The sequence below is a fragment of the Thamnophis sirtalis genome, unplaced genomic scaffold (genome assembly GCF_051295495.1).
Source record: "Thamnophis sirtalis isolate CommonGarterSnake01/CBP01778 unplaced genomic scaffold, rThaSir2_p1.2 scaffold_6, whole genome shotgun sequence".
Classification (NCBI taxonomy): Eukaryota; Metazoa; Chordata; class Lepidosauria; order Squamata; family Natricidae; genus Thamnophis; species Thamnophis sirtalis.
In genome coordinates this window covers 39,013,468-39,226,044 of record NW_028261386.1, presented here as the reverse complement: position 1 = coordinate 39,226,044, position 212,577 = coordinate 39,013,468, and the positions used below count along the sequence as shown (strand labels likewise).

Genomic DNA, 212,577 nt, shown 5'->3' with positions numbered 1-212,577 from the left:
ACATCTGTGGCAAGAAAGTTCATAAAAATGGGGTAAAACTCACTTAACTGTCTTGCTTAGTAATGGAAATTTTGGCTCAACTGTGGTTGTTAAGTCAAGAACTTGCCTAATATCCCTGTAAAGTGAACACAGTGGGAATGTGAAACGTGCTCTAGAGGTTCAAAAAGAAACATAAGGACCTCTAGATATACGCAATCAACAGATGGGAAAGTTTGTTAGTGTTTTATCTAGTAGTAGCTCAGTCTGGATAGCACAAAGCCCAGGAAAAAGAGATTCAAAACTTTCAAAGAGACTTTCTTTGGAAGAATTCACTAATAAAAAAGGACTGGGTTACTAAGACTTTATACTTTTATCTTCTTAATTGTTGCTTTAAAACATATTACATTTACCTAATGGTTGCTTCTTCAATTATGTCATACAGTATATAGCTTGATAAGAAACTGGTTAACCATCAAGAAATAGGGTCAATACATATGGAATGATTGCACATAGAATACAAAACTGAAAGTAGTTTTGAAAGTATTCGTATGAAATGAATAAATAAGATTCAAATTGCAAAACAAATATATGAAGAGTAAAGGTGTTGAGAGGAAAGGATGGTTAGAGATGTGTCCTCTAAAAGAGGAGAAAAATTTAAAGTTAAAGTAGAAAGCTAGCTATCAGCATAGGAGACCAAAAATGGAAAAGCAGAAACATAACCAACAGGAATAGAATAAATTAAATTAGATCTGTGTTTATTTTTTCCCCTATATATCACACCTTTCATTACTTTGGCTTTCTATTCCTTTTTGGCTGAGAATGCTATAATTTCTTATTCCCATTTGGGTATAGATAATAGTTGTTATCAGCAATTACTCCTACTAAGTAAGTAAGTGTGTGTGAGCGCTTGTGTGGCTATCTTCAAATACGTTGGACTGTGCCTCTTTCTTGAGACAAAAAAACAGAGCCTTGCTTAGGGGACTGGAACTTTTACCAGCTAATCTTTCATTATTGCCTATGAATTAAGAAGATATCAGAATAAGACCTTCCAAGATGTACCAACAAAAATTATAGGTTTCTGAAAAGACTAGTAGAAAAGTTATATTGCTATGGGAGAAATTTCTAATACTAGAATTTCTAATTCTAGGTAGGATGTCAAATGTGAATATACTGTAAACCTCAGATCTTGATTAACTTTTTATGCCAAGTTATTTTCCCAGTTCAGAGCTATTCTGGAATAAGAAAGTAGGCACATTTCATCTGGAGAGAGAAACTAGCATAATAGCAGTTTCAATCAGCATCTTCACTTTTTAAATATGCAATTGAGTACAGTTTCAATGAATCTAGGTTAATAGTATACACAATTTTAATAAGTCTATCATTAGATTTGAATTATCTTGGGATATTTGTAATGTTTTAAGATTTAAATTTTTTTAACATATGATAATTTATTGATTTTAATGCCTTAACTCTAGTTATGATTTAGCTATCCATCAAATAAATAAATTACTTTCCATATTGAAGTTAATACATTTCTGTCAGCCTGTCGGAGTATAAGATGCCCCTTTTCCCTAAAAAAAAAAAGGCTAAAAATCTGGGTGCATCTTATACACTGAATACAACATTTTTGCCTCCCAAAACCCCGCCCCTTCTCCAAAATGGCCGTGCATAGCTTGTAGGAGGCTTTCAGAGAGCTCCTGGGGGCTGGGAAAGGCAGAAATGGGGAAAAAATGGCCTTTTTTGCTCAATTTTGCCCCCCCCCCCGCAACACTCTAAGCTTCCTAATGCCCTTTTTTGACAAAAAAACAAGCCCGTTTTTGCAAAAAACTGGCTGTTTTTTGCTCATTTTTTGCCCTCCTACCCCCCCCCCCAGGAACACTCCACAAGCCTCCTAAGGGCTATTCATGCCCTTTTTTTGAAAAATGGGCCTGTTTTCGGGAGGTTTGCAGAGTGCAAAAACTTATTTGCCTCTTCAAAACCTTGATGCGTCTTATACTCTGAAAAATATGGTAGGTAAATCAGATACAAAATACAACTAGACCAACTAAATCTACTAAATTAAGGCTACATTACAAGAATCTTGAAATCTGACACTTTTAACCATTTGATCAATTAAGGCAGAGCCTTCCTAATTTTCTTTCTTTAATGCTAATTCCATTTCAGCTACATTAGAGCACCAAAGTAACTGCTTAATTGTATTTCAATAGATTTTTATCTCTTCAACAAACATTCTAACAGAATATATAATATGCTTTGAAATGACACTATTCTGTTTTATTATTTTAGCAATTCCTTTAAAATGTTAAACTAAGGAACAAATATAAGATGAGGTGTAAATATAGAATTACATATAACTGTGATCCATAAATATATTTCTGGATCAACCTTCTGAGATTTGCAAGCAGGAAGTGGATCTTATTTTTGCTATTCCTCTTCTCTCTAGAGTAGCAAACATCCATATTAAAATTTGCTTAGGGGGAGTACTTTTATGGTCACTGTGAGCAAACTGAGTAAGAATATATAGAAATGGCATTTGCAAATACCACTTTTTTCCTCAAGGAATATAACCCAAATATACACATCCAAACACACTTTTACGTATCTATTTAACTGAAAGTTACAAAGAATATATGCTCCTTCAGAAATTCTGTGTAAGGAGTGCAGGCATATACTAATATAAAGAAGTGATATAATTCATGCAGTTCAAACTTTAGGCATGCAGGTAATGCAATATTCTTATTTCAAGTTTAAGAATTTCCTGTAGTTAAATTATAGCTATCTTTAGAATTATAAACATAGTAGTTGAAGTTGCCAGTTATGAGTAAAAAGAATTCAATTAGCAGACAAAATATTCAAATTCTAGCATTATTCCTTTTTTGAAATCTATTGAAATTGCACATTAACACCATAAGTAATATAAATTTGGCATCTCACCTGCGATCTGCTCTTCTGTCAGTTGATCAGCCTAGAATATGTAAACATAATGATGTTAATATATCTTGGCAAACTAGTTTTATATTTACTACTCTTTTTTTTGCAGAATATACAAAAGGCTCTATATTCAGGCTTATAATTCTGAAAACAAAGCAAACACTCTAAGAGGGAATGAAAAGATAAAGGAACTTTGAGAATACAGAGCCAGAATCAAACTATAAATATACATTTAAATGTAGCTATATTTCTGTATAGCTGTACTGTTCCTTGAAAGGAGGGAATAGGCAATGCGCATCTTGCATAGTGCTCTACATCTTTTTCAGCGCAATATTGAAAAACAAATGCAGACCACTGAAGAGTACTGTAGTACTATTTTCTGCTGATTTGGTTGCTAAATAAGACAAGTAAATGTCTTAGGAAGGCTTCACCATGACAAAAAGTCGCAGCTTCAAGCCACAAAGACAGGCCAACACCTTTGACATAGGTCTTCTAATTACTGCAAAAAATAAATAAATAAATCCAAATGGCTCCAGTCAAATAATGGCTATAGCTGAATTCCTTATATAGAGAAAAGAAAACAACTTCTATAGAGCCAGCAGTCCTCAGATCAACAGTAAGGAGAGACTTACCAAGTACCTCTATTACCTCTTCTATTAAATAGTAGCTTTAAATTACAAAAGCAGATTCACTGGGTATTAATCTAACTTCATTCTATTCATGTCAGTGGACTCTAAACCAGTGGCCCCAACCTTTGAGCACCAGGGACCGGTTCCATGGAGAGGTTTTTCCACGGACCGGAGGGGGTGTGGTTTTGCATACTGCCTCCATCCCGCGGATGGGGCTTCACTTGTTTGCGTAGCCTGGTTTCTGGCATGCCACAGATGGTGCCGACCCAGGGTTTGGGGAACCCTGCTCTAAACAGAGCCACTCAGATTTTCAGATTACACAATTTGGCAAAATACATATGAGCTGTAATAAAGTTATAAGAAATCAGAAAAAATGATTTTGCAACTAGTCAATATGTGATATAATGAGAAATTGGTCACTTTCACTATCTATGGACAAGCAAATAAGCAAGCTGGTTAAATAAGGTAACTTTAATTATAAGATAGCACTCTACTGCATACTAGAAAAGTTTAACACTCAATTGTACAATTTTGCATAAACACCTGTAATTGTGTTTGGAAAATGTACTGGACACTTTGCCAAAATATGTTAATTTGCACCTATGCAACAGGATGCTAACAGTACTTATGATACTATAATGTAGAGGAGATTTACCTCATAGAAAATACAGAATATAGCATATATAATACTAAACCTCAGCATATAACAATTCAGGAAATCTGCTCTTATAAAGAACAATGAAATTGCCTATGAAATGTTCTCTCCTCAAGTAAAATGGTTTGGGACAGTTTCCTCAAGCATGAAACATTAGCCCAATATATATTGAATTTTAAACAACCCTAACCCTTCTGAATCAACTATGTAACTTTACCTTAACATCTTTAGAGACTATCAACTTACACATATATTGCCTAAACTTTTCAGTATACTAAAATAAAACCCTGCAGCAAATTTGACAGCTCAAGCTAAAAAAAAATCTAAACAGTCAGTTGGGAGCTTGTTTGTGAAACTAATGGTTGACAAACGTGTCTGGCTGTTAATTTTTCTCTATAAACAGTTCAGTATATTTGAATCCTACTTAAAATGACCTCAACATGCCTAATATACAAGACATGCATTACATCTCATTTCACTGTATCATACAAGGACTGAAATGTTGATTCCCAATGTTCTCTAATGGGCAAATCAATATGGAAAATTTGAAAAATTAAGGCCTGGAAAAGCAAGTAGAAAATGGCTGTTAGGATTCTCAGAATGTTCTCTGCATTGCATAAAGAGGAAAAATAATAAGTGAGGCTGGAACATCAATGAAATGTGATTGTTTTAATCACATATACTTGAACCGAAGATCAATCTGACTTTAGAAAAAGATTTTATGAGTTACAGGATATGCAGAGCAAAAGAAACTACGGAAATCAGAACTAGGAAGGGGAAAAGATGCAGTAACTTTCTTCATGAATTAAAAGCATTGTACCACTATACTGAGTCCAACACTTCTATCATGCTTCTAAATAAAGCTGTTTTTATTAATTTATCTCTTCAATATTATTGTATTATATTGTATCTACAACTTATTTTTATTTTGTTTAATCTCAATTATTATGATTAAGCAGTAAATTAATAGTCACATCCTTTTGGATTTAATGCTTAGGTATTCTAGTGACAAAATAGAAACAGCTTTTTCAAATCTTGAAGCACTATATATAGTTGACTACATTGGTCATTTTGTCCATGCCCTAGTACAGCTCAGGTTCGAGCTGAAATTATGCTAAGTTAGGCAATTGGATATATTTCTGAAGTTTTCAATTACAATGCCCATAAATACACAATTATGCTGCATATTAAAGGCTTTAAAAACTGCAATATAAATAATTGTTTATTAAGTAAAGTTATACAAAGATTGTGAAAAGGGCTCTTCCCCAAAACAAGTAACAGCATTTTCTAGAAGGCTCAAACACTTAAGGATTTTATAAGATACTTTCCACATACATGTGCCCACACTGCAACTCTGTCAGAAGTACCAGTAGAAACTCTGAACAAGGATGAATGCAGACTCACTTAAGTTGGAGAAGCCTCTAAAATAGCTATTCAGAAGCTTCGGAAAGATGCAGCTGCTGCAAACCTTCAAAACGTTTTCTATAGCCATGTCAGACATCAAACTATCCATTTACCCATACTTATTGAATTATGGGGGGCAGACAAGCAAAGGAAGTTATGTTAGTAAGTAAAACAGCTGGAGAAAAAAATCTTAAACGCTGTACAGTATCATCACCACTATCACCTCACTTAACATAGGTTTAGTAGGGCATCTCCTGAAGGCCCATACCATAAAATTGCTACTTGATATCCAGCTGGGGCTGTCAATTGATAGAACCATATTCTGCAGTAGAAGATTTTTACATCCCTAACCACCTGCAAATGTATTCTATGAGTTGGAAGACTCTTCCCTTCCAAGGAGATTTGAGGGTACAACAATTAAAGAAAAATAAAATCCTGTTGTGTAATTTAAAATATACTGTTCTTCATTTCTACAATTGGTGCCTTCAAAGAAACTTAATCTAATTAAAGCAACTACAACTCGTCAATGATCAGGAATTAAAACTTGTTTCCCTTCCCTAAACAAATTCTCATCTACCAGTTCTCAAATTCTAGAAAACAGAAAATTCTAGATCCACAATTAGAATTGAGTCTATTCTTTGACTCTTTTGTCACTCTTTTCATTTTAAAAAAATGATTATAATAGAGCAAATAGGAGGAAGAAGGGATATTAGATATATTTACTACCTTGAGTTCCTCCTAAAAGTAAATGTGGGATAAAAATAAAACTTTATTAATTAAAACTAAGATGTCTAAACGCAGTATGTAAGCATAACACAACTGTATGGTATCAGATATTATAGACAATATAAAATGTTTAACTGAAAAATATGCATTCTGACAGTGGGTTGGTTCTTCAACAGTTGTATAATTGCTATTACAAGGACTGGGCACATGAAAAATAAAACAAATAGTAAAACTGATGTTAGATAAATGACCCATCTATTCAAGAATAGCTCTATCAATATATAACAAGCAAAAACTGCTTTAACAGACATTAGAAGTGAATTATTCAGCTATTGCTATCAATTACTCAAATCTGCCTTTTACACTTTGTACTTCATTCTTCCTTGCTGGAAAGAATCACTTATGACCTTCTACAGAGGCATAACTGCACTATGGCCTACAGATAAATGTTCATGACAAATTCTAGATTCCCAGGTGAAACTGTTGAGATCTTGATTTCTCCCTAGAACACAAAGCAAGAATCTGAAATTTTATCCAAAAAATCCACAAGGCTGAGCAACAGAAATAATTCTATAATAGAAAACATTCAAGAAATTTCAGCAATTCTAAAAAGGTCAAAAAAGGCTAAAGCCTCTTAAATTCAAAGTCCCACGGGGAAAGCACACATCTTACAGCTCTCACGGAAAATGAAATAAAGCCTCCCTGTAATATAATTTTATGCTTTCAAAAAATACTCACATCTATGATAAAATGTATGTATATAATAAAAAATATATATTATATAAAATATATATTATATAAAATATCTCTACTTAGTGAATAATTCTAACTTGAATGCACATAGTTTATTCACTCCATTTTAAGAATTCTTCAATATGGAGTCTTCAATTGGTCATTTAACTCATATTTAAATTAAGATACAAAGTGTCACAAATATGGAATCATTACAGAAAGGCTTTAATAGTTCTAATCTCTAGAAATAAACCCTGCTACAGATAAGGAAGTTAAATTCCTACATGTTAGCATAACATTTTTTTAGCCTATGTGATCTGGTAGCTAGGATTTTTCCAAATTCCAGCCAAATATTTATATTCCAAGCTTTGCTTTAAAGCAATCTACCAAAGATTATGGAGGCCATTCTGAAGAGCTGTTATCATTGAGGTCATGTAGCAAAAGTAGAAATCTGTATATAGGTTACTTGCACAGTAACTTTGCAAGTTGCTTAGAAAATCATCTGCATTCCTGAGATTCTTTTGTTCTTCATACTCCATTATTTCAGTGAAAAAATTATACAGTACAAAGATTTACATTCAGAAAACAAAAGATAGTTTAAATTCATAAATATTTATAACAGTCAACTTGAAATGTTCTGCAGGGTAACAGAAAATGAAGTGATTGGCTCTGTCTAGCTGCTGAGGATGTAGAAATTAGAATCCTCTGATACTGATGTTAAGAACATCTAAATTTATCCTGTGCTCTGAGGTTCTATACTTTTTATGGCCACTGAGAAGTTTGTTGTCCTGGATAAACTTTCATTCAGCTTTAGTATTAAAATAAATCATTTATTCATTAAGCAAAAAGAAAAAAATCAGTCATCTCAACTATTTCCACTCAAGAAGAGAAAATTCACTTAGAAAGGTGGAGTGAGCACAGAATCCACATTTATTTCAACATCCAGAACTCAAGATTTAGCAGTAGGGCTTTCTTGCTCAATTCCCAGTCTTCTCAAATTTCAAGCATTTCTTTACAGGTATGAAACTATATTACCGGTTAAACATATTACTTGTTAAAATATAGAAAGTACAATCAAATCTTTTTGGAATGGAAGGTACAGTAAAATAGCAGCTTAGCATTGTGATTTTAAGGGTATTCCTTAGATTACCATATTTTCTTTCCTGATGAAGTGTCTATATCCAAATCATACAACTTTCTAATGATTATTTCTCCTCATACTTAACATTCCTCAAAATTCCCTAATATGGCTTCACTTATGTTAACCTAGGAACCTCAGAGCATTAATGCACCCTTAACTCAACATCCTATCCCAAAAAGTCTGCACAGAAATGTTACAAGATTTTTCCCCCAGTTTTTACTGAGATTCCTATTTTAGCTTCTTGCAATTCCTGCAGTAGGAAGAAAACACTCTCTCTACACAAACACAAATATTCCAATGTAGCTCCACGCTTTAACCCATTAGATTTTTTTTCCCATGGCGCGCGACAGCACCTTTTACGTTAAATGAACCTTACTTTTCCGGGAAAGCAGAAACTTTGCAACTCTTTAAAAAAAAGCAAAGCGGTTTAAACTTCAGGTGTGATTTTTGCAAAGCCGATCCCCGCTTACTTTCTCCCAAACATTCTCTGCGAACAGAAACTGCTCCCGATTTCCACCCTGCGCCACCAAAAAAAAAAAACCCCAAGCCGGGGCGCCGTCACATTTCTGATAACTCCCGCCTCCCACCCGCGACGCCTCAAACGTTGCACGAGCAGCAGCGACAACTCGGTTGTTACAGCAACTGAATTTTACCCGCCCTCCCCGCTTCCTACCGCAAACGGTGTTCTCAGGACACCCCCTTCCTTAAACGAATCTAACAAGGAAAGAGTTACCACAGACCTTCTGTTCCTTCCCCCACACACACACTCTCCGCTCCCAGCATGGCGCCGAGAAAAGCAGCCGGCGTCCGTTTGAATTCTTTAGTCGACGTTGACACGAGCGCGCGAGAAAGTCGGACTTCAGCGCGCTCTTTCTCAACTGGTCTCAATGTATCGGCTGTCCTTCCATAAGATCGACATCCCCCTCCCAACACACATGATGCCTACCCGGGTCCCCGCATCGCCCCACTAGTTTTAAAAAGTGACATTTTAAAGCAATCCATTCCTGGTTCTGCTGGTAACTACCGCGATCACGCCAAATCGCCCCACTTCCCCCCCCCCAAACCGATCCTCGCCCTCCCTAGGCACTTGCTAACCATTGTGGCCTGGCGGCGATTACTGCAGGCTAAGGATCACGATTGGTGCCGCCTTGTTCGGCACAGAAGATAGGAGTGCGCGCCGTCTGCTGCCTCTTCAGCTCCTAAAACCCAAACGCCTCGGCGATTCACCTCACACTGAACGAAGCACGCCTGCCGGCAGCGCCTCATAAACCACTTCACTGCTTTCTGAAATCCATCCGCGCCTTCTCCTCCCCCCTCCCTTACACCATAGCGAAAATGAAAAGCGCGCAATAAAGGAGATCCGGTTCCGCAACTAGCGTATCAACCGTCGCTCCCGCTATGTATTCCGTTCCTTCTCCTCGAATTTTATTTTTTTTGCCTCAGACACACGAATAGGTTCCTTTCCCTAAAGATAAAAAAGGGAATTGTAAAAAGTAGCTCTCTTAAAGTAAAATTTTCGAGTAGGGTTTGTTTGTTTGTTTATTTATTTATTTATTAACGAGGGATTTTTTAGCGCGGCGAAAGAAGATGGACGAAGGAAAACGTGTGAGTGAGTGAACAACGAACAGGCTCCTCTGATTGGTGGCTTCGTACCTGCAATGCGTCACTCGGGCATGCACAGTCTGGCTCGGGAGCCGTGCGCCCTCTATTGAGGAGTCCGTGAGGGCGCGGGCGCGGGGGCGGGTGGGAGTGTTAACTGGTAGGCGGTTGGGGCCGCCTTTGAGTCTTGGGGGAAACCGGCGCTGGCGCAGTACGCGCACCGCGACTGGAGGGCTTCTCGCGGTGAATGGAAAGTTCTCGGGCCGAAGCCTTGGCTAAGGGAAGAGAGGAGTGAGCTTTCCTGGGGAAGGAGGAAAGGGGATTTGCTGGATGGAAGATTGTGGAGTGGCAATAAAGTCCTGGAGGGCAACATGCGAAGCAGACCAGTTTCCGAGCCTCAATTGTTTTGAGGATCGGGCTGGAGGTGGAGCCGAAATGCGTAGTGCGCCGTATCGTCCTGCGCTCGCCAATGTTGCAAAAGCTGTGCAACCTGAAACACGCTTTCAGGGGAGAATCCAGCCCTATAAGCTTAATGGGATTTACTCAACATGCAGAGCCAGCCGCTCCTGCACCACTCTAGGCGGCTAACAATGCAACCAATATCCAACGGGGCTTCCTTTTTAATAACCCAACAACTGTGTCAACCCAACCGCCCAAATGTAGGTTACAGGCAAGCCTTGGGTGGAAAATAAAGTTCGGAAGAGGCGAATAGATTTGCCGAGGACTTAGGTCGTCGGAACGAATGCCGGTCGTCTCCGTTCTTGGGAAGGATCATAGGGGGTGGAGGACCCCATTAGAAATGACCGAATGGAGGTACAACAGAAGACCTTGACGAGGAGCCACAAGATTTTAATTAATAGAAAACAAGGGCGTTCTGTCACAGCAACTCGGCTCTCCCTTAAAAGGGGGGGGAGGGTTGGTCAGAAGGGTTTCGGTGGAGACCACATACTCTTCTCCCCTGTCCATTTCATGTCAAAAGTTTGGATACACGTACCTGCTGTTACTGCAGTATGTAGCAGACGTGTGCGATGTGGGAAATGTGGTGGCTCACGTGCTTTTGTGCAATGCGAAGAGACAGAGGGAGCAAGTTGGATGCAGTAGTGATAGTAAAATATCGCCTAAACTGCCAATTGTTTTCTAGTGGAAAACAAGGCTGAAAAGAGAGGGCAAAGGCTGAGGAGAATCAAGAAGATTATCTGGGATTTCCTATAGGAAGGGAAAACAATGAATAATCTGTTCAAAAGACTTAAAAGAATTTTACACATTCTTTCCCTGGCATACAAACTTGAATATTAGCTTCAGAGGCAGTTTGTAAAGTAGGTGTTGGCCAGTCTTTCTTTAAATATGATTAATTCAATGTAGAGATTGTAAGGGTAATAGGGAGGTGAAGGGACTGAATGTTGTATGGTGTATGCATCTTTAGTAGTATGTGAACAAGAGTTGAGTATATATTGATTGTCAGCTGAATCAATATTGTCTCTACTTGGGAATCATGGCTGGTGAAAGTTGTCTTTTGAAATCATCAGATGTTGCAGCCAATAAAGAGTGGGGTATATCTGTTTTTAGATTTTATATACATATATAAAGAGCATTGTAATTTGTTGGGTTAAAACAGTGAAGGTAAATAGAAATGTTGAAATCAGGATTAATTTGCAGACAACTGAATAGATTTGATTCCCTGGCTCCATCAATACTGTTTTTTGTCAATGTCCTATTAACATGTTAGATCATTGCCTCTTTGGAGCCAGTGAAATTTTGGCTATGTGTTATAGATAGCACAAAATGGCTGCAGTGGAAGAGCTGCTCCATTCATAAATACTGGGACTGAAATCAAAGGACATTTTCTGGAGTGTAAACACATGAAGTAATATAATCAAATTTTAAGTATAAAGCTGAGATGGAAATCTGAGGCCCAATTTATTAAGATACTCCTGGTCTTACTTTTTAACTCTGTACCACAGAAAACAAATGAGCCTTGTGGTCCTAGACCTCAGTATAGTGCTGGCATGATAATTCTAAGGAATGTACAATCTCAAGAAGGAAGAGAATATATCAATAGAAAAAATGTCAAGTATGCCAAAATAAACCAGTTAATATAGAATAACATTTATCATGCAGAAGCATTTGATTTAAACAATTATTTTTAATTTTTAGAAAGATTTTGGAGCCCTTAGGGAACCCAGAGTTATTCTTGGAAATAAAAATGGTTCTGAAATTGTGCACTTCATTTTCAACATGACAACATCCCAATTAAAAATAATGTCTTTAAAAATCCAAATAAAAGAAGGAAATAAGCATACTGTGTACTAAAGATAGTGTAGCCACTGCAATGCCCATTGATGTCATGCTGAAGACTTAAAGGTTTCATTGCAAATTCATTAGAAATTATATTAAAATACATATATTGTTATGATCCAGAGGAACAAATGTGCTTTTTAAAGGATGAGGGAGATCGAAACAATCAGCAAGTATGGCTGAATCGTTAATTCTTCATTATGGAAAAAATTCTATATACTATACCATTTACATTTCAAATAGATGCACATCTAGAATGCTATTAATATTAGCTACAGAGTTTAGTTATTAGCTACACAAATATTTGTGTGGCACATGTTTAAAAATCATAAAATAATGATAGATAAAGATTTTCTATTTTGAATTTCTGAAAAATTTCTAAACGTTAGGCATTTTAAATAATCTGTTTTCTAATGAAGCATTCATAAGTGATTAAAAGACAGGGTATTCTACCATGAATTGTATGCCTCATAATTTATGTTATGTATTAAATCAGCCTCATTTCATAATTTAATGAATATTGCATATTTTAAATGTGATTTGAAGTGTATCGTGACAAAAAAGGCAGAACAATTGTAAACAAAAATTGTAGATAAATATCTTACATATTTGTACATCTTTATGTTTTTAACTATTTAAATCTTACAAATTTAAGAGTCCCAAGTACTCAAAACATACAGTAAACCTCCATAATTGAGGTAGGCTTGAATCAGAGTTTCCACATCTGACACTTTAACCATTATACCATACTTGCTCTCAGAATGCAAAATAAATGTACAAATAACAGTAGTGGTATCGTGAAGGTCCATCTGGCCTGGAAAGAATTGGTCTATTCTAAAAAATAATAAATCTCCCTGAGATAGCATTCAGTTTAGTTTACTTTCAACACACACTGCTCCTTTTTATCAAAATTGTTCCCCAACTTTTTTGTTTTGAAATATGTTCTTTTTACATATAAATGATTGCAGAGCAATAAAAGTACCTTGTGGGTCTACCTTCATGTTACTGCATTCTTGCAGAAATGGCATTTCTATTCGCAACATATCCACAAATTATATTGCTGCAGAGTTGTATTCAAGGTAAGTACATTATTAAATATCAGTCGCTCAGTTGGATTTCTGCTATGTGTAAATGCATAGCTTGACAACTTTGTATCTCTAGAAAGTAATGCCGATATCTAAACAAGAAGCTTTTCAGATAAACATAGCATAATCACAGTTAACTTTAAGCAGATGCAAAGAAAAAGGTTTCTGTTCTTTAATACTTCCACCAGATTTGGGATGCAAAACTCTTGATAGCCTGTAGTTGGCAGCAAAATCAAGGAAATTTAACTCCTTGAGGCCATCTAATAGATATGGAGAAGGATAGCTTGCCTGACCCCTTTGTCTCCTTGAAAAGCCACCAGCATCAGTCCCTGTATGTATGGCAGTATTGTTAAACCTCAGCAAGTTTTAAGATGTGTGGACTTCAGCTCCCAGAATTTCCCAGAGAGCATGCTGGCTGGGGAATTCTGGATGTTGACACACATCTTAAAATTGCTGCAGCTGAGAAACATTGCACTATGGTATTTCCTCAGCCCCAGGAATTGTCAATGAACGATCCCTTCTCCTGGAAGCATAACTTATGCAATCAGAAAAGCAACCTATCAAAGAAATTATAAAAAGGATCAAACTGAGAATCCCAAATTAAATACCAACTCGGATCCAACCTAGAAAGAGAAAAATAAATGAACATCCCTGGATTTCCCTCTTACCAAATCAATAAACAAAGCAAGAATACAACTGAAAGCTATTGCCAAAATTGAAGACTTACACTGCAAATGGAAGAGCAATATGGTAGCTTCTGTCACCTTTCTCAAAATACTATAAAGGCTTATGGGTTATGCGAACACACAGCCAGTGCCAACAATATTTCATATGCCAGCATGGGGATTTGTGTGTACCAATTGGATTTGCAACCCATCAAGGAACTAGGAAAATAAAAAAATATATTTATCAGACTGTTATAAGTATCCATAAGGTGTGGTCTAGGATTTTTTAAATTCCAGAAGCACCGTAGTCAGTGGTTCTCCAACTTCCCATACAAATCCAGGTTTATTTTTGAACTTGAGGCAAAAACAAAACCACCACTTTCCTGCTTTTCTGACAAATAAAATCAATAAATTAATTCCAGACAATTTACAAGTTGTGACACCACAAATTTGCTGCAGGAACCAGACAACCTGCCTTTTATTATATGCACAGAGTGCTAAGTTGTTCTCTCTCTCTAAATAATATATTGCCTCATATGTATCATGTAACTCAATAAAATCTAAAAGAAAAGGAAAAAGGTGCAAAGAACTGGCTTCTGGTATTCTTTACAGCAGTTACCAATACAATTATAAATTTATCTCTTACTCTAAGGACTAGGCTGTCCTTTAGTAAATGATTGCCTGGTTCACACTGTGACTAATGCAGAGCAAATCAGTGCTACATTCCCTTAAATATATTCTCCACACTGAAAAGTTGAGAACTAAAAAAAAACCCTAGAAATGCATTTCTGGAAAATTGAACATGAATGTACTGCTGAATCAAGTAGTAAGAAGATTGCCCATAATTCTTATTTAGAACCCAAGAAATACCATAGAATTTGCTAATGGAATCCTGCCTCTGTAGCTTGCCTGTTACGGTAGCTGAATTATCTCTGAGTGGTGGGGGTTAGGAGTGGATAGGCAAAGGTTCATTAAGCAAATCTTTGACTCCAGTAAACAGACAAATTTAATATTCTTTTTAAAGTGCTGGGTCTTGTATTCGTTGGCAGACATGGATTTTCAAGCCCTACTCATGTACACTGTCAATATATTATTATTTTTTTCTTTTACATTGTTCTCTTTTTTCCCCTTTTTATAAAAACAAAACACCGCTGTTAAGATAATATTTTTTTAAAAGCTGCAGTTAAAAGATTTGGCCTCTTAATTCTTGTTTGTCATTTTTCTATCCTGTTCAACATGAATTTAAAATGAATTTGTCCTCATTAAATTGAATTTTTCAAATGAAGTTACAGCTGACATCTGCCATTTGGGTCGTAGGTTATCATAGCGGAGTGTCAGATAACATGAGGATTATGATGGATGGAAAGGCAGCACATAAATGTTTTAAATAAATGAGTGCTAGAAAATTACTCACAAAATTCATTCCCAGACTTCCGCAGAAAACCATTGCAGTTAATTTACACTAGCTACTGTATATGCATCTCTTTTCAACTTGTAAACCCTTTTCTCTTCGCATGAAAGCAAAATAATGATAGATGGAATTTTAAAGTACACTTCAGGAGGTTCACAGCCCAAATCTTTTTCATGCAAGCTATTATCAGTGGAGGGCAAATCCTACAGGTGCCTAATTTCAAGTTCTCCTCTAGGAAGGACATCCCTATAGAGTAACAGAATTATAAAGCTAGAGCATGGAAGCTCTTCAAAGTATGTAATTGTAGAGAAAGACTATGACCAATTTCCATGTATCTGGGGCCACTTGATACTCTGGTATGAATCATGCAAATTAGCTTATAAATTACATACTTAAATTATATATAATCATGTAAATTAGCCTGTAAGTTACATATTGAAATGATATAAATGGATGAAACAAACCAATTTAGCTTCAAACTGTGTGATATTTAAATTTAACAAAATGAAGTGTCAAATTGAAAAGCAGGAAAATGAACAGTCATAGAAGGCACCTCATAACTGCTGCTTCCTCATTGATTTGATTTCTGCCTCCAAATCAGAGGTGGAGTACTCCCAGATCAGCCGAACCAATAGTAGAGGTGGCGGGAAGCTCCACCCACCTGCCCGGATGCTTCTGCGCAGAACATCATGCAAGAGTGAACTGGTAGTAAAAAGTTTGGAAACCTACCACCATTGCTCCAGGTGTTCTCCCAATACTTGAACTTTTCAGTGATAGGAAATGGACAGATTCTCGTACAGTATATTTCCCCCAATGAACCATAGGGAAGCATTTATATTGTTGGAGAAGTGGGATTTTGAGGTTTAAAAACAAAGCAGAAGAATTGATATTCCTCACCCAATGCTAATTCCATGTTGGAAATTGTGGCCTAAGAAGCTGATCTCATTAAGAAAGCCATGGGAGGAGCAAACTATATTGACTGATATAAGTAGTTTCAGTCATGGAGGTCAACAGTACTCTTTTCCTCATAAATTATTTTTAACAACAATGGATGGAAACTAATCAAGGAAAAAAGCAACCTGGAATTAAGGAGAAACTTCTTAACATGAGAACCATTAATCAATGGAACAGCTTGCCTTCAGAGGTTGTAGGTGCTTCTCACTGGAGGTTTTCAAGAAAAGACTGGACAGTCACCTGTCTAAAATGGTATAGGTTCTCCTGCTTGAGCTGGAGGTTGAACTAGAAGATTTCCAAAGTCCCTCCCAGCTCTATTCTGATTGATAATAGAACCAAGGTTTTTTTTACATTTTTTTAAATTTTTATTAAACAAACAACACACACAAAAATAATCATCTTATATTACATCTTGTAGAAAGTGTGTCAATTAGTTATAATTAGCTTTCATGCATCTCTTCCACAGTCATTACTTACATTCATATCAAATGTCAAAGTTCTTAATGAGTCTTACTTTCAACATATCATAGTTTTCATTTGACTGAAATTGTTTTAGTGTCCTTTTGCCTAGAATAATCCATAGTTAAAAAACACAACCACCTAATGTCATTTCATTAGTTATTACAGAGTCATCCAATAGCCTTAAACCTTTATAACATATTCTAAACAAAAATTAGTTAACAAAATTTCTAAGCCCTTCCCCCCCACCTCACATCACTGTTTACAATTTGTGTCCAGATAATAGAACCAAGTTTTTGCTTGTGTACGTAGACCATCTCGCCCAGGGGATGCACTATCCTGGCTATCTTTTCTCTTCTCTAATGTTCTGTTGGCTGCTATTTTGTGATACAGTTTAGGAGAAATTTCTCCTATATGATTTAGTTTAATAGAAGAACACTTGTCAACAGAAGTTGGTGGGGAGAGGAGCTGACAGTTGCAACTGGAGTGGCCATTTTCAGCCTCCAACTTCGCCAAAGGTATCAGAATGGAAGGAAAAATCACAAAATGATTCAAGGTACTAATTATGACCTTTAAAGTGCTCCATGGTGTAGGCCCAGGGTACCTGTGAGACCACCTACTGCCACCAGTAGCCTCCCACTGCCCAGTGCGATCCCACAGAGTTGGCCTCCTCAGGGTGTCATCGGCCAGACAGTGTCGAATAGCGACCCCCAGGGGGAAAGCCTTCTCTGTGGGAGCGCCTTCCCTCTGGAATGAGCTGCCTCCTGAGCTTCGTATAGTCCCCGACCTCCGGTCCTTCCGACACACCCTAAAAAGTTGGCTTTTCCAAAAGTTGGCCTAAACAGAATAAAATAAACGATTAATTTAATTGTTAATTTTAATCTAATTTTTAAATTTTTATTGTTAATATTAATTGGGTGTGGTTATGGACACTTTATTTAATTTCCTTTTTAACTTTTGTAATATGTGTTTTTTTATTTTGTATGCCGCCCTGAGTCCTTTGGGAGAAGGGCGGAATATAAATCCAATAAACAAACAAACAAACCTTAAAACCCCCTTGATGAAACCCTGAGTTGCAGGCTGTCTTCCCTGAAGCCATTTTGGGAACACCGTCAGGGCGGCCACCCTGCTGGAAACATTCATCTAAAAACAAGTGGATCTGGGTACAATTTTGGAGCTCTGATGAGTCTAGGACACAAAAAGTCCTGTTGGAGATGAAGCCAAATTCATGTATTGAGGCAGAACCTGGTCATTCATATAAAAGGGGGGAAGTAGAGCTGCAAGCTGCTGCTGCTACGGCATCAATTTTGCCAAGGGCTACCAAAAGTTTTCTCAACTGCTTAGGATGAGCATTTTCAAACCTTTTCAGGCCATACGATCTGTTAGTTTAAAAAGAAAAAAAAAATCCTGAACCTCGGATAAGAACAAAGCTCTAGTCAGAGAAAATGGGCTTTATTTAACTTTTTTTTTAAAAGTTCAATCAAAAGTATCCTAGAATTCTGCAAAATGCCGTTTTGAAAAACTCTGCTCTCATCCAAAGTATAGATGTTGCAAATCAATGTTTCCTACAAACAGAAACTGGAATTCATGAGTGAATCAAGTGCAGGTATACCATTTGTGAAATATGAATGGCTAGGGAGTCATACAAATACTGCATCACCATGGATCACAGTTTCTCAATCTCAGCTACTTTAGGATGGACTTCAACTTCCAGAATTCTCCAGCACCCATGCTTGTCTTTTAATTTCATACCAAATTATAGAAGGAATTTCTCCTTCATGACTTTGCTTAATAACAGAGACCAGAATGCCTATCAATAGAAGCACCACCTGCATTTATTGGGTACAGAGGTGCATAGCAATATTATATAAACCTAAAATGTGGCAACCCTGTTGCATAAGTTTATCAAAGTATACCTACAAATCAACTTATATGTGGAATCCATGAGGGCCGAAGTTGTGACATAACCAAGCTGGGACTACAAAAATAATGGCCTTACTAAGACTACAGAAAATGTGTGTTAAAATAATGATTACTCTCTGATGTTTCTGCTCTTGTTATCTCCATTGTCCTTGCTTCCCACAGCTTTCCTTGCCCCCAAGGATCCCTTCTCCTTGTTATCAACCTTCCTTTGCTTTCTAAGCATTTTTATGACTCTGCTGACATTTTTATTGCTTCTCTAAGAGGCTCAGGAAAAGTGAGGTGGGGGGAAGAGAGCGGAAATGAGCTGTTTACCCTAGCTAGCTCCTTTTTTCTCTTTCAAGAAAAATACGGTAGGTCTACTTAAATCATGGCTTGACAGTAAGACAAGGGAAGGGGGGGCTAGTAAAATTGGAAGTTCCTGGCTACTCCAATCACCCTGTAAGTAACTATTGGAAAACAGATCATCATGTTCTTAGACAAGAAATCAGTATAAATATTCTCATTTCATGAACTTTGATTGATGCATTTCCTCTACTGAGGCTGTCAGAATACCAAGTCTTTCCTCTTTCATTCTTACCTAACCCTGACTGTAGCTGATCTTCATAGCTTACTAACAAAACAATCAATTTCAAACTGTGGTCTATGAAGACAGCTTGATTTAATAACTATATATTAGCTTAACCATAGTTTATGACTTGGACTCTGAATTCTAACTAGTTGGAAATGGAACCAGAAAGTAAGAATGTAATGATTATATCAGAGGGGAAATCAGGAGGGCATAAATCTAAGGGCCATGAATATTATGCAAAATCTTAATTCATAACTATATCCAAATTAATGATATTTATTGGTTTTCTTTAAAGTTATTTGGGCTTTATGGCTTGCTTTTTTTCCCCTTTCAATAAGAGCTTCTGAAAAAAAAACCAATAAGTTCAGTAAACATCCAGAAAAAATAAAGTTTAATGCTTTCAAAGAGTATAATAATTCTCATCATCTCCAGACAGAATTTTGGGAATACTAGGAATTTCAGTCTATCATATTTGTAGGGAACCAGACTAGGGAAAATTGAGCTAGAAACTTTGGAAACTTTTGACTGCTGGGATTTATACCTATAAGAATTTTGATTATAATAATAAAATCTAATGCAAACTAAGCCTATAGAAAAAAAGAATAGAAGAAAGGTAAAAAATGTGCAAAGATAAGAAAAAAGAGAGAAAAGAAAGAACAAAGAAAATTAAAAAGAGAAAATATATAAAGAAATTGCTTCCAACATTCATCAAAAGTATAAACAAACTTAGTTTCAACATATCTTGTTTTAGCCTTGATCAAGTAAATCAACATTACATTCCTTCCTTTTACTTCTAACAGTCTTTCATCTTTAGTTCATTTGAATATTCTAGTAGGATTTGGTTTTTCTTCCTTTTTTTCTTTGTCCCATCACCAAATTCTTCAATAGCAATAGCACTTACACTTATATATCGCTTCATGGTGCTTGTACAGCAGTCTCTATATGATTTACAATGTCAGCATATTGCCTCCAACAATCCAGGTTTTACCAACCTCAGAAGGATGGAGGACTGAGTCAACCTTTCGCCAGTCAGAATCAAACTCCTCATAGTGAGCAATGAGTTAGCTTGCAATACTGCATTCTAACCACTGCACCATTACGACTCTTACATCCAAAGGAAATAATTGTCTTCTTGGTTTGTCATTTGCATTTCCCTTTTAAATTTTAAAACCTCACTTAGTTTCTTTTATAGGTCCAGTGAAACGTCTTTTTTGAAGTCATTCCCTTCGCCTGTCAGCTATAAGTCTACTTTTGATACCATCTCTAATTTGTTAGATAAAATTTGTTCTATGTCTGTCATTTCTTCAATAACATCTTTTGACCATTGTCTAACCACAGAAGCAGATTATATTACTGATATTGTTGGTACTGTGGCTATTATGGATTTGAAACACTGGCTAAAGTATACAGATGGGGTGTTTGGGAGGGGCTCTGTGACCTTGATAGACTAACTTGGAGGAATCATAAACTGACATCTTTTCCCAATAGCTTGCCCTAGATTCTCTATCCTACCAAATCCCTTTGAAATCAGATCATTATCAACTGTTAGTATCACACACAGTATGAATAAATGACAGGAAAAAAATCAGTTTGGCAGCCACATATTTCAGTTGCACAGAAAAAAAAAACGTAATGGTAGATAAAGGGGGTCCATCCTCCCCTTTTCTCATCCTTAGGACAATAATTTTCTTATTGTTTTTAATCTTACCAACAATTTGTTTCTTGAAGCCTCAGTGGCTACAGAAACGAAGACAGCACTGCAGAATATATCTCGATAGCATCTTCTAGTAACCAATCTGGCACACAGTTAATGTTAGGAAATGCTTTGGATTGATACTTATATTGGTATCCAGGCCTGAGAAATTTTGGCTTACAAGCCACATGCATGCCCCATATTCTCATTGTTCTCAGTAAAATTTCAGCCACGTGTTGCACAGAGAACAATTGAGAAAATGAAGGTAGTAATACAAGTGTCAAACTTCTAAGAGATGAAATATTCCCATTCTCACTTTTACCCTCACCATCCCTCAAAGCCCTGAAAAATTGACTAAGATGCTGCTGGAATTTAGTGGCAATATGAAATAATTTGGGTAGTCTGCTTTTTTAGCTTTAAAATGGGAGAATAAGCACTGGAAGAGATGTGAAAGGCCTCTGTGAGGTGTAATAATTTTATTTTCCCCCTCATCCCCCCCTCCCAGAAATCATCCAAAACTAGGGCAAATCACACACACGCACACACACACACACCTCATTTTGCTCCTCTGGTAAGGAAACTGTGTCACTGAACAGCCCTTTTCAGCTTGTTAGCCTGTTAGGAAGAGGCCCTTAGGCTAAAATAGTTGCCTATTTCCTGGCAAGCCAACGCCTGATCCAGCTCTTCCTACAGCAAAGCATCTATTCTCCTTAGCATAACACTATTTTAGTCCAGTACTTTTGGCAAGATGTTCTGTTCCAACATAATAGACAGGGACTGCTCTATTTGCATTTGCCTTTTTTCTTTTCTCTTTTCAATCAGGGGCAAAGTGTGCTGCAATATCAGTTAGAAGAAAACACTGCAGTCAAAGAGCTAACTTGAAAAGCTTAACAAAATGCTGGCTCAGCACTGCAACACAATGGGTCTTCCTGTTGAATTATGCAGATAGTGTGTATTTGTTTGTAAGAAGGATGCATAATCAGGTGTTGGATATTAACGTAGTTCAAAGTCACTCTTAGAATTTTGAATGAAGCATTTGGACAAGACTTTCTGCACTGTCCAATTAGAGATCTGCCATAAAAGCATGTTGAAAACAAATACCCTAGAGAACAATATCGGGACTCGGGAGGACCTTAATAAGCTGGAAGAGTGAATAATTTCAGAAGCAAAATCATTCATTTGAATAAGAAAAATCGAAGGCATTAATATCGTATATGCCAAAAGGATTTTTGATGTCCCATAAACTGAATATGAGCCAACTATACAATGCAGTTGCAGAAAAAAACAAACATGCCTGAAACTGCTTCAAAGATCTCATCTTTAGCTAGAAAAGAAAAATACTTGAAATGTGTTTTTATTTTTTTTTATTTTATTAATTTATTTATATGGCCCCCTATCTCAAACTGGTGATTTGGGCAGTATATATGGATTAAAAGCATAAAAAACACAATATACATCTCCTGGTATCCAGAATCTTTGGCAGTGGTGGCTACAATAAAGGCCTTAAGTTGGCCCATGAGTAAAAACATACAAACCATAGACAACTTTGGTCTCTCTTGTCTGAGATTTGGGAATACAAAATTACTACAGTAGTGGCCAAAATTGTGGAAACCTTTTGGGAAAGGTGTACAGTATTTTTGAGGTTTGATGGCTAATAACACCACTTTTTTTGTTGTAGTAGTAGTGCCATAAAATTATATATCAATGGAAAGATAATTTAATTAAGAGTGAATGAAATAACTTTATGAAGGATTTGCTATTAGAATAGCAGTTATGAAGAAGAAAAGTGACACACATAGAAAAAAACATAATATACAAAAATGATCACCATAGAAAAAATGAGATATACAAAAATTATCACCATGTCAGTTAATACTTAGTGGTGTAACCTTTAGCATGAATTATGGCCTTACAACATCTTCCCATGGAGTGAACCAAGTCTTTTAGTTCTGCAGTTGTTATAATGTGAAACCAAGATTGAATGATTGCTTCTATTACCTGGGTTTTATTGCTAGCTATATTTGGCTATAACTTTTCATAGAATACAGATAATTGAACAAACTTTGTTGCATTGCTTTCTTGATTAAATTATATAAGCTCAGCAAGAAAGATAGACATTTTTACTTGTTTGTGCCATATGATTAAGATTATGTTGTGTTAATAGATGATGTTTGAAAATTATCCAGATACAGTATAATACAGCTAGAAGACTTATTACTGCAAACAACTTTTAAATGTCCAATAGATTCTTATTAGAATGCTTATTAGAACACTATAATATTGAGCAAAAAACTCTGCAAAAGACACAATTCTCTCCCAGTGACAGCTCCATATCTCTTTAACTACTCTTACCAGATAAAAGTGTCAGAATCAAAGATCAGTGCAAAATAGTAATATTTATCCAGCCAAAGTGATATTGAAAAGCTGAAAAGTTGAAAATAAAAGCACAGAACAACACATATCAGTTAGATGTAAGGTATCCAAATGCTACTTAGTTACATGGAATGGCATCTAATCAAGAGCTGGACGGGGTAATAGATCATGTTATGTTGCATGTATCTGTTATTTTATTTAGAAGAAGGGAATGTGACAAAATTGGTATTCATTTAAAAAAATTGAATCTACTTGGGTTTCAGGGATGTTTTCAATATTCTTTGTAACATGTTAACATTCATTTTTGTTCAAACTCAAAGTTGAGTCCAAGCTGATCTTAATAAAACTCAGGTCAACTCTTTTGTCAATTCTCTTTCATAAATGAAGAACCCATCACTTGATTTCTGAACTTTCATTCTCCTTTGCTGTCTATTTTGGGAGTGGGTAGACTGGAGATGACAGGTGCACTGTCAGATTAGGAACACAAGTTGAAATAGGAAAGAAAATGGTAAATGAGCACTTGTCTACCCTAGATGAGTTCAAATTACCAGGACCGGATGGATTACACCCCCGGGTTCTGAAGGAACTGGCAGATGAGATCTCAGAACCACTGAACTATATCTTTCAGAGATCCTGGAGCACCAGGGAACTGCCAGAGGACTGGAAAAGAGCTGATGTGGTTCCCATCTTCAAAAAAGGAAAAAAGATAGATCCAAGAAACTACAGATCTATCAGCCTGACCTCAATACCAAGAAAGATTCTGGAAAAGATAATCAAGCAACAAATTAGCGAACACATGGAAGTAAACAAAGTAATAGCCAAAAGCCAACATGGGTTTGTCAAAAACAAATCATGCCAGACTAATCTTATTGCATTCTTTGACAAAGTGACAAAATTAGTGGACCAAAGGAATGCCATGGATATAGTTTACTTGGATTTCAGTAACGCATTTGACAAGATAGACCAAAACCTACTACTAGATAAAGTAGAAGAATGTGGGTTAGACAGCATCATCATCAGATGGATTCGTAACTGGCTGATCAACCACACTCAACGTGTAGTCCTCAATGGAACTGCATCTACATGGAGGGAAGTATGCAGCGAAGTACTCCAAAGCTCTGTTTTAGGCCCAGTACTCTTTAACATCTTCATCAATGATTTGGATGAGGGAATAAATGGGGAACTCATCAAATTTGCAGATGACACCAAGCTGGCAGGATAGCCAACACTCCAGAAGATACGGTTAAGATACAGAAGGATCTTGACAAACTTGAACATTGGGCACTATCTAATAGAATGAAATTCAATGGTGAAAAGAGTAGGGTTCTACATTTAGGCAAGAAAAACAAAATGAACAGGTACAGTATAGGTGGTACCTTGCTCAATAGTAGTAACTGTGAGAAGGATCTTGGAATCCTAGTGGACAACCATTTAAATATGAGCCAGCAGTGTGCAGCAGCTGCCAAAAAAGCCAACACAGTTCTAGGCTACATAAACAGAGGGATAAAATCAAAATCACATGAAGTGTTAATACCACTTTATACAAAAATACCTTGGTAAGGCCAGACTTGAAATACTACATTCAGTTTTGGTCACCACGATGTAGAAAAGATGTGGAGACTCTAGAAAGAGTGCAGAGAAGAGCAACAAAGATGATTAGGAGACTGGAGACTAAAACATATGAAGAACGGTTGCAGGAACTGGGTATGTCTAGTTCAATGAAAAGAAGGACTAGGAGAGACATAATAGCAGTATTCCAATATCTCAGGGGTTGCCACAAAGAAGAGGGTTTATTGAGTTTATTGGTTAGACTACAGCATTTATAAAAATGCTAGACTAGAAGACGCACAAGTTAGAATTAATACTCCTGGGGAAAATATTAAGAATGTGCTGAAAATATCTTTTTAGTGGCTGGAAGTGAACCAATGTTTTGTTAATGGTAAAAGAGGATGTTCAAAAGCAATTCTGATGCTTTAAAAATGTCAGTGGCTGGAAGTGAGGAAACCTTAACTTTTGTTGAAGGTAAAAGAGGAGTGTTCAAAAGCTCTTCTAATGCTTAATATTTTTTTAAAAATAAACTACTAATCCAGTGCAAATTATTGGAAGTACTACAGACTTTATCCTCCCGGGGTCAAACATCTACAAGAATGGTTACTGTAACCTTGAAATAAAGTGATGTCTCTTTCTTGGGAGGACAACTATGACAAATCTGGATAAACAGTTAAATCATAGAGACGTCATTTTGACAACAGAGATATGTATTTCAAGGTCACAGTCGTACTATCTCAGAATACGGCTGGAGAAAATTGCTGAGAGTATCCTGGATTATAAGAATAAGAAAATATTGCACAATACAGGTAGTCCTCCCTTAACAAAGTAATTGGGGGAGTAGAATTTTCCTTGCTAATTGATGAGGTCATAAAGTGCAATGTCACATGACTATGCTGCTTAGTAACAGAGCTGTGGTGGCCCTGTGGTTAAAATGCAGTATTGCAGGCTAACTCTGCCCAGTGCCATGCCAGGAGTTTGATCCTGACCGGCTCAAAGTTGACTCAGCTTTCCATCTTTCCAAGGTCAGTAAAATGAGGACCCAGACTGATGGGGTTAATATGCTGACTCTGTCTAAAGTACTATGAAGCAGTATACAAATCCAAATGCTATTGCTATTGTTACAGCAGTTCCAGCAGTCCCTGGTTATTGTCATTAAGTGAATCCAGTGGTAGGATCCATTTTTTTTTACTACCAGTTCTGTGGGCATGGCTTGGTGGGCATGGCTTGGCTTGGTGGGCGTGGTAGGGGAAGGATATTGTAAAATCTCCATTTCCTCCCGATCAGCTGGGACTCAGGGGGCAGAGAATAGATGGTGGTGGAGTCAGTCAGAGGTGGTATTTACTGGTTCTCCGAACTACTCAAAATTTCTGCTACCGCTTCTCCAGAACTGGTCAGAACCTGCTGAATACCACCTCTGAGTGAATTGCTATAGATCATTAAACAAAACCTCACATGATGATTGTGACTTACAACTTTCTGCCAGTTTCACCATTGATTTTGCTTGTGAGCAGGAAAGATCGTAAATCATAATCACATGACTCTGGGGCACTGCAGTGGTTGGAAATATCCAGATGACAATCATGTGGCCAGAAGGGCATTGTGAAGGTAGAATCCTGAGGACTAGTTGGGTGTATCACTCATGCAACATCATTATAAATTTGAACAATCACTGGACAAGTAGTCATTAACTGAAGACACTTGCACTACAGTAAATAAAAACAGAAGGTTCACTGAAAGCACTAATAAGGAAGATAAGCCTTAATATTTGGGATACAATGTGGAAGCGAGTGTCTTTAGAGAAGACCCTTTTGATACTTCGCAAAGCATGAGCTTTTAAAAACTCAAGTCAAAGAAATGGTTACTGATCACTGCTATGGGAAACTCCTGTTCATCAAATCACAAAGACAGAACTGATTAAACATGAACAAATGTAGAAATCCCAATTTGTTGGGGGAATAAACCCCAAACATCTTCTTTTTCCGCTCTTTTCACACATAAGCATTTTCTGCAAAGCCTAGCTGCTAATGTAATATTCACAGCCAGATGTCATTCACTTTGACGCTTTTGGCATAACCTGGATGCGGCTCAATTCCACATTTTTACTTCTTTGTATCATTCTTCACAGTTCAGGGTGAGTTCCTTTTCCCTCCTCTATCCTAGGCAATATTCCTTTAAAAGTTTTATTTCATATTTTAGCTCTGGGGCTCTTGTCCAATTAATGAGAGTGTTCCTCTCAGCCCTTTGAGCTTCTTTAGTTCTTTACAAGCATTGTCAGCGGTCTTTTTTTTTCTTGACATGATTTGTATAGAATCTCAGAGGAGGGTTTTTTTTTAATGGTGTCAGATCTCAAGCTTCTCAAATATTAAAGGATTGGAAGTCCATTGGGATTTCATTTAGATAAGAATGAACACAATTTTGATTCCCTTCTAAAGCAAGTTGTCCATTCTGAAAGAGGCTCTGCAGATATTCAGGTGCCTTTCTCTTTGCTGGAAATCAATCCTACATCTGCTTTTGCTCTTTTCAGTTTTTCTGATGCAAGAATGGGAATTTGCGCCCCAAGAACATCCGTGCCCATTTGCTAATTTTGGCATGGTCCTCTGCCAATGTTACATTCTGGCCAGGTGAGGAGGGAGGACATGGAGGAAGAAGATAGGCAGAGTAAGGATATGAGCAGGGAGTTGATGCAGACAGGGCAATGGAGAGAAGAGAGAAGCTTTCTCTGTGGGTTATCAGTATAGATCTCTGGTAGCAGAGGAAGAAGCTGGAGAGTAAAGCAAAATGGATAAAGAACTCGGGGAGGGTAGAAGCCTCTTGAAGAGGCCTCTTCCTAAAACCCACTCTTCTTCCTACTTTCTAGGAAGCCCCCATTCTCACTTGGCTCTTGCTCAACCCATAAGCAGCCATCAATTATATGGGGATATATTGCCCTTAACCGAATAGGGCAGTCCTACTGGTTGGCAAGAATTGACCACAACAAGCAGATTATGGTAAACCAGAGCAATGCAGAGTAAACCCATCAAATGCAAGAGGCATTCATTGGTGACTAAAGATTCTCCATTTTTGGTCCTAAAGATTCTTAAACAATATTATTTCGCATCCAAATTGAATGCCACATTCTGAAACTGTTCACAGTGAAATAAAACAAGCAGAGGGAAGATCCAAGCCCCATATATGAGGCCAAAAGAGTTTTTGCTAACTACTAGAAAGATGGCCTAATGAATTTTCGACTGAAAATTCCAGTGTGATATTATTATAGGGATGTGTTGTCTCAGTGGCTAAGACACTGAGCTTGTCTATCAGAAAGTTCAGCGGTTCGAAGCCCTAGTGCCGCGTAATGGAATGAGCTCCCGTTATTTGTCCCAGCTTCTGCCAACCTAGCAGTTCAAAAGCAGGTAAAAATGCAAGTAGAAAAATAGGAACCACCTTTGGTGGGAAAGTAACAGCGTTCTATGCACCTTCACTGTTTAGTCATGCCAGTCACATGACCACGGAGACATCTTCGGACAGCACTGGCTCTTCGGCTTTGAAACGGAGCTGAGTACTGTCCCCTAGAGTCAGGAACAACTAGCACATATGTGCAAGGGGAACCTTTACCTATAGAAGTGAAGGTATTGTACTGGCACCAGGGAGACTTAAGATCTACTTCATCCTCAACCACAGAAGTGGTTTTGGCCATTCTCTCTCTCTCACTCCCTCACTCCCTCACTCCCCCATCAGCCTAATGGTTATTTTAGAGAAAATGTGAGGGGGTGATATTGATATAAGTTGGTTAAATGTTTTAATTAATTAATTAATTAATTATTAAACAAATTTATATAGATGTGCAACTCACCCATAAAAGGTGACTTATAAATTTGAAAATCCACTGCATAATAAAAACATATAAATCCTAAATTCCTTTATCTCTTTCCTGCCATCTAGTGATCAACTGGAATTTTGCAGCCAAAGTATGACAGCTTAGCGACCTGAGAATCTAAACAGGGTTCAGAAAAAGTGGCTGTGTGTGTGGAAATACAATACTTAATTATGCATGATTGTACATCTGCATGATTATTAACATCATTTGAATATTTAATGCCCTGCATAATGTAACTACAGATGGACTGATTAAAATGAAATTGATTAAAAATGAGCCCATATTTAAAAACATGCAGCCACATTTCTGCTGCACCGCCTATTGCAAAATTCATTTAGGTCCAGCTTTGTATGCAGAAACATATTGAGATGGAGCAATTTGTTGTCTTAGGTTACAAACCAAGACATTTCAATTTAATTCAATAATGTTTGTTTCTACACAGATATCTCTTAAGATTTCCTAAAAGAATCCTTGGAACAAACAGTTTGCCCCCAAAAGCTGCTCTTCCTGTAAGCCTTTCAACTACTTGCAATTATTTGCAAGTAATTACAGTATATCTTACATGAATACAAAAAGAGTTTTCTTCGTGACATTTGAACTTTGAATTATGCCTACATGCGAAGTAATGGCATCAGAAGAAGGAAAGGCAGATATGAAAGTATTTAGTAAAACCAGATCACTCAAGAAAACTTTGGCAGACTACATCTGGATGCCCAGGGCTACAATTGCATTAAAAGTTAAAAAACAACAATAAATATTGTCCAAAATGAAGAGTGGACAAAGGGAAGAAAGCCTAAACACAAGTCTTTTGCTAATGATTTCATCTGAATTAAGAACATGAACGATATTTGGCATGATAGTAATTCCAAATAAATTGGCATTGGAAACCTCCACTATTCCTGCTCCAAGGTTTATAAAGGCAGAGATGAGAAAACTATGGAAATATAAGACACTACTGAGTAAGATTATCAGTTATGCTTCCACCTATCCATTACTTGAGTGACTCCACTCATAAAGAAACACATTTTTAGGCACAGATGCATAGGTGGTACTCAGCCGGTTTTGACCAGTTCCAAGCAGGTAGTGGACAACATCAGTGCCCCCCCCCCAGGCTCTATGCCATCCTATTTAGGGACATTTCCAAGCCACGTGCATGATCAAAGCACATGCACAGAAGACTGAGCTCACCTTGGTGAACCAGTAGGGAATGTAAGTGAATACCATTCCTGCACAGATGTTTGTGAAGAACGGCCTAAACACATTGATCCCAGTGCAAATAGACTTCCAGAGCAGCTTGGAGTTTCATCTCCAAGAGAAGCATATGTCCAGAGATATTTTACAACATGTGCCATTTCCCGAAATGGATGCTGTTTATATGAAGAATAATACATGTTTCTTCATCCCGATCAGCATGCCCATTGACCTTGTTGACTAGGAATGATAAGATTTGTAATCCAGTAATTATGAACTGACAATTGCATGCAGGGCCTCAGAAAGTGGAAGGTGAATTTCCAGTGAGTCCAAGTCTTTCACCATCACTGCACTCACCAGCTGTCATCTAACTGGGATTCATTGTAAAAAGAAAAGAAGAAAAAAGCACAGCTTCCCTACAAGTAGGAGGAGCCTTGGTGGTGGAGTGGTTAGAATGCAGTATTGCAGGCTAATTCAGCTCACTGCCAGGAGTTCGATCCTCACCGGCTGAAGGTTGACTCCACCTTCTATCCTTCTGAGGTCGGTAAAATGAGGAGCCAGATTGTTGAGGGCAATATGCTGATTCTGTAAACTGCTTAGAGAGGGCTGTGAAGCACCATAGAGCAGTATATAACTCTAAGTGCTATTGCTATTGTTATTACGAAGCAGAATTTTGTGTGCAACTGAAAGCACCCTGGAACTAATAGCACATCTACCTTAGTATTAACTGCTCATCAAAAAAAGAACAATCCTTGGGAAGAGTTTTTTAAAACTCTTAAAACATTGACTGACATTGTAAAACTGGAATAATGTAATGGAAACACCGCAGTTGGTAACCTGAAGTATGTTAATGTTTTATGGCTGACTGAAAATCAAGGGGAAAGTCAAGAAATATAACACTTCCCCCTCACATCCCCAGTTGTAGAAATAGGAGGTAGCTTAGTTGGGTATTAACCTCCCTTCTGTACTGATGACTTGGGCAGCCAGAGTCCATAAGCATCTCTTGAAAAAACACTGTGTAGTTTTTTTTTACATTAAGTGACATTTTAGGAATCTTAGCATTGGGGAAACAGGCCTCCCTGCTGCTATCTTGGCTTTTTTTAAAAATTGAATAAGAGGAGGGGAGCTTGACATGAAATACGAGTACCTTATAGAATTTAGGAGGAGGATCAAGCCAGTCCTTGAGAGACAATAGCTGGTGGGTGGGATGGATATATTTCTAGTTCAGAAGCATGTTACAAATCAAGACAAAAATCACTAAAAACTGGGCCTGCCTTTGTGTAAGAGAGTAATTGGTAAATGTGATTTGTCACCTGAAAAGCCATAAGAAGCACCCTGGGAGGTGGGAGTGGGTGCTTCTGGTGCAGTGTATTTAAGCCTAATTGCTGGAAAGCGAAAGACAAGTAGATGGGAGAGGTGGATCAGGAGAGCATTCTGATGAGAGTGATGTCTTCACTAACTCGGTGGTGCAATGCAGTAAGCTGGGTGGGTAAAATGCTCCGTCTGGATATAAACTGCAAAGAACGAGGGCTGTCAGAAATAGCTGCATAGAAATGCTGGGGGAGAGAGAGAGAGACAGAGACAAAGACAGACAGACAGCTGGCAAGAGAAACTTTGCTGGGTGGAAATAGCTGTCTTCCTGTGGGAAATTCTTGATACTGAAGTTCAATTCATTGTTGCTTTTCATTGTCACAACATTTCGGTTTCATTTTTCTTTTGTATGCAAATCAGGCTTTCTCAAAGAGAAAAAAAAAATGGGCATGCACCAAGCTCTTGTCTTGCTCCTCCGTGTAGCATGACTGCAGAATGACTCCCCTTTGATCCAGACAGTTTCCTTTTTCTCTTTCAGCCTCCCCAACTGGCAGCATTGTTCAGAGAATATTTAAATACGCTTTAGGTGGAGGTCTCCCTAGAGGCAGATTCTGAAGAGCCAAGGCGATACTTTTGACTGCAAGGCATCATTCTGGATGCTGATGAGCAAAGTGCCTTTGTCTGGCTGGAAGATAAAATCCCTTTTTCTGCCAGTAGAAAGCTGCTGCAATTGTGTTCTACAATAGTCCAGAGCTAACTATTGAATGTATTGCAAAAGCATCTAGTCTAATCATTGTGGCGATCACAGTATAGATTGGCCATCCCACCCCCATCCCCCAACTGTTCCACAGACCAGTAAAATCAGAAGCACAGAGGGTGCCTGAGGCTCACTAGCAGATTTCCCTTCTTAGTGCTCCTTGGGGCCTTTTTCTCACGATGAACAGCGCTGCAGCAGGAATGAATAGATCACCCAGGACACTTTATACCAGATGCCATTTGGGCAGGATTTAGAGTGGGATGCCAATGGTTTACCACCAGCACCCAGCCCAAGCATTTCAGCAAAGGTTCCTGTTGGTTCCTGTTGCTTCCTCTCAATTTTCTTCATTTTCTGGCCTGTCACTTTAAACAGTTTCAAGCTCCCTCCCCCCCTTCCCCCCATTTAATGAGCAAACATCATTGTAGGTCAGGAGGATGTGATAGGAAAGACTTGGCTTAAGTTAAACCACATTTAGCTGCTCAGCACTGCATAAAGCTGTGCTGCATAGCCCAAGAACAGAGCCCTGCCAGAGTAGGAGGGAGCCCTCTAGAGCAGTATTTCTCAACTTCAGCAACTTTAAGATCTGCAAACTTCAAATCCCAAAATTCCCTAGTAATCATGAAGAGATCAACTCTCCCCTGGCTGGTGGAGGAATTCTGGAATTTGAAGTCCACTCAAACAAAAGTTTCCAAGGCTGAGAAACACTGACTTATGGTCATTTAACATATGATTCATTTAAAAAAATTTTTTTAATTTAGACTATTCATTCTTGTAAGCTATCTAAACAATTTCTTCACTCCATATGTACCAGTGGTGGGTTTCAAAAATTGTTCGAACCTACTCTGTGGGTGTGGCCTCCTTTGTGGGAGTGGCTTGCTGTCCATGTGACTGGATGGGAGTGGCTTGCAGCCCATGTGACTGGATATGAAGATGCCGACAACACTTGTCAGAACCACCTTAAATTACCTCACACACAGCACTGGCATGCATAAGAATATGATGTAAACTTGTTTTTTAAAAGGCACCTTTGGTTTGCATTAAAACAACTTCAACACACGCAATGTTCTGATTGCACCACAAATGCAGTAGTCGTCCTTACCTTTCACAGAGGCACTGAGTTTTATAAATATGAGCATGATAGTGTAGAATAATCATATCCAAGGACCAGTGGTGGGTTTCAAAATTTTTTGGAACCTCTTCTGTAGGTGTGGCTTGCTTTCCAGGTCCACTGGTGGAACCTCTTCTAACCAGTTCGGTAGATTTGATGAACCGGTTCTACCAAATAGGTGCGAACTGGTAGGAACCCACCTCTGATATGTACCCCTTTGCAATCCTTCTTTTAAAAGAGTCATTAGTCCTCTCACTGTCCCCTCTGTGGAGACCTTATGTAGTCCAGTTTAAATCTGTGGAATAGATAAGACAATGGAGGTAGTAATATAGCAATAGCAGTAGACTTATATACCGCTTCATAGGCCTTTCAGGCCTCTCTAAGCGGTTTACAGAGAGTCAGCATATTGCCCCCAACAATCTGGGTCCTCATTTTACCCACCTCGGAAGGATGGAAGGCTGAGTCAACCCTGAGCCGGTGAGATTTGAACCGCTGAACTGCTGATCTAGCAGTAGCCTGCAGTGCTGCATTTAACCACTGCGCCACCTTGGCTCTTCAAATTGTAGTCTACAATCTATGACTACAATTGAGACCAGAATCTTGGTTGTTGAGTGAGGCAGTCATTAAGTGAGGTGTCCCATGAACACTCACTCGATAATCTCAATCCTGGCACTCCCATTGTCACTGTTAAGCAAAAATCATTGGTCACTAAGCAAGCAGAGTCGTAGGTTTGGTGCCTTGGTGGAAGAGGCCCAATATTAGCTATGTGCAAGTTGCTGGGTGCGCATGCAGCCCACTCACCTTTGGCTGTTTTTCTCCCACTACTGATGAACGAGTTCTGTTCCCCAAGCTGCCTCAACTGTTCTCCATTCTGACATTTGGATGTCAGACTCCTTCAGCAAGTTCTGACCAGTTCTGGAGAACTGGTAGCGGAAATTTTGAGTACTTCAGAGAATTGGTAAATACTACCTTTGACTGGCCCCGCCCCCATCTATTCTCAGCCTCCTGAGTCCCAGCTGATCAGGAGGACATGGGGATTTTGCGGTATTCTTCCCCTGCCACACCCACCAAGCCATGCCACACCCACAGAACCGGTAGTAAAAAAAAATGAATCCCACCACTGTTTAGAAGCCTCGTTCTGCCAATCTCATATGCCATTCTTTCTCCAAATCACAAGCAGAGTGAAGCTTTCAAACCATTGCAAGAATTGGATGCTAGCATGGAGAATGAATGCTGTGCTAATGTGTCCGCAGTGGGAGAAAATTGGCTGAAGGTGAGCAGTTTGAGTTGCGACCTCAACTGAGGTCGTAAGTGCAGGCAGACTGCCAAATGCCTAATTTTTATCCCAGGATTGCTAAAACTACTTTTACTATAAAATTACAGGAGCAGAATCTTGAACGTCTTGACACTTCCCCAATCATGTCTAAGATGCTTCCTCAGATTACAACTTGGGCTCAAATTTCTTTTGTCTAGCTGTTGCCTTGGTTGCAGCTCATCCTCCTGTCCTACTCAAGGTTATTGCAATTGCCCATTATATCAGATATTATGCAAATCTATTCCTTTTTATTTTTAATATTTTTATAGTATTACCACTTGTTAATAAAAAGTCTCATCTGTATCCATCCATCAGCTCTTAAAGCTTCAATTGCTCCAATATACTGTCTTCCCTCTAAAATCTCCATTCTTTTTCTTATTATTTCTACATACTGCAGCTCTTTAGCAGAACTAATCTTTCTGCATCTATAAAGTGCGTAGAAATATGCAGATGCTTTTAAAATGCTTTATATACTTTTAAAGATTATTGGCATTTGATAACCCAAATTTATTTATTTATTTATTTATTTATTAGACTTATATACCGCTTCATAGGGCTTTCAGCCCTCTCTAAGCGGTTTACAATTTTTTTAGCAAATTGAGTCAGCAACTTGCCCCCACAGTCCGGGTCCTCATTTCACCCACCTCGGAAGGATGGAAGGCTGAGTCGACCTTGAGCCGGTGAGATTTGAACCGCTGAACTGCAGATCACAGTCAGCTAAAGTGGCCTGCAGTACTGCACCCTAACCACTGCGCCACCTCGGCTCTTTTTTGACAATATGACAATAAGCCAAATAATAATCCTGGAAGCAGCAAACTGAATAGGGTGGGATGGTTGATAGGACCCATAAGCAATAAGTATCTCACAGTGATTAGGCTCAAATTAAATATAATGGATTCTCGGGAGTTATTTCTTGTATCCTGTAGCATCTCCAAAGTATCATAACATACATGTAATAAGAATATTAATATGCATATACCGGTAATAAGTAACACTTTAACCTGAAAGGCTTGGGAGCCTACAAAGTCACATTAGACATGGGATTGGACTTTCAGAAGAAGGACCCCAATAGTGTACCAATTCCCTGTCCCAAATTCTGTTGGCCTTGTAAGTGATGCTGAAAATATAGGCAGCAACAAACTGAAGGTCATCCTGATGAGGAAAAGCACAGCTGCTCAGAGCCCATATCATCATTAGTACTACTCACAGACTATTTGGACTGTTGCCCAACTTAGAGAAATTGGAGAGACCTGCATGAAGACCAAGGATGAAAGCTAGGGGACAAATAAATATTCTGGAAGAAATTCTGCCACTTAAAATTTAGTCATCAAGCTTAAGGATTATTCCATGAACACCACAGTTGTATCGTCAGAGACAAAACTACTTAAACGTACTGCGACCCCGCTTTCATTAGTAATAGTGTCAATAAATATTTTCAATATTATATGGATTATTCAAGTTTAGCTAATCGGTTTACGGTTTATTAGGATTTGTATGCCGCCCACTCTCGAGAGACTCAGGGCGGCTTACAGGTAAAACGGGGAGGGGGGACATATAAAAAATTAAAAAGATCAGACATTAAAATTGCACAACATTCATAAAGCTTAGAGTGGGGCTGGATAAATCAACAGCCCCAGGCCTGCCGGAACAGCTAGATCTTAATCGCTTTGCGGAAGGCCGGAAGAGTAGTAAGGGCCCGGATCTCCACGGGGAGGTCGTTCCATAGGGCCGGAGCAGCTACAGAGAAGGCCCTCCCCTGGGGAGTCGCCAGCCGACATTGACAGGCAGATGGAGTCCGGAGGAGGCCTAGTCTGTGTGATCTTATTGGTTTCTGGGAGGTAAATGGCAGGAGGCGGTCTCTCAGGTAGCCAGGTCCTAAACCATGTAGGGCTTTAAAAGTAACGACTAGCACCTTGAAACGTGTCCGGAGACCAATGGGAAGCCAGTGCAGTTCGCGGAGGATAGGTGTAACGTGGGTGTACCTAGGTACCCCCACTATCGCTCGCGCGGCTGCATTCTGGACCAACTGAAGTCTTCGAACACTCTTCAAGGGCAGCCCCAGGTAGAGCGCGTTACAGTAATCCAGTCTTGAGTCCTTTTTCAATATACAAGTTACTCCATATACAGTAAAACCTGGCCTTTCTGTGATGCCACTTGTGCCATTCTGCCATTGGACATCTCCTTAGAGACCACACCTCTTTTATTTTCTTTCTTTCATTCAATCGGTTTCTTTTATTTAAAGGCAAAATAGCATTTCACAAGGCAAAATAGTAGCTTCTCACTTTACTTTTTATATGCAGTGCATCCTATCAGACTCTAGCATCTTCAGCTATTGAACCAAAGGTAACATGACTGGAAGACTTTCAGCTTTACTTCAGAAGAGCCATAGGGGGTCAGAGCAGGCAGGGTAGGCTAGAAACATTCAGTTTAAGAACTTTTGTTCACTTGCACCAATCTATGACTCAAACTTACTGTGGGTTTGTGTGTGTGTGTGTGTGTGTGTCCGTGTGTGCGTGCGTGCTCTGGCTTCACCATGTTGCTTTTAAACATTTCCTGGACCATAAATGAGACAGCTGTAAAAAGGTAAAGGTTCCCCTTGCATATACATGCTACTCCTTCCCGACTCTAGAGGGCGGCGCTCATCTCCGTTTCAAAGCTAAAGAGCCAGAGCTGTCTGAAGATGTCTCCTTGGTCATTTGGCCAACATGACTAAATATTGAAGGTGCATGGAACGCTGTAACCTTCCCACCAAAGGTGGTCCCTATTTTTCTATTTGCATTTTTACATGCTTTTGAACTGTCCCAGGTTGGCAGAAGCTGGGACAAGTAACGGGAGCTCGCTCCGTTACGCAGCGCTAGGGATTTGAACCGCTGAACTGCCAACCATTCTGATCAACAAGCTCAGCCTCTTAGCCACTGAGCCACCTTGTACATCATCCTTAATTGTCAAGAGGTTAAAGTAATATTTTCCCACTCATTCTGACATCTTCCAAAAGTAGCCTCAAGGCATAAAAACCTATTAAATTTCATCATTCATTAAATTAGAGAAAAGTTAGGTGATTCCTGCTATTTGAAGCAGAGGCCATAGTGGCAGGCCAGAGAAGAGCAATTGAGGCTATACATCTCACACGAATCTAATTTTCAGTTATCTCAAGCATGGGTGGATACCTCTTTAACTCAGCAGCAGGAAATGCCCTAAATTCACCTTGTGTTCAATTGGCTGGCTCTACTATTTAAGTCTTAAATTAATACTGTTGACTCTGCAATTATTTATTCCCGCAGTAAATAAACATTGAGTGGGAAATAATCTCACCTCTTAAGAGATAATCAGGGATAAATTTGGCAACAAAATTCAGAATGGAGAAATGTATGAATCTGTCCACATACAGTTGAAAGCGCCAAAACTGAAAACATATACTAACTATGTAATCTATATGCCCCATTCTAAATTGATAAACTTTTCATTGCATTGTTTTCAGCCCCCAATACCTTCACATTGTTTTAAAGCTGGTTCATGAGACCATCTTACATCACTGCAGACTTCAGAATGCAGAGAACATCCCAATCTGGGCACTGAACCCACCCACTGCATCCAAGCATAAAAGAAAAAAGAAGAAGAAGCAGTTTGATGTTTTGCAGCTGCCTGGTATCTGCCAAAGAGAAGGGCAAAACAGATGGCACCTTTCTAATTTCACCCCAGCTCCTTTTGCCTTGAGTACTGTTTGCGATGGAACAGCCATAGCATCTAGAAAGAGTGAATATAATCCAGATTAATTTCAGTAGAGTTTTAATATGTAATCAACTAGGCAGTGTAAATGTGCAAAAATGTAATTTCTAATCTGAGTGGTTGCTGTGATGGGGGATTTGGGAAGCCATCAAGCTATCTTTCCTCTTTTAAGGATTCATAAAAAGAATATTATATCAGCTGAACCGCAAAAACCAGAAGGTTGAGGGAGACAAAGTTCATGCTAATAGAAAAGCAAATCATTTAAAGGCTTTGTATAATGTCTGTATAGTCCCCGTCACATAGCTTGGTGTATAATGAGTCAAGAAATCTTAGGACATCTTGTCTATCTTCAAGAGATGCCATGTCCTTATAACTCTGTTCCCATTGAGTCTTACTCCTAGTTACTACATGACCAATATATTTAACAAAATCTATCTTAAATTGGATCTTACTTTTATTAAATTTAATATTTTTAGCATGCACTAACTATTGCCATTATCTGATGCAAAATATGAGCATGGTCTTCTGGAGTCCACTGCAATAATCATATCATCATCTGCTGTTATGTGCAATATATTGCATGCTCAATTTTTTCTCCTCTTCTCCTTCTCTTGTTGAAATAATTCAGCAGAAGACTTTAGCCCAAATAGAAGGCAATGGAAATAACAACTTCCCCAAGTACCATAATATATCCATCACCATGATCACTCTTTCACCTAATCTAAATTCACTTGCTAAGAGCTATCCATATCATATACATCTTTATTCATGCCAATTGATTCAAAATTTATTCATTTGTGGGAATAGTGTAATGCTGTCTCTGTATAGCCTTATTTAGATCACAAGAATCCAAATATATATTTAATTCATTTTTCTTTTTTGTAGTAACCAAGTTACTAACCCCGTTTGGGGGTCCTGTGACTAGATGTTACTCCTATTTTCTCCATCCAAAATAGTGTCTTTCAATCTATCCAATATAGCAAACTTTTCTGCACTCAGGCATAACAGGAGTAACTTTTGGATCAATGTGAATGTGGTAAGACCTTCAGAGTCACCTAACCCTTCAAACATATCAGATTAAACAGCTATCAGCTAATGCCAAATCAATGGTTTAGCTGTGTTCATACCAACCTGCTGAACAAGATGTTAAAATTTCCCAAGCTGTATTTCCCAATGTTGGAATTGAAACATTTGTTACATGAAACAGCAATCTTGTTTTCTTTGCATCTTGGCTTTTCAAATAATTCCTATATAACAGTTCCTCCATAAGCTACCAGAGAAACACTACTCATAATTAATCAGCTTAGTAGGGATTATTGGTGTTTTTTCCTCCAATTTTAAAACCAAACTCAACTTCTTCCACTTCAACTCATAGTTATTAGCTTTAGCTTTAAGTTGAGTAACAAAATTTTCAACTGTATGTTGCAAGGCCCAAACAACCAGGTCCATACATGAAGCCTTCGAAATGATTGATGTGTTGCTCAAGCTTATACTCAGGAATCTTCTCAGGCTAATGATTTGCATGTGGGTAAAACTGAATAAGGGCCAATAGCATTCAAGGGAGGCTTGGACTTATTGAATTAAGAAATTAAACACACTGCAACATATTCTAATGCAGTATTGCTCCTATTTGGAAACTCATGTTATCATCCTACAATGTTCCTTATTTTGGATTTCTTCAAGGGGTAAACCTACTTTGCTGTCTATTGGGAGGGAACATTAGGGCCAAGTGGTTGGGTTATTGTGCTCTGTTAAACATCACATTTATAGGAAATAATAAAGTTATAGAAAATTTTTAAAAGATGAAGAAAAACAAAGAACAAGGGGAAAATGTGGTGGGAAAAAGAGAGAGTGGGAAATTCCAATGTTGAAAAGCAGCATACATCAGCAGTCTACTGCTGTAAATCAGATGTAGATTTGTTCTTTTAGTAGCATGTAACAATTATTTTGGCCATTTTCTTGTACAAACAATCTACAATTCTTGGCAAACATTTCAGGTACCAGGGACATAGCCAAAAAGAACATGTGCAGCCCTGAAAAGCAATAATTACCCTGGAGTCACATGAACAGTTCTGTGGATTTCAGCTCCAAATACTATGTCAATCCTAGAATAAAACTAATCCATATAAGCTTATTCCAATTTTCCAAATTCCAAACCATGGTTCCAAAAATCCAGCCCAAGTCTAGGTTCTCATGTGGTTAAAATGCACGGCTCCTTTTGTAGTATACCTGACAGCTCTCTGCTAGGAAAAACAAAGTATGATGGTAATTTCCAGTAGTCTAATCACTCAAGTAGTAAATTTGAGATGAGAACAGTGAATGACACATATGCATTGTTCTTGCACATGTTTAGATGCAAATTGCATAGCCTCTTTCTTGGAAGAGTCATTATCCTGCTTGGGAGAAAACAACATTTTTCCTGCTATTTTTTTACAGGACAAGTCCTGTCCAAAGCAGCAACATGACCAAGGTAGCTAAAGATATGGCTAAGAGATCAATATTTGAACCCAAAGCAAAATTCAGATATGATTTTCTTTCAGGGGTTCAGACTAAAATATATCTGCCTCTCTCTTTAATTTTGGCTGATCTCATCAAGTCTTGGGAAATTCAAAGAAAACAAATCAAACCTCCTAAATGCAAAAGAACATTATTCCAGTTGTCCATATTTCACGATTACCTGATTCATCTTTGAGACTAGGGGATATTTTTGGTCCAAAACTAAATATCCAGTTATTGGGCCAACAGCATCAGAGAGGAGTCACCAAAGAGTTGTGTATACAAAAGGGGGTGAGATTCGCATCTCAATACTGTGCCCGTCACCTTGCCTTTTGTAATCTCCCTCCCACCAGATGCCCCTGAACCAGAACCGAGGGGAAAAAACATTCACTTAGAATTAAGAAAATACCTACTCATATAAATGTAAAGGTAAAGGTTCCCCTTACACATATGTGCTAGTCATTTCCGACTCTAGGGGGCAGTTCTCATCTATGTTTAAAAGCCGAAGAACCATCCCTGTCCATAGACGTCTCCATGGTCATGTGGATGGCATGACTAAATGCCAAAGACACACAGAACGTTGATACCTTCCCACCAAAGTGGTCCCTATTTTTCTACTTGCATTTTACATGCTTTCAAACTGCTACATAGGTTGGCAGAAGCTGGGACAAGTAACGGGAGCTCACTCCGTTACATGACACTAGGGATTCAAACTTCTGAACTGCTGACTTTCTGATCGACAAGCTCAGTGTCTCAGCCATTGAGCCACTGTGTCTCACATACACATACCAAAATGTGGCAGGATAATTTTTTCATTCATTCTCAGTTCCTCTATATATGGTGCATACAGTAAATATCCTAACTTAGGATAAATGTTTTGTTTTGCTTTGCTTTGCTTTGCTTCTGGTAGTCAAAAATCTTGACTCTAGTATCCCTACATGTAAAATAAAACCCAGCCTAATTTCTGTCCAGTTCCAATATATCATAAAAAAGCCAAACAAGTAATAATACTAATAATACTTAGTGAGTATTATTTCATTACAGAAAAAAGCAGAAGATATCAGAAATATATAATATTGTAAGAATGACAGCAAGGGAGAAATTAATCTTGTATTGAAGTTAATGTATAATTACTTAGTTGTCAATATTCAAATCTATACATGATCTGGAAATTTCTATTTATAAAATTATACTCAAGGACTGGGAATCTCCATAGAGACTCAAAGACTAACTACTACTACTGTATATTTGCCTGGAAGGAAAATTATCTGAACTCAAGGAAATTCTCCCCATACAGGAAACATTATATGCGAAAAAGGCCTTGTGTGCCTCCAATATTTATTGATTGGATTTCTATAGTATAGCCACCCATCTCAACAAGATACAAGTTCTCTGTGAATTTCAGAATGCATTCCCACAGTATAATTAAAATTTGGAAAAATAGTCTTTCTTCAAACAATAAAACTCATCAGCCACCCACTGGCTATCCTTTTCCCCAACTAAGTCACTCAAAGACCCGTAAAGGAGTATACTGGAGTAAAAAGTAAATTGCCTCCCTTTCTTGTCCCAATTTCTGCAATCAAGTTGCTTTAACACAGTCTTCTCCAAGACTTGAAGGTCTCCAGATAGTTGTTGGGATTGAAAGTCTCAGGATTCCAAGGCAAGCTGCCATCAAATCCATCCAGTTGTAATTTATTCAGTAAATTGTGGTAAACAATCTATGCGGAGGTGGTGTTCTATATATTGGACCATTCACCCGAACCAGTAGTGGAAATCGCATTTGGCCCCACCCACCCCGGCTCTATGGCATCCCACTTAGGCCCTTTATTTAACCAAAAGTGCATACGTGGAAGGCTGAGTGCATGCGTGGAATTGGCAAATGTGAGTGAAGCGCACACTTGCGTGTATTCACATTTACAAACCAGTAGGGAAGCTAAGTAAATACCACCCCTGAATCTATGGCTAAGCAGCAACGTGCATGGACTCAATTTGACAAGATGCTGTTAAAGACTAAGAGTAACAACGAAAGAACAAAATGCTGAATTTTTTAGAGTATAAGACGAACCTTTTTCCCCCAAAAAAGAGGCTGAAAATCTGTGTGCGTATTATACACTGAATACAGCATTATTTGCCTCCCGAAACCCCACCCCCTTCACCCAAATGGCCGTGCATAGCCTTTAGGAGGTTTTCAGAGTGCTGCTGGGTGCTGGGGAGGGCAGAAATGAACGCAAAATGGGCCTTTTTTGCTCAATTTTGCCCCCCTTCCCCCCAGGATCACTCTATAAGCCTCCTAAAGGCTATGTATGCCCTTTTTGGGGACAAAAAATGGGCCCGTTTTCACACAAAAATGGCCATTTTTTGCTTATTTTTGCCCCCCCACCCCACCCCACCCCCAGGAGCACTCTACAAGCCTCCTAAAGGCTATTCATGCCCCCTTTTTTGGGGGGGAAATGGGGCCATTTTCATGGAAAATGGGCCATTTTTGGGAGGTCTGCAGAGTGCAAAAACTTTTTTTTAAAAAAATTGCCTCTTCAAAATCTTGGTGCGTCTTATACTCCAGTGCGTCTTATACTCTGAAAAATACGGTACATAAAAGCATAGTAAGAGCTCTCTTAAATGAGACAGAGGCTTATCTTATTTTCTCCACTGGCCTCGTTATCCAGTAGAAGGTATGATGACATTACAAGTATGACATCAACTCACAAATGATGCTGTTAATTGAGGGAAGCAACATTAGGCCAAGAAGGAAGGAATAGTAGAACAACATGTTATTGAATGAAGTTAAAACTATGATAAAGAGGACAATATAGAAGCCACAGCAAGGAAAAGAATATAATGTTATGATGGTTATGCATATGTTCCAAATTCGGGGTATATAAAATGTCTTCCTCTCAGATGATCAGGGCCAAGCATTCAGTATTCTACACTGATGCTTTCATAGGCATGAAGCATCCTATATTTGAATTCCTTCACTGAGCAGATTTATTAATTTAGTTGCCTAAATAGTTCATTTCACTTTATAAATCTATGGTTCTGTATTATAGACCAGGAAATTGTTATTATATTTTTATTTCCTAGCTGGGATTAACTTTTATTTAAATTTATCAAGACCAGTAAGAACAAATTGCACCACTATAAGTTCTGTAAGAGCTGTGTTGATTTCATGAAAACATACATCCAAATCCATCCAAATGCAGTATTTGTTCTCGTAATACCCAACAAAAGAGAAAATGGAGCTGGAAGAAAAGGAAGGAAGTAAAAATCACAAGAGTGATAGTAGAAGAAATAATACAGGTCATAAATGAAACATTTTTATAGGGTAGCTAAATCTCTGAAGAGAATGAATAGAAAGAGGGTGTATGAGGAAAGGATGTAAAATCTGTTGGCAACAGATAGAAAAGAATTCTGTCCCCAAGTGCCACAAAAGTGTGTGAGATTAGGAAATTTGCAAAAGGGTTATTGGTGAAATGATAAAATGAGTTGTTGAAGAGGAAGAATATATAAGGTATATAGGCACTTGCAAAGCCTGGTTAAGATTAAAAGCCGTAGAGAAAATGCAGACTGGTCTTCACAAAAGAAAAAAAAATTTTTTGGAAGTGAGTGAAAATGATTTTAAAAGAAACCTTCAGCAGAGTGAATGGAAGTCAGAATAAAAGTGATAAAGATTTGAGTTTAAAGTGAAGTGAGAATTTCTGGCTAGAGAAATCTCTAGGGCTTCCTGTGTGTACATTGCAGAAATTAAAAAATGGCCTTTCTGCTCCTTTCAACTCAGGAGACAGAGGCCATTTCCTCACTAGTGATTTATGGCTCTTTCTAGCGTCATCCAACTATTGTTGCACTGATATAACAGTAATGAAGGCAGACTTTACATTGCTCAACAATAGTTGGATGACGCTTTAGAAGATACAGTAAGGAAATGACCAGAGAATAGAGATGGCATTCCTTGTAGTGTCAGGCCAATGGTGGGAAGGTGTCATCCGCCGACAAAGGAAACTGATTTCCTCTGCTTTAGCTGTGCAAGCCCTTAGGATTACTAGCATTTATAGCTACGCAGGAGATACAGTCAGCCAAATTAATTATTCCAATAGAATCCACTAAACTAAAAACAGAATGACACCAAGGAAAAACTTGTCCTTCCTGGTTCTTTTTTTTTTTCCACTTCCGCTTTTGTCTGAAACTGCAGAAGACCAAATTAGCTGTCACCGAGTTACTAAATTTAAAACGTTTGCCACAGCTTTGAGGGTTATTCTCTCTGCCTGTGTTGTCTCACTTGGCAATTCGTTCTTTTTAATCACATTGTGTGATAAGATGACAATTGCAGGCAGAGATCCAAGACCTGCAGAGCAAGCTGACTCACCCTGAAATTATTACAATTTCAGGACCTTCCTTTCTGCCAGCTTTAAGCCACCTTCCTAATTTTCTGATTCTTGATTATATGGGTAATAATAATAAAACAATCATTATTGTAGTGGTGTGACTGTACCACCATGATTAAGGATGAATCAGTTTTCATTTTAACTAGTCAGAGTAGCTCCATGTATGGCGCTCTGTGTGTGTGTGTGTGTGTATGTAAACTTTAAGTGATATATTTTGATGGGCAGAGGTGGGTTGCTCCCGGTTTAGCCCAGTTCGGCTGAACTGGCAGTGGAATTCAGGCCTGGGTCGCAGAACCTGCAGCGACCCAGGCCTGCCACACCCCCAAACTAGTTCCCTTGCCACTAACAGGGCCACCGTCACTTTGGTTTTTAGTGACTGTACATATGCACGTCACCATAAATTGTTCTGTGCATGTGCAAAGAACAATTTACATTGAACAGCGTATGTTCACAGGTTGCAAACCGGTAGTAAAACCAGCAGCAACCCATCCCTATTGACCGGGGGGGGGGGGGGGGAGGAACTGTCCTGCACAGTACATTGTCTGCATCACAGGAGATAATAAACATGTTTGTTTCCAGAAAGATTGCCCACCGAGGATCACAACAGATGACTATAATGTCACTAGAATAGGCAGGTTTCCATGGCCTCACCACCTCATCACTCTGTTAATAGATACCTTACATCTATTGAAAGTTTAGCATATCTATATTCCTTCTCTGTTGAAAAGCAGGGAAAACCACATCATTTTTATTCAGCTGTTTGTGTCAAATTTTGGCTGCATTATTGAGGATTAGGGAATGTTGGAGCCTGCAGAAAAAGCATGGATAAGTTACATACAGCTTGTGGTCCACAGTTAGTAGATCTACTCAGAAGATTTACCGGTAGTTCACTGGAGTCATTGCTAGATAAATAGTTGTAGAATGTGTAACTTTTATCTGTAAATTAATCCCATTGAACTAGGTAAGACTTAACTCCAAATAGACATGCACAAGATTGAATAGAAAGTTATGTAAAAGTCAAAAGAAATTATATAATAAATCCAATTAACAATTGGAGTTATTGCAAAAACTATATATCCTTGACTGTTTTTCCACAAAAAATGAATCCAATGTTAGGGAAATCTTACTAAAGATGGTATAATGCATCAATTTTGATTATAATCTTGGCAATACAATCTAAAACTTCAGTGCAATTTTAGCAGTCTGTACTACCACCTATGGATTGTTTTCCTGGTCATTTGTTGATAATTTCCTGAAATAAGTTTAAAAGGAATTTAATAAGATTCATAAAGTTCAAATCTAAAATTATTCTCCTAGCATTTTTATAGTAAAAGAATTTGTTGCGTCTAATGTAAAGGTTAAATATATGTTATGGATGAGATTCCTTTATTATTAAAAGAAGTGCTGTATTCTTTAGATGTAAATTGGTGGTGATTGATAGGAATGAAATGGCTGGACTCGATTCATGTGAAAGCAAGTTGAAACTTGTGATCAATCTTTTTACAAAATATATTAAGAAATAAAAGGGTTTCATAAGTCCATAAAATCTTCTAGCTACCCATTCTGAACAAATTTATCCCATGCTTCTAATTATAATAATACAAAAATAGAAGAAAGTTAGAAAGCCAAAAACTTATACCACCTTCTCAAAACTTTTAAATAGAGTTTTAACTATGGATTTAAGGTAGCAGTGGTTAATTTCTTACTGTAAAGAGGAAATGGGATCGTTTTGACTGCTAAAATAAATTAATCCAACTCAATCTGTATCCATCAAACACTCTTTGTTTTTCTAACGTTATGAAGTAATTGAAAATAAGGTTAAGATTTGGTAAGTCTAAAGTGCTCTCTTGCTTGCTGATGAAGTCATGGCAAAATTTCAGGGGGCTTGAGTGGCTTTAAGCTCAAGGTTAAGCCTAAGACTCTGAGACACAAGACAGAATAGTTAGGAATCTTTATTGTTGGGCAGTTTTGGCATAACTAATATGTCAATTTATCTCCATTTATGTCCCACAACTTTTATTGTGCTTTTGATGATCGGTTGCTTTGCTGATTTTGCTGCAACAAACTGAGCTAGTTCTGCTTCTTTGGACTCAGTTAAAGAAGAGAACATTCCATTATGTCTTAGTATATCAAAAAAAACCTTTACACTTTTTTAACAGAACAGCAAGATATTCCACACAGCTAGAACTATCATAGCACATATTCATAGAAAATGTGAACATCTGAGCTGCTGTAATAGGAATGATTCATTGGCTGGTTGATCTGTGGCAACATTTGTTAACTCGTTTGAAATGTGGGGTCCTTGGTGCTCTCTGTGGTTTTCTTGCAGACATTTCATTACCAAACTAGGTAACATCTTCAGTGCAGTGATCTATGTTCTAATACAAAGGTAAAACGACTATAGTAAGGCTGCCTATCAGTGCCATCTCTGCTATCATATTTTGAGGCTTCTGATCAAAGACTTCTATCATGTAGTGTTCAGCAGCAGGAAATACAGCTCTCTTGAATTCCATGCTACAAAGAATATGGATCTTCATATTCAGACAGAAGTCCTTTTAATGATTGCATGAGTCATCTATAAATGTGAGTGGGGTTGAAGCCTTTATCCCCCTTCCTTCTGTCGTACATGGACATGTTGCAGGACCAGAACTTTTTGCAATGGTCTATTCATCTCAGGAGATAACTAGCCAGACCTATAACAAAATGCTCACTGTTGAAATGAATTCTTAGCTATTCAATTTGTCTAGCTTTCAACTCATGAAGTCCATACTGATAATTTCACATACAAAAATGAACAAAATGCTTCCAGAACTGTACTGCTATTGAATACCGTGGATCACTGGATGCATGACATAGATGATAGATGATGATGAGAGATGATGATGATGATGAGAGATGATGATGATAAATGATAGGTAGGTAGGTAGGTAGGTAGGTAGGTAGGTAGGTAGGTAGGTAGGTAGGTAGGTAGATAGATAGATAGATAGATAGATAGATAGATAGATAGATAGATAGATAGATAGATAGATAGATAACTGTTTCCCCTGAAATAAGACCCACCCCCCAAAAAGCCTTCTGTTTTTACATGCATGCACTCAAATTAAGCCCTATCCCCCCCCCAAAAAAATTAGCCCTAATTAAGGGCCCATCCACCCCAGAGCTCTGGATGAATCCAGAGCTCTGTTATCGGCTACAGAGAGCTTCCTGGAAGGCATCTGTAGCTGATAAAAGAGCTCCTTTACGATCTGTATGAAAAAAAGAAGCCAGGGGGCAATGTGCACGTCAATCCAGACCCCATTTCTCAGCTGCAGGGGGCTTTCAGGAAGGCTCTGGTGGCAAAACAGAGGCCAGGGGTGATGCATGAGAGCAGCAGCGACCACAGAAGAAGTGGGCCACTGGGAATATTGGTGCCTCTGCCATGAAGTGGGTCAATAATTACAAACACACACACACACTGAAAAGAAACCCTAGCCATTTGGGGGGAGGTCAAAAGAAAATAAGACTTGGCCTTATTTTCAGGAAAACATGGTAGATAGATGATAGATGGATGCATGGATCCATGGATGCATGGACGCATGGATGATAAATAGATACAGTAGGTAGGTAGGTAGGTAGGTAGGTAGGTAGGTAGGTAGGTAGGTAGGTAGACAGACGGACAGACAGACAGACAGACAGACAGACAGACAGACAGTATAGATGTAGATATAGAAAATAGAAAACTGTCAAAAAGCATATCCAAAAGTGCCAATATTGTTAATCTAAAATTATTTTAAAAAGTAATAATGAAAGGTAACCTAATCACCCAAGGCAACAGATGCTAAAGGACCACAGTTGTTGTTTTTGAACTTTTTGGCACTTTCTCTCTTTTGAAGAGACAAAGTAAAAATGTAAGATATGACCAGGCTGATGCTGAGGGAGGATTTTGAATTCCTTCATACCCACAAGATCTAAGTTCAACCCACCTTGAATTCCATTGAATCTTATCTACCATCAATTTGCCTTAACCATTAGTAGCTCAGATTCTTGTAGACAGTATTAGCATACAATAAACCTATATTCATTTGAATTGCCTGGACTCCTGATTTCCTCAGCTTGACTGAAAATGTCATAACATCATCCCGCCTCCCGGGTGTTATTTGGTGCCGGATACTGCCCCTCCATTACTTCAGTAACTGTGAACAAAGATCTTGTTCCAGGCTTTACATATATTTAGGTTTGCTCTATTTTCATTTAGCCCATATTTTTAACAACACTCACGGCAACTTGGCACAAGCATCAATTAATAGATCTCTATAATCATAAATAGGGATATTTCCCCTCACTGTAGCAATGGAATGATGAAAATATGTTCTTTGATCTCATTTCTTTAGTGTAAGAGAAAAATGGTGAAACAAGCAAGCAAGCAGAAGATTATACTTTCTGACTTAAAGGAAAAAATATGTTTGGGGGAAAAATCTGCCTGATAATATTGCTTTTTGATTTAGAAATCCTTTTCCTTAATCCTGGGAATTACATTGACAGCATGCAGCGGCATTCATATAATACAATTATTGAATTCATTCATTTTCAGTGTGCCATGAACTAACCAAGTCAGCTTGGTCTATCCAATGTATTAAGCCACAAAAAGAAAAAGAAAAAACTGAACGATCACATTCAGTTCAACCCTGCAAAATTTCAGATGCGGCCGCTAGGTCTTTAAGTGGCCCAGATAAAGATTAGCGCTATACATACTTCCAAATCATTCAGAAGAAATGTTTTGGACCTCATATGAGTACAACACTACTTGAGTAACAGAATAATAGAGTAAAACAGTTAGAAGGGCGCTTGGAGGTCTTCTAGTCCAACCCTCTGCTTAAGCAAGAGACCCAATACCATTTCAAATGGTTATTCAATCTCTTCTTAAACACTTCCAATGATGGAGCACTCACAACTTCTGAATGTCTACGGAGATTCTCAATCATTTCACTGTCAGGATATTTCTTCTTGTTCTATTCATTGAAACAGCCTGAATTTCTGGCCAAGCTGTGGAAAAAAAGAGAGAGATGGCTGCTTTCCTAAGTCAACTTCGGGCCTCCAGCAAGATGCTATAGTTATTCTGTCCCTTCTTATTCTGGCAAGCTAGCTTTATTTTAATTTTCTCTTCCACCAGAGACCAAGATTTTGATACAGCTCTTGGTCACAGGTAATTAATCTGCACCAGCAATGCACAAGAAACGTTGCATCTGCCGACAGGGCTCCCTTGCTGGAGCAGATTATTAGGCATGCCATTCACTTACTTTCTCTTAGCTCTGTAGACGAAAATACAGTACATGCTACATAATTTTTGATTAAGATGCCCAACAGCCAGGAGGGCTGTTTTGGGTTCAGCTGAGTAAAGGAGAAGTCAGGACTATGTAAAGTATTCTTTCTTTCTGTGGCCATTTTCAGCCTGCCCTCAGGCTTCCTTTTGAGGCATCACCAGGTTAAAAATATTCTCTTGGAAGGTATCATTGCCACACTGCTGCAGATGTCACTGACTTAGCACTTTCTGGAGGATCTATTAAAAGTAATGCCATTAATTACTTAGCATGTCATCGCAGGACTGCCTTCCAGTGGTTTCAAATGGCATATTCTCTGCTGCCCCAAATTAATCACCTCCTGGGTTAAACTGGAAGGGGAGGGAAAGGGGGAGAGAGACTTTCAGCAGACAAGCAATGAGATTTTGCCTGTCTGGAGCAGTCCAGAATCTGTTACCAGGCTGTGCAGCGCAGGTAGTCACCTGCAGGGAGAGACTCCCATTTGACAAAGAGAAGGAGATGGTGGGGATAGCTTTTTGGATTCCTCATCTGCTCCCCTCTTATTGAAAGGAAAGATGTAGATAGGCGATTCAATGGTCACCTAATTTAGCCTGTTGCCTCAACAATCAGCTTGACCCACATTTTTGGTTGCCAGAGGTAACACACAAAATGGTGCTCTTTCTCTGGAGTCTAGCCTAAGTAGATGAAGTTTGAAGTTTGAAGTTTTATTTTATTTATATGCCGCCCTATTCCCTATAGGGACTCAGTGCGGCGAACAACTCAAAATGGGAAAGGGAACATACAAATACAAAACAGGCATTTAAAATAACCAACAACCACACCTGTCGTGGTGTGGCTCCCATGTCTTGTAGGTGAATGGTAAATGAGGGTGATCAGATGGCACCTTCAAGCATACCAGAAACACAGGTTATTTTAGAGGTCCAAGATAGCTTATTTATCATGCCCAGCTTTGTCTCTTCAATAGAGAGGAACAGCCAAAAAATTGATGAGGATTGCCCTTGTTATCTATCAGTTACTATCTCAGCTGTCCCTTCATTTTTTGGATGTCTTTCTTTCCTTCCCTCCCTCCCTCTTTCTTTCTTTTTCTTTCATTTTCTTCTTTCCTCTTCCTTCCTTCCTTCTTCCTTCCTTCCTTCCTTCCTTCCTTCCTTCCTTTCTCAAATGTATAAGGGTGTCCATCTATCCAGCAAAGTGAATATGGAAAATACAACAACCATAAAACATATTAAAATACCCCCCAGTCAAGATTCCCCTCATTAGAAGCCACAAAAGACAGCCTCTCCATATATCTACATAGCATAGCTCCAGAATACAGCTGGCACCAATGCCAAAAGGCCAGGAGGATCAGGGCTATCCAAAGGCTGTTCCATGAGGCAGGTGCCACCACAGAAAAGTCTACTATGGAAGTAGAAAGTAAATAACATAATCAGCTTTCCGGCATATTTCAGAGGGTTGGAGATAATCCTTGTGGTACCCATCTCTAAAGCCTATGTTGTTATTTCCTGGCTACCTTGAAAACACAAGTACAAAAGTTAAGTCTGTGCACATGTGCATGTTGCTGCAGGAGCAGGCCTGTTTCCTCTTCCTTTCCTCTTTTACTGATACATGAATCAAAACCCTCCATCCTCCTCCTGCTCTTCTCACATGGTTTGATTCAGACAACCCCACTACTACCAGCGTGTACATGTTTAGCTCTGCAAATATTTATCTGGGTTTCAAAATTGCAACCTGGAAAGCAGCACCTGGGATTGGCCACCAAGTCACCGGTCCAAAGTCGATTGCAGAAAATACGACTTCCGCAACAGTGTGGTCAATGCCTGGAATGCACTACCTGACTCTGCGGTTTCTTCCCCAAACCCCTAAAACTTTAATCTTAGACTGTCTACTGTCAACCGCACCCCATTCCTAAAGGCCTGCAAGGGGCGTGCATGCGCACCAATGTCCCTACCGTCCCTGTCCTAATGTTCCTTTTTATTCCTATCCATTTCATGTATTCAAAATCATGTTTATACTTCTATGTGTTATCTAATACATGCTTGACGAAATGAATGAATAAATAAATGTGCAGAAAAGTTTTGAGCACAGAGGTCTCTCATTCGTGAATAAAAGTTGGGATTTTGCTCTCCTTGTCTGGGTGGCTGGTAAATGAGCTTATTTTCATTTTGGATTCACGGGGATTGGCTTAGTCCCTCTCTGAGGAAGTGGTGGGAAGTCTAAAGCTGTAGCTGGAAATGTCCTAACAGTTATACTGAGAAACAAGTGGGAGGCAGATACTCCAAAATAACTTGATTGCCCTAGAGCTAGGAAACAATACATGGGCTGGCAAAGTACAAGGACAAAGAAAAGCAATTAAGTTGCACTTTGCTAAGCTTGTGGGGGGGAAAGGCTCTGGGACAGAAGGAGGCAGGGTGTATTTGTTGAAAAAGGTGAAGGCACAAGAGAGAAATCTTTTATGTCTACTTGAAGGAAGCATTGCTAGCATTTAATGTTCCTGGTAGGACATAAACAAGCTCCACTTCTTTTCTTTTTAAAATGTTACAAAATGATTTGTGCCCGAAATGAACAGTTAATCAGTTAATGGATATTGCATAGGGCAGGGATGTCAAATTCGATTTCATTGAGGGCCGCATCAGGATTGTGTTTGACCTTGGGGGGGGGGCGTGGCCAATGGGGGCATAGCCAGTTTGACGTAACTCATCTGTGGTGGCCCAAGCGCTCTTCCAGCAAAAACAGGCTCCCAATCTCCATTTTCAGCTGGGGCAGCTCTACGCCCCTACTGAGCTCCATTTTTGCTGGCAGAGGGTTGCAGGAGGCTGTTGCAGCTGAAAACGGAGATTGGAAGCCTGTTTGCACTGGCAGAGGCACCATAGCAGTGGTGGGTTTCAAAAATTGTTCGAACCTACTCTGTGGGTGTGGTCTCCTTTGTGGGAGTGGCTTGCCACCCATGTGACTGGATATGAAGATGCCGACGACACTTGTCAGAACCACCTTAAATTACCTCACACACAGCACTAGCATGCATAAGAATATGATGTAAACTTGTTTTTTTAAAAGGCACCTTTGGTTTGCATTAAAACAACTTCAACACACGCACTGTTCTGATTGCACCACAAATGCAATAGTCATCCTTACCTTTCCCAGAGGCACTGAGGTTTATAAATATGAGCATGATAGTGTAGAATAATCATATCCAAGGACCAGTGATGGGTTTCAAAAAAATTTGGAACCTCTTCTGTAGGTGTGGCCTGCTTTCCGGGTCCACTGGTGGAACCTCTTCTAACCGGTTCGGTAGATTTGACAAACTGGTTCTACCGAATAGGTGCAAACTGGTAGGAACCCACCTCTGCACCATGGGTTGGTTCTTTGCTGTTTCTAGAGTGGCCCTGTGGGCCATGAATTTGACACTCCTGGCATAGGGAAAATCTCCTTGTATGAGAGGATTAAAAGGCCAGTACAAAACCATTGGAACATTCTCCTTGGAAGGGCCTCTTACAGCATCTCCTTTCTGCTGAAAGAAGCATTTGTCCTCTGCAGATGGAATGTCATTTCCACTTTCTAGGGCCATAGAATGCCACACTCTCCGTTTTGAGAGGTTTGCATAATTTCAGTGTCAGCTAATTCATACGTATGGATGCCAGTTGGGGAAGAATGACATGGAAAAGACCTTGAATAGGAGAGTTGTATGTCTGTTGCTGAGATTATTGCCAGATGCTCACAGCTGGCCAACATCCTCCTCCCTTCTCAGTGTCATTTTTTCCCAACTAGTCTGGGCAGCCTTCAAGTAGAAAAGAGTCTTTGGGGGAAGTAGCCACATGACCTCCTGCCTTCAACTCTTTAAAGAAAGAAAATGTAGAAATTGCTCTAAATTTGTGATGGCGAACCTATGGCATGTGTGCCACAGGTGGCACGCAGTGCCCTCTCTGTGGGCACACGAGCTGTCATTCCAGGTTAGCTCCGCCGCACATGCACCCGTGCCTCCTGCCAGCCAGCTGGTCGTCGGGTTTCTGCCATGCATGCGGGGGGGGGCACACACGCATTGCATTTTGGGAGTTCGGATGCGCGAGTGCCTGCACTTTGACACTCGATCCGGAAAAGATTAGCCATCACTACTCTAAATCAAACTGAACTCCTGGCAATAGTAGTATTTCTGAACAAAAATACAGAAATCATTTCTCTTTGACATCTTCCAAGATGTTTTTTTTCATCATCCTAATCTAGTTAAGAACCCTGGTTTATGGTTTGGTTTATTAAACTTGTATGCCGCCCTATTCCCCGGGGGGACTCAGGGCAGCTAACAAACTCATAGGGGAGGGGGTAATACAAAAACCAACAAGACAAAACAATTACAAAAAACAGATTAAAACTCTTCAACAGCCGCAACAATTCGAGTGGGGTTGGGAACTCATCAGCCCCAGGCCTGCCGGAACAGCCAGGCCTTAACGGCTTTGCAGAAAGCCTGAAGGGTGGTGAGGGTCCGAATCTCCACGGGGAGATCGTTCCAGAGGGCCGGAGCAGCCACAGAGAAGGCCCTCCCCCTAAGATTTTCTGTTGCTCCTCTACCCAAGTACCTAACCTGGTTCATCATCATTCTATGTCCAAGCTGCAGGAGTTTCTGGGAATAATACTGGAGCTTTCTCGCTTGTAGTTTCTTCATATAATCAACAATGTATTGTTTCTTTAAATAGGAATTTGTGATATCATAGGGAAGCAAGGGAATCCACCTACCTTGTAAGAATTCAGGCACATGTACACAGTTTGCCAGTTGTTTTAATATTTATTCAAGTGTAGATTTTTGCTGCCCTCTGCTGGGTAGTACTTGTGAAGATCACAGCCGAAGTGATTTATTATTAGCACTCTAAAACAGTGGTCCCCAACCTTTTTATCGCCGCGGACCAGTCAGCCTTTGATAATTTTACCGTGGCCCGCTGAGCGCGCGCAGGGGTGAGGGGGCGTTGTTTTAAATCCACCTTCCCAATTCAACACCTGAATCATATCCCACCTTCCATTTTGTATGTAGATTTTAAGGAATAAACAGCTGAATTAATCAAGGTCAAAGATAAAAAGAGCAAGGGCAAAATTAAATAAGCCAGAGGATAGCAATGTAAAAAGAATACAGTATTAAGGAGAGAAAGGAGAAGAAAAAACCTTGCTTCTGCTGAGGTCAGGGAAATGTTTGATACTGATCTGGCTGGGTAAGAGTCCAAGAGTCCATATCGCCAATAACTACGCGTGGGGGGAAAGGAAGTGTGTTTTGTGAGGAAGAGAAAGAGCGCGCTTCACCGATGCCCGTTGGCAAAATTTTGGAAGAGAGGCAAGAGACTTCAGGCACCGAGCCCCCACCCCTGGCTGCGGCAACTGGAGCGGGCGGGAGGCAGGGAAGGGGTGGGCAAGACCGCCGCTTTTCCACCGTGCGCTGCAATAGCGGCAGCGGCGGCCTGAATCCGTCCCGGGCGCGCCGCCCCTCCCTGGGCAACTCGGAGATGACTGAGCCGAGGAGGACAGCGAGAAAAAGAAGAGAGCGGCCAGCAACGACCGCCGGGGAAGCCGCCAGGGCCTCCAAGGGCTCCGCTTCCAGCGCATGGTCCGCCCCCTCCTCGCCTCGCTTCCAGGCGAGCCGACTGAGGCGAGAAAGGAGAAAGAGGCGGAGGCGTTCACTGAGGGGACGGCTGACTCGGGGAGGGGGCGGAGGTGGTGTAGTAGCGGGGGATTCTTCCTCCTCGCCTCACTTGCTCCTGTGCTTCCGCGCAGCTCCCCCCCTCCGGCGACGGCGTTGCATGAGTGAAGAGTCGGCCATTGCATGGCCCCCGGCCGCTGCGCGGCCCGGTGCCAGGTACTCCACGGCCCGGCACCGGTCCGCGGACCGGGGGTTGGGGACCACTGCTCTAAAAGACAGCAGTGGGATTCCTTCTTAAGGACTGTACAGCTAAGGCTATAATTCTCATTATAAGATTTGGTTTTCTCTTTCTTAAAAGAGAAAAGTGAGTAGGTTGCGTCTAACATCCCTAATGTAAGCAAATAGTTGTAACCAGCCTACTCTTATGAATGGAAAATGAAAACATGCAATTTAAAAGGTTCAAGTTATAGAAAGCCACTTAAAATGCAACTCTCTATGGTGTACCTTCATGCTCCAGCATGCTAAAAATTCCACAGTTCCCCAATATAATTAAATGGAGATAAATCAGAATAAATTAACTTTCAGACCTCCAATCAGGAGACACAGAAGCAGAGCCTTAATTTGAAAGACAAATTAAAGGATTTTTGTGACCACTTGAAGAGAGATAGACATCCTATATCCCAAATAACATACTGGACTTCCCCATTTATCTGACTCATATAAGATATTCCATATTATGATATGTTGCTTTACCTGTTCTGTATGTGTGTGTCATGGCCTGATCTCAAGATGCCTCCTCAAACAAGGACCAGGAAGAGGCATCTCGTACAACAGCCTAGCTATGTAGGTTCAGTAGAAACCTGTACGCTCAACAGAAACACATGGTCTGAACCTCACAAATGGCTGTGCTCATCTGGTTTAAGATAGCAAGAACTCAAAATCATAAATTCAGTCCAGGTTTTATACACACAGAAATAAGATGCAGGGCAAACAGTCTTCAAAGGAGAAGATAAGAGAAGTATTAGAAGACAAACTGAGCCAGATTTCCAGGAAAAAAGTGTTGGCAGCTGGCTTTAACAGAGTAATCGACAAGGCCATTCTAGACTGATATATAGTATACTTATTCACCAGAAAAATCTCTCAGCGTATTTCCCACTGAGTTGGACAAATAGTGTAACTTTCATTGGCATCAGTGAAAGTCCCTGCATGTGAGAGCTTCCTGGGGGCGTGGCCTGTTGCCGAGGAGGGCTCCACCGAGCTCCTCAGAGATCTGGTCTGTATATCTAAATAAGATCATAGATAGCACCCCTTTTTGGCTAAGAAAGGGGCAGGGAGGATAGCTCCGTAGACTAGGGTCTATTCGTAAGCCACAGCCTTTTTCTTTTTTTGGCTGTGGAAGAGATTAGATCCAGCCGAAGCGGAGCTTTTATCTCCGGCCAGTTCTTCTCAGCTGCCTTTTTTTTTTTGGCAGCCCCAGACAGGCTAGCCCCCCCCAGGACAAAACAAAGTTTTTTCAAGCTAGATTTGATACGGGAGGGTACCACCCCTGTGAGATTTATGCTTTTATTACTATCTTAAATACCAGCACCATTCGTCTTAAAGACTTCTTTGTTTAAATAGACTTCAAAATGGCGATTTCTCTCCGTGGATGATTACTGGATGTACTTAGCCGGGTTTATCTTCCTGCAGACCGCTCCTTAACAAAATAAACTTTTTTTTTCTTTGGAAATAGAGGGGAGCGAAGCGCTGCTTACTTGTTTATTTATTATGGCACCCAGATCAAAGAAGCGTCTTGCTACAAATGTGTCTAAAGAATTTAAAGAATCTTTTTTGGAAACACAGCCTTTGTCTCCTACGCCCTCTACTGGAGAAGTTTTAACACAGGAATATCTCTTTAAAATATTTAATGCATTTAAGCAAGAAATTGAGGAATTTGTATTGCAACTTTATGATGACCTAAAATCTAAAGTTAATCAAATGAAGGTGAATACGTTTGCAGCCGTGTCTGCCCTGTCAGATTACTCTGCTGAAATAGAGAACAAATTGGAAAGTCTGGAGAAGGCTAATTTTAATTTGACTACCAATATTCAAATTTTACAAGAAAAAATTAGAAATAACGAAGAACAGCTTATGATGCAAAATTTTGATAGGAAGGCATTTTCAATAAGAGTCAGAGGATTCCGTGAAAAGGAGCAAGAGAATTTGAAACAGACCTTTGCTGAAGCCTTCAGCCATGCGCTGGGAAGCCCGGGACTTAACTTTGATTGGCAGATTCGGAAAATCTATCGCCAGAACTCATTGATAGCGGAACAGCGACAGCTCCCGAGGGACATAATTATACATTTCTCTACAAAAGAATCTAGAAACGCGATTGTGCAAAAGTTTCATAATAACAGTCTCCGAGTTGATGACCAGGACGTGATTGTCTTCAAAGATATACCTTTCCAGATGTTGAGAGAAAGAAGGGACTACACTTTTTTAACCAAAGAGCTTAGGAGTCAACAGATTCGATACAGATGGGAGGCCCCTGCCGGCATCACGGTTACATTTGAGAATCAAAGATTTCGTCTTAACTCTGTTTCGGAGGCTCAAGATTTCTATTGTAGGATTCTGAAGGCGGGACCTCCTGACGCGCTTGGAAGAGAGGAGAGACAAGCGGAAGGAGAAAGCAAACGGCTGGCCATGCGGCTGCAAGATAGAGGGGGCAGCCCCTCCTCCCTCGGAGAAGCAGAAGAACGCAGATCGAGAATTTAGATACTTCAAAAGACTTCCTAAAGTTGAGGACTGAATGGGGGTTTGAGACCTCTCTCCGGTAGAAAAAGTGGACTAATTTTTATCAGAAGGGAAAGCTGGGTGAAACTACTTTGAGCTAGATTCTAAAGTAACGTTAGCATAAATTTGATAGTGGTTAAAAGAATGCGGAATGATTTATGTTGTTTAAACTTTGTTAGATGGGACTATTTTAAAATAGAAGGTTAACTGACTCTTGCTGAAAGTATTATTTGAATATGATCCATGCTATTTAACTTTTATTTGAAGGGAAAGTTGGTTGTAATAGTTCTGAGTTACTTTTTAAATAAACGCTAGTATAAATTTGATAGTGGTAAATATTAGACAAGCAAGAGATGAGGGTAAAATGCATGTGGAATGAACTACGTTATTTGTGGTAAATATCAGACAAGCAAGGGAAGAGGGCAAAATTTACGTTGTTTAAAGCTTATTAGAACAGGAAGCCGCTTGGGATTATCTTAAGATAACTGTAAAAAGAATGCGGAATGATTTATGTTGTTTAAACTTTGTTAGAAGGGACTACCTTAAAATAGAAGGTTAACTGACTCTTGCTGAAAGTATTATTGGAATATGTGGAATGATTCATGCTACAAATCGCTCTGAGTTATATTTTAAACAAATGTTAGTATAAATTTGATAGTGGTAAATATCAGACAAGTGGGGGATGAGGGTAAAATGCATGTGGAATGAACTAAGTTATTTAAATCCTATTAGAAGGGGAAGTCGGTTGGAATTATCTTAAGATAGAAATTGATTCCTGTGTAAAGTAATATCTGATCTACGCTGCTTAACTTTACTAAGAAGGGGAAATCTGGTTAGATTATTTAGAATTACTGTTTGAAAAAGGGGTAAAGAAAGATCATTTACGTTGTTTAAATTTTACTAGAAGGGAAAGTTTGATTACTTGTCTGTAAAGTTATATTTGAATATATGGCATGAACCATGCTGCTTAAATCTTATTGGAAGGGATCATGAGGTTTAGGAAGGGAACGGGAGAGTCTACAGAAGATCGGGGTAAATAGCAAAGAAGTAAGAGACGAGAATAAAATATAGATAGAATGATTTATACTATTTAAGCATAGATAAAGATGGGGGGCTGAGATCAACACAAAGAGTGGTTTCTTTTTTTCTTTTTTCTCTTTTCTCTTTTCTTTTTTTTCCTTTTTTTTTCTTTCTCTGCTTTTCTTTTTCTTTTGATATATTACTTTTATTTTTTAATCCATATGTATACAAGATATTTTAGATAGAAGGTAGTGGCTGGCAGGGGCCCTGGGAAGCCGGGAGGATTAGGGATGGGGATTGTGGGGGGTGGGGTGGGGGGGTGTTAACATAGTCTTAATAAGAACAAGAATGTATTTATATACGGTGGTTCTTTTTTTTTCTTTTTTTTTATTATTATTATTATTTTTTTTTCCTTGGTTCACTTTACTTTTATTAGATCAAACAACACTCGAATAAAGGCATACACCAAGGAGGGAGGTAGAGGGAAGGAAGAGGGAGGAGTAAGGAAGGAGTAAGGGGAATGTAAGGAGTATGTAAGGAGGGTGTCTGGGGAGTAAGGGGAGAAGGAAGGTTTGAGGGGAAAGGGAAGTAGGAGCGGAGTGTTAGAGGGAGAAAGGAAAGTTGGAGGGGGTAGATGGGGTGTATGGAGGATGCAAGGGTTAGGTGGGGTTGTGAATGATGAGTTGTGTTTCCTTTTTATTTGTTCGTTTTATTCCTTTTTTCTTTTTTTTCTTCTTTTCTTATAGTAAATACCCTGTGTATAAATGATTGCAAATGGAATGTGAAAATTGAAAAATTGAATAAAATATTTTATAGAGAGTGAAAGTCCCTGCATGTGAGTCACTTCATATTCTTTCTACCTGGCCTTCAGCCAGTAAAAGAGGCAGTCACGCTGCAGGCATATAAGCAGGGTGACAAGGAGGATCAAACACTAGCAAAGATCAAAGGAATGTTAGGTGGAAGCACAATGAGGAGGGAACAGTAACATGTAGGCCTCAGGGTTAATTTGATCTATAGGTTAATGGGCTGAGGAACCTGACATTTCAGGAATACAGAAATAATGGCAGCAAGATTTTCTAATCCTTTTTCTACAGGAATACCTCCTATCAGTTACAGTCAGCAAAATATATCTTCTCACAAAACATATAAGCCTCCTTAGTCTCCTCAAGTTGATCCTTCAGGACTCTTGGTACTTCTCGGTTCTGATCGGCTTCTGGCACATATTTCAATGGTGGAAAGAGGCAGCTCAACTGTTGTTTTGAAGTAGTATTTGTTTGCTCCATTTATCCGTCAACTGAGAAGAAAACGAAAACTTCGGCAATTCTTTTCCCATTCTGGATATCATGTGGTGGATCAATTTCTCCTCCCATCTACAAATAAATTGCCAAAATTTCATAAGATACCAGCTGAGAATCTTTATACCTTATGAGAATACTGAAACTGAAGGAGGTGTGTTATTCCTGCTGTCCAGTTTAATAAGAGAAAAGGTTAAATCACATACCAATCCCAGAGTATTCAAAATAGTCTCCTTCTCAAAGTATGTGTAAGTAATAGCATATTTGGACATTTGTAAGGGGGGTGTGTGTGTGTGTGTCTTTGTGTGTGTAAATGTGGTTAAAGAGTTATTGGGATTTAATTGAAATAAGTAAGTAAATTGGGAATCCCAAAGGTGCTTTTTCATGAGGCAACTGAACTTTCTTGGTTTTTTTTTAAGACATTTTACTTCTCATTCAAGAAGCTTCTTTAGCTCTGATAGGATAGTGGGGAATGGAAGGCTTCCACTATCGTGTCAGAGCCGAAGAAGCTTCTTGGATGAGAAGTGAAACGTCTTCAAAAAACATCAAGAAAGTCCAGTTGCCTCCTGAAAAAAAGCACCTTTGGGACAACCATGACCTGGATGACTGAGAATCTCTACAGAATTTTAGCTGTGCAATTTGGGATGGTGTGGGAGTAGGAATAGATTTCCAGAGGAAAAATTGCAGACTACGGGAACCAGGAGCACTACTCAGGTGACCCTGAGGATAAACCTCCAAGTGCTTCAATGACCCTCTAAAAGGATGCAAATGATCAGCTGTCTGCAAGGAATATAAATCCTTCCATTCCCCACTATCCTGTCAGAGCTGAAGAAGCTTCTAGGATGAGAAGCAAAATGTCTTCAAAGAAAAAGCAAGAAAATCCAGTTGCCTCATGAAAAAGCACCTTTGAGACATCCATGACCTGGATGACTGAGAATCTCTACAGACTTTTAGTAAACTGGGAAGAAATAATCACATATATATATTTTCTTCAGAGTGTTGAATTGATTCTTCAGCACATTTATTCACGCAAATCAATCTTGTTGAACTTAATGGGATTCATTTTTGCTAGATTGACATTTTATTGTTAATCTATGATTTTAGCCGCCCTAAGTCAGTCCAGGACTGAAGATGGCTCTGCCAAAACAGAGTCAATAACCATGGTAAAGATCTATGAACCAGTGAGAAGACTGATTTCTTGGAACCATTCCAGATAAAGAGAGGAAAAAGAGATCCAGCATATGTTCTCTAGATGGCTGCTCCTGAAGAGGAAACCACAGGATAGTGGGTTTCTGTGAGTTTAAGTACTGAGAGATAACAGGATCAGTCATCTATGTAACAAAATGAAATTCAATAGTGAAAAGAGTGAGGTTCTACATTTAGGCAACAAAAACGAAATGCACAGGTACAGTATAGGTGGTACCTTGCTCAATAGTAGTAACTGTGAGAGGGATCTTGGAGTCCTAGTGGACAACCATTTAAATATGAGGCAGCAGTGTGCAGCAGCTGCCAAAAAAGCCAACACAGTTCTAGGCTACATAAACAGAGGGATAGAATCAAGATCATGTGAAGTGTTAATACCACTTTATAATGCCTTGGTAAGGCCACACTTGGAATACTGCATTCAGTTTTGGTTACCACGATGTAGAAAAGATGTGGAGACTCTAGAAAGAGTGCAGAGAAGAACAACAAAGATGATTAGGGGACTGGAGACTAAAACAGTTAGAACGGTTGCAGGAACTGGGTATGTCTAGTTTAATAGAAAGAAGGACTAGGGGAGACATGATAGCAATGTTCCAATATCTCAGGGTTTGCCACAAAGAAGAGGGAGTCAAGCTATTCTCCAAGGCACCTGAGGGTAGAACAAGAAGCAATGGGTGGAAAGTAATCAAGGAGAGAAGCAACTTAGAACTGAGGAGAAATTTCCTGACAGTTAGATCAATTAATCAGTGGAACAGCTTTCCTCCAGAAGTTGTGAATGCCCCAACACTGGAAGTCTGTAAGAAGATGTTTGATAGCCATTTGTCTAAAATGGTATAAGGTTTCTGCCTAGGCAGGAGGTTGGACTAGAAGACCTCCAAGGTCCTTTCCAACTCTGCTATTGAATTATTGTATCTAGCTGGCAACACTAAAGGGACACTAAGTTAACAAATCTCATTTTCTAATCACTTTTGGAAATTGCTCATTAACTACTTTTACGCTATTAGAGACCTTTGGAATGACAAGTTGGATTCTGGGTGAATCTGCCTTTAATCCCCAATGGAAGAAAATTTTAATCATAAGCTTAAGAATGTAAAGAATCTGAAATAAACAGGAAAATGCAGATTAAGATTTTGATCTTAGAAAGTTATACAGTAAATGGACTCGGGATCCAGATAAAATTGAAATATTGAATCTTTTACAATAAAATGTTGAAATTAATTTTTTTAAACCAGCTTTTTGTAGGAAATAGATTCTGTTTTGGTTTTTAAAGGCATTTTGTGCAACAAAATGGAGGATGTTAGGTCTGACTGACTACTTGTATGGTATGGATGAATAATAAGGGAACATCCTACATAACTTTATTGGATACTTTGTTTTTATTTATTATTTATGTATTAATTTGTTATATTCATTAGTTATTTATTTTTATGACCATCATTCCCAAAGGCCCTGGTCTTCTTGTTGAAGTGTGGACTGGATATTGCTAAGTTCCCATCGCGCCTGGAGAATTCCAGTTGGAAGAGATTTATGACAGTAAAGCATCTGATCTGGAGATTCAAGATCCACCAAATCAGTGGTGGGATTCAGCTGGTTCACACCAGTTGTTAAATTAACAGGTTGTAAAATTAACCAGTTGTTAAATTACCCATGCACCCCCACTATCAAGGTAGATCCTGGGGGCTGCACTGCGCTGTGCTGCAATGGAGAAATAGGCAATGGAGCGGCCAGTGCAAAGGAAATAGAAGGCCGCTTTCCCTTCTCCTTCCCTTGTGCCAGCCACTCCGTTGCCCATTTCTCCATTGTAGCGCAGCGCCCAGGATCCACTATGATTGGGGGGGGGGGGGAGATTTAACAACCAGTTTCATGGGAGGCTCATTCCATGTGTGACGGAGTGGAAGACAGGGATGGACCAGGCCTCCCACGACAGCCAACCTGACCCTGGGTGAACCAGTTGTTAAATGATTTGAATTGCACCACTGCACCAAACCTTTGTTTGCCTGCTAAGGAATCATACAAAAAAAAAGCTCAACTATTCAGCTTATTGTAGTGTAAAAATTAGGACCTTCAAACTAATGTTGCTACTTTGCCTCTTTTTGCAGCTTCACTTACCTAACCACTTAGCAGGTCAATTGTGTGATAATTGGAGAGGTGCAACTTCAGGTGCATCTCCATGCAGGTGTTTCTTCCCTTTTGAACTATAATTAAAGAAGGGAAGGGGGAAGATTGATGCTGTTTGAAAAAAAATGATTGAAAGAAAAAAGCAAAGGCAGAGTCCCAGAAAGTTTATCCCATAAGGAGTATCCCAAAATAAATAAGTTGGTGTATTTCAGATACCTATGACCCTATAGCCAGATGGTGCATTATGGGCATCTATATAAACACCCAACACATTCTTATACTTTATCAGGAACTACTCATATAGTTATATAGTTTAGTCCAGTAAACTACTACAAAACTTTGGAATTGGGTGCCAGTAAATAATGCTCAGGATTTTCTTTCTGATAGTAATATTTGTTAGGATTATTAATATTAGGTCCTCTTAGATGGACAAATGGAAAGTAATATAAATTTATAACTTCACTAAAATATCTGATTCCTACCATCTCCAATGCTAACCTTTATGTTTAAGTTTAATAGATTTTAACTTCCTTAAAATAAAAGAGCCAAGGTGGCGCAGTGGTTAAAAGCAGCACTGCAGGCTACTGCTAGATCAGCAGGTCAGCGGTTCAAATCTCACCGGCTCAGGGTTGACTCAGCCTTCCATCCTTCCGAGGTGGGTAAAATGAGGACCCAGATTGTTGGGGGCAATATGCTGACTCTCTGTAAACCGCTTAGAGAGGCCTGAAAGGCCTATGAAGCGGTATATAAGTCTACTGCTATTGCTATATTGCTATTAACCCGTAACCACAGAGAGTTTTCCAAAACGTTAGGCAAACCCCTAGTTTTAGAAATGGACCATTCTGGCTGTGAATAGCTTTTGTTTTCCCACCAATAAGAGTGTATGCAGCATCAATAGAACCAATTCGGGTGTATGTCCGGCCGAGTTACTGCCTACTTGTCCGAACCGGTCCAAACCGGGAGGAACCCACCTCTGTTTCTGTGCGTAAAACACATTTTATGTAAATATGCTTATGACTCTTCAAATAAGCTTTTAAAAAAAAGAAAAATCCATAAACTGATGGGAAAAAACTAAGCTCTGCTATAAAAATGTGAAAGTTTTAGCAAGCCATACAGTCTCCTAATTTTTGGGGAATCCCATTCACACCTTTGTTTTTCAATGTCATCTATCGTTTCTGGCAGGTGGATGCCTCGGGTCTCCGGGAGAAAGAAGGCTGATGAACCACACAGCACTGCCATGGCAAAAGAGGCCGTTTGGGGCAGAGGCTTCCATATGCTATCCAACAGGAAGACAAGCGGAGCCACACATGCCCCTAGACGGGCCATGAAGGAGCAGTATCCTTGTCCACTCTGTCTAGAAGCAAAGGCAAAGAGCAATCAAAAAGAGGTTGAAAGCTGAATTCAAGAGACACACATGACAGGCTGGATTCAAGTCCACACCTGCATCCTTCTTTTTTGTCTAGTAAGAACACAGTACACATTATAAGAGGAGCAAGCTAATGAGCAGAACGTAAACACATCCTGATATTAAGAGATTTGATAATGTACTCAATCCAAAGGCATACATAGTTGCTCATTGAAGCATTTTTATGCCACCATTAAGTAAAAACAATTGAATTCAATCATTAAGTGATTTCTGTTTCAATTAAAAATAATAGTTCTGAAAGAAAGGGTTTTTAATTGATTAGGTGATTATTCATCCCTGCAGTTTAAGGCCCCAAATGGCCTTACATGATCTTAAATGAGGAAAAGCATTTTTTTTAAGTATTGAAGGGAGGGGATGCACACACCAGGATCTAGGATTGTAGGAAATACTGTGTTTCCCTGAAAATAAGACTGGGTCTTATTTTCTTTTGACCTCTGAAATAAGCCCTTGGCTTTATTTTTGGGGAGGTCTTATTATTTTTGAGGTGCAGTAGGCTGCGAGCATGGTCACCTCATGGCTACTGCCGTGCTGCAATATTTTTGAGGAGGGCTTATTTTTGGGAGGGCTTATTTTAGCGCATGCGCTCAAAAGCCCAAATGGGCTTATTATCCATGGAGGTCTTATTTTCAGGGAAACAGGGTAGCAGTAGGTCTTTCCAGTCAGACCAAGTTATTCTTGATCCATCATTTGACAATGCAATCAATTATTCATCTCGAAAGCATCTCTTTCTTACCTAAGAACGGTGGGATACAGTTCTGAAGAATACAGGAAGACTATAGTGAAGGCAGCTTCAGAAAATCCTTTGCCAATGGTGGCAATCACTGAACGCAAAGTCCCTTGAGCTGGGATGAGAAACAGGGTACAGTTGACATCTTGGGAAGAGCACGAGTTCATACTATGTCATTACCACCAATGTTTAACTGACCCTAGCGCTTGTTGCCTGAGAAGACAGAAATGGGGCCCAGCACTCTACAACCAACTTGGCAACTTTAAGACATACTGTATGGACTTCAACTCCTAAAACTGCTGGCTGAGAAATACTTGGAGTTGAAGTCCACATGTCTTAGTTGCCAAGTTTAAGAAATGCATTGTAGCACATAGTGCTACAATGTTCATCCTATGTGAGCAGTTATAGATATAGACCAGCCATTTGCTTGCTTCACCACATCAATAACCCTTTAAAAGAGCCTGAGGCTGGGAGGGTTGCCTTTGTTGTGTGGGCTGCATTTTCAAGACTCAAAAGCTGAGATGAGTGAAAGCTTTCACCCCAATAATCTGGACACAACTGAGCTCAGCGTGGACTGAGAACAACTAAGAGAGGTTTTAATATATCCTGTAAACCTACCTTAAAAGTCACTATCCTCACATGGATAATATGTGGCAAAATATAAATATAGCATAAGAAATCTTTTTAAAAGTATTTTGCTTTCATTTAAAATTTCAGCAAAGTCACTCAAACCTTCTCATCTGATCTGATGATCTACAAAAGACACTGAGTTTAAAGGTAATGAGTGATGTGGATGCTGTCAGTAAATGTGAAATGAATCACTTTTTCAAAATCAATACTAATTGTATTTGATTGAGAATTACCTGAGATAATAGCAATAGCAGTTAGACTTATATACCGCTTCATAGGGCTTTCAGCCCTCTCTAAGCGGTTTACAGAGTCAGCATATCGCCCCCACAGTCTGGGTCCTCGTTTCACCCACCTCGGAAGGATGGAAGTCTGAGTCAACCTTGAGCCGGTGAGATTAGAACCGCTGAACTGCAGATAACAGTCAGCTGAAGTGGCCTGCAGTACTGCGCCCTAACCACTGCGCCACCTCGGCTCTTTGTTATTGCTATTGCTACCTGAGATAAATAAGCAAATACAAGTAATAAGATTGCTTTTTACATTCAGATTGAATAAATGTTTGACTAAATTCCAGAGGTTTGTCTGACCTGCTATATTTATATTAATATTACGTGAGCAGGTTATAGACCTGAAATAAAAAGATAAAATCAGAAATAAATAGCTAACTTAAAACCATGACTATTCTCCCCTTTACCCCCACCCTCCTCATCCCAGTTTAGACCCTATGTTATGTCTTTTAATAAAATATGTTAGTTGAAGAAGATGCTGCCACGTAGCAGAAGTGGCATTCAACCGGTTCTCTCCAATGGGCAAACTGGTAGCGGTGGCTGCAGGAGGCTCCACCCACCCACCCCGACATAACGAGCGAGCACTGCCCATGCACAGAAGGCGATGCGCATGCGCAGACGAGGCACATGCACTCGCATTTGCAAATTGGTAGGGAAGGTAAGTAAATCCCACCTCTGCCACGTAGTCTTGATTTTTTATTACTCCAGACAGTTTAAAGCCTGATTTCTTCCATTTTTCTTGTTCAGAATTCAGGAAAGACTCTTCCTACTGAGATGCACCAGGCCAGGCAACTTTACAGCTTCAGATTTTGGAATTACCACCCTCAGCTCTCAGTGACAGTATGGAATAATGCAGAGAGTTTACTGTATCCAGCTAAAAATATGTAAAAGGCAATTGTTTGCCTACCCTTACAATCAATAAATTTGAAATTGATAGGCAGTTTCAGTTTCAAAGGCCCTCCCTTTGTACACAGTTTCTTCCTTGTCTCAATTGCATCTGGTACCTTTCAGATATTGTGTCCAGAATTGGAGGTCATCTTGTTGGGGATAGTTGCTCTCTTGAGTAAAAATTTGTTTGGGGAAATTAATTTCATTAATATTTATTCAATCACCCCTGCTGGAGTGATGAGTCCCCAGATATGTGAGAGAACTCAGCAACTTTAAATTGTTGTCAGGGGTATTCTGAGAATTGAAGTTCATGCTGAATTTGAGAAACATGTGGGAGGGGGGAGGGAAAGATGAGACTAACTAAAACTACTTACATGTTGGGACAATAATGTTGATTCCAATAGATAACCCACTTAGGATGAGGGCCCAGGCTTGGCTTTGCCTTCGTCCAACTCGATTTACCATAACAAAAACAAGGAGCTTGGCAGGAATCTCAATGAGCCCAAAGATAAACTGGGTCAAATACATTCCCAGGCCAAAACCAGAGATGTCCATGCTCATGATATAATAGGAAAAAGCTGCTCCAAACCTGAAGAGTAAAGAGATGAAGAGATGTACAAAGATACCCCAGAATCAGACCCCATCAGGACAAAAAAATGTCCAAGAGAACTCAGGGAGTGTGCCTCACCACACTGCTGCCAGGCAAAAGGAAATCCTTCTCAGTATTGGTGTTCGGAAAAGACTGATGTAGGAATAGTTCCCATCTGATTTCTGGCTTATCACTGCTGCAGTCTTGAGTAAATTCTGAGAAAGGGAAGTTGAGTTTTAGAGCAGCCACTTATGAAATAAGTATTTTATGAAATAAAATAACCAAGAAATAAGAACAGAAATGTATAATCACAAAACAAAAACACACTAAAATGCATTTGCAAAATTATTTGTAGAGCTATAAATCTACTTACTTGATATATGTAGTTTCAAATACTTGGGAATATAATACATCATCCAAATGGGGAAGATAATGTTTTGTAGACCTGTGTGCTTGCTCAGTTTGTTGTTCATGGTTGGACTTCAATCAATTTTCTACTAGTGTTTTCTCTTTAAACCAAATTTGGACTCTTTAAATGAAGGACACACATAAATCGAAGATTGACTGCCATACAGAGAAAGCACACTCCTGCCATTGGTCTCATGTGCTTTAGTTCTTTAATTTGGGAAACCTATGTAAATTGGGTTCATCCTGGGCCATGATTTATTGAATAAACCCAACTATTTGAATTCATCAACACATTCAGCCATCTACAGCAGCTGCCCCCCAACCTTTGTAGCTTGGTGGGCTGGCACAAGGGAGCCATGTGAGTGGCAGGCTCATGCAGTGCGTACCACTCCATTTGTGCGAGTGGCGGGCACTTGAGTAGAGAGTGCTTGTGCTTGCACGCAGAGGATGCTTGCGCATGAAACTCCATTCACATGAATGGAGCTTTGCACAAGCCCAAGCACCATCCACTTGGACAAGTGGAGCTTCGTGTGCAAGTGCCATTGCCCTCCGCTCACACAAGTGGAGATTTGTGCATGCGCATGCTTGCCCGCTGCTTGCCTAGGGGACTTTCACATGTGTGCTTGCCCATTTCTCCCGCGACCCAGTTTCAAACAGGCCGTGGCCAGTAGTGGGCCACATCCCCGGTTTGGGGGCTCCTGATCCACAGTTTAGAAACCACAGTGTTTGGGGTCACCGAAGAATGCAAAATCAAAATCAAAAACATGTAATGATGTAGCATGAGGTATGAAGCCAGTTCCAAAGGCGGGATGGGATTCTATCTCCTTCAGGGATATTCAGAGATTGCAACAGTGAAACCAAGAAGTTGGTCTCAGGTCACCTCAAGGGCAAATGACAGCTAACCATTTGGGAAAGTGGTTCTGTGCAATGTGGGTTATTTATATGTAATGAGAAAGGATATAATGACATGTGGCCCCTTTTTCCTTGTTAAAAGCTGATGATAGCTAAATGCAGGGGTGGGCTGCTGTGGATTCACAAGGGTTCAGGAGAACCTCTAGCTAAGATTCTGTGTGGTTTGGAGAATCCCCAAATCCCACTCCTGGCTGGCCCCGCCCACCCACCCTCACCTCCCAGGAGTCTCCACGCGGCCCATTTTGGATGCAGGTAAGTGCAGGGCACAGAGGTAGTATTTACCGGTTCTCCAAACTACTCAAAATTTCCGCTTCCAGTTCTCCAGAACAGATCAGAACCTGCTGAATACCATCTCTGTTCTGATGTCTTGACATACCTCAGGATTTATTTTGTGAGCAAATTCTTTCTTTCTGTTCATCTTGGCACATTTCTTTAAATGTCTGTGAGCTTCTTTCAGCTTCCCTTTAATTAACAACCATCTGGCAGATTCTGAGAGCCACCTATTAAAGGGAAAGATGGGGGGAAAAAATCATAATCTCTGCCTGTAACCAGCAGCTCAACATACTAGTTGGGGAATTCTGGGAGTTGAAATCCACATATCTTAAAGTTGCCATGTTTGAAAAACACTGATCCAGCTAAAACTCCTTGAGCTGTATGACTATGTCATCCGCATCATGAATATGATGGGCAGGTATGGAGGTGACCAAAGTACTCAGTTACATGCATTGTCTTGTTTTTATCATAGCAACTTTATCAAAGCTTCCCATAAATCTGAAAATGTGCAGTCTGGATGTTTTCTTCCTCATCTAAACAAAACTTTTCATATGTTTTCTAAAGAACATTGCTTCTAAATCATGTTTGTGAGGACAAGCTATTTGTGGATGTTATATAGCTTTCTTCTGGCTTATTTAAAATAATAGAAGCATCCTGAGCTCGATAGAGATCTTCATGGAATCATAGGGTTGGAAGGGACACTGAAGATCTTCAAGTTTAATCCCCTGCCCAATGCAGGAACCATCAGGCCATGCCAGTCAGATGATTACTCAACCTTTGATTGAAAATCTTCAGTGATGGAGCATTCATAGATCCAAGAGGCAGGCTGTCCTTCTATTTAATAGCTTCTATAATCAGGACATTCCTGATTTCAAGGTTGGATTTCTCTCTGTAAACCTTCTACTCATTGGTTCTTTTCCTACCCTCAGTTACTAGAGAGAATAAATCCACCCCTTTTTCTCTATGATAGAGAATATTGGAAAACAGTTATTACACCTCCTTCCTGAATAATACCCAGTTCCTTTAACTGTTGTTCTTTGGATTTAGCTTCCAAGCCTGTTATTATTTTTATTGCTCTTTCTCTCCATTTTTTTCAGTTTCTTGGCATTCTTCTTGTGTTATTATAACCAAAACCAGACACAGTATTCCAGGTAGAGTCTGAGCAGTGTAGCACAGAGGGGAACAATTCCTTCCTGTGATGTTAACATTATAACTCTATTGATGCAGCCAAAGTTTACTTTGAGTCTCTACTGCTGGACTCACCCTTAATCCTACTCAGATCTGTCTCACAAGGAATACTATTTTAAAGTAGGAGGAGAGATCAAGGATAGGTGATTAACGGTGATGATTTTTTAATGCTGAAACTTACCTTCTACTACATTAAGAGTAATGCAGTAGAGATTGAAAACAATCATTTGTGGAATATGTATACTACTAATTCATTCTGCCACTCTTGGTTGAAACTTCAGCTTTCAATGCCACTGAATTACAAATTACTATGATTATTGCTGGTTTTTTGGAGCAAAATTCTTTGTGTGTAATTAGAGTGAAACCCCTAGCAGTTTAAGGCAATTGTAGTACTACCTTCAGGATCCAACAAAATCTGGCCTGTCTTATGCAGATTCTACCAGGTGAGTCTCAACCAACATGAAGTCCAAGGAATATGAGCGATATGCCTTCTCTCTAACTGTCCCCATACATGAATATTTTGTTTTCCATGATCTACAAAACTCAGAGCTTCCTAGTCTGTGCAGGGTAATGTTAAAGTGTTGAACCAGGAGGGTCCCGGGCATTAGTCCACCCTTTGCCATGGAAGCTCACTGGCTGACATTGAACCAGTCACTCATTCTCAACCTAACCAACTTCACAAGACAACTGTTGGAAGAAAATAAAAGTCTTATGCCACATTTGGACACAAATTCCTACCAAATAAAAATGCTATTATTATTGTTAGCCTTTCACAAATTGCTTAAAACCTAATTGTTCCTCCAAATATTTGTAATTTACTGGTTTGCAGATTGCCTAGTAGGTAGTTTTGATCTTGTGTGTTCCTGGCTTTTTCACATGCATGTTTCCTTATTTTTTGTAAAGCACAAAAAGTTATGTAAAAACGAGAAGTGTAGTATACTCCATAGTGAATACGTGAATACAGATTTAAGCTTCTTCCTGTCTGTTCCTATAGGCTAGAGAACCTGACTGCATTAGTGTCTGTTTCCGAGACTTACATTTAGACTTAGAATGATTTTATTGTCTCTTTGAATGTACATTAATTGGCAGACATTAAAATGAATTTTTGTTGCATACAGCTCTCAAAAGGTCTCCACTTCCAATAGAAGAAAATAAGATGTTGTTTATTTCGGGATCTCTGACCTGAATTTTGAAGCAAGATTATGTTAATCTTAATTTGAGGCTGATCCAAAAACATTAAATATGTAAACATATCTGAATATTTGGATATATTAAAGGGATGGATATGAACATTTCAATCACAGACATCTAAAGGGCTTCACAAAAGAAAATGTTCTTCTTACTTGTATGAGCAATGCCTAATTCTTGTTCAACCAGATTATTTTTGTGTTCTTAGTCAACCATTATGGTGTTATCTTTTATTTAAAAATGCCAAACACTGGGTCATTAGCACTTGAGACAAGCTGCTAGATCACCCATTTCAGTTTATAGCAAACATGCTAGGCACAAATTAACATCTTTCTCTTAATATTTTAATTTTGGGGCTTTTCCAGATTGCAAGCCATGAGCCAAAGTTGGTGACTCCCTTTGGTGTACTTTGCTCCGACTTTCTGTGGAAGGTTTTTCTAGAGAGAAAACACCCCTTTCTTGCTCCTTTAACAATCCACACCTAAAAAATGGGTGGAGCTTCAATTGCTTCAACCTTGACTTTTTGAGCACATCCCTGATGTTGCCCCTTTCATAGAAACAAAGTTTCTTCTGATTAGCTGCCTTCAACTTTGTATTTCCAAAGTCCCACTCGTAAAAGCACTATGAGTCCTTTCACCACCATTTTGCTTTTACTAGTTTAGGAGTTTTTGAGAAATAACATTTTTACCCACCATGTGGAGATGATGCCCACTATACACGGAAGAGAGGTGGTGAGAAGCAGCCAGTGCCAATCCCGCACCAAATAGGCAATCAGAGCAAGAAGCATATTTCCAAAACTCCAGAAGAGACTGGTTATAACCGCCGATATGGTGCGATGTTGTATATCCACCCATTCCATGCCTAGAAGATAGAAAAAGTGCTCAATAGGCCCATCTGCACAGAGGTCTCCCTTTTATTGGAAAAGGAGGACAGATCTAGAGATTGCAGCACAAAAGATACATTTTATAGCCCTTCATCTTAGCCTTTGATTCTCCGGGAACTGAGGAGTCCTTTGTCCTTCTCAGATTTGCAGCTTTCTTGATCAGCTTGCTTTTAATTTCTTGCACTTCTTTCCTTGATGGTTGTTTTCATTGCTGGTTTATCTTGCAATCAGCTTATAATTTGATTTCAGATTTTGGTTTAAATCAAGAATTGGCAATTTTTAGGGCCAGTGAGTACATTTGAAACACTATGCGCTTCACTTTTCTTTTTCTTTTTCTTTTTTTAGAATTTACAGCTATTAAGAAAAAACTCATATGTTATCTCATCACCTTTCACTGCGAAAGGTCAAAACTTGGACTCACACTTAAAAGATCCAGAGCTTTTGTGTATTTGCTCGGCTTAGGACTGCATCACACTGTTTTTCACTCATAGATTTCAGTTTGTAAGGATACCATATATCTGCAGGGTATGGTAGGGATTGCTATCAAAGCTCACTTATTTTTATGTGCAATCATACCCGCTATCTTTGACCATATGCTGCAGACCAGGGGTGGGTTCCGGAAGTCACTACTGCCAGTTTGCTCATGGGTGCGCTATAGCAATAGCAATAGCAATAGCAGTTAGACTTATATACCACTTCCTAGGGCTTTCAGCCCTCTCTAAGAGTCAGCATATTGCCCCCAACAACAATCCGGGTCCTCATTTTACCCACCTTGGAAGGATGGAAGGCTGAGTCAACCCTAAGCCAGTGAGATTTGAACAGCCGAACTGCAGAACTGAAGTCAGCTGAAGTAGCCTGCAGTGCTGTGCCACCTCGGCTCTGAACAATAAAAATTGTTCTCTACATGCACAGAAGCAAAAAACAACATGGCGGCGCCTACGGCACTGCCTGAACAACCAGTTCGGGGGTGTAGCAGGCCTGCCGGTTCCAGCGCCCTAGGTCGCCAAACCATTACCAGTTTGGTTGGACCATTCTGAACTGGTAGGAACCCACCACTGCTGCAGACACCTCTGATCCATAACTACATATAATTCACTTGATCCTTTCCTCTTTCCACAAGAAGCATGCAGAAAAGTTCATGTTTCATATCCACGAACTCCTTTGCACAATGGATTCCTATTTATCCAAAGCTACTTTTTAACGTCCCACCTTGGCCTTCTTTTTGGCTTACCCAGAGGTATCACAATGATGGAGAGTCCACAGATAGAGATTCCTGTCAGAGTCCGTGTCACTGCAAACATACTATAGGAAACTGAGGCAGAACTCAATACCCCAAAGATGAGCGTGCCCAAGTAGGACACCAGGAGCATTATCTTCCGACCAAACCTGAGGCACCGTAGAAAGAAACATTATTGCTGTAACCAAGGAGGCAACTTGCAACCCTACCAAAGGTCATAAGAGTTGCAAATTGCCTTTTCAGAGAAATTGGCTAATAGTTCACTTTTTATCTAGGCAAGTAAAGAGTTGCTCAAGGAGCAGAATCATCACTAGACAACAAGCTTCATATAATAATAATATTTATCATGGGGGACAAAGCAATATCTTGTACTTTCAACAAGTCTGTTTTCACCTGGCCAAGAACAAAAATGGAACCCAGAAATTATTTTGGAGCAGTTAATAAGTTCCTGTAGAATATGTACGTAAGTGGAAATATATACCAGGGATGGTCTGCTGGGGGTTCACAGGGGTTTGGGAGAACCTCTAGCTAAAATGCTGTGCAATTCAGAGAACCCCAAAATCCCACTCCTGGCGGGCTCCGCCGATGTCACCCCTCCCAGGAGTCCACATGTGGCTCATTTTGGATGTAGTTAAGTGCAGGGTGCACACAGAGGCTCAGGTAGGGCAAAAAATGGGCCTATCAGAAGTTTGAGAAGGCCACCTCCAGAGGGCCTCCAGAGCCTGGGGAGGCTGTTTTCGTCCTCCCAGAGGCTCAAGGAAAGCCTTCAGAGCCCGGGGAAGGCAAAAATGCCCCTCTGTAATACAGGAGGCTGACTAGGCCACTTCCACAATGACCACACCCACCCAGCAACTGGAGAGAACCCCTTGCTAAAAATTTTGAAGCCCGCCCCTGATATATGCATTACATTTGAATAAATGGAAATAAATAAATACATGTGGAAGGGTATTACCAGTTTAATTTCTTCTTGATTTATTTTGTATTTACTGTGCCATTACATCTGTGCTAGTCTTTTCATGCAACCTAAGTAATTGGTCCTTCATAAGTATTGTTGAGGACAAATGGGAGCTTGTTCCCGAGATGAAAAATTGGAAGCTAAGGTCTTCATGCTTCTGCCCCCATAAAAGTATGGGATAAAATGTTAAGCACATACCAAGAGACAGGATGTACCCAGATGTGCTTTCTGTGGATACAAAAATCACTCAAGACTATAACATTTTTTACTACGGGGGAGTATATTTTGGCCTGGTGATTACAAAAGAATAATATGAATATATAGATGCCTTTGAGTCAGTCTTGATGCCTGGTGACTTGCGAGTCTAGGACAATTCGCCACAAGCAACTCGCCAAGGAACAATTCACCATGAGACAAGAGTCACACTAATATGGAAGAAATGGTGGAATAGAACCACTAAAGAAAGGATGCAAAAGGAGGGACAAAATGAAACGTGAAAGCCAAAAATTAAAACATGTTTTAATTAATTTAAATAATTAAAGTGAATTGTTGAATTGTCCCACAGCGAGTTGGCCTGTGGCGAGTTGGTGGCACCGACTTCTCCCACTCCAGGCTAGACTATTCCCTGCAGTTTCCTTGACAAGATTTCAGAAACGATTTGCCTTTGCATGCTTCCTAAAGTAAACTAGCCCAGGGTCAGTCCAGTGGCTTTGCCCTTAAGGCAGGATTAGAACTCAGGATCTTTTGGGTTCTGGCTTGATGCCAAATTATCTTCTAATATGAATGTAAACGAAGACCAATTGGCTAGATCCTCGCCTCCAATTAGATCTTTAGGGGAATGCTCTGGTGCCTTCCTACAAAGCTTTTGCCTTTAGGTTTTCATTTAGCTTTCCCCTGGCTGTGTTTCCAACACGGTTTCTGTTACTCCCACACATACATCATTGTTTGCTGAAATGAGGAAAGTTACATTTACATCAACAGGTTCCCTCTGGTGGAACATTCCAAAAAGATCCAGCTATTTCCTGGCTATTGCAAAAATGTCCACTGATCATTTCCCTGACAAAGGTCTCATACATTAGCACTGCCAGACTTAGGCTGCAAAGCACAACCACCACTAGGGGTCAGCAAAGAATTAGGAAAAATACCAATACTTTGCTGACATCTAGTGGTTGCCTAGAGTTTTACACCCTAGGTTTGCTACAGTTGTTTATAGGTTTTAGCAATAATATTGTTAATTTATTTTAGAGTAAATCATTTTAAAGTAAATCAGATTTTAATCTATCTAGGATGGGGTAGCAAGTGTGGGCTTTTGCAAAGTTGTTCTAAAGTTGGGCTGAAAATTGTAATGGTGAGCAAAAGAGCTGTGTTTTTGCTCGAAAATTATCTGTAAGTATCTAGAGCATGGGTGTCAAACTCACGGTGTCACGTTGCCATCGCGTGACATTTTGTGATGTTTTCCCCCTTCGTGGAGCTGGGGTGGGCGTGGCCTATACCTGATGTATCCGGATTGCGGGCCGCCAGTTTGACACCCCTGATCCAGAGAGTTGGATTCTCACATTGATGCAATTTTTATTGCCTGGACATGAACTGTTGCAACATCCTCAAATGCCCACATAGATAAAATAATGGAAGAATGAAACCATATTACCTGTCAGACAAGTCTCCAAAGATCACAGCACCAAACATCACCCCAAAGAAGAAGAGGGTAGCAGTTGCTTGGTTCAAGCTTTTATGCTCACAGACCAGATCCCACTGGAAAATAACCATTCATTTCATGATTTCCTTGTTCAGGAGCCCAGTAAGTTTCATGTTCATGATAATTACAGAAGCTTTAAAATATTTTAAATTTATGGATTCCAACTTTGGCTTGGATCCTAGGGTACCATTCTGGTGGTGGATATTATTATGCCATAATGAAATCCCAATATCACCAGGGCTGGCCCTACCATTAACCAAAGCGAATGGAAGTTGTTGGGCAAAAAAATGGAGCTTGCAGGTGCCAGTCACATATATTCTGGCCTTTCCTGCATCCCTAAAGTAAACTACTGCCTTCAGTTGTTGTGGAAGATGCTGCTCCATAGTCTGTGATGAAGAAACATTCACTGTTAGTTAAACATTCAACTACTGTGGCTTTTCTGCATAGAATGAGAAGGAGGCACCGTGTTCTTAGTTGGCTCAGAATCCAAGAGCTTAGGCTACCCCTGCATTCACCTTGACAACACTTGAACACTAATCCCTCATTATATTGGCACAAGTGGGAGAACAATGAAGATCCCCGTATAGCAGTACTGCAGTTAAATAATTTTAAATCAGGGAATTATCAAAGAGTCACAACTTACAGAATATACGAAGCCACTCTTAAAGAAATCACCACATTTTATTAGAGATTAAATTCGCAGTCTAGATCCAATCGTGGTTGGTAGAGTAGGCAGAAGAAGCCTACTTTCCCTCCACATGTTAAACCAAGGTGATGACCCTTCTTTAACTACTATCCAAACACCATAACATTTATCCAAATTAATAATAAATATAATATGATATGATATAATACTCTTTATTAGATTCAAAATAACTTTTTGCCAAAGTCTTGATTTTTAGCGTGAGGGGAGGAGTCAGCACTCAGCCTATTTGTAGAGATGCCAGTGCAGGCATTTTAAATTTGAGTGAATTTATTTTCCATAAAGCTTCTAAGATGCATCAGATAATTTTCTAGGAAGGAAGTTTACTGTGCAATGATAAACCATTAACTCTCTAACACTTAGGGAACTTAATTGAAGTGTTAAGTAAATGAGGCATTAAATCCGCTAGGCAGTGTAAGTGTTAATATTTGAAATGGGCAACCAATTCAGCCCACTAGAGAATCCATGGAGAACAGATTCCTCAAAGAGTGTGAGTTATGTCTGCTAACCACCTTGCTGGTGGTACAGAGATGCTAGCAGGGGAAACCTATTGTAGATACACTGTGCTGATTGACTACCTTGAAGCATCTGTTTGGTTACTGTAAGAAACAAAACACTAGACTAAATCAACTTTTGCTCTGCATTGACAAATTGCATGCTCCATTTCTTTGGCAATCTGTTCCCCGTGGATCTTTAGTGGGCTGAATTTGGCATTTTTCTAATTATGGGATAGAAACCAATAGACCATTTCAGATTCTTGTTGCTTCAGTGGGAATGGGTGACTGACAAATCAACAGGAAAAAGAAAACACAATGGAATTAGCTGGTGGAGATAATAGGAGGGAAAGAGCAGCAGGTATGAAATTTACTCTCTTAGAATGTCATGGAAGAATTATTGTTTACTACAAATGAAGAACAAATGCACTACACAAAAAGGTTTTCATGCCCATCCCACAAGCTGTTGTCCGATCTCAGAATAAATTGTGTTCTCATGACAAACTAAGCTCATAGTTAATCAGTGGTAGGTTTCAAAAAAATTTAGAACCTCTTTTGTAGGTGTGACCTGCTTTGTGGGAGTGGCTTGACAGCCATGTTACCAGGTGGGAGTGGCTTGCCAGCCACATGACCGAGTGGAAGTGGCTTGACAGTCATGTGACTGGGTGGGCATGGCCAACTTGTAAGATGTGGTGAAACTCACTTGACAACGCTCTTGCTTAGCAACCAAAATGTTGGCTCAGAAACTCTGGCATTTGAAGCATGCAAGTCTTAAAGCTGTCAAGTTACAAGATCCTTGCACCCCTAACCCTTTAGAAAAAAAACCCAGGGGTGTTCAAACTTGACAGCTTTAAGACTTGTGGACTTCAACTCCCAGAATTCCTCCTCTCGCTCTTCTTGATGATGTGCCAATGGGCAGGGGGATGGAGCTGGAACCGGTTCTAAACGACATTGTAGATTTGTAGAACCTTTTCTATAGAAGAGGTTAGAATTGTCAGGAACCCACCTTTGTAGTTAATTGACATATGGTCTACTGAATTAACCTAACTTCCTGGGCTCACCAAATGCATTGCCATAAATCACTTTCAATGATGTACCTACATTAGAAGACTGGGACATACATTTTCTATAAAATAAATGAATTAAGTGAACCACAATTGCTGGTTTCATGTTAACATTGTTGACTAGTTTATGGTTTTGTGTGTCATGTGAACACAGCCGTTAAGTTGTTTGGCAAAAGTGAAACATTTTCAGTGAACACAAAGGAAGCATATCCCCTCACCCCACTTTAAACACATACAGGCATTCAAAATTTTATGGGAAAAATATCATATCATAACAGAACATAAAAGCACATTCAACAGCACCTGGGCATAAGGGCTTGCCCAAAAGACATGACCAGCCTATTAAAAGGACCCAAACTGCAATGGTATTTATGCTAGGAAAAGTATATACAAAAATTCTATGTATTAGGTGAAAAGGCACATGGATAGGCATAAATTTTCATAAACTGAGGTTGACTGATGACAAATAAATTTAAGATTGGTGAAATGAGAAACTGAGCAAGAGTGAACATTGTATATTCCTTATGCATGACAGTTACATATACCAGAAGTAACATGATTGGAATTACATCTTCTGGGGAATAGAAAAAAATCAGACAGGATCCTGCTTTTAAGTAGCTAACAATTTCAGTCAAGTAAATTAACAGAGAGATACGAGGCAATGGATATGATTAGTGCAACCTTGCATGTTCAGCTAGAAATAAGAATTAAATGAATGAGAAATTCCAATATATGATTACACAGGTGATTATCTAAGAAGACTACATAAATTCCCCACATAAACTGCTCTAACCAAAGATCTTGGAAAAAGCGAGGAGAGGAATAACATAACAATCATTTTCTCTCTCATCCCTTAATATTTCATTCTCTTTTTTTATGATGGGTTTTCAGATAATCAAAACTAATTTGAAGTTTTACCTGAGTGACTATTGTGGAAATGAATTGGGACTGATCATAGGTCCATCCATACTGGCAGCTCTGGACAGATACATTGGTCAATTCAAGAGAGGAGTTAAGCAGTAGATGAAACTGAGGTTCAGAAAACATCTCACAGGAGCTGAAGGCTCCATTAAAATCCCTTGGAATGTTGATGATCAGCACCTCTTCTTTAGTAAGATTGGCAAATTGTTGCTGATGTGGGATGGCACAGTGATGTTCTGGGATGGCTGCTAGGAAGTTATGCAGCAGGAAATGCAAGGGGAGCAAGACTCTTGGGATGCAGAGCAGAAGCAGTATTAAGATCTGGAATTGCCCAAAACCTCCGACTTCCCCCAGGAGCTCTTCAAAGTTCATCTTTGTCAAGTCACTTGTTTGCTACTAAGAGCTGAGATGCCGGAGAAGAAAAATCCTGCTGATGTTGGGCTCTATATGAACTAGATGCCATGACTTTTTGCAAAGTCTTTGTGGACTTTGAGATGTAGAATATGCCTTCCCCCCCCCTTAGCAGGAACTATGCCAAAGGTTTATTCACAGTGAGAACTGGATGGGGTCAGAATCAGTTAAGTCATAATTACTGAGACATGAAAGAAAGAAATCTAAAAGAAAAAATAAGGACAGGAAGCTAGACGATAGGAAAATATTTAACACAATGAGTATTATTGATTGACTAATAATCTTTAATGCTGCCAGAAATCATGCATGGACATACAGTATATTCTTCTCTCTCTCCTTATCTGTAAAATTAAATACTAGCCCAGGCACACAGGCTATCATACTTTCCCTATGACCAAGAATTTTCTTTGGGAGCATCTCACTGTTTTTGTTGACTTAGACAGAAATGCACAGAAGACAGAAGGGAGATGTAATCAAACACATTGGAAAGACAAAAGCTTGTAAACCAAAGCATAGGAATAGATCAATTCTCTAAAGATACATTTGCCGGTCAGTTCAAATATTTTAATGGAACATAGATATCCCCAAACTAAATTGTAAACTAACTGATCATAGTTTAATGTAACAGGTTGTGCAAACTTGACCCAGCTATTTATTGTTCAATTTTCAACTCAGAAAGCTGAGTTAATTAAGTAAACTAGGGTCATTGACCTTGTTAAGCATGTCATGAGAACACAGCCAAATGCTGTGTACTTTAGTCCTTATGTATTATACAAATACTTCTTATGAAAAGAAATTGAGCTCAAAGGGAAAAAAATTAAACCCAGGATACCCAAAAGTCATGTGATCAAAATTCAGATGCTTGGCAACTGACATGTATTTATGACAATTGCAGTGTCCCAAAGTCATGAGATCATCTTTTGTGACCTTCCGACAAGCAAAGTTAAAGGGGAAGCCAGATTCAGTTAACAACCCTATTACTAACGTAATAATTGCAGTGATTCACTTAACAACTGTGGCAAAAAGGTCATAAGATGGGGCAAAACTCACTTAACAACTGCTTATCAAGAAAAAATTTGGCTTCACTTGTGACTGTAAGTTGAGGAATACCTGTAATCATTTTTATTCCCATTTATGACTCAAGGTTCTTGTGGCTCATCCAATAACTTTAAGGAAGTTCTAATCATATGGAATAATTATTGATGAGGGGTTTGGGGAATTAGGACCAATGTATAGGCTACAGTGGCACATGTAAGCTGGCTGTCTAATTAAGTATAGACAGTATATCTAATTCATTTCTAAATAAGACTCACTGAAGTAGATCTTGATTTCCTAAAAGCAATTTCACAGCTATGGGTTCCTTGTACAGCTCTTTAAAGTGCTGATATCATAGGCAACATGCAATAAGTAAACAGCTGGTTCCCTATTTGGGAGTAGTGGTGGTTTACCGGGTGATGTCTAGTTGGGGGTGCAGCTGTTGTTTGAGTTTACAGTAGAGGTTGAAGACCCCATACTCAAAGAGAGCAACAAATTGGACTCACAGAGCGAATAGTGGATGGAGCACTAGCATTCAGCCCTATCATCTATAATTAGGTTTATATGCCCTTGTTGGAATTCCTCTGGGATCAATCATATCTATAATTACAGATACAAAATGTATTTATTTACTTTTTAAATTTTTTTTTTCAGAAACAGTGGACTATTACCTAAGTAAGTACTGTTTGATAACCAAAGGAATCCTTTCCCCTTTATACAACATTTAATTCAGAGGTGTTAACTTATGTTGCTGAAGTTCCATGATCATTGGTACGTAATGGTGGTAAAACAAAATGCATAACTTTCCATGTTCTGCTCTAGAGGAAGAGTGGTAACTTGTGGCATTTCAGATATGGCTGCCTACAATTCCCAGCATTCCTCATCTTTCTGAGAGAATTTTAAATCCTAAGAGTAAAATAATGTAATGAGGGAATACTTCTGGGTCCCGGGCACAAAGGAGCAATAAATGTTGCTCACTAGAGTGATCCACCTGTTAGGGCCTACGGTTGACAATGGAACGTCACATCACAAAGTAGAAGCGTAAAGAAGGCAGGGAGAAAAGAGCAGAGTCTTCTTATTGTCATTTGAGCTACAATCATTTTTTCCAGTTCAGACGTCTTGGAACAAGCCAACAGTGACTTCTTGTGGCTAAATGAACTCATCACAAGTCACATCAAGTGATGGCTATCTGTAATAGAAATGTTATCATTTAGGCATGTATATGTAAACAGACTTTTTTGGGACCACCTAATGAGAAGGAAGGACTCAATGGAGAAGAGCCCAATGCTGGGAAAGATTGAGGGCAAAAGGAGAAGGGGATGACAGAGGATGAAGTAACTGGATGAAGTCACTGAAGCAGTAGGCGTGAGTTTAAATGGACTCCAGGGGATGGTAGAGGAATGGAGGAATGTTGTCCATGGGCTTACGATGGGTCGGACATAACTTCACAACTAACAACAACAACATGTAAAAAGAAAGTATGCACAATCCAGCTTTTTGAGCTGGCTGCTGAAGTTATTTGTGCTTCTAGTATATAGCTGAGAAGATTGAAAGCATTGGGCCCAGTGGAGGTGAGACACAACTGTTACCATAAATACATCTCTATTATTTACTCTTTTTTTAAAGTTGCATCCAGTCTTTATTTAAACATCACTTGTTTATTTTTAATTTAAAAGCTTAGCTAAAGAAAAAGTTCAAAGAATCCAACTTCCACCGTCATTTTTATATTGAGTTTGGATTATAGAGTTTAAGAATACTTGCAAAAACTATAATTAGAAGAATGCACATACTTTTGAGCTTCATTGTTCCTATGACCTTTCACTTTGTGGAGGAAAAAAATATGAAGTATTGTTTCTTACCTATTTGGATAACATGCTCACATTGGACTATATTAAAAAAATGTTTCATTCTTTCTTTTGTTTTGCTTTAAGGTAATAACGAGAACCTAACAAGAAATTTGGAAGCTCTATCCCTGATTTGTGCAAAAAAAAAAATGCATAAATTTGGGTGCTCTACTCAATGCAAATTATAGGGAGCTGGGTCCAAAAACAGCCTGATTCAGAAAGATTGCTTGTTAAATGAGAAAGACACCAGTGTAAAGGAAACGTAACTACTTGAATGGAGATTAGATCTTAACTATCTGCCCCTACATCTATGGATGTGGCCACTCCACTTTGCATCAGCCTCGAAAGATACTATTTCCCCCCTGAAAATAAGACAGGGTCTTATTTTCTTTTTACCCACAAAATATGGCTTGGGCCTTATTATGAGGGGAGGGTTTATTGTTTTGGGGTTGTCGGGTGGATGCTCTCTTGCGAGCGGGCTCCCAAAGAGCCGGGCACAGCCTCATGGGCGAAAGGCTGTGTTGCGCTGGGCATACACTCTATGGTTGTGGGCCAGCTGCCGGCAGAGCGTACAACCATAGAGCTGCCACTGCTAGAAGACTCAAGAGCTGGGCCAGGGCATCGTGAGGCTGGGAGGCACGTGAGCGAGAACGAAACAGCCGCTCACGTAACCCCCCTGTGCCCGGCTGGAAAGAGGTTTTGCCAGGTGGCTGCTCGTCAGCGTGGTCGCTTCATGGCTGCTGTGTTGCGCTGCTATGACAGCGCAACACAGCCATTCACCCATGAGGCTGTGCCTGGCTCTTTGGGAACCCGCTCACAAGAGAGCAGCCGCCTGGCAACCCCCCTCTTCAGCTGGGCAGAGCTGCTCACCAACCTAGCGGTATCCCAAAGGCACCAAGCAACGTGATCACCTTTGCCTCCCCCATCGGCTTGGCACCTTCGGGATACCACTAGGTTGGTGAGCGGCATCTGCCTGGCCGGAGGTGTGGGGTTGACCAGAGGGGTTATTTGCGGGGAAGGGCTTATATTTTGGCCCATCAGAAAAATGTTGCATGGCCTTATTATCAGGACATGTCGTAATTTGGGGGAAACACGGTAGCTACATCTGTTGGGTGGGGGAAAAAAACCTGCAAAATTTTCAAGAACAAGCAAGAATAATCTCCATTTTATATGGAGACAGAAAGAGACATTGCATGGAGATATTGACAGTCTGCATGTAACCATAAATGGGTTGGTTCTCTGTTAAGATATCATTTCATAATGAGATAATGCAGTTCCTAGGATCTGGTCGAGGTCCTGATCCATAGATATGGAAATAGTAGTGTAGGCTATATTGTCATTGTATATCATGTATACAATGAAATTGGTTTGATGGGACTTTGATTCGATTGACAGGTGCTTTTCTGCTGTGAACATATCCATGCAGAAGTCTGGGTAGTGGGCCAGCTTACCACAGAAGTAAATACTCACCTGTCAGACAGACAGCCGCAAAGGAGAGATTTGTCAGTTAGGCCACTTATGCCCTAGTATCTGCCTGGTCATTTCAATAGTCCAGGTTCCTTCAATGCCACCTATCAAGACCCAGAGTCAAGCTTTCTCTGAGGCAGCACCTGCCCTTTGAAATGGGGTTCCCCCGAGATTCAAACAACCTACTGTCATTCTGAAGAGGCCTAAGATGTGGTTCTTTGCCTAACCTTTTGTGAGGGAGTGCAAGATCCCTTGCTTGATTCCATCCAGTCTGTTCCTCTTGCCATATTTTATCCACCCACCTCTTTGTGCTTCATTATAACTTGTTTTGACTGGTCTGAGTCAGAGTTGCTGGGAGACAAGTGGCATATAAATATATTGTTTTTACTATTAACATTATTATGCAAGAAGGGAGCAGCAGCTTGATTCAACACCAGATCCCCTGTAGTAGAACCAATCAAATAAGGGTCAGTATGACTTTCACATGGATTAAACCACAGCTTTTGGCCTAACTTGTTTAAAGAGTAGCAGGAGTTACCAAAAATGATTAACAAAAATAAGCAACGAGATATAAAACTTTACCAACCACCTTTGAGTTGAATATATTGCAAACTTACCTTTCAAGATCATTCAGGTCAGGGAAACAAATTCCATAAATTTGACTGAAAATCTGTTTTGAGATACAGTAAAAATCTGGCAAGCCTGATGGTTTCTCCTCCTTTCCCTTTTATAACCCAAGAAGTTACGGCAGAATCAGATTGAGTTTGTTGTGCATTTCTTATTTCTCGAGTGTAAATCATTTTGGGGGGGGGGGCAAATGTACTATGTAGTTTCTGCAAGATCATTTCTGTATTTCTCTAGACATTCAGAAATCCCAAGGAGGTTAGAGCAGACTATTCCTAGTGCCAAAACTTCATTTGGTAAACAAATGGATGGGTTTGTTGGGATATTTGACATCCTTGGAGGCAAATGCTTCATGTCCCATGTGCTTGGTTCTTTTGCTCCGAAAGTTGGACTTTGTGACTGAGTACTTGCTTGGTCATAATGATCAGAGCACTTCCACATAAAAATTCTGCACCTGTTTGAAAGTGTGGCAGGTGGGCCCGAGGGTCCTAATTTAATATCAAATCTTCAATTGATTGGCCTTTATTTGCTTCTATCCATGTTGTAATATATGTTTCCTGCAACAAAATCAGATCCAGACCCGTGACATCCAGTTAGCCTTGCAGCTTCATGACATTTTGTGCGTGTTTGTTAGTACACTTTGTGCGTGTTTGTTAATTGTCTGTGGAGAAATAAAGCCATCTCTTGTCACACCACAAGTTCTCTTGAGTTCTGAGTTTTGGGGCCTGTAAGAAAAATTCCTCTTTGATGTCTTGCAGCCCTCCTTCCATAGCAACTATATCTTTCCCTTCATGTCTTTTGGTGTGGGGAGAGAGAGTGAGTTGCCTTTTTTGTTGCTGCATCAGGACTGGAAGCTGATCAAAATATCACCACAAATTGTCAGTACGAAAAAATTGTATCATCAGGATCACCCGAAAACTGTATTAGAGAATTTGGGAGTGAAACAAGTGAGCATAAGAACACATACACTATGGAAAAGCAAGATCAGGGGTCTTCTTGTTTCTTGAAAGACAGAATGAATGTTTGTTAGTTAGTGTTAAAGGATCAAGCCACTACAGACAAGTTTAAGCTGGATCCTGAAGGATTCAGGAAACCATAGACCACAAATACTTTCTTAAATATATTGATGATTATTGTAAGATAAAATATTGAAGTTTAACATTTTATTTGTAATTGGTCTTCCAATCAGTTGCACTCTTTTTCCTTTTCTGTAAATCCCCAGAATAATTGAGGAGTTAGAGGCCTTGAAATTGAATTAAATATATAAACATACTTAAGGCAAATGACTTGGAATTCTATACACTAAGGAAACTAAAAAAAGGGTAAACATTTTAATATGCTTGGAGTAAAACAATTCAACTTCTCTTTAAAAATGTGGAGGTTATTTCTTTTATATCTATTCCTGAAATATAAATTGTACATTTATTGCAAGTATTGGCAATAATTGATATAGTGATGAAATTGCTATTAAATTATGTCAAAACTGCAAATTAAAATCCCACCCTTGTTCACAGGCTGCATAGTTTGACCATGGGATACATCACTTCTCCATTCTGTTTTCACTTTTGCTCAAATGGGAATTTCTCACAATCCTGCAGTTCAGGAAGAAATGTTTGAGATGCATTCATCTTTCTTTCTCGAATTCTTCATGGGTGACATTAACCAAATCTGAATTTCAGACTGAGAATATGGATTAAAGTTGGAGAGTTCAAATTTCCATTCTGCTTTGACATGCAGTGATTTCACACCACACTAAGTTATGCTAAAATAAAGTTGAGTATTTTGTGGTTATGTGTTTTAGGAACTTAGCCATTGTTGCATTATATAGGCCTTCACATTAGGCCACAATAGAATACTATGTGAAAAATGATTGTGTTCTGTCAACTTTGGTTTAGGGTTTAGCACAGAGTTTCAACCCAGCAATTGTGTGTAATTTTGGACAAGTAACAATATTTTATCTTGATCTTTTCCTCTGAATTTCTAAGATGATCAAATAATAAAAAAAGATCACACTTAATACCTTTTGCTCATTGTAAGAATGTTTAAATACAAGTGCAAATAAAAATGTGTTTGACAGCTGGATCAGAACTCAGCACGAGAGCACCTGTCCCCACCATGTTTGTTATATACTAAAAGATTAAAATTGGGTAGAATCCTGCCAGTGGGAGAACCCAGAGGAAAACAGATGAGTGGGCATACCAATGGTTTCTTTTACATATGCTTTGAATTCTTTCTCCTTTTCAATTTGCTTCTTTGCAGCAGAAGAAACTTTCAGTGACTTTTATAATAGCTTTCAAAAATACCATTTATAATTTTCATAGCCAAATATATTATTATTTCTGCATTGTTGTCAGCACTAGCATATCCTTAGTTAGAAAATATAGTTTTGAGACCTTATAAGAAATGCTTGCTTTGTTTCCTTTTTGAATACTACGGTTTTTAAAATGATATGCTTTTCCTTCTTGCAGTTTAGAAAATTATACCCATAACATGAGCAGGATGGACATGATAGGTTCATCCATCAGAGTTAGCTGGCAGGAAAGAAAAACAGTATGCGGCAAAATAGACATGTTATTTCAAAATCTTGCTGAAATGGCAAACTTGAGAAAGTCATTGTACTTAAACTTCATTTTCCATCATATGTAGCAGAGTTATTTATTTAGTAGTAGAATCATCATTTCTACATTGGCAAAAAAGTGGCATAAAATCTGTACACGAAATGCTAATACATTATGAGAGATATAAACCTGAAAATACTGCCTATAAATTTATATAGCAGCATAATACAGCCCACCAGAATGAGGAGAGTATTGTAACTGATAATCCTGCACAACCTCATGTCCAATTTTTGATGATTGGGCAAATCTAAGATACTACCATTTACCTTCTTAAAGTTCTTGATGTTAAATTGGACAGCACTTTCAAAGTGCAAATTCATGCAATGCATTTTTTCCTATCAACTTACTCAAAGCAATAAAAGAAAACTTACTTTGAGTAACTTTCCTTATTCAAGATAGATCCGTACTGCATTTTTTAAAAACAAAAACAGAATTTACTTCTTTTCTGTATTTTGTTTTAGAGATTTATTTTGATTGTATTTATGAAAACATTATTTTAGGGTGCCAATCAACAATATACTCTCCACAAAATTATTTTCTTCTTAATTTCAATTCCAAGCATTCATTTTGCTTTTCATTCCATCCCTACTATCAGGGGGGAGGGAGAGTGTGTCGGGTGGTGGCGATGAAGATCATTAATTTACTAGAGGCATCTAAGATTGAGGGCATTTGGAAAATATTCTTAATATGAACCTCTGTGCCCCTGGCTAACATCCAACTCAGCAACTCATCAAACAAATGGTAAAAGACACATGGGTGAAAAGGCCGGCGAGCTTTTTAATAGCATGACCAAGAATTCTCTTTGATTAACAAATCTGTTAATGACCATCATTCTTCATACAAACAAAAAAGTGATTTCCTTTTCTTTTTTTATTTTTATGTCATGATTTAAAATTAGGAAAATGCCATGTGAATCTGTACACAGCTTCTGTGTGACGCATGCCAAACTTGTGGCGCTGAGAACGTTGCCATGCATTTAAACCAGATTTTTACGGTTTTTACTTTTTTACTCTCATTTGCAATTGTACATTCTTGTTGTAATGTGTAAAACATTCTAAACCTGCTTTCAGAAAACCATAAAAAAGAAGAAAATACAATGAGGTGGTTTATCATGGAATCAGACAATGTTTTGAATAAACAGTATCATCAACTGATATCCTGTCTGCCAATCAGATACATTTGTTCTGTGCTGCAGGACACAAGTGTTAATACAGAACTGCTCCTGGGTGGGATTTATGATCTTAAAAAACACACCCTATCACCCATTAATAATGCAAAGTTATCAGCAGCCGGCTATTAAATTCAGTCCAAAGAAATACCCATATTGTTTACATTACACAACACGTTGCCTTTCATAGGAGACATATATAGCATCCTGTTTTGCTATGCTTTTCATTTGTCAGAATAGGTGGCTCATGCTATCCTTAATCTCTTGACTGAAATACACCTGGTTTTGCAGTTACTCTATATTTCAGATTAGCCTGAGAAACAAAGTTGTAAGAGATTATATACATTCCCAAATGACCCCTAAATGATTCCTAAATGATTAAGAACAGTTTATGGGAAAATTCAGCCCACAAAATCTTCCCCAAAGCTCCCAGAAATCTCTTTCTTGGTCTATTAGGTATTCTGGCATCTGGGTTAGCAAATTCTTCCTACTCCCATTCAGAAAAACAAGGAAATATGGCATTTTGGTTCTAAAACGTTAGTGTCTCGGGGTGCTCAGTAACAGAAAAAGAGGATTATAATAAGCATGGGAATGAAGTTGCTTAACCTCCTGGGGCCATCACCTTTGTCTCATATTTACACCTCTAGTTGCATACTGTATTAGACAAGAATACATATTCTGCTAAATATACCGGTCCAAACTGCAAATTACAGAAAAACTCCACCAAGAAATTGTTTTGTTTCAGGTCTAATATAATTCAGTGTCTCTTGCTACTTTACTCTATTTCACATCTTCTTACCCATTAGATTTTTGGTTTTGTTGAATGATAGAAAGAGAAAGGTGGCGTTGTGGTGCGTGCTAAATTCTGGGGAAAGGGGTGTGAGGCAAGATAACTATTTTCAATAACACTACCTCTATATTATCCTTTGAAACCAAATTTATAATGCTGTAAGATAAATGCAAAGATTTTGACACTAGGACATCCTTGATAGATAGCTGCCTGCTATCCAGTTTCCTCCAGCAAAGGAATATCCCAACCACCGAGGTGCAGTCCCAGATCTGCTCTCAAATTGCTCCTGAGCATTAAGAAGTTCCTCCACCTACATTGTCTCCTTAGCTGAGGGAGTCTAGATCTGGGGCAGCAGAGAATAAGTCTTTGCCCTCACCATCGCTCTTTTCCTTCCAAAATGTATTCTCCACAATCCTAACTAGCTGCATGAGTTTACTCTCCAGACAGCCAGCATAATCTTTAACAAATCTTTTCTTCCTTGGAATTTAGCCTTTGGGCTCTTGGTCTGAAATGCGTTTCAATTCACCGTTTTTCACTGTCAGGGATGAGTGGGGTAAATTTGTTCAGAATCCACTGTTGGGTCTTGCCTCCCTATTCAACTTTTTTTAATGATAATTGCTGGAGTTGTAGGGGGGGAAATAAGTATGTACTGGACTCCACCCCTTAATTTTGAGTGCTCCATAATAAAACAACATTAACAAGTGCCATTTAAAAGATTACCCATTGCAAATCTACTTGAATGAAGCTACTACAAGGCTTTCGTCTATACAGAGGGGTAATGGAAGCTTCATTACTCAGTAATTGGTTTTCAAAACATTTATCACCCCCATCCACCATCACCATCATAATTGTATTATGGTGTTCTTCCCATTTCTTTTGATCAGCATTGTTGCTCATGAAACTAAAGCATCACCCATACACAACAAGGAAACAGAAGTGCAAAAGAAAATACTATAATGGGGGAAGGAAAACAATAACAACAATGAGGGATGGCTGATTCGCTGAAAGAGATAATGGAAAATGAGGGGATATGGGATGAGATACCTGGAGTTCTGAACAGAAACACTCAATGTTATGTTGTTTAAAAACTAATATAAAGAATGTGCTTTGCTTAAGTGGTTATAGAAATTAATTTTCATTGAAATCTCAATAAAAATAATGCTATTTATATTTAATTCTGACCAGGTCTTCCTAGGACACGAAGTTGGTTCTTAATCTGTCGCTGTGTTGAAATAGATGGGAAGAATGAGTTCATAATCAGATGACTGGGGCATTAAAGCAAGCAGTATATTAAAGATGCTATTCTTAGCCGGATAATGCCCCCCCAACCAAATCTAGCCCCATTGTTCATGCTGATTCACACAATAATCCAATGGCAAAGATCTGACTGGGTTACAGTAAAAATGTGAGGTTTGTGGAGGTGCTGAAGCCCGAAAGCCTCCCCAGACAAGCACCTTGTTTTCAAAGTTATTTTACTTTACTTATTCATCTTGTAGCAAACATTTTCCCGATTTCCCCTTCTCCCAATTCTACTTCCCTTCCTGACTCCCTAAAATCGTCCCAAATGAATCTGCAGAAGACACTCCCCATTTTTAATTAGCACAACAGGAAAGGAAGTGAGCAAGCATAGCAAGAGAAAGAATTTGTTCCTGCTGCTCTCACTGAATAATTAGAAAGAAAAGACAGAAATAGGCTTGGGTGCTGGAGATGGTTTGAGGAACGGAGGAGAGCACAAAGGTTTTTTTAAAAAATAAAAACCTGCCAATCATTTTATTAATCCCAGAATTATTCAAGTATGCATGTTTGATCTATTATATCTGGTTTTTTTTTTAAAAAAAAACATGCACTTGTAATAGAAGTTACCTGGCAAAGGCTTGGTCCCAAAAGCCAGGCTAGAAATGCACTAAATAGTGTAAAAAATGAGGCTGCACTATAAACCTGTGTAGATAACATTAACAGGGATCACACCATCCCTAGTTAATATACCAATTTAATTTATTATAAATATAATAGAAAAATGTAGCAATCAACAGGTCTGAAATAGCAGCAAAAATCACAGCTTGTCCTCTGTAATTAATAAGATTGTATTAGTTCTGAAAAATGAATGAGGTGAATGCATAATGTACTATGCTGTTAAGGAAATAGATTAATTGGGGCTGTCTCGCATGTTCAGGTTCTGGGCAAAAAAAAATCAGTCAGCAATTTTAAGCAAGATACTATAAGAAGGAAATACAAAGGAACTATGAATTCTTGGGGACATTAAAAAAAACAGTATTCAGGATTCAAAGGACATAATGAAGAAGAAATATAAGTGCTTTTTTACTTTAGAGTGATGCTTGCTTACCGTATCGCATGGCACCATAGGTAACATGAGCAACTAGCAATCCATGAAATCTCATTTTTGACCTGGAGATTTGATAATAGTCCTGATGGAATATTATTTGAATCTCTAAAACAAAGCATTCATTCCACCAGGATTCACAGCTGTCTCAGTCACCATCAAGGACTAAAGCAGCATATCCGGCTTGCTGCTACGACAGCAATATTATTTGTTGCGAATGAAAGTAATATTATTTGTCCCTATGCTGCCTTTTTTTCTGCTCATGATCAACACTTATGCTTGATACATATTCAGCTAAATATGTACAAATGTCTTAGAGGAATATCGATTCCTACAGTTCCGCATCCTGCATGATAGTTATATTTTACAGCATACAGTACCTGCTATGGATTCTGGACTTTGTTTCTTTTTATGTGTCAAGAGGTACTGTATAACATGTTTGTGCCCAACACTAATACTCTTTGGAGGGCAGATTAAAACTTTCTTGCTCTTCCAGTATTGCTATACATATGCACTGATATATGACATATTTAAGAATTAGAGTTGTATATCAATAGAACAGATCTGCTTACCACATATCACCCAATTAAAATAATTTAGGTCTCCTAAACAGTAACTATTTCATTTACAATGAGTAATGCTTGACCATGAGCATCTCTAGACAGAATAGCTATTAATTCTGGATTAAACCAGAAAGTAATATTATTATCGCATTGCATGGAGGAGGGCAGGACTCAATTGTGGTTGTGTATGAGTAGAATGAATGCCTCCCCGCCTCCTTATCTCGTGAGGTCTAAGGACATAATATGTCAAAATGTTCTATGTCCAAGAACTTACAGCCACTGGTTCAAGCAAAAAGTAATATGCAGGCTCTTTTTTCCCTTTTCTACATTTGGGGTACCGAGGAGGAGGAGGAGGAGAAATGGGGTGAGAAAGATTGCTAATTCTGTTTTTAGGCTAAAAAGCTTTCTTTTTTAACTGTTTTTCTTACTGGAATCAGGAACCTTCTATATCCCACATCCCATTTCTCATATGGTCGAAAAAATCACAGGCATAACACTCTGAAAAACTGACCAGAAGGGGAAGGGAAAAGCCTCCTTTGTCCAGGCTTGTGCACACATTTGTACCTAATGTTTACATAGCATCTTGATTTTGGGATAAGAATTAGCTGGCACAGAGAATAGTTTATACCTATTCATTTTCCTTGAATAATATCCATGTTTCTGAATTACGGGAAAGGGTCCATGCTTTATTTAATAAAACACAGATGAATGAGTGCATATATTGGTTGGCTGGTTTCATATATTGTGCTAAACAATAAATTATTGTTTACTGACCTTAGTAGAAGTAATTCAAACAAGCAAATCATATTATGGCTTAGCCCAATATGTGAGTGAAGCCAACATGTAAGTATGGTTTAAAAAAAAATAAATATAAAAAGAGGAATGATGGACTAAGTCATGATATTACTGCCCCATCATCCTTTGCTTATATAAAAACAAAGGTCTAAAGTAGTGAGTCACTTGAAGTAATCAATCAATATTGTAGATAGCACCAACAGGCTTCCCACTTTTGATTCTTTTGCTACCAAGCATAAAGGATGATCAAGATGATTGACAGCTATCTTCCAATGGTATTGGACCATCCCTATTTTACATGTGAGGTCTAGAATTGAATCGGCCAAGATATTCTATGCCTAATAATGTCTTTGGAGAACAATAGAGCCAAGCTCAATAAAATGGTCCAGTCTTCTTTGCAGATATAAATCTCAATGTTTATATGAGATATTCGATAATATTAATCTCAAATAGCTGTCAGAATAATAAATTCAAACAACATAAGCCTTATAATTTATATGCTCCTACATCTCAAAGGGGGCTACTGATGACTACAGAAATATTATTTATAACTGTCCCCTCAAATCCTGGATGAAATCCACTAATTCAGCTCTTGTCAGTGGTTCCCAACTGGCAAAGACAGGCCAGATTCTAAGGCAGTCTTGTTTATTACCAAGGAAAAGAACCAGGTTAGATTAGATCCATGATGGCAAACCTATGGCACGTGCGCTAGAGGTGGCATGCAGAGCCCTCTCTGTGGGCACGCACGCCATCGCCAGCTGCTCTTCTGGTTTCCGGCACACACATGTGCACCAGCCAGCTGGTATTCATGTGCACCGGAGCACCAGAAATCCAAACACCAGAATGTGCACCAGTGCATGCTTGTGCGCATGCCAGGAATTCCAGTGCACAAAGGCCAGCGGGCCGCTGCGCATGCATGCACTAGAAACTCCAAGACCAGCTGGCCAGCACACACATGCACACAGGCATGGTACTTTTGAGTTTCCAATGTACTGGCATGTGTGCAAGCGCATGCACAGGTGCACATTCCGCTTTGGGCACTCGATACTGAAAAGGTTCACCATCATTGGATTAGATGTTTTTATGGCTCACTAGATGCTCTCTACCTGTTTTTTTCAGATATATCTAGGCACCCTGCAAATAAGATCATTTGTCCATCTACCATTATTATTCATCCAGATTCACAGGGGCCGTGCAGGGTCCCACTCAGGGATCGTACTCTTTTTTTTATCTCTCGAATACATTCAATTAAAAAAAACTTCATTCAAGTAGGTTGGTCCTATCTTTATACAAGACATGTACTCTGCCCCAAAACCCAGTCCCTTTCCACTAGGATGTGGAGAATATCTAGTGGAGGACTGAGAAAAGAGGTTTATAACGAGAGCAGGTGGGAAAGTTAATGAAGGGAATGAGAGGATAAAATTATTTGTGTAAACATTTAAACAAACAAAGAAATAAAAAGCCGAAATTGTTCAAAGAGGCATGACAAACTCTATCACCCTTGTGGCTTTGGAAGCCTGAAGTATGACTGGGAGGCTCTTGCGTATTATGAGTTCCTAGAGTTGCAGAACAGAAAAGTCTGGAGATTATGACGAAAAAGGAAAAACATAGATACAGATTAAAAAGAAATATTGTAAAATCAGAGTGTTTCTTATCAAAACCTCATTGCAATTGTGTCTCAACTAAAATCACACTATAGCTCCAGCTAATGTACCAAAAAAAATAATCTGGGTTGCTTCTATTGTTGTTACTTCATTGTTTCATCAACACAATCTTACCAAAACAAAGATTTGTGGCTTATATTGTTCTTAGTCCTGTCCTGGAATTAATAATAATAATCCTCTCATAGAACCACAAGGCCCATGTTTTCTCAGGTATATGTCACAACAATCATTCTATTGATTATATAGGGCATTCTCATAATTATCCTCTGTTGGAAAGATGGCCATGAGATTAACAGTATATTATCTTTTTTTAAGGTCATCTTCTAATACAATATTAAAAATAGGCAACATCTCTTTGATGCAAGAACATTCACGAGTAATCTTGGGCCTTGAATATCTATTGATAAAAATAGTTATCACAGATATTTTCCTTTAATAATCAACCTGAGTCCTGAATTCTCACCAGGAAAAGTAGTAATATTGAATAGCCAGAATCTATTTATCCCTTACTAAGAAGCTGCATGTGTCATTTTATTAAGTTTAAACAGCAACCAAAATTAGTCTAAAGAGGTGAATGAAGGAAACAAGCTCCATTCATATTTCATATAACTGCTTGACAGTTGTGGGGTGAAAAGAAAACAAGAAAAAGATATCTAGAACTATCAATACATTAGCCTGATCTGCTCAAATCCATTTCTTACATTCTATCATTGCAATTTATAGATTCACATAGATGGTGGGGAGAATATTATTCAGTACAATTACAAGAGGCAAGCATTCATACATTTCCTTTTTTTTTGCAAGTCTCCATATCTAAAGCTAGATTCTTAGATATAAGTACTTAGTTATAATGTATTTTCTGATCATAATGGCAAGTTCATATAACTTTTCAGGCCAGAGCTGAGAAGGGAGGGGGTACCATGAAACTCCCCCCCCCCAAAATTAGCCAGCTTCAAAAGCTTTGAGATTTATCAAGCAATAATTGGAGAGGTGCCAAACACCAATGATCGTCTGGCAGCTGGATTTCTAAAATAAGCAGGTACTATCATTGCAAGGCGTTTAGAAATGAAAAGCCTGTTTTTTTTAAAAAAAACCATACAAATTAAAAACTGCATGTCCAACATATCCCAGAAGGAGAGGCAGTCCATGTTTTAAAATGCCTTATATTTGGATTTTGGAAAAAACAACCACCATACAGTGGAGCCCTATTGGTTCCCTGGGCATTATTTAGGCTTTAGCTCTTTTCTTTGCACTTTTGCACTGTTTTTACCAATAAAGAGATCATGTGGAGCTCCCTGAGAAGCTTTTACTGCTGCCTTTACACAAAACACTACTTCTGATGGATATTAGCTTATGGCATAATGCCGAGGGGGGAGGGGGGGAAACTGGTGCCTCTCTACTTCAAAGCACCCTTGGAACAGGTTCTCTCCATAAATGTAGCACTTCTCTTTAGCAGCCTTCTCGGGACTGCTGCTAAGGGATGCTATGCATCCAAAAGAAGCTGCAAAAGATGCAGCCCCTCTCTTCTGGGCTGTCATTGACCCTTCATAGAACTATAGGCAGGATAGCAATTGAGGGGACTGATTGTGACTTTCTTTCTATCAATACACCAGCATCACTGTAGCTACATAAAAGTAGGCTCAGAGAGAGATAGAGAGAGAGAGATAGAGAGAGAGTGAATGGGTGCCAAACGGGGAGATCAATACATCTAGACCACCGAGAAGCTCACACCGAGATTTCTCTTTCAGATTCTGCGCAGCCCTTTCATTCCTCCACTGACTGAGGCCGATGTATGCTATAAAAAGCCATCCCTCCTAGCGATCTCTCATGATTCTATGGTATTGCTAACCGAGAAACTGAAGAAATGAGGATGAAGGAAAGAATGTCAGGCACTAGGCAGGCTGCCTGAGTTGTTGCTTGGTGACCGGCCATAGCAAGCATGAGTGGCCAGGAGGCTCTCAGCCAGATAGAGAGCTGGGATTGAGACAGCATGGGCATGTGTGGGCAAGTGAAGCACTGAAGTACAACTAGCTGCTATAGGCATATATTTCCGACACATAAGGCTGCGCTGCGGCATCTCGAGTGTATATTATACGCAGAGGTTTTTCCAGCCTGGCAAGATGGTAGGTCGGTAGGTCTAATGGACTGGCAGCAGCAGATCATTATCTAGCAGCAGACTTGCCTTCTTGGAATACCTGTTTTCCTTTGGTTCCTGGAGGATGGGTTTTCCCTTTTGGTCCTTTTCTGAGCATACCTGGTGACACAGGGATCTCTCCCGGTAGGCCTAGAGCCTGAGCCCTGGAGGGAGCTTTGGGAGGAAATGTAGTCCCAGGCCTATGCGGTCGAGATGGTGATGGGCTTTCCTTTCTGGATAGGGATTGGCTTTTGGGGGAAGCACTGAGGTTTCGTGGAGGGAGAACAGGGCTTCTAGCTGGAAGATGGGGGGCTTTCCTTGGGCTGCTCTTCAAGGAAGGGGTAGCAGGAGTTGGGGTAGCTTTCATCCGGGGGTCACCAGATATATTCCCAAATGGCCTTTGCCCCTGAATCCTACAAGAAGAAAAGAAGGAGGAAGCACAATGTTTTTTTTTAAACCAGGTCACCAAAGGTATCCTACTCCAAAACTTTACAACATAGGAGACAAACTAATAGTCTGTAACAGGTTAAAAAGGAAACATATGGTGGCCAAGTGCTACCACATGCCACAACAAAGAAGAGGACAAATTTGGTTATCAACATACTCAGTCATTGTTTTTGCATATCAATACCAACTTCATACAGTAAAATAGCAAGGCTATCATTTCATTATGTGTCTTGTGGGAGTTGAACAATGTACCCAAGCCCTGATGCAAAAATGTATGCTTCTTTCTCCTTTAACGAAAGAATCCCTACACTGGGGCTACACAGAGTAATTATGAGCTGGGATACCCATAACAACAAATCAGTCAATGGGAACTGTTTGGTGACTGAGAGCCATCTCAGACAGTTTGGATCTGGATTCTGAATTCTGGTTCTGGCTTCTACTGCATGGGTATTTTATGCATGCAACATGCTTTATATTACTGTATATAAAGAAGTTTCTTTTATACATGAATCCTGCCAAATTATTTACGTGGTTGGATTGCTGCAAACTCTGACACTGATATGGCAATATTCAAAGTGATATTAAGACAGCAACATGCATGCAGAGTCATCATGCAAATACAAAAAATACTAGTGTTTTGGGGTCCTAATGTCTATTATTAGTCTGTGACTGACATTTGCACTGTGACATGGTTATGTATATTTTGTCATTCCTGCCTTCTCTGTGGATACCCATATTTGGACATGTTTATGCAGTGTTTGCTTCAGCCAAGATGCTATTTGCATGGTAGAGGTGAGATGCAGGTTATGTTTTTGCAGGCACAGCATCATCTTTGCTGAAAGTCACATAAACCAAGCATATAAGCCACTTCGATTAAAGAAGCAAACACTACATACTGAGTATTTAAAGGTAGAGAATTTCTATTAAGATACAGATTTCTTTTATTGAAGTATTTAAATTATATTTTGTGTTTATTTTCTAATTCCCTGCCTTGTAAAGTATATGTTATTTGGAAGAAAGACAGGATACACATTAAATGAACAAGAAATAGATTTTTCTTTCTTTGTTTCTACAGCCCAGTAGAGGGGCTGAGCTCCACTTGGCAGGCAACTCTTTTAGCCAGTCTCCGGAGATGAGAGGGAGTCCTCTCAGCAGGCAGCAACAACTTGCAACCTTCCCTGCAGGGCTTCCCATTGACTTTCTGGGGAAGCCAATAGAAAACATTGTAAATGGTGATCACATGATCATAGGGTGCTTGGAAACTAATCATAATTGTGAAAAGGTTGGCAAGTGCCTAAATTGTGATCATGTGATTGGGAGTGGATGCACCATGACATTTTACAGGATGTAAAACATCCCATCTGAGACTGTAATAACTTCAACCGATAAATGACCAGTTGTAAGTTGAGGACTACCTGCAAGGAAAGTAAACATTAGAGAACATAGATGCAGCTAGGTACTGTAACTAAGATAATAAAAGTCAGACAGTTGATACATATGTCAGAATTGTTACCCCTAACCTTATATATAGGAACCTTTAGTATACAACATTAAGCTTGAAAAAAATCTGCAGTAGGGAATACTAAACTAAGAGGCCATAAAGTAGACTTACTCCTTCAGTTATGATTCCTGCCTAAAATGTCCTTTTTATATCTTTTATTTCTAAATACCCCTGTAGAAATGTATTGTGTCCCAATTTGGTTTTTAAAAAGTTTCCATGACCCCAAAGGAATCTCTTTTAAATGCGAAAATACTAACTTCCATCTAATTTTGAAGGCAAAGCCATGGAATGTTTGGGAAGACCCTGTAGGCAGCCTATTTTAAAATTATGTCTAACATCATAGCAATATTAATCTGGTCGATTGCAGTCTAGTGGATAGCCTGGGTAAATATAAAGAAGGAGCCAAGGTGACAGCAAGGACAAAAGAAAGGGTAACTCTCTAAATCCAACTGCTTGCTGAATCAGAAAGAAGTACCACATACCTTATGGGCCCAGCTGCATCACCGGTACTTCTACTTGGCGCTGCTGGCGGAAGGGCTGAAGGGCTCCCATATTTTAGTTCTATCACAGGTGGCTTTACAGGTACAATGGGGCGAGGGATTCTGCTCCTTATATTTAAACTTCTCTCCTCCATCTTTACCAGGGAAATTCTCTCCTGATTTCCAATCTTCCTTGGGGTGAAATCATCTGAATCATGAGTATCTTCCTCAGAACCAGTGGCCGACAAGGTTTCTGAAGCCCGCTGCCTCTCATCACTAGAGGAAGCAGAAGATGAAGCTCCAGAAGCTAACCTGAACAGATAGCTTTGCCTTTTCTCCATCACCAGGCGGGCCAAATCCTGTTGTTTCAGTCTCTTGTATAGCCTTTCTTTGCCAGAGTGTGAAGCTGAAACATCTGATCCAGTGTCTTCTTCAGACAGCAAGACAGGAATCCGGCTTCTATACCTTACATTCAATGGCTTTTTGGAAGTTTCTGCTAGAATATGTGGAAGCAACTCTGCCTGTCTAAGGGATTCATTTTCAAGGGTTTTATTATCAAGGCCAGGTTCTTCTGAAATCAACTTACTATCTTCTTCCACATCTGACTCGGGAATAAGTTTGCCCTTAAGTTCTAGCTCCTCTTCTTCTTCCATTTTAACACCATTCAGGAATACCAGTTCCCCTGCAGCTTCAGAGGTGGTTTCAATATGATTCACTGAGAAAGCACAACTTTCCATTTCTCCCCCTTCCAAGGCTGAATTCACACTCCCATTTTCTATCAGTACCTGATTTTCCTCTAATTCTTCCTCAACGATTATCTCTTCAAACTGCCCTGTATTAGAGTATTCCTCGTGCCTCATAAGCTGGCCACTGGAAGACATGATGTTTAGATGTGTCTTTTCGGCAATATGGACAAATGTGCGTTCAACTTTAGTAAAAGGGGAGGAGGTTGTGGCCACAGACATAGGAGGCTTTGGTTCAGACTTGAGGATGGAAGACAACGTTCCTGGCTCAGATACATCAAGCTGGCTTCCCATAGGCTGAGGTTTCTCACTTTGAGGAGTCAGTGCAGCAAGAGTTCCAAGATCAGCATCAGGAGCCAAATCTGTATTCACAGGAGACTTTTTCAGGTCACCTGGTGAAAAGAGAACTAATGTTTTTGAGCCTTCCTCAAGCTCCAAGTCTCCTTCTGCAGCTGATGCTCGACCCTTGGATTCCTTCTGGTCATCTGCTAAAAGAGTGGATGGAGCACCTTCCTGACTACGCTCAGTACTTTTTTGACTCACTTCACTGCTCGAATCACTCTGCATATCAAATTCTTCTCCTAAATTACCAAGTTCTTCATCCTCCTCTTCTTCCTCTTCCTCCTCTTCCTCCTCCTCCTTTTTTTCTTTATATCTGCCATTTGCCAGTTGAAGATGAGCATTAGGTGGTTTACAAGGGGCAGTTAAGACAACATTTGAGAAATCCACTTTTTTTATTCGCTGGAGAATTTTGGATCTTTCCCTATTTTCTGATACATCCCTTTTGAAATCTTGGTAAGGCAAATTTAAAGGCACCACCCTGGGGAGACCATTCATTTCAAAAGGTTTCAGTGGGAATACCTGAAAAAAGACACACAAAAATAGTTGGTTATCCAGAATGTTAAAACTATATAAGCAATGTTGCAATAGCTGAAATTAGCCAGGACAATTAAAACCACAAATGAATGGAGACCAAGAGGTGGGGACCCTTTCCTGTCAGCTTCCCATCACTTGGGGAAGTGGGGAGGACAGCATCTGTTTGGACCCCCGTAGCAGGTAGAATCAGAGTGGAAAGTAGAAGGACCATGTCTCCTTTCACCTCTTCTTGGTCTTATATCTTTCGCTCTCTGAGGGAGAAACATTTGTCCTGAATGTGAATGTTACTTATGAAGGGCTTTCAAAATTAGGCAGAGACACAAGATGCCCCTTCCCAGTTTTCTCAAATAACAAGAATTAATGAAGTTATATTTGAAGAAAGATTCTGCAGGGAAAAAATGGTATTCACCATAATGGCAAATCCCTTACCACATGATATCAATACCCTGCTTTAAAGCCCCAGGGTATCTACTAGGATGCCTGAAGAACAGTTGGTAGAATTCCCCCTCATTCTTTTTCAGTATTCCATCTTCAATATCCAGATCTAATACATTTAGGAAGGAAGGAGAGGCAACTGCCTCCCACTAATTCAATCCTGCTGCTACTAAAAACAAAACCTGCCCTTCACCTCCTACTAGTGTGATGTCTGATTAACACTCCTAAGAGGTAACAATGCAAAAGGTTTATTATTCAGTAAATACCCTAGCAAAGCCCATGGGTCATCCTGTAAACAAGAAAAACGTAACTGGAACAGAAAGAAAACTAGTTAAAAAGAAAATATACACAGTAAAGATAAACATTATATGGTTTCTAGCAACACACAGTAGCAGAAGGTCATTTAATAAAAGGAAAGCTGTAGAAAAAAAACAGATGTCCAGGAAATAGGGGAGACATATATGACAATATTTTGAAGTTGAAATACTTTTATTTTTTTTAAAAGCTATCTGAAAATGGATGAATATTTCATGAAATGAGTAGGAAGCAAGTGTTACCCAAGAAATAAGAACTAGATTTCTATACAGTTTGTTAAGCATCAATCAGACAGTAACAAAAATTGCTTAATGTAACTGTGATTCTTCAAGTGATTATCTGTGCTTTCACATGTACAGGTGATACACTTCTGTAGAATTAATGCCAGAAACATTTTACAGCTACTTTCTTCAAATCTTATGAAAGCGTGCCCTGCATTGCATATGCTCCATGCAGTGGCTCTAGTTATACTTTTCATGTCATATTACTGACACGTTATTCCAGCAGCTCGAAGTATTTGATAGATCAGGCATCAAAGGAGGTGAATTAATCATATTAACGCATATAGCAGATATGAATGATTAGGAATATGCATATATAACACCTTTTGTTAGATGAACAGTTTTAGGATTTAAATATAATAGAATTCTAGTATCCCTAGAAACAATTATATCAGGAAGATATGGAATGGAATGTCTAAAAAAATTTTTAAAAATCCTTTTTCTCATGACTCTAAGGGGAAATATGACATTAAAAATTGGAAAGAAGATAGTGATGTAGAAAAAATGTATGAAACAGAGAATATTGACTTTGGACCAGGGGTGTTATTCACTTACATTCCCTACCTGTTCGCAAATTTTGCCTTGAATTATACAGTCAATATATGGAATTTGACAACTGAGGCAGGGGTGGGTTCCGTCAGGCACTACTGCCAGTTCGCTTGTGGGTGCTCTGTGGGCACGCTTGATGCACACTGTGCATGCCCAGTACAATAAAATTGTTCTGTGCATGCGCAGAAGCAAAAAACAATATGGAGAACCGTTCAGGGGCATGGCAGGCCAGTTCCAGCAACCCAGGCAGTCAAACCACTACCATTTCGGCCGAAACGGTCCAAACCGGTAGGAACCCACCACTGTACTGAGAAGTGTAAGTAGCCACCAGGAGTCCTCCGGGATTGGGCAGCCTATAAATCGTACCAATAAATAAATAAATAAATTTTCCATGTCTTTATTATAGCTAAAGAACTGATATTATAGCTCTGGAAAAATAAATATATAGCCCTATTTACTCAATGGAAAGAAGATCTGTTTATCTCCTAAATAAACAGTTTATCTAGTAGATAAACTGTTTAGCTACTAGAGTAGATTGCCTACAGACGTGGAGTTTGTATAAATATAATGAAATATTTGTCTTATTTATACAAAATACAGTAGGTTCTAAAAGACAGATAGTTTATTTTATTTATAAAATTTATATGCCGCCCAATCCCGAAGGACTCCGGGCAGCTTGTTGATAGATGATAACCTTGCATGTTTGCATTAGATAATTATATATAGGATTGTAACTGTTTACTGTTGTAATGAAGTATTTTACTTTATTTTTTGTATTTTTCACTTATTTTTAAGCATGTGGTTTTTTTAAATCCAATGACATATTATCACTGTATTTTGTTCAATTTAGTTTCTTTTCTCTCTTTATTTTAAAAACAAAACTTTAAAAAAAAATATGAATGTGCTCTTAAATTATATAAAAAAATATTTGGAATTCATGGTATACTGTCTAAGAATTATACAAATACTGTGAATACCATACAGATAATAGTATAATAATTCAATGTTAGACAAGCAGTGTTCTTCCAAACATAACATCTTTGGTTATCAACCTGTAGTAACTTACTTTGAATAAACGGACACCTTTATCAATGCAATGAAAAGACTAATTATTTATTGCAGAGAGGTGCAATAAAATAGGTAACTTTCAAACATGAATGTACAGTGACCACTTGAAAAACACAGTTAACAAACAGTTCTCTTATCCCATGTACGTGTGAAATCCCCAGTCAGATGAGGAAAGATCAAGGAGGACTCTAGTCATTGTGCAGCTACAAGAGACCTAGGACTGACTCAGACACAAACACACAAAAACACACACACACACACCCTAAGTTCCATGGGACTTTGTTTGTTCCCAAAGGAAGGCAAGCAATCTGGGAAGACTCTTCTACACAATAAAGTAGTCAATTTGAACCTTTCACATGCAGATCTAGTTGCTTGGACCTGACAATTACCAAATAGAATTTGGAGTTGGGGCAGATGCTTTAGCAAAAAGTTATATAAAGCATCTCCCTGTCCAAAAGATACATTGGTTTGAACAATGAAGCAATCATACATATGAAAGATTGGTGACCAACACGTATCACAGTTTATTAATTTCAACATTGAACTAATATAGATGGAAACAATGGAAGAAATCATAGCTGTGGTCAGTCTGTTCTGAAATGTTTGTATGTATGTATACTAAAACAGTGGAACCCAGCAATATATTCTGTGTTGGTTTCTCATGTTTTAATGTATAGATACATTTAATGTATGCATGTATTGATGTAATGTATAGATACATTTCATGCATCTTATGAGAGCAAGTTAGGCTTCAAGATAGTTTAAATGAATAAGAAATTTGCTTATTTTGTTATATTTAATTAAGTATAAATACATAAAATATAAACATATATATATTTGAAAATAGAGTTTTTGATGGACTGCAAAAAATTCCACTGAAAGCTTGCTTGGAAAAAAGCAAACAAATTTAGACAACGGAGATATGACAATAAAACAAAAAGGAACAAAATATTAGGTTTTCATAAAAGAGATAGAGACATTAATCCTGTGGCTGTTGAAAAGGAACTGAGGGTTGGAAGGGATCGTTTACAAAACCATATCCCCATATTTGTGACGCACAGATATCATAATAAAAAGTACACCTTCACATAACATGGTTGAGGAGTTCATTGCCAGAATATATGAGTGTGGTCATAAGTTACATAAGAGATTTGATAGAAAGGAAACCAATGAACTTATTGTACAACATTTGAATAAGCTTCAAATTATTTTTGCATGGATTTTGGAGGTCATAGTTCAGGCAAAGATACTTAAGTGTACTTTATACATTTAAAAGAGAAAGAATTAAGTAGTTAAGTAGTTGCTGAAATCTACATGATCAGACAACATGAACAATATTCAGTAATATAATTCTAAAGCAAAGTAAGAACAAATAATAGGGTGTATACTCTCTGAAATCCCAGAGTCTCTTAAACACTTGGGCCAGGTATATCTAACAGGTCTTACCTTCTTCCAGGGAAAAGTAGCAGCAGTAAACCAAAAGGCCATCTGAATGCTCTGATCATGACAAAGGACTGATGACACTGCCCCCCCCCTCCCGGCCCCGATCATATTGCAAATATCTCAAGATGAAAAAAACCTAACATGTGACCTTCAGCATGCATTGGGTCAATAATTTGGGTCAGATTCATGGAGGGCATGGTGACCATGAACTCCTGATGAGCTCCAAATTCAATGCTAACTGGAAGCAGCTTTGCATCAGCTTGAGAAATTCAACTGTCAGACCAGCAATGGAATCCAGCAGCTCAGGTATGTGTTCACTTTACAACACAAAGGCCAGTATAGCAGCAGCAAATCCAGCTGCTGTCTAGAACACCACCTCAACCATAAAGATCTCATATCTAGTTATCTACAGCATAGAGGCTCTGAAAACTATCAGAGCCTCTCAGATAATAACTACTATTCCTTTCTCCTATCCTGAGGTCACAACTGATGCCAACCATCGAAACAAGGAGGGCACAGATCTGAAAGAGGAACAGCCCTGACTCTGGTCCTCCAAATCTAATAGGTGGGAGTCTCACCCTTTAATAGGAAAAACATCATCCAAATGATTGCAATTATATTTATAAGGAATTCCTGTACACATATTTTTTTTAAAAAGAGGCACATTGTTTCATCAATAACTGTGTGGTCTTCAATTGCAAAGTTAGCTTTGAGAAATGTGCAATTTGCAGTTAAAGATGGAACTTTGATCTTCATTATGCTTTTGACCAGAATGTTTACCTTTACACAAGTACCAAACTCAGATACTCTCATTTAACATAAATTTCCTGCTACAATTGATCCTGATGCCCTGGCACGTCTAGTGGTTGTTGCTCTCTTCATCACTGCCTTAGTCGGTATTGCGTTTCTTTGTTCTCCCCATTTAGAAAGAGTAGCTTACTCCACAAGCATCAAACCATTCATTGTTTTCTTACAGACACTTTACTATACTGGTTTCTCTCTGTCCCAAGGCCGAATAGGAAGTCAGAGAAATGAGGAAGGGAGAAAACATTACTGAAATCATAATAGAGTCCAAAGAAGGAAGTTCAAGAAAATCTGTCCTTTTATGCTGATATAGATATATCCTTCTATTAAATCCAAAATGTATCCCTCCCTTTCACTAATAAAAATCCTCCACAATGCTAATGCAATGTGTTAACAAGAGAGTTTGCATTGGGATTTGAAGTCTACCTCACAAGAAGAGCGCCGGTCAGGTGAAAAATGAAATTAAAAAAAACACTGCAACAAGTTATGCCTTTGATTCTTTAATAAGGTTTTGGTAGTATACAAGCTTTTTTTTCCGATTGTCTGGATTAACATACATGGATTTAAAAAAGGCACAAAATCCATTGCACAGCTTCGGTTTAGGTTTTTTTTTTCTTTCTTGTTTTGTTTTAAAATATGAAGTTGCTTGTAATTTGTGATTTCAAGTGTAGGATCTTACAGTACTCTGCAGCATTTACAGCATATTCTACATACAAGTAATTCAGTGCATGCTTTTATACATAAGATAGAATTTCAAGTTCTGTCTTGCCATTAATCTCTCTATATACATAAGTAATACAGTGCTTTTATCAAAAAAAAAGAAGAAGCTTCAATTTTTTTTTCTTACATGCTTGGTTTGCCTAGGGGAATAGTGCAAGCATATAATACAATGTCAGTACAAAAAGGTGAAAGGCAGGGGCGCAGAAAATTATCTTCAGTTCTAACAGGCAACACACACAAAGAATAAAAAGGCTCAGGGAAAACAAACTTTTGAACCCCTTCTGGTAACTTGGTCCTTCCAAATTAATTCCTGCTATGCCACAATAAAGTTATACCTCATAACTCTCCCAAGAAGGGTTTTAGGCCTTTTTCAGTTGATGCTAAATATACATGTATCAGTCTGCAGTAACACCAGGATGATTCTAATTCCTGAGGTTTTCATTAAAAAGATATTTAAAATATTAAGAATTGGCACTCCATATAAGAAAAAAGCAACACAAAACAAACTTGGATGTTTGGAAAAACACACCAAGGTTGTATGATGTCATAGGACAAAAAACTGGTGCAAATGTAATATGATATCTTCACTGCTGTAACAAGCATTCATTTTCTAACATGAATTCCATTCTTTTTAAATTTCTTTTTAAAGAGCATCCAACAAATACATCAATACTGACTGACACTCTGGTTTAGCTGAGAAGTGATGACCCTTAAAATTAAAAAAATAGACATTAGAAGTTCATTATATGCACAATTGAGGCCCCAGGACAGCATGTTGCACTTTCACCACTGCAAGTTTTCAGTGCTTTTTCCAGAAGCCTCAAATACTATAAGAAAACTATATGACTGGGGAACAATTATATTAACCACATTTATTTTTTATTACATTTAAATCGAAATAAAATAAAATTCTGTTCTTGTTGTAGCCTCATCTTTTTGGCATGTGACTTTTGGTCTTTATGCTTGGGACAAGAGAGAAGAGGTTTTGATTGCACAGCCAGAGTAAGATGTGTGTATATGTGAGAAGGAGGAATTTTACTCTAGAGAAAATGAATATGATTCCACCATTAAGTCAAACTGTAGTTAGAAATTAGTTATTTGTATGCACACTGATCCTATAAAATCATCACTGTTGTATTTCTATACATATTGGGACCAATGTGTAAACAGAAGGGGAAAAAATATCCAATCCTTCTCACCTTCAAAATCATAACACTGCCAACTGCTTACCCACAATAAACAGCAGCAAGTGTTTGGGCTTAGGATAAGGCAAAAGAAAGATACTCTAGTCCCTGAGGGTCCTGATGATTATAAGAGAAATCTAGAAAGCGCAAGAAACACAACACAAGTTACATCAAGTGATCTCAGGCATAAGAAACCAGAAGATGCCTTAGTCCTGAGAAATGCAGATGTATTTCAACAAATAACAATCCAGCTCCCACAAGAATTAATAAGCATGAGCTTAGTATATCCTGAAACTGGTATGATCCTTTGCAGGCAGAATGTTATTCATTTAGAACTTGCAGATTTGGCAAATCTAGAATTTCAAGAAGTTGTTAGAGTTTGTAGGATATTTGCTTTGTAAAATACAAATCCAGCCCTTGCATGATTGCACTGTAATATCCATTCTCACCAATTTAGTATTCTAGATTCTGGACAATGTATTGTTTGATAGCTTTCAAAAGCTGTTCCTCCATTTATAGTTAGCGATAGGTCCCAATATGTTTTCTGTGTTCCTGATTCATCAATGTAGACTTGCACAATGTTAGCAACCATGGCTACCACTACTGGCAGGCTAAAGTACACTGCAATCTAGATTGTATGAATCAGAAGTACTAAAATTAACCCCTTATTAAATATGCCTTTCATTCAGTCAATCCTTTTATTTTAAAATGCTTTCATATATTGCTATGGTTCTACCTGCAGAGGTTTTGGGGGAAAAATAACATTGGAAGACAGAGAAGGGGCGAAATTTCATTAACAATATTTGTTCCAATCTTGGGGAGAAGTAATAAACTGTAAAATATTCTGAAAATATTAGTATCTTTTTGGTACAGAGATATGGCCAAAATATAAGCTCTGTTTTTTCTTAGGAAGGACCAAAGTGAAGGGGCAAGTAAGTGTCCTTTGAGCATCCTTCTTATTCTATTGTTAAATGGAACAGCTTTTGCAATGTAGATGCATTTTATGTTTAGAGATAGTTTGCTTGCATTTGTGATGATTTATTGATAAGGAAGCTCTGTGATTTATTACAAAGAAGATATAATTAAGCTAGGTTCACTGAAGAGACAGGATTCAACAGAAAGCGTAGTACATTGTTAAAAAAAATAGATCATAAATTTGATTCTGAATGTTAAATTACATGCAGGTTAATGCAAAAATGGAGATCAACTTTCAACTCCAAGTTACATAATTATAGCAGCTTGTGTGTATGTGTGTGTGTTTACATTCATTATATCATTTTTTTCAATAGTTTGAATACTACAATGCCTACCAATACATCAAATGGAGTGTTAAAAACATTTACTATAAATGTTATCCTTGTGCTGTTATGAAACTGCAAAAGCAAAACTAAATGTTACCATGATTCAATATACAGAAGTCTAACAATAAAAGGAGCTTGACCAATTGTTACTTACCAAAACTAGCAACAAAAAAATATTCTTTACCAGTTTCATATCATTGTAGGGAAAGACAAAATCTGGAAATCATTTTTCAATACTACGTAGCTTCTATCAAGAATCCTTGTAAAATAAGGTAACATAAATTGCAAGCTGTACAAAACTGCACAAAAATAAAATTATGATAACCTAACCCTTCAAAAAGATTGACTTTGATCTGCAAGTACAACGCCAAACGGCTTAATCCAAATCCAAATACAGTGGGAAGCTGCACATCAACAACAACTTCAGCTCATTTATCAGCACAGGCTTGTGCTTAAGGGAGTGACAGCTTTTGATAGTAGTGATTTATAAAAAGGAAGTTTCATAAGAATTTTAGAAGCAAAATTATCTACATGTCATGAATAGTATATAATTTTGTTTCTTCTAAAAACTGCCAAAAGTAGTTTTCCATTTGATTGAATTTCTTTGCAGTGTTAATTTCAAGATGAGACCTCACATAGTAAGGCAGTTCTCAACTTGCACTATCATAAGTTCAGGCCTAAGCCACTGAGAAACAAGAGAACAAAATCTGCATGAAATTCTCTGATTTTGATCCTATGCTACTCTTTCAGTTGTTCAATAGATCAAAGACCAGAAGAAACAATAATGGACAAGATATACAATCAAAGATGAAAGTGTCATTTGATGATGAAATACTAAGGAATTACTCAAAATGGCAGGAGTGCTTCACCAATAACCACAAACATTTGATATTGGGCCACTAAGGAAAAATATCTTAGAAAAAGGGTGCTGTCCAGTATTTTTATCTAACCCAATATCTGGTAGAAGAAAAACTAGTACTTTTTTAATATACAAATTCGTTGGAGGGGGAGGGAATGACAATAAAAGCAAAGCCCTAATTAAAGTTGGTATGCTAGATTATATCCAATGACTACTTTATGTCTTGGAATACAACATACAAAATAAGTTGGAATATATGTGTACATATATTGCATCTCTAAAGAAAATCTCTAGATACATACATTGAAAATAAACAGAAAAGTTTGGTTAAAGTTAAAATTAATTTAATTAATTATCTGATTTGTTAGGATTTCTAATATATTTATGCTAAAAAATAACCCACTCTTAATAGTCGATTTGATCCCAAATCCGCAACATATCAATATACAAGGTAAACATTTCCCCTCTTATTCTAATATTCTTATACTAAGGGAGTTAATTAAGATTAATGGAAAATGAGGGAAGTTTCACTACAATTCAGTAAGGAAGAAATGAAAGTGCTTAACTATAATCTCATTTTTAGACATTCATATAAAATAGTATAGTATTATAAAGTTTTGACTATTTTATGTGAAAGACTGAAAAACAGAAGCTAGTTCACAAATCCATAACTCCATAGATATGTAAAACAAGATCCTGACCTTCTTTGGAAATGACTGGATGTCTTTCTCCACAATCAGAATAATATCCTTGGAGCCTAAACCAAATCTAGTTTATACTCATCTTTCTTGTATCATATCTAGAATATCAATTTTCCTATCCGGCGACAATCTATTACTGATTGGTGTTTAGCAGCAGCATAAGGAGCTTTGAATGTAACCCTATTTTACTATCACAGATAGCAGAACCAAGCTTTTAAAAATCACTATGGAGCAGCTGTGTTAAATAAATAAATACTATGTGTGTACTGCATATATTGTGCACATGTTTTGTAAAGCACTTTAGAACAGTTTGGATGAAACACACTATAAAAAGCCAATATATTATCATATATACATCATTTGCTTATTGTATCACCTTCCAGCCCAAAACCATTGGCTGTGCAATTGTCTTCACAAACATTGTGATTTATAAGGAGCAAGCACCTTTAAAAGGAGGTTGGGAATTAGAACTATGATTCTAAGAAAAAATAGTCTGGAAACAGATTCAGGAACATTTATGCAGAATTCTAGATATTAATGTAACAGAGGCAAAAACATCCCTAAAGAAGGGAAACGTGGAAGAATTCAATGAGGAAAAAGCCTTTTACAGGCCAGTGGGCTCTTAAGAGAGCTATGTTTTTTGTCTTAGATTTCAAGAACTCCAGTCACTTTCAGCAGTTTTGGAAAAAAAATAACATGATAAATCAGTTCATAGACAAAGACAAATATATATTATGAAACACAGAGCTAAGAATCCTATACAAAAGATTTTATAAATTATATTAAGATCTGGAAATCTTAGAAATTGAACTCAAAAACTAGTTTTCAATTAGAGCAGCATAATGGGTTCAATCTCCATTCATTACAAATCAAGGTTGTATCAATGAGGTATTTTAAACATTAAGTTGATTGGCTATTATCTTGCAGCTGGGGGTATTTTAATAACATATCACATTGTGATCAATGGAACTATTTTCATCATTCATGGAATAAACCTCAAGGGAATACATCCCTCATAGGCTCTATTAAAATTATTATTGTCTTTAATTATTTTGTTTTTAATAATTTACTAAACTGCCTTCTCAAATTGTACATTTCACTTACCACTTTATATACTATATAATATCATTGGAGATTAACATGTACTATAGTACAGTTTCAGACTTTTGTCCAACTGGGACCTTTGCAGATATACTAAACCACAACACTCATTATCCATGACGTGTGGTTTATGAGAGGGGCAAGACATGATGGGAAGTTGAGAGGTAGGCTACAATGGGTTCAGTGAAGATTATGCTGCAGAAAGGTGCAACCAATTTGTGCCTTAAAGTGCAAAGTCATTTTTAAAATCTATAAATTGTGCACATGCAAATACACAAAACATGTTACAAGAAAATAACATTAAGGGGATGCATAACTTCTTTTCACTGTACTGCTCCATAGTGTTTATACCATGTCTTACAGCACTTAAGAAATGCTTTTAAAAACCTATGAATGGCTTGATGAAAATGTAAGCCTTTAAAAGCAGGTAGAATTCTCAAGCAAAATTAAGATTACAAAGGGATGTGGGGACTGTGACCTCACCAGAAAATTCCAAACAGCATATTACATATTTAAATGACCTTGAGGCAATCTTCTTGAGTCCCTGCACTCAAGTCATTCAAGACCTAGTCATCTTGCATTTGGACTACTGCAATGCGCTCTACATGGAGCTACTCTTGAAGAGCATTTAGAAGCTACAGCTGGTGCAAGTGCAGTGGTGTGGGCAGCTTTTGGGGCCCCAAGAGTGGCCCATGTAACATCACTACTCCGCAAGCTGCACTGGCTGCTATTTTGCTTTCAGGTGCAATTTAAGGTGTTGGTAATCACCTTTAAAGCCCTTCCTGGCATGGTTCAGATTACTTAAACGTTACTTCTCTGCTATAGCTCTTGTCCTTTGGAACATCTTGCCCCCTAGAGTGAGATTGGTTCTAACCCTCCTGACCTTCTCCAAGAGCTAAAAGACTTGGCCCTTCCAGTTGGCTCAGGACCACAATTGGGGGAAGGACTTCACATTGAGGCTGATTGATAGATTAATAAGAGTTTCCATCTCCCCTCCCCCCAACTCATCCTACTTTCACCTCACCATCTTTGAGTTAGGGTTGAGTATTTATATTTGTATATTTTAGTATATTATTTGTATTGTGTATATGTATTGTATAGTTTTATCTTTTTAATATTGTAAACTGCCCAGAGTTACCCTGTGGTAAGATGGGCTACCAATGAATTTAATAAATAAACAAATCTTAAAGTTCTTTGCTTGGAAAACTGTAAGTCTGAGAATATTAAATATTCTCGCATGTCTATATTTTGAAACTCATTTCATACATTATACAATGGGCTCGTGTTATGGTTTTCATTTAAAAAGCAATCTGATAAGAAATATACAAACTATTCAAAGTGGGTTAAAGCTGGATTGGTATATAAGATTGACTAATTAATTAATTAGGAGAATTCACAAATTCTTTATTTGGATTTGAAAGTTTTCATCTTAAAGGCTTATTTTTAATAAGGGCATTGTAAATAAGTTAAAAAGTAATACACATTTTTTGGTAGACTTACTGTATTTTAATTATTCTTTGTGTCCAGAAGGACTCTAAACACATATCAGAATTATGTTGGCCTCTGACCACATGGCCACATGGCCACATGTCTGTTATATAAGGAATTGCTTCTTTTCCATCAACTTTCAGACCACAAGTCATTCATTCCACAGGTTAACTGTAATTTTATCCTCTCTCTCTAAATTCTAGACACTGATCATTTATACTGATATGTGTATCAAAAAGCACATTAATTTTGCTTTCAATAATAAAGTTGATTTGCACTAATAAGCTTTCTATTGTTGTATCGACAGGCTACCTACCTGTCCTGGACAAGTCATAAATAGGACCTGTGCAACCATTAGAGCAGGGCATTTTATGGGCCACTATTGTGCTTTTTGTTTTGCTCTATATCTACATCAGAATTTTTTTGCTGAATATGCTTTTTTGAGAGGCAAAAGGAAAATGACAACCTGCACCAATATGCTGAAATTCTAAATTGGTGCCACCATTTTAGACTTAATTCACTTCTTGAAAGCAAGCCAGGTTCCCAAAAAGATTTGTTAGTATGGCATTTTAAAAATAATCCTTTCCAGTTGATGCCAAGATAGATTTGTGTTTAAGCATGCGTGTTGCCTTTGGATTAAAGATATAAAACCACGAAATTACATAATCTTTGGATTAAATATAATGTAACTAACTTTTCCCTCTACAAATTTGTACTATTTAGTTTCCATTCCACTAAATCACAAGATTGTGACTGTTATCTATTAAGACATACTATGGAGGAAAAGCATTACATGGGAAGCAAAGCTTTCTTTGACTGTTGTTGACACCTGAGCTGTCAGTTAGATATTACTAACAAAGACACAAAAAAGAACACAAATTTACATGAACTTTGCATGTGCTTATGTGTATTGTATGCACCTGTACAAATGTAGAAATCATTGTTATAATTTAAAAGTAACTACATAATCTCAACATATTAGGGAAGACTGATAAGAGACTTGTGCCTGCACAGTCTTTTGGGCAGGTGCTAATGCAAAACTTCAACACCTTGGGCTATCCCTTCTTTGGGTTACATTTGTTTACAATAAATTTGGAGATAGCCCCTTTTACAGAGGATGTCTTCAAATGCAGGACTGTTATCTGTAAAATAGGACATACACTTCCTACATCCAGCCTTAGCCATTCTATTCTTACTAATATAGCAAATATGAGAGATCTACTAGACCAACAAAACTGCCATCAGCTAAGAGTAATAACTATGAGATGCTGTGACAATAAACATAACTTAATGGGGGAAGCATGCCAGCTTGTGCTTAGACAATTCTACCCCTCCTAAGTACAGGAAACATTGGAAAATATAATGCTATATCTGGGGAAAAAACCCAGACTATTTAAAAAAACTCAATATGAAGTAAAAGGTTTAAGTCAATTCTGATTTGGAAGTCTACTTCAAGTTTCTGATAAATTGAAGTTCCAAATGTATGTGGAAAAGTTTTAGTTATACTGAATTCATAATGCAAATACCTGCAATCCCAGAAAATTCCATGGAAGTTCCATAACGGAAATTTCAAAATGGTACATTACTCAATAAATTTCTTTCATTCTTTATTATTGTTTTACAATTAGTCTCTTTTCTGCTTAACTGAAAGTCTACAGCAATGACATGCTTGAGCATTTCAGATATGTATTTTAACCCAGGTTCTGACTAATGGATGCTGAAGGACCACAATTTAAAAGAATTTTATCTAATTAAAAGCAGGTGGGTTTCTAACAAATTCTTTTTTTTTACATAGTCCTAAAAACTGACTGATGAAATAAGTATTGAAAGAAAAAAAGGGGGGACCTTCTAACTAAATATAATTAATCTCTTCACAAATCAGCTAGTTCCTTCTTAACACAGTAACATAATAATTTTAATATCAAGAATGCACTAAGCCAGGCCAGGACACTGGCAGGCAAACAGCTCCTAAAGATTAGATACCTTCATAGCATTCATTGCATGGATGCTATGGATCAAGATAAAAACATGGATCATGTCTATTATATCCTCATACCTGAAAGGCTGAGCTGGGGGTACAGCTCAAGCTTTGCAGTATGAGTTGCAAAGTAAAGGCAAACTCAAAGGGAAGCGAGATGTGCAATTTGACTGTGGTACAAAAACTGTAGTAAAAAAACAGTGATTTTGATATTGTAATTTTTAAAATATGCATCTGTGAATCCTTCTTACCAGCTGACTCCAATTTCTCATGCTTGTTTACTTAAATTAACAAGAGTAAAATGTGAAAAGAAGGCCTCAACATCAGTACAGATCAACGCAAAACTCTACAGTGAGTTTTAGTGTAAAGCTAGCTCACTCTCTCTCATGTCTGTGTTGTCTCTTTGCTCAAGCCTTACTACTGTATCTTAATTGTAGTCACTGTTACAGCCTCATACTTGCTACCCCACTGTTCCACACCATCCCCTTGCAGTACTGTAGGGTGACCAGCATTTAATAAGCTATATGCAATTCTAGCTGTACTCTTGAATCATGATGAGCCTCTCAACCATGTAGTGGAGAATTAGAGAGAGGCAAGTGTTCTGAGTTCTTTTTTTGGCAGGGGATTTAGACATTTACAATACCTTCTAGGCCAAAAGTCAACTGGGATTCAATATTGCATTAAATGGTGACAAATGGGGCAGGTGGGCTTTATTATTGCATTACAAAGGCTGCTGCTTTCCCCAGTACAGGCTATGTTTTGTGTGTGAAGCGGGCCCACACCTGCTGGAGCTGGGATCTGGAAATGCGGAGGACAGAAGGCATAAGTCTGTGGTTTCCTGCTGTGAGGGGCATGTGCCTGCGGTGGGGCATGCGCACGGGGGTGCTCTCCGCCGAACGGCTGCGCTGTATGAAAGTGCCGCCAAGGTGAGGGTACTGTTCTGTCTCCAGGGTTGAGGAGGAGAAAACGGAGGACGCCAGTCTTCTTAGGGGGCTGTACCTCGGGAGAGAGTGTTGAGAATGCCTGTCCTCCTCCAACTGCAAAAGACCAAGAAGAGTGGAGGAAAAGGTGTCAGGCAAAGACTTGACTCGCTCCTGGTTTGTGCTGTGCATGCTGCAGAAATCTTCACTGGCGGATGGCAAACACTTCTGCTTTACAGGGACTTAACATAGCCTCCATGTTCACCCATCTCTAGGCTAATCTCCTACTGTTACATGAAGGGGCCCTTTAAAAGTAAAAGGTACACTTAGGCCTTATCACTGCACTTTCACAGAAGTGAGGCAGTTCCATACTTTCTCTATTGCAGGTTTTTTTAATCAAATAATGGAAAGAGGATAACAGCTCTGAAATTAATTTTTGTTTGCCTCCTCAGTTTTTTATTAATCCTGCCACACCCCCTTCCAAGTTGCAAAAAATAGTTGCTTGGATATAACTATATTTTTCTATATTCTATATTCATATTTTCTATATTCTTAAAACTAAAAGTCACACTTTAAAGTAAGGAGATTTTTTTAAAAAAAACAACCAATGATATAACAGGAAGGTTTAATTTAGGCTACCTCAAGCCTATCTTGCTGTAGGGAAGCCACTTACAATACCTTGATTGGCAACTAAATAGAGATGCAAACCATACAACTGTAAACTCTAGAAAGTTATAACCCTAAAAGTTGAGCCTTTGCTTTTTTTAAAAAAATTGCCTTTCTTAGCCTATTAGATAAGGGAGAACTGAAGCTTGCATAATTATTATATGCTTTTACTGGCAGTTCATCCCATCCCTTTTTTCCTTTATTATTTAACGGAAATCAAATGTGCGTAATTCCTTCAATGTTAGAAATCTTTTGTTGTGTTAATTGCTGTGCCCTGAACCTACCCTAGTACATTTTTAAAAAGTCCATACAATGATATTCTAGGATTTATATACAGATGCCATTATTCATGTATTAAATAATGTATTTCTGCTAATAAGCAAGTTTCAGAAATATATTGCTATGGCATGGTTGATGTATTTTATAATTGTCATATTATAGATTAATATAAATGTAGACATCATTAGAAAAAAGCAATGAATAAATGTTATTAAAAATCAGAGCACTTTTTATTTCAGGATTCACAAACATTTTTTAAAATTAAAAGCATATAAATGAATCTTGATATAAAATGCCCACATAGGCTAATTAAGCAATTCATTGTTAAATTAAGATAAGCATGAAAACACTGTCTAATGCCATATTGATAAATATTAACATTCTTAACAGAAGCCAGGAGCATGTCCCACCATAATGTTTAAGATTATTTTTAACATGAGTATTCTTCATTTCAAAACATTACACTTTTGTAATTTGAAAAGAATAGAAGAAATCTATGCAAAATAAATATACAAATATATAACTTTCCTAAAAGTTACCAAATATTGCCACTTTATATAGTACTATAAAACAATGTACAAAATAATTTGTTTAAGATGATGTGGAAATGACTGATGCATGCTTTACTGGATTTTGATATATTCTTTCACATATCCAAGAATCTAGCATCTAATATGGATTCTAGAATGATAATGGCATAAAAGATAATCAGACATGATAAAAAAATCCAGGTTTGCTGATATTTTTTCATATCTGCAAAATAGGAAGCATTTCAAGTTTTAGGCTCATAGAAAAATGGACCAAGAAAACCTAAAAAGATTTGAATAAGTATAGTTCTCTGCATCTAGTTGAACTAATCTAGGAACTTCAAAAGATGTATTGAATAAACTTGCAGACTCAATTAACAATTGCTATATATGTGAGAAATAAAGTATTGTAGAGCAATTTTTTAATCATTAGCTCAATCTACTGGAGAACTGCCTCCAAAGACTATTTAATGATTCCAAAATAGAGAAATGATTAGATGGAGTATTACTAGGTTTGGTACTGGGCTCACGCTCCATATTTTTTCCTAATGACTTGAAAGGAAAATCTTACTAAGCTGTAGATATCGCAAGATTAGATGGAATAATTAAGACGGGGTGGAATGGGGTGGGACTTTGAGTCAATGTTGACTCCTGGTAACTGCCAGGACACGTCCCTGCATTTTTCTTGGCAAGATTTCCAAAATGGTTTGCCATTGCCTTCTTCCAAGGACTTAATGGACATGATTGGCCCAACATTACCCAATTGAATTTGTTCCTACAGTGAGACTAGAACTCAAGTGTCCTGATTTTTAGTCTGGTACCTTAACTGCTACATCAAATTACCTCTCTAATTAAGATCTAGAAGACAAAGAAAATCCAGAATGATTTTTAATATCCTAGAAAATTAGAAAAGCAGTAAAAACACAATTTCTTATATTTAGAAGAATGAAATCAATTATATTTAGAAAAATGCACAACTATAAGCTTGGAGAATTAGTTTAACAATATGAATCATTAGAGCAGAATATGAATCACAGCATGAAATTGCTGCAAACAAAGTACATATAAATGTTAAAAGCTATGCTTCCTTTATATCAAGCTATGCTTCCTTTGAATCAAGCTTATGAGTTCATGAATACCTCTCTGAGGCTTTTTTGGCAATGACACAGAAGTGCTCAACTACTGCTTTCTCCTGAAATTTCCTGAAATTTCATGGTGGTCTCTCACCTAAACATTAATCAGACTCAACCATTAGCTTTTTAAAGTAAGTCAGAATCAATCAGCTGTGTAATTTTCAGGCTCTATTTAAATAAAACAGCTTTCAAACAGAGAAAGCAATATTTTTATTCTACTCTGGTTCAGGTTCTGTACCTTAAGTATTGTGTCCAATTCTAATCATCACATGCTTTTGCATATTAACTATAAGAGATTCGATGTTAGAACCCTAACCCTTAACAGTTAAAACTGATCAGGGGAAAAGAAAGTAAACCCTATAAAAATAGTAAAGTTTTGCATATAGTTAGATTGGAAACAGAGTAGAGAAGCAATCACAGGTTTAAGTTATAGGTTTCAGTTGAAGCTGTTCAGTTTCATCCGAACAGCTTGAAAAGTCTCTAAATTATAAAAGAGAATTCAGAAATGGAACCCCATATCTAGGCATATCTAGGTTACCATAACTATAAATGTATTCATGGAGAAACTGGAGATACTCTTCCCACATCCATCCTTTCTTTTCTTCCTTTTCATTGTTCATCTTTCTTGTTCCAGATTACCGTATTTTCACCCATATAACCCGCCCACGCAAATAACCCGCCCACGCGAATAACCCGCAGGTTTTCAGGATCGTGTAAAATATTTTCCGTATACCCCGCCCACGCATATAACCCGCGACGATTACGGGAGAAGGAAACAGCTGAGATGGGGGGGGGAAAGAAACGGCAGGAAGGGAAGGGGAGGAGGCGGGGGCGCGGCTGTGGCTCCGTTTTCACACACACACACACCCCTCCCTTCTTCTGCTTTGCTCTGTGAAAGGGCTTCACTGCCGAAGCATTTGGGTTTAAAAAAAAAACACAGCTGAGATCGGGGGGGGGCGCGCTAAAGAAACGGAGGAGGAAGCCTGCTCACGCGGGGGGGGGGGAGTTGGAGGAACGCAGAAGGGAAACAGCTGAGATCGGTGGGGGCTAAAGAAACGAAGGAGGAAGCCTGCTTTTCTCCCTTTTCCTGCTTGGGTTTCGGGACGCCTTCGTGAAAACCCCACCCCTGGCTCTGGGCGAAGCGACCAGGAAGAAGCAGGAGGTGGGAGGAAGCCCGGATTCTGCAGCCCCTCGCCTTCTCTGGGCTTGGAAGTCCGGCAGGAAGGGAAGGGGAGCAGGCGGCGGTGCGGCTGTGGCTCCGTTTTCACACACACACACACACACACACACACACACACACACACCCCTCCCTTCTTCTGCTTTGCTCTGTGAAAGGGCTTCACTGCCGAAGCATTTTGGTTTTAAAAAAAAAAACACCGTCCCTTTCTCTCTCCAGTTAACAGGGCCAACCCAAGTGGTGCATTTTATCTGGGAGACGCCACGCAACGAGGGAATCTCCTTTTGGGGGGGGGTGTGAGACGCTGACAGAAAAAGGGCAAGCAGTGGCCGTGTGAGGCGGCCTTGAGAGCTCCAAACGACCTACCGTACTGGCTGGCGAGGTTAGTTCTCTAAAGGCCGTTGAAAGCTCCGGGGAAACCCCTTTTTCCGCCCTCGGAGCCCCCGGTGCTTCCTCAACCCCCCCACACTTTTTCCTCTTTGGTTCACCCCACCCCCGCCCTCAAGGGCCCGGGACTCTGGGAAAGTGTGCAGCTGGGGGGCTGGGGAGGAGAGAGCGTCTACCGTTCCTCACGGGAGGCACTTCGAGCCCCACCGTATCTGAGAGGCTCTTAGTCGTCGTGTGGGAGAGGAGAGAAAGGTTAAAATGTTTTTGAAACATAAAAAGAATCCTTTGTGGGCAAACTTAAAGCTGCTGGGCTGCACGGGCTTGCTGTAAATTGAGGGCATGTTTTGCCTTTATTTATTTTGCCGCCTCCCCTTCCCTTCCTCGGAGGGGAACGCTCGGAGCAAAAGGGACCCCCGCCTCGTTAAAGCCGCATCCGACGCTTCACCTACAAACGATCCCGATTCTCCCGCGTCCTTCCTTCCTTCCCTCCCTTCAATGTACCGTACTCTTCCTATAAAGAGAAGGGAAGCGTGAACAAACTCCGGGCAGGAGATGGGCTCGCGTAGAGGTACCAGAAGTTTAACCGTTTCACCTAAGCCACAGCTCGTCCTCTCTTGGGACAGCCTTCCGCCGACATTAAAACGATGCGTGAACTTGCGAACAACTGTGGCAGGCACGGAAGGGAGGGAGGGAGCGAAAAAAGAAGCGAGAAACGGATATTTTCTCCCTCTCGTGAAGGGGGGAGGATCTGGTGCTTTCCGGCTCGGGCTCCTTTTCTCCCTTTTCCTGCTTGGGTTTCGGGACGCCTTCGTGAAAACCCCACCCCTGGCTATGGGCGAAGCGACCAGGAAGAAGCAGGAGGTGGGAGGAAGCCCGGATTCTGCAGCCCCTCGCCTTCTCTGGGCTTGGAAGTCTGGCAGGAAGGGAAGGGGAGCAGGCGGCGGCGCGGCCGTGGCTCCATTTTCACACACACACACACACACCCCTCCCTTCTTCTGCTTTGCTCTGTGAAAGGGCTTCACTGCTGAAGCATTTTGGTTTACAAAAAAAAACATCGTCCCTTTCTCTCTCCAGTTAACAGGGCCAACCCAAGTGGTGCATTTTATCTGGGAGACGACACAAACACACACACACACGACACGTGCGGCAGGAGGAGCGGCGTCCTCCGCGCTCTCGGCTGCCACAAACGCCACGCAACCAGGGAATCTCCTTTTGGGGGGGGCAAAGCAGGGCAGTTTCTCGCCGTTCTGCGAAGCTGGGAAAGGATGCGGGAGTTTCCTTCTTCTTCCTGCCCCCCTCCGTCTCCCCGCTGCCACCTTTCAGTCTCCCCAGCCTCGTCCGGGAGAAGCGGCTTGGTGGCGTCTTCCTTTCGTACCCCGGTGCGCCTCCCTCGCCACCGCAAGTCGCCTTTTGCCCCCCCCACCCAAATAATAATACTAAATAAGCAGGTGCGCCGCTTGGGCTGGCTTGGCTTCTCGGTTAGATAAGACCAGCCGGTGCCCCCCCTTTTTTTTGCCGGTTTATTTCGTCGTCATCCGCCAACCCCAGAAATCCGTGCAGTTCGAAAGCTGAGCGAGGCGAACGACCCCGGCGAGGGTAGCAGTAGCGTCTGAAGAAGAAGCCTCCCCTTCGCAAAGGCTCTTCGGCTTCAGGCAGCCAGCGGCTTCACGAGAGGGAGAAATCCGTTGTTATTTTTTTGCTCCCTTCTGGCGAAGAGCCTCTCAGATACGGCGGTGCCTCCCGTGAGGAACGGTAGATGCTCTCTCGCCTGCCAGAAGGGAGCAAAAAAATAACAACGGATTTCTCCCTCTCGTGAAGGGGGAAGGAATCTGGTGCTTTCTCCGCTCGGCGACTAAGAGCCTCTCGCCTGCCAGAAGGGAGCAAAAAAATAACAAAGGAGCAGAGAAAGCACCAGATTCCTCCCCCCTTCACGAGAGGGAGAAATCCGTTGTTATTTTTTTGCTCCCTTCTGGCGAAGAGCCTCTCAGATACGGCGGTGCCTCCCGTGAGGAACGGTAGATGCTCTCTCAGCGTCTGAAGAAGAAGCCTCCCCTTCGCAAAGGCTCTTCGGCTTCAGGCAGCCAGCGGCTTCACGAGAGGGAGAAATCCGTTGTTATTTTTTTGCTCCCTTCTGGCAGGCGAGAGAGCATCTACCGTTCCTCACGGGAGGCACCGCCGTATCTGAGAGGCTCTTCGCCAGAAGGGAGCAAAAAAATAACAACGGATTTCTCCCTCTCGTGAAGCCGCTGGCTGCCTGAAGCCGAAGAGCCTTTGCGAAGGGGAGGCTTCTTCTTCAGACGCTACTTCTACCCTCGCCGGGGTCGTTCGCCTCGCTCAGCTTTCGAACTGCACGGATTTCTGGGGTTGGCGGATGACGACGAAATAAACCGGCAAAAAAAAGGGGGGGCACCGGCTGGTCTTATCTAACCGAGAAGCCAAGCCAGCCCAAGCGGCGCACCTGCTTATTTAGTATTATTATTTGGGTGGGGGGGGGCAAAAGGCGACTTGCGGTGGCGAGGGAGGCGCACCGGGGTACGAAAGGAAGACGCCACCAAGCCGCTTCTCCCGGACGAGGCTGGGGAGACTGAAAGGTGGCAGCGGGGAGACGGAGGGGGGCAGGAAGAAGAAGGAAACTCCCGCATCCTTTCCCAGCTTCGCAGAACGGCGAGAAACTGCCCTGCTTTGCCCCCCCCAAAAGGAGATTCCCTGGTTGCGTGGCGTTTGTGGCAGCCGAGAGCGCGGAGGACGCCGCTCCTCCTGCCGCACGTGTCGTGTGTGTGTGTGTGTGTCGTCTCCCAGATAAAATGCACCACTTGGATTGGCCCTGTTAACTGGAAAGAGAAAGGGACGATGTTTTTTTTTGTAAACCAAAATGCTTCAGCAGTGAAGCCCTTCCACAGAGCAAAGCAGAAGAAGGGAGGGGTGTGTGTGTGTGTGTGTGAAAATGGAGCCACGGCCGTGCCGCCGCCTGCTCCCCTTCCCTTCCTGCCAGACTTCCAAGCCCAGAGAAGGCGAGGGGCTGCAGAATCCGGGCTTCCTCCCACCTCCTGCTTCTTCCTGGTCGCTTCGCCCATAGCCAGGGGTGGGGTTTTCACGAAGGCGTCCCGAAACCCAAGCAGGAAAAGGGAGAAAAGGAGCCCGAGCCGGAAAGCACCAGATCCTCCCCCCTTCACGAGAGGGAGAAAATATCCGTTTCTCGCTTCTTTTTTCGCTCCCTCCCTCCCTTCCGTGCCTGCCACAGTTGTTCGCAAGTTCACGCATCGTTTTAATGTCGGCGGAAGGCTGTCCCAAGAGAGGACGAGCTGTGGCTTAGGTGAAACGGTTAAACTTCTGGTACCTCTACGCGAGCCCATCTCCTGCCCGGAGTTTGTTCACGCTTCCCTTCTCTTTATAGGAAGAGTACGGTACATTGAAGGGAGGGAAGGAAGGAAGGACGCGGGAGAATCGGGATCGTTTGTAGGTGAAGCGTCGGATGCGGCTTTAACGAGGCGGGGGTCCCTTTTGCTCCGAGCGTTCCCCTCCGAGGAAGGGAAGGGGAGGCGGCAAAATAAATAAAGGCAAAACATGCCCTCAATTTACAGCAAGCCCGTGCAGCCCAGCAGCTTTAAGTTTGCCCACAAAGGATTCTTTTTATGTTTCAAAAACATTTTAACCTTTCTCTCCTCTCCCACACGACGACTAAGAGCCTCTCAGATACGGTGGGGCTCGAAGTGCCTCCCGTGAGGAACGGTAGACGCTCTCTCCTCCCCAGCCCCCCAGCTGCACACTTTCCCAGAGTCCCGGGCCCTTGAGGGCGGGGGTGGGGTGAACCAAAGAGGAAAAAGTGTGGGGGGGTTGAGGAAGCACCGGGGGCTCCGAGGGCGGAAAAAGGGGTTTCCCCGGAGCTTTCAACGGCCTTTAGAGAACTAACCTCGCCAGCCAGTATGGTAGGTCGTTTGGAGCTCTCAAGGCCGCCTCACACGGCCACTGCTTGCCCTTTTTCTGTCAGCGTCTCACCCCCCCCCCAAAAGGAGATTCCCTCGTTGCGTGGCGTCTCCCAGATAAAATGCACCACTTGGGTTGGCCCTGTTAACTGGAGAGAGAAAGGGACGGTGTTTTTTTTTTTTAAACCAAAATGCTTCGGCAGTGAAGCCCTTTCACAGAGCAAAGCAGAAGAAGGGAGGGGTGTGTGTGTGTGTGTGTGAAAACGGAGCCACAGCCGCGCCGCCGCCTCCTCCCCTTCCCTTCCTGCTTCCAAGCCCAGAGAAGGCGAGGGGCTGCAGAATCTGGGCTTCCTCTCACCTCCTGCTTCTTCCTGGTCACTTCGCCCATAGCCAGGGGTGGGGTTTTCACGAAGGCGTCCCGAAACCCAAGCAGGAAAAGGGAGAAAAGGAGCCCGAGCCGCCGAGCCAGCCCACTGCCGCGAGGAAAGTGGTGGTCCCAAGCTCTCCCTTTACCGGTAGTTAATCTGTGTAAAATATTTTGCGTATACCCCGCCCACTTTTATACCCCGCAGGGGGGCGCTGTGCATGTAAAAAACGCATATAACCCGCGGGTTATATGGGTGAAAATACGGTAACAAGGAAGTGAAAAGCTACTCTCTTTTCAAGCTGTTTCAAGTTCATAATGCTCCAAATGAGAATTTCTTTTGTCCAGTGTTACATTGAAAAAATAAAGCTCTAGGTTTTTTGCCTTTGTTTTCTTCTTATAGCTTAAGTTAAAATATTCAGTAGTATACAAACAAAATAATGATACTGGACATTAGATATTTTTGTTTGACTTTTAGGCATATGAATTCAAGAAAAAAACCTAGTGCAGATTAAGGTAAATTAGATCATATATTTCTTTAGAAATTAGAAGTTCAGAATCCTACAAATTAAGCAAAAAGTACTATAGTCAGAAATAACACAGAACATATATGGCAGAATCTTTTGTTAAGTATCAGGAATACCTCATTACATATTGAAGACATGATATTTATGCACCATAATTAGGCACAAAATCTTCCTAATTTTAAACAGGTTGATTTTTTTATTCAACTGAATTTTACTGTAAAATAATGACTATTTAATAAGATTAAATCCTAAACTCGGGTACAATTTTCAGACAAAAAAAGCCAGTTCTTGTGAGCAAACACTACACTCATGTAACTCTCATAGTGCAAGTTGGAAACATAAATCAAAAATTGACTATGTGAATTCTGCTTTCTCGTTATTTTCAAATATTAACAGATAATATTTACTTCTCAGTTAAGTATTATCAGGGTCAGAGTGTAAGTTATAAAAGGCTTGCAAAAATTGCTAGTAACAAAATTTGATTTGTTGCTTGCTCATGCTGTCCACCTGATGAATACAGTTACCAAAAGGATTCAGATAGTGTGCAGCTGCATCAAACAAATGTATTCCCCAGAATATTTACAGGATATTCTATAATAGTTTATAGAATAAAAGGATGTAAAGAGAATCTGAAAGTTATTTAGACCAGTATACTCAAACAACAGTACTGGGCTCCCTTCCTCAAACAGAAAGAAAAGCAAAGGACAGAGCTATACATACGATGGGTCAAGGAGAACAAGTGTACTTATGATTCATCATGCAAATTCTGTACTAAAGAAAGAGAGACCTTCTCGTTTCTACTTAAGCATTCTGGGTGAGGGAATTGAACATTTCAACAAAGCATTTTTGAAGTCTAGGAATACAGTACTTTGTGAAAAATTTGGTCTTAATCACCAAAATAAAATAAATAAAATGTTTTGTGCCAGTTAGTTTTCATTATTTGAAGGGCTTAGGAAAAGATTGCTGTCAAAGTCACAAATGTTGCTTCAGCTCTCACTCATTATTTTACTATTGCAGGAAGCAAATTGTGGGTTTAAACTTAATGTGGTGAAAAAAATGTTGTAATAAAATACCAGTAAACAAATACACACATCCTTCTCTGACAACAACAAGGGTCTTTTTGTTTTTATCTTGGTTTGAATGAGGTTCTATCACCGAGTTATTGGTGGAAATTAAAATATGCAAAGTTGAAAACCATTGGCAACTATTCATCAGTTGACGACAATGAGTTTACAACATTTCTTTGAAAAAAGTATGGATGAGAGATCCCTCTCTAATCAGTTGTAAAAATATGAAGAATGATACAGACATTCAAACATGCTCAGCATTTCATGGCCTTAATCAGCTAGCACTAATATATTAAGATATGTTTCAAGAATTTGTTTTAACATCTCCTGAAGTGTACTTAAAGGGCAGAAGAAAATCAATGGGTTTATTTGTACAAATTTGAACGTCTCATAGCATGGTATTTTTCATGAGGTTATGCAATATGATGTACATAACCTAAGTAACTAGTCCTTGTATATTAATTACATTAAAAATAAAGTTACTAATGTTCTTCTGTGCTAGAGAAATCCCCTCATGTGGCTTTCTTTTTGAGTAGAATTTTAAATCAATTGAGGTTTTTTTAAGACAATTAATTCACCAAAATACCATGGAATATGGTGGTAGAAAATAAGATATATTTGGAAAATGTGACATATATTTTTATTTTTTTAAAAAAGAAAAGGAAGCCAACAAGGAAAGGGGATGACTACCTGGTGATTACTTAGGACCTAGATTTGACGTTTCAATAGCTGAGCCCTCCCAGCAGTCATGTGACTACACTTCTCACACTTGGCAACAAGGCCGCATTTATCGTCATTTGCAGCATCCCATGGTCACCAGGCCACATTTTATGACAGTTTTGCTGAAAACTGACATGTACTTCCAGTTTTGAGCAAAACCATGCCCATATAATGAATGATTGGTTCACTTAACAACCGTTGCATTCATTTAATAATTTCATCACAAAAAGGTCATAAAATTAAATCAGTCATGTAACTGGCCAACTTTACAATCCTCACAAGTTATGACCGTGATGGGCAGGGTCCATTACAGTTGTAACTCAAGGATTACCTGTACAATTTCTTCAGAGGATGAGCCATCTTTATTTAAATGTTAAGACTTAAATTTCTTATGAACACATTGGAACTGAATTTAATTTCTGAAACTTCTTTAACTACAGAATCGGAGAGTAATAAATAGAGCATTTATGAGAGGGCTATTCATCTCTCACATATTAACTAGGACAATTATGAAAAAACAAAATGATATCCTATTGAATTATCTGAAAAAATTGAAAATGAGTCACAAATTAAATTCAGGCTGATTTTGGTGCAAAAGATAAAAACAATACGGAATCAGCCTGATTTAAAAATAAATGTATAAAAAGTTGAATCTTATCAGAGAGAGATAATCTGAACAATGTAATAACGCAGACAAAATATTGCCTTACAATTGCAGGAGGAGCAGAATAAAAGAATGATAACTTTGCGATGGAACTAAATATGTCTCTATAATGAAAGGCATTAGTCAGCATTTCATTATTTTTCAATATTAGACAGAAAGCAACAATCTGACCAGAAGAAGAATATTTAAATAGTATATTACAATTTTTTTTACTGATCAACAAAAAAGGTTTTTAATAAAACCTATAACTAAAGACAAAACTAAACGAATTTTAATTAAGTAATTAAAATTTTAAAAATGAATAAAACTCCATGATCCTATGGCATTTCAGCAATATATTATAAGATTTTTCAATACATTTTGATTAAACCTTTAAAAAAAGTAACAAACAAGAATCAGGCACATCCTGGAAACAGACTTTTCATTGCTATGATTTATAAAGTAGGAACGGATTTGGTTCCTCCTTAAAGATATAGACCTGTTTTATTATTGAATGAGTATTATAAACTTTTATAACAAGTCTTGCTAAGAGGATATTTTTTTTAAATATAATAATAATATTATTATCTTAGATAATATTATCTGAGATAATATATCCTGATCCAGACTTTGTCACAAAGATATATATGAGAGAAAATATCAGATACATTTTGAACACTACTGGCAAGATAAACTAGAAGACCAAAGGTAAATTATTATTTTCCTTAATGCTAAAAAAACCCTTCAGTCCTCTGAAATGATCTTTTTGGTTACAGATCTGCAAAAAGTACACTGTGACCTTAATTTATTTACATGGGATACAGGGTACTATAAACCAGTACTTCCCAACTTTTCTGGCACCTGAGACCAGTTTCATGGAAGACAATTCTTCCAGACTTTGGGGGGGGGCGCGTGCAACCTAGATTCTGTGCATGTGCAGATGAAGCTTTGCTCGCTCACCCACCACTTGTTTGGCCGGGTTTCTAACAGACTGGGGACTATGCTATGAAGAACAAAAATTATTGTGAGTGTTGTTTCAAACTAATGTACTTTACTGATACTTTACTGATTACTCTAGTAATCTGAGTATATCAAGAAACCATAATCCTAGAAATTAAATTAGTTGCAGAAGAACACAAACTGAATATTTTGCTAACAATTGTTCATCTTAGAATCTCTTTTTTAACACTGATAGAATTTATGGAACAAAGTGACTTAATGTCAAGTTATCAAATTAATGAAAACACAGAGATTGATATGGAATTTGACAGAGAATGAAAAGCAATTTGTTTATTAGCTAATTGGCTTACTGCTGAAAAAGTCAAATCTTTATTTATAAAAAAAAGAATTTATTCAAAAATAATTATTTATCAATTTAGAAACATAATAACATATATTTCTTCAGAGAAGTAATTATATTTGCCTTGGCTACGAAGAATTTCAGCAATCAAAATGGATATTTAACCACAACTAAATTTTATATTTCAGATTATTTCAGCTCCCATTTAGAATAAGTTATTAAACAGCTGGCACTATGCTAGAGAGAGAGTTTTGTTTTTTAATTTAATCATTAGCTGTTCATTAGGAGAGAGGGAGGGAGGGAGGGACGGACAGACAGACAGACAGACAGACATGGATAGATTAGCTGGATAGAGTAATGAGCAGCCAAGGATTACATTCAAAAACCTGTTAAAAATTTGAAGGTGTACTATTATACCATGGATTTCAGAATGGATTGGATTTCTTTATAGTTCCATCATCTTAATGGAAGAGGCAGTATATATTTAGATTGATATACATATAAAGAAATCATTTTAAGAGACTATCAAGCAATTTACTAAATGTTTGAGATAAATATAGGAAAATAATGTCCATACTTTTCCTCTTGTGGCTCCTTACTTTCTTTATGATGAAGAAAGCACTAAGAAATTTGCTCAATGGTGAGAAAATAATCTATTTAAATTACAAGATATTAATATTTAAGAGGACTCTCAAATTGTTTGCTATGCCATGCTCTTGCATGGTTAGTTGATTCCAATATTCTCAAGTAAATAGTACAGCAAAACTAGTTACATGACTTATTAGGCTTACTTAAGACCAATTTATCTTATCATTTATCACAATAATTTCCATATTAGTCTTACTTCCATCTATAATCACTATTTATATTTTCCCTATTTTCTCCTATCCCCTCTCATTTGTCATTCCCTCATCTATGGTGAAAGCTGCATTTGTGAACCCATAGCATATTAAAGACATCTAAATATTTTTCACAGTTTTAAAAACAACTGTGAATCTAAGCAAAACATATGAACTATGGGATATATTTTCCAAAAGAGGTCCATCAGTACCTTGATACATGGGATGTTGTAGCTGTTGAATGAATAAAATAAGTATTGGGAGAATAGCTACAAATGTATAACTGAGAAAAAAACAAATAAAAATACAAAATTACAATAGATTGACTACTGAAGAAGTATAATTGTTAAACTTGTTTTAAGGGGGCATGTATAATAGTTTTTTAAGATGCTATTTCTGACATGTAATGATAATATTTTTCTATAATACTGAGGATTTATATGACATTCTTAAAAGTGTTCTGCATAGGTTATTTTAATAAAGAACTAGACAACATGAGACTCATATTTCCTTACTCAAACAGAGAACAAGTGTGATGATCGGTGGGTTAAAAAAAATCAATGACAGCAGGAACAACTTCTGATTTGCTGTCGGCTTCCCAATTGAGTTTCCTCGTGGAAAGTTGGCAGCGACTGTCAGAAATGTATCTCCTCCCTCCCTCCTTTCCTTCCCAGTAAGTGCTGCAAAACGTGGGAGTACAAAACGTGGGAAGGGAGTATGTGAATCCACAAATAGCTAGCACAGTGCAAGTACAGAGGGACTAGTAGAAGGTGCACCATTTCTCCATTAACTTTCTCCATGCAAGCTTTCCACCAGCAAAGACTTTGTTAGTGGGAAGGTGAGAAGAAGCCTGGCAATCTTATCATTTCCTTCTGGTTCCCCTCAACCACAGAAGTGCAACAGTGGCACTGAACAACAGGCACAATGTGGCACTTAAAGGTACAACATTCCCGTACATTCGCCCATTTGAGATACCTTTGTTCATAAAGTTTTGCCTTATGATGCAGCGTTTTGCCCAATGAAAGGTTACAAAGCATCAAACAGACCAAGAGTTTTAGTAGTATATAGATAATGTTTCGTAACTACCCAAAGAAGTAGTTCACAGGAATTGCAGAATTAAAAGGAAATGCAATAACTATTAGCTAAAAGCATAGCAAGCCCACCCAGTGACTTGCCCTAGTTTGAAAAAGATTAATTACATCATCACCCCAGTCACCAAGTCAAACAACATACAATGGCAACTGGAACTTGACTTTCCATTGCCAAGAGATGAAGTCATAAAGCACGATTACATTGCATAAAGTTGCAGGACAGCCATTGCACAGCTCGGGGAAGATGCATGAGAAGCACCACACAGGTCAGGAAGGGAGCACATGGGTGCAAGAGCAAGTAAGAAGCATTGCCTGGATAAGAAAAGGTGATAGGAATGTGCATGGAGGTTAGGAACACAACACAAGGGTATGCAGAGGGGAAGTGAGAGGTGTGGAACAGGTCAGGAAAGGTGCGTAAGGATGCAAAGGGATATGCAAGCAGTGAAGTATGTGTCAGGGACAGTGGGCATGGTTGAAACAATGCATGAGAGGCATGGGGAGGGTCAAGGAGGGTGCACGGGAGTCTGTGAGGAGGACTGCATGGGTCACGGAGAGTGCAAGGAGAAGCACTTGAGATACTGTGCAGGTTGAACACAGTATTTAAGATGTGTGATAGGTATGGGGCAGGTTGGGGTGGGTGCGCAAGAGCATATGAGTGGCCAGCAAGAGCACAAACAGCCTGAGAAAGGATACATAGGTAGGGAAATCTTAACCCAGAGATCTGCAACCGTCCCTGCTAGCTTCCTCGTTGACTTTCGGAAGCCACTTGTGATGGTGAGAGGACTGACATATAAATTTAATAATAAGCAAATGAATAAAATAAATCTGGCATGAAATATTGCAAATGGCAATCATGTGATTGGGGAATGCTTGGCAACTGGTCATTGGTAGAAATGGATTGCCAAGCACTTTGATCATGATCACATGACCATGGGGCTGCTGGGATGGCTGGAACTCCGAGAACTGGCCATAAACAGCATTCTGACTGTTTATAGCCGTGATGGCGAACCTATGGCACACGTACCAGAGGTGGCACACAGCGGTCTCTCTTGTGGGCACGCGAGCCATTGCCCCGGTTCAGCTCTACCATGCATGCACGGATACCTCCTGCCAGCCAGCTGGTCTTCAGGTCTTTGGCATGTGAGGGTGGGTGGGAGCAAGGGGCGCATGCATGTGCAGGGTGCATGTGAGGACATGCGTGCACGCAGGGGGTGCATGCAGGGGGTGCATGCACGGGGGCACACACGCATTGCATGTTGGGAGTTCAGCCGCACTTTGGGCACTCGGTTTGGAAAAGGTTAGCCATCCCTGGTTTATAGAATGCTGTAAACAAAATGCTGACTGGAAGGTCATAGGTCAAGGTCTATTTGTATTCAGAATAGGAGATTTTCTCTGGATGAGAAATAATAGAGAAAAAATTGTTGCCTGTTCTGAACCAACACTCAGTCTAAGAAAAAATAGATTTGTGGCCAAATTATCTTTTGATTCCATGCATAATAATACATATACATTTCAGAATCAGCACACAGACGTAATCTACTTTGATTCTTCCAATCTACAGTACCTTATCCTATAGCAGAAGTGGACAACCTGTGTCTGAACTATAGCTTCCAGCATCCCTTATCATTGGCCATATTGGTTCAAACTAATGGAATAAATGATTCAACAACATCTACAGGGCCATAGGTTTCCCACCACCCTGTTGACCCTCAGGACTAATTTGCATCAAAAACAAATTCACATGGATTCACTTCTAATGGAATTTACTATAAAACATTATTGATGATAACACTAGTATCAATTCTTTAGATACACTCGATCTGGATATGATGCCCCAATGTGATGACTTCACTAAATAAAACAGACATCACAAAAATGAAAAACAACAGCAATATGAAGGAGATGGATTTATTTTGCATATCTTACCTGTCTCTCGGGACCCATTGGCTCAGATTCCCGTCTCCGCTGCCGGATAGCTGGTGCTGAATATAAGGGGGACTGTGATGGGCTTCCTGGTTGCTGCTCATGTTTACTCTCAGAAACTGTATGGCACTGCATTTCATTTCTGTGGGAACTGTCCTCCTCAGCCACAGGCTGCATACCTCGGACTCGCCCATCATGTATTTTGGGCCTGACTGCTGCTTCTGCACCCAATTGCCTCCTTTCATCCCCTTCTTCTATGGGCTTTAGTTCCTCAGGTTCCTCATCTGTTGTCCCAGATGTGCTTGGTTCAGCGCCAGGATGGAAGTCCTTCAGTTCTGTCTCTTTATCAATTATAACCCACTCTTTGCTGTCAAAGTCCTCCTCCTCAGCCAGGGGCACTGATCGGAAAGCATTACTGAGAGCTTCATGCTCCACAGAAGCAGATACATCCATCCTGCCACTTGCCTGTCGGTCTACTTGACCAGTCTCAATAGACAGCATCTGTGCTGGCTGAGAAGAGCATACGAGCCGGGAAGGAGAACAAGGTAAATCTACTCGGGATCTGAAAATTAAAAAAAAAGGACAGGTAAAATTAATTTTAAAAATTAAGAATTTAGGATTATTAAAGAATAACACACATGACTATTTCCTACAATCTAAGTGTTGTGGCCAACCAGAGGCAAGCGGTGCTGGAAGCAGAGTCGGACAGGGAGGAAGTTGGGGAGGAACATGGGCCAGTCCTGGAGGCTGGGGAAGGTTCGGACGAAGGCTCTGCATCGGAGGCAGAGATGGGGCCAAGGCCATCTGGCAGTTCTCAGCTGTCTTCAGAGCTAGACAGCAGTGAGGCAGAGGAAAAGCTGTAGTACATTCCCAGTGTGCGCATGCGCAGAACTGCCAGAACAGTTCAGAAATCGACTTAGATGTAAAGCCACAGGTGGACAGTGAATGGCCCCTCCCATAGGAAATAAAAGAGGAGCGAAAGGAGAGTGGGCTTTTTCAGGAAACAATTTGTTCATTTGTTTCAGAAATGTGAAGATTTGTCTGTGAATCTCAGAGACTCTGTGCCAAGTCTTTCCTTGCACAGCACTGCGTATGGAAAATATTTGCAGCTTTCCAAGCTAGATAAGGTCTGCGGTCATACATTCATCTTTGAAAGACTATTTACCAGGCCTTTGCTGAATGTGAATGGAAGGAATACCAAAGTCAGCTGGCCAGTGCGTGTATGCACGCTGGAGCTGACAGGGCAACACCTCGCGTGCCCTAACAAATGGCTTGGCGTGCCACCTGTGGCACGCGTGCCATAGGTTCACCATCCTGGGTCTAGATGAACTAATATCCACTGAATTACATAAATACTGTACATTTCAATAAAACCCATTTATCTGTTTAAATCAGAGAGTTTTATATGAGTAGGTTATAGTCTATTCATTGACAAGGTAAGTAATTTTAACATGTGAGCATAACAACATAAAGATTCAGTAAAGATCTACAAGTATTTGAAGTAATGAACCACACAATTAAATTTCTTTTTTCCATCACTTAACACTGATAGATCTGAGTAAAAAAAAAAAGGGGGGGGGAAATAATACTTATTCAAAATAAACTGAAATAATGTGTGGCTTTTTCTTATAGGTATGTTTAAATCATAACACAATATTTTGTTTGTTTGTTTGTTCATTTATTGTACTTCAAAGTCAACCAACTCCTTGATGAATTTGGGTGGGAAACAACATATCTCTGTGTGTGTTTTTTTTTTTTACAGTTAACATAAAAATAATCACAAGAAAACAAAAACCATAAAGTCTCCACAATCATCCTGTCCCAAGGCCTGGGAGGACAACCATATTTTTTAACAGCTTATGAAAAGTCATTACATACAGATCTCTGTTGGAATGCTATTTCAGTGCTTCACTTTTGCAGTGCTTTCTTTGACTCTTAGCTATATGCCCAAAGCTTGAACAAGAATGTATAAAAGCCACTTAATTGGCCCTAAGCAAACCTTCGTTCATGCTGATCAATTTTTCCATCAGCAGTGGAGAGGCGTTCCGACTCAGGACTATTCACACGGCGGTATCTCAGAGAACGTGCTTGGGTTGTAGGGGAGTCCGGCACTGCTCGCACTGGGGAGATGGGGCACACACCACTTTTCTGATCTTCTTCAGCTAAACACTGCGTCTGAGACAGAAAAGGAGAAACCCCTGAGAATAAGATAAATCCACAAAAATCCACAAGGTAGTGAGCATGATGCAGCCTATCATCTGACAGTGCTAATTAAATATCTGATTTGACACATGCATCAATCCTTGACAGATTATACCTAGGAGAGTATAAGAGTGTAAGAGTGATAGTGAAGTTTTGGCCAAGAAGACATAATCCAATAAAATAACAGAATTTGTGTTAAACATCAAGAGAGACATTGCCGTTTGTAATGTTATCTTTTATATCTTTAGCCCAGTAAAGACATACACCTCATTTGAACGCCAGACAGAGTCAGTTTACATTAAAACATGCTTCCGTGTCTAAAATTAGCTATTTTACTTAGGATTATATTGTCTACTCACAAAATCACTATTCTTTGGCAGAAAATGAAAAGATTAGAATACATTCAAAATGGTCAAAAAGCTTTACTTTGCTGATGCTGATCCTGAGTTTGTTGCGATTTACATCAGTCTCTTCCCAAACTTCTCCTTCATTGAAGGGAACATTTGGAGCCTGCCCTAAGTTGTTTTCTGTTGGCCGGACAGATAAAATTGGGGGTGCATTCTCTTGGTCACTCAGGTGTTCTCCTTGCAAAACATCCTCTGTGTTCTCGCGAAGTAAATCTCCAGGTATTGGAGTGATATTAACCACACTAAAGGAGAAATAATGTACAAACCAGATTACAAAACTAAAGCTTTAGAATTATTATTTCTCGCAGTATCACAAAGACCTCACCTGTTCACAGCCAATACTATAGATACTGTATACAAAGCCCACTACAACAGAACATAAAGCTTTAAGCAAATTATCTTATCTCATCTTGAGGTACCACTAAATTCAATGGATGGTTGAAACTTTCCTTTTGCATTTAACTATTGAAAACAGCATATTCTTTATTGGCAGCCTGGAAATCTTATCATAAGGGTTCCATAATATTTACTTAGCATACTGCAGAATTTCTTGTCCTTCAATTAAAAAAAAAAGTACTGTTATGATGGCTATACTATAATGACTGAAGATGGCACTAGCTATGGAAGAAAATTGAATAGCTCTGCTAAAATAAATAAGCATAATAAAATATATTATTTTTCATTTTGATAGGAAAACAGAATTGGGATACCTTTTGCTTATTTTAACTTAAATCTTGAGATGTGGCTTATACAAGGTCAAAAATTTCCACAGAACTATATGTCTTGATATAATTCTATATGTATTTTCCCATGAAATAATTGCTATCCACTCCCACAAAGATCTTTAAATAATATTGGCAGTTTATTTCTTCCTAGTTGTCTTCACCAGATCCACTCAAATAGAAAATATTCACAAACTCAGAGAATCTCCCAAGATCTAAAAATTAGAATGTGATCTGAAGCAGCAAATTTTTATGATGCAAGTAGAGACTTTTTCTATGAGAAGAGCTCTGTCTTTTACTCCTATTCATGACAGGAGGTCAGAAGGTGATATTTTCCTGTCCTTCCTTTAGCTCTCTCCACTCCAGAAAGATGAAGCACACGTAATTGGAGAAACTGCATTTCTGCATTGCCCACCACTGACCATAAACCAAAGCATAAACTAGATAAACATTCTTTGGATTTCTGAAAAACTCTATCCATAAACAGTAGGACACCTTTGAATTCAATCAACTCAAAGATAATCATTTATAGTCAACATGTCGAGCTCATATATAGCATTAATATTAGCATAACTGTTTTGGGGAAAGATCTGTAATTACAAATATATATTGACTGTATATATAATAATTTGTCAGTGCACCAAAAGGCCCTGTAGTGAAATTCTGCAATATTGGTTAAATGTGGTCTGCCACTCACCCAAACATGGCTGCAGTTTGCCTTGTGTTCTGCTGAGGTGGGGTGGATGTACTTGTAGATAATAAAATATCTGTACCAGCTTTCTCCCAGTCAAAGGCCTCATTCTCAGTAATCCCCCTTTCCTTCATGCTATTTTCAAACACAGTCATGATCAGCTAGACAAAAACAAGTTAGAATACTAAAGTTCAAATGTTTATCCACAATCATAAATAGGAATACAGAAAGTCACTTTATACGAGATGGAGAATGATTTACTTCACAGATTCACAACTTGAGCCCCAGAGCCACAAGTAACTCGCAAATCATTGGATGCATCCTCTAAGCTTCCCCACCCCCCAAAAAAAACCCTGTTCCCAAAGTCTAATTTTTGATTAAATAGAAATTGAAAATCATTATACACTTGACAGAAGAGTAAGCAGCATAACTATATTTTCATTAAACATGAATGTAGATGAAATGGAATTTAGTTTATTCCATAACTGCAACATTATTTGAGTATCCCCAAGTAAAAATCATGAAAACCTATCAACTAAATCAGCTGCAGCTCTCCAGAATAGGCAAAGTATTTCCCAAAACTTAGTTTAATGGGCGTTTTTTGGAATTCTCTTACTGCAAAATTACTGCCTCCTCCTTAAAAGAATTTCCTAATATGTAGGGTTTTTTAAAATTCATCTGATATATTAAAATACATGGCTAAAAACAGGTTAATATCATTATGGGATTATCCACTGATTACAAATAACCTAATTAAGGCAATCAGCATACAACTGAGAGGAAAGATCTGCTTGTAAGTTTGTATTATTATGGTCGGTCACACAATCAGTCAAATGTTTAGATTGGATTTGGCCTTTTTTATCCACCTATTGAGTCCTTCCCAAGGATCTGTGATAGGCAAATGTTTGATGGTGTTAAAAGTTATCATTGTAAAATGTAAGTTGTTCCTACTTAAGCTTCCTTTTGCAATTAACTGATATTGATACCAATGTTGTCAAGATGTTGTGGAACTGCAGCCAAAGCATCTATTACTATTGGTACTGCCTTTGCTTTCTTTTGCCATAGTCGTCCTACTTCTGTTTATAGTTCTTTATATTTTGTGATTTTCTCTATTTCTTTCTCTTCTCTTCTGTCTCTAGATATTGCAACATCCAGACTTTTTTGTCTTTATCGACAATTGCAAAGTCTGAGGTAATATTGCAGGTGCTTTTCTGTTTGAATTCTAAAGTCCCAAAGCACTTTAGCTTCTTCATTTTCTATTACTTTGTCCACTTTGTGGTCCCACAAGTTCTTGCTGGTGGGACCACAAATGGCAGACAAATGGTATTTATTGCAGATAGTCCAATGCACTATTGTTGCTACTGTATCATGCCATTATTTGTAGTTAATCTGTGCAATTTTCTCACAGGAGCTATGAAAGTGGTTTTTATATTGTTTAATGTAGTCATATATCACTTCCCATGTCAAATCACTGAAGTAGTGTATAATAGAAACAGCAGCAAAATACATAATAAAGTAATTATAAAGCAATAGTAATCCTCTACCCATTTGCAGACAAGTAAGGTAACCAAAGAATCAGTACAGACAACACTGTCAATGTAACTCAAAGTAGGATATTTCAGATTTATGGGAAGAGTAGGGTCAAGTACATCTCTCCTGACACTGCTTGATTTCTAAGTGGCTATGATTGGTTGTCCGTGATACTTTCCTAAATGGTCTTTGTGAGTTAGGAGCGTTATGTTAGAATGATTTTGTTCCTTTCTGCAGGAATTGCCTCAGTAGTATTAGTATCTATACCTGGTTATGTATTCATTATATATGCAGGGTATTTTTGCCTTGCTCTAGAAGTTGCAGCTGGTGCAGAATAATGTTACAAGATTGCTGAGTGAACAGCTGTTCGTGCACATATTGTAGGTTTGAAGCAACTAAACTAGCTCCCAATTATTACTGAGCCATATTGAAAAATTTGGTCATGTCTTACAAATCTCTAAACAATTTGGGGCTAGGATAATCTCCACCTTTAGACACCTGTCTGCACACTGAGGGGAAGTCTTGCAATGTATACTGAAAACTAGTGGTTCTTATTAAATCAGTTTCATGTGGGAAATCGAAATTATTAGTTTCTAATTATTTCAAGATAGTAATAAAAACAGGATTTTACCTGATAATCTGGTTTGGTGAAATAATCCAGATTTGCAATGTGATCCAGAAAAAGATGGAACTCAGAAGGCATATGTTTTAGCAGCATTCGATGTTCATATTTCTCCTTAATCATACCAACTTGTTCCTAGAGAGAGTAAGTAAGTACGTCAGTAAGGCATTTGATAAGATAGACCATAACCTACTACTAGATAAAGTAGAAGAATGTGGGTTAGAGAGCATCACCACCAGATGGATTTGTAACTGGCTGACCAACCGCACTCAACATGTAGTCCTCAATGGAACTGCATCTACATGGAGGGAAGTATGCAGTGGACTACCCTAAGGCTCTGTTTTGGGCCCAGTACCCTTCAACATCTTCATCAATGATTTGGATGAGGGTATAAATGGGGAGCTCATCAACTTTGCAGATTACACCAAGCTGGCAGGAATAGCCAACACTCCAGAAGATAGGCTAAAGATACAGAAGGATCTTGACAAACGTGAACATTGGGCACTATCTAATAAAATGAAATTCAATGGTGAAAAGAGTAAGGTTCTACATTTAGGCAACAAAAACGAAATGCACAGGTACAGTATAGGTGGTACCTTGCTCAACAGTAGTAACTGTGAAAGGGATCTTGGAGTCCTAGTGGACAACCATTTAAATATGAGCCAGCAGTGTGCAGCAGCTGCCAAAAAAGCCAACACAGTTCTAGGCTGCATAAACAGAGGGACAGAAACAAGATCACATGAAGTGTTAATACCACTTTATAATGCCTTGGTAATGCCACACTTGGAATACTGCATTCAGTTTTGGTCGCCACGATGTAGAAAAGATGTGGAGACTCTAGAAAGAGTGCAGAAAAGAGCAACAAAGATGATTAGGGGACTGGAGACTAAAACATGAAGAAAGGTTGTAGGAAGTGGGTATGTCTACTTTAATAGAAAGAAGGACTAGGGAAAACATGATAGCAGTGTTCCAATATTTCAGGGGTTGCCACAAAGAAGAGGGAGTCAAACTATTTTCCAAGGCACCTGAGGGTAGAACAAGAAGCAATGGGTTGAAACTAATCAAGGAGAGAAGGAACTTAGAACTGAGGAGAAATTTCCTGACAGTTAGAACAATTAATCAGTGGAACAGCTTGCCTCCAGAAGTTGTGAATGCCCCAACACTGGAAGTCTTTAAGAAGATGTTGGATAGCCATTTGTCTGAAACGGTATAGGGTTTCCTGCCTAGGCAGGGGGTTGGACTAGAAGACCTCCAAGGTCCCTTCCAACTCTGCTATTGTATAGTTCATATAATAAATATCAGATCAAATGCATTTCTTTGTTTGCATGTATGTATGTATGTATGTATGATAGCATGCTGTAATCATAAACAAATTTTTTGCTGACTCACAAAAATAATGAATGTACTAATAATATATAAGATAAATACATTTAAAAAATTTTTAAAAAACCACCTGCATTATACCCTAAAAGCTCTCCAGAAAAGCCCTCTGGAAAATTCCAGATTCCATCATCATAGAATACTACTTATAATAAATATCATTGGCAAACAAAACAAGACGGTAAATGGCTTCAAGTTAACATATTAATATCTGTTCATTGTGATTATATATAATTTCAGTATCAAAAACAAAATTGTTTCTGAACACTGAAACTTTGACTGCTGGCATACACAATCAAGAAAATGATCTAATGTACTGCTGTGGACATCCCACAGGCTTTTATAGAATCCAGCACAGTGTTTCTCAACCTTGGCAACCTGAAGATGTCCGGACTTCAACTCCCAGAATTCCCCAGCCAGCATCCTGATCCAGCAGGATTTTTTTTATTGCTTTATTATTGATGTGGAAAAGGGAGGTATTGTATTGTTGCTGACTACATTTTTTCTACCTTATCTTTAATCTTGCGCCATGGAAGTTGACCAACTGCAAATTCTACCAGCATATAAAAAAGGGACCACAGATCATCATGTCGGCCCATTTCCTGCAATAAAACAAAAATTAGTTACAAAATATTGTAGCTGCCAATACTGTCCACAATGGCAGTAAACTATTGCTACCCAGAAGGTATTGCAAAAAATATCAATTGTATATGCAGCATATGTATGTAATAAAACTTAATAGTTCATGTAACCAGAGTTAAAAATCAAAAGCAGTAATTTCCATACATTCTAATTTCAGTGCAGTTTTCTGTATTGTCTGTTGAAAAATTCTCCCACATCAGTAATGGAACTCTATGATGCATGTTGCACATCATGATGTTTGAACCAGAAAGGTCAAAAAAAAAAAGAACATGCCTACTATTTTGTAATTCCAAAAGAGACATTAACAAGACTATGGTTGGAAGAAAGTTGAAATTTATAGATTTCATGAAGACAAGTCCTTTCCCCCCCATTCTGCATTGTAGTATATGTCCCACTGTACTGGAACTGGCTTGATTTTACTGTTATTCTAAACAGAATCTTAAAATATGCCTAAATACTTAAGCTGCTGCACTGAAGGAGATTATCTTTTAACCTTCTTTGTACTGGAGAATAAGAATCCATATTATATTCTAGTTATATCTTAACTTATTTAATTGCTAAATGACTGAATGAGCTTTGCACAGTGAAGAGGCAGTTTAGAGCAAATCTATCCCCACATAATCCACACTTCAACAGGACACCACTCATACTAGCCAGAAAAATCTCCAAAAGCCCTCTAGCATTCACATGAAAACTGTTAGCTTCTATGGGCAGACCATCCTAAAAATTCTCCCATCTCTTCCACAAACAGTAATTGCTCAAAGTTCAAAGCTCAGCAGAAGAACACCTATAAAATCCATCAGCTTCATATCATCCAATTCATGTTCAGCAGGAAAGAAGCTTCCTGGTATACTTTCTGTTTAGATTACAATGTCACAAACTTCATGTTTGAACAGTCAAGCCACTAGTAATGCAATGTGAGGCAGTTGGCAAACTGCTGTGCTGGGAAAAAATATTAATAAACACTGCTTCATGCATATAAATTCTGATATTCAAGATAATGGAATCTAACATTACAGACTATCAGCACTCTAGATCTTTGTAACAGCAGAGAATTTATTAGAATGTCTCAATCGTTAACAGCCTATCACATAAGCTAAGGAGAGCAGCATTTTCTGTTTCAATCCAGGATTCTTTTAAGCCTGGAGAATCTGAAGCAGTGGACAGGAGCCTCTGTAATATGAATTACATAATCATTAGGAATTAGATCCATCTCTCCTTGCTCCTTCAGGCAGATTGACAAGATGAATGTAGATCAACAGCTTGCCTTCAGAAGTTGTGGATACTGGAGGTTTTTAGAAGAGATTGGACAGTCAGGGACCACCTTACAAAATATGATTCCACCTATCCACTCCAAACATCTAAGATAAGCTTGCTAAATATCCCAACGACCCTCCCGCCCTGTGAATAAAGGAATTGGAGTTCTTACTAGTAGTCCGCAAACTGAGAAACATGCTATCCCTATAAATGCAATTGCTCAGAATTTCAACAATTTCTTTCAACAGGCTTTTGGACTCTTAGCAAATGGTGAACAACTGATCATTTGTGGTAGCTGCTTCTTTTTAAATGGTGCAAATATTCTGTTTATGGTTTGCTCTTCTGAGTGCCCCACAAACAGTTTGATTTGGGTAGTGCAAAATATTGCAAAATAAATAAATATGCCTGTGCACTATAATACAACATGCGTACCCTGTTCAACTGTACCTGAGTCACACCAGGTTGTATTGTGTGTGACACTTCTACACCACACTCAACAGCAAAAGGGATACTTTTCCTTTAATCTCTCTCATTTTACCCCTTCCATACAGACAAAGATAAAACTTACTCTATTTTTATGTGCATTCACTGACGCATACCGGACTGTTCCCCGGAATCCAGCAACATTACGAGGCTAATGAAAAGAAGATACATTAAATTTATTTTTTTTAATGTGAAAGAATGTAAAGCTGTCCACCTTTTCTTCATTGCTTAGGTCCACAAACAATTTTGATGATAAATATTAAGATGAACTGATGGTCAAATTAGACATTTTGGTTATGGATTAAAGATGATTTTTGAACAAATCTTTTATAAATAATAATACTTCCTACTGGAAAATACCATTGTAAGATAAATTAAAATTATCATTTTAAAAAATGTATAAAAAGATAAGATCTCCACAGAAAATACTATAGATCTCAGTGGACAAAGGATAACAGCAAAGTGTTTTTCCCCCAGTACAAAACAGTACACTGGTTTCAGAAACTTAAGAGCATGTTAAAAGTCAAAAATAGATTCAGTTGACTATACAGTAGAGAGATAACAACCTCATCTTTCTTACCAAAGTACTTCAGTTGCTAACTCAGTTTCTTTCTACTGCTCCATCTTAATTCACATGGACAGAATCCCTTTGGTGCCAGGAAATAAAAAGTTCAGGAATATCCCTATATATTTTAAAGTACATTTTAAAATATCACATGTGAAAACTATCAGAAAGAAATTTGTAAGGGGGGGGGCTTACACACGTGCATGCATGTTTGTTTGTATACAAATTATTATACATATATATTGTTTAAGAAAAAAAACAGGACTGATTATGATTCACAGATGAGCATAATTTCAGTGTCAATAATTTTGGTTCCTTTTATTGTGATGAAAAAATTATCTATGAAAAACAAGCAAAGAGCAACAACTGGGTCCCCACTGTACTAATGTTTTGTTGTATTACACAAAGTATAGATAGGTAATCATCTATCAGCACAACGGGTACCATTGGTGAATTGCCTTTTACTCCCTGTAACTCCTCAAAAATGCTCCGAGAATTTGAAGGCCAAATGCAGGAAGGTGGTACAATGCAGAGCATAAGGATAGGTATTCTGTTGTGCAGATAACAATCTAGTTGGGTAACTTTGGACAGAATCTTCTATCTTCAATTATTTAATAATTGAAGCCTGATTTTCAGAATTTACAGGATGCAGTGATGCTAAAAGAGGGCCATTGCTTACTTAACTCCTAACCCTGAGTTTAGTCACATAAGTTTCAGTCACATAAACATAAATCACCAGTGTTATATATTCTACTTTCTGGAACAAATCATTAAATAGGGTAGATGTTATTCAGTATATTTGGAAAAAATATATTTTTAAAAATTATGATAAATAAAAAATAAATAAATGTCACAATTGTACTGGCTTTAACAAATACTTTGGTCTCCTTAGCATATGCTAAAACAAAACTTTGAAGAACTGTCATTTTCTCTTATTGTTAGGATTTCACAATTTTGGGTATATATTTCACGTTTCTAAAGGAAATATATTTTCATGTGTATAAACAGGATTTGATATCTTCAGCTTTTGCACAATAATTACAAATTTTAAATAGAGATTGTTCTTAAGGCCCAAAGGATCTTCAACATATGATTTACTGCAGTTCTACAAGGGCCAAACTTTCATAAATTCAAAATCCAGAAAGCTCTTAGCCTAGGCATAAAATATTGAAAGCAAAAATTATTTCATGGAAACAAAATAAATGGGAAAAAAATAACTCAGAATTATATTCATTATTAAAACAAACACAAAAAAAAAAAAATAAGAAGCATTATGATGGCTCACTCACAACTTATGGTTGAGATGGTTATAAGCAGCAGATGGGAAGCCAACGCATCAAACAGTCTCAAAAAACGAGCCCAAAAGAACTGTAAAACAAAGAGAAACCCAAAGAAAACCATGACAATAAAAATGCAAAATGAAGGGAAACAAAACAGAAACAAATATAAAATTGGATAAACATTATTATCATCTCTTCCCCTACAGAAGTGCCTTGTATCTCTTACTTGAGTTAGCTAAAGCTCATCATGCTCTAGATATCCTATCCACAGTAGTGCATTGTGGCTCAGATTTTAGAGCAGTGGTCTCAATTTTACAGCCTATGGGCAGATGCAGAATGTTCAAATCATTTTCTATGACCTGCCACAATATTTTGTGGGCACGAAGGACACTGCCCATCAAGGCTAGTTCCTTGAGTGGATGTAAATGCTCAGGCTGAGTAACAGGAAGTACAACAGCGGGACCTGATCAGCTGGGCCACACAGCCAGCACCACAAACCTCTTGTGCCAAGTTCAACTGTTGTCTGGGAATCCCACCCACCAGTGGTGGGTTGCTCTTACCATCGCTACCGGTACGCTGATTGCGGTCTGCTCGTGCACACGTCAGATGTGCATTGCACCCGCACCTGATGTGTGTTGCGCCCGCGCCTGACATGCGCTCCACATGCATGCACAATCCAACGCCCCTGCGACAGTCAGCTGCTCGTTGGGGGTCGCACCAGCATCGTACACAGCTATAGAGCATGGGTGGGCGGGCGGGCCAAACGAGCCACTATGCCAGTACGCTCTCCACTGCTCCAGGTCACTACCAGTACGGCCGTACTGGGGTGGTACCCGCAGCAACCCACCACTGCCACCCATCCTCACACTTCATGACACATGCTGTTTCCAAAGCAGTCCCAGGCTCTTTGGGCAGGAGCAATGGGAAGATGGGATTTGGCAACAAAACAGATGCTGGAACTGCCCAGAGAAGGGAGAGAGAAAGTAGCTGAAGGACAGAGGGACAAGTCTGGCTACTCTATCTTGAGTTTTTCACAATTTTGCAAGAAATGGGGAAAAACAGAAAGCAATAAGCAAGCAAGCAAAATCTCTTGAGAAAAAGGGCAGAAGAAAAGAAAACTGTTTCTTCAGGAAAGAGAAAGAAGTAAGAGAAAAGCGGGGATTTTGACAGCTCTTCATGGGATTATTTTCCCTTATTCTCCTCTTCAATATGATCCTGAAAAATTAATGAAATCACTGAGAACTAATTGGTTGAAATGAAATGACTGTTTTGCAAGAAACTTTACTGTTTTGCAGTACATTTTTTAAAATATACTTTAATGGCATATCATGATATTCTCCATTTTTTATTTGTATCAAAGACTTCAATGTTTTAACTCCTGAGCCAATAAACTACTCCTCAGATGGACCCGACAATTTGAGTTTCAGATTCCAGTTCTAAGGAATGACCCAGTCTTTAGCAATAGAATTATAGTCAATATCCTGTAGTGAATTTCAACAGCCTTTTGGTCCCCATGTTGTAGTTTGATAAGAGGTAAGATTAATTGATACAATTTCTCAATTTCTTCTTCAATATTTGTTCTAGGGATGGCCATCATTTGAATCCTCAGGGGTCACACTATTCTTTATCTCCAAGGTCCTTATTTACTAAGGATTGCTTCTGTTTCTATTTCGTAACAATTAGTTTTTATTTTTATTTTTTGAAGACTCTTTGGATACTTTTAAAAATCTGTTTGTGGGTTATTGGAGCTCACATTTTCTGGGAGTAACTATGCCTCCTGATAAAGGATATAAATATCAATATATAGTATGTATCAGCAAAAGAAAAATCACAATGCACTCTTACTCAAACATAGGTTTATTCAGCAATTCTGGCCTTTCACTGTATTTTAGGCAGATAGACACCATGTTCCATTTACTTTAGGGTGTATGTAGCTATTCATCTATATAAGCAAGAGGAGGAAACTTTGCAACAGCTACTGCAGAATGTGGAACCCAGGTGGGCAGACTTTTGACAAAATAGTGTGTATTAGGTAGATCCATCTTGTTAATTGATCTGTGAAATAGGGAGGCAGCCAAAGCACCAGAGATAGCTCCAATGAGATCTTTTTCATGTTATCATTTTCAAGGTGAGTTCTTACTTTACTAAGGAAGTGGGGGGGATATTTGAAAATTTGCCTAGAGCAATAAAGTCAGAAAACCAGAACTAAATGCAAGTGAGCATTGCTAGACTTACACTGTGATGATAAAAGCAGTGAAATTCCCTGCACTTCAGTAGTCTTGAAAATTCCCACCTGGTAGCCCTATTCAAAATTATTTAGACCCTTTTATAGTCAGGCAGGCGAGAAACACCTATAGGCATACTGGATAAATTCATGGCTCGGCAGATAAATCACTAAATCATAAATCAATTCATATACATTGTAGATTGATAGGAAATGGGCAAAGCCCATGGTTGATGAGAGAAGGAAACTTGTGTTGTAATCTGGGATATGTTTGGGTATGTAGGACCTATAGAAGCAGATAGGGATCGCTATAATATTAACACTACCAATTTGTAAATTTGACTTATGCCCGTACTGGCTGCATTAGATGACAAGTTGAGGCATGAGGCTTTGGATCTGGAAGGCAATCTATATAATTTAAGGGAGATGGGTAATGTCATTTGCTTTGAAGGAAGTAGTAGTTCTTGGTTCCAGCCACGTTTCATAATCCTTGCTTGGTCTTCAACCTCCTATCTGTAGGAGGTTATTGAGAAAGTGATAGGAATCAGCTACAGGATCCTAGAAAAAGAGATTATTTGGATAGTTTTCAGTCTGTATTCAATCCCAGCTATGAGACAGAAATGGCACTGGTCATCTGATAAGATGATCTTCATGGGGATCTAGATGACAGAACCCTGCCCTCTTGGCTCCATTAAACCTCTTGGTGGTGTTCAATATTATCAAACATTGTATCATTTTGGACTTTACTTGCATTGGAATTATTAATACTGTTCTAATATGGATCTGCTCACACCTGAGTGGATGGTTCCTGTCAGTGGTCCTGGGGAAATATAGAAAAAGCATAGAAAAAGCATTTGAGTTCCAGTGTAGAAAATCACAGGGTTTAGTGTTTTCCTTTTTGTTATTTAAATAAAACCACTGGGAGAAGTCATCAGGTGTTTCAGGGTGAAGTATCATCAGTGCACTTAATGTATATCCAGTCTGGACCAAGGAAGTCTTGAACCTGTATCTGGAATCTTTGACGATCTTGATGGACCAAAACAAGCTTAGATTAAAACCTACCATATTTTTTGGAGTATAAAATGCACCTTTTCCCCCAAAAAAGAGGGTGAGAATCTGGGTGCATTTTATACACTGAATACAGCATTTTTGTCCTACCAAAACCCTGCCCCCTTTGCAAAAATGGATGTGCAGAGGGTTTTGGAGGCTTGCAAAGTGCTCTTGAGGGCTGGGGAGGGCAAAAATGAGCAAAAAATCAGTTTTTTGCTCATTTCCCCCCCCCCCCAAGAGCACTCTACAAGCATCCAAAAGCTCTGCATGCCCTTTTTTTGGTTGCCAAAAACGAGGTGTGCAGAGGGTTGGGAGGCCTGTAGAGTGCAAAAACTTTTTTTAAAATTTACTTGTTCAAAATCATGGTGTGTCTTATACTCCGGTGCGTCTTATAGTCCAAAAAATATGTTACTTCCTTATCCTACTCCTGAAAATTAGTTAATATCTTCCCGGAACTTAATCTAGCTGATCGAAAAAGGGGCTGTTGAGAATCCCTCTTACAAGAAAACATGAGTAGAGCAAATGTCAGTCATCTTCCAAGTTAGCCCTGATTTATGCAACCCCCTCCCTCTCAAGTTACATGCAGACCTCTTAATATTTTATAATATATAAAATTATCTTAATGAGTGTTCAGTCACAGTTAATCTGAGGTCATTTATCATAGATACTTAATTAGTGGATTTTATTGTTATACAGTGGGACTTCAGGTCACAAACTGCTCAGACCATGATCAAATCGGGTGCCGACCAAAAAATCCGCTAAATGTTCCATTCAAGTCACAAACACATTCTCGGGTGCCAAATAAATACTGCCGTGACAATTTTCCCTGCCATGGCAATTTCCCCTTCCGCACCATGACCGCATGCGGTCAGACTTCCTTCTGGTCACGACTAAATCAGGTGCTGACTGAAGTCTGGAACGGATTACAGTTGGCACCCGAGGTCCCACTGTATAATGTTTATTGGTTTTAGTTTTTGTTTGCTTGTTGTACATCACTAAGAATACTTCCCTAGTGGTTTGGATTATAAATGCTGTTATTAAACAAGTAATAAATAGGTTTTATGTGTAGTACGATTCTACTGCCAATTTATAAGACATTTCTTTAGAACCTTTTCTGGATATCAGAATGTACATTTGATCAGATCACAACAATGCCATTTCCATATGGGCCATATCCAAATGGAATATTCTTTTGAATCAGGGCTAGGCTGATTTTCATAAATATAAAAATTCCATAGCATTGTTTTCCACCATCATTTTAATAATAATCTTTCAAAGAGATTACAAATTGTGAAATGTGATTGAATTCTACTAATTATGTATTATGTGCAGTGAGATGTTAAACATTAAGATTTTGTCTTTAAACGAAGCCAGGATTTAACAAGGCAATTTTAAATTAAACAAAATTTATTTATACCAGGAAAAAGGTAGCTTTCTGAAATATGCAATCATAGAGTGGATGTAGATGAGCTGATTTTTACATAATTTAATTGTTGGTTTGCTTGTTTTGGAGTTAGTATGATGTGTAAGCACATTCACCAAGATGTCTAAGCCAAACAAAGCACATCAGGATTTTCTGCCACATTAAATAGGTTTTCAAATATATAGGCCTTATTTTATTCTGGGACTGGGAGCTTTCAAAGTTATCTCATTCCTTAGGGATCTACAAGTGGGGAATAATATTAAATAATAGGATAAAATAAAATAATAAAGTACAGATCAGTTTTGCCATAATTGATTTCTTGAAAAGTGAACGGATTCAATGCAAAGTTAGTATCTTCTTGAAATAAAGGCTTTGTATTTCATAAGCTCAAACATAACAGGCATAATTGCAAACAAAAGAGAAGAAAGACACAGTGATGGTTTCCACCGCCACCACCCACATTAGCAGGAAAAAAATTCTGCTCTGTTTAAAGTAAAATTTAGGAAAGCTTCTAAGAACCACATAAATCTGAAATGGAATTGGTAATCTAACTTGGTTATGAGATCATGATGTGAAATGCCTTTAAATACAGAGACAATGATTAATTATCACCATAATGCTGTTATGTCTTGGAGTGATAATGATGACTAATAAACATTTATATCAATATTAGGAAATACCAGAATCGGTAACAATCTTCATTTTTGGATTTGAATGCTCTATTTAAAAACTGGTCATGTTATAAACAAGATTCTGTTGTGAGGTTGTTGTTGTTGTTTTCTTCTTCTTCTTCTTCTTCAAATATTTAGACAAAGCGGATCAGGCACTTTTCTATCACATTCTGCTTCAGCCATACAGTCAAATCCAGAAAGTCATACTTACACATATATGCAATATCCTTAAAACAAGTATTGCAAGCTGCTGCAATGCAGTCTGATTCATGAGGAAATAGCTTTAATCAATAATCTAGAGCTGAGTCAGCAGAACAGCAGCATGCAAAGTTTTCAATTCATGCAAACAAAAGAGACTTCTCATGATAAAATGCTGCATATTTCTCATCGTTTCAGAAATGCTCTCCAGAAAAACCAAATAATTTTCAGCAAGGAGATTTATTAAACTGGGAGGAGCATCACACTATCAAGATAGATGAGCCCATTATCAATGACAATCTAAGGCAATGTGTGTCACTGCATGCAGTATTTTAGATAACAGCTTTCACTGTCAAACTGCTCTTACGGTTTCGAAGCTTTTCTAGTGGGTTTTCCCCCCTCTTATGCACCAAGATAAGAGAATAAGCCAGGAAGAAAAAAGAGAAAGAGTGGCTGCCATCTCATTCTGCACCTTCTGCCTGAGAAGTTGCAGCTACCATTTGCAGCCTAGCTAGCTGGGAAAGGCAGAAGCATTAGCTGTAGCTTCTCTGCCCATCTCAAGAGAAAGAGCAAGGCAAAGCCATAAAGAGGCAGCCAGAGATGTGAGGCATCCCCATATATGGCAGACATGAGCCACCCATCTCCACACTCTCACTGGAGAGCCATGAGTGTGCCTACAGTACCATTCTTTTTTCCCCACCTTTCACACCTTTCCTACTTGGGGTACCAAAGCCTTTATATGGAAGAGTTTGGAAGAGAGAAAACGTATTTTGTTTTGTGCAAGAAACACGCATGTGGTAATTCGGAACATTGGTTAGACGATTCTGGGCAGGTTCCAGTCTGCCAATTTTGGCTGTTCAAAGTTTTACCCAAGAAAAATCTGGAAAGGCATTACCATGTTTCAGAGCTGACAAGACAAAACAAAACATTCACAAATGTTTTCTTTGTTAATAGGACGGTGGCACAGTGGTTAGAGTGCAGTACTGCAGGCTACTTCTGCTGACTGCTGACTGCCTGCAGTTTGGCAGTTCAAATCTCACCAGGCTCAAGGTTAACTCTGCCATCCATCCTTCCGAGGTCTGTAAAATGAGGACCCAGATTGTTGGGGGCAATATGCTGACTCTGTAAAACGCTTAAGAGAGGGCTATAAAGCACTGTAAAGTGGTATATATGTCTAAGTGCTATAACAAAGGTAGAACTATATTAGTTTCTTTGAAAGTCTGATTTTCCCAGACAAGCAGAATTCAGTTAATGATACAGATGTACAGTTCTCCCCTCTGTCTCTCCATCCTATGTCTGCTTTCAAAAAGAGGATGGAATATAGCAGTTTCTGTTACAGTAGCAGTTTCTGTCTACAATTCTGGAATTAATTATCATCCTGCCAACAATAGCAATGCTTCCGTTTAAACTGACAGTGTACTTTTCCTTAAAAACGTCGCTGTCACTGAATTTTCCAAAGCAGTTAGTTAAGGGCTCAAGTTAAAATTTAGTTGGCAACTTTTCCGTCTTTTTTAGTTCCCTCAGCATAATTATCTGAGGCAACCGTAGAATCTCATCGAATGACTTCTGCCAACTGTCCCCACTGCTTTTCTGGCTGGATGTTTAGACTTTTGGGCTGTTCTGATAACAGTGCTATCAGATAGAGTACACGTTGTGGCATTAAGATACATCATAATGGAGAATGAACTCATCTTTATGATAGTTGTGACCTATAACATGAGCACTATAATATTTCTTAAAATTCTATTTCATCCATTATACTACCTAATATATACATACAACTGATAGAAAAAAGCATCTGGAGTTTTGGGACACACTGCCAGCATATGCTATTGAATTCAGATTCATGTACTTTCTCCTTAAATTTAATAAAGCTTTTCAAATTTAAGTCCTTGGTAGAGGACAATAATGCACAGAATGAAGGAAACGGACTAAACTTTAATCAAAGTAAGAAATATGTCTTGATCAGCCAAATAATAGGAATTCAACCTGAACTGGATTCAATTTCTATTTCATTTACCTTGGAAATTGATACTGTCTATTTGGTTGGTCTCCTGGGTTCATCTCTGATATTCACAGGGTTCTGTATTAAACAACTACTCCCATAAGGATGCTAATAGCTATATTTTGTTTGGGACAATAGGTTGGGGTACCTAGGAAAATATTTTTTTAAAAATCAACTTCCAGAATGTTAGAGCCAGACCAATGGTCGTGATGGCTATAAAGGAACATTGCACAACCGCACAATGGCTACCAGTCTAAATCTCAGAACACAATTTTAAATATTAATTACGTATCTCAAAGATATAAACAGGACCAAGCTTTGAGAAATAGTACATTCTTCCATACTAATCTAGCAAGTTTATGTGGTCTCAAAGAAACATTTTTATTTTGGATGCTGGTGTCTAAAAGAAATTGACAACATAAGTGGGTCTTAAACTATCTCTCGGTGTTTTCTATTATTGATATAGTTTAATGTATTTATTGAACTAATTTTAAATTGTGGTTAAGTTTTAATGTTGGCTATTTTATTTAAATCAAATAGCTACCTGGCATACCTAAGCAGTAACTATAAAAAAGAAAAGAAGAGGGATGACATGGTTTTAACCATATTGTTTGCAGATTTGCTCTGCACTTTAATCTTTAACATACTGAATAGTGTGATATTGGGCTCTGTATCACAATCTTTTCTTTAAAAACATTTAGAAGAAAAGTAAAAATAGAGAATAATTATATTGGTACTTAGAGCTTTCACTGCACAAAGTACAATTACCTGGTAAGCAAGATGAATTTAACTTTTCAAACTTTCAAGCTTATCATTAAGCTTTAATCCTAGCTTTGGTCACTGGCTGGAATAAGAAACTTCAACATTCAGCTCTTCTTTGGGCTCATCTTGAGAGATCTCATTTGACCCCACTGAAATCTTGGCAAATACTGGGAGCAGTGTCTATGCAGTGATTAATTACAATGCCTACATTCAATCCTGAAAGATATGTATAGAAAATATTGCAACTCAGATATAACGTTAAATATTTGCCCATTCAAAGCTACATGAAGCCAATGGGTACAGTCAGCATTGATTCAGGGTACCATGATGATACCCAATGCTGCATTGCAACCCCATCCCGTCATGAAATAGGAAATGCTATTAGTGTTTTGTTGCAGTATCTGAAGGCTGTGGGAGTTAGACAGGATGAAATAGGCTAAAAGTGAATCCCAGCAAGATAAAATTGCACTTTATCCATTCAGATACTGTGACTAATCCAATGTTGACTTTGACAGAAACTGGTCCCTGAATTGGGGGTCCTTCTGAACTCCTACTTGAAAGATAAGTGGACTATTTGGCCAGCTGGCTGGTGACCATTTATGGGCCTTCCTAGAGCAAGAGGATATCTTAACAATAACTCATGCTCCATCGTCACTAGTTTGGACCAACGCATTCTATTTGGAGGATGCCTTTGAAGACTTCTTAGAAGCTTCAATTAATCCAGATTGCAGCATCCAGTTATTAGCCAGTAATTATCATCAGGAATATTGTATAAGTGCTCCCTATTAACTTCTGGATATAATTCAAAGTTACCATGTGATTGCCATTTATAAAATCTAAAAGACTTGGTACACAAGCAGACTTGTCATATCTGATTTGTCTCTAACAGAAAATAATGATGATGATCATCAATTTCTACGATAAATAAGATTCAGAGGCTTAAAGGGGCTGAATTTCAGAACTGGTTACCTATCAGTGGAATAGCCTCCCCCTTGATAGTAAAATTGTGTTCAATATTTTGGTTTTGTAGTTTAAATATTTTTGAAAATCAAATTGTTCAGAAGGGTCTATGATTAGCATTAGGATGCCCAGTTTAATTATTGGTTTTTGTTTTTGTTTTACACTTTAATTATTAACCATACTGAAGATACCTTAATGTTTAATCACTGCAATCTGCCAGGTATCTGGCAATACATTTTCTAAATAAATAAACATAACACCATTTTTGTACCTGCTGCATTAGTTTCTAAAAGGGTAAATACTAAGTGCTGGTTTTTATCTATGAACCTCTTCATCATCCAAGAGCCAAGGTGGCGCAGTGGTTAAATGCAGCACTGCAGGCTACTGCTAGATCAGCAGTTCAGCGGTTCAAATCTCACCGGCTCAGGGTTGACTCAGCCTTCCATCCTTTCGAGGTGGGTAAAATGAGGACCCAGATTGTTGGGGGCAATATGCTGACTCTCTGTAAACCGCTTAGAGAGGCCTGAAAGGCCTATGAAGCGGTATATAAGTCCACTGCTATCATCTGTTTCCTAGATATTTTGAGGAATCTTTCCTTCAAATAAACCAGCTCATTTCATGATGAGGTGCTTAAGGTTCCCCTCCTTTTTGAGGGTCTGAGGGCTCTCAATGCATTATTTCTCCACTGCAATCTCATTATTTTGGAACAGGCTTCCTGCCCTAAGAGGTTCAGTTATTGCCCAAACTGATGCCATTTAGTAAGGCTATTAAAACAATCCTATTCCAAAGAACCTTTGTTATTATCTCCAGTGGGATTGGGCACCTTTATTGTTTTAACTGTTTAAAATCTGTTTATAATTATTACGCTGCAAACCATACTGAAATACTGTAGAGAGGCGCAGAAGAGCTATCATAAATCACTGAATTAACTGAAATCAAACAGAAGAATCTTATAGCAGTAGAACCTTGCTCTTCAGCAATTTCTTCTAACCCTCTGGAGATTTTTAGGGATGGTAGCAGGAGAAAAAGTAAGATTGGTTATATATGCCGCTATCATTCACAACATTATCAGGTGCAAATTTGCTTCTTCTGAATGAGCATAAATTCAGCATAGGCAGTGTGCTTTAAAAAAAATAATCTTCTATAAAAGTTGTTAATGGATAAAAGGATGAACAATTTACAGTGTTTTATTTTTTTAGTACTGATATAAGTAACTGATAGAGACAAGACATATGCAAAGTAACATTTTATTCTGAAATCATGTGTAACAACTCTTCGCCCAATTAGAAGACTCTATCATATTCAGTTTTCATCTCAACAAATAGGTACATATGTTAAAGTGACAGCCACTGCAAACATGAATAATACAACAGTGCCCTTGGACAGACTGGCAGTAATAAAAGATAACGGTTTCCCTGTCAGTCATAGCCAACTCTAGGGCATGGTGCTCATCTCCATTTCTTTGACTGAAGGAGTCAGAACTGTCCAAAGACAATTTCAATGATCATGTGGCCAGCAGGGCTATATGCCAAAGGCACACAGAATGCAGTATATAAATATACAGCGTACTGTGTGCCTTTGGCATGTACACAGACTGGCAATATAAAAATACACAAATGCACCGATTGTCAAAATATAAATGGAAATAATAAAAAGTGTAAACATATAATGATACCAATAGAAGAAATATTTATAGCTCAGGTTTGATGGAGTCCTTGGTGCTTTCTGAGCTTGGTTGTTTTATTGCAGGCATTTCATTACCAAACTAAGTTACATCATCAGTGCACTATTGATGTTGCCTAGTTTGGTAATGAAACATCTGCAAGAAAACAACCAAGCTCAGAGAGCACCAAGAATACCCACAAAAATATCATTGTTCTTTTTTATCTATTACAATGACAGAAAAAGAAATAGAAAAGACATCACTTACAGGTCGGACTTCACCATTAGTATTGGTATACTGCCGGGCCAGACCAAAGTCTAACATATAACATTTCCTGTAGGTTGAAGGCAGGCGTCCCATGGCAAAATTAGACTAAACAGGATCAACACAATAAGAAGATGTTAATACATCAGTATCCCTTCATGAGTGATAAAGCCACTATCCAAAATCTGTTCCAGTTACTATTTTTATCATATTTCCCATTATCAATCATTTTGCTGTTACATCTATGATTAAACAAAGTTCTTGTATTTAATGCAGTAGGTTCCTGATAGACTAATGTATCAATTCAATCTCTGTTTCTAGTCATCTGAAAGTAGAATGTATTACCTTTCTCTAATTTATTCCAATTTATCTAAACCCATTTTAAAATCTAATATCCAAACTGAATATAACATTTGAAGGGGGTCCAAGTGAAGCAGAATAAACTGATTTAATTATGTAGGAAACATCCTTGTACATATTTCTTGCAGCTGCATTACATTGTTAATTTATACTCAATTTATAATCACTCCAATATTTTTTCATAACTTTTTGCCAATGCAGTTATTCTATAATTATACATTTATATGTTTCCTATTGCCATATTTTTATCTGTTGAATCCGATAGTATCATTCTGAACCCATTTTTCTTCCAATATCAGCTTGTATTTTATTTCTAGCTCCTAGAATATTAGCCATATATGCCATTTTCAAAGATAAGGTAAGCTATAGTACAACAAAAACAAAAGGGATGAGAAAGTGATGTACAGATGACTATAATGAGGATGGCACATAGACAGAAAAGCAATACTGGCAAGATAGAATAAGCAAGCAATTAGACCACATTTGCATCTCTTCTAAATCTAGTATAGCTGATTGTGGTTACATTTTCTGACCTGGAGGAAGGATAGAAAGACACTGATATTTTGCCATTGTTTGCTAAGAGAGGAAGAGTTCCTTTTTCCTTTTAAAAGGTTTTCATATTAATATTATATATGTGTACACTAATAAAAGATTGTGTAGTAATGCATACCAAAGTCTATAAGAAAAATGAGGCTTGAAAGCACATGAGAAGGTGAACAGTATTTAACTGGGCATGCAATCACTAGTAAATGTACTCTTGAAAACCCGACTTGGTAAAGGTATGTTTTCAGCTCCAAAAGATGCTGGATTTTCAACAGTGCATAGAGCAAAAGGAAGGATATCAATCCAACTCCTGCAAGAAATAAATATATGCACAAACGTAGGAGTTTAAGAAGTTAGCTGGAGAAAGTGTTCCTGGTATAAATAGAACTTGCCTGTTTTAATGGTTAATGCGTTAACCCAGGAATTGGAAGACCGAGTTCTAGCTCTCACTTAGGCATGAATCTCAGTGTCACTCTCCCTCAGTCCAATTCACCTCACAGGGGACAATGAGATGGCAGCATTATGCAATGCTTGGGGTTATACAAAAATAAATGGATGTAAATCTAATAAATATTGTTTCAGTTTTCTCAAATGTAAGTACTAGGAATAATTCTGAATTCTTATCTGAATTTTAATTCCCTCTGTTGAAAAGGGAATCATAGAAGGAAACCTCTTTGAAAACCCTAGTCAATTTCACAAGAATATTTTCATTTTTTAATAAAACTAACAACTTAATCGCCCAACCAGGATTGGAGTATAGTGATTACTATATTTTTTGTTACTGACCTTTTTATATGTGCATATTCTCATTTATTGATAGAAAAAGTGATCACAAAACATGAAATAAAATGTGTTTGCAACTTGGAACTAGTTAAATACACAGACCCATGTTGTAAGTGAGGCCTTACCTATCCCAAAACATAAAGTCATGCTTTAATATGCATTTCATGAATGCACTTGTCTCTCTCTAAAACTCTGCCCCTGAGAGGTTATGTTTTCCAACTGCAAGGAGACTTCAGAAACATCAATGGCAGGTAAACTATGTAGAAAAGGTCAGCCACCAGAATCTACTTACGGGCTTGATATCTCGATGCAAGAATCCCACTGAGTGAATGGCTTCTATGGATTCTAAGATCTGCTTGCCTAATCGAAGAGTTGTGCTCAGTGTAAAAGTTCCTCGAGGCTGGCTTCTTCTGAGGTCTGCAAGATTCCGGCCCTGAAAATAAATGAATATCAGATTTCAATACCAGATTTTATCAGCAGATATTATTTAATCCACCAGATGGAAGAAAAAAATGATCTGCTTGGATCAATTATGTTTATGTCAAAAAGATTCTTGTTGGCTCATTTTGACAAACAATCATCTGAAAATATAGCTGGAAGTTCTGTCTTCTGTTCATTCAATGCTGGTCTTCAGTTGTAAGGAAAACAAATCTTACAAAACTGACCCATGTTTTTGGCTATCAGCATTAAGACTGTCCATTCAAAGGTGGACAGGTAAGCAATTTCATTAATTTAAAAATCATTTTAAGACAAAAGTCACATTTTTCTCTTCTATCTGTTGAAAAATGAAATAAGCATACCAAAGAGTCAGTTGGCAAATCCAAAACCAGCAATTTTGGAAACACAAACAATAAAATTTGAAAGGTGTGGGGGGTTTTCCAGAAGAGGGAGAGGGAATGGTCACACGTGGGTTATTCTCAAAGCCTGATTGGTCCAAAGATTGAGAGAAAACGCTTAAATACTGGTGCCTTCCAGTCCTATCCCAGTTTCCTCTCAGTCTTTTCTGGTCCAAGAACTGTTGAGAATTACTGGTAGGATTACTTTATTCAATGTGGTCTCATTTGGTTTAATTGGGCATTTTAAAAGGTTTCTAAATTACTAAATTCAGCAGCTGCGGCCCCAAGGGACAGTTTACTGCCCCGGGCGGTGGGGGAGGGCCCTGTGGGGCATGCTGCCTCCCCCCCGCAGGCCCAGAGTCTCAGCCCGTCCCCGGGTGCGGGGGTGCCAGCTCTCTTTTCAGCTACTGGAGAGGCTGCCTTCTCCCTTAAATAGCCAGGAGATGCAGCAGCAGCGCCACGAGGCACGTGTGAGCCGCTTGCGGAGCCGCCGTTTGATTCGGGTGGCTGCCGCGTTCTCTTTTCGGCTCGGACCGCTACGAGCGTTCCTGGGGGAGGTGGAGCGTGCCTGGGAGCCGCGTGGCCTCCCCGGTCCTTGCCTGCCTCAGCACGGCCCTTCGGCGGGCCGTCGGAGCCGCGAGATTGAAAATGAAAGTTCCGGCGGCCATGTTGGCTCGGTCGCCACGTGCACGAGGATCGGGCCTCGACCCAGGTCCATTGCGGCTGGTGCGGTCTCTTCCTTTGGCATGGCAGGCAGCAGAGAAAGCAGGCCCAGGTCCCGGTGGGGCCTACAGTGGCTTGGAATCCTCCATTCCTTCTGGCTGGGCGCGTAAGTGGGGAAATAGAGGGGGGCTTGGAGTTTCCCCGGGGCCAGGTGGCAGACCTGGCGGCAGGTGAGAAAGCCCTTGCAGGGGGAGGGGGAGGGTGTTCCCCCCCCCATGTCTTCCTCTGCCCTGAAGTCCTTCTCGTGGGAGGGGGTCAGGGGCTGCATTGTGCGGGAACAGTGTTTTGTGGCTCAGAGGTTTTCACATTGCATTAACAGTAAGGGTATGGCTAGCTGATGAGAGCTAAATGGATTGAAATAGATCTATACTAGTCTCCCTTTATTTATTTATCGGCACGTTTACAACTGTACTTAATTCAATGCCAGTAAGGGATGACTAGCAGATGAAAGCTTAAGGGCTTGCAATATTAGTCTTCCTTTGTTTTCCTTTGTTTTCCTTTGCTACTGAAGCCCGGGGGTTCTACCTGGGCCTACTCTGGGTTGGCTCTGCCTTCCTCCTTCAGAGGTTAGCCATTTTGGAACTGTTTTTCTGTGGGGCCCAACAGAGGGCCATGCACCTCTCTGGGGACATGCATCAGATCTACATGTATGAGCCTTTGGCCTTTATCCCAGGGTCTGGGGTTGGTCCCTCCTCAGGTCTTTTTCCCCCAAATCACTCCTAGGGGTTGGTTTTTTCCTGCCCTGGGGTTCCCAGGCAAGTTTCCCCTTCCTTCCAGGTAGAGTGGGGTCCCTCTCTCCCTCCCCCACTCAGGGGATCCAGGGGGGGTGAGTCGGGGGTCTTAACCCGTGTGCAGGTTGGCTCTCCCGGGGCCTGGTTCTGCCTATGGTGGTACGGAGGATTGGATTGTTCTCCGCCCCTTCCAGACATGGAGGTCTGGGCCGCGCCCAATGTTGGGCTATGCTCCTCACTACTTGGTCAGCGGTAACTATTAAAGATAAGATAAAATAAAATAAATTAAAATAAAATAAATTAAAATAAAATAAATTAAAATAAAAGGGAAAAAAAGCTACTTCTATTGAGGCCATAGGTTCTATCCTGGCCTGCTTAGATCTGTAAACATTTCATTCTTGGTGACGGAGGTGTGGCCCCCTGGATGGGCCCATTTCTCGGGGCGTCCTGGCTCAGACAGTTTGCTATGCCCTGGGGCAAGGCTCGGTGCAGGGCTAGGTGGGGGGGGGGGGGTTCCTTGATTCCTCCACCTCGGGATCCTGCATGACCTCGTTTCTGCCACGGCCATGGTCTGGAAAGAGATCTCGGCTCCTCCCTTGGCACGGAGGCGCTGACTATACAGTGGACACCTTCCTCCGACTTCTGCTCTGGAGACTTGGGCAACTGGCTATAGAGTAATCTGGGCCCTTGCCTGGGCGGTTCAGTTGCCGTCCGTCACCTTCTGGTGGCTGCCCTGGTTCATCGGGCGTGCTGAGCTTCTTAGATGTCCTCCCGTTTGCCATGTGACCTTGGCAGCGCCGGGAGTGCATTCACGTTCCAGGCTAGCGCCGCCGCCTGGATCTCTTCTGGCTCAAGGCGGCCCGCCTGTTCCTCCCTGGGGCGACCGGGGCTCGCTCACGTTTGCGTCCAGGTCACTGACAATGGCTGGGGCCGGCTCGGCCCACCGACCCTGGGCGGCCATACCATGCGAGGGGCTTAGTTTCTTGGGGGGGGAGGCCCTCGTCCCGGTCCAAGGGTGAGACACGGGACAGTTCATCCACTCGTAGCCGCTGAGGCTCTGAGTCTCGTTCTTGTCATCGTGCCAGTATGGGTTCCGTTTATGTCATTAATCTTGCGCTCTTCTATTGTTAGCAGTTCCCCAGCTCATCCCTCCGGAGTGGATACGGCTCCCTCCTCCAGTCCAGGTGGTTCAATCACAAGGGGGGGAGCACCCCTTACCCTGAGGGGAGGGGCTTGACCTCGGGTCGTCCCTTCGGAGGCCATCATCCTGCTAGGCGAGTCCTTAGGGCGGTCGGTGTCGGACGCTTGGACACGGGCCTCTGCTTGCCTCGCTCCCGCGTGGTTCGCTCCACCCCGCCGGCTCTCTTTGGGGTTCCCCCGGGCTTGGTGCCTGGGGGGGCACTACCTGGGAGTCAGGCCATCGCCCTTCTCCTCGGCCCTCAGGCGGTGCAGGTGGTTCCTCTGGATGCCCGGGGCCTGGATCGCCTCTCCCACCTGTCCGTGCTGCGAACGGGTGGCTAGACAGCGTAGCGGGCCCTCACACATCTGCACTGCTATGATGCACAGGCGAGGAGAGCGTCCTCCTCCTCCTTCCCATCCTTCGGGGTATCGGGCAGGAGGCTCCTTGGCTTCGGTGGCTCTCTCAGGGGCCTACCTTCGTTACGTGACTCGGCCCAGTCATCGCAGGTTCCTGGGGTCCCCCCACAGAGACTTCCCTCTGGACTGGACTCTGCCCTCCGGACCTACACGAAGGCCCTGACGGCCCGGGGGGGCTCATCCGCACCCCATCCTGGGGGCTCCGATTCCTTGGCGGGGCTAGCCTATTCGGGTCTTCGGATATTTGACGCCCGTTTTGGAAGCTTCGGAGTCTCGTCTTTTCCTTGGCGGGCTTCCCCGGCGACCGCCTTTCTCCTTCCACATGCCTGGTGTCGGTCATAGGCTCCATGTCGGGGGAGGGGGTGAGTCCGTCCAGGGAGCCCCGCTACGGCCTACATCTGCTGACGGAGGACCTTTGATGAGGTCGTTTGGTTTCAACCTTCCTCTATCAGATTTTTGGGCGAGTCGTTCTTGCGCAGGGATAGTCCCGCACGCCGGACCCTTGGACTCTCCGGGGGAACCTTGTCCTGGTCAGGGGGACGACGGTACACTCTTCTGCGGGTCCTCCGCCTCCCGTGGGTAACCCGGGTCTCGCTGGGGTGGGTCTGCCCCGGCCACTCGGCGGGACTTCTAATTCGAGGGGCAGACAGAGTGTACGTCATCACGGACGCGGACCTGTTCGGGGGAGGCCCCGGTGGGCTCCCGGTTCGCTCAAGACAGGTGGTCGCTTTCGGGTCTTACCCCTCGTCTCTGGGATTGCACTAGTGCCGGCACGCTGGGCTCCGCGCTCCCTCGGGCACCGGTGCTGGGGCATCGCGTGCCTTCCCATTGGACACGGTGACCGTTGAGGCTCACTTCTGTCAGGGGGGGACCTTCTCCGGCCCTCTGCCGGGCTGCTCTGGTCCTGGACACCTGGGCGGTGGGGCCCCGGTTGCCCTCGGAGTCGAGATTCTCCCCGGGCTCCCCTGCCTCCTGGTGGCTCGACGGCATCGGGCGGCCCTTACCAGGGGTGCGGGCCTACTGCACTCCCTGGGTGTCTACTCGCTCGCCCGCGTGTTCCATTCCTCCACGGGGTTTCACCCATTTCCTGTCCTGGTCTGTGGAGGGCGCAAGCGCCCTCGAGAGGAGGTGACCTGCGGGCCTTCGGTATGGGTTCCCCCCTTCCCCCTGGTTCCAGGTCTCCCCGTAGGGGGGTGGCATGGGGGCCCCGATCGTGGAGGTGGCCCTTCTGACCTGGGGTCCTTGGTTCGCGGACCTCGTCCGGCTGTCGGTGGCCCTCCGTGGAGGCTCCCGCGGGAGGGGTTTGGCCTGGCAGTGGCGGGGGGGGGTTCCTGCTTCGCCCGGCCCCTGGGGTTGCATCTGTCCCATGACTCTTGTCCGGCAGCTGTTGGGGGCTGGCCTGGTCTCTGGGGTCCCTCGCGACTTGGGATGCCTGGGCGCCTTACGGCCCGCGGCTGTTCTTCCACCTGGGTGTCGTCCGGTGGGGTTTCCGCGTGGCTTCACCCGGCAGGGCACCTTTCTCCCTAACGTCAAGAATTTCCTGAACGAGGGGCCTGACGTCGGACCTCCACAAGAGTTGCGCCGCCTGGTGGCGGTTTTGTTTCGGCCCTGGAGGGGGTGGGGTTCTTTTTCCCCTCTCAGGTCCCCTTGATCAAGCTTCGCGGTAGGGGGCGGCTTCTGGGGTCTCCCTCTGTCCGCGGGTTCCCTGTGTGTTCTTCCCCTGGTGTTCAGGGCTTGAAGGGGGCCCCTTTCAAATCTCTTCGGGGGGTTCGTCTGCAGGCTCCCTTGTGGCGGTTGTCTCCGCCCGGTGTACATGGAGTGGGGCACCCTGTTCTGAGGTCGCCCCATCATCTCTACAGGGCGGGGCGATGCTTCGCCTTGCTCGTACCTTCTTCCCGTAGGTAGCCACTTCCCTTCGTTAGGCTCAGGAGTTCATCCGGCTCGGCCAGGCCCGGGCCCGTTCCTAGGATGGGGGGGTCTGGCATCGATCGGACGTGCACCGCGCCCTGCGGTTCCATCTCCGGCGGACCGAGGGGTCCGTAGGTCGATTCCTTGTAGGCTGATTCTTCCAGCTGGGGGTCGCTGGGTTCGAGTGTGTCTTCAGCTACCATTGGCGTCGGCTGCGTCAGGCCATTGCGGAAGCTTACGGAGATTCGGGTCGACGGGCTGGCCCCGTCGGAGTTCACGGCCCAGTCTATTAGGAGCTCCACGAGCGCGGCCTCGGGGGCCACGGGGTGCCCGCTGGGGCCGTCTGTCGCGCGGCCACTTGATTGACTGGCGTCTTCCTCCGGCGTTTTGGTCTGGAGGCCTTCACGGATGCCAGTGTGTCCTTGGTGGTAGGTTCCACTGGGGTGGCGGTTGAGGCTCCCCTTGGGCCCTAGTGGTTCTCGTTCTCCCTCCCTGGGACTGTAGCTTGGGTATGTCCCACGTGTGACCATTCCCTCCCCCTCTTCTGGAAAAAGGACGTTAGTCTTACCTGAACGTCTATTTTCAGAAGGGGGAGGGAATGGTCACAACCCGCCCTGAGACCTTTCTGTCGGGGCCAAGGGGAGGGCCCGGGTGGTTCCCGGGGGTTTTGTTGTGTGTTTGTTTTTTGTCGTTTCAGTTCTACCGTTCGCCTTCGAGGAAACTGGGATAGGACTGGAAGGCACCAGTATTTAAGCGTTTTCTCTCAGTCTTTGGACCAATCAGGCTTTGAGAATAACCCACGTGTGACCATTCCCTCCCCCTTCTGAAAATAGACGTTCAGGTAAGACCAACGTCCTTTTTCATCTATTGCCCCAGAACCAATTAATGAAAATTACAAAAATAACGATTCAGGCTAGACATCAGGAAGACGTTCCTGACTATATAAGCTGTCAATCAACCACTAGAGGTCTTCAACAGAGGTTGTATAGTCATTTGTCAAGGAAGCTGTAGTCAGTCCTCCATTGAACACAGGGATGAACTAGATGATCCATATGGTCATTTCCAACTTTATTAATCTATTGTGAGGCAGGAGAAATGGAAGGAACTGTAAGATTATTGTGGAAAAACAAAAGAAGTGATAGGAGAGTAGTCAAATAGTCCTCTCCCCACATCCTCTGGATCCTTGTAAAAACAGCCATCCTGCCTTATTTTCAGAGGCAAATGTCCGCATTAGTAGAGCCTTCTGAGACTTTCAGGTGACCCAAGGGAAAGAGAAGGTGATTCCTTTCAACTCCTCCTTGCTAATCCTTTTCCATCTCCATGGTATTGCAAAAGAGAAAAAAACTTTCCACATGTTTGGCTTGCCTGTAAAAACTGATCATCCGGATAAGATTCCATATCATCACTGAGGATATGGTAAATACAATTATGAAGTTTTTTTTAAAAAAAAAAAGCAGAAAAGCTTACCTGTAGTTGCATAACAACATAGTTAAACTTCTCATTCCTCCCACAGCCAATAAATCTGCAAACATGATCTTTCCCTGCAAAATATAAATTCCATGCTCAATCAATCAGAATGCAGTTAGCCTGCCACTATCATCTTATAAGAGGTGTTTTTCGAAGAGTCTTCCAGAATCCCTGTGACTTCTAAGTACAAAGCTCAAGGGATCTCTCTCTCTCTCACACACACACACACACAAACAAAATCTCAGACATCCAGGATTTCTTTAGTTTCCTGAATCATTCCATGTAGTTCGTACCCAGTACTCTACTCTAACATATAATCCTGAGCTTCTTTTTTTGCCCTATTTTTATGTTCCTTTCTGAGAATGAGCTGTTTGCCTTTATTGTTATCTTTGGAAAAAGCACCTGCCAATTCCACCTGGTTCTATCCCAGTTATTTTTACTCAATCAATTTTAAGCTATTTCAGTGGTCATTGGAATCACATCCTTATTGTCCAGAGATTGGAATCAGTATCTGATATCAAGCAAGGGGAACTCATGGGAAACGGCTACCAAAATGATAAATTCTAAATACTGGTTATTTCCATTTTTACCAAACAGTGTCATACCTAAGTCCACTTGCTAAGCTCAACCTCTACTGAAAATCCCCACAAATCACAGTCAGAACTTCCATTTAGAAATCTACTTTTCATGTCTTTTTCTGGGTAATTATGTACTCTGAACTGTGCTTAAGCAGCTTCAAGTGTTTCAGCTCATTTGAATTTAGATTTTTTTTTTAAAGACTGTAAAATGTAGCCTGAATACATAGTACCTTTTAATAGCAATTATTAGTGAATATAGTTCAGTTGAACCTGTTTGGACTTACAGTTAGGTCTTGCTGTGTTTTTTCCTCTGAATTAAAAACTTTTGCTTTTGCCAACTCCCCATTACTCCAGCTATTAGGTTTCCTCCAATCAGCAAGGTTGGAATGTTACATTATTTCCACAGCAATACCCTCCTCTTAGTTGGAAAGTGCTATTTGACTATTTCCAAAGAGCTATAATATGGCATGATGTCATGTCCTCCATTCATATTGAAAACTGATACAGGAAAAGTCTCCGAAGTGGGGCGTGGGAGGAGTCACAGCTTTGCCCTCTTCATTCATCAGACACTATAGACTGGACGCCTTCGCCTCCGCAGAGGCGTATTTTGGGAGGAGAGTCCTCCAGAGAGTGCTGGATACTCAGGGGGGGGGGACTCAGGGCCTATGAACCCTCCCAGCTTTGGTATCTCCCAGCTGTGACTCCTCCCACGCCCCACTTCAGAGACTGTCAGTTGGTCTTACCTGAACTGCATGTCTCGAAGGATGGCGTGGGAGCAGTCACTTCCCATCCGTAGTGCACCCCGCGCAGGGTGGGCCTAAGTAGAGTGTTACTGGTCAGTCAGGGACCAAAAGGGGAGTGGGTTACCCTGTTCCCTTCCTTCTAGAGTCACCTTGACTGGATCATCGGTTAATCTGGAGAGTCAGAGGCTTCAAGATTTACCTCAGTCTCCGGGCAGATGGGCTGTGACAATACCCAGCTGTGACTGCTCCCACGCCATCCTTCGAGACATGCAGTTCAGGTAAGACCAACTGACATTCTCTTCCAGGAAAGGCAATGCCCTGTGACTCTGGACATAGAGAATCAACGGAGAATGTACTCCTACAAGGCCTGTGCTCAGTGATGTATTAACTACTAAGCAGACTAAGCATGTGCTTAGGGCACCAGGACCAGGGGGGCACCACAAAGTTGAGAAAGAAAGAAAAAACCCAATGAAGATTTGTACAGCATGTACAAAAGGGGGGGCACCAAGATTTGTCAGTGCTTAGGGCACCAGTGAGCCTTAATCCGCCACTGCCCTCATGTCACTAATACTGTATAAACACACATAGCACAAATAGGGTACATAGTACAATTTTATACCTCTCTACTGCTTGCAGACCAGTGGAGGGATTCAAAATTTTTACTATCGGTCCTGTGGGCATGGCATGGCTTGGTGGGCATGGCATGGCTTGGTGGGCATGGTAGGGGAAGGATACTGTAAAATCTCCAGACCCTCCCTACTCCAGGGGGAAGGTTACTACAAAAATCCCCATTCCCTCCCGATCAGCTGGGACTCGGGAGGCAGAGAATAGATGGGGACGGACCAGTCAGAGGTAGTATTTAGCAGTTCTCCGAACTACTCAAAATTTCCACTACCAGTCCTCCAGAACTTGTCAGAACCTGTTGAATACCACCTCTGTTGCAGACAGTAATTCTGTTACAACGTAAATTTTGCAGATTCTGTGCAGCAGCAATTAAAATGTGTCAGATGATGACCTGTGTCTCAGACCAACCTTAATATTTAACTTCTTAGTTCAGATTATTTAGCAGATTTCTGAGAATCTACTATATTATCTTTTATGTTTCCACATTTAAATTAATGTCTTTGCCCCTTTTTTTACAGATTTTTTTAAAAGACTGGTGTGGAGTTTGTATGTGTGTGTATAAGCTTTTTACAATGTTTTTTTTAACCATGTGTATTTTATAGTGTTTTAAATTACTAATTGTTTATATCCCACTCTTCTTTTGCTGATTATAATCATAATAAAGATTGGGTTATATTTGACTATTTTTGTCTTGTTTTCATATTTTCAAATAGCATGCCAGTCCATAAGAGAGACAGGCATAGTTACTGTCACTTACTCTTCTGTACATACATAAATATTTATTTATCCATATGCAAAGCTAACAAATAACTTTTTGAACTTTATTGAAGTGTAAGGCAAATGTTTACTTAAGGTAGTAATTCTTCATCAGTTAAGAGTCTGAATGAGATTTTGTCCTAATTGTTCTCCAAATAAGTACTTATTGCTCAAGCTGATGAAATACATGGCCATAATTCAAGTATTTGTAGATCACATATTTGGAATGAAGTACAAAATATAAGTTCCTGGCCAACTGCATATTGCAGAACATAACATAGGACACTACTGTTATGTTTTATGTTCTTGTATTATAATATTTGCTGCATTAACAAAAGCTCTCCCTTCAGACTAAACCAGAGCATGTTCTTCTCTTGGAAGTGCAGGAGAAAATATTAATAGTGCATCTCCACAACGTAGTTTACCTTGTCTAAAAGAGCTGCTTTCTCTGACAGGGACCCAAATATTGGGGCTTTGGATATGAAATATGAAATGTCCAATAGAAAATTATAATATTCCCCATCTGGGTGGAGATAGCATCCAGGAATGGGTTGACCTCTCTGCAAGCTGATTGGATTGAGTCTGCCAAAGCTGTTAAGTCACTCCTCTGTCAGCTTCCCAGCTTTTTGACTCAGTAGTCAGCTTGGACAGATGGGTCAAAATTCCCCCCTTCTTGGAATTCCTGGATTGACTATCGTTAATTCTACCAATGGACTTTTAAAAATGTGAGTAAGCACCTGAGACTCCCAGCAGCGTGGTAGAGTTGCCTCCTTTGGAGACAGAGCCATGGCTCTGTTACGTTGGTTTCTATAAGCTTCAGAGACTCATGCCATTTTCCAACTGTCACTTCTGACAGGGTGCCACGCCATAGCTGAAACAGCCAGGGCAGGGCTGTAAGGAGCCAATCCGATAGCAAAAGGCTGAGCAGGCTTCAGAAGCCTCGAGATAGATGGAGCTCAGCGAAGCTTAGTGCCTCAGCCAGAAGACTCACGCTTCACCCGTTGTTTAAAAAGAGCGGCTTGCAGGCTTCAGAAGCTTCGCGCTTCACTTGTAGATTGGTTTGGCAGGCAGCGTGGCCACAGAAATCTCATGCTCCATTCACGCTTAACAGCTAGATCTAGTCACAGCTGCAGATCAGCGCCCCGCTTAGTAATACCACACTTAACTAGCTTTTGCCTTTGCCGCCCGAGCCTGCATTTTTACAGGAGCTTTTGCGCTCCACTAACACCTGAGGCAATTATCTATTGGCACCAACGATCAATTAACTATTGTCAAACCAGACCTCACAGGAGGCCTTTGATCCAGAGCAGCAGGCAGCAGTCTCAGGAGTGTTTGTGCTCCAGCATCAGAGCCAATTTAATTTTGCTACATGGCTGATATGGCAGAGGACTGACAGGAAAACTAGTCCTGAGGAAGGGGAGCCAGAGGAGTTAACAGTTCCAAAGGTTGTGCCTGAGATGACAGTACATTGATCTGATGGAGGCTAATCTCCATATTCCCATTCGACATTGCCACCGGCAATACCTATGGTTCCATTATGCTGGCCAGCACTATCAATATAGGGCCCTACTCTTCGGACTGTCATCTGCACCGAGGGTGTTTACGAAGGTCCTGGCTACCTTGGCGGCTCATCTCTGGTACCTACCCATGCATGTCCAGTGTTATCTGGATTACATCCTCAGGATATATATCCCAGGCTAGGGAGGACCTGCGGGTTACCATCCAAACACGACAACACCACAGGGTTTTTATCAACATAGAAAAGAGTCACTTCGATCCCTGCTCCATTTAGGGGCAATCATTGACATCTTGGCATGCAGCGTCTATCTATCCCAGGAGCAGCAGACCAGCCTCATGGATTTGGCAGGCTGGGCCAAGGGGAAGCGGATGTGTCTCTAGCCCTACTCTCTCAACTCCTGGGCAAGATGGTGTCCTGCATCTCCATCATTCCCTGGGCATGTCTGCACGCCAGGGATCTTCAATGGTTTCTTTTGCCTTTTCAGAGAACAGGCAGGAGCAATTCATCAGCCAAGGTCCGTGTTCCAGCAGACATCCTTTGATCTCTCCATTGATGGATGTCCCCAGCCATCTCCAGAGGCAGCCTCTTCAGGGAACCTGAGAAACTGGGAGTCACCACAGATGCCAGCCTATTTGGTTGGGGTGGCCATCTTCAGACACAAATGGTCTAGGGACAGTTGTCCCAACCAGAACGGGCTCCCAGTATCAACTGGCTGGAACTGCAGGTGATTTACCTGGCCCTACGCCAGTTCCAAAGGACAATCTCTGGCAAACACCTTCTAATACTCATGGACAACATGGCCACCAAGCCCACATCAATCATCAGGGGGGACCCATTCCAGACCCCTTATGCAGGAGGCCAAGCGACTGGGCCCCTGGGGAGAGAGGCACCTTTTATCCATCGTGGCAGAGCACATCTCCGGGGTGATCAATGTGTAGGCAGACTGGCTCAGCAGAGCTTCAGTGGACCACTTGGAGTGGTGCCTGCACCTATCATGATTCCGGGAACTAACGGACTGTTTCAGCCTCCCAGTCATGGACCTCTTCGCCACCCCGGTCAATGCGCAACTGCCGAGGTTTACACCAGATTTCTGGCCCCAGAAGCAGAGGTGGTAGATGCTCTGCTATCTCCTTGGCCCCCAGGACTGCTCTATGCTTTCCCCCCATCTTCCCCTTCTCCCAAGGGTGATACGGAAGGTACTAGGAGAAAGGGCGGAGATCCTGCTCCTTGTTCCCCACCTGCCACGATGACCGTGGTTTGCCGACCTGGTGGCTCTGTTGGTGAACTGGCCCTGGAGGATCCCTCAGGATAAGATCTCACTCAGCCAGGGGGTGCTGGCTCCAGTTGACCGCCTGGCACTTGAGTGGAGAATTCTAAGGGAGGACAATTTCTCCTCCAGAGTCATTAAGACTATCCAGGCCTCCAGGACGTCCTCCTGGAGACAAGGAGTTAGCTCCCAACACCATCAAGAGACAGGTTACAGTTCTGTCCTGCGAGCCTTGGCAATCATTGACAAAGCATCCCATGGTGCCCCATTTCTTAAGGGAAGCAGTCAACCTGAGGCCTCTGGTGATGCACAGGTACTTTACCTGGGACCTGTCCAGGATTTTGAACTCACTCACCAGTCCCCACTTTGAGCCATTAGGAGGCCACCTTGCATTTCCTTACCCTCAAGGTGGCATTCCTTGTGGCGATTACGTCAGCCAGGAGAATCTCGGAACTTCAGGCCCTTTCCATGAGGGAGCACCTCTGTATTTTTCACCAAGACAGAGCAGTGTTACATCTAGACCACTCTTTTGTCCCCAGAACACGTGTACAAGGTGTACACAGGGCCCAGAATTGACCCTGCCAAACTTTTGCCCGGCATCATCTCATCACCTGGAGAAGAAGTCGCACACCTTGGACGTCAGGAGGGCTCTCATAATATATCTAAAAAGGACTTCTTCCTTCGCAGGCCCTTTCCCTGTCCTTCCAGCCTTCGTCCTTGGGCAGGAAAGTAACAAGTTCCACGATTGGTTGGGCGCTGAGGGTGTGCATCACAAATGCTTACAATCTGCAGGGCATTGCACGACCAGGGCGCATTACAGCACACTCTACCAGAAGCCCAGCCAGTGTGAACAACGCAGGCAACTTTGGAAGAAGTATGTCAAGCAGCTGCATGATCCTTCCCTCCCCGTTCATCAAGCACTACAGACTGAACAGCTTTGCCTTGGCCGAAGCTGCCTTTGGCCAACAGGTGCTACAGAGTGTCCATAGGAAGGGGGTATCTTAGGACCAAATTGCGGCTCACCCGTAAGGACAAGCCAGCTTTGGTATATCCTATTCCTGGATGCTATTTCCACCCAGATGGAAAAGTGGTGTTGGTCTTACCTGATACGCCGCTTCTCATAGGGTGGAGATAGCATCCAGCCTTACCCTAACAAGATCATCCAGCCATCTATCTAAGAGGGTGGACATTACAGAGTACCACCGACTCATTGGACAAGGAGGGAGCCACACAGCAACTAGACGTGTTGAGTCTGTCACTGCACTGCAAAAAGCTGGGAGTCCCTAGCAACAGAGGGGTGACTTAACAGCTTTGACAGACTCAGTCCAATCAGCTTGCAGAGAGATCAACTAATTCCTGGATGCTATCTCCACCCTATGAGAAGCGGCATATCAGAGAAACGCCCCTTTCTTCACAAGCTACAATTAATGTAGCTCTTTATAAAAAACGGTGATAATTAAAACTGTATTAAAATCACGTGACATTGCAATATAAGAATTTCACTGAAAAGAAACACTGGATCTCAAACAAAGCTGTATTTTATGTTTAAACATGGTATATTGTCATGTATTAACACCAAACAGATAATAGTGCAATCAAACTCCATAAACCTCTGTACACTTTCCAGAATAATTATATCTTCTACCTTGTAGTTTTTTTAGAACAGCCACCTCCATCTTGAGGACTTGCTTTGGTTGCAGAGCTGACTCAACCTTCAGAGCTACATTCTCCCGAGTTAAAAGATCCATTGCTTCATAAATCTCACCAAAGCCACCACCACCAATCTTCTTCAACTAAATGGGACACAAAATCATCACAGTATTTAGCAATTAGGAAGATTTCACATCTTACCTGGAAAAAAAGTACTAAGCCATGCAATATTGTAATATTGGATATAACTAGAAAGTGTATTTAAAGATACAAATACAAAACCAAATAGTTGGTCTCTTAAGAATAATATGTGTAATAATGGACTTTAGCAAATATGGGCTGCTAAAATCCAGGAAAGATATTAAGTGGCAGTAGATACAGAAAATTAAATAAAATTAAATGTACATTTAATAAATCTTTAACATTTGTACCCTTTGCTATCAAGGCAACTTGTGTTAAAAGTAAAAGCAACCAGCACGGAAAAGATATAAAAATAAAATGATATTTTCGGGAAGCATACAAAAACAGTTTTACCATTTTGCATAAGTCATCACTTGATGGAACCACAAAACATCGTGGCCTACAGCCTGTTCAAAATCCTTTCCAAATGTTCAATGCCTTTCTAAATCAAAGCAGAGATAGGACTTAACAAACTTCTGGTAGAACTGCATTTCTGACAGAGAAGGATGTCTCTAGGATCCCATAAGATTGGAATATGCTTATTGTGTTAGATCTTATGAAACAACCAGAAAGGCAATCCCATAGATAACCATACTCCAAGTTAAGTTACAGATATCAATTAGTAATTTGAATTGGTGACCAGGTCAGAAAGCATAGGTGTAACATGGGCATATTGAGGTACACCCATAACTGCTTGCAAAGTTATATTCTCTATCAGATTCTAACTGATCAAGAGCAGCCCCATGTATAGCGCATACAGGCAGCAGGTAACTAAGGCATAAGATACCATGAGCAGGTTTCGTCAATAGAGGAGAAGGTAGAAAATGGCACATTTTCTATTCAAAAGGCATCCTGGCTATTATTAGCACATGCTCTTCCAAGAAAAGCCATCAGTCCCAATTGCACACCAGTTCTGCCTCAGAAATGCTACACAATGGAGAAATAAAAATGGAAAATCCAAGGCATACCTGATCCCAAGTCATTCATTTTTATTAGAATTGAAGCTAAATCAATTCCTCCTCATCGAGTTGCTAACAGCCTCCAGACACTGAGATATCATTTCCGCAATCAGCTCTAAATATACAACTGGTAATCATCTAGTAAAGTGATGGTACCTGAATCCATGTTATCAAGTTAGTTCCCTAATCAGATATTAAATAGAAGAGGAAAGAACACAGATCCCCTCCACCTCCACTGATACCAACTTGAGAGAATACAAAATAGTGTTTCCTTCTCCCAAAGTCTGGAAGAATACCATGATTGATGGTAATGGTCATTAAGAGGTCAAGCAGGTCCAGGAGAGTGGTACTATCTCTGTCCCAGTGCCACAAGATGTATCCACAAATAAATGGCGGAGCCTGGATGCCATGACCCCCCAGCAATAAAAGTATCGAGTGCGATCTCAGAGCTTTGAGATCGCACTCGATACTTTTATTGCTGGGGGGTTCTAACGGACCTAAATCATCCCGAAGAGATGGTGAACAGGAAGATTACATCTTGCTGATCTCGGGGATATCGCAAAATCTCTGAGAGAAGCAGGTTTAAAGTCTTCGTCTGGCAGTAAAAATTCCAGTCTTTTAAGGCTGACAGAGTCAGGGCAATTTGAAGGAAAAGTTTTTTAGCTGATAAGAAAATTTTATTGTTTAAAGAAAAACGGACTGCCTAAAAAATTTTAAAACTAATTTAAATTAAAAGAACAGAAGAACTTAGCGGCAATTTTGATCTTTCTAATGGTTTTGGACAGTGGTTATCTTACTTTTTAAATGTTATTCACATGGATTGATTCTAAGTAAATCTTTTCAAACGGATAGATTACTCCAACATTTCTGACTCTCTGTAAACTGGCTGTAAGCTAATTGACTACAATTAGACTGTTGACATCCTGACACTTTTATTGCTTGGCTGTTCTGGCTTAAGATCTGATAAGATTGTACAGCTCTTCCCTTTGTAGTCTGCTTTCACTTGCGAATGTTTCAGAGCTTTTAAGAAAAAATACAACTGCGTATAAACATGGCGTCTCTTCAAGCGTCTCTCCAAGTGATACTTTCAGCTTTGAAGAGGGTGATTGATACAGAGGACAGAATTCAGAGAAAATTGGATTATTTGGTGTTTTTGGCAACAAATTGTGAGGAAAAAACTGAGGATATTTATAAGATGGAAATTCAAAAAATTGAAATGGAAAACGGAGATAAAGAATTTGAGCTTGTTGATATTCGTGACAATTGGTTTATTTCTGAGGGAGGAAAGAATGGAATATTTGAAGAGGAGTTAAATGGAGAGAAAATTTACTTCAAAGGACACGGCATAGAAGAAGAAAATATCAAAGAATTTTGATATCATGAAATACTATTTGTAAAATATTTGATACCACTGCTGAGAATTAAAAACAAGCTGATAAAGGAAACAAAAAGAGGGCATCAACATTATATGAGAGATACCACAAACAAGAAGGTGCAAAGATTTCTTCGTATGGACTCGTTCAAAAAGATGTTTGGAGAATTGGATCCACAAATGGCAGCAGATATAAGACTGTTCTATTATTGGAGAGATACAGGTTGATAGATGGAAGAGTATAATTCAAAATTAGCTAAACTTAGTTAAATCCATTGGTAATAGGTATAGTTAAATAAAAATTGATAATGATAGGAACGTATACAATGTTGAGCTGTTATGATAAGTAATAATGGCTATGAGAAGGGAAGATTAGAAATATTTTTGGACTATATATAAAGATTATTAATAACAATAATAATTATAATAAAAAAACAAAACTATATATAGTTAAATGTTATCTAATAGGGGGAAAATGCTATGATATAGGATATAGTTAAATAAAGAAAGGATAATGATAATAAATTATATACATGGAGGATTAGAAAACTTTGGTATTAAATATTATGGATGTTTAGCTAAAACAGGATATGAGGACTTAATGTTAATGGAGGATTTTATAAATAAGTAAATGAAATGCCAGCATGTGGTTATGGATTGAATCTTGGTATACTTAAGGATGAAGGATGTTTAAATAACTGTAGTCAAATAAAAGCGGAGGTATGATGATGTTAATATAGTAAATATTTGAGTTAAGATATTTGAATTAATATGAATTATATTTGATGACGGTGGAAGAGATGCACAAAAGCTTTTTGTAACCAGCTGATATACTTTTTACAATATATGTTTGTTTTGAAAATAAATAAATAAATAAATAAATATTTTTTTTAAAAAAAGATGTATCCACAAATAAGAACAATGTTTTTCAACACTATATCCTGACATAAAACTTTCCTGAAAAGGGTCAAGATCAGAGGTGGGTTCCTACCAGTTTGGACCGGTTTGGCCGAACCGGTAGTGGTTTGCTGGCCTGGGTCGCCGGAACCAGCAGCGACCCAGGCTTACCACGCCCCCAAACTGGTTCCCTGGTCAGTGTGGCATGTTTTTTTTTTCATTTTAAAATATTCTGCGCATGCGCAGACCTATTTAAGGGCAACTGCGCTCACACAGAGAGCCCATGTTTGATGCGCATGTGAGCAAAGCAAGCGTGCACGCCCAAAATTGCGCGCACACTGAACCAGCAGTAATGCCGGAAGCAACCCATCCCTGGTCAAGATAATCTATTTCTTATAGATCTTTGCTCAAAAGGAGAAGTGGAAAATTGCCCAATATCACTGGATCGATTTCTTAAGGTGAGAGCACATCACCACTTTTTCAGGCAGAGAGAATCCCATTATTCAAAGATGAAATCACTTCCACTTAGTTCCCTCCAGAAGATTTTTCCCAGATGACCTTGACTAGGTAAAAGAGGCTGAGAGTGAGCACGCTAAAAGCCCTGAAAATTCCCTCTGCTTTCTCAAGTTTTGCAAAAATAAACTACTGCCAGTTAATGGATGAAAAATTGTCCTAGTAACACCCAGTCAGAGTCCGTTTTAGAAGAGATCTGAGAGATTTTATTCATAAAGGGCCTAGCATAATCTTTGCAAAGTACTATGCAATTGCCTTTAGGATATAGTATTCCTCTGACCATGGAAATGACCAACTTAAATATGCTAATCAGAAACACATCAAAGAAATAGTGGAGCTCCAAGTCAAAATAATTTGGATGCAAGATACATTCTTCAAAAACAATGAATTTTCTTTTAAGCAGAGTGAAAGTAGCCCCTAGAGCAGTGGTTCTCAACCTGTGGGTTGGGACCCCTTTGGGGGGTCGAACAACCTTTTCACAAGGGTTGCCTAAGACCATCGGAAAACACATATTTTCGATGGTCTTAGGAACCGAGACACCAATTTTATGGTTGGGGGTCACCACAACATGAGGAACTATATTAAAGGGCATTGGGAAGGTTGAAAACCACTGCCCTAGAGGTATTAATGGAAAAGTTCTTTTTTGAACTTTTTTTTCATTACCATGTGAATGAAATCTGAAAATAAAATCTAGGTAATATAGGCATTTTCACTCATTCAAAATGGAGGATTAATTTTATTAATTAATATTTATATTAATTAATATTTTATAATTAATTGTATTAATTATAAAATTCTGCTAGAATTTTGCAGTTCTCCCAACAATCATCTTCGTATTATACTACAATGATGATTTTTCCTGACCTGCTTCTTGTACATAATTAACAAACACAAAAATTCAGTGAGGAAAGAGTTTTTCTTTTATACAGCAATTTTTGTTTATTGCTAGATATGATACATGAGCATTATCTGGAAAAAATACCTCTATGTGGTCTCTTAAGAGTTAACATCTGCTTGATAATATATAATCAAATAATCAAAAACAGACTTGGGAGCAAATATATATCTTTTCAAGTGGGGATCAGAAAAAACAGATAGATTGAATAAATAATAAATTTATAAATGTAATTTTAATTGCAGGTGGTCTCCATGACTAAAGCATAAGTGTTTATTATGTTGCAGAATATACCTCTGAAGTTCAGTTTTCTTTTAGTTTTTTTTAATCTTTGAAAATGTTTGTTTCTATATTTTTATATTAATATTTAGGCATTTTGTTATTTTTCTAAGCACTTTTTGGAGTACTAAAAATTTTGGTATGAGACACTTTCTTCCATTTTCCTTGACTTATGAATATACATAGTTTTTATAGGTATTTATTACTTTTAACTGTTTCCTATTATAAGGCCTTAGATATGTCTCTAAGAGGAGAAGAATTTCTTAAAATTAGCATAACCTAAAACTGATTATTTTTTTAATTTTCAGTTATTTATTTATTTAAAAGTCTATCCTTCCTGATGAGATTAATTCGGCCAAGCATGGCTGTTTCAGGAAATTCTTAACTTGTATTGCTGTCAACTTACTCCTTCAGGGAATGGATGAACGTAGAAAAGGGTCAACTTCTTTGAACTGATACGTAAATGGGAAATGTTAAAAAATAGAAATAACATAGTATAAATAGAATACTAGGATTCTTGATTTCAAAGAAAACAAAATCTGACTGCAAACATATAGCTTTGATTTTTATATAAAAAAGAGATTTTAAATAATTAAATGATTTTAAAGTGTTCAAGATTAATTGGAATTCCAAAAGAAACAAAACTTCAACCATTCTAGTGAGGATTTTTTTTAGTACATTAGAATAAATCAATGTCTATACATTTAGTGAAAATCTGAATACCAAAATTGCTCAGAGAGGCAATTAAAAGGTAGGTAATCTTATATGCAGAGAACATATGGTAGCAATTTTGTCAGAAAAACTAAATGTTCAGAAACAACCAAGGATCAAGAATACTAGGAACAACAAAAGAAACTACTTCAAGTTTGTTATAATAAAAGGAAGAGATTATAAATTACAAAATCCCCTTCAAATGGAATTGAATTATAATTTCATATATATTAAATGATATCTGCATTTTTAAAAGAATGTATGCTAAAATGAGTGGCATAGATGCAATTATGACCAACGTTCTTGGGACAATTTTTAGATACCACACCAAGATAAACAGACAACTAAACACAAGTTCAAAGCAAATAATTCTATAGATGAATCCATCCAGATTAGAAAAAAAACTTGCCATTTTAAATAAACTGAAGATGTTTTGTACAATATCCACAGTTTAGTTTATATTGTGTATCTTCTTAACCTACCTTCACTGCACTGTTTACTTGTGTTTTTTTAATTATTGCAATTATTTATTTTTTATCTGCCCAGACCAAAATATTTAACAAATATATAAATATACTTTTTTAATCTATCTATACATACAAGTACAGAAAATATTTCTTATTAAACTAAGTACTTTTACACAGCAGTTTCATTCTTTGCAGCAAGTAGTAGGTGCCACCCATCAAAAAAGAAAGACCTGACCTACTTTTTACTTCTAAGTATTAAGTACAATCCATAAATGCAATAGAGGCATCAAATAAAACATTGTCCATTGCCAATCTAGGAATAAACATTGTGACCTAAAGTAGATTGAGATTTGTTACATCTTACATTCATATTCATTCTTCATAGTAAATATGGTAAGAATGACTAGAGTGCACTGACAAACTATATGAGTACCAAAATAATAAATTCAGCTAAAATGTTTAGGTTTCTTAGTACTACAAAATGAAATAATTTTGAGTTATTGATTAGAAAATGCTTGTTTGGGAATATAGCAGGAGAAAACAACTACAGATGTAAAACCAATTGAGAGACATGTATAGATAGAGCAAAGTATTTACTGACAGTTGCTGAGAGAGTGCTTTCAGAATAGTAGCAAAAACTGTTCTAAAAAAATTAAAATGATATTTCCTAACCATTTTTTTAAATCTCTACTGTCAGCAATGTGAGCATCAAATGCTTAGAAAGCGATTAGAAATTGAAGTGTCATCTTGTTACTAACAGCTCCATTTATCAAAGTATTGTCAGCCTACAGTATTTCAAAGAAGGTTTGACATTTGCATTAGCTGATGTAAAAAAGAATTTTACTGTTTTGCTATGGAAACTATGTAAGTATTAAAAAGGGGGGGGGATATCAGCCACGGCCCAGCATTATAATTTTGTGCTTGGGGTCATGTCTCTAGAATCCCAGCAATGAAAATCACGTAAGATGCCGAAATATTTCTGACAACAAATGAGAAGATTCTGTCCCTGCAGGTCTCTGCAGTTCCATTTTGCCAAATGCTAACGCAGTTCATAGGATGGCTTCCAAGAAATAGGAAATATGTTAGCAAACTAAAGGGTGAGAAGAAACTATTTTACTTTACCAATATTCTACACCATCCACCTCACTTAAATGATTATTGGAGGAAATGACATACAATAGGCCCTAAATAGTAACAGACAAATCTAAGTTAGCCGGGTAACTTTGAGCCAGTCATTTTCTCTCAACCTGAGGAATGCAGCAATGGCAAACCACTTCTGAAAAAAACTTGCCAAGAAAACTGCAGGGACTAATCCAAGCAGTCTATAAGAATAGGAAAAGATTGAACAAAAGAAGAAAAAAAATCCAATAATTCTAGAGCCGAGGTGGCGCAGTGGTTAAATGCAGCACTGCAGGCTACTGCTAGATCAGCAGTTCAGCGGTTCAAATCTCACCGGCTCAGGGTTGACTCAGCCTTCCATCCTTCCGAGGTGGGTAAAATGAGGACCCAGATTGTTGGGGGCAATATGCTGACTCTCTGTAAACCGCTTAGAGAGGGCTGAAAGCCCTATGAAGCGGTATATAAGTCTACTGCTATTGCTATTGCTATTCTAGCCAGAAAGCTGCTAAGGGGCCATAAATGTTGTAAGAAAAAATGGTTTCTAGACTTGATATAAGACTTAGAAATGCCACAGCACTTCAGGAGTGAGAATGAACTTGAATTTAAGTTTCCTAGATTTAAAGTTCTTACACGCACCTGAAGCTGGTGATCTTATCAGTGAAAGCATTTATATCTAAATTTAACAATTTCTGAGGATTGTCAAGATGATCAAATCTTGGGAAGGGAGGAGAGGAAGAAATCTTTACAGATTACCACATCCAATGCAAGTATTCCACTGGTCACTTTCCACTTTCTTCCTCTGTTCTGTTAATCATTGAGAGATTAAAGGAAGGAAGATTGTATAATAGATCTTTCCTTCATGATCTTTGGGATCATAGACAAAGGAAAATTGGGTGTTTGCAATGGATGACAATAGTGAATGTGTGATAGTATTACAGAATTCCAGTTTCAAATTTCCCAAAAACTTGTGGATTGTTGTTGCTGAAAAGTTACACAGAAAATTTAAAGACTGGCAATAATAATATCCCCTACACAAAGATAGAGTATCTTTGCAAGATACTTAAGCTAAACAAGCCTCTTTGCAAGCCTCTTAAGCTAAACAAGGATTTTCCCCTTGGTTATTGAGGAGGTAGTAGAAATAAAAATTATAGCTTTTTCAAATATTGTCAGTCTCCTTAAATAGGAAAATCCTAACCATAACAAATATCAATAAAATGTGTATTCAGAAAATAAAGAAAAAATATATATCTTAAGCCCTCAGAAAGGTGATTAGGAATGTTGAAGATAAATTTAAACATGGATAGATTTTGAAGGATCACATTTATATAGTCTAAACCTGGATATAATCTTATATAGCTAAATAACAGATTTAAAACAGGATGAAGAAAATCTGCAAATTCTTCCAGGGGTGGACAGCTGAAATCTACTCAAACTTAGCACCCCAGCACCCCTTCATCACGAATGTCTCTCTGCGGTCTTTTCGAGAAAAATTAAAGGCAGTAAAGGCAGAGACAGAAACTAGCAAGTTTCTATCAAGACTAGAAAATTGCTTTATTGGAGGAGCAATATTTAATAGAGAAAGAGTATCTTAGCGTTAATTTGGCTAAATGCATAAGTGCTACCCTTCCTAAAGACAAAGAAGTCAAGGAAATATTCTTATACCATCTCACCAACTTTGAAATAATTTTTGAGAAAAGGAACATTATAAACGGGACGTACTCTGTAGTATTCTATTAAAGATCCAGGAATGCAAACAGACTGTGGGAACTGGGTTTTGGCAAAAATAAAGCTGACAAAATACAAAATTATTTATGGAAACTGATATTTTTAAAAACTATATCTGAAGGAATTAGGAAAAGTTCTCTGTAACTAATACATGTGTAATGTATTAAGGTCTGTATGATTGCAAGGGATGTGTAATACAGGTAGTCATTGACTTATGACAATTGAGCTCAAAACTTCTATTATTAAATGAGATATGTGTTAAGTGAGTTTTGTCCCAATTTGAGACCTTTCTTGCCACAGTAGTTAAATGCATCACCGCAGTTGATAAGTTAATAACCTGGTTGTTAAGTGAATTTGGCTTCCCCATGGATTTTGCTTGTCAGAAATTCACAACAAGTCATCATATGACTCTGGGACGCTGCAATTGTCATAAATAAGAGTCAGCTGTTAAGTATCTGAATTTTGATCATGTGAGGACAGGTATGCTGCAAAGATCATAGCTACGAAACTGCCGTTGCAACTTTGAACAGTCACTAAACAAATTGTTGTAAGTAAGAGGACTACCTGTACTTGGTGGATTTTCGGTGATTCAACAGTTTTGGAAATCAATGTATCAGGAGATAAACAAAATCTGTTTATACTTTCTTCTTTCAACAATCAAATTTGTATATTTATGGGAATATAATAAATATAATAAACTGAATTGGTATCCTTCTTCTTAAAAGGGGATATTAGGCTATTTTGGGGCTATGTGTAAATGACTTATCATGTAAATGTATTTAAATTATCATATAATCCCTCCAGAATAAACATCCAGAAGACTGAGCATACAGTGTAAATCTATTTCTTTTAATTAATTGAAACTAAGTAAAACAATTAAAGCACCAGGTTAGAAACTAGGAAACTGAGATCTAATCATACTTTAGGCATAAAACCATATGGGGAAATCTGGGACAGGTCATTTTTTCTCAGGCCTGGGTAGAAGGCAGCTGCAAACCAGTTTCAAAAACCTTGCCAAGGACTAGTCCAAGTAGTTGCCAGGAATCAAAACTGACACAAAGACACACAAAGACAGACATAAAGAATAACATATTTCTAAAAATTTAATAACTATTCAGAAGTTGCATAATCATTGTATAATACCTTATTCAAAAAATAACAATTTGTGATAACGAACAGGCATTGCAGCATGACGATTTGGAGGGCAATACAGTGAACATGCCATTGCTAAGTGATGGGTTTAAACTAGAAGCAAATAAAGTTATAGTAGTCAGCATGGGTTTTGTAACCATATTCCAAAAAAGATGTTGATACTTTAGAGGAAGTTCAGAGAAGAGCAAGTAAGTTGATCAAAGGCCTGGAGACTAAACAGCTGCTGCAGATTTTGGGTTTGGCTAGTCTAACGAAAAGAATTAGGGGGCAACATGATAGCAGTATTCCAGTATTTGAAGGGCTACCACAAAGAAGAAGGGTCAAATTATTCTACAAAGCACAAGAGGGCAGGACAAGAAACAATGGTTGGAAACTAACCAAAGAGAGAAGCAATCTGGAATTAAGAAGAAACTTCCTGATAGTGAGGACAATTAACCAGTGGAACAGCTTGCCTTCAGAAATTGTGGGCGCTCCATCACTGGAGGTTTTAAAGAAGAGACTAGACAGTCACTTATCTGAAATAGTATAGGTTCTCCTGCTTCAGCAGGGGTCTGGAATAGAAGACCTCCAAGGTCCCTTCCAGCTCTATTCTATTCTAAATTGTGAAATCATGTGATTGTATTTAAGTGATAACAACCAAGAAAAGACTCACTTGCCATCATAATCCAAGATGCATGAGTCATTGTGTAGGAAGCAGTGGGACTCCCAGATAAGGCACATAGAGGTGCCAAAGAAGAGTAGAGGAGACCCAGTGCACACATGCAAATTGAGAGGTGGGGGATGTTGTAGTACAGCATCTGAGGGAAGAGGGGAACAGATGCATGCAAGCACAGGGAGGACAAGGAAAGGAGGAAACAGGTGTGTGTGTGAAGGCAAGCCAAGGGAGAAAGCACAACATGGTGCATGTGAAGGAAAGCTGACACACACACACAATTATACTTTCTTTTTTATTTCTATTTTCTGTTTTTCTCCTTTGCACCTTTCACTTTTTCTTTTGATTATTTTTCTTTTAGTTTATATTATATTTTACTTATTGCAATTAAACTCTTAATAACGTGTGTGTGTGTGTGTGTGTGTGTGTGTGTGTGTGTGTGTGTGTAAAAACACAAAAGGAACAGAAAATGAGCCCTTAAGACCTGGGTCTATCCCTAGAATATGAGTTAGTGTAGGTGACAGCCTCTATGCACACTGCTTCATTGGGTCCAATATATTGGGAATACTTCCAGAAAAAAATATAAAGAAACGACAACAAGACTTCATTTGAAGATCATTTTCACATGACCTCTTTGAACATTTTTATAGTGAGCTCACTGAAGACACTAAAACACCATCTGCCCAACATACCATGGTTTACGGTTTGAGAAAATAAATGAATATTCCACCTGGCTATTTTCTACTATTCTACGTAGTTTGCCCTGATTATCACCAGCTTCCTTAAGATTTCACATATTGTCTACAATGACTGATGCCCACCACAAAAAGATTATTAGTTTCAATAAGCTAACCATAGTTCTGAAATTGCTCTGGCAATTAAATTCCCAGCGATTTAGGTAACAATAATTTTCAGATAGACATATAGCACTGAAAACTGAACACCGTGGAAAACGTTTTGAGAGATAAGACGACTAAGACAAGCAATGTGAAAGAAGGACAAAGAGGAAAGAAAGGAAGATTAAAATGTGCATACATAACACAGATTGGTAAGAAATGGCATCTTCATTAAATTATTGTAGGAAACTACTGTCTTCTAAGCATATCATTTGTAATAGCAAAGATGCTATATTTAGCACTTCAGTCTTCTCCTGCAAAAATACTATGCTTAATTCAATATGACATTGGATAAATGAATACAACAAAAGCTGGTCTTGCTGACTCCCTGCCAAGTCCTTCATAGCAAGCATGAAAACCACTTTAGCAATTGACCTCCTCAGTATTCTGACGCTACACAAATAGCCGGGAAGGAAAGCAAAGCAAAGCAAGATACAATTACATTGCTGCAGATGAATTGGGAAAATGTCTCAAATATCTGCATCTTAAAATTGAGATATTATATATAAAGGACATTAGCAGAGAGAGCACATTGTTATACAGAAGAGTGCATTGTTATACAGAAACAGATTGTTATATAGAAACAGATTATGAATAATGTACAGAACTAAACTGTGGCAACAGCTTAGTGGTTGAGTGCAGTATTTTGTTGTTGGTAAAAATAGGTAAAACAATGTTTTACAGTAATTTGACATAGTGTAATTATCAGGCTGCAGCTATGTTTTTTTGTACATAGTTGCAACCTGATAATTTACAAGCAGCTGTAAATAGATAATGATAAAAAAATACAAAGAATGCCCAGATAATGGAACAGTAACATTAAAGTAATTTCTGCACAAGGCCACTTTTCCCATTTTTCAATGGCGACACTATTTTGTATACTTTTTTCTTCCATTCAACAGTGTCTGAGTCTCAGAGACTACCTGGACAAGTGCCTGCAGTTTCCTTGGCAAGGTTTTTCAGAAGTGGTGTGCCACTGACTCTTTCCTAGGGGTGAGAGAAAATGACTAGATTACAAATGCCTATCTGGCTACGTGCCTGTCAGGATTAGAATTCACCATCTCCTGGTTTCTGATGCCTTAACCACTACACTGCACTGGTTCTATTAAGCACCTGGAATACTACATCTAGTTTTGGTCACCACATTACAAAAAAGATGTTGAGACTTTGGAAAAATTGCAAAGAGCAATTAAGATGATTAAGGCCCTGCAGACAAAAACATATGAAGAACAGTTGCAGGATTTGGGTTAAGATAATCTAGAGGGGGGGGGAAGGAATAGAGGGGACATGATAGAGTATTCCAGTATTTGAGAGGTTGCCACAAAGAGAAGTGGGTCAACTTATTTTTCAAAGCACCAGAGGGAAGAACAAGAAACGAAGGATGGAAACTAATCAAGGAGAGAAGCAACCTAGAATTAAGGAGAACAGTGAGAGCAATTAACCAGTTGAACAGCTTGCCATCAGAGGTTGTGGGTGCTTTATCACTGGAGGTTTTTACGGAGAGACTGGAAAGTCACTTGTCTCCTGCTTGAGCAGGGGGTTGGACTAGAAGACCTCGAAGGTCCCTTCCAGCTCTATTCTGATTGATATACTGTATTTAATGCTACATTAATTCTTAAGGGCACGCAAGTATCCCTAGGCCTCATTGAATAATGGCACCAACTCCTGCTGATGTGAAGATTAAACTTTTTAGAATGTTTTAGAAAGAGGAATGGCATTGGCTCCACCTAAGCTTTTGCACCCTAAAGTACTGTCTACTCAGCCTTAGCTTAAAGTCAGTCTGAGTACATACTATTCAGGTATGAGAGAATAATTAGGCAAAATAGAAAACATGTAACCATACAACAAAGAACTTAGCTGAATAAGTATAAAAGAGCATCTTGAAATCTGTCACAGAATAGCAGGGAAAAAGTGACTGCACATCAGATGATCTCCCAGTCCTTGCTGTATACCTCCAGTTCTAGGGTGGAAAGGTTAACAAAACTGATCTATTTGCACCTACTAAAGCTCATCATTCAAAATGACTTCATCCAGAACGCATTATATAATAAGAACACCAGCTTACACTTTGTTCTCACAAAGTCTCATTAAAAACATCAGAGAAACCAGATACCACATCATCTACAAGCATCTTGTGCAGGAGTGAAAAATTCATATAACATTGTTTAGGAGCACAATAACCCTGGTGAACAAAATTATTATTCAAAGTAAGCAGGGCTCGTTATATTGAATAGGGATTGGATTTTCTGCCCCGCCTCCTACTCCCCCAAGTTTTGCAAGTTTTTGATTCTTTATATAAATTCTATTAATCCTCTAATATACTATAGCTTTTATGAGTTTCCTGTTTTAAAACAGTAGCAATCCGTGCTGCTGGATTTTGGTGAGGTAGAGATTCTGTGAGCTGCAAAGACAATTTCAGGGTACATGAAGCCCTCAATCTTTGAGATTTGCTCACCTTGTATTGAAGACATTATCTCTATCAGGGTAGCAGCTAATTTAGAGCACATCTCAAATCCTCAGATAGGATTGGCAGAATAGAGATACAGGCATAGACTCACCACTTTCCAACGGTCCTTTACCACATAGTTAGCCGGCAAAATGTCAACCTGTTCCCCTCCTCCGCTCATGTTTGGTTCGTCTTTGATAGCAGGTGCTAGGCACTGCATCTGCCAGCCAGAAAATAGTTTAGTAGCAGCTCCCAATTTAAATGAGCCATTTATCTAGAAAGAAGAGAAAATACACACAAAAGGGGATGGGGAAACACAAAAGAGTTAATGCAGATTACAAGGGGTCAAATGGGTAGCAATCGGCAGTAACATTAAAGAAGGTGCTAAACTCACCTCAAGATCGAGCACAGCTTGCAATAAGCCTGGCTGGCTCAAGCAACTGCCCTCTTTAAAAATTCTTCATCTGTCCTCATGCACAAAGGAGCAGAAGCAACCATGCTGTGAGACGCGGCACAAAATTAAAAATAGTGGACAAGGTACTGGCTTTTACCATGCAGGATTTTCAGTGCAGGAAAACTGAAAGCCAGCAACTCAGTAACTTAGTGATAACAAGGCCAGCAACAATGCAAGAGCCATAATTATCTTAATAATATGTATAATATTGTAGAATTAACCAGAGTTTGATACTTTAAACCAGTGTTTTTCAACCTTTTTTGTGCAAAGGCACACTTTTTTCATGAAAAAAATCACGAGGCACACCACCATTAGAAAATGTTAAAAAAATTTAACTCTGTGCCTATATTGACTATATATAATAATTTTTTCCCATGGCACACCTTACACTATGTCACGGCACACTAGTGTGCCGCGGCACAGTGGTTGAAAAACACTGCTTTAAACAACACTTAGCTCAAGGCTTGCCAGATACCACAGACAGCTGGATTGAAGAAGAGTCACAGAGTATTGCAGATTGTCAAATTTAAAAAAAACAACATTATTTTCACGAGGCAACCATGAAACACATTCACAATGTGTTTTTGATAAGCCAAATATATGAGGTTATATTAATAATATACTATAAACAATAATTAAAAAAACAAGGTAGCGGGAAAAGTAATGCAATATAATGATTAAGATGAGGGGATCCAGACTCATGTTCCCACTCAATTACAGAGTTTGCTGGATAAATTTGGGATATTCGGGATATTAGAATGTGATATGCAAGAGAGGCTTTTCCAAATTTATCCAGCAGGTTCTATAATTGAGTGGGAACATGAGCCTGGATCTCATCAAGTATCGTAATATTATATTGAATTACTTTTCATGCTGCCTTGTTTTTTAATTACTGGTATTGTTATAATATATTAATTAATATAACCTTATATATTTGGATTATCAAAAATACATTGTCAATGAATAAAGAAGAAAATAGTCTTGCAATGTTACATTTTCCACTCCCAAAATTCACATGTGTTAACAGGTAATATATCTAAAGAGCGCTACGACTGCAGCAGATTAAACAGGTAATAAATGTAAAGAGCATTAGGACTGCAACAATTTCACTGCAAATCATTCCTTACACCAAGGTGATTTTGTACTATCTCATCTGTTTCTTCCTCTATTACATATGTAACTGCATTCAAGATTACTATAAACTTTTGGTGTTTAAAAAAACAAATGAAGTTAAACTGCATGTGCAAAAGAAAAAATATAGTTAATCTCTTCCGATTGTTACAATTCTCATGCTAATCATAATGTATGGAAGAGTGTATCATAAAATGCTTTGTAGCAATAAACAGCCAGAATATAACTGGATAAATTTGCAAGAATTGTTGCTTTCAAAAAAAATGTAATTGCTTTGTTTTTCAATTGGAAAACTAAATATCCTCTATCATATATGCAGACTCTTTTAGCATGTGGAATTCCCCATTTTTTCAGTGGGGGGCAGTTAGTTCATCAAAAATAATAGGGAAACTATCATTTGAATGACAGAAACACACATTTCTCCTATTTTTGCTTCTTCTTGAATTGAGATGATAATCCAAAAAGCAAGAGTCTACCAGTTCAACCAAATGTGTTTGTATTGTTTGGCATGAATGGCTTAAAATGACTGTTGGCTTACCTGAATGGTCGTTCTCTAGGCGCTGCCGGAGTGTCCAAGCATGGGTTAACTTCAGCTTGCTGCCCAAGGACTGAGTTCAAATCTTTGTGTAGCTACGCCTCCTGTTCCCCACAGAGGCTCAGTTTTAAAAACAAAGGTATCCTATCCAAAGGTTGCTGTACGGAAAAGACCGTGTCTTATAGGTGCTAAGTCCTGCACCCACACAAGAAAAAAACCCGGGCGGGGTTGGACACTCCCACAGCGCCTAGAGAATGACTATTCAGGTAAGCCAATGGCCATTCTCCTAGGCGCTGCTTGGAGTGTCCAAGCATGGGACATAGCTAAGCTATGTGGTCCCAGGGTGGGAAGAAGGAATGTACCAGTTAATAGGGGCCGAAGGACCCGCTGTAAGACCCTCCTTCCAAACGAAGCCTCAGCCGAGGCAAAGGTGTCCAGTCTGTAATTTCGAATGAACGGAGACGGCAAGGACCAAGTGGCCGCCCGACAGATCTCCTCAATAGGTGCTTGAATGGTCCAGGCGGCCATCGTCACGGCGCTCCTCGTGGATTGTACTGTTATACGAGGAGGAACAGGCCTGGCTTGTTGTTCATAGGCCAACTTGTGCGCAGCCAGTGACCAATGGTGGAACATGACACTTTCCCCCCCATTGAAGTAGGTTGGAATGAAACGAAGAACGATTCCAACTTGCGAAAGGAGGCCATCCTCTTTTTGTACACCTGCACAATGCGACGCACATCCAGCTTGTGCCAGACCTGCTCCCTGGGATGACTATAGTGCGGGCAAAAGTCAGGGATGATCACCTCCTGCATTCTGTGGAATAAACTGTTAATTTTTGGTAAAAAGGCTGGGTCCAATCTCAGAATGACCCTGTCCGAATGCATGATACAAAGGTCCTCCCTAACAGAGAGCACAGACAGTTCTGAGATTCTGTGCGCTGAGGTAATGGCTATGAGGAAGGCAGTTTTGAGCGACAAATGTCATAGACTAACCGAGCGAATAGGTTTGAATGGCGGTGATGTTAGAGTCTGCAAGACAATTGACAAGCCCCAAGTTGGGTAACGGTGCACCGTCGGAGGGCATAAGTTGGTAGCTCCCTTCAGGAAGCTGCGAACCCTTGGGTGTTTGCTGAGCGGTTGAGAATCATCTCTGGACCAGATGGTAGCCAGGGCTGCTGTCTGCCTCCGAAGTGTGTTGAGGGCAAGGCCCTTGTCCAAGCCCTCCTGTAGAAAATCCAGGATTTGCGGAATTGTCGCAGCCGTGGCGATGATTTGATGGGAGTGACACCAGGAAGAGAAACTGGTCCATGTTGCATCATAGATCCACACAGTAGAAGTTCTCCTGGATGCCTGGATAGTGTGGGTGACCGTCAGAGAAGTTGTCCTGCCTCAGGAGCTCCCCTTCAAGTGCCAAACGGCCAACTGAATCCATCGAGTGAGGAATGGCCCCCTGGCAGAGGGAGATCTGCTCCTGAGGAATGCGCCAATGCTTGCTCACCGACAGACTGACATGGTCGGCGAACCAGGACCTCCTTGGCCAGTGCGGCGCCATGAGCAGTACCTTGGCCTCCTCATGTAGGATTTTCCTGATCACCTGAGGTATCAGTGTGAGGTACGGGTACCCGTACAGCAGTCCTGGGGCCAGCAACACCGAAGAGTGTCCATCCCTTCCACATCAGGGCATTGGAACCTTGAAATAAACTGGAGGAGCTGAGAGTTCTCAGGACTGGCAAATAGGTCTAGAACCGGGAGACCGAACCTCTCCGTCAGCTGGTGGAACAGAGATGGATGAAGCTGCCACTCCGAGTTGCTGATGGTTGTTCTGCTCAGCCAGTCCGCTGTCACCTTGTCTTCCCCAGAGATGTGGTCCGCCTTCAAAGACTCGAGGTGGCGTTCCGCCCAATGCCCCAATGCCTCTGCCTCCGACATCAGGGCCGTTGATCGAGTGCCGCCCTGATGGTTGATGTAAGCCTTGGTGGCAATGTTGTCCATCAGAATGTGGACATGACGGCCCTCGATGAATCGAAGGAAGTGGTGCAGGGCAAGTCTGGTGGCTCTGAACTCCAGCCAGTTTGTTGTGGGCGAGCTCCGCCTGTGACTACCTGCTCTGTGTCACGTGAGTCTGTAGGTGAGCGCCCCAGCCGTATAAGCTGATGTCTATTGTTATGACTAAGCGCTCTGGTTCCTTGAAGAGGGATCCCCTCGATAGTGCTGAGGATTGCCACCACCCGAGCGACCGAACCACTCTTGGGGGAACGGTGACCACCCACTTGGAGTAGCTGGCCTTGCATCACTGTATGGGGAGAAGGAACCACTGAAGTTCTCGTGCATGCAGCCGTGCCCATGGAACAACAGCGATGCATGAGATCAGCTTCCCCAGCAGCTGAGATAGAGTCACTAGAGGCACTGACCTGGATTTCCTGATATGGCGTATGAGGGGTGTGATGCTGTCCCTTCGCTCCTGCATGAGGAAAATCTTGCAGGTTCTGGAGTCGATCACAGTGCCTAGGTGTTGAATCCTGGAGGTAGGTTCCAAATGGCTCTTCTTCAAATTGATGGAGAACCCGTGTTGCTGTAGTGCGTGGGCGGTGGCGTTGAGATCCTGGCACGCCCTCTGTCTGGACGCCGACATTAACAGGATGTCGTCCAGGTAGCAGACGATCCTCACTGGCCAAGTCCTGAGGTGTGCAGCGACAGCAGCCAGGAGCTTGGTGAAAGTCTTGGGGGCCGATGATAGGCCAAAGGGGAGAGCCTTGTAATTGATAATGCTAGTTTGCAAACTGGAACCTCAGGAACTTGCAATGCGCTGGATGAATGGGGACATGTAAGTACGCTTCCTTCAGGTCGATTCAAGTCAGGAAGTCGCCCAGCCTGATGCAACCCAAGATGGTCTGGAGTAACTGCATCTTGAAGCGCTTGTACGCTATGTGGATATTGAGTTTCTTGAGGTCCAGGATGGCTCTCACTCCTCCTGAAGCTATGGGAACCAGAAAGAGGATCGAGTAGAATTCCCTGCCTTCCTGACCCCGGGGCACCTACTCTATGGCCGCTATGTCCAGTAGATGCTGGATCTCCGCCTGCATAATTTGTCGCTTGTGGGGCGACTTTGGGATGGGGCAACGAATGAAGGACCAGGGAAGAAGGGAAAGAAAGTCTAAGGTGAGGCCGTGACTAATGGTACCCAAGCGTCCGTCATTGTCTCCTCCCACTGGTCGGCATAAAGCTGTAGCCGACCCCCAATGGGAGAGGACCGGTGATGGTCACTTGGATCTGCAAAAGGAGCAGTTGGAAAAAAACCTTTGAAAGGACCAGCGATTCCCCTGCTGCCTGGGTTTGTCCCTGAAGGACGCCCTATCCTGGGTGCAGTCCTGTGATTGGGAATAGGATCTGGCAAAGCTCCCCGAGGTAGAAGGGGAGTCATTGTTCCAAAAGGACTGCCTAGGAAAATAGGACCAGCCTTTGCGGTCTGGTTTCTTGGTGACCGTCAGTAAAATCTTCCGTTTGTCCTTGGATTCAATCAGGACAGAGTCCAAGGCCTCCCCAAATAGCTTGCTGCCCTTGAAGGGTGCCAATGCCAACTTCCACTTAGCTTTCATGTCTGCCTGCCAGTGGCATAGCCACAGCAAGCAGCAAGTGGTCATATTTGAAGCCATAGCCCTTGATAAAAATTTGGTGGTGTTAAGTGAAGCGTTGGCCGAGTACTCAACTGCTGCAATGATGTTGTTCACGTCTTGGTGTGACCTAGTATCCCCAGCAGGGAGGTTGGCTAACAGCTTGTGAAGCCAATATAGTGCTGCTATAGGAGGAGGTCTTCATGGCCCACGCAGTGGCCATGTGAGTTTTATGACAGGCCTTCTCCACCTTTTTGTCTTCTGCTTTCAGACCTTCCAGTAGGTCGGCTGGGAGGGCCGAGTTGGAAGTCAGTGCCACTATGGGATCATCCACTTGCGGAAGCTTCAAGAGCTCCTCCATGGCGGTCGCTACCAAGTAGAGCGTCTTATCTACCCCATTAGGATTGGCCAATAACCCAGGTTGAACCCATTGTCGCTGTATGATGTCCAGGAACAGCTGTGGCGCTGGAACCAACTCCTGAGCAATCTCCTTAAAGAGGCCTGCACCTAGATCCCCTGGTCCTATAGTCTCCTTGTTACCCTGATCAGTGTTATTCTTATCAGATTGGGCAGGAAGTCCCATTTGAATGGACGAAGCCCTAGCTTTGGTCAGAATGGCCTTGAACATTGTAGGCTTAAATAAGCCAGAGAATGTGAGGGTGTTGGGGGCCAGATTCTGGTCCTCCGACAGATCAGGGGCATCCTGTCCACCCTCCTCCTCATCAGACACCTCGCTGACCACTGAGGAAGCAGGAGGAGAGGCCCCGGAGGGTTGAGGGAGAACCCCAGTGTTCTGCCCCCGGCTTAGGCTTTGCTCAGGAGGGGCAAAGATAAACCCAGTTCTTGGCTGCCATTAGCAATCCCCTGTGATATTGTCCATTGAACCACCTCCTGCATTGCTTGGGATAACTCAGGAGCCTCCCCAGAATTAGGTCTACCTCCTCCAGAGAGGAAATAGGAGACCTGGGGGAAGCCCTGGAAGGGTTGGGAGAAAATCCAAAATCCCCTTCGTCTGCCAGAGATGGAGAGCCCTCCCGTGGAGTCTCCACCAAGGGAATGTCTGTAGAAACTGGTGGTGGAGGTGGTTCCCTGGCTTGCAGTTTGTGCCTGGGCAATGGCTGTCTTTTGAAACTGTCTCTTCAGGGCCTTCTGTCTCCTTTCAGCCAATCTTTCTGCAGCTTTTGAGACTTTCTTGACTTGGGGCTGTTTCCCTTTTGCAGGGCAGCCTGCACTGTCCCCCTTAGCAGTAGGGTTGGGCCTGCTGCATTTGTTAGTAGAAGGCTCAGCTTGATACCTGGCTTCAGACACGTTCCTGCTGGCCATGGCACACTTCTTTCTCAGTCAGAGCTTTAGATGTGATAATCCCAATAATGCAATAGTTCTGGAAGTATGCTCCTTTAATTCAGTCCAAGTTCTGGGAAAAGCCTTGCCGGGATCAGTAACAGTTAGCGCCAAAATGGAAGCCCCAAGGCGCTGCAGATCTGTGCAGTGATAAAGCAAGGAATGGCCTGAGAAAGCCAAACTCCTTGCAGCTGCTCTCAATAGTCTTCCTGGGGAGGGGGAGACCTGCCTGGAGACCCAGAGTGAGATCCCAAATTAAGAAGCCCTCTCAGCGGCGATCTGCTGTGCAAAACAGGTTGTGGCAAAGCAAACGGCTTGAGAATAAAGCACACCGCTTTTTTCCTATCCACAATGGCTGCCGCAAGCTACCGAGCGCACCGGGGAGCTGACGGCAGTTCAGAGAGCTCAGTAGAGCCTCCATTCTAAATTTAGACAACCGACAGCGAGCTCAGAGGGATCTCTACCTGCCTACCTGCCCCCAGAGCTCACCAGCAGCCGCTGACGAGCCTCCCGGTGGTGCCTCAACCGCGGTGGTCGCGGAAGACAGCCACGCTCCGAGCACCTGTTCCGCACTTCAATTAGGAGTGAACTTTCATCCAGTGAATTTTTAAAGAATCCTAACACTATATGCTAAAAACAAAAATAAGAAATAAGGCTACATTAACTGCTTAGAGAGTCTAATTTGCTGTTCAAGGACTCCCCAACTGCATCCTTTTAGGGCGACCGAGTTTTTAAAACTGAGCCTCTGTAGGGAACAGGAGGCATGGATACACAAAGATTTGAAATCAGTCCTTGGGCAGCAAGCTGAAGTTAACCCATGCTTGGACAATCAAAGCAGCACTTAGGAGAATTAATATATTCAATTTCTTTATTTTAAAAAATCAGAGCAACTAGGCATATTACATTTTGAAAATAAATTAACTGAAGTTAAAACTCTTTAGCATAAATGTGCTTTCTGAATTGTTAAAGAAACTCATGAACAATTAAGAATGGTAATTATTTTCCATAAATTGAAATATGTTGCTGCATTTAACTTTCTTTTCAAAATTTAGTTGTGTAGTATCTTCCGCACGGACTGGAAGAATGGATGAAAAAGTTGCTAGTTATTAATAATGGAGATGGGAACCAGTTCTCCAACTGTTCATCTTCTCATTAAGCTCTCCAGAATTTCATACTACCGTATTTTTCGGAGCATAGACACACCTTTCCCCCCATTAAAAGAGGGTGAAAATTTGGGTGCTGTTTGCTCCATGAGGCAGAGGCTGGGAGGCAGAGACAGATTTTTTTCTCTTGTGCTAATCAGGCTGTTTGCTGCAAGGAGGTAAGTCAACAACTATAAATGCCTATAGAATGTTCAAATTATTAGACTTATTTTTTAAAGACTGCTTTATTATTATTCTAGACAACTTAACAAAATGAAGAAGCTTTTTAAAATAAATGCTTGATCTGAAGACGCCCAGTGCTATTGTTTTCAAAAGTCCTATTCTTTTAAATAGCAGAGAATAACTATACTTCCAGAAAGCACATCAATTTTAACAGCATCTGTACAAGTATAGTCTGAAATATAACACTACAAACAGTGTATATTGTCTGTACTGTTTGTTGCAAGGAGGCAAATTGCTGGGAGGCAGAGGCAGATATTTTTCCCTTGTTTGCCTCTTCAAAATCTACGTGCATCTTATACTCCGGAATGTCTTATACACCGAAAAATATGGTAATTCATGTAGCAATCATAATTTGCTTTGTTATAATTTGTTTTGTTGTGTTTTATATGGTTTTGTGTATCAATGAATTCCAAAATAGTTATTGTTTATGAGGCCAAATTGTATTAAGTATGTTATCCTAATTTGCTCATCAAACAAGTTAAAATGCAATGATTGGCTAAAATACAGATTTTTTAAATCTCTAGATTATTGTATTATGTTCCCACAGGACTACCCTTAATGAACTTTTGGAGATTTTAACTTGTGTAGAAATTTACAGTTAATAACAATCAGAGTTTGGGAAGTGCCGATTTGGGAATTAAAATTATCCTACTCACAGTGAAAGCATATATTGAATTTTTCATTACCAATAAGCCAACAGCCCCCTTTTTTTCTGTAATAGGTTTCCTAGAAAAACATATGGTAGTAACAAGCAACTTACTGGGATGCCCAAGCTCCATTAAAGTCTATACTACAAAAGACAGCAAAGTACCAACAAGCTGTTTTGCAGCTGACAACTGGAAATGTGAAAGTAAAAAGGGAGGGGAGCTCTGAATCATCCTTATAGAAAGCACTGCCATGAGGAATTTGGCAGAGTCTGGCTTATAGAACATTTTACTCCAGTACTGTTTTATTTTACAATAGCTGCCTACTCAATTATTCCAAATGCTGGTTAGTACTTTAAACTCTAATCAACATAGTATAATTTCCTTCTGCACATAATACAGTAATCACTCAATCAAGCATCTGAAGTGCAACTCTGTAAGACCACATTTACAAATGGTAATGTGTAAATGGTAGAGGCATTATGAGCTTGTTTTTTCTAGTAGTACATTGGTACTACTGAATCTTCTCCAAGGAAGCCCTTGTTCCAAGACTAAACCAAACTAAATTTTAAAGAAAAGAACAAATTAAAAAGAGGTAAAAATGTTCTGGTTGAATAACACCCAACTCCCAATGATGATGCCTTGGTAGTTTTCCAATCAATTAACTAAGCTTGAATAGTTCAGCTTCTCAGCCCAAGTAAGGTCAGCCAAATGCTGCTCATGCGAAGCTTAAAATTAAAAAAGACCCTTTGGAAGTAGCCAATTTCTCTTCTTACGCCTTTTCTGCTTTTCTAATAGCACTATTCGCATATGTTTAATTATTGTGACTTCTTTTCTATAATATGGTTTCTATAATATTGTTACATTATTTTTACTGGGTTATTGATGAACTGATTTTAATATTTGTAGTTTGCTGTTTCTTGAAATGATTTTGGTGCCTGTTTTTGTTTTACTTGAAAAGCAGAATAAGAAATATTTTTAGTCCCAACATAAAAGATACTTGTAAAGCCAAAGTAGTTGCATTCAATTCTGTTTCCAATTGACAAAAAGGGTTAGTAAGCCAACACTAAGAAGGACAAATTTTAAGTTCTTTTTTTTAAAATCCCTTTACTGGTTCTGTTGCTTTATGCATTAACTAAATGTCCACATACAAAATCATTCATGAAACTAAGCTGCAACATGCACTGCACCTTATGAGATTCATAAGCAAAATTACACAATGGCCTGGTTAATATCTAAACAATAATGTGATTTTATTGTTTTGGGTTTAGCTTGATGTGTAAACCGATTCTTCATATTCTATATGCAAATTAGACCAGCACAGGTTGTTCAACCAAATAGTTAAAAATCCTGACTTAGCATGCATTTATTAGGCCAAAGTGTTTACTATTCTCTCCCTCTTTCACACACACTCACACATAAACATACAAATCAGGGCTAACCAAATCTTAGAAGCAATTTGGTTATCAGCATTTTCAGGCTGTTCAAGAACTTAAGCATATTTAAAAAGTTAAGTCATTATACTATTTTTGTCTGTTGAACTAAAGCATGAAGCAGTATGCTCTTTTTCTTAGCTCAGTAACAGCTAGCAAGTTTATCACATTATCCCTTTAGGCTATATAGGAATGTCAATTTAATCCTTGTGTCTAACATACCCTTTGAAATCTCCAGCAAAGTTTCCAGCCTTACCAACTTCCAACAATTCAGGACCAGAAATTCCAATACACTTGAATAGGATTAAAATGCTGAATTGTCAATGGACTGCTAATGCATGATGTGGCATATTTGTCTCTTTTTTAGATGTTCTATATTCTTGGTGCATTCTTATAATAATTACAGCTAACCATATCAAAGATTGGATGTGGATACTCATTCACCCAGCTCAGCATTTCAAGCACCCCAGCAACCACCTGCCATTTCAAAAGCTAAACTTGCAGATTGAAAAATATTTCTTGCATTCAGGAAGAAAAGTAGGCAAACATTGAGAAGAGAATTTGGACAATGAGTCTTTTAAAACCTTTCTCTCAGACACACTAATTCTAGTTTTCCATAACTTAAGATATATAGATTGAATCCAAAAATACTTTCAGAGAATAGGTAATGGAAGATAGACATTAGTAAACTGATATTCATTAATTTTTAGGAAACTAGCCATGGATATGGTCTCTTGTCATCAGCTAGCTAGAAAATGCAGTCCCATTTGACTTTTCCTTTTCTATATTAGAATACAGTTTGGGAAATTTCAGTATAATTTTGGTTTTCTATTTTTATTGCAACTACTTTTGTTGATTTGCTTTTCTATATTCCTAGGATGTCAGAAGAATTTTACCTGACATCAGCTCATGTATTACAATAAGCCAAAACATTGAGGTATTAAAATTGTTTGCTTTTCTGGTGTCCTAGTGAGAAAGCTAACACCATTATTAATTATCAGTAGCAGCTGCTTCTTTAGGAACTAAATTGGAACACCATATACAATAGAAATAATTAGGTTAAAACAGGCAGTTGAATAGAACAGGCTGGAAAAAAAGTTGAGATTTTTTTTAAAAAACCCTCTAGAGTATTATTTTCAGTACAGCAATCAGCTGATGCCCCCTACATGGAGGACAGCTAAACAAATGCAGGTTATAACCCTGTTTTATATAATTAGTAACTCTCTGTCAAGTCACACTGTAATTCAAATTCAAGTGCTGCATAAATCACTTAATTATAAACTCAGAACAATTAGGGCCTAGGAAAATTGTTCCACGTTGTATCTTTAAGAAAAAAAGCTTTAAATATGGAGTCTAGGGCGTTCAGCACCAAAGACTCTATCAGATGAAGTCTGCTGTAGTCAAAATATAGACAGTAACATCCAAAATCTCTTCAGAATGCTCTATGGCCTCCATTCATCAAACAAAAGCTACGGGAAAACACTCTCACCATCTTACTAAAGGTCCTGTGAAACACTTTAAAGTGCTTTGTGCTGGAGAACTGCAGTATCCCAGGTTATTTCAGGATACATCCTCACCTCAGGAAGCCTATGAATTAGAATAAGCAATATTTATTCAAGTTATTGGAGACCATGATTCTACCACTATCACAGATTGTATACCATACCTGTTATTTGACCATTTAAAAGGAGTATAGTATTCCTAAAGTATGTAATAAATAATACAAACCTTATACTGGACACCTATTTGTAGAGGAGAATGAAAATTCCCAGCATGCTGAAAGGATTTTGATAAGATTTATTCCCTCTCAAAATAAAGGGGACAAACAGTAGAAAGTTGCAAGGATCTAAGTCATCCTCCCAAAATGCAAAGCAATGTTTTCTCTACTTGCCCAGAATATAAAAAACAGAAAGGGTTTAAAGAAAACTAAAATATTCTGAAAGCTTCTGAAGATGAGGATTAAAAGCAAACCCTCAACTACAGTTCCAGCAATCATCATGACTTTTCACTGACCACACACACATTGCAAGACAAATTTCACATTTACATGCTAGCCTTCTTTAGACACATAGTAGCATATTTTTATTCAACTTTTCCTTATATGGTAAGCTGAATGGTTATGGGAACCTAGGTAGTCTTAAAGCCAAGTGAAGATTTAAAATCAAATATCCTCAGTCTAAATCCAAACTACCTCAGGAATCAGCAATCTTTTCAGTACCAGGCACCATTATGCAAAAGCAGGGGCACATACAAGTATGATTTTAAAGTGGGACAGAATCTAATCCTTACATCCACATATATACACACCTTCTCTACAAGAGATGCCATTTACAGATGCTGCAGACTCTTTGGCTGTTGCCACGTTGCGAAATCTTATGTAAGCTACCATATTGTATCAATTATCAACATGAAATTAATTGAAATTACCATTTGGTATCAACATAGCACTATTATATTTTCTGTCCCTACTATTACTATGTCTTCTGACACACACATTATTTTAAAGGTCACAAGAACAAATGTAACCAGCACAAAAAAAAAACCCTACTAAAGCTGACAACTAATAAAATATTTCAAATCTTAACATTAAGTCGTAGAAACAGGCGCAGAGCAGCGATTTCTATCTTGATCTGGAAATATTTATTTCTCAAGTAAAAATATTGAAAAATATTTGAATATCTCTCAAAATTCCAATGAAATAACATTCTAATCAAATAACAAAATTCTGATCAAATAACAGCTATAGTTCCTACCTCTGCTGTTTGGCCTCCTGTCCTCTGGGATGTCTGCTTCTCATTGAACTCAGGAAAGGCTTTCCCCTTAGAAATTTCTTACATCACAGGATTCAAGCTCTGGAAAAATGCAAAATTCACAGATCAGGAAAAGAGCTTTAGCCTGTATAAACTTGGAATATTACATTCCATCAATAGTTCAAATAGTACTATCATCATTAGCTCTGGTATGTGACGTCACATATTGAAATATATCTGTTTTTACATTCATAACAATTATTGAAGATACAGAATCTCCAGTATTAAGAAACACTGTTTCCGGATGCTTTCCTAATATCAGTATTTTACTTTGGGGGTGTCATGAATTCTCCATTAAATCACTAAAATATTAATCAGAGCTGATTATCAAGACATATATTTTATTTATTTAGTGAATTTATTTCCCACTACAACATAAGGAGAATCTTGGCAGTTGCTTTGATATACCCAAAGCAAAGAAGAACTGAGGAACAGTCTAGATTTAAAGAGGAAGAAATTATTCAGAGTATCCAGGGCATTCACACAACACCTGTCAACAACTCCTAAAGAATTTGCATCCTTTTAAAGAGGTGCTACCTAATTGCAACATGTGCGCACTCACTCACTTGAAATCAGCTTTCCCTCTTCAGTTCTGCCTGCCTGCCCAGTGCTACAAAGAAATAACATACAATGCTTGCATCTCCTTTCCCCACAGCATTTATAGCTGCTCCCAAGCAAGATTTCATTTGGCAAATGCTGAGTCATATACATAGGATTTTATGAGAGACCCTGATGAAACATCTATGAATGATTCTCCCAAAACCCTTCTGAAACATTTTGGATGAAATATTTTATTTTAGAATGAGAAATTAAATATTTAAGGTAAGGTAAATTCCAAATTCATTGGAGAAGGCAATGATACTAGGAATGGACAAATTAGCGGCAAGCAAAGATCACACTGGCTCGGTAACATCAAATCTGATACAAAGTTGAACATTCAACAATTGAAAGAAGCTGTGCTTGATAGGGTAGCCTGGAGAGCACTGCCTATAAAGTCACCAAGAGTTGGACACGATTACATGGTTAAAAACATTTTTAAAAAATCCATATAGTCATCAGGGATCAACTCAGTAGAATATGTTGATTTCAGAATTTAGGGAAGCAGATTTGATTATGTAGATCCCAGTGGACTTAATCTTACCTGGATGGAATTATAAGAATGAGTATAACAAGCACATCTTTGTTGACCTGCTTGCCTGTGAAACAATGTAGATCTGGCAATTGGAAGGGATCAAAGAATTGTTGAAAGGATAAAAGACAATTCGGTTCTGAAAAAGGGTACACTAGCATGAGAAAGAAACTCAAAACAGCTGCACCTTAACTTTGTTTAGTATAAAGTGGGACAGACAGACACTCTGACAAGTTTTTATTGTTATGTTATGCTATGCTATTCCATGCTATGCTATTCCATGCTATGCTATGCTATGCTATTCCATGCTATGCTATTCCCAGCTTTTTGAGGTAGGGCAAGACCAAAAAAAGAGAAGCAGCATGAATTCCAAAAATACCCTTTATTCCTGTAGGGTAAAGTAACAGAATTTTGAAATTCATGACTAAGAATTTCCATCTTTTAGCTGCTACAAGTAACTACTCTGACATTTCTGGTAGTATTGAAAAGGGGATGCTTGCCTTCCTCATGCATCCCACACATACTGTATGAACTTTATATAAAGAAAGAAATATAACATATTCCCTCATGCACCTAACTGCAGCTTTAAAAAATAGGCTGTGAAGCTGGCATTTCTGGTAAACAATATAAGCTTACCATTTCCACCATCACTTTTATTAATTTCCAAAACCTGCTAATCAATTTTTGCTTTGTTTTATAAAAATATTTTGTCTACTTGGGCGAAGGTCATAAAATATAATTTTCCTGGATAATCATGGACAAATAATACATTGAGGGCTATCAACAGCAGGCTCAGAATATCATTAAGAACTGCTAATTCAAGAAATGAAAAATATTAGTGAAAAGCACCGTTGTTTTGTCTAATAACTAACCTGGCTTTTCTCACAGATTAATTTTAAGTGAAATTAAACATGACTTTTCAATCACATCTATCATTGAAACAGTGTGAGAAAATCAAAAGTAAATTCTGTAAATTATGAGATCCTACCCTGATGTTAATGAATATAAGCCTCAATAAGATCGTGACCCGTCAAAACCGTGGAGGACAAAATCGCGCTCGACAAAAGCGCGCATGTGACGTCATCACAGCGCGACGAAAAAAATTAAACATTGAAATAAAATTAAAATTAAAGCAATCCGATTCACATAAAGGTAAGGGTTAGGGTTAGGGTTAGGGTTAGGTTAAGGGTTAGGGTTAGGTTTAGAGCGTTAGCGTTAGGTTTAGCGTTAGGTTAAGGGTTAGCGTTAGGTTTAGCGTTACGTTAACGGTTAGGTTGAGGCTTAGATTTAGGGTTAGGTTAAGGGTTAGGTTTAGGGTTAGGTTTGGGGGGGTTAGGGTAAGGTTTTAGCTTTATTTTTACATTTTTCGATCACAGCGCAATGTTTTCGTCGCGCTGTGATGACGTCAAATGCGCGCTTTCGTCGAGCACGATTTTGTCCTCCGCGATTTTGTGGTGGAACCCAATAAGATTAACAATCTACTCCTATTCATGTATACTACTCTTTAAATTCAGTAAAAATTTCCCATGCTCAAGCAAGATATGATAATATCAAGTTGTTGAAAGTCACCAAGAAAAATAATCTGTGCAACGAAGCATCTAGAACTGGGGTGTCAAACTCAATTTCATTGAGGGCCACATCAGGGTTGTGTTTGACCTTGGGGGGCCTGGGTGGGCATCACCAGGGTGGGCATGTCCAGCTCAATGTCACTCGTGTTGGGGGCACCTGTGGAGGTCCAAGCACTCTACCAGCAAAAATGGGCTCCCAAGCTCCGTTTTTGACTGCAACAACCTCCTGCAACCCTCTGTCAGCGAAAATGGAGCTCAGGAGGCACCACAGCTCGGTCCTCTGCTGTTTACAGGGCAAACCCGTGGACAGATCTAAACACCCTGCAGGCGGCGTCTGACCCACCCGGGCCTTGAATTTGATAGTCCTTATCAAGAACTTGCTGAAATATTCTTGAACCAGATTCAAAGCCTGGGGAAAAAGTGGAACCATTGTAAGAAAACAGTTCACAGTTCCAGTCCAAAGCACTCCTTCCAGATCATTTTCAAAGTGTGCACTGCCTTATAGTATACCACTTCAAAATGCTTCTACAGTAAGAAGGATAAAATGTACTATAAATGAATAAAATATTGCAGAACCATTTCAGCTGCAATCACTTAAGTAAAGTAGTGTTGTAAAGTGGGAAAGGAAGGTACTCTACCTCAAATACCATTAATTAAAGGATCAAAGAGGGTGGCTTTCTTACCAGGAAAAAAACAGAGAAATACACAGAAAAGTGTCCAAAGCCAGCAAAATGGTTGTTTCAATCATTGCAGAATGCAGTATTCACAAGTAGGTTCTGCTTTGTGGAGGAACACTGAAGGAGTTTCATCAAATGCACAAAGTGAAGTGCTTCTTCAAGGCTCTACACAGGCTCCTTGTTACGATATTTATCTCTCTGAATACAGCTTTGAATTGATGGGGTTGTTTCCAAAAGCAGTGACAAGATCGTAACAACCATCCTAGATCAAACCAAAGCAGATCTAGCCCAAGATTCTGCTTTCTAGAATGGCTGACTAAATGTTAATAGAAGCCCACACAACAGAATCTTTCTGCTCATATGCTTTGGAAATTGTTATCAAGTGATTGTTTCCAGGGTGGATAAAAATCATTTTTTTAAAAAAATAAATAAATCAGATTTTAAAAATTAAAGTCAGATTTTTTTTATTTAAATTGTATTTTTTAATTTTTTTATCAAATTTACTTTAATAAAATGCTTTTGGGGTAAAAATGTATCTCAAGTTTTCTATTTAAGATACATTAATAATTTAGTTTATTCAGCATGAAATGGAGCTCAGTTATGTAGCACGAGGCTGTATATTCTGCAATACTATGACTGTCAGTGAGTCAACAGCGGGTCAGAGGAGGAGCCGCTTCGGGACAGAGATGACCGTTGCTCTTTAAAAAAGTCTTTTTACTAGTGATTTAAATCGACTTGTTTTAAATCAAACCACCCCAATTGTTTCTAAAACTAGTGGCAATGTTTAGTCTTTAATTTCTAGCCACTGATAGTCTCGTTCCCCCTTGATTTGTTCAATAACATACTTAATATTTATATACATTTAGTTTCCCTGAAAATAAGACCTCCCTAGATAAGAAGCCTAATCGGGCTTTTGAGTGCATGCGCTAAAATAAGTCAGGCTTCAGGCCCGGTTACAGCACAGAAACCGCTTTGGTCGCATTGATGGATGATCTCTGGAGAGCCAGAGATGAAGGACGTTCCTCCATCCTGGTCCTCCTTGACCTCTCAGCGGCTTTCGATACCATCGACCATGGTATCCTTCTGCGACGACTGCGGGAGGTGGGAGTGGGAGGCACCGTGTTACGGTGGTTCTCCTCCTACCTCTCGGACAGGTCGCAGTCGGTGTTAGTGGGGGGGCAGAGATCGTCCCCTAGGCCCCTAAATTATGGGGTGCCTCAGGGTTCGGTCTTATCCCCCCTACTATTCAACATCTACATGAAACCGCTGGGAGAGATCATCCGCAGGCACGGGATTAGATACCATCAATATGCGGACGATACTCAATTGTATCTGTCCGCCCCGTGCCAAATCAATGAAGCGGTTGACGTGATGAGCCGGGGTCTTGAGGCCGTTATGGACTGGATGAGGGTGAACAAGCTTGTGCTCAACCCAGAAAAGACCGAGTGGCTGTTGTGTTTCCCTCCCAAAGATTTGGCTATTATTCCACCACTCAGGCTGGGGGGTCAAATTTTATACCCCTCAGAGAGGGTTCGCAACTTGGGAGTCCTCCTGGATCCACAGCTGTCATTTGACCACCACTTAACGGCTGTGACCAGGGGGGCATTCGCCCAGGTTCGCCTGGTGCGCCAGTTGCGACCCTACCTGAATCGGGAGGCTCTCACAACAGTCACTCGGGCCCTTGTGACCTCTAGGCTGGAATACTGCAATGTGCTCTACATGGGGCTGCCCTTGAGGAGCATCCGGCGACTTCAGCTAGTGCAGAATGCAGCCGCGCGAGTGATTGCGGGTGCACCCCGATTCACCCGCATAACACCTATCCTCCGCGAGCTGCGCTGGCTACCTGTTGATCTCCGGATGCGCTTCAAGGTGCTATTAATCACCCATAAAGCCCTACATGGCAGTGGATCTGGATACTTGAGAGACCGCCTTCTGCCAATTACATCCCTACGACCGATAAGATCTCATAGATTAGGCCTCCTCCGTATTCCATCGGCCAGCCAGTGTCGGCTGGCAACTACAAGGAGGAGGGCCTTCTCAGCAGTAGCCCCGACCCTTTGGAACGAGCTCCCCGTGGAGATTCGTACCCTCTCCACCGTCCAGGCCTTCCGCATAGCCTTGAAGAACTGGCTCGCCCGTCAGGCCTGGGGATAGGATAGTTACCCGCCCGAATGATGAGTGTTTGTTGTTTGCTATTTTATTACATGTTTTGTCCTACTGTCTGTATTCCCCTTTCCCAGTTTTTGTGTGAGCCGCCCTGAGTCCCCTCAGGGAAAAGGGCGGCCTACAAATTCTAATAAAATTCTAAATTCTAAATTCCCTCCCCCCAAAATAAGCCCTCACTGAAAATATAGCAACACAGCAGTAGCCATGAGGTGACCACGCTCGCCACTTCTTGCACCTCAAAAATAATAAGACCTCCCAAAAAATAAGGCCAAATGCTTATTTCGGGAGTCAAAAGAAAATAAGATCCTGTCTATAGATTATACATAATCTATATTTATATTTTGCGTTTGTATCTTTGACAAGTTAACCATGCACTGTATAATGAAATACATCTATTTAATTTCAAACTTCCATCATCCTGCCATTTTGCATGATGGTTAAGGCCTAATATTGTAAGAAGAAAATGTATTTACATCATGCATCAGTTTATAAAGCTCTGACTAGGGAGTTACACTCTTGTTTGGCTGCAGCCCACACTTTAGAGAGTTATGCTGAGAAATGCACCACAAGAAATAAATAATACCGCGTTAAACTTGATTAGGAGGGAAAAGTTAATCTAGTGTAAATATAAATGGCATATATTAAACACGACTACCATATTGTGTTCTCAACATTAACAACCATAATTAATTAGGAAATGTTGGTCAAATTATTTTGCATGTTTCTCACTCAGAAATATTATTTTTGAGATATTTAACAGCCTAAATCCATTATTATTATGAGGAGCTTTTAGTCAGAGCTATCATTTTTCCTGATTTTGTATATTCCAAGCATAATATAGTTTAGAGTATATTTGGGCTTACAATCATATGTAATGCAGCTTAGGTCTCAAGTCTATTCATTTATCTCCCTTAGTAAAGCAAGTTATAGCTTTCCAAAGCTAAAATTTGAAGTCTTCAGTTAAGCATTTTATGTAGCTATGCTAGGTAAAATTTCAGAAACTGTTACTATTACTGAGTTACATAATAATTTATTATATAGTGTATTAAATGTATAACATGCAGCTCCACTTCTGAATTCTGCTTCCAGTAAAGTAAACAAGGAAGGGGTAAAACGTAATTCCTCCCAACATTTACTTCACTAAATATCTCCTCCATACATTTAAAAAAAGCTCCATTAATGCCAATGGAGTTAGTTCTGGGATCACCTGAGGAAACAGAAATTGTATTATGCAAATTATTCATATAACTTTGCAATCATGCCTTTTGTACAGATAGCTATCAGGACTGGGTCTTTACATGCTTAGTTTAACTCCCACATCCAATTCTTAATACAAATCTCTGTAAACAACCAATGCATATATTTTACAGAAATCGCATCTTAAAATGTACTAAACTGCTTTTTCATTCAAGAATTTACTACATAGCCCTTACATCAGGGATAGAGGCTTTGCAGATGTCAACAAAGACCCCTCCCACTCCTACAAAGTCCCTCAATATCATCTGGTCAATTTTTCATCAAGTCTCATCTATTCCCTTTGAGAAGCATCAGTTGAGTACCATCCATGTGCCATTGTCTTCCTTTGAAGGGGAAAAGTAACATGTAGGTCATAGTAACAAAAAACAATTCTGCCAATACGGCTACATCAGAAAGCACACTCCTCCTTGCATGAGGAAAATAAGTAAGGAGAAAGATCTTCCCAGTTCAAATGTCAGCTCCCAATGAATTCCAGGTTTAACTCAGCCCTCCAACCAGGTCAAATCTCTTTAGTATACTTAGCTAAGTTTATCAGTTAACAAGATGTTCCTCCAAAAATGCTAATTCTCTGCCCATAATTAAAACATTAGATATTTAAAAATTCATATACCGTATTTTTCAGAGAATAAAGACGTGCTTTTTTTCCTCAGAAAAGAGGCTGAAAATTTGGGTGCGTCTTATACATCAAATACAGCATTTTTTGCCTCCTGAAGCTCCACCCCTTCACCAAAATGGCCATGCATACCCTTATGGAGGCTTTCAGAGAGCTCTTGGGGAATGGGGGGGCAGAAATGAGTAAAAAATGGGCTGTTTTTTGCCCGCCCCCAGCCCCCAGCAGCACTCTATAAGCCTCCAGAAGGCTATCCATGCAATTCTTTTGCTCGTTTTTGGCTCCCCCCCCCCGCAGGAACACTCTGCAAGCCCCCACAAGGATATTCATGTCTTTTGGGGGGGAACGGGCTCGTTTTTGGGAGATTTGCAGAGTGCAAAAACTTTTTTTTTCCTTTTGGAAAGCTCTTTAACTGATTTATGAGAATTACATTGATCAAGTACTGTGCCAGCAGAAACACCTATCTATCTACTGTATTTATCTCTATTTCTCTCTCTCTATCCCTCTACCTAACCTATCTGCACACACACTCTCTCCCTACCTGCCTACTGTATTTCTTTATCTCTATTTCTCTCTATCCCTTTATCTACCTACCTACCTAACTACTCTCTCTCCCTCCCTATCTACTGTATTTCTCTCTCTATCCCTCTCTCTATCCCTCTACCAACCTACCTACTCTCTCTCTCTCCCAATCTACTGTATTTCTCTCTATTTCTTTCTATTTCTATTTCTTTTTCTTTCTCTCTCTCTATCCCTCTACCTACCTACACACACTCACTCTCTCTATCTCTCTATTTCTCTCTCTCCCTTTTTCTACCTAACTACTCTCTCTCTCCCTACACACCTACTGTATTTCTCTCTCTTTCTCTCCCTCTCTATCCCTCTATCTACCTAACTACTTTTTTTTAAAAAAAAAAGCCTCTTCAAAACCTTGGTGCATGTTATACTCTAGTGCATCTTAAACTCCGAAAAATACGGTAATTTAACTTGACGGTTAGCAGTAAAAATATAAAAACTGAGAAACATATTTTTAAGAAAAGGAGTATGTCTATATTCCCAAAACATAAGAAAACATATAACACCATGTAGCATTATATAGAAGTTTTGGCAGATGATTTCATATTAGAAATAATAAAAATTAAAATACTATCAAGTCTTTTGGATAAAAACTGGAGTATTTCAGTAGGTCAGCTGGCTCTATGATATTCTACATTTTATTATATTGGCCAATCTTTTTTAAGTCATCTATTTAAATGAATATCACCAAATGACATGAATTTGATGTGTTATTTATGCACTTTCTTTTGATATAAGCTCCTTAGCAATCAATTATATTGATTGGACCGGCCTTCTAGAGGAACAAGAGAAAATGTGTCTATGTTTGCTGTAAACACATTAATATTAGTACAATGTTCTAATGCATCAGCTTCCAGTTATTAGAAGTTGCAGGTCAGAGATATAATATACAGTCTGTTTCATATCCAAAGGGATCAAATTCAGTCCTTGACTTTGCTATCAAAGCTAGGAAAACCTCTGCCCAAAATTTTAGAAGGCCACCTTCAGGCAAAATACTGTGTTTAATATTCTATAGAACATAGTTTCTTATAATTTCAGGAAAAATATTGTTCTAATCAAACATTTTCAATATGTAAATCATTTTAGAATGTTATTAGTTTTACAAAATTATTTTTGAGATTGCACACTCAGAACGGCATTGTAGTCTAAATGTTAATAACCTGAGGTTTATATAACACTATGAAGTTTGCAGTTTAATTTTCAATTACTTTATTGTCTGGAAATACCATACTAGGACATTAGCATAAAAGTGCCAATCACTGCATATAGCATCAATAATTCCTCTAACAGTATCAGAATCTTTTTTAAAAACTGATTTTAATGACAAATATTTTCTGCTATCTCAATTCAGTCCCTGGCATACTTAAATAAACAAATTTAAATTCTGTATTTAATAATCTAATATAAAAATTTAAGAAATCATCAAATTAATCAAGGTTTGTATGAAATTCTGGCCTAAATTGTCTGGTTCAAATCATCTTTCAAATGTTCTAATGTCTCTATATCATAATATCTACCCACAAAAAAACATAAATTTCTAGAAATGAAAATTCAATTTCCTGGATTACGGAAACTTCTTTCTCAATCAGAACTGTTACAATACAACACTGAGCAGAGCAATCCAGGATCCAATTATATTCTTTCAGTGATCAAATCTCTAGATTATGCCTTGAAATATATGAAGCTGGCAACAAAATTACAAATATTACTTTCTCCCAAACGTAGAAGTATGATATTCAAAACTTAAGAAGTGACCAGATTGTGTATCACTGCAGACAACTGTATCTGGAAGATATATGTGTAGTGAAATATTGTATTTTAGAAGAGATAGCAGATTAGAAACCACTCCGAATAAAACTGATGTATAAGAATAAGAACAGATGATTAATGATAAAAAGAAATTGATCTAAAAAAAGAAGATAGCAATGGTTTATAGTACATAATGGAATAATAAAAAAATGTTCTCGTTTGCAAATACAAAACTTCAATCTAAAAGTATGAAGAACCTGAGACTAATCTGTTACTGTCACATAAAAGTTTTGTTATTAGATAATCAGAAGTTTCATCCCAAACAAAACTATGTTATCTATTCAGCTCAAGCTGCAAAGCCTATCTGTCACTTTTTCTCATATCTGCATCCTCCCTTTTAAGAACAACTCAAAGGAATCAGGGAGAAAAAGTCACCACATCTAAGTAAATTTGCCATTAATACTCCACCATAATTTCCTAATCTCCAATCCCAGCCTTTTTTGCAAAATCCAATCGTATCTTTCAACATTTATTTAAAGCATCAGTCTGTGCATCGGTCCAGGAATAATCGTTTTTAAAAAGATGCTCCTATTAACAAATCCAAAGGATGGGTTACGTTTGAAATGGCATATAGGGGCACCTCTACTTCAAGCAAATTTGAGGAAAGGTGAGTGTGTGTGCACACCCAGCAATCTGATCATCACCACTTTCTTCTTTTCATAAAGTTAATGTAGGTTTTCCAAAAAGCAGAGATTTCTGGAATGTCTGAAAATTTCCAAAGCCACTGAGAAAGAAATAACAGTTCCACTTTTTTGGAAAAGGGCAGATCTTCCATACAAAAACTTTGTATGGTTATTTCACCTGAGCTGCTCCCAACTCAGACCAATGACTCATGTTCTCCGTCTACACACCCACCATTGTTAAAAAAAAAGATGCTCAGGCGCCTCCATTTACTTCCACCCCGCCGTCTAAGCGTTTCCCGGGACGATAAAAGTCAACCTCAGAGCCCCGCCCCCAACCTCTCAGGTAGACCACGAGGCCCGCCCTTGAAAAGCTCCGCCCCCTCGCCTCTCCCCTCCCACTCCACCCTCTCTGCCTGCACTGCAGTTCGTCCAAACTCACTTCCAGCCTTCGACCGTTTCCACCCCACTCAGAACCTGCTCCGAACCGCGACTGGCCGAACACACCGTCAATCCAACCCCGAGGCATCCTGGGAGGTTAAGATCCCCGCCACGCCGAGCCTCCAGTCTCCGTCTCTGCCCCCCACCCCCTCGAAGGAGAGAGAGAACTACAACTCCCAAAATGCACCACTAGGCCACATTTCAGAGGAGGGGTCCAGGCACGGCCCTACCTCCTGGGCCCCAGCCCCCTCCTCGCTCCCCCAAGTGTTCGATTAGGGGGATAGCGGGGCCATAGTCCCGCCTCAAAAATCCCCCAATCTCCGGGCAGGCCAGCCCGTCCCCTCGGCGCTCACCTGGTCCTTGCCGCAGCCGTTGGCGAGGGTGGTGCATCCTCTACCAGCTGCCCTCGGTCAGTGCGGCACCGGCGCGTGGCTCCCTGCCTTGCCTAGGACCGCCTGGGAAGCTGCCTCCTCCTGTGGGGGCCACCCGGGGAGCATCCTCCCCCCTCCCGCACCGGCCTCGGGATGGGTCCGCGGCGGCAGAAGGGAGGAGGAGGAGGAGGACGCTCCGCTAGCGGGATTCGCCCACAATGCACTACGCGCAGAAGCAGCATCGGCCGCCGCCGTGCCTGACATCAGCTCCAGCCTCCGCAGCGTCGCCCCGCCCTACCTTGCCGGCTTCCTTCGGGATCTCCCTTGGATTCCAAGCGCCACAACAGGGCTGCCTCTCCACGGTGCGGGCGCGCCGTTGCAGGAAGTGCCTCGTGCGGGCGGCACCGATATGAACCCTCCTTCAAACCCTCCGAGCCTTTTCTGCCTTGCCTTTTAAGAGTAACTAGGGCTAGTATGTCTGGACTGCAAAACTCCAAACCTCACATCACAACACGTTAGGATTGTCTGTACTTATTTGCTCTTGTCTGGGATGGTTGCTGATCGGATATGATTAGCCTCTGATAAATGGAAAATCCTGATGCTCCAGCACATGAGTGGACACCATGCACTAATAGTTCATCAACTCACTCCTACTAGGTCTTCCGCTTGCTGAGGTGACTGAGGGAACAAAAGTTTCTTTCAACCTATTTCCCTCAAGTATTTTCATGACTCATTCATCATTCTTAAATGCACTT

The 212,577-nt window shown here is 39.7% G+C and overlaps 3 protein-coding genes across 5 annotated transcripts in view; all 3 read right to left on the bottom strand.

The window, feature by feature from the left end:
- Positions 1-9,456, bottom strand: part of CALM2 (calmodulin 2) — a 14,800-nt gene extending 5,344 nt beyond the window's left edge. Inside the window, exons 1-2 of one of the 2 annotated variants that reach the window (XM_014052551.2) lie at positions 9,293-9,456; positions 2,914-2,944 (exon numbers count right to left, since the gene is read on the bottom strand). In XM_014052551.2, the coding sequence (XP_013908026.1) occupies positions 2,914-2,944; positions 9,293-9,295 (34 nt within the window). In that variant the 5' untranslated portion in view covers positions 9,296-9,456. Of the gene's footprint in view, positions 1-2,913; positions 2,945-9,292 lie in introns of those variants that run through there. The other variant, XM_087717672.1, reaches the window with a different exon arrangement.
- Positions 9,457-60,472: 51,016 nt separating this feature from the next.
- SLC22A7 (solute carrier family 22 member 7) lies at positions 60,473-81,169 on the bottom strand. Its single transcript, XM_087717671.1, has 11 exons — positions 80,692-81,169; positions 77,465-77,568; positions 74,856-75,010; positions 73,434-73,602; positions 70,469-70,592; positions 68,872-68,987; positions 68,558-68,772; positions 66,388-66,496; positions 65,376-65,582; positions 64,220-64,305; positions 60,473-60,982 (listed from the first exon to the last, which is right to left on the bottom strand). Exons 1-10 carry the CDS (start codon positions 81,064-81,066, stop codon positions 64,236-64,238), a joined length of 1,644 nt encoding a protein of 547 aa, XP_087573797.1. The 5' UTR covers positions 81,067-81,169; the 3' UTR covers positions 60,473-60,982; positions 64,220-64,235.
- An 8,379-nt stretch (positions 81,170-89,548) lies between these two features.
- TTBK1 (tau tubulin kinase 1) lies at positions 89,549-211,986 on the bottom strand. Of its 2 annotated transcripts, XM_087717669.1 has the most exons (16): positions 211,805-211,986; positions 200,542-200,640; positions 187,368-187,529; positions 172,988-173,135; positions 165,856-165,929; positions 158,887-159,027; positions 156,912-157,016; positions 143,929-143,994; positions 141,971-142,063; positions 140,091-140,216; positions 137,936-138,090; positions 136,536-136,758; positions 135,907-136,082; positions 133,911-134,469; positions 100,579-102,179; positions 89,549-98,561 (listed from the first exon to the last, which is right to left on the bottom strand). In XM_087717669.1, the coding sequence occupies exons 3-16, from the start codon at positions 187,473-187,475 to the stop codon at positions 98,177-98,179; spliced, it is 3,960 nt and encodes a 1,319-aa protein (XP_087573795.1). In that variant the 5' UTR covers positions 187,476-187,529; positions 200,542-200,640; positions 211,805-211,986; the 3' UTR covers positions 89,549-98,176. The 2 variants fall into 2 exon arrangements, with proteins under 2 accessions (XP_087573795.1, XP_087573796.1); XM_087717670.1 differs by lacking the exons at positions 156,912-157,016; positions 158,887-159,027; positions 165,856-165,929; ... (2 more) ...; positions 200,542-200,640; positions 211,805-211,986 and adding an exon at positions 145,698-145,762.
- Between the last annotated feature and the right edge of the window lie 591 nt (positions 211,987-212,577).

Coding starts and splice junctions, on each gene's coding strand:
- SLC22A7 (XM_087717671.1), bottom strand. CDS start 81,066: ATGAACTTTGAAGAGCTCCTGGGGGAAGTCGGAGGTTTTGGGCAATTC. Junction 66,497..68,557: donor CAACATTATTGTCCCAACAT/GTAAGTAGTTTT, acceptor TTCTCATCCCAG/CTCAAGGGACTTTGCGTTCA. Junction 64,306..65,375: donor GATGACATTGAAAAACAAAG/GTGTGAATGGGA, acceptor CTTTAATTATAG/TTCAAAAGGGAAGAAACACC.
- TTBK1 (XM_087717669.1), bottom strand. CDS start 187,475: ATGCAGTGCCTAGCACCTGCTATCAAAGACGAACCAAACATGAGCGGA. Junction 173,136..187,367: donor TAAAGGACCGTTGGAAAGTG/GTGAGTCTATGC, acceptor TGTCCCATTTAG/TTGAAGAAGATTGGTGGTGG. Junction 138,091..140,090: donor TCACCAAACCAGATTATCAG/GTAAAATCCTGT, acceptor GTTTTTGTCTAG/CTGATCATGACTGTGTTTGA.